Here is a 288,358-nt window from a genome sequence, read left to right as displayed (position 1 = left end):
CGGGTAACAAGAATTCTCTACTCAATCACCGACCCATAATCTCGGATCAGCATCCCTTGGGAAACTTCTGGAACACATCTTTTCTCATCTCGCTAATTTCCTTGAACCAAACTCTTCTCGAGCCTTCAGCATGGCTTTCGAAAACTATTCATGAGAACCCCAGCTTGCATCCTCACTCATACGGTGCAGGCAATTCTTGATCGTAATTCATTAGTCGACTGTGTGTTCGCTGGTTTCACCAAAAATGATAACTGTGTATAACGGTTCGTTTCAGCTAACGACCTCTCCTCGGAGTCGAACGCGGTCCCGCAATTGGGCGTTCCTCGAGGTTACACGCTCGGCCCGCTCCTTTCCCTCATTTCCATTACCGACCTACCTTCCTGCATTTTCTCCAACAATCATTTGTTCACCCACGATTGCGTAATATTCAGGGAAATGACATGCGATATCGATACATTCCTGCTTCAATCTCACATTGATTCCATCTCAATTTGATTCATATCATGGCTAATGGATCTTAATGTTAATAAGTTTGGTTTATGGTTTGGTTTATGGGGGTTTAACGTCCCAAAGCGACTCAGGCTATGAGAGACGCCGGAGTGGAGGGCTCCGGAAATTTAGACCACCTGGGGTTCTTTAACGTGCACTGACATCGCACAGCACACAGACCTCTAGAATTTCGCCTCCATCGAAATTCCACCGCCGCGGCCGGGATCGAACCCGCGTCTTTCGGGCCAGCAGCCGAGCGCCATAACCACTCAGCCACCGCGGCGGCTTTAATGTTAATAAGTGTAAATTTATTATGCATGCGGGTCTAGTTACCAGCAGTTTGCCCTCGTATACCGCCTTAAAGTAATCTCAGAACACGCGTGCATTGTAATGCACATCTGTCTGTCTTACCTACCCTTGTGTCCTCAGAAGCTTAGCGAGGGTCTCGGTTCTGGCAGGCTTGATGCCATAGGTACAGCATAAGAGGGTTCTCGCACATGTTCCGCTCTCCCCCGCTCGATTACGTTCCTCGCGACACTTTCGTCATGACAGGACGTCGTTCCACATACGCCGCTATGGTTTGGAGTGGCGCTGGTGAATACTCTCAAGGTCAGGCGACGAAGTTTGAGCAGCCGCCGCCGTAGCTCACTTGGTAGAGAACCGAACCGAGACATGCGCAGGTCGTGGGTTCGGATCCCACCGATGACATGTGGTTGTATTTTCATCTACTTTCTGTTGAATTGTTTGTCGTCATAAAACAATTACACACCTAATTTCCCATAATGAATATAAAAAAAAATCCCCTATGCTTTCCTTGAGTTCAGTGACTGTTGGCTTCTTTGTTTTGTAGCACCTGTCTTTTACGGTGTTAAAAAACGCGCCAGGTCTTCATCATAAGTGTCATTGGAGTGCTCACTGTACTCCCACGAAGCCTGCTTTTCAAGAGCTGTGTAGCAACGTAAGATGCTTTCAGTGTCAGCAGCCTTACAGGCTGGTTGATTCCTTACGTTGCTCGCGCTTCACGATGATATTTGTAATTATGTTTAAAATTTGCACTGTCCCGCGAATATATTTAACCAAACCTGCTTCATAAGAGGTTGTTGCGCGTTTTTGAAGGCACAGAGACCCGTAGCAGAGAGCATCGATAAAGGCTACAGATGAAGTGTCGGATTTAGGGCTGTTAAAATTTTATTTTATATGTCGATGGGAACATCCAGGCTTGATGACTACATTTTGATTAACGCTGAAAAGCCGAACCTTTACTCAGATTTAAACGAGGAAGTTCACCGCCTCGATAACAGACAAGCATTTTCAAGAAACTTATTACGACGCACAAATAAGAAACAGATAATTACACAGCTCTGTAGAGAGACTGCTCACCGAAATACCGGCGCCATCGCGGGCGCAGCCGTGTCGAAGGCTGCGATACGGGCGTTGCGTGCGGCCTGTAAGGCCGAGCATCCACTCGCGAGAAGCACCACCGCCGACGCAATCGCCGGGGCGCGAAGGGGTCTCCAGCTTGTGGGAGGGAGGGAGGGTGAAAGAGTACATGACGCGGTAACTGAGACGACGGCCGCGACCCTCGCATCTCCTTCCTGCCAGAGCGCCTGGCTGTCGATGCTGCCGCTCGATGGTTTTGGTTCAACGCGGTCGACGAGCAACCATAAGTCGATCCTGGGAACACGTTCGCGGATTCTTAACGAGACGATCTGTCGATTTTCTTAGTGCCCTTGCATGTACTTTGTGCGTTGTTTCTGTTGACAACTCCTTGCAGCACGAAGGTTCGGCTGCTCGAGTTGCTGTCATTTCCTCATTGCAACTTGGTCTTGCACAAGGACAAGCACGCGAAATGGATTTCGCGTAACCGAGGGATGTGCCATTATGAACACAAAATATTTCACTGGCGGGAAAATAGCCACGCGACTATATTCTTATTTCAAGAGGCGAAAACAAAAAGGGGTACCCTTCGCCTGCCAAGCCTGCTCTCAAAGTAGGGACCTAAGCCCATCAACCCTTGTTACATTGCTCGAATCTCAAGTACAGTGGCACTAGTTACGCACTGCATGCATATAGCGATGACTCTCACTGCCTCCGCAGGAAACAATTAGTGCCATGTGCCAGGCACTTATCTAGGGAGGGCACCCCTCTAAGCAGTGCTCTTGTTCGGCTTTCATCGTCCAGCACCCTCCCCCATCGTATAAGAAATTACCTTAGGCCCCTTTAGAAAAAAAAAAAGCCATCCTGGCTACGTGCCTGCCATGTCCTAGGATTACAAGTATGCCATGACATGGACGGGCCAGATATCGCTCTGAAAGGTCTCTGCTTTCTTTTCAGGAGTTCCACGGCGTTCCGTGTACGCGACCGTGACACGGCGGCCTGGTGGATAAGGAGCAAGCATCCGTGCCTCGTCTGCAGTGCAGCGCTCGCTGGCCACAAAAATAAAGACAAAATCGGAACGAAAGCTGCGGTGAGCGATATGATGCCTGCAGTGCGAGGACAAAAACCTGGCAAGGGTGTCGCAACTCGTTACTTTCCGCGGGGTGGAGGGGGGACCCACCAGCGCGTCGCGCGAGAGACTCGGCGAGCCCGCCGGCGGGAAGGGCTGCAAAAGCGCGCGGGAGGAGCTGCTGCCGGCGCACGGCGTGGCCGGATGTGGACGCGTCAAGCGAAGCCGGAAGCGGCCGCGTCCCGCCTGGCCTCGCCGATGAGCCGATTGGCAATCCAAAAAGGCCAGGCTGCGCCATTTGCTTTCCACGGAGAGGGGCGAGGAGGGGACTCGGCCGGGGGTCGCCGCAGGGGTCACCCCTCGGAGGGGTGCCACAGACAGATGCTATCCGCGGGGCGGCCACCCCCGCCCGCCCGTGAAGCCGCGCGGGAAGACTCGTCGCTGCGCAAAGATGGCTGCGAACGGCGCCTTCGAGAGCTGCCGCCGGGCGGCCCGGCCTCGTCGGCTACAACGTGACGTCGCATGCCCGCGCTCGGATCGACGACGCTGGGCCCGGCCGTGGAGGCTTCTGTGCGAGGTCAGAGCAAGAAGCCAGCACGGAGCGAGAACACCGGCGCAAAACGGAAGCAGCGACAGAGGCGAAGACCACAAACGAGCCTCTCGACGAGCGCGCCGGCTCCGGCTGGCGGCAATTTGCGCGCGCGTTTGCAAATACGGCGTTCGAATGGAGATCCGTAAACGGGAGCGTGTTTGTTTTTCTTTCGCGGCTATTGATGTCTGGCAGGCAACCAACTCCTCCTTGATTTTCATGCCTGCGGCAACGCGGCCGTTCTGTCGGGAAGCGGAGAGCCACTGCTCGTGAAAGAGCTGGGACGATTCGCGTTCCCACATGCCATTCGCGCCGGAAGGAGAAGGTTGCCGCCCAAATGGAAGCTCCCGTTCAGACGAATGCAGGCATGCGCGCAGTGCTGCGCAAGAGCATGCAGAGGCTGTGTAGCACTGACCTAGCGCAGGGGCATTTTAACCAAATAATTTGAAAACATCGCATTCAGATTCGCACATCCGGACAGGAAATTCGTCTTGAGAAGAACTAATTTAATACTTCAGGACAAAATATACCTAGCGAAAAAAAAAAGTGGGTTATGTTCAGGAGTTTGACTTTTCAGTTCAAATCGAACAAAAGTGTGCCGAATTCAGTTTTCGATATTCGGTTTTAACTGAAAAAGGCGAGTTTTCTTGACATGCAAGACACTGCTAGCTGGCTGTCGAGTAACAGTTACACTCAGTCAAAGCTGAAAATGAACCACGCCGGGAAGCAAGGGGCGTGATGCGACGGTGGTATTGTCGAATCAGCAGCTCAGCCGTGCTATTTTAGTAGCTATTGCTCTGCTGCCTTACATGCCTCTGCAGACCGGGAAGCCCCACCTCCTCTCGTCTCCGCCTGCCAGCTAAGCACTGTCCACTATCATCGCCCGCTTGGAGCACTGGCACGACACCGTGCATGGGCGTCACGAAAGTTCTGGCGACCGCGACGACTGAGCGGCAGTTTCATCGCTGCCATCAACACGCAGATCACGCGGGCGCTCAGCCAAGCGCGACAACCCTAAGACAGCATGTGAACCTAGTTCTTAGAAGTAAACTTCCCCTTGCGTTATTGTCTGCCGGCTATCTCATTTAACTTGCATTACTTTTTTAATGACGATAGCAATTCCTTGTACAAGCACAACTCCAAGTACTACCATTTGCACACTAATTACTGGTGAGTAAACTGTTTATGCTGACAAAACGCTTAGATAGACTATAGGTGACTTTTGACCACAAGATACTGCCACATTAAATCTCCGAAAAAAGTCAGTAATTCATTCGTCGTGAATAATACTGGCCGAAAATAAACGAAACTTTCGTTCTGAAATAAACACCGAAACAGACCGCCGAATTTTCAAAAACTCGGAACCAGGAAGACCAACCTCAAGTTATACGTCTCAAAATAAAACCACGTTTTAGCAACAAATTACTGCCTATAGAAGCTATTACTTAAAGACAATGAAATGAGTTGAAAGTCTGCGCTCGTCCCGCCAACCTGTCTCCTGTGGCTCTTTCGTGCTTATTAACAGAAGCCACGAGCCAACAAATGGCACGTGTTGAGGACTCTGAAGTATGGGACAAAACCAGGAGAGCTTGAATAAAGGGCGAGGCACGGGAGCCCCTGGGGGGTGTTTAGAAACTTTCGCTCCCCCACCCTCCGCTACAACACGCTTTATCCACCCAGCTTGCTTTGCAGCTGCAAAACCAAGCGATTACAACCCTGCAAGCTGCAGGTTTGTTGACCACGGCACATTCGGGTCGCCGGTATATCTTCGTGCGAAAGCACTAGGTTGATCGCTAGCGAAAAAGGCGTCTAGGGTCTGCATGAACCCTGAGGAGCAACAGCTGCGGAGCGTGTGCAGGTGGACACCACCGCCACGTACCTCAAAGCGCGGTTGAGCTATCCACAGACCCAGTGAGCCAGTTATGCGCCTTCCTTTCCTAAAAAAATCAACGGAATCTACAACGTTGTCAACGCCGACACCGATGAACCCAATGATCGCCGGCGGTCAGTGCCGCGTTTCTTCCACAACGCTGTCAATGCCAACGCATGCAGCGCACATCTGTCACTACCGCCACGTAGCTCAAAAGCGCGATTGAGATGTCCACTGAACCAGGGGGCCAGTTATGCGCCTCTCCTTTCCTAAAAAATCAACGGAGTCTACATCTTCCTCTTGTTTTGAGAAAAGGAACGGTGCATAACAGCATCAATTCGTTGGTGGACACCACTGCCTACTCATACCGCGATTGAGGTGTCCACTGAGCCAGTGAGCCTGTTACACTTGCTACTCAAGCCGACTTTGGCACAAGTGGGACCTAACCCTAGTGACTACGAACATGCTTAGCGTGTTAGACCTGGAGGCAATCTTTCCGAAGGTGAGTGATGTAAGTGGTTTTGCTGCGTGCACGACTTGTGTAAGATATCCTTGAGGCAACAAAAGGTTCCTTTATACTCTGTGAGTACTGGTTATACGTATCCTCCGAAACCTATTCATTTCCTTCCGTGCTATCGCAACAAAGTTAAATCGCCAATATTCCTCCCCTCCCTTCTTTTTATATAAACACAGACGCAAAGTGAATTGTACAGAATGACACGTAAATTCGCTTGTCGCAGTCAAATTATTTCAATGTCCTTGCCAGAAACGAGAATGAGCGGAAACTAAAAAAGACAAACTCGAATTAAGCTCGTGAATGGTATAGCCTAATCAGTCAGTTTCAGGTGGGGAACTCCTCTTGGTTATGGCGCGTGCAAGTACTTAGATGCGGATGTACGGGCGACAGATGGAGTAAGTACAAATGTCGGTGTTAGAACAGTGTCTCTGTCCTGTGGAGGTTAGCTCTTGACGCAGTGTGGAAAACAAGCAGTAAGCGTAATTATTAGCTGTGAAATGGGGGTGGCTCGAAACTGCCTGTCTTGAACTGAGGAGGAAAACTGAAAATTTACAAATGAGATCAGGCTTGGAAAAAAATATCGAGTATGAACAACTACGTGATTATCCTTAGGGCCCTTCATTTTCTGGTTTTTATTTTTGTCAGAAATTCATGGGGCAAAAATCGGGCGATAATTTTTTTATCTTTTTTTTTAACAAATGTTCTGTCCTGAATGATCGCCAGGCGTGATACTATCGCCCTTCTTGAGGAATTTTCGGATGAGCTGTTTTCAGCGTCTGATCAGCATCTTTTCCCGTATGCTCTCTTAGCTTTAGCGAAAGCATTTGCCTCCCTGAGCCATCAGATCTTGTTAAACAAGCTGTATTTGTCGGGATTTCATGGGCATTTTTACCACATTCTCTAAAACTACCTCAGCAATCGTTATCAAGTGGTCGCTACCGATAATAAGGGCGTTTTCAGTTGTAAGTTGCCGCTGAATGCTGGTGTACCTCAGGAGTCAATTTTACCTCCATTGTAGTTTAATATATTTGTCAATGGCTTCTCTTTGGCCATTTACAAACCTTAGATGTTCCAATATGTTGATGACACAGTGTTACTGGCAAAGCATCTTTCCTACAAAATGTCTCTAGTTTGTTGCAAAATGACATTTACAATGCAATGCGCTGGTTTGCTGACAATAAAATTTCTGTCAACGCCCCCCCCCCCCCCCCAAAAAAAAAAAAAACAGCTCGTCTGTTTTCGTTCTCCACTAAAAACCTTGTTATTAACATTCCTATTTACTTACATATTTCAAGCTGTTTCTTGTAAATGTTCGCCTATTGAATATGTGGAATGTGTTAAATATCTAGGAGCGTTTCTACATTAGCTTAACATGGCATCACCACTTATAATGTTTGTTCTAAATTGAGGTCAGTGGCATGGTTGTTTAATATCAAAAGTTTTCTGCCTTTATCTGTAAAAAAAAAACGATTGCACATGCTTTGGCGTATGGTTTGTTAAGATATGGTACTACTATATTTGCATTTTGCTCGGATCGCTGGATATGCAGGATCGACAGCATTTTAAAAAATATTCTTGAGAACGTTCCTTATAACACACCCATTTTGTCAGCTGCAAATATCTTCCGTGTACTAGAGCTCCCAAACTTCAAATCGTTGTTCATTGATACAGTTGTCCTTAGGAATTATTGGTACAGTAAGTTTAAACAGGAAACTACCCCGACGAGACAACATATAAACCATAACCGTTACGTTGTTCCTCATTCAAACACGTGATTTGGTGCGGCCAGGCGTTGCGCTTGTGTTCCGGTTACTCTTAAACTGCTGGAGGAGATCTTTACGGCTAGTTCTAAAGGCAAGCTGAGAGAATTATTGAAGAATGAATGGTAAAGCTAGTTTTAGGATTAGTGCAATCTGTTTCGCCTTGTTAGATATTGCGCCTTTATGCTCTTTTCAGTTTTGTTCTACTAATTTTAGTGTGCTCTTTTTTTCATATTTTATTATTTGTTTTCTTTTGTCTAAATACTCATGATTCATGCTTTTCAGTCACTGTGTATTTTTTTTAGGCATGATCCCACAATAACAGCCCGTTATCTTAAGCTTGTTCCCGAGAACATATACATATCAGTGCCACTGAAACTGGTGAGTGAATAGAAGGGGTGTAATTGACTTCATATGTTGCCCATTCGCATGCAGAAATAGCAGTTGGGTATATTACCACACTCACTGCTTCTCATGCGCGTTTAAACACACTGCGGTGGCGAGAGAAGCGCCTAGGATGTTGGCGTTGTATTTTCTGCGACATGTGACGTCATCCGTGGCGCTGCTATAAAGACTGGAGGTGATATAAATAGCCTGCTTGGCTCGGCTTAGTCATGCTGGTTCAGCTCACGGACCACTAAATAAGCCAGCTCACTCAAACCAACATGGCCAAAATGGCACGCAAGATATTACGTCACGCGCAGTAGTTCACACAAGCGCCAATGGAGTCGCTAGAATTTCTGTACTGCTGCGTTAACATGCAAACCAGAACTCTGAAGGAAAATCGAAAGTTTTAACTGCGTCCTGTACAACTTAACCTACAACGCGGCCATTATCAGAATGCACTTCAGAGCCCGTCTCCAAGGCTATATATTACAGAACCTTATAAGCCTCATGCCTGCGGTCGATCGCGCTGAGCGTTAGCGCCTCAGAATTGCAACGCAGTTTTTTCCTGCTTTTAAATTGACATCAATGCGCTTTCCATAACTCACGTGGCAAGGCGGACTTGAAGTCCGAGTTTCTTACCGGGCGCGGGGCTCGACCCCTCTGCGTCTGCCGTCGGCGGATCTGGCAGCGGACTTGGTGAACTTCAGTCGAAGCGCGAGGAGGGGAAAAAAAATGAAAAGGCGCGGTCAATGCCCATTGCACTGGAAGTTATGGGAGCCAACAGATATACTAGGTATCGGGAGTCGTTGTGACGTTCTTTCTTCCTATTTGAAATAACATTTGCAAGGCGAAAGAAAAAAAGTAGGACATGTAATACAGCCGAAGCACTTTTTTCTTTTCGATCTAAACAGTCTGAAAGATGCCTGTAACGGAGGGATATGTCCTGTTAAGACTGCTTACAAGCTTTCGGCAAATAAATTACTTGTAGTTTTCGGGAGTATTAAGAAATTAGGAGACACTTAGGCAATTAAAGTGTTGAAACGCGAAAGCCGATCATTCTGTGACAATTTTCACTGTGCCTTGACGACTTCCGGTGGATGTGACGTCACACGGTTCCCGTGGCTATGTCGATACCCCAATTTTACATCTTTCGGGGATCTTAAGTGTCCATTACGCCTAATTACACATTTTTCCATCTAATTTGACACAAATTCAACGCTTTTCCGACCATTCTGTGACATTCACTCTGCCGTGACGACTTCCGGTGGATGTGACGTCACCCCGTTCCCGTGGCTATATCGACTTCCGCGCTATTTCGACATTTTTGTCTTTAATTAACTCATTACTCTACAGTCATCAAACTTGGCTTCTAGGCTCATGTTTTCCTCCTATCTGAAGCAACCATTCTCTTTCTGCTATCTTTTTAGCTCCCGAGTTAAACATGTGACCCCCTCTGCGAACGGACGGACGTCAGTATGAGCCATTAGAGGCTTTCGCCTTAAAATAGTCGTTTTTGTCCTATCATTCGGGCCGTACGTACGACTATGACAGCTAAAATTTATCTATACAAGTCGCTTACGAAAATAATTTCTATTTGAGGATATTTACATTTGAATCTCTTTTAAACAGGAAAGCAGTGCCTTATGTGCGAAATCATGTGCCGGTGAAGTGTAGGTGCTAAAGAATGCATGCTGCTTTTTACTTGCTTGTTTGCATGTGCAAAGAAGCTTACCACGGATTATAGAAAAGTGCAAAGAACTGCAATGGTAGGCTTCTGCCAAGTAAAATCATTAATACCAGGGCTCCACCCCTTCCCCCCTTTTATTTTTCTGGAGAGTGGGGTGGGGGGAGGGGGCAAACTTTGTTAACGTTAAGAGCAGCTTTAGCATTGAAGTAATAAAGTTATGGTTTTTACACATAAGTAGTTCACTCGTATGCAGTTAAATATGCTGCTCGTGAGCAGTGCTTCGACGGCACGAAACAACGTTGCCCTTGGTCATAGCACAGCGGCTGCAGCACGCGTCTTTCTTAATCAACGACCTGCAGCACATGATAAAAAAGCAACATGTCCGTCTATAAGGTCCGGCTACTACGACAGCGCACTATGCTTCCCTTCAGTGTTTTCTCTGCCGCACATTTCACTACGGTCAAACAGCTGCATTCAGCAGCAAGTACGTACGCCCGTGACGTACACGTCAACTATAAGTTTAATCACTCATTACAGAGGCATTTTCAACTTCGCTGGTCGAGTTCTAAGAATGAGCAAGATATTATTAAACTTAATAAAAAATATCCTACAAATATATGTAATTCCAAAGGCTTCGTCCGCGAACCAACCTGTCGTGTAGCAGCGCGATTTGAAGAGTAGTTTCGTAGAAAATGCCCCATTTTTCTGCTCTCTCCAAATTTGTGGTTATATGCTAAATTTACAACGAAGCAAACGACATATGCCGCAGCAACAAACTCCAAAGTTCGTGAAATAAGAAAAGATGATCTACGCACGGTAAGCCCCAGCACAGAGACGGCGACATCGGAGAGGCACAGCAGACTGCGATTGCAATTGTGGACTCGCGGTACGCGACGCGAGGTACAGGCGCGCTGCCACGGCGCATGCGCACAACCGCCTCCTAGTGTTCCGCGCAGCCACAGTGGCGCCACTGCCTCGCAGTGCACTGTGCACCCGCGACCGGAATGCCGGGCTTCTGTTATCCCTCCATTGTCTATACTTTGCCCACAGTAACGGGATCGGCGCGTGCGTGGTGTCCGATGAAGAAAAGGGCCGCCGTCCGGGATGTGACAGCCACGCACTGATCACATGCTGCAGGATGAAAGCCTATCCCTTTGGGGGCTCATAATACACTGACGCCGATACATACCATGCGCGTCAGGCGAGTCACGGGACCATCGCGTCTTTCGGAGTAAAAACCTCGGCTATCATTACCTGAGCGTCAGGTCAAGGCCGCCCCACTAAAGCGCATACGTTCCCGCCAACTAAACATCCCACGCACTCTTCGCAACAATGTACACAACATGCACGGCAAATCGCTGCTCAGACGCCTCCATTGATGATAAAAAAAAAGCAATATAATAATCCGCCGAAAGGAATGCTTCTCAAGCAGCGTATAGCTTTGGCGAACTACTCTAGCGTAAGTTAGTAACGAGGCTTGTAACAATCCTAACACTTAGAGAAGGCAGAAACAAGGAAACAATGAGCGAGCGCCGGTTTGGTCAGTGATCCTCCCTATCGTCAACCCAATCATTACAACCTCACTCTAGCGGGTCGCGTACATACGTACTAATGAGCACCGTACTGCTGACATCTTTCATCACGTACTAGCCGTGTACTGCACGGTGTCAGCTTCATCCTTGCAAATTTTCTATCCTTGTCACCTTCAAGTGATCTTCTGCAGTCCTCCACTTCGCTTCTCTCGGTATTATATTCTCACCCGAATATCTAGCCAACAGTCCACTTCTCAGTCTCAGCTATAATATGCTGTTCACTTATTATTTACTGCTGTCTTCGACCTTATTATCAATATCAGTCTTTTATGGCATGCCTCCGCCCCACGATTTGCCATGAGAACTTTTTCTAGGTGGATGTACTCCCCGCTAATCAGAGGCGCTCTAGGGCAACCCTTCCTACCAGGCGCCAACTGCGCTTACGCTCATTGTTGCGCGCAACCACCGCCCGACAGGAGCGGCGGCGATCATAAGCCAAAACGTTCTGTCGAGTCCGTCAAGAAGGAACGCAGCACCGCAATGCTCGGGAGCAAATCCCACCTGAAGAACAGAGCACGATGAGGCCATACTTCCTCCTCGGTTGGCGTCGCTGGAAAGAGGCTGCGCGCGTAGTCGTCGGGTTGGGGAGTGAGCGGGTCCAGCGGAGGGAAAGTTGGTCCGGGATCATCCGCTTGGGGCCGCGGCCACAGCGAGTAACAGCCGTCTTCTCCTTGGTCCCCACCTGGCCGTGTCCCGGCAGCAGGCCCGGACGCGCATCGTCGTCTGCCCCCCGCCGGCTGGTCTGGCTGCGGAGCTTCACGCGCTGGAAAAGAAAGCAAACAACTCTTGGGGACACGGGCTGCCGCGGACCCCCGGCAGCGCGCGCGGCCCTCCCTTCCCGAAAGGCCACCGAGAGTGCCCTCCCCTCGCTTCCCTTCGCTTCCAGGAACGCCAGGAGTGGACCAGGGTCATAAACCGAGGAGGAAGAAATATGGCTTCCTCCTGGCGGGAAGGACGGGGACACTTTTGGTGAAAGGAGGGCAGAAACGGGGAATGCCGCCACCACTAGAGGACGCGCAGATCGCGGGGAAGAAGGCTTTCCTTCCTGCGGCTGAGCGCCCTTGCTGCACCCTCGGCAGTTCTTCGAACTTGGGCGGAAGCAACGAGGGCAGCGTCCAAGTCTTCGCTGCGCACTACAACGGGTCCTACGTGCACGCATCACGCGTTAGTTGAAATGGTGTCGCCAGCGTGCGCTCACCCTGCCACCGCGTTACCAGGACATGATTGGCGGCATAGCCAAAACTGCCAGCAAAGAGCTCAGTCCGGCGGCAAGTGCACGGTGCTAGACTAGAGCTCCAGAATTAATGGTGGAACTAATGAGGCAAAATAGCCGACCAATGCAGCGCTCGACGGCGAAGCCAGCGGCGGCGCGCGGACTGAAACAGGAATTTTCTGAATTGGGAATCTGACGCGGATGTATTGCAAGCTGCGGGGTAGAAAGAAGAAAAGCCCAGGAGTAAGAGCAGGCGAAAAAGAGAAGTAAAAGAAGCGAGACAAAGACGTTCGGCGAAAGCACACAGCGGCAGAAGCCCAGCGGCGCTAACATGGCGGGAGGGCTCGTTCCGAGAAAGAGCGGAGAAAGACGTGTGGGCTCCGAAGTGCCTACGGCGGCGGAGCGCGGGGGGGGGGGGGGGGGGGGGGGTGGGGGGGGGGGGGAAGAGCGCTCTTTTCTATCTGTTGGTGTGAACAGCCGAAATACTGTTAAGAGGAGGGGACGGCGCCCCGCACGATCGGAGAGAGAGCGCATTCCCGAGACAGCGCGGGGCTTCACCGACGAGCGGGGGGCGCCGTCAAAAAAGGCGGGAAGAACGGAGCAGCGGGCCGGCGGGACGCCGCCGGACAGAGCGGCACCGCAGCCGCTTCGCATATGACCGCCGCGCGGCCAATGCGGCCGCCTGTGGCAGTGTAGGCACGATTTTATTCCCAGTGACGTTATGTTTTTTCAGCGGTACTAGGCGTGGAAGCAGTTAAAACAGCTCAATTGGTTTCATCAGGCAACTTAATACAGCCCGCATGCGGGCAGTCGTTGTCACGGTGTGTGAGGGCTATTCCAAGCGTTTTGCAGATTTTTTTTTTGATCAAAAACTGTTGTCGAGTGAAAAGCTCGACGGGTTGGTCAAGGCGAAGAAAGGAAGAAAACGCGCAGTCGTCCAAAATAAGTACCCACAAACTGCGTCGAAGTTAACTACTTCGCCCGATTTACTCACGAGACGTTGTTTCTGCAAGTGAGGTTACAAATGTTGGAATTTTTCTTGTCTTGAGCTGTGTGATACTCCCAGTGCACACTCTAAATCTAATCACTATACCATATCTTTTTTCATTCTAACTAAGATATATCTCTGAACACGTTATCAAAGCATATCATACCGCATTACACTTAAACCTGGCAAGGCTTGAACCCCGGCTTGCATTACCAGCGCTTGGAAGTCGCTTCAGGTTTTACGCTCTCACACCGATTTTTGACAGGAGATGGCGTGCACTGAAGGAACCCTGGTTCTTAAAATGGCAAAGGAGCACGGAGAAGATCCGAGCCGAGTCGGCTTCGAAACGTCGGGTTAAAATTAAAGTTTTGGTCGGTGATGTGCAGTTTATTATAAGTCTTCGAACCCAATCAGAAAGGCAAATCTGTCAAAATGTTTAGTTCTCAATCTAAAGAGAGAATGTGGAAGTGGCGACAGCTGGTGGTTCACGAGCAAAGAAAAAAAAATGCGGGAGAAGATGGACTGAAACTTGCACGCGTCCGTCATGCCACATTTGCAGCGATGTGGCAATACATTCGAAGACTGCTGCCAGAAATAAATGATAAATGTGCAGAAGTACGAGGCGCTAACTTGAAGACGAGACGAAAAAAACAAAGGCTTGCTTTTGTCTTGTCATCAGCCATTTCTAATGGCCGAAGATGTCGGGGGCAGATAAAACGGCGTCACACGCTGGCCAAGTGCGGTGGAACTTGGTAAAATCGTTTTGTGCGAGGTCAGAAAGTTTGGCTAAATGCGCCACTTCCTCCCCCGCTAGTGCCACTTTTGATGTTTTGTGTTCGATAACATCGAAACACACTTTGCGCTTTGGGGTCAGAGGGAGAGTAGCAGCTTTGACTAGAAGGGCAGGCGCGGTAACTATCTTTCGAATAGACAGTTATCTCAACCGCTGCTTGACGAAATGGGCGAAGGGCTTGAAATCGGAACGGGCGGACAGAGAGGTTAAACGATTTCGGGGTTACTGTGATTCACGTGCACAAAATGAAAGCTACGCGCTACAGCAGACACACAGCGGCTCCCCTGCCGTTAACGTCACTAGAACGTATCTAACAACTTGTTGCGCGTTTGCGCAATAAACTCCGAGGATCGCGCCGGCCGAGGCGGCAGTGCGGGGTTCGTACGTTTAGACTCTGCAATTTAGATAATGGAAAGGCCTATCAGTGCGGACAGTGGTGCTATCTGAGAACAGATAAAGCAACGGGATGGGCTTCACCTGACGTCATGGCGTCAGTATACGCTCAAGCCCGACGCTGATTACATCCTGGATGGCACGACGGAGCAGGGTAGGGGGAGCGCTCTAGAATTCGTTCGTAGGGGCGCTGAGGAGGACGGCCATGCTTCACTCGCCGCGAAGAGTCAGACAGCTTCTCCCAATCCATGTTCGTCACCCTCGCATAAGTCGACTTGTTTTTCAAAGATCACTACTTTAAAAACAGGGGATGACGACTAAGGCGTGAATATGGGTCATATATGTAACCATTTTTTTTAACTTTTCTTTCGACGTGAAACTACTTGAAGAAGATCGGAGTCATAAAATGGTCGACTAACGCTTGCGAAGATGCGCCATACTTGGGAGTCTATCCGGGTGTAAGGTTCTTTGTATCTTGTAAAGTTCGGGCTAGCACGCTCTTTTTCAGTCCTATGGATTATTTGTCGAAAAGGTGGGGTTTGCTGATCGCCGTGCCGGAATTTGTGTTAACCGCTTAATTCTTCTTTGAGTAAAACCATATAACTTGGACGCAGCACTAAGGCATTAAACAAACGAATTAAAAAACAAACTTGGGTGGCCTTAACCACATTCCTAAAGAAAAAAAAATGCGATAGCGTTTAGTCTAACGGTCTCTAATGTCTAATGAGTGCCTAATGTTCTTGCCATTTTACCGCCAAAACTCCGGTTGAAACCGGTTCAATTGTCCTTATGGTATGCATGAGCCATTACCATCTAAAATATTCGAGTGCCTTCTGTTGGATTATCATAAAATACTATACTAATCAGATCCGCTAACCCACCTTTTCCGCCCACTATTACACTAATCCGGCATAATTCATTTTCTGGGGTATGCCTGCTACCAAAATTTTGAGGTTCCTTTGAAATTTTTGGGAATGGGCCAAGATGCAAATTTTGGGAGCCTTCAGATTTTAAAATTTGGTCGTGCCCTCTGATTGGTCCACTGGTTTTCACGGCAGTGGTGATGACGTCACGGCCTTCTCAATCGCATTCATAGATCGCGTGGAGTCCTCATACCACGGCTGGCGCTGTGGTGCAGCAGTTAAGTGATGCGCCACTGACCCGGCAGGTGGCTGTTTCAAACTCAGCCATCGGTGGTGCTTGTGAGACCCAGTTTGCTTTTACCGGAAACCCCGTAAGGCTCATGTGCAGTGCCACGGTGGACAGGTAGCGATTGCATTGAATTTGGCAACGGTGGCCAGTTTGTTCACAATTCGGAGAGGAAGTTGCCACGGTGGGCAGGCTGCGATGACATCACAAGGTTACGTGACCTCTCTCGACCGATCAGAAAATTTTGTGGGGAATTTCAAATTTGGCGGTGTTCTCTGATTGGTCCATTGGGGTCATGCGACCCTCACGATGCCATCAGGGAATTGACCAATATGGAAATTTCATTACAGAGAAGCCGGAAACTTTTTGTGAGACGACAGCCTAAATGCTTTCGCATTAAAAAGCACGGCTTCACGTGCCATTTCAATTTAACGGCGATAGCTGCATGAAGGACTTACTCCGCGGCAGAAGGCGCCTTATGACCGACGTTGTTACAGAAAGCCCCCGGTACCACACCGCTGCGTTCACCCGAAGACAATGTTGCCCAAGTGGTCACGAGACAGGTGAGACACCACGGATACACATGGACCATTGCATTGGCGCTCTCAAGGTGGCGCCACCTGTGTTTGGGTGGGAATAGCGGTACCCACGAGGCGCAGTCTGGGGGCTTCCCCCCCCCCCCCCCCTTTTTTTTATCCAGAAAATTACCGTCATTCTCATCTACGCCTCATCTGACGGGTCTAAGGATGCACGGCAACCGAGAGGTTATTGTCTTTGCGTCGCAGTCTACCCCTGTAACAGGCAATGGGCCCCTCCTTTGCCTTGCTATGCTCGAGCACGGTTGTATTATATGCCAGTAGACCAAACAGGAAATGCTTGCGCCCTCGCATTGTATAGATGGTGTCAAAGTCCATCTGGAAAGCGTAAGCGCGGGTGTATTCGCGCAAATCCGAATCAGTTCGTGCATCTGACGAAGTGGCGACGGAGACACTCCTCCAATGGATGCGGGACCAGTATCATGCAGTCTCTCGGTTTACATGGCCTACCCTTGTGTTCACGCAATTAAGAGCTCAGTGTTTGCAGATATTCGTGCAAGGCCTTGCTCCACCCTTCCAGTCACGAGGCAAAACTCGTTTTAATATCCGAGGGTCATTTCAAAATTTGGCAAATTTATTCGACATAGCGCCGCAATTCGTGTGCTGACGTCACGGGTTGAAGGTATCGTTCTACAGTCCGGCTCAGTCCAGATAGTAACAATAAGAGGTGCATTGTTCACGTCCGGAATGTGAAGCGATCGTGCCAGCAAGCGCGCCGAAAATGGAAATAGACTAGTTCCGTGCAGTGATAAAGCGTTCATATTTAACCAAACGGATGGCCGCACAGATCGAAGCCCAGTTGGATTATAATCATGGGGAGAGTGCGCCAGTGTTTAAGACTTTCTTTTTGTGATGAGCGAATTTAAAACGCGGGCGGACATCCAGTCATAATGAGCTAGGCTCTGGATGCCCATTAGAGGTCACCACTCCGCACATAGTTGAAAAAAAAAAAGTGCATGGCATCGCTGTGAACGACGAAAGCGCAAGACACTTCTGCAAGAATAATTGGAACTGGGGAAATTCGCGTGATGAGTGCCGCGAATATTGGCAGCCAAACACAAGCGCACGCTAAAGGACCTTTCCGTGCAGTGTTTGGCGGCGCTTAATAGCAATTCGCGGGGCTTTCTGCGTCTATTTGTGACTCTGGACGAAGCATGGATTTACCACTACACCCCTGAGCCGAAGCAGCAGTCAAAGCAGCGGACAAAGCTGGTGAAAGCGCTGCAAAAAAAGCAAATACCATTTTGCCGGTTGGTATGGGGATGTCCCCTGCTTTTTGGGACAGCCATGATTCTTAGCGAATGCTTGTAGAAATCCAGAACAGTAGAAGCATAATATACAAAAAGTATGGTGGGGAAGGCTAAAAAGAATGTAAACAATTATGCCCCTGCCTGTGTCACTACGTATAACAAGCATAATATACAATGTGATTGGACCGCATGAAAAAGTAGGTAGAAAAAAAAAAAAGTCCTGCAGACTGTCACACAAGGAACTGCTCTTTCACGATGATCGCTCTGAAAATCGACCGTTGCAAGAGACAAAATTGCCCGAATTAGACATCCCCCCCCCCCCCCCCTAATTTTCCAAATTTGCCTCCTCAGATTTCTCCGCAAATATCAAAATTAGACCCGCTGGGGAGAAGCTCTTGTCCAGTGCTGATGATTATCTCTTCTGCATCTGGGATCTTGATTTTTAATGTTAATAGCGACGGCGGCTCTTACTGTCAGCTTTTTTTTTTTTTTTACTACAACGCGTTCAGCACGCAGACGGCGGCCAGTCGAAGGGAGTGCAGCTCGTTGAGTGAGGGCGCTCCTCGGCTTATGGGCACACTCACTTCCGCCGCTCTGCCCCGAGTCGACGGCACCCGAGATTAGCCGGCGCGTGCCACAGGGCGCGGTGAACAGCCCGGCAGGGACGCAGTCAGACGAGCTTCGTCAGCAGCGTGTCGGACGCTGTCCGCTGGTTAAGACATAACGAACCGCGCAAAGGAGCGCGGGCGAGCGGCGCAGGAGGCAAAGCAGCGCAGCCAACCAGGTGCGGGCAGCGGCTGAGACAAAGGGGCAGAGGCCCCGCCCGACTGTCAACCAGCGGCGGAAACGCGAGCGGGTCCCGCCCTGGCACATGCACCAGCACCACGCGTCGACCTCCCTCCTGGATGGCCGCCAGCGGCGTCACCGCCGGGCCTGGACATTGGGCGCGCGCGCGGGAGGCGCACGTGACCGTCTGCGCCGGTGTTGCAATGGCTGGCGGCCAGACCTTTAAAAATAAGACCAGCCTGCGCCCGGGCACGCCGGCGGCGGGAAAGGCAAAACAAGCGCCATGTCAGGGCCCTCCGAGCTGAGCTCCGCCTATTTTAAGCGACGACGGGAAAGCGCCAAGAAACAAAGCGCCACCGCCTGCAGCGCTCATCGGCCGCCTTTATCGGCGCCCCTCGTAAAAAGAGTGGTCGCGCCACGTTGTCGCGTTCGATACCGATGCTCGCCACCACTTCCTCGAATCGCGCAAAGGCAGCCCCAATCGCGGCTTAACGCCGCCGGCAGCGCCCCCTCGCCAAACATCCAGGAGACGCCCCGCGTACGGAGATTCCGGAGCACAAAAGTGTGTGACTGCTTCATCGAAATAAGTTACTGAAATCGCATCGCTTCGTTTCCGCCTCGACCTTGGGTTGGGTACCTCAACCGCTGACACTTGTGCTCGGAAAGAGCTCAGCAAACATCTCGTCAGCCGAGATCATCCGCTGTTGCAACGAACCGTCGCTCTTCTGCGGGAAAAGCCCCGTTCAGGCGGAATCATCACGCCAAAGCCGTCAAGAATGTGGGGCTTTAATGGGAAGCTCCTGAAGGGAGCGTTTCGGATATGCGGTCGCACATCCGTAATGCATTTCTTCATTAAAAAAAAATATGGGGTCAGTGCAGAACACAAAATTTCTCGCCCAGGAGGAGGGAGTGGGTAGAAGCGGCCGCCTCTCCGTGCCCCCACCCCCCCCCCCCCCCCCCAATAAATCTGCCCATAGGCAGAGGTCTGATGTAACATTGCGGCACAATAGCATCCTGCGGGCGCGCTCGTGCAGGAGCGAAATTTAAAAAAAAAATTGACGGGGGGCATGCGAGCTAGAAATTTAGTGTGGGTAACTGCACTGACTTGTTTTTCGCTAGAAAATTTTAAGAAATGCATGGTGGGAATACCCCCCCCCCCCCCTTTTTTTTTTTCCAACCTCCATCTCGAAGAGTCGCCTGCAAATCTTCCCCTGTGTTCTGGCAGCAATAACCGCCGTTTGCTATGAAGACGTCTACCTGCTGAACGAAGCACGGGACGGACACCTCATATCGCCACTGTTCGATCGGTCGAAATCATAGTACTGCTCGCATAACGTCGTGAAGCGCGGCGACATCACCACAGAAGACAATGCGAATACTTGGGCGACACATGCGTACGAATGAGCAGCAAACCAGAAGGTCTTCGGTGAACATCTGTGCAACAGTAATCATTAAAAAGGAGATGGATGAGTCATCCAAAAAGTGCTAATATTCATGAGCTTAGTGCAGTCAGCCCTCATAGTCCATCAGACGGTAGAGAGAAAGCAGGGATATGGGATTCTTGACAACGTAAATCAAAATGAACAAGAATGGGGGTAGGGGGAGGGGGGTTAAATAAGGTCTTCACTCCGAGGACGAAGCACCGCTGAGAGGGGTGAGGTGGAGGGAGGAAATTGTTCATAAGGTTTAATATCCCAAAGCGACTCAGGCTATGAGGGACGCCGTAGTGAAGGGCTCCGGATAATTTCAACCACCTGGGGTTATTTAACGTGCACTGGCATCGCACAGTACACGGGCCTCTAGCATTTCGCCTCCATCGAAAAGCGGCCACCGCGGCCGGCATAACACGCGCGTCTTTCGGGTCAGCAGCCGATCGCGGTAACCACACTGAGCTACCGCGGCGGGAGCAAATGGCAAGGATAGTAAGATGGGGAATATGAACTTGAAACGGCCATCTTTTCAAGTCCTTCCGCCCCCCCCCCCCCTTCAACCCCCCTCATCAGCGGTGCTTTCTCCTCGGAGACACTCTAAATACGAATAAGCATATATGGGAGTAAACAGGCAGTAAGTTGCCCTCTAGCGAACTGCAGGTGCATTTTGTTTTTCGTTCTTTTTATCGTCCCACAATAATTTTTGTCGCTTTTAGTGAGCGGGTACGCAGTCCAAGTCCCAGGGTGGAAAAATACGGAATACTTACGCTTTGCGACGGAAACAGATTCCCAATAGTTCTAGAATTACGAAGATATTAACCGAGGTTTCAACCAACTTTATTTGCTAACCACGAGACTTCCGGTGCCGCTTCTATTGCTAACCGCATCCAGTTACTATGCTTTGCAGTGGGGATATGCCTCCGTTTTCAAGAGTAAGCATTTTCTATATTTCTCGATAGAAATCTACCCCGGGACTTGGTCAGCATACCCCCCCCCCCCCCCCCCCCCCCCCCGCGATCTTTGTTCATTGTTTTCTACAGTGCATCTGAGGTATACCTTTCCGGAGCACTGCACCAGTCTTGAACAGAAATCTATGCGCTTTGAAGACTTTTCGCAATATTAAAATATTTTTTTTTGAAATATCAGTCAGCCATATCAGTCTGCTTTGACAACATTGAACATGCCCTTAAATTGAGGCGAACGATTCAGAAGAAACATTTGGAATTGTCGCGCTAATCTCACCGCCAAGAATCTGAGGTCTGAAAAGTGCTTGCATCGGGGCACGTCACACAACTGGAAAGGTACTTTGTAGCATAAGGAAAATAATTTCCCTCTCCTAAAGCAAGCATGTCTTCTCCACAAACTTTCACCACAGCAGCACTATGAATATGACGCTGTAAGATTGACTCTGTCTGCTCAGTCCACAGACAAAAAGGAAGCAGTAGGCTGGCAATATTTTTACACTTCATGCCATGCGGAACAACGCCACGATATCTCGGCCACAAAACGCACAAAATGGGATTTAAGCGCTAATTGCGCCAAGTACAAGAACTATAAAGGGTGTGCGAATAACACTTTTTTTTTTCTAAACCGGATCAATTAAGAATAGTGTAGCTTCAAGTTAAGCATCGATTATTATTCGAATCGTTTGTACGAAAACTCGGCATTTGTGCCATTATTAACGTTCGACACCGTTAAGCGCTAAGGGGAGCGTTGCGGATACGGTGCTGTAATTTATGGTGTTCTAGCTGTCAAAAGACGAAACACTGATCTCCAGTAGGGAGTAGGCAATTACCTGTTACCTTTACCTTTTAAATTACCTTTTGACGACAGAGATTAAACTGCGCCATATCTCAGTAGATGAGAGAGGCGAGAGCAACGTATGAGCCACAGATTTCGAGATAAGGCCTTGAAGGCTGCAGGGTTTGCTAAGCCTGCCTCGACCCTGCCACATTGCACAAGCCCGGAGGATGCATGTGTGAGAACTTATTCGTTTCGAACAATTTTTAAAAAATTCACTATTTGATTCGTTCAGCGAATCGAATAGAACGATATTCGAATATTCGCACACTCCTGGCAAAAACAATAAAGTTACCCGACTCGTGCGTTCGCACGCCTATGTTGCATGGCTCAGGTTAACAAGCGGTGTTAGGAAAAACGCGCGGTGACTTTCGCTGCACGTTTGAGCATTTGCCGTACAGTTAACGCGACCGAACTTCAATTCAAAACTGGTTGTATCTCAGCTGGTGGGTACACAGCTCGAGTGTGTACCCACTATGACCAAGGTGCATAGGGGAATGTTTAATTTTTTTTTATGTGTTGTGCTTAACAGTGGGGTAATAATAATTAATCTATCGCTTAAAGAAAATTACTTCTAAAGCAGCAGAAAAAACAACCATGCCGCCGGTGGGATCCGAACCCACGACCTCCGAATATCGCGTCCGGCGCTCTACCAACTGAGCCCCTCATTTCATATGCCTTCCCTGCTATATATATATATATATATATATATATATATATATATATATATATATATATATATATATATATATATATATATATATATATATATATATATATATATATATATATATATAAATTTTTTTTTAAGTTATCGGTATCTAATGGCGCAGCATCACTCTGACCGCGCTTCCGAAGTATGGTCAAGCGTGCATTCAACTTTGCAAGCAGCAGAGACCCGCGAAGACTGCTTTCCACAGAGGAGCGCGCATTACTCCTTCTCTCGCTCCCTATCGGAGTATGCTCGCTGCATGGAATCGCTTCTCATGCGGGCATCCACATAACAAATGAACCCATCGCACGACGTTGCCTGCTAGGCGAAACGTTTCTGGGGAGGATTCTCAGAAGCTGCGGAGAATACGCGCGGCACAATTACAAATGAAAAACGAAACAAAAGCGAACGAGCGCGCATACGGGTCGCATCAGCCACTTAAAGTTCTCCCTCCCAACTGCGACACTGGCCCGCTGCCGGCGACGAACAAAAGCAGAGGGCAACGAGTCGGGGGCGCCGAAATGGGAGAAAAGAATGCCAGATGCGCAGGAACGCGGAAGCCAAACAAAGGGGAGCCAGGCTCGTCGAAGCTCGGCATGCCTCGTGCGCAGCGCCACTGGGAAGGCGCGCTTCCGACGGCTCGGGTGCGCGCACGCACCGACCGCGGCCCGGCGCCGACGGGCGTCGCTGGCGTCGCCGATAACGGTGTGCGAACCGGCGTCGGCTGCTGCGCATGCGCCCGTGAGCTGCTTGCTCAGTGAACTTCTATCTTGGATGCACCACGCGCCTTGGCCGGCCACGACGAACAAGTGACTACAATGAGTCTGCAAGCTTTGAATTGCGAAGAGGGTAGTGAACGCCCCTGACAATGGACATTCTGAAAATGCGTCGCACCTCGTGACGCTTTCTTCGATCTTTTTTTTTAATTCTAAATTTATTCTTCCTCCGCCAAGTCTGGTCACTGCAAGCGCCTGTGCGGCGTTTTTTCTTGTACCTTTCATCAGTTGTTGAGTTTACGCTCTAAGAAATCCGCTCCAAGAAATACCAATTGGCTCAAGACAAACTCCGGGTGCAAGGGAAGAGTTCGAACTGCAGACGGCAGCGCTCGGTGTGAGCGAAGAGGAGAAGCAGGACAGGCGTTATTCGCTTCCTGCAAGACCGGCGGCCGCAGAGAATACTGTGTTGCCACTCCCCGCATGAAGACATGCGTCAAGGGCGGCCGCGTAGCGGACCGAGCATAGAGCTATAGCGCCTAGAATATAATAAAGCGGCGACATGGAGCAACCAGGTTTAAATCTAGCCGTCCACCGCCCCTCGACTTTTACCCGCAGCTCGAAAACCGCAGCAAGAGCCTCAGTGCAGCTGGGGCATGGGGTTCGCATTTACGCTTCCCGCCTTTTCTCGCTAAAAACCGTTGCCGATGGTCCAGTGATCGCAGTCGATCGGAAATAATGCAGCCGAGGAGAGGAACAGACGAAGAGCACATTCCACCTTTTCTCCACTCGAACCGCTACGTGCCCCTCCCGAACCTTAAAGCTATACTATATGCAGTACTTTACACTCAGCACTGGACGGAAGGACAGGCAAATACACGTTATGTGCGAACTGCTTACAGTCCGGACGTCGACCTCGGACTTCCTCTGACGACGTAAGTAATAAAGCGACAGAGTATAAGTGCGCCGGTAGCGCCATCGGTTTCACAGCTACCTGTACTGCTAGCCGCAACACACTTAAGACTTAACAAAACAAACAAAAAAGAACGAAATTTCCCGTTGCCAAAGTACGCACTGAGGTATAAAATTTAAGGCGACACTTAAGCCCCGCCTTGAAAGTATGACGCGACAGCGTTATTAGTTCTTTGATACTTCATTTCTTTTGATTGGTACCTATTTTCATTACACGTATTAATTAGCGTACATCAGTAGGTATAATAGACCACGTGATACACGACAATACACCCAAGTTTTCCCCTTTAATTAAGTCGAATGAACGTGCCTCAATGGCCTATAAGGGTAATGTGTCTGACTCGCAATCCAAGAGTCATGGGTTTGATTCGCAACTTTTCAGCGAAATTGGTTTACGTTATTTCCTTGTGTCATGATTACATATCAGTGCTACGACCTTATATAGTAACAATTTAAATCGAGTTCTTTTGCCGCCGCGGTGGCTGAGTGGTTATGGCGCTCGGCTGCTGGCCCGAAAGACGCGGGTTCGATCCCGGCCGCGGCGGTCGAATTTCGATGGAGGCGAAATTCTAGAGGCCCGTGTACTCTGAGATGTCAGTGCACGTTGAAAAACCCAAGGTGGTCAAAATTTCCGGAGCCCTTCACTACGGCGTCTCTAATAGCCTGAGTCGCTTTGGGACGTTAAACCCCCATAAAACATAAATCGAGTTTTAATAATTTTCATTCAACAGTTCAACGTGTGACGTCACAACCGTCTTGACCAATCCAAAATTAGTGCGACAACGCACGCGGCTTTTCCTCCGGACGTCCGCTCTAAAGCTGTCGCGTTAAAATTCACAGTGTACGGAACTACGTGTGCGACCTCTGCAGTGCAACTTGCTGCTCACCCACATTGCGAGGACTGTTTCTCTTTTTGTTCTTTTCCCTGGCGCCATTGTATTAAGCTTTGCGGCCACCTGTGCAGGTCTCAGCAGGGTTAAAGACGTTTTACAGCGAGGATATCGGTGTTTGTCGCACAGTCTTGCCACCGCAATTAAAGGTTGCACTGTGACCTTAAAGCGCACCAACGACTGGGCTGCTCGAACAGAGGCCTTTAGCTGCACGATACGATGTAGGTTGAAGTTTCTATGCGTCCTTCTAAAAAAAAAAAATGCAGTAAGCGCTTTGTTTGTTAGAAATGGCTTCAATTTTGCAATCAAGCCACGCGAGCGCTCGAAGCAGAGGTCGTCACACTTCCGACTGATGATGGACAGGAGAAGCGATAACCCCGCCACCCCCTCAAAGAAAATGAAACAAAACGCAGCAAAGTAAATTGCGCGAGCGCGATTAAGAAAAAAAAAAGATTACCATCTGCGGATCGGCGGCCGAAACCATCGCAATCGGCCCCGACAGCCGGCGTGGTGTTCGGTGACGTTGAAGATTTATTAGCAAGTCGGAAACAAAAGTACTCGAGCTCTTCTCACGAAGAGTTTTGTTTTGTTTTGTTTGTGTGTTCTTCAGTGCTAGTAACAAAGCGAGTATGGTTTGTGCTGAGTTTCGGGAAAGCGTCTGGCAGCTCATACGCGGCCTCGTTATTAAATTTGATTACTGGAAGCTGCGAAAGCAGAGGTTTAGGAATAGTGCATGCAAATAAATTTGTTACGAGCAACTTTTTTCGTTAAATCCCCATACATTGTATATTTACGGAAAATAAAAGGAAATAAACGTGAAATATAAGGCCTGCCTAACAACGCTATTGCAGGAAAAGCGCCGTGCAGGTGAGTTGTGAGTATGCAGAACACATCAAGGTCATATATATACATAGCAGCTAACCTTTTATGGGGTATACCCGTAGCACAGGAAACCACGCACAGAAAATTGTGAGCCGCCCAATTTTTAAACCACACATACTGACAGCCTTTGGCTTTCTCCGCTTTCCTCAAATGTGCAGCAAGTGTAGAGGTTTGGAACTCTTGCTTAGAAAAGTGAATTCCATATTTTGCCTGTTTTTATAGTTGTTAATAAGGTAGAGTTCTGTTAATGTCTCGGTAGTGCTAAAGCGAACGCATTTTTTATTTGCCTTTGTAATGCTAACTTTTTTCCACACACCATTACAGTCGACTTCAGAGAAATGCATTGTAAACAAAACAAAAAAACGAGTATGTCAAGTTGAGATGGGTAGCAACATGAAAAATCTTGCTATCTGTCAACTTAAAACTGCTGTCACTGCGGGCCAGGATGTGCTGCGAGCACGATGTATACAATTTGGCCGACCGTTTTCAATTTAGTTTGCCGAAACAGACGGACGAACTTCTCGCCGGAAGACACCTTTCAGGCTCGACAAGAGAATTTTATTTTTATTTTAAAGTTCCAGAGGTTGCTCCGCTATTTCATATCACCGCTCCTTTTTCCGCAACACAGTCATAGACCAGCCTAGAGGAGAGAAAAAAGAAAAGGATATAGTTTTTGAACTAGTAAGAAGCAGACAAGTCACGCGCCCTTGACTGCACCTTGTACACGAAGCACACCAGTGTTCAAACCTGAAGCCCATTTTTCCTCTTAATAAACAATTTCAACGCATTCAAACTTTAGCACGACACGGCATTCAGCACAGAAATTAACAAATTTTGCACGTCCAACAAAATAAAACACCGCAGCAAGCTGCCTACATACCGTATTTTCTGCAATACAGTCCTCGGACTATAAACGTTTAAAAGTTAGAGGCTTAGAATGGTGAGGACTGTGTACAATATTTTCTTCTATTTCAATTACGCACAGTATTTTTGTTTCCAAAACAGCACACTGCTACATGCCATACCTAAAGCGATGCCTTCCAACACATCATTTTTTTTTTTATTGCCGCGCCTGCGCTATGCCTCCGTTACCATCGCTGGGCTGACTGGTTGTAAGCGGGCTCACTAGCGCTACAGCTGCTATATATCGATTTCGGATGCTCATGTGTCCTGTCCCGAAAGTAAACTACACTGACCATACCATCGGTGCTTGACTTCCATAACGTATGTGCTGAGATCAGAGTGGCCATCGCAGCATGTTACTGTGTGCTTCGCCACGCAGGCAGGGGGGTAGGAAACATCGAGGGGTACTGCGAAGGCGAGGTTTTCGTCGATTAAAAAGTGATCCGACCTATTTTGCTGCGACAGCCTTAGCACTGATCCCGATAAGTCCTTTGAAACACGACGGGGATGTTTAACGTACCGAGGCGACACATGGGCTATGAGGGGCGCCATAGTGGACGGCTCCGGATTAATTTAGACCACCTGGCCTTCTTTGAAGTGAGCTGACATCGCACAGCACACGGGCGTTTTTGTATTTCGCCTCCATCGAAATAAGGCTGTCGCGGCCGGAATCGAACCCGCGACCTTGGGAACACCAGCCGAACGCCAATGCCACTGAGCCAACGGGGCCGGTTGACAGGGATAGTTGTTTTTGCGGATGACAAATACCAGTTAATTGCGATGATGCTTTCTTTTTGTGTTAGTAAAGCATCGAAGGCAATAAGCGCGAGTGCATAAATTTTTATGCCTGGGTATACGGACTATATGTGCTGGGCGGGAGCAATCTGTTAAAATGTTTTTTCAATATCAGCGTTGAGCTATGCCGACTATACACCTGGGCACGGATTATGCTCCAAAAATTAAAAACTACACACACGCACGCGCTCACACACACACACACACAGCCGCCGCGGTGGCTTAGTGCATGCGCTCGGTTGCTGACACGAAAGACGCGGGTTCGATCCCGGCCGCGGCGGTCAAATTTCGATGGAGGTGGAATTCTTGAGGCCCGTGTAATGTGCGATGTCAGTGCACGCTAAAGAACCCCAAGTGGTCGAAATTTCCGGAGCCCTTCACTACGGCGTCCCTCATAGCCTGAGTATCTTTGGGACGTTAAACCCAATAAAACCAAAGCAAACACAAACACATATACAGTGGTATCCTGGATAACATGCTCTTAAGACTGAGACTGTCCCTGTAATTAAAATGAAATCGATTGTTTCCAACTGGTATCGCTAAACCACACACACGCACAAAAAAAAGTACCTATAGAGGGTCGAAAGTTGCGTATCTTGCTGAAATAGTGCGCCCTAATTGGCTCAATGAAAAGAAGAGGTCACCTGCGAGCGAGCGTGAAACGCCCAGCCGAATAAAAGTATGCGCCGCAGCATCATCCTATTAGAGCTCGCGTGCAACACACGGCACAGGTAGTACCAGGAAGAAGAGGGCCATGAATATGCGCGAGTATCCAATAGAAGGGGCAGGGAGGGCATGGACAAGATCGGATTATATAGCTGCCGTCTGTCCCCTCCACCTTTCACCGTCAACGGCAATAAAGTGGACTGAGGAGCCAGTTAATTGGCCGGGCAAATTTGAACTAAGGACGCAGCGTTGGAAAGGCACGTAGAAAAGACACCAGCCTTGTCCTCGCCTTTTCTACGAGCTGCAGTGAACGCTACGTTCTTCGTCAATCACGCAAGATCGTCGGCTTACCGAAACGTTTTGCGCCGCCCCGTAATAATGACAGTGCGTCTACTTTAGGAGCCGGCAAGGCTCCTGACGCCATCTGCACGAAGGGTGCACCTGAAGCTCGCCAGGGCTCGTTCGAAACAGCGGCCGTGGACTCTGGGGGGGCCGCCTACAGAAGCGAAAAGCGAGTAACGGCGCTGAACCTCGCGTCACCGTGCAGCTACTGTCTTTCTCGGGTGTTCGAGAACCTTGCTGCGGCCGTGTCGTCACGCCACCACGTCATTCGTGCGTGCAGTGTGAACCTACAAGTCGAAGCTATATGCGCACGTAGCTCTCGCACCGGGACGCCGGGCATGAAATGGAAAACCCTTGTAAGAGTGCTCAAACGATATTCCGCGTCCATAGTTTCCGCGCATGAAACTTCATTTCCCCCAAGTCTCCAACGCATTCATTTCGTCGAGAATGCGTCCTTGGATGGCAAAAAGCCACCCAAGGAGAAGATCGAAACACGGCTAGAAGGGCAAGTTCTCACAGAACGAAGCGTGATAAGGGTCCCAGGAATGTGGATCCACTGCGGCAGAAGGCGCAGCCACACCCTAAGCCTCCTCCAACAATCAACGCAGCAAGTCAGCAGAATGATTGCTAGGGTATCGCAGAGAAGGCACGGCATGAAGGAAACCGACACAATCAAGCTGGTCAAGAGCCTAGTGGTCAGCCGCATCACATACTCGCTTCCCTGCCACAACATGACACAACATGAAAAAGAACAAGCAGACACACTCATCAGAAAGGCATTCAAGACGGCGCTGAACCTGCCAAGAAATACGTCGAACGAAAAACTGCTAAAGCTGGGAATCCACAACACCTTCGCAGAACTGAAAGAAGCGCAACTCGGTGCACAGCTGTATAGGCTCCAGCAGTCGACCACCGGCCGAGCGCTGCTCCTAAGGTTGGGATACATCAGTAACGAAACAGAGGATAGGGAAGCGAGCATCCCCGATTACATTCGCCAAACCATCAGGGTGTGCCCCCTACCTAGGAACATGGACCCAAACTTGCACGCGGCAAGGCGAGCCGCAAGGGCAGAATATGTAGAAAAGCACCTCGCGAATGACAAAAACGTAGCATATACGGATGCGGCCCTACATCCGTGGAACAGAAACTGTATAAAGAACACAGAGTTGCGTCAGTGGTGGTGAACCACAAAGGTGACATGATCACCTGCGCAACACTGAGAGCCTGTAGGGTACCGATGGGGAAGAAGCAGCCGTAGCTCTAGCGCTAGCGGAAGGGTACCGTATAGGAACGAGTCGCTCACAATTCTCACGGACACAAAAACGGCACGCAGACAATACACCGCAGGTAGAGGGGCGCTGCGCATAATCCTCCAAGCAGGGCCCCCGAGCACACAAATACAACATGAGATTTTCTGGGTACCGGGACACGCCGGAGTGAAGGGGAACCAGAGGGCCGATGACCTAGCTCGCGAGCTTACTAACCGAGCGGACACATCAACGGACTCGGAACCCACCACGACGGTGGAGCCAACGTTCGCGGAGATACTGAATTATCGCAGAGGCAGGAGAATAACGTATCCCCCGCCACACCCACTCCCAACACAACACGAAGCAGTCACCTGGCGACGACTGCAGACAGGAACATTCCACAACTTGCACACACTCCACAAAATGTATCCGAACCAATACGCGGACACATGCACGTGGTGCGGGGCAACCCCCACGTTATGCCACACCACATGGGAATGCAAGAACAACTTCTCCCTCCATAAACTAAAAGAGCCCAATGCGGTACAGTAGGAGGGCCTGCTCACCAGCAGCGAGCTGTCGGTCCAAAGAGGACTAGTGCAGCACGAGGTGGTACGGCTCAGTAGGGCCCTGGAACAAGGGAACCAACCACCGGATCAACCGGGACTTCAGCCCAAGGGATGAAGACATCCGGAAGCCGCTAACACCTCTGCTTAATAGAGCAATAAACGTTCTTTCCTCCTCCTCCTCCTCGTCCAGAATAAGAGCGTCGGATCACCTACACGAGCGACAAGTTTCTCCGCGGAGGTTACCTTTCAGGGAATACGCGACGCCTGATCCATTACACGGGACGGCCAAGCCTGAAAAGAGTCATCTTCAAACAAGCGGCATGTGCAGGGTCAGTCACACTGAGAGGGAACACGGCTCCGCGTGGCCACGTACCTGCGGAGTGCCATTGCATCTAACCCGTTCATGAATCAGTGCACAGTGCATGGCACACGAGGAGGGGGACCTTAACTTGGTGTTTCGTGTCACCTTCCCCTTTGCACGGGTTTATTACCGGCTTGGTCGCAATAGTGCTTCGAGTGTGTGCAGCCACGCGCAGCCGTGTTCCCTCTAAGTGTGACTGACCCTGTACTTTGGCTAAATCGACTCGTAACAGTTTACTTAAAAGGCGGTGCATGAGCAGCAATATTCCACACACCGGCCCGAATCTCTGCACGACTCGCGGGACGAAATCCGCCTTGAACGGTGCTTGTGTCAAGTGTTAGAGATAAAGAATAGGCAAGCGTTCCAACAAGAGCCCCGAGAGATGCCGCGCAACAAAGCGGGCTATACGGGCGTGCACGATGCGTGCAGATAAAGCTGGAGCAGTCGTCATAGTTGCGCGTCATGATTGCGTTCGAAAAGTCCGACTTTTTTTCTCTCTTATTCACCCTGGGGCGCGATAGGAATTTGCAGCGGGGTCTCTGCGACGACGACAAAGCATACCATGAGCACGATTATGAGCTTGGCGATCAAACGACTCGGCCACTTTTCATTCCTCGTCGTGGGGACAACGCTACATGCTGTAAACGGCTTCATTTCAAGAGCACCAAATTCTTGAGGTTTTCGCCAATAGCATATAATTCTCGAAAAATTTATTCTGCGCATTTTCTGCGTTGTAACACGAAGAAAATCCGTATATTCAAGCACTGCGTTTCGTATTTCGCATCATTCTCGATTTTCTAGGAGGCGCATTCCGCAGACCTCTAATTATGACAATGCATAGTTCCGGCACCAAAATTTCTACGATTGTGGCGAGAGCCGGAATCGGTGGCCATGTGAAAGATTTGCCGACGCGTTAGTAAATGATGATTATGATGGTGATTTTTTTTTTTATGACGAAAGGGCAGCTTTGGCCAAAGAGCGCTGTATGGCACAAGGAATTCTCCGTCTACTCAAGTTGGGGTCAAAGACACCTTTACAAGCCCAGATAAGCCGAGCACCATGACAGGGGAAGTTTGTACCCACTGCATCCCCGCTGGCCGCCCGGCGATAGAGGGGACTGAACCCCAAACCTCGCGCATACGAGGCGCGGATGCTCAAACGCTGCGGTGACGCGTGCAATGCCCGCGAAAACGTGTACCCTGTCTCGAACTCGCCTTCACGGGCTTCGGCCAGCTCCGCGCGCAACCGTTGATAACACTGCGATTATCGACCACTTCGCGAAATTTAGCGTCCGCCTAAAATTTCGATGTGATATTAAATCGCGAAAAATAAAGGAAAACCAAGCTCGCAAAAAAAAAAAGTCGTATGCAATATCAGGGTCGTTCGCAGAGCCGTATTTACCTCAGCAGTACAGCTATCGAGGGCGAGTTATCGAGGCAAAACAGCGCAGAGGACGAGAGACCCTCGAATGACACATTGACACTCTATGTACACAATTGCGAACAAAACGAACTAGCAGCCTTTTCTGAGAAACTGCGCCTAGCAGTGATTTCTTTGAAGTGAATTTCGCATCCTTCATATCCCAAAAAAACTTTTTTTTTTAATGCTATGTAGCGAACGCAGTAAACAATATTGTGCGAAACAGTGAGCGAGATAGCACGTCGTCCGCCATTTTTGTGCGGACATATTTTGTTCCCATCAGTAAAATTTTTTTCTCGCAATTTCAAGCGTAATGTGCACCTTCGGAATAGAAATTATTTCTGTGGCCCTTTGGGTGGTTAGTTTAAAAGTCGCGGCATTTCGATGTTGCTATTTTCAACAATTATGCCACTTTGTACGAAGATTTTGCCCATTTCTGCAAAAAATCAACCGCTAGTATCTTGCGCTGGAAAACTAAGATTGTTTTTCTTAAGGCCTGAATATACTATTTACGCGTAAAGATTTCATTTTAGTGGAAGTAAAAAATGGCGTGCCAAAGGGCTAAGGCTTTATATGAAAAACCCTACGTTTAAATACGGGGAAAAACACACACACACACACAAGCTGCAAGGCATGACAAATTATAATGGGATAACTTTTTATGTGAGTCAGATAAAGAGATGGCCTTTCGTTCTATGCGACGTTTTGCCACTATATGAATCGATTTTTACCTGTTGAAACGCTGTTTTAGGACAAATGAACCGATCCCGTGGATTTCCGTGGCTGTATTATTACTGCTAACATGGCACATCAACTTTCACCGAAATACCGTTTGCACGTGTCATTTTTTCTTTTACATCGATGCCTGTATGAGGAGCCTTCTTCAGGGCAAATATCAGTTTCGCTAGTGCCGTAATGTGTCTTGTCAGAAAACTCCCGCGATCATCTCCTATGTAGGCCTGATCCATGAAGCTTATGTGGGTCGGGAAGCGAGCGGGCGAGCGCTCTCGAGATGGCGCCACGTGCGGTTGGGTGGTCCAAGTGAGGGTCCGTTCACGGGGGGTTGGGTAAGGTACATCTATCGCTGTCACGTGCTCACCTGAGAGAGAAAGTGAAAGTCTGGCAGATTCCTATTTTCCAGAAGTGCTTGTTTAGACTAAGCAGTTCGTTCGCTTGAAAGGAACGGGTCTGCAGTCGAATACGAGAAGGAAGCGGAGAATGCCTCTCAAAGTAGGCCCTCAAGCCAATGGCGTCAGCCGATTCCCATGATGTCGTGGTTAATTGTGTTGGACTTGCTAGCGTGAAGTCACAGGCGGTAGCAGATGAAAGGGGATTAACCACGGCTTAATCGAATTACTCACAGGTAACAACTTCCTCAGTTCATCAGCCGTAGACACGCGATGCAGCAAAGTGTCCGGTCCATTAATACGCAGATGTGTCAGCAGAAGATGCGCGTGAACGCACGAGCTCCTGTAAGTAACATCACAAGTTAAGCTTCCAAACGCTTCCAGGGGATATTAACTCTCCAACTGAACAGCAAAACAAGATGGAACTCACCTGAAACCAGTTGCAGCTGCAGTGCGACTTAATGAGTGCTGTAGAGTGCCGGGGGCAGGTGTGTGCCTAAAACTGCAAATATACTACGAAGCGGGCGTCAATAGTAAAGAACACGCAAGAACAAACTAAAAAAAAGAACTCAATGCTGAAATTGATTCGTGTCGGAACAAGTACGAACCATATATCCACCTCCAGAAAGATCCATGGCTCATCAAGGGTGATTAATGCCATGTGCGAATGTTCGCATCTAAACAGCCTCGTGTTTGCAGAGCTGCAAGTTTGCTACGATAAACATTAGTAATAAGGAACTAATTACTGTTTAGCATCCGTCCAAGCGCAGCTGTACACGGCTATACAAAGGCAAGATATACATCTTCCACGGAAACTTCGTAACTGAAGAAAAATTCGTCCTGGTCCGGCGTTCGGACCCGGGACCACCGCCTCACCGTTGGGGAGTTGCTCTACCAACTGAGCTACAGCCGGAGCTACAGCTACAGCCACAACTACAGCTACAACTACAACTACAGCTACAACTGAGCTACAGCCGGCTATAGCGCATGGTTGTGAGAGAGCGAATTGATCAACAACTAGAAGTGGGAACGGTCACGGTTGGTCCAATGCTTAGGGGAAACCACCAAGGTAGCATCGATTTGTTGTAAGGATATAATTATACTCTTTAGCATCCACCAAAACACAGCCATGTCCAAGCGCAGCCAATCCATCTTGGAGGTTTCCCCCATACCTTAGACCGATGAACATTAGTCCAGCGGGCTTAGAGAATGTCCGGGTATCACGTCCCCATCAGAGGGAATAGTTACATTTGAAGAGCATCTGAGCACAGCCGTGCGCGGCCACGCAAGGGGCACGACAGAGTTCTTCAGACAGAGAACTGAGACACGGAAGTGGCCGTACAGGGATGCCTTGCGCGTATCCTCCGCAGCGGTTTTCACGGGGCAGTCCACAAGCGCTCTTGCGCTACGGCGGCTGACGCCAGGCCGAGCGCAGGCCAGCGCCCCGGCATCGGCCTTGAAGCCGCGGCGCGGGGCGCGACACCGTCGGTGGGCGCAAGTGCGCCCCGTGCAACGGACCGGGCGCCGTTGGCAATGATTGTGTGCCTCGCTCAAGTGGCCACCGCCGCGGGGGAGGGGCGCCAGCTGCAGCAGCGCGCGGTTTATCAACCAGCTCCCGGGGAGCATGCGTGCCAGCAGCAATGAAGCGTGACGCATTGTTTCTTTGCCCGCGTACAACAACCCGAATGTGCAAACAGGCGTGACCCAGCCGCCCGTCTCACGGAGGAGACAACAGATGCGACATGACAGCCGGCGTCAATCACACGAGCTCGAAACAAAGAGGCTCAAGCAAAGAAGCAAAGAACTCGCGCGAAACCACCGAGACACGCCGATCGTCACCGAAACGTCAGGCGCTGCCTCTTTGCAAAAGTTGGGAGAGGAAAAAGGTTTCCGAGGCGGTTTGCTTGCGTGCAATCGCGAGAAATTTAGGAACAAGCGAAGAAAAAAAATGGGGAGGGGGCACTAAAAGGCTGAAAAGTGGCTCGGTTTCGGACCACGCGAGTAACGCCTTCCCCAAGGCTATATAACCGAGGCCATGCGTGCGCCCTTTGCCACCGTGGCCTTTTGGGTCGATTTCCGGTCATTCATGCCAAATGCAGGCTTCCGCCCTACTCGTGCAAGCAGCAGCTGAGTCACCGCATGGCGCAGTGGGTCCCAGGCCACCCAGGCGCCGCAGAGTCTGCCCTGCGGGGAGCGCGGCACCTCCTCCTGCGGTCTTTCGTGCGCTCGCCGTGCGAACTGAAGTGCGCCGCACTGGCATGACTTCTCGCGCAGTATACGCGGCCTTGTCGACACAGGGTGCTACGGGCGCTCCCGTTGGAGCTGTCCCGACATGACGCACCTGACTTCTGTAGAGTTTCAAAATGGTCTGCATGGTCGCGCATCTTCGCGCTGTTCAAGAAACACGGAACAATAGTTTGCGCATCGGTGTCCTGTGTGTGTGTGTGTTTTTTTACCCCCAAGTCACGTCCACGTTTCTCGAGTAGCGCAGAGATCTGAGACCGTTCTCTGCCTTTTGCCTCGGCACAAAAAAAAAATGGCTGTGGTTTAGCTCTGGTTAAACTTGGAGTGACGCGGTAGCTACAGCTGGCCAAGTGGAACTCGCTCAGTAGAATTGAAGTCCGTCTTTCGCCGCTGCGTTTAGGGATCCCAAGCTCGGCCAGGCGGCGCCCTGGATGGTGGATGGATCTGCATGGTAGATGCAATGGCCAAAGCTCGGGAGGTGGTGGGGGGCAGCATGGATGGCGAACACCTTGTTGTTATCCATGCTGGTCTTAATGATGTGCTGCAGGGGAGGAGCCAGAATTTCGAGAAGCAGTTAGAAGTGGGGATGCGTAGGCTTAGAGAGGCCTCTGAGAGTGTGCATGTGACCATATGCACAATCCCAGAGGTCCAGAGGCAGGCTGGCGAAACGGAAAGGAGGGTCGATGAGGCTAACCGTGTAATTAGGCTATTGAGTCGACGACTAAGATACGGGGTGATGGAAGTCAACAGGGAAGTGTACGAGGTCAGGCCCCACCCTTTTACACAGGATGGCATTCACTACGATGGTGTCACTGGCAAGAGGGTGGATAGTAGGATAGGTCGCCAGGCAAAAACTTTTTTTGGGGGACCCAGAGCTCTGAGGGAACCAGTGTAGAGAAGGAAGAACCAAGATCAAAAGGACGATGGAACCATAGGGGAAGAAAGAGATGCAAGCGCCAGGGCCAAGTTAATTCAGATATAGGTTTCACTAACATGCAAAGTGGCAGGAATAGACTGAAATGGGAGGAAATAGAACAGTTTAGGCAGGAGGAATTAATGGTATATGGTTTAGTGGAAACGCATCTTAGAGACATGGAGCAACCACCCTGTAACCCATACTACGCATGGGAATATTGCAATAGAACAGAGGGCAGCAGAAAGGGGGGGGGGGGTGGAATTGGGGCATTCATTCATAAAAGTATGAATTTTCAAAGGGTTAGACTGGGATGCAAGGAACATTTATGGCTAAAAGGAACAGTGGCAGGCAAGCAAACACTCCTTGGCTTTGTATACCTGTGAACAGGAGCTAATGCCAAAGAGGAAAACAGGAAAATGTTAGAATGCATTACAAGCGACATTGATGAGCTAGGACGGCAGGGCGAGATAATTATATTAGGCAGCATGAACGCACATATAGAAGACCTGGATGGGTACACGGATTCGACAGGAAGCATGTTGCAGGACGTGTGTGACAGGCATGATTTAGTTGTATGCAACAGTACCGAGAAGTGTGAAGGGCTCATAACATGGGAGGAGGGGAGTCTGCACTCGACGAGGTTGAGGTTGAGGTGTTGAATGCTACAGGTGGGGTTAGCCTTGCTTTATCTGCCGGCAATTGCTCCACCGCAGCGTCCCTTCGATATTAACAGTGCCGCATCTACCCCGCTAAGCGCACAGTCTCTTATAATAGCACACATTCTCTCCCGCATCTATGCACACAATCCACACAGTTCACATCACAGTCCACTCCAGAAGTCACCATCTATGCACATATTCAGTCACAGTAGAACATACGCCATTGTAGTGCCACACTCCATACACACATTCACTCACAGTATAAAGCAGTCCACTCCTGAAGACACCATCTACGCACACATTCAATCACAGTAGGCCATAGTCCGTTCCTGCTGTCACCATTTAAAAACAAGATCCGTGTTCTGCAGAAATGTTAAAAGAAGGCGTGCAGCCTCCCTTCTGCATGTCTGGTTTCCATTCGGGTAGACAATGTCCTGCACTGTGCCGTGACGGGTTCCTGTCTTCTTGAAGGAAGCGAACATCACCTGCCTTTCCGCGTTGTACTCTGGGAAGTACATAATATAATGTTCGATATCCCCGCACACATCACATTAAGAGCAGAGCGGAGACGATGCTATGCCGGTCTTATGCATCCATGCAGGAGTGCGAGCAGAGGCCGTGTGAATTCGATGTAGAAGGGTCGCCTGAGATCTTCTCAGTCCCTTGGTCACACATGGCTTGTGGGACGCATCCACAGGGTACTAAAGTGATCGAGCACCGTTTTCCTGCAGAGACTTTTTCCATCTTGAGGTACTTTTTTTGATGGAATCCTTGAGAGAGCTTTATGGGCGAGACTCTCTGCCACCTCATTACCGTTGACTCCTATGTGAGAGGGCACCCACTGGAAATGTAGAGTAAAGCCTCTGCTGTGCAGATTCTGCACCAAGCGCAGAGAGCTTAGAGACAAGGCGTCAGTAGGGAATCCGTACTCTAACCTCTGAAGGGCAGATTTTGAATCAGTTAGGATGACAACAGGTTGAGCCGGACAAGACCCCAACTTCCGTAAAGCCGCCTCAATAGCAACACTTTCAGCCGTTGTAGAGTATACGACAGCAGTACAGCGTACGGACCACTTACAGTCCAAAGAAGGAATGTAAAAAGCCGCTGCGCTAGCTTGTTTGACCTTGTCCACAGAACCATCCGTGAAAATTTGAAGATGGCAGGCATACTCTGTTTCCAAGTATTCCAGTACAAGAGAAACGCGTTGCTGCCAAAGGAGAGCTGCGCTTTGCGCTCACATGGAGAATTGTGACCTTACAGTCGAGGGTCGGAAAAGACCAGGGGGTTTCAACCGTTTCCTTTGCCTTCGGACATTAATGCATAAAGAACTAAGAGTATTGAGTGGCAAGTAAGCCTTCGGCTCATATCTCTTGCAGAGCCGCTGGAGAAGGGATCGCCCAGCTACCGTCTCTCCTAAGCGGTCAAGATGCATTAATAGTCTCTGAGAAGCGATAAGGCTAAGAGGTTTCGATAGGGACTCATGAAGTACTGCCTTATTCGCAGCCGCCTGAGGAACTCCAATGGCTCTTCTTAGGCCCTTTCTGTGAACAACTTCGAGACGCTCGAGTTGTGATGCCGAGGGGGAAATTAAAGGTAATTGATACATTATCCGGCTGACCACCAGCGCTTCATGAAGTTTGACCATTGAAGAAGGATGGTTTCCCCATTGCTCACGTGCAATTCTACGGATCACATTGAGACGAGAAGATATAGATGAAGCAATCGCGTCTACAGCTTTTCGCCACTGTAGACGGGAGTCAATAATGACGCCCAGGAAACGCGCGTGGTTGAATTGACGGATGCAAGAGTGACCGAGGTCTATCTTCAACCGCGCTTGACGTCTTCCTACACCTGGAAACAGAATAAAGCCGAATTTGTCTACTGACAGAGACAACCCCACACATTGAAGGTAAGCTTGTGCCGAAAGTATAGCCTGTCGAGCTATCAGGGCTAATCGTTGGTGTTGATAGCCAGTAATCCAAATACAGATGTCGTCAGCATAAAGTGACATACGCACTTGCCTGCAACTTTTTTTCAATGAATCGGGTAGGCCAGCCATTACGGCGTTAAAAAGGGTGGGGGAAAGAACACTTCCTTGAGACAGGCACACCTCGTGATAGAACCCTTTCGGTGCTTAACGTACTCCCTAACCATACACGAACCGCGCGATCACTTATAAACTTGTAAATGAATCTGTATGCCCATGCCTTGCAAACTGTTTAGAATTGAGCTCTGAAGCACGCTGTCGTAAGCTTTCGCAACATCAAGAAAAATGGCTAAGGTGGAAAGGCCGAAAGCTCTCTGGTGTTCAGTGTGACTGATCAAGTATAAGACACTATCTTGGGCACTAAGACCTCGGCGGAATCCTGTCATACATGATGGCAGTGCCTTGCTCGACGATAGATTATGCACTAATGTCACAGAGGATGTATAATAGATGAGGGGTAATGAGCATAGATGAACATGGTTCCAGAAGTCTAGGTAGTGACCACAAGCGTATCAAGTTGAGCTTCAGAAGAGAAACCAATGTAGGACTGAAGCGAGATGAACAATCAGAGGGGAATTTTTACTCAGAAAAGCAATTGGAAGCAGCAGCCAAACAAATTGAGAAAGTAATTTTTGAGGATAGCGAAACAGAATGGACTTATACCAAATTAACTCGATTACTGGGGCTAGAGCTAGCTAAGGTGCGAGTAAAGCTAAAAGAGAAAAGACGCAAATCCAAGAGGTGGTGGGATGAGGAGGTCGAGAGGGCGATAGAGAAACGTCAGGAAGCGTCCAGGGAACACAGATATTCCAAGTAGAGGGGGGAACCAGAATTTGAAGTAGACAGAAAATGGGATACCTTCATAAAGTGTAGAAGGGAAGCATCCTATTTGATTAATGAGAAAATTAGAAGAAAGGGTGCCCAATGAATGTCAAAAGTAAATAAAAAGGATAGAAAAGCAGCTAAAAAATTCTGGTAACATCTAAATGCAATGAGTAATAAGACTAGGCTAGAACAAAGTTTATAGTTACAGATGAGGGTATTCAACTAGAAGGGGAGGAAGCAGTAAAACACATAGGAACAAAGAAGACAGAAAAATTTAAAGAAAGGAATGTTGTACATAATTTATCGAAGAAGGATAGACCGGTTACTGCAATAGCTTCACTTGAGCAAGGAGAGTGGGAAAGGGCAGAGAAGAAGGTTCCTAGTGGCACATCAACAGGGCCAGATGGTATCCCGATTATGTTGATAAAGAAGCTAGGACCAAAATCCAAGCAAACATTAATACAGGTAGTGAACAAAATGATAGTGGCTGAGAAAGTCCCCGATGAATGGCGATAAAGTAGAATGCACATGATATATAAGGGAAAGGGGGACGAAGCTGACATAAGTAACTATCGTCCCATAACAGTGACATCTGTGGTTTACAGGGTGGTGATGCAGATTATAAAGGATAGATTGCAGGCTTGGGTGGAGAACGGGGGTGTGCTAGGGGAATTACAAAATGGGTTCCGGAAACAAGGAGGTTGGAGGACAATCTATTTTCATTAACGCAGTGTATAGAGATTGCTGAAAAGGAACACAGGCCCCTATGGCTAGCATTTCTGGACATTAGGGGAGCCTATGACAACGTTATTCAGGAGTATTTGTGGGACATACTGGGCACATTGGATGTGGAAGATGGAGTAATTAATCTTTTAAAAGATATCTATAAAGGTAATAGAGTGCTCATAAAATGGGGAAAAAATGTATCAGGGCCTGTAGAAACACAGCGGGGGCATAGGCAAGGATGTCCTCTGTCCCCTTTGTTGTTCATGTTGTACCTGCAAGGGTTGGAGACCAAGCTAGAGGGGAGCGGACTAGGGTTCAACCTTTCTTTTTTCAAGCAAGGGGAATGGATTAAACAGTCATTACCGGGACTAATATACGCGGATGATATAGTTCTAATGGCTGACAACAAGGAAGACTTGCAGAAGTTGATAGGCATATGTGGTACAGAGGAAGATAGATTAGGTTGCAAGTATAGTAAGGAAAAATCTGCAGTCATGATATTTAATGAAGAGGGCGGCGAGCATAGAATACAGGAGTTCATGCTAGAAGTAGTGGATGAGTACAAGTATCTTGGGGTGTGGATAAATAACAGTGCTGAGTATCTGACAGAGCACGAAAATATGTAATGGATAAAGCTACTAGGAATGCAGCTGTCATGAAAAATAGGGCACTGTGGAATTACAATAGGTATGAAGTGGAAAGAGGGATCTGGAAAGGGGTGATGGTCCCTAGCCTGACTTTCGGTAATGCGGTCCTGTGCATGAGACCAGATGTTGAAGCAAGGTTAGAAATTAAACAACGGGGAGTAGGGAGGTTAGCTTTGGGAGCACATGGCAATAAACCAAATCAGGGTGATATGGGATGGGCGTCTTTCGAGAGCAGAGAGGCTAGCAGTAAGATAGCATTTGAGGAATGATTGAGAAAAATGGGGGAAAAGCAGTGGGCTAGGAAAGTTTTCAGATACCTCAGTTTTCATGTATATAAAGTTAAGGTATATAAAGAATGTTGACACGAAATGGAGAAAACGAACTAGAAAATTGACAAAGAAATATCTGGACAGCAGTAAGGGGACAAATCAGCAATTATCGGTTAAGAAAAAGGTTAAAGAAACAGAGAGCACTGTGGAAAACAGGAATGCTGGCGAAATCGACACTGGGAACATACCGGACCTTTAACCAGGAAATTGCCAAAGAAAATATCTATGACAATTGTAGGGGAAGCTCTTTGTTGTTTGAGGCCAGGACTGGAGTTTTGCGGACTAAGACGTATAGAGTCAGGTACCACGAGATATACACGTTGTGCATTGCGTGCGGAGAGGAGGAAGAAACGGCTGAACACTTGATACTTTTCTGTAAAGGGCTTCACCCTACAGTGGAAAGCAGCGGGGTTGATTTACCCAAGTCATTGGGGTTTAAGGATAGTGAAGGGAAAGTAGATTTTAAGCGGGCAGAAGTAACCAAGCAAAGGTTATATGATTGGTGGCTAAAAGCAAGACAGGAGTAAAATTTCACAAGTCATGGCTAGGTGGCTTGAGCCACCGCCCGATTTAAAGGGATCAGCCGTATTCATCCATCCATCATCCACCCATGGATACAGCTGAACCCTTTAAATCGGACGGTGGCTCAAGCCACCTAGCTATGGCTTATGAAATTTTACTCTTCTCTTGATTTTAGCCACCAATCAGATAACCTTCGCTGGGTTATACTTCTACCCGCTCAAAATGTACTTTCCCTTCACTGTCCTTAAACCCAATGCCTTGGATAAATCAGCCCCGCTGCTTTGCACTGTAGGGTGAAGCGCTTTACAGAAAAATATCAAGTGTTCAGCCGTTTCCTCCTCCTCTCCGTACGCAACGCACAACGTGTCTATCTCGTGGTACACCTGACTCTATATGTCTTAGTCCGCAAAACTCCCGTCCTGGCCTCAAACAACAAGGAGCTTCCCCTACAATTGTCATAGATATTTTCTTTGGCAATTTCCTGCTTAAAAATCCTGTATGTTCCCAGTGCTGATTTCGTCAGCATTCCTGTTTTCCACAGAGCTCTCTCTGATTCTTTAACCTTTTTCGTAACCGATAATTGCTGATTTGCCCCCCCCCCCCCTTCCCACCATCTACTGCTGTCCAGATATTTGCTTGCCAATTTTCTAGTTCGCTTTCTCAATTTCGTATCAACATTCCTTATATACAGGTATCTGAAAACTTTCCTAGCCCACTGCTTTTCCCCCATTTTTCTCAATCGCTCCTCAAATGCTATCTTACTGCTAGCTTCTCTGCTCTCGAACGACGCCCATCCCATATATCACCCTGTACCCCCTGATATGGTGTATTGCCGTGTGCTCCCAAACATAGCCTCCCTACGCCACGTTGTTTAATTTCTAACCCATCTTGTCTCATGCACAGGACCGCATTACCGAAAGTCAGGCTAGGAAACGACAACCAGAAAGCCATGGAATATTTTCCTTCCTCCATGCAGAAAGCAGACAACCAGCGCCCTCTGCGGCGGGATTTTCATTTAGTTCAGTCGGTCTTCATTTTCATAACGTGGGGCGAAGGCAGCTGGTGCTCTTCGCTTCGCGATGTATCGATTGCAGTGCGGCTTTAAAAGGACAAGTGATCTTGATGGGCATTTTCGCCGCTCATATCTCATGAAAGGATAGCATTTGGCACCTAATATGTACAGTGTGGAGCAGCTCATTGAGGACAGCGATGTTTGTGTTCAAGCGAAGTGCGTGTCGCAAGTGAGCGATCACGTGTACGTCACCTACGACGTGCATCTCGTAAGTGCACAGTCCTTCCGCTTTTCGGAGAGTAAATACATTTTTACTGCTAGTGAGTAACTGTTCGCGTCCTGCATACTGTGTCGCGTCGATTTTTGCATGCTCGGCGCACTCGCCTGAACTCGCCGTTTGTCACATGTGGTTTCGGATAGCATTACAGGCTCACGGCTCAAGTGCTGTTTGCTTTTACATTTGATTCGTGAGTGAGCATACAAACTCCGTTGAGCACGCCGCGGCATTCTAGTTCGCACGTTCACGTGTGTACTCACGCGCTTCAACAGCAGAGCCGATATGTGCCATTTGGTGCTTGGATGACGACTGCGCGCGAGCACTCCGCTGTTTATAGACTCCGCTCTTTTGGCCGCGCGTGTACACCTGCGCGCTTGTCGAGGCATGCACTTTGAGAAATTTATTTGTAAACTGTGAAACTTTTGTGGCGGGCTTAATTTTGACCACTTGGGATTCTTTAACGTACACTGACATCGCTCAGTACACGGGCGCTTTGAGTTTCGTCTCCATCGAAACGCGGCTGCCGCAGCCGGAATCGAACCCGCGCCCTCGGGGTCAGCAGCCGAGGGCACTAATCACCGAGTCGTCGCGGTGGGGAGGCAGCTCAAAACATTGCATGAATTCGCGTGATCATTTTCTCCGGACGAGTCGCATTGTGGCTGAAGGCTGTTTTCGACTTGCGAACAGTTATCCAGTCATAGTGTTGACTGCGTGAATTTAAGCGGTACTTTCTTTTTTTCACCACAGCTAACTTGGTCACTTCATGCAAAGCAGGAGCTTCGCATAAAGGACGGCCGCTGCACTTGTAATGCGGGCATCGCAGCGCAATGCAAGCATGCCGCCGCGGTGTGCTTTTACATCAACCGCTATGAGGATACTTCCTGCACCAGCCAGCTTCAACAATGGGGCAAACCGAGCATGAAACCCCACAGGCCGCGGAACCAAGACTTGATGGCATTCTTTCCCAGTGAGTCTCAGCACTATTGCATTTTGTCTAAGGTTATTTCCTGCACCTTCAGTTGTGTGCGCATGCTTCTCTTGGCATATGAAGAAAACAGAAACGTTAAAGCCTTGCAATTATATAGCACCTTGCCGCGCTGAATGTCCAAACAGTTTGCATTTATACTAAATTTAAGTTGCACTTCTCTGTTCAAACGTGTTTAACCTGATGGATGTTTGTCTATGTCCCTTTTGCATAACAGGTCAAGAGAGCAATTCGACCAACACAAAGGCTGCATCTCCGTCCATTCTATTGAACTACACGGACATAATCAGTTCGATGAAGGAAATTTTAAGCATGGGACAAATGAATGCGGAAAAATTGGTGTGCCAGGACGTGCTTAACAAAATTGTAGATCAAGCTTCGAAGGTGGCAGATGAAGAAATTTGGGAAGGCCCGCTGAAATTAACGACATGGCGGGCTGTGTACCACTGCCTGAAAGTTGTCAACAACAGTGCAACAAAAAAAAAAATCATGTGCAGGGACCTTGCAATAGAGATGAATAGCTTAGAGGCTGCTAGGTACCATACCGACGTGGTCCTCTCTTGCAGTCCCTGTAAACTGTCTGTCCTAACACAAGGCCAAGCAAAGTCTCCACGGTAAGTTATAATGGTAGTGAAGGCAATCTTTCAGCTGATCCCGAATCATTCGTTTAAAACGTGCAGGTGGCTTCAGAATGCAGATATCGGATTAGCAGCACCAAAGCACATTGTGTACGCACCAAAAGTGGTGAAGATGGCTACCAGAAAGCTGCTGAGCAACTAAGGACTGCACGCTCATCCAAGGACGCTGCTATGTGTTACGGTAAGATCTAACTTCCATCTTGCACACCATGATGCAAAGCTCATGACAAAGGCATTCTCTCAAGTTAGATATGAGATGTGTTGTAGGCAAAGTTGAAATACAAATGAGGTTAATTGAAATCAAGCGATTGGCATGTGGATGAATTAAATGGAAAACTTGAATGTTCAACAGGTATCAACACAGAAGCCAGAGCACGAGAGGAGCTGGAGCAGCGGCTTGAGGCACGCATATTTCAGGTGCGATTTTGTTCGTTTGCTTTTCTAATGTGCATAATATGTGCTTTTGCCTTGCGAAGAACCTATTATTGCACAAAATCATTTTTAATTCCTTGCCTCTCCAGACAGGGCTGGTAGTGCTGCCCGAGCACCCATGGCTGTGTTGTAGCCCTGATGGACTTGTGAAGCTTGGAGAATGAGAGTCTCCTCGTGGAGATAAGGTGCCCTTTTAAATATAAAAATACGCCAGATGAAAGGTCTATAAAATTGCCCTACCTGGAATTCCGAAACGACCGAATTGAGCTTAGGTCTAGCCACCAATACTGCACCCAAATCCAGGTACAATTGTATGTTTTGAACTTAAATAAGGCACTACTCTACGTTTTCACTCTTCAGCAATCTGTGATTGTAGCAGTAGAGAGAGATGAAGCATTTTTGACTGAGCTCGTCCCGAAGATGGAATACTTCTGTTTCAAATTTCTCATCCCAAACCTTATCTAGATTTTAGTAGAATTTATTTTATTTCCACTCACAAGCAAAGAGCTCTTGTAAGTCGGCGCTCAGTACGCCAACAAATCAAGCTTTCTGTTTTAAGTGCAATATTTTCACTCCATCTTCTAGTCCTTAAACTTTGTTACTGCATTCTTACACAGCACAAGTAATCATGGCAGTTATAGATTTTAATATTTTTGGGAGTATTTATGTGTGTATAGTGAAATGCTGAACAGCGACAATAACTTATTTGAGTGACTTGGCTTTGTAACCAGTGATACTAATGGTACTCATGTTTTCCGAAATAAAAGTTTACTTTTCGCAGCTCTATTGGGTACACTATATCATTTCACCATACTTAAGACCAAAAACAAAGTCTCTCTTCCAGATTTATAAATGCGTTATGTCACAGAAACAATGCTGCTTACACAAAATGAGTAAAATACACGTAAGGAATGTAATTAATACAACTATCTGCAACAATTAAAAACAGCAGGCAACAAATACAACAACCCAAAATGTGAGCATAAAATACCACACAAGGTTAGTACCACTGCAAAAACATCCCATCAGGCATCATTGCAAAAAAAATCTTATGTCATCGGCATGGCACAAGTGAAAGAGAACAGCACTCAGAAAAAAACATTCAAGCACTACAGAGTGTAGCATTGCCACAGTGACACAGTGCATTTGTTCATTTTCTTTGCACACAGATGACAATGCACTTATTGGTTGTGTCAAAGGTACAAAGAAGAGGTGCCAGAGCATGACACAAATGCTGGGAGTGCATAAATTAGTAATACACGTATAGAATCTAAGAAATCCAATTATTTGCAAATAATTAAAAATAGCAATAGAGAACAAAAACAACAACCAATATGTTGACATAAAATACCACACAATGGTAGTGCCACTGTGCACAAGCTGTGCATAAATCTGCAAAAACATCCCATCAGGTATCATTGCAAAAAATTTTGTCATTGCTCTTCGCCGAGGCGAGCAGGCTTGCCGGGCAGAACACCTTAATTATAGCGGGAGACTAACGCTAAGAGCCCGAGCTGGGGCTACGCCAAAGATGAAAAGAAGGGTCGTAATATCTGCGTAGCTGCAGAAAGCATCAGATGCGAGCTCCTCACAGACGAAAATCAACCAACTAGGCAGGGTAACAGCGTCAGCCCAGACACGTGTCCCGACCTAACCTTTGTCAAAGGAGCAAAACAAGTGGAATGGGAGAATCTGCTAGAAAGCCTTGGCAGCGACCATCACATCATAAGAATAAGCACCGCAGCAGATAATGTCAAGAGAAAAATTGGCACGGCCCGCCTCACGGACTGGGACGCCTTTACAGTTCAGCACTTCGCTGAATGGAACACTCAGCACGGCTAAAACGTGGCGGATTCTAAAGGCTCTCATGGATCCTACCAAGACTAAAGCAGAGAGCGGAAAAGGCATACAGAGACTAGTGTACCAATATCAAGGAACAGACGAGCAGCTCCTCGATGAAGTCAGAACCAAATGCTACGGCACAGATGAGCCCAAGGGGTACGAAGGAAACTACCTTGGAGAAGAAAATCCAGATATGGACAAGCCCATCACCCGAGAGGAAGTCACTGCGGCAATGAGAGCCATTACGAAAAACACAGTGGCAGGAGCAGATAGAATTAGAAACTCTCTCATAAGAAATTTAAGCGATGAAGCGGTGGACCAGTTGACGGCCTACCTAAACAGACTATGGGAAGAAGGAAAGATACCAGCTGAGTGGAAGCATGCCGTAGTAGTCATGATCCCCAAACCAGTCAAGAAGCTGCAGATCGAGAACCTCAGACCAATCTCCCTCACTTCTTGCCTGGGAAAACTGTACGAGAGGATCGTCACGAAACGCATCCAGCAACACCTAGAAAACGAGGCTCTACCCGGCACCATGTTCGGCTTCAGGGCGAACCTCTCGATGCAGGACATACTTCTGCAGCTTAAAGAATAAGTCCTGGAGACAATGCCCAAACAAGGGGAGAATGTAGTCATGGCACTCGACATAAAAAGGTGCCTTTGACAACGTCGGCCACGCCGCAATGATGGAGGGGCTAAACAACACCAACTGCGGGAGAAGAATTCATGACTATGTCAAAGACTTCTTGACCAACAGAACGGCCACGGTGGGACTCGGGGAGCTGAGGAGCGACGTCTTCACCACCCCAAACAAAGGAACACCCCAAGGCTCGGTCATCTCGCCCATACTCTTTAATGTGGCGATGATCGGCCTAGTGAGAAGACTCAGCAGAATCCAGGGCATCCAGCACGCGATGTACGCAGACGACATCACGGTCTGGGTGAACCATGGATCCCTAGGGGAAAAGCAAGATCTGCTACAACAAGCAGCAACATTCGTTGAAAGATACGTGAAGAAAAGAGGACTAGCCTGCTCTACAGAAAAGTCCGAACTATTGAGGGTAGGAAGACATCCCACTGACGCGCCGCTCGAAGTGAAACTAGAGGGGCAAAACATCCCGGAGAAAAACATAAGAGTCCTAGGGATGTGGCTGCAAGCAAGCAGAAAATGCAGCCACACACTCTGCCTGCTTGGCAAGTCAGCCGAACAGGTAGGCAGAATGATAACCAGAGTCTCCAACCGAAGACATGGCATGAAAGAAGAAGACACGCTAAAACTAGTACGAAGCCTCATAGTCAGAAGGGTCATCTACTCGCTGCCATACCACCCCATGATCAAAAGCGAAACGGAACAGGCAGAGACAATCCTAAGGAAGGCATACAAGACGGCACTCCACCTACCAAGAAACACATCGAATGAGAAGCTGCTACAGCTAGGAACCAGCAACACCTTTGTGGAGCTGGCAGAAGCACAGCACGAAGCACAGCTGCAACGACTCAGAGACACGGCTACAGGAAGAGCGCTCCTGACAAGGTTGGGTCGCGACCCAAAGGGGCACCTCGATCGATCCGCCGATATACCCGACGAGATCTGTAAAACCCTGCAGGTCAATCCCATTCCGAAAAACATGGACCTAAATCTGCACACGGCCAGGAGACAGGCGCGGGCAGATTATGTGGAGAGGTACTTAGCCAAATTAGAAAACACAGTCTTCACGGATGCAACCATGTATCCATGGAATAGATGCGAAAGCTACTACAAGACAGCTTCGGTGGTAGTTGATAACGCAGGTAATCTATCACCTGCGCAACTACACGCAGCGTCAGGATAGCGGAAGTGGAGGAGGTCGCTGTTGCGCTGGCAGCGGCTGAGGGCTATCGAAAAGACGAATCATTGGTCATCCTAACGGACTCAAAAGAGACATGCAGAAGCTATACGAAAGGTAGAATCTGCAGGGCTGCCTTAGCTATCCTCTGCGAAGCAGTACACCTCAGAAAAACAGCAACCCACAAATTAATCTGGATTCCGGCACACACGGGGATAGAAGGAAACGAAAGGGCATACAGCTTGGCTCGAGATATCACATACCGAGCCGAGCGGCCATACGCCCTGGGACAGCACTTCACCGTGGAGATCGGATTTTCAGAATACCTAAACTATCAAAGAGGCGGGAGAATTAGATACTCCCCACCACATAAGGGCCTAACACAACAAGAAGCAGCTAGTTGGCGGAGGCTGCAAACGGGAACATTCTTTAACCTGCATATACTTAGCAAGATGTATCCTACACAGTATAGGAACAATGCCCGTGGTGCGGGGCAACCCCCGCGCTTTACCATATAACCTGGGAGTGTAAGCGAAACTACACGTTCCACCAATACAAAACCCCGAGTGCGGAGCAGTGGGAGAGCCGGCTCACCATCTGCGAGCTCGCCGCCCAAAGGGCAATGGTGCAGCATGCAAGCGAAGCAGCGCGACTCAGTGGAGCCCTGGACTAGGGGCCCAACCCTGCTTTGAAGGTCAAGAGTCTGCAGCGATGCAGACGAAGACCGACCGCTAAACACTTAATGGACCAAATAGTTTTTCTCTCTCTCTCACTGTCATTGGCATGGCACATGTGAAAGAACAGCAGCCAGAAAAAAAATATGCTAGCACTGCAGAGCTTAGCATTGCAATAGTGGCACAGTGCATTCGTTCATTATCGTTGCACACACGAGAATGCACTTGCTGGTTGTGCCAAAGGTACAAAGAAGAGGTGCCAGCGCATGACACAAATACGTGAAATGCATAAATGAGTAAAACACATAAGGAATGTAAGTAATACAATTATTTGCAAATAATTAAAAATGGCAGTAGAATAACAAATACAACAACTAATATGTGAACACAGGAAAATCTTTTTCACTATCCACTGGCCTTTACAAATTGCTTTAGGCTAGTACGCAAGTCATTTGAATTCTTGTATTTAAGCACAGTGCATAAGCTTTCGAAAAAAAATTGCCAGTTTTGAAGTCAATACAACAGTGAAGTTCTGCTCATTTGTTATTGATTCAAGGGTGAGCCACCTACTTTAAAACAATGAACTGCTTAAGATCTTCGACGCTAAGGTGAGAAAGGCAAAAGCCTGGAGCCTTTTGAAGGAGGCTGGATATAATAAAGCGCTGAGCCAGAAAATACCAGAAAATATAATGCAAGCACAAAGCATTCAAAAATCGTGCCAGTACACAAAGCAAAGGGAACAACTTATCAGCATGAAACCAGTGATTCCCTTCCCAACTATACCAGGTAAGCGGACATGCATTTAGCGATATAGTAATGTCTGCAACACATATCAAAACTTAGAGAAGTAAAACTGAATTCAGGTCTTGAGTGTGAAGTATGTGTGCCCAACATGTAGCTTGCGCAGCGTGAGAGGGGAGGGTTACGGAGCAAACACAAGTTACTAACACCCCACTTGAGATGAAGAGAAAATGGGCATGGGCAGCAAGGCATTGATTGCAAAAGGGGCTAATTTATGGTCTCTAAGGGTAACAGGCTGGAATCCAAGAGAAGGTAAACATAGCAGGTGCAACACATCCAGGTCGGGATATGACATCAGGAAGCTTGTGGGGTTAAGGCAGCCGCAGCTGGCATGAGTGGAGGGATACGGGAGAGGCCTTCATCCTGCAGTTGGCATATTGGACTGATGATGATAGTTGCAGTGAACACACCAGCCTTATTTCTTGGATGATTGGTGGCTGCATATTAACAAGAGCAGCACACACAGAAACTACTTTGTTCATGTGTGGCATCAGCTTGAGAGGAATTTTGTTGCTCAGAATGCAGTAGATTTTTAGTCTCCGAATAACCCTCTCAACATGAATGCGAACGGATGTGATTTCATAAGTTTTTTCCATGGCTTCCCGAGACAGGTGACCACCTCCTACATTAAAAGGAGGCATAATTAAGACCGCGCCTTTCCCCTCAACACTAGTTCTTATGCTAGGAAACCCTTTGTCACTAAGTGCTAAATCACCTGGCTTCAGGAGTTAAAAGAACCCAGAATCTTGAGTTATAAAAGAATCTGCCCGACGCCCACCATACACATTAGACACAAATGTGATCATTCCATTTGATATGATCCCAAGAAATTTTATAGTGTAGCCGCTCTTGTAGTTTGAATACATCGCATACTGACATTCAGGATTGGATGGTGTTTCAGTTTGCACTTCCGTGCAGTCAATTATGAATGTACAATTAGGGTAGTGTTCCTTGAATGGCGGTGGCATAGACAGGGTAATCAACTCTCGTGGAGGTACAAAAATCCACTTTTGCAAGGCCACACTCAGAATGTCTAAAGTCTTCACAAACACATTTGATGCTGTTGCTGTTACATTAAACATGACTGCCAGTGCGGCATAGGCAGTCCCAAGCCGAAGCTTTGTAAGAAACAAGCATAGTTTGTCCTCAGCTGCCATATCACTTCTGTACCTAGAACGGGGCATCAAGTTTAGTAGGAAGCATAAAACCGGCAGTGTGACTCCACACAGGTCTCGCAGTGCTTCTTCGTTGTCTTTAAGAGAGGAAAAACCAGAAAACCCACAGGTTCTCTTCCACGATCCATTTGTCAGAATCACCTTCAAGGATGAAAATGAGTATTTGTAAACCAAGCTGAAAAGACACCTACTTAAATTGAACATTTTAAAGGTAAGTAATTAATAAAAACGACTAATGCACTTCAATAGAACATAGGTCTCTAGAACTGAATTACAAATAAAGATTAGCCAAACCTGGTCTATCAGTTCTGCGTGAGACATCTGGGTGGATGCTTCACTCCCATTGGTCACAGAGACAAGTAGGGTCGGCCTTCCTGAAGAGGGTGCTAATAAAGGGCGAGAATAAATTTATTGGTGTATAATCTTCAGACACAATTATGCGATGCTTCCCTGTACGATTCTAACCCCAAAGTGCCACATCCCAAGGGCTTTTTAATCTATGGTGAACATCTTGCAGACTGCAGTAGTTACAATTTCTTTATGAACATAAAAACTTACAAACTAGGTAAATATAAATTTCCACAAATCGCAGCTTTCCACTAAGGTGCACATTTTCCATAAAAGCAGTTGCAACACATTGGATAGCATTGTATTTGGACAATGGTAGGTGCATAAGCTTTAAAACAGTTTTGAAATTACTGCATTTCAAAGCAGCACGGCTGTCATAGTACATGTAAAAACTTGGTCATGAGTTGCAAGGCTTATTCCTGTTATGGTAGCATATTACCTGCATTACATTTATTTTGTTTATTCCTAAACATATCGTTTATGTATGCAAACAAACATTTAGAGCCACACTTCAGCCGAGTGAGAAGCAGAGGCTGCTGCCCCAGCCCCATTCATCACACAAGTAAAAAGAATTCCCACGTTCAGCAGATTTTGTCTAGCAACTCAAAAACAAAACCTGCTTGAATCTCATTATCTTTGTTATAGCTTCTAGAACTGAAGGTAGTGCCCTACAATGTTGCAAAGGTGCTCTCTAGACACACTGAAGTGTCTGCAATTAAAGATGCATTTACAACATCAGCATGTGTTGGGAGAGGAGCTTCAGCTGCAGTGCTGTTTATACACGAAAGCTGCAGGTCATCCATGGAGTTCGCCTAATCAGCAGCATATGTACGAGTGGAGTCTGACCACCACTTGCTGCTGCTGCTGCTGCGATACATCAGCTTCCTCTGGTGATGATGCTGCCTGTTTAAAACGCTTCAGCCACCTGTGTTGTATAAAAAAAAAATAATAATTATGACTGCCATCCTCTGCAAGCTGAATGAATACATGCTTTGCACAATGTCTTGATAGGATACCTATGCATCTTAACACTCTTTAAGAATTTTCTGTGCCACTCGTACATTCAGGTATACATACTTCTAAGGCTTTTTTACATACCCTTTTGACCTCTCTTGGTTTGGCATTTTTTTCTTGTAGACTGAAGGGAACATGCTGGGCACATACGAAGAATGGTGACTGATATCACTCTTAGAGTTTCCCACAAAGTGGTCGCTGCAAATTATTGATGAAGCATTTGGCTTCCATGTGGTGCCGTCGGGACTGCATAAAGAACAGTATGTAGTGTAGTGAGACACCAGGCATAAGCCAAGAAAATCATAAAGAAATTGTTAAAGCTGTACTCTGTGCTTTACTGCATTTTCTAATGTAACATGTAGCAGCAGTACGTAGTAATATTTATTGCTGAAAAAAAAAATCAGTGCGAAAAAAACTATTCAGTCCTAAAACAAAGACGCTGAGACTCCGCATTAAATGTCATTGATCGAAGTGCCTGTCAAGAGCTGTAGCCCATAAATGAGCATAATATTAATATATAGCTCAAAAGCAGCGTGGCATGGTAACACTAAACAAAAAAGTAGCCTTGGCAAAAGCTGTTCTGGAGATTAATAACGGATAGCTGCTTTACCTGTCCTTAAAAAGCGGCCGCCCTCCCTCATAAATCAGCTGACAACGCTGAATTCGCTTATCACGGCACACTTACCGGGCGAAGCCAACAGTCCGGTGCCTTCATGACCTGTCACTAACTACAGCCGAAGCTAAAACTGTCAAGTGTCCTATTGTCATTTTGAAAAGCACCGCAAAAAACATGAGAAGCGATTCAAGCGTCTCTCTTGTCGTTCGGTGTTTCGTCCTGTTGCGCTGCTAATTTAGATTGGATCAAAAACCCACTCAAATCTCTTGCCTGCAAATTATGCGGCACTGTCATATTCATTACAATCTACCTGCTAAAAACGTGTGCTGCCTTCAAGTGCGCGATAAACATGAGCCCATCCACACATTCAGCTGCCGTGCGTATCGGTTGCGGGCTAAGCCAGTCTTCACGCTAGTTAGCCTCACAGGTATGACTGCTGGGATCACTAGTATTGCTGCGCGATATGAATTAATCTCATACTACCGCAAAGTAAACACTTACTTGATTCTGCAGACTGCTGAGATCCACACTTGGCATCTCTCTTTCTCGTACCACTTGACAGGGAAGCGGTAAAATTTCACCGGCGGTTCCCGGTTCTTCGTGTTGTGCAGACTTTTATGGCACTCCACAACACAACAGTAATGGCTTCGAGGTTTTTGTGAAGACGAAGAAGCTGATGCCATTGCGAAAACTGCAATAGTATCACATGATATGCGCGTTTGGCACTGTTAAGCACGCCGCTGCGCTTGGTTTTCCTAGGCGCGGCACTCCCTACAACTTCGCCTCGCGCCGACGCGGCGCTGCTGTCGCGCCGTCAAACTTTAGCTTGGGAGCCCTTTAGCTGGGCGGGCGTTCCTTCTTCATCTTCGTCCCTGGACGTGGATTCGCTCTCTCCCTCTCCACTCCTCCCCCACTCCGTTTCGCCAGCGCGCCGCAAAGCCGGCAGCTGCCACGGTGGCCAAGGTCACGCTGAAGGCTCGAAATGCAAGCGTAATGTAGGCGCGCGGCGCGCACACCAACTGCGTGCTCTGACGTCTCTCCGCGCATGCGCACAACTGACGAGGCGGGCGGCGTCTGCTCCGCCGTCGGCGCAGCGGCGAGGCGCGCGGCGCACACACCAGCTACGGGCTATGACGTCACTCCGCGCATGCGCACAGCTGGCGGAGCCGTGGTGCCACGGCTCAGCGCGCAGCCACGCTGACCTCGCGAAGTGGGTGGCGTAGTGTGGCTATCGCTACAAAACAGGAAATGCGGCACAATATGGCAGGCTGGAGCTATTAGGAACGCGGAAGTTCAGTGGTGCACACGTTGATGCCACGGTCGTCTGAGAGGCACCGGAAACACGAGTCCCATCATCGCCTACCATAGCGTGATCAAGTACGCGAGTTCGGAACGCAACTAATCTTTGAGCACTCGTAAAATTAGCAGCACAGTCACGAAAGACCGACGCCTCCTCAGAAAGAAGCTTCCGAATTTCGCTCCGCGCCACTGCGCATCTGTGACACGCAGTCGTGCAATGCAAGCCGATGCCACAAGCACGACCGCTCACGGAAGATGGAGCAGCCGCGCCACAAGTTACGCGGGTTTGGCAGGAGAAGGTACTCACCTCGTTCTGGCCCGGGAATGCATATGACGGGGTCCAGCTGACGCCTTCTTGATCGAGAGCCCGACCTTTTGCCTCCTTCCGGCTCAGGGACGGGCGTGATGGGACATGGCGGAGGTTTTGCAGAAGGATCTGAGCTCTTTGCTCGTTCGGACCCGGGGCGGTATATGAAGGGATCTAGCCGTCGCCTAGTAGGCGCTTCCGAACTACTACGTTCCTGCCGCCGTGAGATGCCTGTGACGCGATCTAGCCGAGACCTCGCAGAGGAATCGCAGCTACTAGCGGGTGCTTTAGAGCTACATAGCGGAGTTTTTGCAGAAGAATCTGAGCTCTTTGCTCGTTCGGACCCGGGGCGGTATATGAAGGGATCTAGCCGTCGCCTAGTGGGTGTTCCCGAGCTACTACGTTCCTGCCGCCGTGAGATGCCTGTGAAGCGATCTAGCCGAGACCTCGCAGAGGAATCGCAGCTACTAGTAGGGCCTTCCGAGTTACATAGCGGAGGTTTTTCAGAAGGATCTGAGCTCTTTGCTCGTTCGGACCCGGGGCGGTATATGAAAGGATCTAGCCGTCGCCTAGCAGGGGCTTCTGTACTACATAGCGGAGGTTTTGCAGAAGGATCTGAGCTCTTTGCTCGTTCGGACCCGGGGCGGTATATGAAGGGATCTAGCCGTCGCCTAGTAGGCGCTTCCGAACTACTACGTTCCTGCCGCCGTGAGATGCCTGTGACGCGATCTAGCCGAGACCTCGCAGATGAATCGCAGCTACTAGCGGGTGCTTTTGAGCTACATAGCGGAGGTTTTGCAGTAGGATCTGAGCTCTTTGCTCGTTCGGACCCGGGGCGGTATATGAAGGGATCTAGCCGTCGCCTAGTAGGCACTTCCGAACTACTACGTTCCTGCCGCCGTGAGATGCCTGTGACGCGATCTAGCCGAGACCTCGCAGAGGAATCGCAGCTACTAGCGGGTGCTTTAGAGCTACATAGCGGAGGTTTTGCAGAAGGATCTGAGCTCTTTGCTCGTTCGGACCCGGGGCGGTATATGAAGGGATCTAGCCGTCGCCTAGTGGGTGTTTCTGAGCTACTACGTTCCTGCCGCCGTGAGATGCCTGTGAAGCGATCTAGCCGAGACCTCGCAGAGGAATCGCAGCTAGTAGTAAGGCCTTCCGAGTTACATAGCGGAGGTTTTTCAGAAGGATCTGAGCTCTTTGCTCGTTCGGACCCGGGGCGGTATATAAAGGGATCTCGCCGCCGTTTTGCAGGGGCTTCTAAGCTATTGCGTCTGTCCAGCCCTGGGAGAGATATGAAAGAATCTAGCCGAGGCCTCCTTGGAGGTATGTCCAAGCCATTACCATTTTCCGAGCTATTACCAAGTTGCAACTCTGCGATGTTTATTAAGGGGTCTGGCATAGGTCCTGAAGAAACGTCCGGGCTGTTACCCTGCACCGACAATGGCGGGTAGAGCAAAGGATCCAGCCTACGCCGTGCAGGGATATACGGACTGTCATCGGGTTCCGACTGTGGGTGTTTCACGAAGGGATCCATCCAATATTTTGAAGGCTGATCCGAGCTGTTACCTGCTTCTAGCCATGGGAGAGATAAGAAAGTACCTAGCCGAGGCTTTGCAGGGATCTCCAAGCCATTGCCTTGTTCCGGCCCAGGGGTGGACTTTGAGGAATCTGGCCGAGGCCCTGCCGGGATGTCCGAGCTATTGCCCCGTTCCGACCCCGGGGTGGCTGTTGAGGGATTTGGCTGAGGCACTGCAGCGATGTCCGAGCGATTGCCCCGTTCCGACTCTGGGGTGCCTGTTGAGGGATCTGGCCGAGGCACTGCAGAGATGTCCGCGCTATTGTTTCGTTCCGGACCTGGGACGGACATGGAGGAATCCACGCTAGGCTTAGGGGTATCTTGGCTGCTACCTCCTTCTGACTCGGGGCGGCAGATGAAGGGATCTAGCAGGTGCCTTGCAGGAGTATCTGAGCTGTTGCCCCTTTTTGGTCCTGGTCGGTATATGAAGGGATCTCGGCGACGCCTGGTAGGAGGGTCTGAGCTGTTGAACTCCATACATAGCCGAGTCTTTGCAGGGATCTCCAAGCCATTACCTTGTTCCGGCCCAGGGGTGGACTTTGAGGAATCTGGCCGAGGCCCTGCCGGGATGTCCGAGCTATTGCCCCGTTCCGGCCCCGGGGTGGCTGTTGAGGGATTTGGCTGAGGCACTGTAGCGATGTCCGAGCGATTGCCCCGTTCCGACTCTGGGGTGCCTGTTGAGGGATCTGGCCGAGGCACTGCAGAGGTGTCCGCGCTATTGTCTCGTTCCGGACCTGGGACGGACATGGAGGGATCCACGCTAGGCCTAGGGGTATCTCGGCTGCTACCTCCTTCTGACTCGGGGCGGCAGATGAAGGGATCTAGCAGGTGCCTTGCACGAGTATCTGAGCTGTTGCCTCTTTTAGGTCCCGGGCGGTATATGAAGGGATCTCGGCGACGCCTGGTAGGGGGGTCTGAGCTGTTGAACTCCATACATAGCCGAGGCTTTGCAGGGATCTCCAAGCCATTACCTTGTTCCGACCCAGGGGTGGACTTTGAGGAATCTGGCCGAGGCCCTGCCGGGATGTCCGAGCTATTGCCCCGTTCCGGCCCCGGGGTGGCTGTTGAGGGATTTGGCTGAGGCACTGCAGCGATGTCCGAGCGATTGCCCCGTTCCGACTCTGGGGTGCCTGTTGAGGGATCTGGCCGAGGCACTGTAGAGATGTCCGCGCTATTGTCTCGTTCCAGACCTGGGACGGACATGGAGGAATCCACGCTAGGCCTAGGGGTATCTCGGCTGCTACCTCCTTCTGACTCGGGGCGGCAGATGAAGGGATCTAGCAGGTGCCTTGCACGAGTATCTGAGCTGTTGCCCCTTTTTGGTCCTGGTCGGTATATGAAGGGATCTCGGCGACGCCTGGTAGGGGGGTCTGAGCTGTTGAACTCCATACATAGCCGAGTCTTTGCAGGGATCTCCAAGCCATTACCTTGTTCCGGCCCAGGGGTGGACTTTGAGGAATCTGGCCGAGGCCCTGCCGGGATGTCCGAGCTATTGCCCCGTTCCGACCCCGGGGTGGCTGTTGAGGGATTTGGCTGAGGCACTGCAGCGATGTCCGAGCGATTGCCCCGTTCCGACTCTGGGGTGCCTGTTGAGGGATCTGGCCGAGGCACTGCAGAGATGTCCGCGCTATTGTTTCGTTCCGGACCTGGGACGGACATGGAGGAATCCACGCTAGGCTTAGGGGTATCTTGGCTGCTACCTCCTTCTGACTCGGGGCGGCAGATGAAGGGATCTAGCAGGTGCCTTGCAGGAGTATCTGAGCTGTTGCCCCTTTTTGGTCCTGGTCGGTATATGAAGGGATCTCGGCGACGCCTGGTAGGAGGGTCTGAGCTGTTGAACTTTATACATAGCCGAGTCTTTGCAGGGATCTCCAAGCCATTACCTTGTTCCGGCCCAGGGGTGGACTTTGAGGAATCTGGCCGAGGCCCTGCCGGGATGTCCGAGCTATTGCCCCGTTCCGACCCCGGGGTGGCTGTTGAGGGATTTGGCTGAGGCACTGTAGCGATGTCCGAGCGATTGCCCCGTTCCGACTCTGGGGTGCCTGTTGAGGGATCTGGCCGAGGCACTGCAGAGGTGTCCGCGCTATTGTCTCGTTCCGGACCTGGGACGGACATGGAGGGATCCACGCTAGGCCTAGGGGTATCTCGGCTGCTACCTTCTTCTGACTCGGGGCGGCAGATGAAGGGATCTAGCAGGTGCCTTGCACGAGTATCTGAGCTGTTGCCTCTTTTAGGTCCCGGGCGGTATATGAAGGGATCTCGGCGACGCCTGGTAGGGGGGTCTGAGCTGTTGAACTCCATACATAGCCGAGGCTTTGCAGGGACCTCCAAGCCATTACCTTGTTCCGGCCCAGGGGTGGACTTTGAGGAATCTGGCCGAGGCCCTGCCGAGATGTCCGAGCTATTGCCCCGTTCCGGCCCCGGGGTGGCTGTTGAGGGATTTGGCTGAGGCACTGCAGCGATGTCCGAGCGATTGCCCCGTTCCGACTCTGGGGTGCCTGTTGAGGGATCTGGCCGAGGCACTGTAGAGATGTCCGCGCTATTGTCTCGTTCCAGACCTGGGACGGACATGGAGGAATCCACGCTAGGCCTAGGGGTATCTCGGCTGCTACCTCCTTCTGACTCGGGGCGGCAGATGAAGGGATCTAGCAGGTGCCTTGCACGAGTATCTGAGCTGTTGCCCCTTTTTGGTCCTGGTCGGTATATGAAGGGATCTCGGCGACGCCTGGTAGGGGGGTCTGAGCTGTTGAAATCCATAGCTTCATGGGACAACAGGCCTATCCTTTACGAACAGTGCCGACGTCGAACCACCATGGCTCGTGCCACCGGGCTCGTGAATCTCGTGGTATCCTGCACGAGTGATCCTTTTCGTCTTCATTGCGCCGGTGCGGGCTGAAATAGTCGAGGTACCTCCAGGTCGTTAGACATGCCCTGCGCTCCTATCCACATCCTGCCGATCACGAGCACCAACGTTGCCCTATCGCATCGTCCGATGACCACGAGCGATGTCCAGACCATTCCTTCTTTGGCTGGACACTGTCTGTCGCTTGCTATTTTGCTGATGCCCTGATATTCCGCTTTTTTGCGGTGTGCGTGGTCTGCTAAGAGTAACACAACAGGCAAGTCGATATATTTTTTGTAATTGATGTGTGTATATATGTGTACTTTGCATATTCTGTTAGCAGCCTCACCTGCATATTAAAACACATGACAATCGAAATTAAAAACACTATTAATAAAATTTTTGTGATGCCATTTTTGAGGTGCAGAATCCTGTTAGACACTTTGCTATACTTTTGCAGGTTTCTGTAGGAGGGTTTTTACTCCTCAAAACCTTACAAGGTTCCTCTGAAGAGTTTCGCAAAGATGCGTAAAACTGCGCTGCATCATTTGGTGGCGCTGGCACCGAAGAGTGCCATGTTTCAAAGAGAATGCTTCTATCATCCGTCCACTTATCCGTACAGCCAGTCTTTTGACGCCATCTGGACGACGTTAGGATAAATGCATAGCATGTTTTTTTTATTATATTTTGTTTGTTGTTTGCAAAAAATATTTAAAATACTACATTTTTCTAAATAATAATTGGTTACTATTTAGATTTCCACAGTATGTTAAATAATTTGGAGGCAGTTTATATTTGTGTTGCTAATTTTAAACATCGGCTATAAAATAAAATAGCAACTTTAGTGTCTTTAGCATGGTAAATGAAAATTTCCAATCAGCTACTATTAAAAACATCTTTTTCTTTTGTTACTATTTTCATGACTAACCTTTTTGGCTTTTCTTGATCGGCAAAAAAAAAGGACACGTTCCCTTACACACACCACCTTGTTTACCTCCTCGTACTTTTTTTAAAGAGTGAAGTTGGTGCAGTCGGTGCAGTCGCCAAACGTGGCGGCGCCAAATAAGCCAGTCCCAAAACGCTGTCACTGATTGTCGAATCGCAGCCTGCTACCTGAAACCAAACACGTTGTCGGACGAACGTCTCCGCCCGCCGGTCCGTTAATTTGAACATGCCGCCGAAGAAAAAGGAAGACGAGACAGAGCGACCTGTTCTGATCGGTCGCGTTGGTACGAACCTCAAAGTGGGGATCGTCGGCCTGCCTAATGTGGGCAAATCCACCTTCTTCAACGTGTTGACAGCCAACCAGGTGCCCGCCGAAAACTTTCCATTCTGCACGATCGACCCAAACGAGAGCAGGGTCGCTGTTCCCGATGCTCGTTTCGAGTACCTCTGCGAATACTTCAAGCCGGCGAGCAAGGTGCCAGCATTTCTCAACGTGGTTGACATAGCCGGTCTTGTGAAAGGTGCCAGCGATGGCCAGGGTCTGGGAAACGCGTTTCTGTCGCATATTCGAGCCTGTGATGCGCTTTTCCACTTGTGTCGCACTTTCGAAGACGAAGACGTGACGCACGTTGAAGGCGACGTCAACCCTGTCCGCGACATAGACATTATCAACGAGGAACTTCGAAAGAAGGACGAGGAATACCTGTTGGCAGCCATCGACAAAATGGAACGCACTGTGCTCCGAGGCGCTGACAAGAAGATGAAGCCCGAGTACGACATTTTGATCAAGATCCGAGGCGTGCTTTGCGATGAAAAAAAGCATTTGCGCTTCTGCGACTGGAACGTGAACGAGATTGAAGTGCTCAACAAGCACCTCTTCATCACCGCCAAACCCATGATCTACCTGGTAAATCTGGCTGAAAAGGACTTTATTCGTAAAAAGAACAAGTGGCTGCCGAAGATCAAGGAGTGGGTCGACAAGAATGATGCAGGCGCTGCTGTGATCCCATTTAGCGGCGCTTTCGAGCACAAGCTCATCGAAATGGACGCCGAGCAAAAAAAAGCCTACGAAGAGGAGCACAAGGTGAGCGCTCTACACGTGCGAAGGCGTCCACGCGGTAGGCAGGGCTCCCACCGGCTCATTTTTTTCGCCTATTATTCGCTCAAAATTTTTGCGACTCATTTGTTAGAATCCCGGTGTGATAAATCGGTTAAAAACAAACAAACGAAAAAAAAACCTTGCTCTCGACAACTAGAAGAAACAATTTGCAGACGTATTCTTGTCGCACTTCATCAGGTACTGTGAAGGCGCCTGCCACAGCATCCTTATCTGCTTTCGATAATGTTTAAAACCTTTTTGTTTTATTGTAGTATATGAAAAAGCTCTTCAAGGGTGACTTCAATAAAAGCAAACGTAATTGGATAGGCCCATTGAACTAGAGGCGCATCTTGGAAGATTCTGAACAAAAAAAAACAAAACACCAACGCACTTCATGCATACCGTAGCACATTGGGAAAGCTGTAGGCCGAAGAGATGGATCAGTCAGCATGGCTTGGGCAGTGTTGCCTTAAGGAACAACACCTTAATTTTTGTTGTATAGAAATTTTTATTCTTTAATGCCCTGTATGTTATGTATCGTAATAAAGACAGCTTATTTTGTCTTTATAGTTCTTCAGCATGCAAATAATGTAAAATCACATTGTTGTGTTATTGCATTTTTAAACATTGAAGCATAGTCAGTTTGAGCAACATTTGTACACGAGTTGTACTGCAAAATAACTTACTGCAAAGTGTCTCCCGTGAGAAAACCTATATTTTCAGTGGTTGCACTGCCAAATCAGCAGGTAAATAATTACGCTGTTTGATTTGCTCTGTGTTCTGGAGTATGCATGTGTGGGTTTTGCTGTTTAAAGAAATGTGGAAGTAAACTAGTTTTTTGTTGCTAGAGAATTTTAACTGTTTGATAGATTTAATCGCTTGCATCATTTTTACGTTCTTGAAAGCAAAAGTGGCCAAATGCTACATGCTTAGGAATTTAATCCGATGACCCCAGGTGTAGACATTGCATGGTTGCTTAATATTTTGCTGTGCATCTTTTTTTGTTTGCAATGGGAAACCATGTTTCTTATTCAGATGTGTATATTCTACGTAAGAACAGGTCTGCATGCATGCAGTCATTTATATATTGTGGACTTTTTGTTTAAAATTATTAAATATATTTAACTGATGGCTTGGCATCGCTGTTAACGGCAAACTAGCCATGTGCATACTGCTTTTTTTACATGCCTATTTTCTCATTTCTTGTCTAGAAAATTAAACGAATGAAAAGACCAGAAAGAAAAATGGGTAATGAACACCGTAGCCAAGCCTGTTGACAGCATGAAGTATTCACAGTGAATATGACAGCTGTAAAACATTCACACTTCAGTAGTCGTTTGGGAAGTGTTACCAGAACTTTACTACTGGTTTGAGAAAACAGTCTTTGGAAGTTTCTTAATTCTGAGTTTGTTGCTCAATATTCACTGGCACACCAGCTGCCTTTTATGGAAAGATGATGGCGATGAATTTTTATGGGTGTAGGGGCAAGACACGGTATTTTGATCTACAGAAGGTGGGGCCAAAGACCCATTTCCTGAGCATTTCACCCCAGATAAGGCAATCACCAGGCTAGGGGAAACCTTGTAACCAATTGTATCATCATCATCATCATCAGCCTTACTACACCCACTGCAGGGCAAAGGCCTCTCCCATGTCTCTCCAATTAACCTTATCCTAACCAATTGTATCACCGGTGCGCATCTGGCGGCACTGTGGATCAAACACCACACCTCCCACATGCGAGGCGGATGCTCAAACCACTAGGCCACCACTGCCATGGAAAGAGGGCCTAGTCTGATTTATTGCCAATATTGAGTGACTATATTTTCACTAGGCGGCCTTGTGAGCCTTGCAAATATTTCTTTGTTGAGAACTGTGGTGAACGTTTTTTGTCCGTCTTCATTTACCTCTGGCCCAGTACAGCAGTTCTGATTGTGTGTGCACTGAGTAGCTTTTTCTGGCAAGAAAGTTCAGTGCTTAAATATGTTTTGTTATGCAAGGAGACAAGTTTGTGACAACTATTTGATGGGCTACTTGGTGTGGCATTCTGGTAAAACAGCAAAAAATTGGCACACAGGGCAGGCAGAGAGCACTGAAGGGTATGGTACTGCCAACACCCTAAGCTTTACTGCATTTGTATCTGTAGGCACGCATATACAGTTGCTGCTAATGAGCGAATATGAAAAGGATTAGATTAAAAATCACAGTATCCAAACCTTAAAAGGTGCCTCCTTCAATGTAGTATAAGGTGAGAGGACTGGCTGAGCAGATCATGGATGCTAGATGTCAAGTTATATAAGCCTCTCGTTTCCCCAATCCTTAAGTCATTGTACTGCTGCTGGAAGATTTTTTAGTCGAAACACCTACTATTTGCTTCAAGAAGCTGGAGTTCAAAGTATCTAGACGATGTTAGTGTTTCATTAACATTTAGATGCTGTTTCTTTTTCTAAAGAGACTTACAATTGTCTTCAACAAGTAATTTTTCCAGCATGCTCAGTGTGACTAGTGGTGTTACTTGCAAGCCATTGCAAAATCTTGATGATGGGCGAGCTTCAGGCAGTGCTTATTGTGATAGAAGACATCTGCTAACCTCAGGTTGGACATTTAAATTTGCTGGTTAAGCCAACATACACACAAAAAAAACACGGCTAAATGATGTACCCAAGTTCATAATGCGCATTTTTTTTTTTTGCAGCATTGACAAAGTTGTCAGCAATTTCCACATTTTTATTAAGACACGAAAGTTCTGAAACATGTATGATTACTAACGAGTGTCTTACAAACCTTGTGCAGCTAGCGTGTAGCTGTGATTGAAATGAAGTGTAGTGCCTCTTTAACTGGTCCATTTAGTTTCAAAGAAGCTTTCTCATGGCACTGTTTGACAGGCACAAATGTGAGCACAGTATAATGCAATCTTCCTTGGCATATCACTGCTCTCATTGCATGCTATGAGCTGCTGCGCCGCCATCATCACATGTACACAAGGCATGGTATTGAAAGCCTCAACTCCAAGCCAGTATTCGAAAATAATGTTGGGTAATAAAAATCTTTAATCTGGAGTTGTGGGGTGGTGTATGTGGCATGCTGGCAGCAATATAAACAATTTACTGCAGCACTTTGTTCTTTTGCTCAGGTGACTTCCGTGCTGGACAAGATAATTGTGACTGGATACAAGGCACTACAGCTGATGTACTTCTTCACGGCTGGAAAAGATGAAGTCAAGGCATGGACAATTCAGAAGCATACTAAAGCACCACAGGCTGCTGGAAAGATCCATACAGACTTTGAGAAAGGCTTTATCATGGCTGAGGTGATGAAGTTTGACGACTTCAAAGAGGAAGGCTCAGAGGCAGCTGTTAAAGCTTCTGGCAAGTACCGGCAACAAGGTCGAAACTATGTTGTGGAAGATGGTGACATCATCTTTTTCAAGTTTAATGCAGGTGCTGGGTTGCAGGCCAAGAAAAAGTAACAGTGTCTGCTGACTGCCAGGAGGTCGGCACTTCTTTGGCAGGTTCATGTCGCTGCCAGTGCATGTATGCCTTATGGAGAGTTTCACAAATTGACGACTGTTTTCATGTTTTGAATGAGGTCTCAAATAAATTGTGCAAAGGCCCATAAAGGCATATTTACATGTGAATCTATATACTCATTTTAATTCCTACTTGGCCCACGTTATCACAGGGGGCTTTTCCTTCATGCATGGTTAGAACACATTGATTTTCTGCAGCCTGTCTCAAAGCTTTTTTTTTTTAACAATACAGAGCCTTTGTTCCATAGATGATTGAAAAACAATGGCGTTGATAAAAAAAATGGCTGCATTGTATTTGCTAAAAAAGATTGTAAATGGAAATGTCATTTCTAGCTGTTTGCATGTTTAGTACTCAAGCAACGTAGATGATTACGTTTCATAAAAATGCCACGAAAATGAAAAAAAAAAAAAACATCTCCAGTCATCATTTCACTACATTACACTGGAGAACAATTTCACAGCTACAGGATTTAAGATTTTTTGTTGCCTAGCCTTGTTTTTGGTTCAAGTTTTTTGCATGTTTATTGTCTGCCTGCATGCCGCATTATCTTAACTTCTTAGTTTAGCAATATGACTTGTCTGCATCAAGTGCCAAAGTAAGTATGCGTCTACAAATGCATCAGCAAAAAATATGATCGCCCTTCTGACTTTTGAGTAGACCAAGTAGTTGATGATGATAATGACTTATTTTAAAGGACTATGGGCACCCGATTTTAGTTGGGTGTTTTCTTCTTTCAAATGATGCATTAGACATTAGAATACACGAATCACGGTGTGGTATTTGCCTATGATACTAAAGAATTGTTTATTGAATTTTTTCTCTCATGCTGCTCTCGTTTCATCAACCGAACTACGGCTGTAACGTGTAGTTGGACATTAGGTCATGTGAGGCTTGAAAAATCTGCAATATAAATGCTGATAAGTAGCTTTAATTCACTACGGCACTTGAACTAGCCTGCTCCAAGAGCTGGAATCAGCAGTTATATTGCCGTTTTTTTTCTGCCTCACATGCCCCCCCCCCCCCCCCCCCCAGTCCAACTACACGTCACATAGCCGTCGTTCGGTTGATGAAACTGAAACCAAAAGTGTCAAGAATAAATTCAATTATAAATTATTTAGAGGTCGTAGGAGAGTGTACGTGGTGATTCATGTATACAAACGTTTAACGCATCATTTGAAATATGGAAAACATGCAAGAAAAATTTGGTATCTATAGTCCTTTAATGGCGCCAGGGCAGCTTGGCCAAAGAGTGGCATGGTACAAGTCATTATTCGTCTGCACAAGGTGGGGTCAAAGACCCACTTTCAAAGCATTTTACCCCAAAGGAGCTGAGCACCACCAGTGGCTTGTACACATCATAACACCAGTAGGTACCCAGCAGCTCTGGCGATTGAACCTTGCACCTCTGATTGACTAATGGAGTTTTATGTGCCAAATTCTGACCGCCTGGGGTTCTTAAAACATGCACAAAATGAAATCTTAGTATGTGGACATTCTCGCATTTCACCTCCGTCGAAATGTAGCTGAGGTGGGAAATTTAGAGGTCAGGAAGTTTTAGCCATTTTGTGGTGGCTACAATTTCGAGATATCGCAAGTAATGCCATTGCTTTGTGCTAGTGCTTAGCGAGAAAAATTTGTGCCTAACCCCTGTATGTTCTGGTCCTTCGATTCGCATGGAAGCATTCAAAGCATTCTCTTGGGTAGATGCCATGATGGTTGTTACATTCTTTTTTCTGCCATATTTAGCTTACTCGGGCCTAGAGATGAACTTCTAGCATATGTTTCGACGAAGGAAAGCAGCTGTCTTCCAGACTTGAATTATGCTCACTGTTCCTGAACTTAATGATTGTCATCATTAATCTAACTTTGCCCAGTGTGGGACAAAGGCCGCTCCTATATCTCTCCAATTAAACCCTGTCCTGTGCCAGCTATGGCCAGGAGCAACTTTGGCCTAATCTCATGTGTCCACTCCACTTTCTGCTGTCCCCTGCTATGCTCGACTTCTTTTGGAATCCAGTCCATTACCCTTACCGACCATCGGTTATCTTGCCGTTACATTACATGCCCTACCCAAGCCTATTTCTTTTTCTCAGATTTGGTTTGGTTTATAGGGGTTTAATGTCCCAAAGTGACTCAGGCTAAGAGGGATGCCGTAGTGAAGGGCTCAGGAAATTTCGACCACCTGGGGTTTTTCAACGTCCACTGACATCGCACAGTAGATGGGCCTCTAGAATTTTGCCTCCATTGAAATTTGATCGCTGTAGCCGGGATCGAACCCGCGTCTTTCGGGTCAGCAGCTGAGCGCCATAACCACTGAGCCACTGTGGCGGCTTTTTCTTAGATTTCATCTACGATGTAATTAACCCACATTTGTTCCCCAATGCACCCTGCTCTCTTCCTGTCTCTTAATGCTACACTTAACATTATGCACTCTGTCCTGTCAAGTTCCTTCCTTCCTGTGCCGCCTTTCTGCACTTACACCTGTAATTTTGTAGTGATAGCTACGTTACGGTAGCATTTCGAGCCTCCAGCATGGCGGTGCCGCCACGTTGTCACGTGGCTGGTCACGTGGTGTGGAGCAGCTGCCGGCAGCGCAGTGCTGTGGCTGATCACGTGGTTGGTCACGGGACCAAGTTCCACTCGGCCAGCTGTAGCTATCGCGTCACTCCAGGTTTAACCAGAGCTAAACCACCGCCAATTTTTTATTTTCACAGCTTGCTGCATTTTCCTAAGTTCAACCTTTTCGTTAGCCTCCACATTTTCCCCCATAAGTGAGTACAAGTAAAATACAGCTGCCATACACTTTTCTCTTGAGGGATACTGGTAGACTTCCAGTTATCCGAGAGTACTTGCCAAATGCACTTCACCCTATTCTTATTCTAGTTATCTCACTCCCAAGGTCTGGATCTGTGGTCATTATTTGCCCCAAGTAGCTGTATTCCCTTACTGCTTCCAATACTTCCCTGCCTATCATAAACTGCTGCTCCCTTCCAAGACTGCTGAACATTACTGTAGATTTCCGCATATTAAATTTTTGCAAGATATGGCTCCCTTAGTGGCCTGATCAGAGCAATGTGAAGTGACTGATGACCGTGAGAACTGCAGACTCTGTCTACTCCTCATTACTCCCTCCCATTGCCATGTCCCTTCCTTACTCAACTCAATTTTTAGACCCATCATTCTCCTTTGCCTGTCATGATCATTGATTACGCTTTGCAATTAATCTACAGAGTTACTTAGCAAGGCAATGTCATCAGCGAATTGCAGATTACTATACTTCATCTCGCAAGTTGTTTGCTGCACTGTGAAAGGTAGAGCTCTCTTATACAATCGGGACCAAGGAAGACAACAAACAGTCCCTCAAATACTGGAGCAGTGTTCTTTTTTCAGAAAATTATTGCAGTAATTTCTTGAAGAGGTAGTTCAGGATGGTGTTTTGAAAGTACAGCAAGCGTTTTGTTCACTGATTAAATTGGCAGAGAAAGTATGCATTAACACAGCACTGGGGAGGCTTTGCTGCCATCCTAAATAAACATGGCGTCCGGCTAGTCGGCCAAGTATCCTGTGTGCCGCAGCTGCCCGTTGGTGCTCTTTTCTCTCCAGGGATGGAGCCACCAGTTGTGGGGTGGGGCGCATGGAAAACGCGTTTTGCAGCACATGCCGTTCTGATTGGCTCAGATCGCCGCGGCCTTCACAATGCTGCAAACAACATGAGAGATGAAGCATAAGATATTCTCCATCAACCATTATCCCAAACTCTTCCCAATGCAGATCTCTGAATACCTCTTGTAAACATGCGGTGAATAGTACTGGCGGGATTATGTCTCCCGGCTGAACGCCCTTCCTTATTGGATTTTATTGCTTTCTTTATGAAGGACTATGGTGGTTATGAAGCTGCCACATATATTTTCAAGTACTTTTACATATGCGTTTTCTACACCTTGGTTCGATAATGCCTGCACAACTGCCGAGGTTTCAACGGAGTCGAATACCTCCTCATAATCTATGAAGGTTATATGTAGGGTTGGTTACATGCTGCACATTTCTCTCTCAGCCGATTGATAGTGTGAATACAGCTTATTGTGGAGCAGCCTTTACGAAAGCCAGCCTGGCCCTTTGGTTGGTTGCAGTCTAAGGTGGCCTTAAATTTATTTGCGATTACCTTAATACATACCTTGTAGGCAACAGACGGTAAGGTCTGTAATTTTTCAAGTCCTTGAGGTCCCCTTATGTATTAAGATGATGCTAGCGTTCTTGCAAAATTCTGGTATGGTCGAGGTCACGAGGCATTGCATATACAGGATGGCTAGTTTTTCTATCACAAGCTCTGCTGTTCCCTGAACTTCACCAGCTGCTTTCCCCCTTTGCATGGCTTCTAAGGCTTTACTACTATCTTAACCGTATTGGTAATGACGCTGCCCTCCTTGTATCTTAGCCTGAACATCTTATTTTCACCTATGTGTAGACCTCTTTTGACCGCTTTTAGACTACCTCCATTCTTTAGGGCATGCTCGATTCTCTGCATATTATACCTCCTCATGTCGGTAACCTTAAACTTACTGATTAACTCCGACAGCTCTGCCAGTTTTATTCTGTCTATGGGGTTACAGGCTTTCATGTTTTGGAGTATAAGACTTTTCATCTCTTGAGAGAGCTTACCAGTGTCCTGTCTTGCTACCCTACCCCTTACTTATATTGCACACTTCGCAATGATATCTGTGAGATTATCATTCATTGTTTGAACACTAAGGTCGTCATCCTCGGTTAAAGTGGAATATCTGTTCTGCAGCGAGAACCTGAATTCCTCTTTTTCTTTTATTGTTAAATTGTTGATGGGCTTTCTTACTATTTCCCTGCATTCCCTCAAGTCTAGGCTGATTTGAGATTGTATGATCCTGTGGTCACTACACCGCACCTTGCTGAGCATCTCCACATGCCGCACAATGTCAAGATATGTGCAATATGAAGTAATTTCATTTTTAGACTCGCCAATAAGGCTCTTCCACGCCCACTTCCTGATCTCCCAATTGCGAAAGGTGTTCATGCTCCATAAATTATTTTGTTCTACGAACTCTACTAATAACCCTGCTATTCCTAGAGCCTATGCCATAGTTGCCCACAGCCTGGTCTCCTGCCTGTTTTTTGCCTACCTTGGCGTTGCAGTTGCCCATCAGTACAGTGCACTGCGTTTTTACTTTACTCATTGCCGATTATATCACTTCACAGAACTTTTCGACTATCTGACCATCGCGACTGGATGTAGGTGCACAGAGCTGTACCACCTTCAATTTGTACTTGTTAAGCTTAATTACGATAAATGCCGCACTCTCATTAATGCTGTATTCCTCTGCATTGCCAGCTATGTCCTTACCGATCAGGAACCGTACACCCAGTTCTCGTTTGTCCACTAACCCATAACAACACAGTATGTGCCCACCCATTAGCACTGTACATGCTTCATCTGTCTTAACCTCACTAAACCCATCATCCTGTTTTAATGCCCACTAGTTCCTCGAACAGCATTGCTAGGCTAGCCTCACCACGTAAGGTTCCGGCATAAAACGTTGCTAGGTTCAGTTTTCAGTGGCGGCCTGAACGAAGCCAGAGAACGGCTATGCACAAAAGTTTACTACCAAGAATTGGGCTTTTCTCTGCAGATAAAAAAAAAAAAGTGTATGGAAAATGCATGTTGAAAGAGCCAACAAAACATGGTGCTACATATGTAGGGTTCTTTGTTTTCAGGTTTTTTTTTCTTCTGAGAATGGGGCAATATTTCTTGAGCTTAAATTCAGCTCAAAATCTGGTTATTCAGGAAAAAGTTCCACAATTTGTGTTTTTCTGGTACTTTTTTTGCAGCAAAAGACAATTTACAATAAATGCTAATTTTTATGCAGGACATAAAATTCCTCCCCTTTTGCTCATTTCGTAAACAACTTAAAAATCACAACTGCACTAAAAACATTTTACCGAAATCAGATTTTTTCTCATCTGTTTCAATTATTTCATGATATACATTACCAATCTCCTGCCCACACTTCTGTGTCCGTGCAAGACCTTCTTGTCTTGTACACTGTGAAAACATTTAATGAACGTCACAGCAGCCATTTTAAATGCGGAAGAACCTTGCAGCAGAATGTTGTAGGAGGGGATAGCACTTGATACAATGATGCCAATAAGACTTCTGATCAGTATGGGTGTTTTCGCTTCTAGCCTTTAAAGCATACTTTTCGAACCTGTGCTTAAGTTAAGCTGCATCACCAATAACAAGTGTTTAAAGCAATTTTAGACGACAAGTAGACCGAGAACACCCCCCTGGAATAAGCACAAGATATCTAGAAATTTTCATGCTGTGTGTTCAGCTTTGTGCACTAGAAAATGCACTCTCTAGGTGGCACATTTTTAGGTAGAAATCAGATTTAACCTGATTTTCAAGCATAGTGTCCGGGGTAAATCAGATTTTACCCAAAAAAGAAGGGCCCCATACATATGTAGCTCAAAAAAAAGAAAGAAAAAAGTTTTCAGTGGAATGAGCACACAAGACTGTTGGCTGCTGCCTGACCTAACCGGTACTGTTATTTTTAGTTGTGTGGGGGCCAACTGCAAAGAATGAAGATTTAAGCATTGAATATACGTGATCAATATAACCATGCTCTTAAATAGTCAACTGCTGTTATGTTTCAACTGTATTGCATTTGAAGGGAGTCAACACAGTCCTCCCAAATTAAAACAAAGCAACTCCATTTGGCGAATAGCACTTTTAATCACTTGGTATGTATGATGTACAATATACGACAAGCTTCATATTTACATGACGCTCAGGTGACCTCACATGCAAGGTCAAAGAATGAAGAATATTATTTAAAAGTATGTTTCTTCAGTAAAAAGAAAAATACGGTGACTAGATCCTGTACAGGTGACCTACATGCCGCTTGGATACAACAAAGAAATACATCAGTGGAAACCCTGTGCAATAAGTCATTGCAATAAACATGGACAAGCAGTAGTGAGAGCTCAAATATTGGCAAGGCATTTATGTCTTCACTAAATTCCTAGCAAGAAACAGGGCAGCTATAACAGAACAGCATTTCATAGCACATTTGGGGCAAGCGCAGCTTGATCATGCAGATTATTCACGTTTACCAAAGAATAAAAGCATCCAGGCAACTACAATTTTGCCAGATCTTTATAAGTGGCAAAGACAAAAACACAAGGCTATTTACTGATGGAAGTGCTCGCAGCTAGATTTGGAAAAGCTTCAAGCTTCCTTGTACATGGGGCACAAAACATTTTTAATATGCACCGTGTAGTAGAAGTACGCACAAACCAAGGATTTTTTAATGCAGTACAGCATGAGAAAAATTTTTTTGCTAATCACTAGCAAGCATGAGGGCCTTATCATAAATTTTCTTTTCGATAGGAACTTATAATGGCTTATAATGGCCAATGTCCGGGGTCACGACTATACTGACTGCTAACACTTGGCTCCATAAAGTGATTACCTGCTGAGCGCAGCGGCGAAAGAAGACCCATTAGGTCAGTACGTAGCTAGTACAGCACACTGCATTGCTCAGAAAGCAAACTGTTCTGCAGTGAGATAGAAATAAAAATTTTCTGATTAAATCATGCCAAACATACCCTTGACACCATATATGCATAACTTCCACCTTCAGAAAGCAACTCTTTCTGAAACAAATAACTGAAAATGATTAATAATCAAGTCCACCCATTTAGGTGATGCTTACAAAGCCACTACTGTACGATGTATGCCTTTTTGTAATATCTTATCTTTTGGGGCACAGCAAGCTAACGAGTTACACAAGGCACATCCTTATTCTCTAAGCCACTAAAACCAGGGTTTTAACATAAGCATATATGCTTCTACAAATTCAGATCGGCTAAGAGTTAAAACACAAGAGCTCAAAAACTACATATATACTACACCTCGACATGAGATCACTGGCAAAGAAATGGGAGCACCCTTATGACCCGTAGTGATAAAAAGGCATTCCTAAGCAGCAAATCATGTTTTAAGCCATATGCCAATGGGTCTACATGTCATACCATGTCACTGTGACAAAAGTACAACTACGGTTGGATACAACTTTAGTCTGCAGTGAAGCTCTGCCCAAATTCAGGACTGCCAAACAGAATTCCTCAGCAACGAAAAAGTAGTCCATTGCTAAAGCTTTTCTTGTTAGCAAAACAAGAAGCTAATCACAAAATGAAATTATAAGCTCAACAATTTTGATGCCTCCGGCTTGTTTCACATAGAAAAAACATTAAAGTGTCCATTTCGCTTACTGTGGAGATTGGTAAGCGGAGTAATACAGGGTGCTGCAGACCACGACCCATTGTTACCAACTGCTGCTTTTTTAAGAATTATATCTCATTACATAGGATAAACTGTGGATTCAGCAAGCTTTCTTGCAAGCAGCTGAAGCTGAATGTCAACTTGACATAATAATAAGCCACATTTTAGCTTTGAATGGTTGTTTATTCTATTTGGAACACCCGTGGTTTTAGCACTACATATAACATCTTTAAACAAATCTCCAACTACTTGCAAAGTCATTTACTAGTGCTGGTCCTTCCAGCCACTGCATTCCTTAGCGAACACCAAGTTCTGCTTGTTCTCTGCTAATACTAATGCAAAGGAAATCAACTTTGAACAAATCTGAGTTGATCATATAACTGCTACCTGCAAAAGTTACAGGCTTGCAAGAGTCAAAGAAACAGACGTGCACTTTGACCTGCGACATCCAAACAGCAACCTGGCCTTAAGTCAGAACAGTCGCATTGGCACTGAAATTCTGCACCTCATTCAACCCTTCGGGGTTATCTTGCCAAAATTATGCACCTTGAACCTACATACATTTCTAGAAAGCACACTGTTGCTATTTCAGCAGGTGCCCAGTGATGTCTAACGTGCAATTTTACTTATGTTAAACAAGCCTGACAACCATTTTGAAAAGTTATGCTCCCTATTAAAAGGAAGCAGCACCAAATTACACCAAAGCAGGCATCTGGTCAGTTTCCCAGAGCCAAGCCACACTCCAATGTTAACACTCCATTTGCTGCAATGGTAAAGAAAGCTGATCCAAGCAATTATAGCTATTCCAAGTAATGACCCAAGCAATAACGGTCGGTCAAAACTGAGTACACTTGCCAAAACAAATAACAATCTAGGCAAGTATCCAGAGGCATGGCTATAATAGTATGGCATGCAAAGTTTGAAAAAGAGAACTGAGCCACAGGCTTTCATTAGAACACTAAAGTCCCCTTAAGTCATTAAGCCTTGTACCTAAGCACTATGCAAAAATTTTGGGTGCACCACTTGAACTGAACATACCTGCTCAGAAACATTAAGTGCTCACAAAAATAGTATCAGCAACAATGGATCACCACATACTAACATACATGTAGCGACTACAGTTTCCAATTTAAACTAGCTGCAGTTTCAGTTAATGATTTCAGTTAATGATTTGCACAAACAAATCAATATGATCTTAGCACCACTTTGGTATCTCCGTCCAAGGTTCAACAATAAAAATAAAACAATGATAAAGGCAGATGAAGTCTGAAAAGGCTCATTTTACATAGTTGCACCTAAACTGCTTGAGCATTGTAGTTGCGGTCTGGAGAAAGCCTCTGTGAAGTATAGAATAAAAGTATACTCAAATATACAAAAAAGTAACCTCTTGCCTGAGAGAACTTATGCCTCGCCTCAGGCATAGCCTGCAAAATGGTACTGTTACCTTTGCAATGGTATATGCTTTCTGCACTGCTTACAGACAGAGCTGTGCAGCATGATGTTAGCCTTAGCACAGCTATCCACTGCCTAGCCTCCGTTACAAAAATAAAAAATTGCAACACCACTTACTTGACTGTCAATTGAGCACCTTTTAGCAGCGCCACCTTTGTTTTGCATAACAAAGGCAAGCGCACATGAATCCCACAAACAGCACACATCAGCAAGGTGGAAACAAATGCTCCCCCTTTTACAGATCTTCCCTTCTTTCAATCGTGCACACAGAATGCTGGCATTTTGCACTGTGTTATGTACACGGTTGAAAATGACAGTGATGACCAGTCCATGGTACTGGGAATGATTTTTCTCGTCACACACACAAAAAAGAGTTGTCGCCAATAAGTGTCACACACTCAAGAGGGCAGGAGCCTACTACTTTTGTGGCAAGCTCTGCTTAATAACAATGCTAAACCTTGTCCTAGATGCATGCCTGTCCCAAAGATCATGGATACCCAAAGTCACCAATATGAAGTAGAAGCAGCTGCTGAATTCAGTATGGAAAGTATTCTTTACCACTTGCACAAGCCATGCTCAGACCCTAATTTTAATTTCATTATGGTATTACTGCTTACTGTGCGACACTGTGATTGTTAGCAAGGCAGCAATGTCGGCTAGTTGGTTGTACATATGATCGGAATAACGCGCTACACAAGGAAAACGACAACTGAAACGACGGACACAGGACATGCGCTTGTCCTGAGTCCATTGTTTCAGTTGTCATTTTTTTTGTGAAGCACATTATTCCCATCAACTGTGATTGTGCCAAGAAAAAACTTGTGGGCCTTCTTAACCACATTCTTAAAGAAGCAAATGTGATAGCATTTGGGTTGCCTGCTATGGTGTCTAAAATGAGTGTTTAATACTAACTGAAAGCACAGAGCACGAAGGACGGGACAAGAAAGAGACAAACAAAGCGCTGTGTTTGTCTCTTTCTTGTCCCGTCCTTCGTGCTCTGTGCCTTCAGTTCGTACCATGTACCAACTAGCCCAGACAAACACCTTATTGGAGTGTTTAATGTTCTTGCAATTTTCTTGCCAAAACTCTGGTTGGAACCAGTTCCATTGCTCTCATATGGCACGCATGAGTCATCACCTTCTAGAATGTTCTAGTACCTTCCAGTGGATAATCATGTAGGATTATACTAATCCAACCCAGTAATTCATTGTAATCCATCAACTAATCCCAACTAATACACCTAAATTCATTTTATGGGGTGGGCCTACTACCAAAATTTTGGGGGTCCTTCGGAATTTTCGGGGGTTGGCAAACTTACTAATTTTGGGGGTCCTCAGATTTGGCGGTGCCCTATGATTGGTCCACTGGTGGTCACGTGGTGCTGACATCACAACCGTCTCAATCGCATTCATAGATTGCAGGGACTCCTCATACCACTACTGGCGCAGTGGTGTAGCGGTAAAGAGCTGCGCCATTGCCCCGGCAGGTGGCTGTTTCAAACACAGCCACTGGTGGGGCTTGTGAGACCAAGGTTGCATGACCCAGTGGGCAGGATGCCATGTGCCATGGTGGCTAGGTTTTGATGACATAGCAAGGTCACATGACCTCTCTCAACCAATCATTTAGAACTGCAAATTTAGCGATGCTCTCTGGTTGGTCAAGTGGGGTCCCGTGACCCTGATGAAGTTATGGAGAAATTGGGGACTGCATGACGACAGCCTAAATGCTATAACATTAATAAAAACTACAATTCTCTTGGCCCAGAGCAAACAAGCCATAACCTCAATCCATAATACACAGTCTTGCCACTTTCCAAATTGAGAATCTGAGACAATTTCATTACACAGTTGTAACCTAACTCAACAATCATTGCTTACAGTACATGGCTATTTTTGAGGTTTTGCCATCATGAACATACCTATGAGCCATTATGAGGTACTGAACAAGCACACCCTCTTGCTGTAGCACAAGATTAACATTTTTGGCAGCACAACCTGCACCACTGAGCTTTCCAATACGTGACCACATGTGAATTTAAAGCATTCAAAGGAAAAGGAAAAGTGCAGCCATACAGGCTGATCACCCTCTCTTGTTCTTGCACACTCTTTGCCCAAAAGTAGACCTGCAGCTAGATGCTTGACAATACGTTAACTTATTGCTACCTGATGAGCTACCATTATGAGCTGCAGTATAAAAAAAGAACACGAAATGTACCTACAGACAGACAAAAGGTTATTAAATACATTCTACCAACATCTCCCCACAAAATTTTGCTTTTATGTGACAAAAATCTGCCCCTGTTTCACCGCTGATAATGGGCCTAATTGGCACTTTGCAGTAATTCACAAGACGAGAAGTTATGGACCAGCCAAATCATAAGCATGTGAAGAGAGGAAAGCAGACGCATGACAAACTTTTCTACCAGCCAGGCACAAGACAAGAACAACGCCAGATGGTTAGCCTATGTTGTCTGCTCTGCTGGACCCAGTCCAGTGTATAGAGCTGCCAAGGCTGTTTCACAAAGTACTAGATTGAAGCATTAAGAAAAAAACTTCAACATTTAACTCATGCAGGACCTTGCAGATATGTCAGGCATTAGGATTTTACATCTACACCTAAACTGAGAAGGGTTAAAAACTACTAGCACACATATGCTCATGTGTAGCACAGTGGTTTTGACAAAGGTTACTGGGGCCACATTTTATAAGCATTAACTTAGACGCATTATTCATTGATATGAACACAAATTGCATCTTCTGCGGAACAGCTCTGAATTCAGTGCCATGCTATTTGCTGCCATTAATGCATTAAAAGGAGTACATAAACCAAACTACTTTGTTTTAAATTTGAAAACTGATTTTTTTTGTGATAGCCATTACTTAGCAATGTAACTGTCATAGACATGCTAATAGCACCTGATTAGGATAATGCCTCTGAACTTAGTCCAAATATTAGCACTTAAGGACAGAAATCACCACTCAAGGATAGACACAGTCCCTCATTACAGGCAATGCAACCAATGTAAACAATAGCCTCCAGAGAAACTACAGTCAACCTCCCATGTGAAATGTACACTTAGAAGTAAAAAAAAAAAGGAAGTATGTGGCAGTCATTTTGGAGAGTACAGGAGCCAGTACAAATATTTGTAAGCAAACATTGCAATGAAATGTGATGGACACGGCAGGTCTGCTACACTACTCAAATAAAGAAGCTTGTCACAGCAGGGTAATCGAACCTGAGCCCATAATGAGCGAAACCGCTGGCCCTTTTGGAAGGCATAGAAAAGCTAAGAGCACAGAATGTTTCCTTCCACACTTAAAACAACCAACCTTCAATAATGCTCCATTTTTATCATAATGAACATTAAATATGCCAGGAGAATGATGCAATGTAATCTGGCACTGCGCTTGACTTGTACTTAATCATGGCTCAGCACACTAGCAATGTTTTTAACAAAGGGGCCCCAATACAAGTCAGGACATCCTGAATAACACATGCAGAGTGTACAGAACATGGTCATGATTATCTTGGCCAAACATCACTGCCCCATGCATCTCAGGGAACTCGCACAGAAAAATGAAGGTGTGCATACACTCACTGCAGCTGCTGCCACTGACACTACCTGATACTTGCTGCAGCTCGCAATGGACTTGCCACATGGGGATGGAGATAGAAGGAAGGAAAGAAGGAGGGGTTTGGGCGACACTGTGACACAGGGATCCTACATGGCTCACACCTCTCCAAGAGCAGAGAGTAGTCTATCACAAACGGTGAAGGTAAGTGTTGAAGGGATGGCACAACTGAGCCAATTTTCTCAAATATCTATAGCTCAAATATTTCTTTACCTCACTAAAAAATTCTCATGGGAAGGCGTTATCCTGCCAGTGCCTCAGAACTGCCAGTATAGGATAAATTTGTGATTAAAAGTGGTTCAGGGGCACTTGAACAGACAAGAAGTGGTTCCCTGATTTTCAGCACATTTTACACAATAACGTGCAAGTGAATACCTACTTTTACAGTGCCATATTGGACATGTACCAATGCTTCTGAGCATGTAATTCATGTTAGCAGAGGTACAGCCTTTGCGAAAAATACACATCCCACCAAGTCTGCTTCTGGGCCATGCAGTGTCGCCTGTTTTGCCTCATCGGCATGTTAAATCTTTCGAAGGTGAAAGGAACCCTCATCCTCACTCCTCCAAAGGTTAGAACTTCCTGGGGTGCTAAGGAGCCTCATTACATGACTTTGAAGCAAACCCCTTGGGTTGTATAATTTTTAAAAAAGGCTGCACCTGCTAGAAAACCAATCACCTGACAACTGATAAAATGCAAGTTAAAGCTTCCAAAAATTGCACATAACTTTTCCTTGCCAAGAGGATAGATGTCAATGCTAGAACACTGTTGTCCACTATGGTAACAACCCTAATTTGCCATTATATACAAGGAAGCATACCAAGATGAGTTTCAAATTCAAGGAAATTAGCTTTTTTCCAGTACAAAACTGCAGCTTTTATTCTTTGGCAGCTATATACTGGTAATACCTGAAATACCAGCTGTCTATATAAATGTACTAATGTAGATTTTTTCCAGATTTCCTTTAAAAACTGTTTCGATACAAGGATGCCATTCAATAAACAAACATTTACTAAAAGCATGAGTCTATAAACGTTATTAAACAAATGTTTATAAACTCCACACTGCTACATCTTCCAACTGGTTTACTTTCTAGCCGAATCAATAAAAATGATTATAGCTACAAAAACCTTAACCTCTAATCACAATAGAACAGATTCTGATGACCATATATTTATTGCCCATTCATTTAAGTTAAAGAACTAAATAACAACTAAAACATAACACAAGTGCCACCATGGATGCCAGCAGCTATTAGCCTCAGACTACCTTCTGGGCTGTTGTCACAAATAAGTTAAATTTCATTGTTTTACTACTGACTACATGCAGCCAATAACATTCAATAACTATAATGGCACCTTGCCAAAAGTATACTGCATCACATTCTGCACAAGTGGACTCAAAACAGCTCTCGTAGCCCTTTTTTGATGCAGTGCCTACAATGGATGCATGACACAAACTGAGGAAGCAAGGGTGCTCCTATCACTGAAGGCCCAGCAAGCCCTAAGTGTGTACAAAGCAACAGTGAATAAAACAAAGTCAGGATAGCCGCACAAGCTTCAGCAGCACAAGCTTCAGCAGCTCACATTTTCACTCCAGGCCCTTTATCTCCTTTATGCCACACTGGTTCCAGTAGTCAAGTGTATTTGGTATGACTCATCAGTGCTAGCATCTGTAGGCTTGATATCTCTAGGACCAGGCAGCATTTGCAGTGCAACTGTAGTGCTGTTTACAGTGACGCTTCTATCCGTTCCCGGATCTCACTTCGGCACATAGGACACACTTCTAGCTGCATGGCACATTCGCTGCAGAATCCCCTGCACACAGACAAATGTCACATGTGATACAGAGGCTTCATATTCCAAGGACTTTCGTCAGAGCCGCAAAAAAGAGCCATTTAAGAGGTGGCAACTCATGCAAATATAGGTGAATCGAGCATTTCTGAAATCATACGTGTGCCATGAATGGATAGTAGGAAATTTGTATTCGTAGTCTAAATTATGTACCTTTGCACACAAACAAACAAACAATGCTGACACACACATGAAACACTGAGCTCAGCTGTTGTAGCATTCGCTTTGATTGCCCACAGAAGTTTGTATATTCTATTGAAACTATCCTTTCCTTCCAAGCTGATCTGAATAATTAAGATAACCTACCCTCCTACATAAAAAAAAAGCATGTATACAGTGTACGCCTACAAAGACAGGGAGCAGGGTCTTCATTTGTTATCTGCAATGTTGAAAAAATAAGTGCTGCTGCAAAGTGGAGATGCAAAAACTCACAGAATGGTTACCACTGTGTAACATGGCATTCAGTGACAGCTGTTAAGTGCTTATATTTGATGATACATTGAGGTAGAGAATATGAGAGCGATTTTGTATCTGCATGTTAACAATGTTTTCTTTTAATTTTTTTCACACATACTCGGTGGACTGGAGAACGGGTGGGTTTTCCACACATGGAGCAGCAGACTGGAGAGTCCATAGCTTTAGGCGCACATTATCACGACTGTTGACCCTCTCCTCGGGTGGCACATTTCACAGCAGGTGCCGCAGATAAAGTGTGCTACCTTCCTCCGCTCTAGCCGTACTCTCCCTCCTCCTTCCATTGTAACCACTCTTTGAATGGTTCCTGTGACAGCCACCTTCCACTTGCTCATTCCTCCCACTAGCCATGCCATCCTCCTTCCAGGGTAACTACCCTCTGGGTGGTTCCCGAGGCAACCATATTCTGCTTGTGCCTTCTTACAGTAACCACCACACAGGTGGTTCCCATGACAACCCTTGACCTGTTGTAGATTACTACACTCTTGCCATACCCTCCTCTTTCCATGATAACCCTTCTTCCATGGTAAATGTCCTCTGGTTGGGGATTCCTCCGCTCTCCTCATACCCTCCTTCTTCCCCAGTAACCACCCTCCGAGCAGTTCCCATGGTAATGCACCCACCGGTTATGCCGACTACTACTATTACTACTATTACACTGATGTGAAATCCAGGAATGGATGCCTAACAGCTGTCGCTGTAAAACTGTGCCCCCAAAAATCTGACATACAAGCTTGAGGTGCATTTTGGAATTAAAAATAACACTACTTTTCATGCCACAAATCACCATTAATTCTTGGAAGCACACTATGTATAGCCCCACTCACATTCTATCTGGTTCCTAAGCTCTAGCAATAAGTGTAATAAATGCACTCCGTGCCAGAAATACCATGACACAGCTTCAAGCTTTCTTTGACTGCTCACGGTTCCTTGAAAATAACAAAATGTTTATTCAGTCTGCGTTTTGCTGACTGAGATACAGCTGCACTACGACAGCAGTCTTCACATTTGCTCCCTCTGAGTGAGCCCTGCGCTACAAATTGGATATGCTCAGAAGTGTACTGAATACAAACTGAAGTGAATTAGTGTGCCATTCCTGCAGAGGGATAAAGTGGTGCAGCAACTTTTTTTGCTAGTTTGCAGTGGTTCTGTCAGGCCAGAAGGGTCACAATTTTTTAAAGTTATGAGAGAGGTACCAGTGGTGAAAAAGCTGCTCAATTCAACACACCTAGTCTTTTGGATGTTTGGCTCCATACTGTACAAAAGCAGCATCAAGACAGCCAGTGGCATTTATCACGACACAGATGACAAAGGCCAGCTGGGTGAAACAGCAAATTGTATGAATGGCAAAAATGGCAAGCTTGGATACGTGGACACATACACCAGGGTTTTGTGTGTCGAAAGAATGCTCCAAGGGGAAACCATTTCTGCCCATTAATAGTGTGGTTAGAAGCAGCTCCTGCTTGATGGCCTGTGTTAGCAACAATGCCCATTTTCCATACTTCTTCCTCTTTCTTTCTCAAACTCCAAGGGCTTTAATATTTGCAGGCAAACTGTTGAGGTTCCATTGTTGCTCTCTAGCCACTGTTGTATAGATTAAATGCTAAGCTTCATGGCCACTCTCCTAACACCCCTCACTATCCAGCACTTGTCAGCTGACAGGGACATCTGTCCCCAAGTGCTATTTGCAACAGCTTTTGAACAATCTGGCAACAGATGTTCAACACCTGAACAACCTAAGATAGAGCACATCTGACTTTGGTTAATGAGAGACGTGCAGGCTGGTGCCATACACTAAAAAAGAACAAATCAGCTGTAACCTACCCATGTGGACCAAAAAGAATAAAGAGAAACTGAAAAATCGCAGATGTACTGAGGACACTATGTGCATCACAGTAATCATCGCACACCCTACATTCATTGCATATTTACCATGCCCAAACACCCTGCAACAGAAATAGAAAAAATTGAGCCGCAACATAGGGCTACAGAGGGACTTCTCAGCCCCAGTGCCAAGGCTGCTAAACACAAGCCACATGCAGAACAGGTGAACCACACACTGACTTGTGTTGGCAAGGCTCCAGCCGGACAGCAGCGCTGCGGTCAAAACACAGGGTGCAAGAATCTTCACGAACACTACTGTGCCTCAGCTTTTCCATACGAATGTGCCTAGTAAAGAAACAACAAACAATACTTCACTTCAGCCAAAAACACATATACACATACAGTGGCAAAGTACGAAATCATGCACCAACAGAGATACGTCTATTCAAAGTTTTCATTATAGTAATAAGTGTATTTTGCAGTGTGCAAGTCCAAAAGTTTACCCTAAATTTTTGAAGCAGGCATTCCGTACACTTAAAACAAAATGCTCCAGTCCTGACACCTTCACTGCCTATACCTGTGATAAACGGTGTCACGCTGGTCCTCATCTTATCTTAATTATGAAGTGGAAACCATAAACCATCACCAGCTTCAATACTCATCCTGTGCACAACACCCCAAGGCCTAATCATAAAAATAAATGCTGGCAAAGTCCTTCTGCTGTGGGCATGTTGGCATTTTTGCCTTTTTTTCTTGCAATCTTTGTCTCTCCATTTTGCACACTCTGTCCTGTGAATGTGGCTCACATTTTGCTGCGGTGCGTTTGCTTTCTCAGCTGGACTGGATGTGCACATCGATGGCACTGCCAAGCTGACCCACCCAAGAACTGCCCTTACATGCTCTTTCCAACCCTTCCATACGCTACACTTCTCTCCACTTTTATCCTCTTCCCTTTCCAAGATCTTCAACTAAAGGAATTGCAAGACATAATGAATAAACATCCTTTCAACTTTAATGCACTCTCATTCATGGTACTACACACAGGTGCAGTCTCAATACATCATGAAATTCAATGCTTAGTCGTAAACTGTTGTCAAAGCTGGGGACCACTATTTCCTTGACCTAATTTGCATGTGCTAGCAATGTGCTGATGTCCTCACCTAGGTAGAATGACTTTGTCCTCCTCACTGAGGTGTGCAAACGAATTAAAGCAAGAAAACTGAACTCCACTGGGTGGAAATTTGAATGGTGAACGGCCAAAGTTGAATTCACATTGCTGAAATGTCATGAAACTGGCAGCAGCAAAGAAGCCAGACCTGCATAAAAAAAGAACAAATTCTATTATATAAAAATATTTGTTTTCACACTACTGCAGTTCAAATTCATAAACTTGACAGAATACACACATATATATAGCAGTAAAGTGCATAAATGTGAAACCATGGATTATTATTATTATTATTATTATTATTATTATTATTATTATTATTATTGTTTATTGATACCTCACAGGCCCCGAACAGCACTGAGTAAGGTAGGCATCAAGGAACAGGAATATACAGAAATAATAAACAACAATAATGGTACAATGGACGCGGTACAAGGCAAAAAAACACGAACACAAAGATGATTTAAAACGGAGCAAAAATAACATCTGAACAAAACAATAGAAAATATGAAAAAAGGGCAAAACTCGAATATGCGAAGAAGTAGTAATCAGGCGCAAAAAACAGTGGCACATCAGAGAACAATATAAAAGGGATAAATGCATAAATAGGGCTGTTTTAGACTCTATAGGACAAGGACTGGAGATTAGGGCATTTGAAATTTAGACAAAGGAAACAAAAATAAGTCATTCTATACGGAGTGGGGGGGACGGGACACTAAGTGTGTACACCATTTTAAATGGCATGCACGCATGCTCTCGCACACCTGCACACACAAATACAAAAGGGCTTATCACTATGCGCTATACAGTAGGTCAAACTAATGTGTTTTCTGGAATTAAAACATTTTCTGTGACTATCAGCTCAAAAATTTTAATTTGCTTGACAACCAGTCGGTATTCCAGCATTTCATTGTATCCATAATAATTTTTTACTGCTGAATATTGGCCATTCTTGGCTTCAAAGGAATGGTGTCAGTCTTGAAAACCCATGTAAAGTATTTTACTTCATGCAGCAGCAGGTGGTCTATCAAGACAATATACTAGACATCAGCAGCAATAACCAGCATTCTGACTAAACTTATCCCTTGCAACAGCACCTTCATGTACACCTGCCCTCAATTTCATGTAACGAAGTGAAGAAGCAGTGGATAATGTTCCTTATAAACTCTCCTATTTCCTGTCATTATATCATGAGCAAGAAAGTACCTGCTGCACTTGCTCATGCAAGCTGCTCTCTTACATAGTAACTCATGTGCACTATGTTTACTAGAAATTGTGGTCACCTTATCCCCAGCAATATAACCTACATATCTAGCATGATGCCATCTCAGGCAAGGCTCTACTCTTTTCCCACATAATGAACATGAAATTGTGCCTCTATCTGAGTGAATTAGACAGGTAAGTTAAAGGGGGACACGAGCCTTAAGAGCTGAAAATTCGCGAAAATATTGATTTTTCAATTTTGTCATCTTCGGATTCGCGAGGAGTGAAGTTAGGAGCCCGGAACTCGCACATAATTTGAGAAACTGACTGATAAATGTGTTGCCACAGCGCAGGAACTTGTGAGGATACACAAAAAATACTCGTTTTCTATGCCTGTGCAATTCAAAACCGGCTGCCATGTGCTCTCTGTTTGGTCTCGTTTGATAGTGCAGCTCGCCAGCTTTCTTTTGCGCCAATAGGCGAAGTGCGTTTACGAAGTGAACGCAGAGAACCATGGGAAAATCGTCTGCCACCTACTTCCGGTTCCAAATTTCTCCCACACACTACCTTTTGCATAGCAACTGCCATGTATGCATGAATCGTTTATTCACTCAATTATCTGTGCTGCGACACCACTTATTGCACAGCATCACTGTAAGATCAGCGTGTGCTGCATATGAACGCGTCCTGAGTGCAGAAATTGACAATAATGAAAGGTAAGAGTGTTTTGTCGTGGTTGTAATTAATATGCTAGCGTAGACTAGCTGTTCTATGTATGCACGGCAATCGGTTTCACGCGCATTTGAACTAGTTTAACGCATCGGTCATTAAATATATATATATATATTTTTGCCACCCTGCGAAGGCAACAAAGCTGGAACGTGCACAGTTTAGCAGATGACAGATGTATTTTCCTCACAACATGTAAAAGCTTCCAGTGGGCTAGCAAACTATCCATACATGCCACTGCGCACAGCGCGTCTCAGCACATATTGCATTGCATATGCATAGAAAGCCTTCTACTATTCACATCATTTTGGCTGCATTTCGTGCGAAAGCACACCACAAAGCAGAGCAGATCTCGATATCATGTTGGTCTTGCGATGATGAAATACAATCAGCGGTGTGGCAGTGCAAATAAATTAGTGTAAGAAGCGATATTAACACAGCGACTGCCGTGAAGCAAGCGAGCTGGGGGAGAAATCTGGAACCGGAAGTAGTGGTAGCAGACGACTTCCCCATGATCCTCTGCGCTGAATGTGGAAACGCATCTCACCCACTCGGCGTCCGCCGCGCCTATTCCAAGCCGAGAAAAACGTCAAAACAAGCTAGAGGCCCGTGTACTGAGATATGTCAGTGCATGTTAAAGAACCCAAGGTGGTCAAAATTTCTGGAGCCTTTCACTATGGCGTCCCTCATAGCCTCAGTCGCGTTGGGACATCAAACCCCATGAACCACAAACAATAAAAATGGAGACGTGGCCTCGCGACTGACTGCCTTGCACCACGTGGTGAAATTGATGCTTTTTATTGGCTAGTTTGAATATCCCGCCAATTTCAGTAGCACTTGGGTGCCACCATTTTGAAAAAAATTATGTCGAATGGAAGACTTTGAAGTAACGAGTGTTAGCGGTTTGGCAGCGCAATCTATTGTCCATGCGATATATTACCACGTGATTAGGCCACTTTTCCATACCTCACAGGTGCCTACCGCCTTGTGAGCTGTCGAGTGCTGACGTCATGGCCGTCACGTTAAGCGGAATCATAACTAAATATTAACCTAATTGGTGTCTAACATGTTGCACCCATCGCGCCTGTTACGAATATGCCATTAGATCATGACGTGATAGGTTAATTAATTATAAGCAATTAAATTTATGCCTAACCATAACTAAACACTAACTTCATTATTTAAAGGGGCCATGACATGGTCGTTCTTCGTATTGCAGTTTCGTGCTTCAGTAACTGATACAAGAGCTTATTATTCAATTTCCGAAATTTGGCTGCCTTGGATGCGCTCTATATTCCAAAAAATGTGATCGAAATTCAGAATGGGAAACTCCTCCCTCCGGCAGCGACCGCCATATTAAATGCTATCATGACGTCACCAGGGCGTACACGGAGCAACGTCATCTGCTCTCATTGCTGCAATGTGCGCAGCGAGGTCTCTTGTCCCCTGTACTTCCGTGGGCGATCGAAGTAGCAGTTGTCCCCCATATATGAGTGACTGGGGCCGCAAAAGCATTAATAATAGTAACGCAGTTATTCTTCAGTATAGGTATAGGGTCCAGTTACATTAGGCTGATGGGACAGCGATCGGCGGTCGGTTGGCTGGTCGGTATGCAAATGCCATCGCTGATGCACTTGTCTATCAAGCTAGACCGACGACCATGCCAGCACGACCAATGACCCCGTATCGCAGTAGTGTAAATAGTGAACTTAGTGCGAACTGGCACAGCGTGGTGGGGGACTAGTTGTTATGACAATCTATAAACTTAAGAACTTTAAATATTATTGGACCTGATCATGCTAGCCACGGCAACATACGCGATGTGCGTGCACCAGCGAAGATGTGCTTTCATTCGATGCCTGTGCATAGAACCTATCGGCGAGGCATTTGAGCGATACGGGCAGAAAACGCCGCATGACGGTGCCGCTCGTCGCCGTCCGCTGGGCTTTGTGCGGCCGAGCGAAAGCTTCATGCCCGGTGAATAGACGGCCTGAAAAACTGCGCTTGTGTACCTTTTCCGTATCGAAAAAAGTGAAACGAGCGGCTGCATTTCATATCTTCACACTTTCTTACTAATTGACGGGGAACTCCTGCCAGATGCTTGAATTTCGGCTGACGGTGGACCGCCGACCCCTTCCGTGACAAGGCCTAGCGAGTATGCAGGATTCATGTGTGCGATTTTGGAGAGCGAATTCGCAAGTTTTTGCGCCTGAAAATAGCTGTCGAGCGTAGTTTTGGCCACAGCGCCCTCAAAGCGACGACTGCCTACATCGCAGGGTGCGATTAAAATACGGGGGAAGTGCCGATATGTGACCCAGTCTGCACAGCATGTGCTGAAGGCAGCCGGCAGCAGTCGTCAGCGTCGACTGTGGACAACAAATCAGGTTGTTTTCATGAATTCAAGTAATGTCCGAACGTATTTTTAGCTAAAGCGCTTTCAAATCAAATACTGATGACATAAGAGGAAGGAGATACAATTAGCGGGAAGCGCCGGTCCTACGTGAAGCGTTTCCCAAGGAGGCGATATAGCATCAGCGGCGCTTATTGCAGTGTTATCATAGTGTGTAAATGAGTAAAACTACAATTTGTGAGCGATACTACGTAATATTTAAGATAAAGAGAGCCCACCTTGCGTTTTATGCCAAGCAAACGAGCAGTACTGTTTGAGCACAGCTATGTAAACAACCCCAGCGCGGGGCTGCAGTTGTCGTGATCGTCGTATTCCTAGGCCACAATGAGCACGCACAGTAAATGCTAAATGATGTACTATTATTTTCATGCACACATTTAGACGGCAGGGACTGTTCATCGGTGGGGGCAGTGAAAGCATTCGAGTCGCGTAGGGTTTTGCAAGCAGCTTGGTTCATGCAAAAGGGTTCTACGAGCCAAAGGGAATGTACGTTCGACTTACAAATGCACACATGCAGCGGGGAAGGCTTCTCATTTGGCACTTTTCCCTGCTCCTTTCGTGCCTCAAGGTTACTCTAGTGCCACCTTGTGATAATTTGAGTTTAATTATCGAGCCGATGAATAGCGTACAAGAAATTGGTAGCCAGCTACCAAACGCCGCGGCTTTCACAGCGCACATTGACGAAGGCATGCACGGCACATGCCGCTTTTCACATACGGGAGGAGCACTTGACTGCTCAAAAGAAACCACACTCATAACATAAAAATAACATGCTTATGAGCGTAAATAATAAAGCAGGGGTCCATCGATTTCTGTTTCCTCAACAATCAGAAAAGGGGTGCCACGAGCAAGTCCGCTTTCTTAAGGATCACTCGGGTTGCGTACTTAGCTGACGGCTTCCGAAAAGAAAACACTGAAAATGCATTTTATTTTGATAAGCTAAAAAAATAAAACTTTTCGAGCGACCACCGTCTACGGTGTGCATGCAAGCACCTCAACAGCGTGCAGCAGATGACGCAGGGCGAGTATGCCCCTCCGACGTCAGCGATCAGAGGTTGCCAGACCAGCAAGCGGTTCGCAGAAGAAATGGAAAAAATTCGTTTTAAAAATATTTACCGTGCAGAATCAACTGAAGCTTGGGGGAATTTTAATTTAACAAGCTGAGAATTAAATGCGATAAGCAGGGTATGCGTGAAAATAGGCTGTCATGGCCCCTTAATTATTGGTGTCAAGCGTGTTCTACTCATCTAGACAATTCCAAATATCTAATTCATTTTATGATGACCTCACAACCAATTTTAATGGCTGCCATCTTGAATTAGAGAAACCGAAACTATGCTGCCATTTTGTCCCCTGACGTCATACTGGGGGGGGGTAAGGAATGGGAGGGCACAACCAATTTTAATGGCCACCATATTAGATTCGAGAAACCGAAACTATGCCGCCATGTCGTCCCCTGACGTCATATTCACATAGTTCCACCTCTATCCACCATATTGGACCGTGATGTCATCACTGGCACGTGGCAGGTGGTTGTTTCTACAATGCTATTGTAGATGGCGCTACAAGTCTCAATGTGAGATGTGCTGTTTTCTAGTTGCTGCCACAGATGGCGCTATGATCTCAGGGTAATAGCAGACCCCACAAAATCTCGAAACGTGATGACTAAGGCAGGTGGTTGTTTCTACAATGCTATTGTAGATGGCGCTACAAGTCTCAATGTGAGATGTGCTGTTTTCTAGTTGCTGCCACAGATGGCGCTATGATCTCAGGGTAATAGCAGACCCCACAAAATTTCGAAACGTGATGACTAAGAGCTAAAGCTCTTAAAATGGGCAGCAGAGCTAAGGAAAACTATGGCCTGCGTTCGTCGGCACTGATGACAATGGCTAATAACGCAGCGCGGTGCAAGATTGCGAACAACCGCGTCGGCGCACAGTTCAATGAAGTTGGAAATCGGCAGCCTCGACCACGGATTCTCGCAGCTTTCATCAACAGCGTTTATCGTGAATGACTTCAGAAAAAAAATCTGACAGGAAGGTTGCCAGCTGCTCGGTGGCATCTGTGCGTGAGCAAGCGGTGCAAACAGGAATGTACCGACCACGCGCGACGAGGCTGGCCGACAGTGGTGATTGTTGATAACGTAAGCTGATGCTATCTGGAATACGCAAAACGCTCGAAGGTCTAGGTGGCAGACTTTGAGTACAGTTGCCTGTACATAGGAAAGCGGTGTCGCAGTTAAATCAGGCGGTTATTTTTTTCCCATTGTGGCTCCAAGAAATAGAAAATGGCTTTAAGCCTATGAATTCATCAATTTATCTCAAAACTAATAGCAAATTTGAAATTAGCTAAAAAAACTGGATATGACTATGCAGTTTCATCTAGATTCAACTAAAATTAATTTAAATTATTTGATAATTAGAGTGAACTGAACTAATTATTAGTCCACACAAAAAAATGAAAGCATTTTTGAAATCTGCACAAAAAAACTGTTATAAGCATTCCATTCAGACTATATGCCTTGGGCTTATTAGCCCTTTGCAAATGTAATTGTGTAAATATTTTAAATATTTCTTGCTTTTACTCATTATATTTAGTTTTGTGTGTTTTTTGGCTTTTTCCCAAACTGTTTTGTGTTGAGTTACAAGTTTCCCTGAAGGATATCTCAGCACCTAGAGTAGTTAGAGCTATAATTCTTTATGTATTGTGAAGCTGAAAGTATAATGGATGCAATGGTAAAAACAGATTTTTTATTTCCACCTGTGAAAATTTTTTTGTTTTATCTTGAAATTCTTTATAGTCACCATGGCTGTGAGCACCAAGTTCATTGGGCTCCTTAATCTCTTATCTTAGTTCCGTTTGAAAACTGCTTCCAGCATTGCACTCCTCACAGTTTATAGTAATCTGCCTGTATATTAAAAATAAATTTCTGATGAGCTGCTTTTTCCCTACTTCTGGGCAGAAAAGAGCAATAATTTTCTGTTATTATTCTAATACCCCCGGAACTAATTGTCCTAGAAGGAAAACTGCTGTATATTTGAAATAGCAGAAAAAAAAAAACTGAACAATTCTGTGAACGTTCATCAAAATTGTTCAGTAAATAAGACCCAGAAATGCTTGGCAATACACAATACAGAAGCTGGGAACACCAGAAACCATGGTTATCATGTCCCAAAGCATTAAAATGAATGAAAATAAAGAACTGAGGGAAAAATAGCTAGTTCTGTGGGAACCAAAGCAGTGTAAATCTCTCTTACATAGTGGTTTTATAACAGATATGAGTGGCCACATGAGAAGTGTCACAAAGTTAAGAAAAGATGTACTATGCATCTCAGCTGTTTCTACTACATTTAACTTTAAATAAATTAATGCCAACATGCCTAGTTGCATAATTTGTATTACTAAGCATCTTGGGAAAGTAAACAGCTAATGTAGCGCAGAAGCCCCAACCCAACCAGAAAAAGAAAAAGTGTTTGCTCAGTACAAACATTTATAACAACAGTGATCAACCAAGAGCATACTGTGTATATGGCAGCTTTGTCACCTGTACTCGAAGGATTGAAACAATTTCTTTCCCCATTCTGAGGTGAAATGCAAAGATTTCTTATGGCTTTAGTTTCGTATGTTATGCACTCAATTTTGCAGGTCTTCTTAACTACACTACACTGGAAGCAGTGACACATCCTTCTAAATTCACCAGATACCTTGCCTCCTGAAGAGGAAGGAAATACACTATGTGCATGGAAGGGACAATGCACCATGTTGCGTCAGAATTGGCTAGACCTCTGTCTTTCATGAAAAGTTGGGTTTCTGGTATCGAACAGTGCGTGAAACATTACTAAGGACAGGCAGTACATCTGTCAAAAATATCTTAATGGTTGTAGCTTTGACAAACACGAGATAGAAGAGAGAGAGCGCATGTAAAATTCAGTGTAAACATTTATGAAACCTGACTCTCTATGATTACACTTAGCATATTATGCATGTGAATAAATTGCATGCATTATTCCCTGAGCACTACTTCGCACAAAAAAGAAAAAAAAATCTAAATTCATGACAGTGCCTGTTGAATTCACAGGTTTCAAGGTTTCAAAATGCAATGTTCATTTGACAAAAATAATTTCCCCAGACTTAGTTAACATAAGCAAAGTGCATGCATTAGAAAAACCAAGCGAATTACAGTGGAAAGCGAACCATAAACCAAAGCTTGTTCTTAATATAGAAGCCAGTCAAAAGCTGAGGAGGCAGAATTTTGCATTCATAGGCAACAGCTTACTTGGAATTTTGAAAGACTTGAGTGTTTGGTGGCAGGGGCTCCCCATTGAGGTAAAAGGTGATCTGGAATGCCTTCATGTCAAGCAAGGTACCTAGTATGTCACCTGGAAACGAAGCATGATGGTCAGTAGCCAAGTCTTCAAGACATGATAATTAAATGTCAGAGAAACACACATGAAACAAATCAGAGCTCCAGTGTACAAAACCACCACCCTATCATATGAAGACACTGAAGCAAAAAAAAAAAAAGAACTTGTGTATAATCACAGCACATAGTTGCTGTAAGCTCTGCACCAAAAATAAGAGACAAGCTATTCAGCTTTCGTGGGTATTCAACGACTATAGCACAGAAAAAAAGAAAATGCTACCACCATAAGAAAAAGTAGCATAGAGGGGTTAAGTGACTGAACCGGAAGACAAAAGTAAAAGTGGAAGTTTAATTCTAAAGCTTGGTTGTTATGTTCTGCTTGCACTCTAGGTTGAGTAAGAGGGCTGTGCATCATATCATTTGTGTGCTGATGGCAGTGATGGAACTGCCATTGAACAATCGCAAAAGCCAGAACACGACTCTTTTCCATGCTGCTTATACACCGTTTAGCGTTTACAATGCTATGGTTACAAATGTTGTCAACGTCCTTACGTGCAGTGGAAAAACAGGCTCACCAAGATATGGCCCTAAGTGATATGACAGTCTGTGAGCAGACAGCACAACCCATGCATATAATGCTTGGAGAGGAGGTGCAGTCCCCCAGTCTCCACCGTCATGTCTGAGATTGTGGACAATGCCTTAAAACGCACAACCGTGGTACTTCATCCATTGATACCGATGTCTAAGAGTGCCCCTAGTTTCTGCACTTCCTTCATTTTTTTTTTCTGTGACTGAATGTAAATCCTGCCCAACAGCCAGCTAGTTGAGGTGTGTATGATAGGAATACGGACCATTTTAGTCAAAACTGAATTTAAAAAAAAAATGAATTTGGAGCACTGTTATCTTTTTTTGGAGTGAAAGCTCCAATTCTCATATAAAAACCTTGAAGGTCATGTTCCGGCGTAGATAGGACCCTGAAGCGACCTCAATAAATAAAAAAAGCATGAAGAAAATTGTGGTGTAACTGGGAATCGAACCCGGGCCTCCGGCATGTGTGACAAGGACGTTTCCACTCTGCCACGACTGTTCAGACTCTTGGAAGTGAATGAACGCATGTCTAGTGAATGCACAGATGTCTAAGAAATGTACTTCGAGATATGTACTGAGGCATGCATGAATAATTTAATTATGAGCATGTAAATTACAGATATCCCAATTAAGTGAGTAGCGAAGTACATTTCTGGTGAATCTCCTTCGTTCATGGCGTACTGTCGTAGCGCCATCATGCGGCACTCACTAAAATTCCAACATGCAATGTACGCCGATGGTCTAGCAGATGGCGCATGTCTAGTAAATGCACATATGTCTTAGAAATGTACCTTCGAGTTATGTACTGAGGTGCTCATGAATAGTTTAATTATGAGTATGTAAATTACAGATGTTCCAATTAAGCAAGTAGCTAAGTTGTCCGGAACGCATTCAACGTTACAGACGCCAAGCCACGTCTACTTGCCTCCGATACACCATAGCTTTCGTTCTCTAACCAGGTTCAATAGTAGTTAAATCACAGCTAATTTTTTTTAGTTTACACTGAAAAATTCAACCTCTATTCACAGTCTACATGACTTGGGCTAACCTAATCACAAAAAGAACATTTGCATTTATTCCAGCTGCCATAATACTCTGGTGTATCCGTGAAAAAATGCATCACATGAAGCCCTTAAGGTGGTAGCATGTGAAAAATTAATAATGCAAGCTCCCAATGCCTCAAGAATAAAAAAAAAATGGAGGAAGGTAGTACTGAAGATGATAGTCCTCACGTGAGCTTACCTGGTTTCCAGCAAGGGTGGCTGTGGCTTTGGCTCAAGGCATTATACCAGATAAGCTGCCGGCAACCATCATAGGCTATAGAGAACTCATCATCACCAATTCCATAGCCTTCCTGCACAGACAATTTCAAAGATACAGGACTTTCATATGAGTAAGACCAAAGTGCTAACAAATGCAGGGCTGTGACTGGTTCACAGAAATATGTTCATCTTCTAAAGTGTTGCAAACAATTAGAGAGGTGAAAAAAATTTTTTTTAAACTACTTCATTGCTCTCAGCAGACACACACTGATGCAATTACAGTAACAGCTTTATCTAATTTCATGTTTCATGCACACATCTTCCCAACTTGTTGGAAATGCATAAGGATGCGATGCTAATGGCAGTGAGAGCTGTAACGCTGAAAGGATATGAGCTATAGCAAATCACCTCGATCTCATTTAGCTCTGTAATGCCCTACTCGTCACGTATGATCTAAACCGCACAAATGTTGACAAAATCCCATCATGGTATTCCCAACATATAAAGCTAAGTGAATGTGTCGACTTCCAGATATATAGAAGGAATACTCCAAGTCCACATGGTTCAAAAACTAACCCTTCTGGCAAGAAAACCTAAAATTTAAATGGGTCCACTGCTGTCAGCAGGCAGTGGAATGATTTTGAATTTTGATATTTATCGCATGTGGATGAGCATATGGGCACAGTTGCACCATTTTTGGATGTTTAAAAATTAGTCTAATTTTCTCGAGTTTTTCATACCGTGGTACTATTTTTTCTGTCAGTTTGCTGGCTCTTTTATGCTTCTGTCATGTAGGGGCCAGAAACAAAGTACTGGAAGTTTAGACCTGCTATTCCACACTCTTACTGCCTGTCATTACTGACACCAAGATACAATGAATTTGCCAGAGCTCCAATGGTGGTATATACTCAGTCACTTAACTTCATTTTATGGTTTTATAGGATTTAACATCCCAAAGCGACTCAGGCTATGAAGGATGCCGTAGTGGAGGGATCCGGATAATTTCGATCATCTGCGGTTTTTTAACCTGCACTAATATTGCATAGTACAAAGGCCTTTAGCATCTTGCCTCCATTGAAATAACAGCCGTGACTGGGATCGAACCCGCGTCCTTCAGGTCAGCAGCTGAGCACCATAACCAATAAGCCACCGCGGCGGCTCACTTAATTTGAACTGCTGGTTTACTCAAACTGATATTTTGGTCCCGTGAACATCAAGCGTAATATCATTAAGCAGGTTTTTGATGATTCGAACTATGACTAATTTGAACAAATTTGCAGTCTTTTTTTAGTTCAAATTATCAAGAGTAGACTGTGTACACAGTATATAGAAAGAAGTGAATGTACTGCTTCCCAACTTTCTTTCACTTCTTGAGAACGCGTCTTCCCGAACCATCAGTTCTCGGGAACACCTGTCTTCCACATTCCTTTCCACCCCCTCCTTCCTTTCATGCTTTCTCTGAACTCGCCCCCATGTCTTCCGCATTCCTTTATTATTTTTTTTCTACTGGTACTTTGTTCTGCAATGCTGACTAATCCCTTATCTGAGTTTTTCAGATCAACACAGCCAGTTCTACTAAGCCACCTGTTGCAGCTGGACACACAGCCTTTCAAGACCACGCTCGTTATATCTCCACCCTCTGCACCCCCGGATTCCTTTCTGCTGAGCTGGCCTTTTTCTTTTCACAGTTTTGCAGGTCAAGTGGTTAATCAACTTTAGCAGCCATCATGCCTGGACAAGATTCACCTTCCCCATCCTAACACCGTTCCCACTTCACACCCTCCTCCCTCTTATCGGGCATTCTGCCTCGGAGGGACGACTCCATTTAAACCCTGCCAATGATGACCGCTTTTCCCAGACGAAGACAAGTCCTCTTGTCAAAATGTTGGCAAGCATCCTGAGGTTTTCCCTCCCCAGTTCACTTTGTGATTATCAAGAACCATCTGACCAACCTCTCTCTACCATGGACTAAGAGAAAAACAGCCGTTATGCCAATTTTTCTAAAATGCCTCAGCCCAACTGCCAAGTGACCAAAAAAGTCCACATGACAGAAGTCAGAAAACGTTTTAAAGAGTTAAAAGTGAGGACAGCGATAGGGCTCTACTTATGGAAAATTTATTTTGAGCGGAAGCGGACCCACCCTAGCAAGAAATTTTACATTGCAACACCATGCTGAACACCCTTTTTTTCAACCATAAAAGTCCCAAGAAATACACGGTTCGAATGGGACCACATCCCCCCACCCCCCAACCACCCCCTTCAAGAATAATCCATTAGTCAGCCCCTGCTTTGTTGGGTGGTCCCCAGCTAATTTTCATGCTGTATTTTCCCAAATGAGGTGCTCTTTCTTACAGCAGTTTCTAGAACACATGTGCATATGCACATGCATTCTGTGCATGTGCCTGGTCATGCATACACACACGTGTGTTCCATGCAGACAGTCTCTCACACATGGCTGTGTGAGCGATCAGGTGCACAAGAAACGCCCGTCACCGCAGAGAGGTTTCAAGTCCTGCCCTCATCTAACTACCTTGTGGACAACAGCTGACAGTTCATCAATAATTTTGCAGTGAAATTGTGACACCATGCTGCTACTTTCACAAACTATTAACCCGTTCACTTCCAAAGAGCAATTTGCCATCTGGTGGAAAAAGGTTTGCTATCAGTATATAATAACAGATGGTGCACGTAGTTCTTTGGTTTTGGTTAGTAGTTTCTATGAGAGAGAGCAGTAGTTGTCCACTAAATTCGGAAATATTCACGGGGAGAAATTTTTTTTTCAGCCTGCCAATTGATTTTCAAGTTGCACATGACGACATGGAGAGGCAAGAGTCTCACAGGTACTGAACTGAAATTGAGGCACTTCTGTTTGCCAGTGGCGATGCTACAGACTACAATAATCCAGAAGTTCTAGACAACTTGCAAAGCAGTGATTGTGACAGTGATTCATTTGGTCAGGATCTGGGCTTGGACTCCAAGTATAACTCTTCAGATGTCGATTCAGGACCACCTTTGAAAGCACCAATGCATAGATACGCTGCAGAATTTTTTTTTATGCGATGAATTAACTATTTAAAACAGCTATGTACTCTACCTGAAAACAGCTGGAAAAAAATTTGACATGCGGACTGGAAGGTTGATCTCATTGAACAGACCGTTGAAAAGAACGTGTTGCCTGGATACAAACACAGAGGCAAAACAGCTGCAGCTCTAACTCCAATGCATTTAGAGGCATTGCCACACAATGCCATGAACCAGAACTCATCACACAGATGAGTTGTCTGCAAAGTTCAGGGCAAAAGAAGCAAGAGTCATTGGGAGTGCTAAAATGCAACATAGCACTTCACATGCCTGAATGTTTAAGATTTTTCCCCACACGAAAGCATTTCTAGATTCCCGAGGTGTGCGCATATTCCCAGAGCTAAATAAAATAAAAATTGTTCTGCTGCAACATTTGTAGCGCAAGCTGTTGCCGATTCTTTTCAGCGACCTGGGTAGTGCTGCACTCTCAAAAAGGTAGCGCAGGATGCTGTGCAGAGAACGTAGACGAAACGGCGGAAGTGAATGGGTTAAAAGGGGCATTTGTAATATCTAAGGCAGCACGTTTCAGTTGCCAAAGGATGGTTAATATTTTCAGAAAGTAATGTAAGCATAGCCATCAAGAAACGGGGCTGAAACTTACCCACCAGCATTTGCTTACACTACAGCTTTTTTCATGGCAGCAGTGATTACTGGCGGGAAACTTTACGTTCAACTTAACTAGAACGAAACACTGGGAAAATACAGAGCGAACTCAGTGCTTAGTCGTTAGCTACTTCTCTGCATTTGTCGTTCTGCTGTTCTTTCATTAACGCTCCACAGAAGGTTAATTAAATTAACCCAATGACTCATTTAATTGGGCTTCATTCAAGGTAAAATGCTCATGGCCATTGGAAGGAATACAGTATTTTCTGGTCTATAAATTGTGACTGTGTATAAGTTGCACGCCCCTGCAAACTGCAGTTTTTCTGAACAAAAAAAAATCAGACAGTTGCACTAATGTATAAGATGCACCCATTTGGTAAGAGGTATAAAAACGCACTGAGGATAACTTTGTCAGAGAGTGCACCAAATGTACATGCTTGCGACAGCTGCTGTGTGCAAACAACGATCCTCATGCTCTGACAAATGCTTTTTTTGTTATCTTCATTGATTGCAGTGTTCTCATGGGGTTGTGCCAGTCTCAGATAATTTTTTCACTCATGCACACAACTTGAATTTTGCATCGTAGCTTCTCCTCACAGACAGCTTCACGTTGAGCAAGAACAACACACAATGCGTGCAAAGCCTTGCAGGGGCGACACCAAAATCCCAACTTTAGAAAATACGGCTGGGAAGCTGGACTGAATACGGCGGCCGCAGCCGTATCCAGTCCATCTGTGGCGAGATATTAAAATGTGGATAATGTGATCCACATTCTGCTACTGTGATCTGCTTCTATCTGATCATGCCAGATGGCCCCATGGAGAGCACACCTTCCACTGCACAGGCGGAGCTAAGTCTCTCCAGAAGCGGATCAAGATAACGCGACGCGGATCGAGCTGCGCTAATAACATTCACATAACTAAGGGATCGAGCTGCACTAATAACATTCACATAACTAAGTTTTCTTCTCTTTTACACATTGATTTTCTTTTCAAAGTTACTCATCATGGCATGCGGTGGCGCATTATTTTTCGCCATATATAAGTCACACTGCTGTAAAAGACACACCAACGAAAATTCCAGAAAAAAAAATCGCGACTTATATACCAGAAAATACGGCAATTCATTCAAGGAATAACGCTCCTAAGGCAAGCAGTCCATACCAGTTTCAATTTCTCTTCAAGGCTGGAGAGCTGATGAAAGCTGAACAAGCACTAGTACTCTCTTATATATGTTCACACAGCCCTGCAGAACAAAACAAAATTTCAACCTCTCAAGAGGGTCAAGGTCACAAAAGTATATGCAGCACAGTCCATACAAACCAACAACAGAGCCTTGCTTCAGTAACTACCATATGTAGGCTCTGACATCTAATGCATTTATTCATTTCTGTAAAACTTCCAATTGACTGAAAAAAAAAACAAACTGAACCACTGAAGTACTTTGGTAGGGTCCTTTTAGTTTCACAGAAAGCCTGATCAGTTAGTTATCTCTGTGAGAAGTGCAAATATAAAAGCAGAAACCATTAAACCATTGGCTGGAACTTCATTTCTTGAGCAGCAATTTCACACAAACTGAATGTCTTAAAGAATACAAATAAAGCACAAGTTGAACATGACAAAACAAGTATGCACACCAAAGCTATGCTTACATGATTGAGAAACTTGCTCTCCCGGGTGGCCCAGCCAATTTGCATTACGCCTGAAGTGACAATTAAGGCCTCATAATACCACACGCCAGAGTCTACTTGAAAGGTGCACCGTACACTCTCGAAAGAAGATGCATCACATCGTGCCTTGAGGGGGGGAGGAAAGGAGGGGTGAAATAAAACAATAATGTAGTTAAGGGCACCACAATTCATTGGCGAGTTTATTTAGCTGAACCTAACAGCTCCTGTAGTGAATGTAGCTTAACCATGTGCGGTCAGACACTTCTATCTCTTGAAGTATTAAAGACAGTGCTATAAGCAATTACAACAAGAAGTGTTTATTTCTGCAATGCTGTTGCCTTGCCGAAATGAATCCTCCAGCAAGATACTAGCAAAGCGTAACTAAGGAGAGTAAAGTTGTATGCCAGTTGGTAGGCACTCTAAAAATAGAAAAGGATCAAATTCAAAGAGCTTAAATGAAATCACATGAGACCCACCCAATGACACACGAAACTCAAGCATTTCTTATATATCGGGCCCCAGATGATTTTACAACTTACAAGCTTACAAACGGTTTATGAACATGTATTTCACTAAACCCTTTTCCCTTTTCCAAGAAGCATGAATCAGGCTATTTTTATACTGCATCTGAAATTACGAGTAAAATATTTTTTGTCCACACACACTGTTCACGTTTCATTTCGGCCAGAGTCTATGAGAAACTAAACAATGGTCCCCAAAGGTTTCTGTTCATCACAGAATTCCAGCCAACAGAGTTTGCTGAAAGGAAGTATACTTTTTTTTCCCATTTTCTTTCCCATTAATTGCAAATTTACAGCAGATACTTTCTTTGCCCTTCACAGTTCTCCACTCTTAATAATATGCAAAGAAGTCTTCCATCTGAAAAGTAAACAATAGTGCACATGCACAGTTCACTATTCATGCATTGTTTGGTAAGGCATCATACTACCAATAACAGGAATATTTTATAGCAAAAGCTGTCACTGGTACATCTCCTACTGCAGTATGGCTTCACTCCGCTATCATTTGACCACCTTATGCACGTAGCCTGTGCCTTGTGGAATCGTTGTGGTCATCAGGTGGGACACGTGGCAGTAAGCCACTGCCAAATGCTTTGAAACACTTCTCCCACGCTGCACGTAGGCAGGAGGTCAGCATCCGCACACATGCAGTGAGGTGAACACAGGGAATATGTGCTCAGGACGCTGCCCGCACACGTGCTGCCGAATAACATCTGCACGCCTGTGCCCACTTCTGCGCAGGTGTTATTAGTAGTTATAAGGAAGGAAATCTGTGGCTGCTATCTTACTGTGGGAGGACAGCTGGACCATGCCATGAAGGAAAGGGTTAGGGAAGGGGTGAAAGGCATAGAGATTTAAAAAAAAACAAAACAGATTTATGCTAGCACTCGCTGAATTTTGCAACTGAGCAGCATAGTGTAAGTGTAGTCAATTTTTTTTAATCAAAACAATTTTGTAAAGCTGATCACATAAAACACAGTATGGGATGATTCAACATGACAAAATATGTGACCATATGAGGCAAAAACTTTAATTACTACGGTCGTCAGACATCTAGGTTTTTCAAACTTACTATTGATCGTACTATGATGAGGCGTTGGATTTTTCAGTTGAAAATAAAATAAAAAAGGTGATTCAGTATGCAGAGTTCGATGTTCAAAATTCGGTTTTAACCGAAAAAGGTCAGTTTCCCCGAAAGGTAGACATAACCATTAACCTAACTTTACACCTCCATATCAGCAGTCACAACCTCCCTGTCCAGCCAGATAAGAGCTGTTTCAAGACAAAGTGTGCAACCTTCCCACCTTCCCTGCACCACACTTCGCCCTTACCCTCACCCACCCTAGTACCTCCTCCTCAGCGACTGCCTGTATAATCCCTGACAATGACGGCCGCAATTCTCAAAATGAAGACGAGTCCTTGTAGAAATAGCTGTAGAAAGAATGGTCAACAGGCTGAGGCCTTCATCCCACCCTTTGTACACGTTTGTGCTAACCAGCAGTACAAGCTGTAGTGGAATGAGGATTTTGAAGCCATTTCCAAGAAAGGTCAAGAAGATCGTACACTACTTTTGTTTACATGGCTCGGTAAAAGTTCTATGGACAAAGAATGTATCTGTCAGTAGGACAGCGATATGGCTGTGTAACAGAAACTAACAATGCACTGTGATTACGAGAGAAAGCTTCACAATAAAAGGAACTAGAAAATCTTCAGGCAGAATTTGAGGTGTTGCTTTAAATGATGGTGAAATGAGTGTGGCCCCTCGCGAGGTGCTACATACCTATTGTCAAGAGATTCATTGCTCAATTGATATTCAACGATATCTATGCAGTACCACTGTTATGGTAGTAAATGAAATGACAATGGTGTGTGCATGTGTGTGCATGTGAAATTTACTTTGCATTGCATATTCTGTGTCAAATACAGGGAAATGATTTCTCAAGTTGCTATAGTACAATGCTTATGCTTCTTTGCCATTCATTGTGTATGCTTCTGCATATGTTGTTGCTGCCATACCTTGCGTTAAAAGGCGGTTGTCTTCGCACTTGCGTTAGTTTGATGGTTTACAAATGGTTTCTGGCCTACATGTGTAACACCAAAATGACTATATATCGGGATACATGAAAGCATGAACACGAGAGTAAAGGAGAAGATACGAGTGCAGTGCATGAGACCTAAAGAGAGGATGAGGAAGTGACGTGCAAGGGGGTCGTGAGATCACTTTTTGTCAGTCACCACTTCATAATACTGTGCAGTACCAGTAACAGCTGTCACTGTAAAACAGCCCTGACTATGATGCACCACAAAATCACTACTACTACTACCACTACAGTAGAACCCCACTGTTGCGTTTTTCACGGGACCACGGTAAAAAATACGTACCAGCCGGGAAATGCAATAACTGGGAAGTGGGCGCGAAAAAAATGCACATACTATCCACTCCCCCCCCTTTTACTTCTAGTAAGACCAGCAGTTGCCACCGCTTACATGTTCTAAATGCCCTGCAATGGCTTTCCCTCCGGCTGAGTGACTGAGCGGCAGCTTCCGTGCCTCCCTCCGACTGAAGGAAGGCAGTAGCGAAGACGGAGGAAGTGCCAGTGAAATTTGGACACGTGTGCACTGTCTTAGCAGCATGCAGCCGCTTTAATCCAACACAGAGGAGGTGCGCGACGCGACTGGCCGGCCAAATTCTGGCTCTGCTTCGCGATTCATAATTCATATGGGCAGTGGGGAGCAGCCTAGAGGGATCTGGATGAGCAAAGTGACTGGGCTGCAGAGGCAGAGTAGGAAGGATCGAAAAAGAAAGAAGGGGTCGAAGCAATACCCCGTGGTGTTGGCCAGAAGGTCTGCTGACATGCTGGAGAAGTGAGGTTGCACCAGTCTCAGCACAGCGAAGAAAAAAAAGAAGAAAAGAGGGGAAAACAGAACAGGCGCACGAAAGGAAGGGAGATAAGAGAGAAAAGGAACCCAAAGAAAGGAAACAAACACAGAAAGTTGACAGCGGGCTACACCATATGCATGCCATCTAAGGTGCAGTGCCGCCACATCTCCTGGTGGGACAGGGACAGAAGGTACCGGCCAAATGAACACGGAGCTGCGTCGCCGCACGGCCTCTCAAAGGCGTGACCTAGGCGCAGTTGACCTTGCTGAGAGAGGAATTCCATCACCTGTGTGAATACCACTTATGCTGCAGATGACAATGAAAGGGCGGATGACAGAAATATGCCTTTGAGCCAACTCGCACAACTGTATCTCATACAGCACTGCCGGTGCGACATTTGCTGCGGCAAAGTTTCGTTTTCACGCTTTCAGTCATTTGTGTTTGCACCGCAGGGGTAGTAGGCCTACACCAACAGGTGCTGTACGAGATTCATGTTGCCTGTAAGAGTGGGTGCAACACACTAAAAGCCGCCTGACGCAATGGTGCCCAAGCGCTGATGGAGTCCCGCTTTGGATGGTCTGTCGTCGCCATTCTGCGCACGCTAAACGTAGATTGTCAAAATGTCAGCATGAGGTAAAGCCCTATTGCCAAGTGACATTCATGACGCAGCATGCAGGAATGCTGCCACAGTTGTGATGCAACAGCCAAGTCTGTATTGCAAGGGTTCTACTGGAACTTGGATGGGACTTGCTCACCACGAAAACGTAGTAGCCAGGAAAACATAGAATCCAGGAATGCAACAGCAGGGTTCTATTGAACTACCATCACCACCATGCTACTGAAAATCCTCCCAAAGCATTTTCTCATATTTTATAGTAAGCATGAGGAGGCCACAGGATGGTGTGAATCCGCTCTTAACTCCCACAGAGCATCTTTATCTTATACTACCTTTCCATTGTTATTTCATGGTCTAGATCCAAAGGAACAGAAAGAGTTCTTACTATCTGATAATTTCAAACAAAATGATAGCAAGGTATAACTATATCATGAAACAAACAAAAGAGGGAATACCAACAATTTAAAAGCATGAATTCAAGCACTTTTGTCATGAACAATCAAAATGTCTAAAAAAAAAAAAGACAGTGCAAGTGTAACAGTGGCATTCCCTCACCACGAGACCATTTGAAGAGATTTTAAGATACTCGCTGACGTCGTTGCTGTTGAGCATGGCGTTAATGTTGGTTCGATCTGTGACTTCGTATGTGTAACGGCGCCCCTGCAAACAATATAGGCTGCACATTATATCCCGCATCAAAATACATTACAGTAGATCTAATGATACAAATCTCACAGGGTCGCGAAAAATATTTGTATCATCCAAAAACAAACAAATCTATATGCAGAAGCACGGGAAGTGCATTCACGCAGATCTCTTTGTGGCTGACAGGATTTATTTACAGCCGCGCGCCACCACTCACTGCTCACGGTGTGCACCGCACAACTGGCGATCACGGTATCGGCGATGTACAGCCATCCACAAAAGGTAGTGGGATGTGGATTCTCAGAAAAAAAATTTATTTCTGTGCTGCCTCGCTAGCCAGTCAGCTGGTATCCACGTTCTAGAGGATGGAGCACATGCCTCCTAATGCTTCCGTACATTTAATTAATCTGCTTTGCCTGATTGCACAGAAATAAATTTTATGCTATGAATCAGCATTCCGTAAGCTTTTTGTGCATGGCTGTACGGGCGGCACTCCACCGCCCAGTGCCCGCAGTGTGTACTGCATGATGATCACGGCGTTTGTGCTGCGAGGGCAGTACTTAGAGCTTGAGAGTGTGGTTGCAGCTCTCTCGTTTGTAATATGTGCAGTGGCATGGTGGGGTGTTCGAAACAGTAAATTCTGACCATTGCGCACAATGTACTATGCACTTTGGCCAGGGAAATTTACAAATTCCTATCAGCCATGATCATATCATCAAGATTCTACTGTATTATACAAAACACACATATCTCATGTTTTCTTCTGTACATGCTCTGCAGCAGAAAATAAACTATGCCAGATGCGATTTCTTTATACTCCTTACCTGCAGCACTTTAACATTAAACCCCAATCAGAGCTAAAATAAGCATTCAAAACATAAAATGCGTAGCTGCCCCAGTAGCAGTCAATGTTGCATGCAACACTGATGACACAAGGCATGATGGCATCAGAGCAAGGGTGATAGACAAGAGGTCATGATTTGGAACCTCAGGCCATTTCAAATGCAGTGTAACAAAACCTTCAGTCATCGGTCATCAGCAGCACGAAAAAGTATGTGCAAAACTGCAATTTGCTACAGCTCTTCCTTAGTTTTTATTCAGAAAGGATGAAAACACCAGAACTTAAACTCTAAATGAGTACATGGGATCATCTGATAGGCATAATATATAGGATAAACTCAAGAAGGGTTTCTGGCAGGCTAGTTGGTGCTTCTCGTTCACGATTAAACTGTGCGAAAGAAACAGGGACAAGGGCAAGAAAACACGTACACACACAGAGCGCAGTGTATGTACGTATTTTCTTGCCTTTGTCCCTGTTTCTTTCGCGCAGTTTAATCATGAATATATAGGATGAAGAGAGAAAAACATTTTTAACAACACCAAGTTCAGTGCCTGCTACTACTACACCTCACTACCCCCCGCCCCCCAAGTCACCTTAATAAAAAAATGAAATATTAAATGTTTCACTAATCATCAAACCTATTAACAAGCAAACAGCAGGCATGATATTAAACATAACACAACTTATTCAAGATCCATTAATCATGACAGAGAAAAATAAAGAAAAACACAACCACATAGAGTATCATATTTTAACACATATCAAATGAAAGAGACAGCTCACCTCCAGGATGACTTTAGGCATAATCACATGTGAGAAAAAAAAAAGTAAATTATTAGAACCCATTCACAGACTCACAGAATCAGATGTAACAAGAAATACTTGAATTCACTTTAAATGTATACACTGTATATCACTGTGTGCTTCACATGCTACAATGCCAGACAGGAGCAGAATGATACACTATGGGTTGTATTCAATGCATGAAAATAACTCAGCATATTTTAAAGATCATGTGAGCAATGCATAGTTTCTGAGACTCTAAATAAATGAAAACACTTAGAAAAAAGCTAAAATATCAGGTGTCGTGAAGAACCAATCTAGTCTGCCATCTCCTATGCTCCATCTGATGTACTGCTCAAGGAAAATCATGCAAAAGAAACACAAAAAAGGCACTCTTCTTTCTGCAAGCAGGCTTTTAATACTATTTTTTAATAACATTCTTTACAATGCAACAATGCTACAATCTGAGCTCACAGAGGGGGTATACAAGGAAGCATGGATGCAGCAAAGCAAAATAGAGCAAAGAAGAATAGTTTTGCTGCATTTATATTTGTAATGAATCATAGCACTGACTATAAACAATCAATCAGCTTTATACCTCATTCAATGTGAAACACTGTTCTGTGCACAGCTATGCAAAGATGTACTGTCAGCTAATGCATGTATACTGAGTTAGTCCAGTGTGTTTATGGGAATACCCCTAGGTAGAGAATATTTGAATTAAGGAAGTAGTTACTCATTAGCTATTATCCAAGCATAGGCATACAACTACAAAGGAAAGCTATTCAGCTTTCTCAGAAACTTTGCAACTGGAAATTAAAAAAGAAAAACATGCAGAATTTTCTTTCAACCGCAAAGTTCCCAAGAAATTTGCACAACTTTCCTCTGTAGGCATATATGCCTGTGTTTGGTTGACGCTAATGAGTAAATACTTTATTATTTCATATCTACTCCACTTCCGGCAATTCTACTAAGATTCTACTAAACATACTGGAGTCATAGCTATGGCACTCTGCTACTTTTGTGAATCATGTAACTGCATGTCCTTTGCCATGTAATAATGATAAGTGTATGATGCTCTACTGTGACTACCTCAAAACTTTGGCACACAACACCATTATGCGAGAGCGTTTTTTCTTATGACATTAACAGGCTAAAATGCAAACTTAAGACACTGCATGCTGCTACCAATTACTGCATTCCTTTGTCATCAGCTCAATGATCACACATTTCTTTGATTTATTTTCAAGCAAAACCAGAGGGTGTTTATCAGTTTATTTTCAAAACAAATACAAACTTTTTATTTCCAACTCCTGTTTATGACAAAGGAAGATGTGGGCTTGTTCGTATGTTCACAGGCATTATTATGTTTAGGGCTTTCAGAGAAATCTGAATGCAGAAATATAGAGAACACAGCCAAATTTTATTGTCGATAATTATTGGGAACAGGATTTTAACAGGCTACTATAGCACATGCATATCTGCCAATGCTATGTTCAGTGGTCATAGCACGCTCTTTTTAAATAATACCATGAAACACTGACGATTCTTTTAGCCTTAACAACTGCACATGCGGAAGTGAGCGAGCACGTTGAGAAGCAACTCGGCGTGCAGTCCAGAGCATGCAGAACTGCAGGGTTTCTATGATTTATTTGAGAGCATACACCAGGTTAACTGAAAACTCTGCTGCCAGTAAGACATTAAAGAGACCTCCTCGTATATTAAAAGAAACCAAGCGCTCATAAGTACCACAAGCTCCTGGATATTTCCTCTTTAGAGTGAGGGTTATTATGATTTTCGCATCGTCACAAAATGACTTGCCACTACACTGAATGTCATACATATCATCCCACATCTCAGAAAATGCAAGGTGTAGCTCTCTGAAGGCTGCAGTGCGGTCAAAATATACTTCCTCATCAACCATGTCAAGCATGTCGCCGAGAAGTGTGAAAACGTGTAACTATTGGCTTGGCATTGCCTGCATTCTCACTGCACTGCCAGCACTAAAAATTTTGAAAACAAACATGATTTTGCAACAATTTAAACAGTGAGCATTTTTCTAATCTTAGAGCACTAGATGAAATCTAAGGTCTGACGAAATCTCGTCTGGTCGGGAAGTAAGTAACTCATTTCAACAGAAAAAAAAGGCAGACGCTGACCAAAGGTTTTTGTCAAAACAGACGTTTCGGCTTCCATACGGAAGCCTTGTTCACTGACCAAAGGTTTTTGTCAAAACAGACGTTTCGGCTTCTATACGAAAGCCTTGTTCACTGAACAAGTGAACAAGGCTTCCGTATGGAAGCCGAAATGTCTGTTTTGACAAAAACCTTTGGTCGGCGTCTGCCTTTTTTTTCTGTTGAAATGAGTTACTTAGAGCACTAGTTTGAAGACACTGAACCCTGCATATCATACAGCCTACGAGAGTGAAGGCAAAATTCGCGGCCCGTCCTTTAAAGCTAGGTAGGAGAGCTCCAATGGTCCCATTAGGGGAGATGATTGACAGCACCTAAGAGAGACGATTGACGGCATAGCCTAGGAAATTTTGAAGTAAACATGGGTTCTAGCAAGGTGCTAGCATATGCACTATATCATGCCTTATTTTAGAGACAGCCAACTGTTCATCACAAAAATTTACAATAGACATCTAAGAAAGGAAAGATTCCTATAATAAGTTTTACGCAAGGCTTAAAACACACATAAATCTGAAGTATTAACCTGACACAAAATAGGTAAAACTGAAATTAGTCATGCCTGGTCATGCTTTTGAACACATCTGGACATAATGCCAGGATATTCTTCATTTCCACGTCAACACAGAGAAAGAGTGATCAGGAAAGACAAAAAATGTATGGACTGCCTTCATTATCGAGTTCGTGCAATGTTTCTACTGCGACTCTCCAAGCATGCCACGAACGTACTGAATAATGGCAGGTACTAAGAGTTGTTGGAACTGCTTTGCTGGTGGTGTGAGCCAGATCTCCTAGGATGCAGAGGGTGGGGGTGGGGGGAGTTGTGGAATGTTTTCGCAGCTCTCAAGGATAGCTGTCCTTTTCTAGTGTAATTGTTTGCAACTCGCACAAGTCATAAGATTCTGGCCAGACAGTGGGAGGCCCCAGGTTTATATGAGCACCATGGTTCCCACTGTTCAGATGTACTTGCTGTCCCCAGTGTGGGGGTTACCTGTTAAATACACACCACACAAAGTGGGAGTGCCTCCACACATGAATACTAATATCCAACATTTTCCATGGTCCTCAAAACTGAAGAGCCAACTCGCACCACGCACAACTCTGACAGATCTCACTGCTGCTCCTTATCTAGCACATACATGATATGCTAGAAACATGACTGGAACTTCAGACTGGGCAGAGGGAACTGTCTCAAAACTGATGAAAGGCAGTTTTACTAAAAGCCCAAACGAGAGATCTATTGTGGCAGTGTGTGGGAAAAGTGATGATGGTTAATGTTTCAGCTACCATAGCAGAGGGTACTCTTTTATGCAGAGTAGAGTGAACGCGTATGTGGCTTGGGACTGCTGTGCAGAACTACTCAGGGAGATAGCTTGCATCAGCATATATTTCATTTGTGTCCAGGGGTTTGTCTTGCTTGGTAAGGTGCTTAATATGGCCTTTTCTGTGATTATGGTGGGACTTTCGAGATATAATTTTTGGTATAGGGAGAACATGTAGATGTGGTAGTCAGTCCTACATGTGGGTTAGTAGTATGGGGGCAGCTATGAGGTATAGCAGTGTTGGTGATGAAGCATTTGACCGCCTCAACACGATGCAGCCAGATGTTGCCATTCAGTGTGACAACAAATGGCAATGCACTCATCTAAAGCACTACGCGAGCCCGATAAGGCTAATACGTGGTTGAGAGGGAATCTCAGGACAACCAGAGTTAAGGTATGAGTTATGAGGTACCATTTCCAGTTTTGAGGTTTTGCGGTTTCTGGTCTTGAAGGAAACATAGAAATAGTAAAATGAGTGTATGCTTCATTACTGTTTAATTAGAAATGCGCGAATTAGTCCACCAAACGAACACTACCATAGCTTAGTTTTGTACAACTGGGCCCATGCAATACTCACAGAGGTTATCCAGGCACCACTGGGCACAAAAGCCAACCTGGCGCTCCACAAAATCCTCACTACTGACCCAGGGCTCCATTTTGGCCAGTGGGTTCTCCCGTAGGCTTGCCAGACGCTTTTCCAGCGTCACTTTGTTCTCGCCTGCATTTCATTGCATGCACAACTGCAGCTCTCATTTCCAACAGAACACTTTTACCAACGAATCTTCCAGCTAAATATGATTTTTATTCATTTGCATGAAAGGTGTCTGAGGCTAAAAGCTGTAATGTGCACAGCATTATCAAGGCCACAGGCTTAAGCCAGCAGCTGGTCGATTTTAAAAGTCAGCTGAACATGCTTGAATGTTTTCCTTTGTGCAATTCACAAACACGTGAAAACACGCAGGTTTTGAAACATAATGTACAATAAAAGACAGTGCAGTAGTAACATGAGCATTCAAAAGCAAATCAATTAAGGGCACTAGGTAGGCCCTATATTTCCCATGAACACACTTTGAAGCATAATTAAGACCTGTTTTCTCCAAAACTATTACATATAACTAATTAGGTCTTTTTTATTTTACTCAGTATCTTGTCTTCATTTAACTGAAGTGCAATTATTTGTTCGCATCAAATTTTGTTTTGTAACTTTCGTCCCAAAACAAAACTCTTCTAGAAAAAAAAAACTATTGTGTAGACGTGCACTATTTTATAGTTCAGTATCTTTGCATCTCTATACAGATGAAGCTGGGGAAAAAAAATCAGCCTTCCATCTTTTTTATATTTTTCTAATAATGGGTCTAATGTAACAAAAGAGCACACTTTCAGATATTTTTTGCCAGAAACAACAAGCATTGAAACAACTGTGTCACCACGAGCCATGTTATCAGTACAAGAGTCAATTTTTCGCTTCTTTGCCAGTCCATTTTGCTCCTCTGGCCTTTTTTTGTGATCTGTTCTGCATCTTGACTGGCAAAGTAATTTCTACAACCAGCGCCCCGGCAACACCTCACATGTCTTCAAAATATTAATTCAAGCCATGGTGTCATCACTTAAAGCTGCATCTACCTGGCCATTTGGAGTATGCCCATTCCAAGGAATACATTCTTTGGTGCACACTCTCGTATGATATGATTAAAGCACTCATTGCAGGATTTTGAGCTCGCCAGGGAGATATTTTCGAAGCTCTAGCAGAGTTAGTTGCTTGAAAATAGGCTTCTGGCATGAAGAGCAGTTCCAGACAAGGAATGCGTGCGCAAAAAGCTAATTCGTCATCTGGCTTTTGCTGGAGGCACACCATGCATCGGGACCTTTCAAACAAAGCCTATGACATGGGTCGCTATCAGTAGCTAACACATGGAAATATACATGGCCCACACAGCCTTACACATGCTTTCAAAGTCTGCAACATTCATCCCAATGGCTAAGCCATAATAGGTTATTCTGAAAATGATCACAAAGGATGGCAGCAATAGCGCATCCCATTTGTGGTAAGACAAGCACTGAGTAAAATATACCAGCACTCAACAGAACATATTATGTACCTGCTTGAGTTGTCAAACTGCTGCTAAAGAATCAGAAAAGGGTAGCAAAATTTCCCGTTTTGCTTTTGAAATTGTTTTTTATAGTATAAACATGAGCGACAAGCTTAAAAAAAAAGAAGGCGTGGCCGCTCGCCACTTGGTATCAAAAACCAGGCTGTTCTGGTTCTACGAAAGGGTAGAAAAGCATATCGGAATTTGAATAATGTTCAAGAACACGTTGGCATTCAAGGCTGATAGAAAACCAAAAATCTTTTTTTCAATCTTGGCCTACTCTGTGCCCTCAACTGGAATACAAGAATGTAAAATGTAATACGTTAACATGAAGATGAGAAAGCAGTCTGTGCACTTACTGTAAAATTGATCTCCAGACAAAAGTCTTTTACAATATTGAGCATGTCAATAAAATTATATTTATCATTAAATCTAACATGAGAATTACCACGACATTTTAACAAGGACTATTTCTGGTGAAGATAAAGAACCATTGTAGCTTCCCAACTCTAGCACAGATCTTTTTGGCAAAAATACATGCAGTATAACATAACGTATGCTATACAGTTGGAGCATAACAATGACCCCATGAATGCTGCTTTTCTTGAGCCATAAGAAAAGGGTGTGCAAGGTGTGCAATAGAAATGAATAAATGCAATGCTGAGAGTTTCAGGGCTGAATAAATGTAGCAACAATAGTTCCTGGCCTGCTACAGTTCAACAGTGCTACCTTTCATCCTCTCTCACAACAGACTATGTAGCAACTCTACAGTACCTATTTTTTTCAAGCCTGCCTTGCATTTCCATGCACACAGAGACACCTTCCACTGTTCTTTTTCTGCCAATGCAGTCGTGTGCACACCAAATGAAATGTGCTATGCCAGAACCATATTTCAGTGCCCCGGTGGTACTGCAGACATTAAGATTTGATTCTTCTTAGAAAAAAAAATAAAAGTGATAAAGATGGCACCATAAGTGGAATTCCTTTTGTGGACAAAAAGCTATGTTTGCTGACAGTACACCATGCAACCAGCTGAAGGGTCTATCAAAACTTCTCTGACATTAACCACAGTAAGTCACAGGCATTTATCTACACTGCGCAAATGCTTTCAGTGATAAGAAGCCTCAATTCAGATGAGTGTCATGCAATAATAATAAAAAAAAAGAAACACCAAAGGGAACTGGAAGTGTACAAAGAACTCCAATGCAAGGGCATATCACACAGCACAATAAGCAGTGAACTACTAGGTGCGTTCAAGTTAAAAGGACCCAAATTTACTCTTGACTATTTGCACCTAGCGAAAAAAATCACTACGTGCAGATCAGTCCAGTACGAAGCGTGAACCACTTCAAAGTAGAACACTGCATGGGCTCGGGCTTACCCGAAAGCCCGGGCCAGACTGGGCCAGGTACAGCAATTTTTGCCGGGCCCGGGCCGGGCTTAGGCTTGTGCAGTGAACTGGTACCTTCACTGAATGCCTGCTTTTTAAGTTCTCAAGGGGTTAAAAGAAAGGCAGGTCAAGATAATTAGCACCAGTTTTGAACTATTTCCCGAGTGTGAGCTTCTCAATCTTTGGTCACGTATTATATACTGAGCATGAAAAAAAATGAAAACAATGCAGAAAACTAAAAATAATTCAGACGAAACAGCACATATACTGTCCTGTTTTCAGGTTCTAAAGAGCTGAAAGTCTTATCAACCCATTACATTTGCGAGAAACGTAATGCATGATAGCAGAAGCACAAATGTGACATCTGCACACAAAATGAAAGAAAATTTTGCTTTAATCAGTCGAATCTATCTAGCCTGGAACCAACAGGAACTTTGAGGCTGTCTTCGCTGTTTTGGTGCTAAATTTTCAGCTCTGAATGCATCACGCTCACCTCGTCCACAGCACAAGCCTTTGCTCTGAATATTACGCGCTCAATATTAACAAGTTTGATACTTCCTCATAATTGTATTAATTATTCCTTCTGTTTCATGGTGGTACTCCTCAGGGTTTCTCGGAGCATAAAGGAGGCTGCACATGCGGGAAAATCTCAGCCTTGGAGGGAGGCATCCAATAAATGCTTAGTACATAGCACCCGTGTAGTGTTTTCTCTCCTTTCATTCTGTGCGTTCGTACTAGCACTCTTCACAATGTATTGCACAATATTATGAGACCTAGCTCTTCTCTCTGTCACCCAAGCCCTCACCCAAGGGCCCTTGAGGTATCTGTAATAAATAAATAAAAAGTCCTGCCCTTTTTTTTTTCTAAATTCTTTGTGCCCTTCAATTCTACACAAGCTTTCTAAAATAAATCTCTAAGATACGAAAGCGCTAACACTATTTCAGTTTCAGCAAACCATGAGGCCTGTAGAAGTTGTCAACTCCACGATGTAATATAACCGAGCCCAACTGATGTTCCTGTGTTTTGTTCTTGCTTGACGGTAAAACAGTGGGAGAAGCAGGTGTTGTTTGAACAGACACTAGCGGACATATCGCTGCCATGTGGTTCTGCATGACCTCTTGTGTGTCGGTGAACCGAATGGACAGTTACAGGCTGTTTTACATAAGCTCTCAAAAATTAAGCTTGAAATTATGAGGTAGGAAAAGAGCTTCAGTATGCTATCTTCAGCAAATCGGTATGTGTGGAATTAGAGGCACTGTACTTTCTTCTGGACAAAAAAAAAAAATAAAAAAGGACCAACTCAACAAGAACCAGAAACTAGAGAATTTTACACCTCTGTTCTAAAAACAAAGCACTTTGTTTTCACAGAAATTCATCCATGAGTACACATTTTTCAAGCTCATTGCACATGCAATGCATGTCTCATTCAAATGGTGATGAATTTCAACTCATTTTATCCCTCCCAAGTGAAGAAAATAGATCAAGCATATGGTTTTTCTGGAGTGAAAATTTTGCTGTTTTTATTACGTAAAGCACTTTCAAGCAAAAGGAACCATTTAGCTTTTACAAAGTGGACGGTGCAGCCATTTGGCTAACCCAAGCTTATGGGGACACTGACAAAAACTCAATCCAATTACTGTTTTCCGAAAAAATTAATCCTCTGGCTCTATGTGGGTACGCTGCCGATTGTATGGCAGTAAAAACTCATTTATTGGCGAGAAAATTAAACTTAAAAATTTTCCCCCCAGTAGATTCCAACTTCTGGCATGTTACCAAAATAGTTTGGTTTGGTTTAGGGGGGTTTAACATCCCAAAGCAACTCTGGCTATGAGGAACGCTGTGGTGGAGGGCTCCGGATAATTATGACCACCTGTGGTTCATTAATGTGCACTGACATTGCGCAGTACATGGGCCTCAAGCGTTTTGCCTCCATCGAAATTTGACCGCCACGGCTGGGATCGAACCTGCATCTTTCGGGTCAGCAGCCAAGCGCCCTAACCACTGATGGACGGGTTGCCACCGTTATAAAATGAATGGTGGTGTGGCGTAGCCTCTAGGAACCGAGTCCAAAAATCGATGTATTATGGTATTTTCTAGCTTATTAAAGCTACGTTTTTGTTAAGAGTGGTCTCTTAGTGATTAGAACTTGTTACCCTAGGCCAACTTCTATTTGTCCTTGGTGTCCCATTAAGGAGTTGGCTCAGCTTTAAAAACAGACCCAATATGGTACCTACTTCCATTTCAGAGAAAAAGAATAAGACCTCAGAACTTGAATCTACTTTGTAAAACCCACCCAAGCTAACTGCAGCATGTAGATACATTTTATAACAACTGTATTTATCTTCAATTTAATGCCACAGTACTGCTGAAAATTTGGAAGAAATCTGTATATATACTTACTTGTTTGAGCAAATTTTTCCAAGGCAATAAGTGAGAACAAGATCACAAGTGTGTTGCATGTGACAGGATCCTGCACAAAGGACAACAAAAATGTTACGATGATAATTACATCTTTTTTACAAAGAACTCACATTAAGCAATGCTGAATTCCAATAGCAGATCCACATCAAGTTTTTTTGCTCTGTTTGGATCAATCGTATTCCAATGGCAAAATGGGAGCGCGAGTTGTCTGATCCAATGGCGGATTGGGATCAGGCGTGGATCACGGATCGCTCCATAGAGCAGAGATATTTGCACCGCTGAAATCGGCAGATTTGACCGGAACCCTGCATGATGTTTTCCTTTCCCCCCGTTTGCTTCCTGTCGCAAGTGGCAGCCACTACGTCTGCTTCCCTCCTGTCTTCGCTACGCGGTGTTCGAGGCAATGTATAAGGAATGTTTTTGACATTTTTTTTGGACTGTTAGCCACGTGCAGAGCCATCTCAGCCAAAACCCGCAATGGTAACTGTCCCAAATAACTACTTTTGCCTTGTCCGCCCCGCACAAATAAAAATTACTGTATAAATAAAAACTGTTAATAGAATGTCATTTGCTTGTGACCACTTCTTAGACAAAAATCGTTAACCTGTTTGACCCTCCCGCGCCTTCTGACGTCACGAGACACGGCACCGTTAAGTCTAGCAGCTCTGTGAATACAGAAGAAATCTGAAAATTTGGCGAGTTTAATAGCTACAATATTGTGGTACGGGCATCTCCTGACAAAGTGAAAGCTTCGTGCGCTTTTCATTTGCCGCGAATGTGAGATACAGAGTGGCGGCAAGGATGAATCGGCAGTGAAGCGAGAGGCCCCACTTCTATGGGTGCTGCCATGTTGCCTGAACGTAGAGCTTTCCCTGCCCCCACAAGAGCGCACGCATTCCATTTGCAGAATGGCAGGGAGCGATCTCCGCTAAGGGTATGCGGTCTGTTCGTGATCCGGCGGAGTGCTCGCGATCTGCCACTGGAATTCAACACAAGTGCTGCACACGTGTATTCCATACAATACATTGAAGTCATACTAAATACCGTATATTGCCGATTATAAGTCGACGCAGCATAGGCAATACTCCCAATCCTGCCTTACGTGCACCCAAATGCAGGCTTGTGGTCTGGTGCAGCAGGGAGCGTAAAATATGCAAGTAAAAGTTCTTTTTTATATGTAAACATGGGCAATAAATTAGGGGTGTGGAAATTACGCGAGGACGCAAATTATGCGAGTAAATACAGTAAACCACATGACCAGTCACATGCACACAGAAGAATTTTCATGCATTTTTGCATGCCTTTTTGCCATTTCTACATTTCACTTCGTCAAAGTGACAATCACTAGCAGTGTTGTGTATGGTTTGTGTCTCTACCCAACGGACGTCAGGATGCAACTGCAACCTCGGCAACAATACTACAGCGTGGCTTTCAAGTGACTAGCAATCCTCTACGCCGAGTTGGAAAAAACGTCGCCACAGGGCAGAAGTTTGATGTATCAGAAAAGTGCATGAGAGAATAGAGAAAACAAAGAAGCAGGATCTTTGTGTGCGCTGCTACATACCGTTCCTTTCACGGACCGAAGCCTGGGTGATACCCTGCTGAAAAGGACTCAGTTTGAAATTGGATTCATGACCACAGAAGTAGTGTTTGCTACAATGGCACTGAAGTGAAGGCACACACTGTCGCAGAGGGGATGTGCATCCTGTGCACCGAGTTTAGTGTGTCAAAAAAATGGACGACAAATTTCATTAAACAGAATGGCTTGAGCCTAAGGCAATGCACGACTGTATGCCAAAGGCTGCCTGAAGCATACAAAGAGAAACGGCACCTGTTTTTGCACTACGTGAGTGACCTGGGGCCAAAAAATTTGTTCCTGCTTGGTCAAATCGGCAACGCCGACCAGACTTTGGTCTGGTGTGACATGCCCCGTAAGAGGACAGTGTCCAGGAAAGGGGAGCGCCAGGTTTGCCTGCTGAGCATGGGCAACATGCACAGTTGTTTCAATGTCATGTTGTGCTGCACTGCAGATGGGCATAAGCTACCACCCTTTCTTCTGTTGAAGAGGAAAACGATGCCGACCAACGAAAAGTTTCTGTGGGCTAATGGAAAGGGTTTCTTTTAATGAAACTGTCCTCGAATGATTTCGTCTCATGTGGTGCGTGCATCCGGGTGCACTGCTAAAGCCCCACAGCATGCTCATCCAGGACTACTTCTACAGCCACACCACCGTTTGTGCGAAAAAATGTGGTAGCGGACGCTGGATGTGACCTGGTCATCATTCTGGGAGGATTGACAGCTATTCTTCAGTCCCTGGACATGGCGCTGAACAAGCCGCTCAAAGACTGCATCGGTGCATTCTACAATGAATGGCTCCAATAGGAAAACCCGAAGACACCAACAGGGCGGCTGAAGCACACTTCTTTGAGCGAAGTGGCGCAATGAGTCAATGATGTCTGGTATGGACTACCAACCAACATGGTTGTTGTTTCTCTTAACAAAATGAATACAACTTACACTGTGTGTGCAATATACAGACCACCCAGCAACAACATTACTTTATTCCTGGAAGAACTTAGGTCACTAGTAAAAACATATATGAATGAGAAGCAGTTTATTTCAGCGGGAGATCTAAATATAGATATAATGCAAGAGTCAAAGAGGGTAGTCAGAGACTATCTAAATCTACTGGCTAAATTTGGCTTAGTTAACCTTATTAATAAATGTACTAGAGAGGAATTTTTGTTCCAAGATAACTACATCATGCATTGACCATATAGTCGTCCGCATGGGTAGACAAACACTGCTCTTCAGGAGTAATTAAAATGAAACTCGCAGATCACTACTTTGTGGCACTAGTAACCATGACAGAAACTTGCAAACAAGAAGGCAATGCGAACATAAGACCTATAACTAGGAAAATTTTATACGACAAGAATGTAGACAAGGCAATTCAGAACACAAACTGGGATGTTATGTTATCTCTAGATCACATGACGTTGTATAATAAATTTCTAGCAAAGTTCCACCTAATATACGCGACATCATATAAATCTGTAAAAATAAAGAAAACCAGACAACCACTGGATAACGCAGGAAATCATGGAGTTATGTTACTTAAAGGATAAAGCTTGGCAGAACTGTATAAAGGACCCTGAAAACACCGCACTTAGGCAAGAATTTCGCACACTGCGAAATCTGGTAACAGCCAAAATGCAACTGGCTAAAAGAAGACACTTATCCCAGCAGTTTGCATTGAATAGGAACGATGGAAAAAAGACATGGAAATTAGCGAACAGTTTAATGGGCCAAGTCAAACAGGCTATGATTGAGGAGAAGATCGAAAAACACTTTCCAAAGGAAGAAACACAGTCATTGTGTGAACTGTTTAACGACACATTCATTCACGCGACAGATAAGCTGCACGTTGCTCATGGCACGAAACGTGAAGAATACAAGCCGATATGTACATGCGTACAAACAGCGTACAGTGGAACCCCGTTCATACGTTTTTCACCGGACCGGGGAAAAAAAACGTAACAGCCGGGAAAACGTAACAGTGAGGAAAGCTCCGAAAATGAATCAAAATGTGCAGTTTCAACTATAGACAATTTATTTCCACAGAGTGCGCTTAGGACTTAAGACCAGAATGGTGGCTTGCCGTATTGCTTTCGGGCCTGCTTTGCTTTCGGGCCGAAGAGCGCGGCATTCCACTCTATCTTGGCACGCTTCGAGATGATGCTGTTAAGCATCGAGGGTGGGAGACCAAGGTCCTTGGCAATGTCGACTCTCTTCCGCGCTGGCTGCCTGTCGACTGCATTTAATGCGTCCAGCTTTTCCTCAAGGGAAAGCGCCTTCCACTTGTGCGACGCCGTCTAAGCACAAATTCGACGTTCACGAGGCTTAATGCACAATTACGATAGCATGATAGAAGAGGAGTCGACCCGTTCAACAACCATGCGGCGACCGTAAAAGTGAGAGCATTTTTCACGAATGGCCACCTAGTGGCGGCCTCTCAAACTGGCGTGCGGCTTCTTGCAGCCAGTTCCATAGCCAAGCCCGGCCAAAATTCGCCAAAAGCCAAAATGGCGGTTGCAGCGCATTGCCTACTTCAGCCCAGGCGTGTTCGGAGTGCTAAGTTGCGACGTATCATGGGGGAACGTTTTCACAGCTCCTACGTAACAACGGGGTTCCTTATACATTGGATCCTAAGGAAGCTATGCCGGGACCGGATGAAAACGACGTAGCAGCCGGGAAAATGCAGCAGTGAGGAACGTAACAGCGGGGTTCTACTGTACCTTCCCGAGTTAACAGAGGCTGAGCTGTGGAACATCATAGGTAGAATGAAGACGTTCAAGCCACCAGGTTTTGATAAGATCCGTATGCAAGATCTGTACTGCAACTTTAGCATATTAAAAGATGTGATTTTCAAAATACTAAACAGCATACTAGAAACCGGAACAATGGCCAGAGAATTGAAAATATCAATAGTGAGGCCTGTGCACAAAAGCGGAAAGAAAAATGACTGCACAAACTACAGGCCGGTTTCTATTATACCTGCTTTTGTGCATATTTTGGAAAAACACGTGGCATCCGTTATGCAGCCTTTTTGCGAGAAGTACTTTTTTAAACAGCCCAGCTCAATACGGCTTCACAAAGGACCGGAATACAACTACGTTCTTAGAAGAATTCTCGGATAACATTAACACCGTAATTGAAAACAATCACCTTACACTAGCACTATTTTTAGACCTATCAAAAGCCTCTGATATTATTGATCATGCATTAATGTTGCAAAAGTTGGAAAACATGGGTTTCAGGGGACGAGTTCATCAATTCTTTCAGGGCTACTTCATAGACAGATCACAGTGTGTTAGAAGTGATGACAAATACAGTAAATTTAAGGTGATCAAATTTGGTGTTCCTCAAGGAAGTACACTGGGCCCATTACTATTCAATATGTACGTCTCTGAAGTCGGTTTTTTGAAATTAACATAAAGAATTTTTAAGTATGCAGATGACACAGCACTAGCACTAGAATTCACTGACCTTCATTCTGGGAGCAAAAAGTTTCAGCAGGATATGTGCAAGGTAAGAGACTGGCTTGCCCAAAACTCAATATATTTAAACCGACAAAAAACAAAGCTTCTCTGTTTTAGAAACCCACACAAGCGAATGCTTCTAAACGAGTCACTTTTTTTTACATGGCTCGCACTGTGATCCGTGCACATGTAATGTCATACCATTTGCACCTTCGGTTAACTATCTCGGAATGATATTTGATGAGCATATAACATAGAATAATCATGTGCAGTATATATGCAACAGCCTTAGAGGCATAGAGGATGATGTACAACCTCAGAGGTAAGACTTCGATGCACCTAAGGCGTATCATATTCAAGGCGCTGGCTGAATCTATCATAACCTACGGCGTAACATCGTAAGGAGCTTGCTCTGATCACAATATGGGAGCCATAAATTGCATAATTAAAAGAATTGTAAATAGTATAACTTATGGTACTATGCTGCAGGAGGTTGATAAGGAGGAAAAATACAGTAGACAGGCGTACTAGAAATGCGGGAACTATCTTATTACACAGTGCTCACACGTCATTATTTTACAAATGCTTTCAAAATGCCCGTCAGGAAAAACGCTGCCTTAAGAAAGATAGAAACTTATATTAAGCCACGATGCTTTACACATTATGGGAAAAAGATAAGGAGATATTACGTGCCACAAATAGTCAATGAACATGGCGAAGAGTTTTGCAATTTAAAAACTAAACGTAAAATGACTAAAGCAATAAGAAAATGGTGCCCATCCTTGCAGATAAATAACTGATGGCCTCTTGCATGCTGTTTTCTACTTTTGCTGTTTTGCTTCAGATTTTTCAGAGTTGTTTAGATTTGGCTCATTTCAAGCTGTTATGATGTCCTCTGTTCATTTTTGGTTGTCTTTTTTTGAGTTGTATTCCTATTTGTTCAATATGTATACACAATTTTTGCATAGTACGCATGTACTAGTGTGCCTAATGTCATTGTTTTGTGTATAATTTTTTGTACACATTCGGTGATTCACCATACTGCCTGAAAAACCAACAAGCACGCTGTGCTTAGGTTGGACAGGAAAAACTCATGTGCTAAACAAAGATGAATAAATTTTGATTTGATTTGATGGCCTGTGCAGCGTTTTCCATGTGCAGCATCTCGGCACCGCTTCGGACGGCCAGCAGTAGCAGTGGCTTACAAGATGGCGATGACTGCGACTGCGTCCATCTCACCAGTGGCGACAAGTCGTAAAAGATGTCTCATGAACAAATAAATCTTTCTTTGCATGGCTCAATCTTCTGAAAAACTTATTGGTGAGCTAGGGCTATGGGCTGAAGCTGTGTCAACCCATATTAGGAGTCAAACTTTTCTTTTTGCCCGTGGGGGCCTTGAGTTGGAGGGACGACTTATAATCGGAGTCCACTTGTAATCAGCAATATACGGTAAGCCTTTTACACTTGCATTATGACGAAACCATGACACAGTGCCAGCTTCAAAGCATATTCTCTCTTAGAGAATAATGATTTACAGACAGCAGTTCGTGGTATGCCCAGTATCTGGCACCACTAGTACAGCCACCCCTTCGCACCTCCTGCACTTTTTAGGCCACCATTTGCAACCCAAGAGGTGCAGAGTGAACCACTTCTCCGCAGCTTGTCTACGCATGTCCAGCGTGTCTTATTTGTGCCACTATTTGTGCACAACGCGCCAAATGTATACCATATTTACTCGATTCTAACATGCAGCACCTTTTTTGCAGAAAAAATTGCCAAAAATGACATGTGCATTAGAATCTAGTATGAAAATAAAACTACGCCAGCAACATTCTATTGTCATCGGAAAGAATTTAGGAGAGGCCGTTACGTCACGTTTTTTGAAGCTGGACGCGAGGGCTCCTCTCGCTAGCTGGCCACTGTCTCGGTGCACTAGAGCATGCGCAGCAGACAATGGTGCAGACGACGCCGCTGCGCCCAACGTTACTACTGGCTGCGCCATCAGCTAAAGACTCCCAGTAGTCCTAAAAAAAACACGTAATTTACGGCACAATTTTTTGTCATGCAGCTCGAATAGCAAAGACCTCTCCTAAACTTTCCTTCCTCAATGATATTGTCAATATTGCCACCACAATCTTGGATAACGAGAGGCAGGGTTAAAAATTGAGGGGACACTTAAGCTCTGTCTTTAAGAGTATGATGCGACAGCGGTTCCTCTTGCCCATGCAGACACGGACACTGTTTTCTCTTTCACAATCACAATGATTATGTGAAAGATCACACGACATTCACATAAAGCCCCACTTAAACCAAGTCGTACGAACATGCCCTTGTAGCGTAGCTGTAGCAAGTCTAACTCATAACTCGGGCATCACGGGTTTCCGATGCATCGCTGGTGTGGCTGGTGCCATCTATAGAAGCCTTTTGTAATAGCAACCTTTCCGACCAGTCGGGATTTTTTCGTCACAATTACGCCAACTTATCTGTGACATGGGACTTTTATGCTTTCACGTAAAAAAAAAGGTGACCTTGCGTGCAGCTGCTTTTCTAGCACATTTGTGCAGCCGGGCAAACCCGTGCCAAGCAAGCAACTACTGCTGATGTAACTGTCCAGGGCACACAAGTGTCTTCGCGCTTAGCCAAGTTCGCCAAGCTTCCGTCAAAAGGTAAACACTTCATGATGTTATCAGAGCGTAGCATCTGGCGCGCTGCCAAGGTCTTCATTGCGGACACTGACGAGTGCGAAGGAACGAGCTAAGAAAAGCTAACTTATTAAAACAAGGTGATCTTGTGTATGAAGGCAAGTGCCAACTGGGCAGCCTGGAGTGCGTATTTTTTTATCAGAGCATGAAAATCTGGTGCGCATTAAAATTGAAGACACTGCACTTTTTTTGCTGACCTTGAAAAAGAGGTGCGTGTTACAATCGTGTAAATGTGGTTTTAAAGCAATGCACAGTAAAGCAGATAAAATGCTCTGTGGTCAGTTGGTGGCAACATGATGGGGGCGCTTATGCATAGAGCAAGATCATTCACGGCACAGGCAATCGTCTTCTGATGGCTGTCGTGTGTGTGCAGGCAGATACAAGTTGTACTGAAGAAATTGACAAGGATTACCTAAACCCGATATGCTGATCTAAAGCCGCCATTGAGAGAACAAGCTGGTAACCTTCCAAGCAGTAATATATACTATTAGATGCGTCACAATGTTGTAACACTGTTTGCTTTTTAAAGAGAGTTTTGTTGTGCCCAATAATTCAAGTACCTTGACAATGAAGTCATCATGTAAAGACAGACAGTCTGTATATGTCGTTAACCTTGGTTACCCTCCGGCCATGGATCTAATACATCAAATAATGTGCGCAGAATGACACAGTATATACTGGACAGTGAAATCTGGCATGATACGGCATTTTATATCAGCGAATTCCAATTTACTGCACCCATGGCACCTGAGCCTCTGTGTAGTTTTCGCTTACTCAGCTACAGCACAGTACCATGCTTTGAGCACTATGCACAGTTTCCCCTTAGGAAGCCAGAATATCAGAGGAAGAATAAAAGCTGGAGTTAACGCTACCGTGTCATGCCTTAAGGGCATGACACGGTAGCGTTAATGGCTTAATGCCCATATATGTAGAATTGGTCATTCTCTGCTTCACATTCATAAATCCCTGGGAGACCTCATACCACTCCTGGCGCAGTGATGCAGCAGTTCAGTGATGCTCGACTGCCCTACGATGGCAGATGCTGCTTCCGGTGGGGGCTTGAGAGACCCAGGTTGCTCTTCCCAAGCAACCTGTAGCAACCAATCATTAATTTAACAGCCACCTGCCACGATGGGCAGGTTGTGATGACATCACAAGGTCACATGACCTAGATGGCCCATCTGCCACCTTGGTTGCGTCTCTGGGAATTTTTCGCGGATTTTTCGCTCACGGCCAAAGAGACGCTGACGACGACACTGGCTTTTCTGTGATGCGGGGCCCATAGCGCTATCGCGTTAACAACATTTGAGCAATAAGTGGCCACCAGGTTCAGTAGTAAATTTTGTAAGCAGCGAGCACATCATTGGTAAGTCTGCACACATTCCTCCAAGTAACCAAAATACCAGGCCCTCGAAAGTGAGCTATCCAGCTACACTGCACTCATAATTAATGCAACTGGACTTCGAAGTTCATGGTCTGCCATAAGCATCAAATGGTGGATTGAGAAAGCAAAAATAAGAAAAAGTGCACAACATGCTGACTGCTTTGCAAAAAAAATCTGAGCTGATCTGGCAGTCAGAAGATGATAAATAAATCTGGTGGTGAAATTCAGCCTTTTGCAGCCCTAACACCTCCTCTGTGCATTTGCAAAATGTTGAAGACTTGAAGTAGCCCGCCAGCTAAGTAAACCACCACAAGAGGTGGAATAGTGCTTTTCAGGACTGCAACACAATGCCAGCAGGCGTCGAAACCATGAAGCCAGAAGGCAGGTAATTAGAGGGTAATTATGTGATCAAAGATGGTAGAACCGATGCTCACATTCTGTAAAGCATCTGTAAACCTATGAAAGCATGAAAACCTGCACCCCCTTTCGGCACCTTTGCGTGGATGTGGGCATGCAATACAGGCAGGCACCTGCTCTTAGGATCACACCTGCCACACAAAACCATCCCTGGAGTGCAAATGCATGCAAATGCATGCTTGCCTGTCCATGGCAATTTGCATCTAGTTATACTGATGAAAAACTGAAGCAGTGGTGCTCTGTTGGTAAACCTGGACTACCCAAAGGTTTCACATTTTTTTCATTTTGTAATAAAAACCCTATTTTTAAAATGGTGACCAGTCTGAGAGAAAACAGCGGCCGCTAAGCAGTTTACGGGAAAAGTGATAGAGTAAGCACGGTGTGAGGAGAGGTAAAAATTTAGAGTCAGGCTGTGGCCTTGCTAATCACCCGTTGGTCCAGTGTTCTCCACAAATATAGGTGTGTGCCGTCATGACATACTTTTACTCTGAAGGTTCCACCTGCCCTATTTGGCCTTTTAACATCATTTCTTCTCAAAATTTTCTGCAATAAAAACATGAACCTATAACTTGATACACTTACCAAATTAGCAATGAGGTATTCAAGTGTATCTTCGGTCAGTAGTGCAACACTGCTTGGCCCTGTTTAAAGAGAAAAAGACAAAAGCAGAAATGTCAGAAAACAGATGAGAGTACACTAGGCAAGTGCTGTGGAACATGATGAAAACTAATTCAAGCAAACATAAGTCACAATAACGAATCTTTTACCCAAAAATATTTTGTCATCATGCAGCCACCACTTTTTGTTGTTACTGTTGTTCAAAGAAAAAAAGGCTATATACTGAGTGCAGTTACAACACTGCCACATGATCTTTTCAAAGCATTCCTATCCCTTGCTCTGAGGCCCTAAAACTGACATTCAAGTACACTATAGCTAAAAACACAAACAAGTTTAGAAAGCTTGCCTGCCATCCTTGAACAATGCAGATGTGCTACATTTTCAATTACAAAATAACTCCAGCAGCAAAAATAAATGAAACAACAGAGGGGGAAGAGTAAGGGCCTAATGCTATGAAAACTTCAGGCTACTTTAGATCTTTTCTTTTTCTTTTTCATCAACGCACAAATCTTGTCCTTGCATACTGAATAATATTTCTTTGCATGTGGGGTATTCAAAAAGACAATTCCAATAATTCCAATCAGCTATTATGAAAAAACAATTTAGTTCCAAAACACTCTGTTCTTGATTGATTCCACACAGCCTAGCCAACTTTTCTGTAGTTACAATCAGCAGGATGTTTGAGATTTTGAGGCACCAGTCTTGGCATTCCTCGCATATTACAAGTGAACAAAATTTATGTCCCATGTCGTCTCCGAAAGAAAAAGTAAGCTTGAAATACTTGCAGGTAGGTTATCCCAAACACAATCTAAATGACATGCTTTACTTCGAAGACTAAGAAAATTTGCGATTGTTAGCCACATGTACCGCACACTACTTTATTTTCACCAACATCGTCGTTACCAAAGCTGGATTTCATTCCATGCCCTTTATACATGCCGGCATATGCTACACACAATGTGCCTACCATTACAGCCATAACGAGAAGCATCACAGGAGCATCATGAGGCTTGGCATATATGAAGTGTGCTGCTATTTTCCCCAACATGAAAGTCCCAAGTGTCACAATCCTATATATAGATGCTACAAGAAGACTGCCAACTTGACGGGAAGGATTTCCACGGAGGAGGTATTTAGGTTATTTCATAACCACACACCAATATGGTTTGTAAACATTAAAGAATCTAAACACATTTCAATCAGTAATTGTAAACTTTAGCTAAAAAAACAATATTTACTCATGTTATTCTGTGCAGTGCAACACAAATATCCTTGGTCTGTGTGCGTGCGTTTTTTTTTCTTAAAGGGACCGACCAAAAATTCATGGTTAACGAGTGCAAAAAAGACGAAGACGCAGAGAAGACGACAGCACGACACAAGTGTTTACTCGCAACTGAATGTTTATAGGGAAAAAACAGCAATATGTACACAATATGTGCAAAATAAAGCAGCACGCTTCATCACTAAAACATACTCTAGAACATCCAGCATCACGGCTATCAAAAAGTCCCTCCAATTACCGTCTCTAGAAACACGACGACTGTTAGCACTACTTTCCCACTTCCACAGATTGTATCATGCCCCGTCATCCTTTACAGCATCCCATACCAAACCCCCACAAAAAATTTTCCCCCGCCTCGACCATCCCTTCAAAGTGCGTCCCATGTTTGCGCGTACGAATCTCCTGCGACAATCACCGCTCTTTCTAGCTATTCATCACTGGAATAAGCTGCCAAAAGAAATTGCTTCTATACGTGATCATGACTCATTTGTAAGTAATTTGAAACGCAGTTTTACGCATGTTGGGTAAAAGCAGAATTTTATGCCTCTGACGCATTGTAAGTGTATCTACATGCTTTGTACGGAGTGTTGTTTTTTTTTTTTTTCATCATGTATGCAATTCTCTCTCCTTTTTTTCTTTTTATATTTATCTTTACCGCGATGTTCTATATTGCCTTGCCCCCCCCCTAATTGTGTTTGAAATATCCTGTTGTTACCCCCCCCCTATGTAATGCCCATAAGGGCCTTTAAGGTATCTGAATAAAAAAAAAAGACAAAAATACAAAGAAGTAAGAGACTAAAGTTCAATGACGCCGCACGAGGAATCTTAATCAGGAACAGATTACACGCGCATCAGCAAGAGATCTAAAGCAACGCAGTGAAGATTGGCACGAAAGAAGAAATACACGAGACAAAATCAAGTGTCATCAAGGAAAGCTATTTCATGGCTTGTTAGGGTAACTGAAGGGGTGCTAATGCACGCGTCGATTGATTTTGTGATGTAATACGTTTTGTTTAGCTCATGTGTGAACTGAATATTTTATGTAAAAAGAACAGTGGTGTTCTCAAATTTTGGCACACATCGCTTACGTTTTCCTAGTCGGTCACATTCCCGGCACTGGTCAGACAGGTTAGAGCGGTCTTAGTTAAAAGAATTCTTATGTTCCATAAGGCGTATGTTTAAGCAGCGGCCGGTTTGGCCGATGTAAGCATGGCCACAGGTCTGTCGTGGAATACAAAACCGTTGCGGAATACAGCACCTTAGGCAACAAGGTTTCCGTTGGGCCGAAAAAAAATTGGATCCTTAAAGGGGCTCCGAAACACTGCTTGAACGGATGCCGGTTACACCTCAGATGGATTCTTTATGTCACACAGATGCTGACTCAAAAAGAATTACAAGAATCGATGCATAGGAACGGGAGTTATTCAATGAAGAAATTTCAAAATACAAGCAAACAAAATGCTTCCCTCAACTCGGATTTTCGCGCAGCTTCCCATTCCCATTTCACTCTCCCACTGACGAAACTTGGGGGGACAAATCAAAACAGCCTATCTGAGCATGTCACGGAAGTTTGAGCTCCATGGTTGCTTGTTCTCTGTAACTCGTTCTTGCCAAGGCTGGCAGCACCGTTTGCATGGTTACAACAACCATGTGAATGCTCAGCTGACCCAGCGATGGTTCACAGTCCAGGCGATGGTGCAGAAGGGAACACTGATCAGTGACGTTCCCTTACTTATAGATCCGAACTGGATCTGAACTCGAGCGCGAGATACTGCGATGATGTGACGGCCTGCGCAAGATAACAGACACATTAAGCATAGCGCGTACCGCTACTGCTACTGCTCACCGCCTACCATGGCCCGTTGCTCCTAGCGCGCTGGTTGGTCACGGCAAGCAAGGGGCGAACGCTGTTGACGGAAACGTGGCACCATCTGGCGCCACCGCCCAGTGATCCTCCACAAGCTGACGATGCGCACTGCTAAATGTGAAACGAATGGCTTTTTTCTTTGCATCCTTCGTTGGGACCGAAACGAACGCTTATAGAGTGCAATGGATCGATCGAATCGATTCCGCAAAGCCGCTCTCAGATACGTAGAGAGAAGCCATAAGTGTTGTGCGCTAGGTCGTAGGATGTTTATAAAGAGGCGCTAAGTCCTTTGATACAAAAAGTAGCCAGTCTCTCTGGTGGTGTATTTTTGTTTTACTTGCTTTACAGTGCTTCTATCTAAGGCAACCAAGTTGATTTTGTTGATGTAACATAAAACACAAAAACTTTACAGAACGTATCTCTAGTTATTAAAACAATTTTCAGTATATTTACTGTTTGTCCAATCATCAAGCTCCCACCAAGTTATGTCATATCCACTGTTAAAAACCACCACTGTATGGTGACAACGTCAGTGCCATAAATTTGTTTTTGTGAGCTAATTAAAATATTAAAAACAGGAGTATAGGCGGTAAGACAGATGCTAATAGCATCACTATAACTCATTCTATGCAACCAAGAGGCAAAACAATGCACTGATTATGTGTTTCGAGGCCCCTTTAAAATTCAGCGCTCTGTCCCTTTAATATAGTAGAATTCTGCTGTTACGTTTCCAAGTGGCACTAAATCTCCATGGGCCAGTCACGCTGTAGCTCGCATAAATACCCATTCAATACAAACTTAGCTGCTACATCGCAATCGTGGCAGCGTTCCCACATGTTACATCATGCGTGCCACCTTGTTATCGCATTTTGCCCTGCCCCAGGATTTTGACAGCCTACATTTAGCGCGTGGAACGGCAGTGTGGCACGCCAGCCAAAGTCGGACTAAACATTTACTAGACACTTGACCTATACAAAAGGTCTCTTTGATTTGGCTGCACTTCCTGCACCAGTTCAAGGAGTGCGGCACTTTCGCATTCGTATTGCCAGAGCAGCGTGCACCTGCTGCTCTCAGTTTTCATTTTGCAAAGGTGTTAGCCTAGTGCAACACGAGTTCTTGGCTGGCTTGCACTCTCCGAAGTGGAAGTGCAGCTGTAGTACAGCAATATGGCGGCACCCATGTGCAGGTCGGAGAAGCGAAGCAGATATGACAGCAGTCTCTTAATGAAATGATGGCAGTTCTCTTGAAAGGAGGAGGTGAGTAACTGTTCATGGCGTCATAACAGTAAACCTAAGCGGTCAAGTCGAGCCGCATGGGCAGCATTTCATCGCATATTCGTTAATTGCCTGTGTGTATATTCGACTTTTTTTTTTTTGTGAAACGACAATTTCCTGGGGCTGGTTCATGGCAACACTTCTTTGGGATTTCCTGCTTGAAAAATTCTTCATGTGGCTCGGGATTTCGGCGACCGCTGATGCTGGCGGCACGCAGTTGGCTGTAATTTGGTGGCGACGCCAAGGCTAGCAGAAGACCAGGCCTGCACTCGATCATTCGTTTTGGAAGCAGCTAGCTCCAAGCTACACTTGAACGCTGCATGCGGGCGGCACGACCGCGGAACTTGGCGGAACTAGTGCAGCGAGTGTAGCCAAATCAAAGAGACCTACACTGTATTCAGCAGCTTTTGGCATGCCATGCCGACACCACACACGTTCATGGACATCGCGAATTTTATTGCGGATATTCGTGCAGTCTTGCAGGTCCACCACTGCTGCGATGAGAGCACAAATGACTGAATATACAAACATGAAACCATGCCGCGACAGAAGCTGTGTGGGAAGCGCTGTACGAGATGTTGTTGTTGTGTGGGTTGGCTTCGGGGCTTTTTTTTTTTCCTGCTTTCTTGTCCCCTGTTGCTTGAAATATACAATTTCTCTATTCCAATAGATGAGGACTGCATAGGGCTAAAGCGGCAGCTGCATACCGCAACTTTGCGCACCCCGTGTGCACACCCCCATCGCTGTTCCCTCCCTTCCACCAACAGCTTATTTGGACAGACAGAGAGCCATCGCAGGGAGTTTAGGACATGCTGCGCATGCGAAACGAGTGCGTGAGGCACAAAGCTTCGCAAATTCTGTAGAAGTATGTTAATTAATAAATTAATTATTTAAAAAAACTTGTTAAAAAAGGCTGCATGAAAACCACCAGCAACAATGACAAGATTATGCAATGATTAATTATTGCTTATTAAGTGCAATAGCTTACAAAGCAGCTGTGAGACATGATGTAGTTAGTGGACAGTTCCAGTTTAATTCTGACTGTGTGAATTTTCCTTAACATGAACTGCAATCTCAGTGCAGAGGTACTTTTGCACTTCACCTTCATTGAAACATGGCTGCCTTGACCACAATCATGGTTTGTGCTCGGCAGCTGAACACCAATGTTACTGAGCCACAACAGTGAATTCAAGTGATGATGAACAGCAGTTTGCTTAGATTCTCGCCAGCAAGGTTTCTGACAGGAATCAGTGTGATGGGGCCTATGAGCATATCATACCCAACAGGCTGCATTCCCTATCCGGAAGGTTGTTTTAATTCTTAAGCATGTTTATATACAAATGAAATGTCGGAAGAAACTTGTTCACAAAATGGCATCTTTCAACCATCAGCACATACAATAGCAGACTGACTTTTGTACAATAATTCAGACTGGCATGATAATTTCGACTTTGTTGAGGAACCATCATGCACCTCATAGAAATGTGTACATATACACGAACAATATTCCACACTCTGAGTGTGCGTACTCTGAAAGTTAGATTTTTCGTACTAAAATAGATGCCAGCAATACTGTGAAGATTGTTCGTCGTCCTAGTTTGTTTTAACAGCCTAATATAGACGTGAGTGGGCATCGCTGTCACAACAAATCGGTTCTTCGCTGCCATAAAAGGAGTCAGTCACCTTGGATTTAAACGGAGTCGATCAGACAGACTGGTTTGAATAGGACTGGCTGCTTGTTCTTCAGCATTGCTATTCAACTTAATGGCATGCTCAGCATTGCCGCCGAGGTGGCCTACAAAGAGCGCCAGATAGCATTGAAAACTGGACAGCAGCAGAGTCCGCCATGAAGGTTCTCTCCCTCGGACTTCATGACCGTTGGAAACAGACTGTTCTTGTTTAGCATGGCGCGTGCATTCATTTGCTGCATGACCTGCGGCCGCTTCTCAATGTCCCGTACCATGAGTTGGTGTGGACATGACGAAAGCATAATTCTGGTTCAGATACAGTCTGTTATTATCGCTTACAAAGAAAAAATGGTGGGCGCGAAGTTCACGAATTTTAAAGTCAGTTTTTCGAAGAAATACAATTTTTTTTTAAGTTCACAATGTTTTTTAACTGTTCGATTATTCGGACCATTCTCTGGGTCCTGCTGGGTCCGAAAAATCGGTCAGTGACTGTAAATGAAACAAAAGTATGCCTGCAAACAGTGATTTCTCTACACACCCCCTTGATTTTCTGAAGGCACCCTTTTAATTCATAACAAATTTTTTTTACACGCGACAAGAAATTTGTCAACCTCGCCATGCGTGTTAGTCATAAATGTTGGTAGTCCTAGGCAACACATAGCTACACATATAAAAAATAAAAAATGATTACCGCTTCTGTACTCTCAACCCCCTTCCTTCATATAAATTTAGGCACAATCCCTAATTTCTACTTTGGGGGAAACCCCTGCCTGCAAATGTGTGCATGAGCTGCAGATGCTTACAAAGCCCACTTTCTGAATACCTCTCGTACACTGATTTCTGCAAGTGATGAACACATACTATTATTAGTGCAGTTCATTACACAGCTTTTCAATGCTTGTCATTAGCTAACAGTAACACATTCTACAGCAATTATTCCTGCCATGTGAAAGCTTAAGCTAACCTTTTTCGTGAAGCCAACAATGCTTTGTTGAAAAGTTAATTTGCAGATGATAATGAACCAGTGCTCAACACCATGTCCCCTATTATACTCCAGACAATTTCTTTGGTTGATACGATGGCAAACACAAGCAAGTGTATAAAAATTTATTTAAAAAAAATGACTTGATAATGTAATAGCTCTCACCTGCAAGTTTTTCTGCAATGCACCCGAGAACGACACAAATGTTCCGGTGCCATGTCGGGTTGTTCCTGCCACTTATGGACAGTTCTCTTGATAGCTGAAACATTTGTGACAGCTTCCCCACAGACTCCTAAAATTATAAAAAGAAAAAAAAAAATCAGTCAATAAATTATGACTAAAGCTAGACTGCAGGGCTTACACTGAGCTAACATAAGTATAATGCTGAAAGTCATTACAACAGAAATAGAAATGGCATAAAAAAAAAAGAATGTTGCACACCAAACCTACGAGCAACTGCACATAACTACTCCAAATCTGTTTAAAAAATCCATAATTTTACCTTGCCAAACTAGGGCACAGTAATACAGAACACTGCTGGCCATGAGCTGTTGTTGCCAACTGCTGTCTTTATCAAGTTGTATTATAATACAGATGATTACAGAAGCACTAAAAAACTGTAGGGGACACCTAAGTTCTGCCTTAAGGGTATGACACGATTTCGTTAATGGGTTAATGATAGAAGTGCGCGAATAACACCTTTTCCAAAACGAATTGATTGCGAATAGTGCAGCTTCACCTCCGAATCGAATACGAATAGAATATTAGTACTAATATTCGCTGCTTGTGCGAATATTCGTACCGAACGAGCAATCGTTCGAAACAATAGAGACACTTGTGGCACTGCTCTTGTACGGTGCCGTAAGTTTAAAAACTATGAAGTTAAAGCTATAGCTGCTAAAACACGCAACATTCATCTCAACTAATGGGTCGCAACACAAAGTCACTACTATATTAACTCTAAAACCATCAAGTTATACACAGGAGGTATTTACTGAGGCGCGAGCGTCACCGCGGCAAACGCGCCATGTTTGCGGTTGTTTCACGCCAGCTCGCGCAGTTTCACGGTACGCCGTGAGGTATCCAGCCTGGATTGTTAGCGATCCGTAACATCTTTGCACATTATTAAATGCATCAACGTCCACTTTTCTTTGTGGAACGCTTATTGTGCATAACGTTTGCAGCAGAATTCTGTGCCGTGATTAAACAGAGTTGCCTGCCACAACTCGGCAGCAAAACTGGCCAGCTGCATTGCACGCAAGAATGTACACGACTTTCAGCTTTTAATATCAGTTCATAACTGTGCATGCATTCTTATGATATGTTATCAAGAAACAACATCAGCTGAGGTGAGCAGACATATCAGCACGATAGCATAAAGACTCCCGTTCAGTGAACAACCCTATGGCGTATGAGAAAACGCAGATTGGTCGAAAAGGTAGTGACGTCACACATGGTGCGGCGGAGCTTAAAAGTGATTAAAACATCACACAAATTGCGAATATGAGGTTGCAACATGACTCAAACATCATTATGACATGTAAGAAGGTAAATTAATTAAACTGAATAGAAAATTAGGATTAGATGGGAATCGAACCAGTGCCCCTTGGATCCTGAGTAAGATATGCTACCCTCAGGCCACCGAGGCCAATCGTTTGACTTGGTTAAAGGAAGGCCTCGTGTGTCTTGTCCGACAGTGTCCATGACTGTGAAGTGATATGCAAAGAGGACTGCAGGCCGCTGCAGGAAGCCATTAAAGCTATCACACCATACCCTAAACATGGCGCTTAAGTGTCCCCCCAAATTTTCCAGCCATCTTGCTGGTACTGCCAGTATACCTCCCTTGGCATCAGTTCTGCACATTATACTGATCACTGGGATTAGTCTGCTTTATCCAGTAGTTAAGCAGTAGGTAGTAACAATGCCAAATGGGCTCTGTTCAGAGTCTACAAAAGAGGACAAAGGAAAAAAAAAACAGCCAAACACAATGCTTGCAGCACTCAGAGCAGCATTATTCAGAAGTATAGCTACTTGACTCTGCACCGTGCTGTCTTTTCAGATCTCGGAATGCACCTCTATGATGTCCTTCATATCATGGACCCATCATGCTAAGCCACACAACACAAATCTTGACATGCGCTTTGGTAGATGGCATCAGGATGCATAAAGAAGGCCTCTAAATTTCAGCCTAAATTACACGAAGCTGAATATTTCTCCACAACTAAATCTGCTCACCCATAGCATAACTGCAAAACGACCGTAGAGCACTCTACTGCAACAAAGACAAGTTTAAAAAATTAATTTTTAATTGTAGTGACTGAGGTCAGTCAGCAATGGTTGCCACTGTAAACCCAGATATACACACCTTAGTTGGCAGGGGGCAATCATCAAGGATGAGAGTAATGACAGCAGGGCCCAAGGGGTCATCCATAGGGATAGCATTCACCATGGACCGGACAACTAGGAGCCAGCCTGACTCTTTGTCAGCTATCAGGTGCAGCTTGATCATGAAAGGTGGAGGCTCCTGCTCACTGCAAGCATTTGACACCAAATATTTATGATACAGAAAAGAAGGCTAGTTCACTGCAATACCTGAAAAAGAGTGGTCAGACAGAACCACATTTATCATGACACAGTTTTAAAAACTACATAGCATGCAAGAGCAGTTTTTCATATATAGTATCTTTAACTGATACACAAAATATACTAAAATGTTTAACCCTTTAAGATGCCGTTTATTGTTTCTTATACTGAAAAAAAAATTTGTTTGCTCCTAAACAGTGTGGGCAGGGCTAAAGCCAATTAACCTGTTTTACGAGAAGCATCCACTGTAATTTTCCACATTTACGTCAAAAATTATGGACAAAATGTCATGGTGGTTGCCAAACTGTGAAGCGCTTCTGGCAAATGAAGGCCTCCGAAACAGTTACTACTAGCTTCTGCCACACAGGGTGATCTCACAGAATACTACGGAGTGATCTTCGGAAAAGGTCATCAAAGTGACGATGTATTTCAAAATGACATTAGGGACAACTCCATATAAGCAACAGCTGTATGTAGCACATTCAGCAAAATCATGTTGCTGGTGGCGGCAGTGTCCATGCACTCGCTGGTGATGGAAGGCAGGCATCCAGTGTGACAAGTGCAGCAAGCCATGGAAGTGACCACGTGCGTGGCCATGAATCATGCCTACCCTCACTCCCCATGACTGCTTATTACAGCCACCTACTCTACTTCAACACTCACAGCAAAAGACATTCACTACAGCTTACTCATAGTGCTAATGCAAGTGCAGCGGCATAAACGAAACAGACAACCCACACCCTCACCCAAAGTTATTAAAACCTCCTAATGGCATCTGCATTTTGCACCACACCAGCTGCTGCTGAAATTTGCATTGCACAAGAGTAAACACCTGGTGAATTTTTTGTTCTTAGTAAAATTTGACTGTCAGACTTTTGTGGCTCTGTTGGCATTCATTTGGCAGGTAAAGATGCATTTATTGCCGAGAAATTTGGAGTTGAAAATAAAAAAAGTTTTTCTTGCCGCTTGAACTGATTCAAATCCGTACACTGATAATGATGTCAAGAGCTTTAGGGACTCTGAATGCTGGCTGAAAGTGGGCGGCATTGCTGTTTAGCTTCAAAGCTATGCAAAAAAAAGTATATGACGTCATAGCAGTTTGTATGTGAAAAATGGCCTGTGGTGGCTATACCCGCACATTTTTTTTGGCCTTTGAAATCTTATAAAAGTTGCATTTTAAGTGAAAGTAGCCTCTTTGTCATTAGAACCGAGGAATCAATCAATATAGAAGAGGTAAATTTGACCTGTGCCCCTTCAAGTTTACAGCCAATAGTCAACATGGTTATAACATGCATTAGCACCAGGCTGTGGCATGCGTTGCTTCCTTTCTCAATGATTCTCAATGAGGTGTATACTAGGAGAGGCTCCTAGTCATGCAACATTGTAATTTTCTCCAATGTGACAGCACCCCTTCAGGACATTGATGCCACAGAGTTATGGGTGACACAGACAGCAGATATACATGTATTTCTTTCACATATAATCGCTGTCGCAAATACACATGTGCTCACATGCAACTCCCTATATGGTCCCAGGGGCTCAGATATCCTCCTGGCTTTGCAGGTAGCATAGCAGGGGACATGCTTTGAAAGCCAAGTGTGTGGCTGGTAACCGTCATTAGGCTCCATTAGACTGCCAAGCATTTTCTTAATGCACTTTCAGCTCAAGAAAAACGGAGATATCTTTTCCCACTTCAAATGGTTCACTACATTTCCTGTGGCTAAGTCCTTTCCAGAAGACATTGCTTTCTTCACTTATTGTTCAGTCGCATATTCAAAGTTAGCAGAAGAATAATATTCACATTCCGAAAGTCCTCTTTTTCTCCAGAGTCCAAATACGAAATATATCCCTCACTAATCAGAAATGGCCTGTAAGCATACTTCTCTTTTATTTTTTCATTATCCTCAGAGGCAGAGGGCATTGCAGGGGTGAGTGGGGTACATTAAAAGTCACATCTTGTAGCTTTTTCCTCATAAAATAACAGCCTCGTCATCACAGAAAATATTTTATGCAGAAATCTTAGTGACTCATTTCTGAATACACCTGCGCATTGCTTTTTTTAGTGCAGCTCAATGCACCACTGGTGGGGGTCATTCACTTCAGTTTTGCCAAGATGCCTTTTAGACAAATGTGACCACACCCAAATTGCATTGCTAAAAAAGTACTGCTTGCTTTTAATAACCAGGATCTGTCGAATAGGTGCGCCAAGAATTGCACAATCATTTTTTTTTTAAAGCTGCACAGAAGGAAAGAAACCTAAACTAAAATGAAAAAATCAGCCTTCCCAGCTATGTGGAAGCAAGTGCAGGCTATTATTAAGAAAAGAACTGTGCAAGACAAACATGGACGAAATAATGCAGAATCTGTGTCTATCCTGTGTCCTTCTCGTCCAAGTGTTCTCGTACAAGCTGGCAGTTTTGCAAAATTTGATTTACTGCCCTTGCTAAACAAAGTAAAAGACACCTCACTTATATAACCAGTAATTATATGATGAAAGACTGAAATCAGTGTTAGTGTGGAGTAGCATTCTCTTACAAAGAGCTGTAACTTTGCCATGTGCACAGTTGTGTACATAGTGTCTGAAACAGTTAATGAGACGTCAAAAGGTGAATCACAGCATGCTTTTCGCAAGCTTCAACATACAAGTGCTCATATTACAGCATGTACGACATATTTCTTCAGTCATACAGCAAGAAGCACATGAACTGCTCGAAGATGCTTTGGTGCTTACTTGTCAACCAAGGTCCGGATGATGGACAGAGTTTCAAGAATGAGGTGCTCCACATAGCTTGTTGAGGGGGCACTAATAGAGCCCCTCGTTCCGTGCCAGCTGAAGGCAGAGCTCGACCTGCGCCGCTCATTTGAGCCATCGTGAGCCTCAACAGGAAGTGAACGAGAACTCTGTCTCCGGTGGAAGCCATACCTTCCACCCACATTGCCACCGTCATCTACCCCAGACTTATGGTCCCTGCAGACACAGCAGAGCAGGTTCCCCATTGCTGCCCCTGTTGCCTTAGCAGCTCTCTCAAACACAGTGTGGGCTGCTGCGGGGCCTCTGCATGTCACAAGGGCAACAGCAAGAGTGCTCGAGCGACGAAGGCTGCACAAGGCTGACAAGTCTCCCTGCTGCGGTTTCGAAGCAACGGTGGTGAGGTAAACCATCTGGTGAGCCAGTGGGGTCCCGGCATCACATGGCCAACTCGCGGAGATGCTGCACATTGCAAAAAAGTATTGTGCAAGAAATTAGAACACAAAACCAAAATAATCCTCTTCTCATCGACATCGAAAGTACAGGGTACCACACATAACTTTCAAAGCAAAGTAGTCACACTTTGCAAAAATTGCACAAGAGCCTTAACCTTTTACTGAGTAGAACGATGCAGACAGATGCAGATTAGCAAGTAAAGGCTTTGAATTGTAAATTGTAGGAAGAAACCAAATCAGACACTTTGATGAAGTATTGAAGGGTGTAAAGTCACTGAAACAGACTGAATGAAAGCTGTTTACCAAATACCGGAACTGACTCGCAGGCCTGGCAACAAAACATGGCAGCTATTTAGGTAACCACATACATAAAGCCGTAAAATTTTTCAGGAGTTGCATGACAATAAAATATCATTTTCTTGCAGACAACACGCATATCCAAAAAGTATAAAATGCTGTCCGCATCTATGTAAGTTGCCTCAACAATGCACATCTCTCTGTTTCGGGCTGTGCACTCAACCAAAGAGGGAATTGAGCTTTTCTACGGCACCCATATTCAGAAACATTTATGGCTATGTGTACAGCCTTTGTCAAAAGTATAGGGCCCAAGAGGTTTGCTTTTGGGCCATGCAGTGTGGCCTGTTATGCATTGCCATCATTTCAAATCTCTTAAATGTTAAGAAACTCCCAATCTCTCTTCTGAATGTTAGGACTTCCACGGATGCTACAAGAGTTGTACTACATGGCTTAAAAGCAAACCCAATAGGCCCTTTAGTTTTGACAAACACTGCACATGCAGAAAGGCACAGCACATAACCTATGAGGTACGCAGGCACGTAGCCAGGATTTTTTTTTTTTTTTTTGGGGGGGGGGGGGGGGGGTCAACCAAACAAAATTTTCTTTTAATAATACTAAGGGAGAGGAGGATTTCTGCTAATGCAAGCATGAATAAAATAAAGTTTTCTGGTGCGCATGTGAGATATGCCTCTCACTATAATGACTCAGACGAATTTTCATACTCTGCAACCGTTTAATACAACATGGTCGTATATACAGTGAGATGAAAAAAGTGCTGAAGTAAATATGAAAACGTCAAATACAAAACAGAGACCTTCCTATTCTATTTCACACATAATCGTAACTAAATTGCTTAATCTGGCTTCATTAAACTTATAATGGTACAGGAAAGAAACAAGAAACAGAGCTTCATTTCAGTGTGGCATTGTATGCACCTTCTTTACTACCAAATGCTAGTTACATAGAAGCAACTGGTACGAAGCATATACGCACTATGAAAACTAAACACACGGCTCACAATTTAAACAATGAAAACAATACACAGCAACGCACACATAACAGTAAATATTTGCCACACAGAAGGGACACCTTATCGATGTACGCACTGCTACAAATAAGCATTAGCATCAGCACTCACACATCTTTATGTGAGTGGCATACTATATATAAATCATAAAAATGCGCTATATATGACGGTGTTTCTTATTTTTTCTTCAGTCAATTATACTTTTCGTTTGGACTGCAATATCATTTTTGTCATGCTGTAATCCCAAGTCACTTTGGTTTTGCCATTAATGCCGAAATAATTTCGTCAACACTAACTGGAGCCCGGATAATTGATATCAGGGCTAACCCGTTAAACCACTCTTCACCTGTTCGGCTCCGAAGGTATGTTTTAACCCTCTTCAATGCAGAGAAACTGCGTTCTGCAGTGGCAGTAGTCATTGGCAGCACTGCTAAAATCTTGAGGAGTGTATGAACATTTGGAAATAGGACCTTGTCGCAGTTCACTAACGCGTCAGTGGCGTAGCACGGCGTCTTCTTTACTCCTGTTGCTTCCCATTTTGCTTTCCACACCTGCTACTCTCCCCTTAGCGCAGGGATGTGCGTTGTCTGCATGTCCTGTATGTACTTTCCAGTTGAAGTCAAATAGTAATTAGCCCGATGCTTCTGAGTACCCACCACCCGCTTATTTCAGAGCTTACACCAATATCTGCCGCTGCCTTTTGACATACAGAGAATATTTTGTGAAACTGCTCCTCAGAATAAGCAGCCATTCTTTCCAGCCTGCACAAAGCGAGGTCTACGTAGTCTAACGCCATGTTCATGTCAATCGACTTGCTCTGCAAATACTCGGACAAGTGATGCGTTAGGCTTAAGAAAGTGTCACAAACGGTTAGACTAATGAAGTTAAGAGAGCATACTCAATGGAGGAGGGCAGACATGGTGGAAACACTTGTTGCGTCGTGGAAGGCTTCCATGAGCTCTTCTAGTGTGGCGACTATTTGAGACAATGGCTCACTAAATATTGAGACCGCCTCGTGGCCTTCCACCCACTTCCACAAGGAGCGGGTGGAATCCGGAGCTTCCCACTTCCACCCGGAGCAGCCAGTGCGCAACAAAAAGTAATTGAAAGAAGACGTGTGTAATCTTGCTTGTTTAATATACCCACTGTTTTTGTTATCGTTCTTCAGTCTTGTCCACGTGTGATTCATCCGTTGTTATTCAAACCCAAAAGTTCGAAGTGAGCTTAATTCAGTATTCTCATTAACACAGTTGTTTTCTGGGAGCTAGTTGTCCGATCAGCGATCGCTTCCAAGCCTTGGTGAACACCTGCAAATAGCTGCCAAGAGTGGGGATTGATATGGCAGTGGTTTAGAAATCTGTGCGAGGTTAGCAGGGGTCTGAAAAAAATGAGAGATGGTTTGACTCGACCAGAAACGCAGCATTGTGCAAATGCTTAGAAATCTTGACTGTCCATGCACATTTAAGGACTTTCCGACCTTATTTTGGGGGTGGGCCAAGTCGGTTTTGACTTATCCCATGTCCCGCCCGGCCATGTCACCAGCCAACTACCACCTGCCAGAGGCATGCTTATGAAGAGGACCGTGATGTATGCTGTCCAAGTTGGCAGGAGCGACATAGATATCAAGCCCCGCTTTATAACCAAGCCGCATGGATGTTCCTGCATGGCCTATAGGAGCAGCGCCTCTGACTCGGATCCTGGTGGATTTGATTCCCATCTCAGTGTTGGCAACCCCAATTCACAGCCCCAGCCAATTTCTTCCAGGAGGCTTCAGACACATATCTGCCAAATCCGGTTCCCAGTGAGTTCGATTCCCATTTCAAAGTTGGTAGCCTGAGTTTGCAGCTTCTGCCACTCAGTTAAGTGATGGTGACGAAAAATTTTGTAGGCCTAGTGGAGTGCTTTCGCACCTCAATTTCGGGAAGGGGGGGCCCGGGCCCGCCGGGCCCCCCCTTCGCTACGTGCCTGGAGGTACGGTATGGTATGTCAGGTCAAACGACATGAAGCTGCACATGGGCCATAATAGATGCTGTAGTGGAGGGCTCCGGATTAATTTCTACCACTTCGGATTTTTTTAATGTGCACTGACATCACATAGCACACAGGCATCTATCCATTTCACCTCCATCAAAACGCAGCCACTGCAGTCGGAATTCAATCTCACGTTCTCGAGCTCAGCAACTGAATGCCATAGCCACTAAGCCACTACATTAGGTGTAACCAATATAACATGGGCACAAAACGGTGCTAATAAGCAACCACTGCATGATGAGGTGCTGAGTAGGAAGGAACACTCAGAGTATAACCAATTTAAACAGAAAATCATGTGCAATGCCATTAACAGCAGCCTTAATATGTTAAAGATGAAAAGGCCAGTACAAAAGGCGACATGCAGCCATCCAGGGACGCCGGAAGTATATTATCAGTGAGGGAGCTCGAACAAGTTTCTTTTTACTTGTTTTTTTTTGTTCATGTACCTAGGTTTTTCAGATATTACAATCCAAGTTTGGCTCGAGAGAGGGAACAATTAACCGCGTGAAAAAATTAATTTCCTTATGCAGTATTTCTTTGATCGCTAGATGGAGCACATTATACAAGCATTAACAAGAAAAAAATTACAAAATGAATTTTTAGTGCGCACATATTTATTGACATTTGACAAATTTACAGGCATTCGTAAATGAACAAAACCATAACATAAAACAAGAGTTTAAATACCACAATGCAAGCAAACGCGCTACAGTACATGTATACAGTTACCAATGATGCACGCAAGCAGCAGGCATTTCGGACAGTGCTGCTCTTTCTAGGTGCTTAGGCGGGACCAAAGTTTGCTGCTCGCTCCGCTGTTCTGCTCACAAACTCCCTGATGACGTCGTCTAAACTTAGAAGCGCCATTCTTTCTTTGTGTATATGCAAAATCAAAAGATGCAATAACCTCTTTTGAGTCGTTCGGTTGCGCAAATACGTTTTGATTCTGCACAGAGCACTAAAAGAGCGTTCCCCAGAAGCGACAGATGCTGGTTTGGAAAACAGAAGCTGAACATACCTCACGACCTGAACCATCAACTCGTGAATTTTTTGCGATTCCCTTTGTAGGATCTCCAAAATGCTCAGAGTTGTGGTAGAATCAGCACCGCTTAGAAGAGTTGATAATAGCATAAACTGCGCCGAGTCTGCACAAGTCAAAATCAACTGCATGCACTCCCAAAGCCGCCTCTAGTTCATTTGCTGTATACCGACTACTTCCAGCGGCGCTGGTTAAGATGTCTTATAGTTTTACGAGCTGTTTCATGCCTGGCTGCTCAAAACGCTGTTTTGTTTCGCATATGATTCGGTCGGCACTAGCGAAATACTCCTTGTGCAGCGCGGCCTTAACGTCAAGTGCAACTGGCTGGACAGGTTTATCAGTCGTCTCATACCTCGCAGGAGGTTTTTTTGGCCTTGACATACAAGTTTCCTTCAGGCCTAGGCGTGCTGCTGTTGTGCTCGTGTGCTGCCACAGCTTCTCAAACGCAGTTTCAGAGCGCAGCTGGGAGATCGCCTCGCAGAGAGCCTCTGCTACCTTTTTTGCACCTGCAGCGCAATATGTTGAGCTCTGGAGAGCCCTTGCTAATTCTTCACAAGGCCCAAAGAAGGCTACGGAAATGTGGATACCTAACAAGGTTTAAAATTTCTGCAAAAGCCGATCGTAACCTTTAAAAATAGCCTTGCTACTTTCGGTCACTGAACCTGGTGTCTAATAAAAACATAGGGTCACTGACCAAGTCAAAATTTTAAAGAAACGTATTGACGTTTCGGAAGCCCTACGCTTCCGAAACGTCAATACGTTTCTTTAAAATTTTGACTTGGTCAGTGACCCTATGTTTTTATTATGCCTCTACCTGACCAGACGACGTTTCGTCAAACTCTTGACTACAACCTGGTGTCTGCAAGAGCTCCTTGAGTGCATCTTGGACTCTGGCGTAATTCTCAACGAATCTTTGCATCGACTTAACTTCAACGGTCCATCGCGTCGGGCAAAGCGGCAGTAAGATATGTGGCCTTCATCCACTCTCCACAGCTGACTAGCATCCTGTGCAGGGAGGAAGCGGTACTGGCTCACTTTGCCCCTTGCTTTGCAGTGGACAGCGCGGTTTTCGGCGAGCTGTCTTTGTGAACCATCACTTGGCCACAGTGTCACAGCTGCTGATTGCAGTTGTTGAATTTGATACGCAGATGAGCCGGCACAACGTGGGCACCGATGCAGTGCTGCATGTTAACTGAAAAAAATTATCGCTGTGGCATATGGTAGTATGTGCATTGAGGATACCTGATTATGATGTATGAGATAACTCCACATTTTCATGTCCCTACTCGGTGGTTTCGCTAGCTGTGGTGTTAGGCTGCTGAGCCCAAGAATGTTGGATCGAGTCCCGGCCATGGTGGCTGCATCTCAATGGAGAGCAAATGCAAAAGCACTCATGGGCTGTGAGTTGTATGCGCACAGTGTACCTATTTGACCAAGATTAAGATGGAGTCCTTCGCTATGGCGTCTCTTATAGCCCATGCGCCGCTTTGAGTCACAATACCTGCCTTTCGGATTTAAATAAACTATATACATGGACGTGTGCGAAAGTTCCCAACTGGTTTATGGAACAACTTCCAGTTGATTCCAGCTGTAACCATATGGAAACCAGTTTCGACTAATCACATTTTAAATGCGAACTGTGCTTTTGTTTCATTCTGGAAATTTATTGCATGGCAAATAAGGTTTCATACACATACATCAACTTAGGGCCTGTGTATAGCTGTGGTCCAAGGAGAGGGCTGAGTCGGGCTGGTTGGTTCATGTTGAACGGTATGTCGAAACAGCGCTGACGGATGGGACGGAAGAGGAGACAGACACATGCGCTGGTGTCTGGTGTCTGTCTCCTCTTCCATCCCGTCCGTCAGCGCTGCTTCTTCGTACCGTTCAGCTGTGGTTAATAGTCACCTGACTATATGGTTTACTTCTGAGCCTTGAATTGAAACTTTAACATCTCCAAAGACCAAAATAAATGGTAAGGGCGAAGGTCTTCTTCTCATTGCTCAGACTACTTCTATTCCCCTACCACCACGCAGCTCAAGCACAAACCATGTCATGTGGACTGTCAAGGGTTTTTAAACGGGATATCTGAGCTCAATATTTCCAGTTGTGGATAAGCACACCTTATGTTATTTGCATGCACTGCAAAACAATGTTGCTGAAATATGAATTGTGTTTTGACAAAGCATATATTTGGCTGAAAATAAGAAGGAGCCAAGGCAATAAAGAAAGCAAGCACCATAGGTTCTCTGTTCCATACTAGTCCACCGCTGTGGTTAACGATGACCTGCAGCGCTGTCAGTACTTACATTTAACCTGCATGTCTAACGAATTTTCTATTTCAAAAGGAGCAAGACTAACTAACGAATTTTCTATTTCAAAAGGAGCAAGACTAAGCAGGCATACTCAACTATAATAATAATGTAAGCGCAGATAAAGCAGTACATACCCGAATAAGCCCCCAAAAAGGCTGGAACTGTCCACGGAGGTTGACAAACGGCGCCGGCCTTCCTTGATCGCGGTACAAGCTTCCGCCAAGCTCCCTAAAGGTCGACTCCCAAAACCCTTCCGAAGCGCTTCTTTACATATAGCCACTGTAATATACCACTTTTCCAGTAACGTCCTGCGCATGCGCAAAGCCATGCGTCTACCAATTTTTACGACTGAATTTTTGAATAGGAGAGGAGTTCACTGAACGTGCTTTTCCACGACGTCCTCTCCATGTGACAAACTACTGCACAATAATGGACCATTTGGAAAAATCTGTAAGTCAGCTTTCCGCAATGCTTGCTTTCCAACCAAAACTTCCCGTTCCGAGAGGACACTCTCGCACCCTTTGTGCAGTCGGGTTCCCCCTTCTGAGTAACTTCTGGGATATCGCCATTTGACTTCAAGATGGCCCCGAGACGGGGGAGACCGCTGTCAACGTCCTGTAGCACCGCAGTAGAGGTTAGGCAGGAAATGCAAGGAAACGGGCTTTGCTTCCGTGACGGCAGGAGTGGGCTACCTCATACAGGAACTCCGCTCATACTAAACCTTCTTAGAATTTTCTGGTGAACAAGTTAGACTGAACCTGCATCGTCGCACCAACTTCCTCCCTTCACCCCTCCGTACCCCTAGCCCGAACAATGAACAGCCGAACAGCCACTTCACGATGACAAGGACCGGTCTCCCCTTTTTTTTTTGTGCACCATGCTAAGAGATGACACATCCGGCTCACAAAGACGACAGTGATTGGGACTCTCAGAAAAATTCCCTTCGCATAAGTTAATTGACTTCGCCGCTTTTCAACAAAGGAAAAGCAAAGCCGGCTCCCTGCTTCTGCTGCTACTGCGAAGTGGTACCTGCGCCAGAGTGTTTTTATTGTTAAAATTGACGTTCTAGGAAATCCAAAATGAGGGCTAGCACTCTAATTCATGCTTGTTCCAGAGACTTGGGGATGTCTTCAATGTGTAGTTTCCTACTGGGACGTCATGGGAACGTGGAGGTCGTAAGTTAGGTTACTGCAAAAAAATGTAAACAAGACAGGAATTCAGGTGGGGGAGGGGCTGAGCCCCCTCATGAGAATACTTGGGGGGCTCTGGCCTCCGCCACCCCCCTGTTCCGGCGTCGCTGCAGCCATCCTCTTCTTTGTTCTATGTAGAATCTTATACAAATAATATTTTGAGCAAAAAATCATTTTGTAAATACTACTTTTAAGCAGAATCCTATGCGAGCATTATTTTTGCTCCATCAACATGGCAGGTGAAATGCACACTTATTTTTAAGCAAAAATCAAAGAACTTTCATTTTTTTTCATGACTTTAAGCTTGGCCAATTTTATGCAGAGAAATAAAACACCTTTACCAGGCTGGAAATAGTTCTCTTCCAAAGTTGTATGCTGCATGTAGGAAATAACTGAAACATTAATTAATGGCTCCACTGAATAAGGGAGATTACAACGTTTTTCACCTAACGTGGGGGATAGGTGAAAGATAACCGATGGTCCTTAAGGGTAATGGAGTGGTTTCCTAGCGAAGGCAAGCGCAGCAGGGTTCGGCAGAAAGTAAGGTGGGTGGATGAGATTAAGAAGTTTGTGGGGATAAGACCGCTGCAGGTAGCATAGGATAAGGTTAATTGGAGGGACATGGGAGAGGCCTTTGTCCTGTAGTGGACATAGGCCGATGGTGATGATGTAGAGTAAAAAGTACGGGTGCAGCTTAACTTTTCTTCACGATTTTGACTAGGATCTCATTATCTCACGTTTTTAATGCATCAGCATTAGAACTCCCATTAGCAGAAAAAGTGTCCGGTGTTGTCTGGCATGTGAAGCCTCAGGGCAGAGGAGGAAAAGTGTATAGTGGAAAATGGCAAAGGGGAGGGGGCAAGGTGAAAGTGGAGAGAAGGGAACAGGGCAAGTCAGTGGGAGGCAACAGGTGTGGAGAGGGGAACTATGGTTGCCAAGCAGAGCTGAAGGGTGGGGAAAGTGGCAAGGGGTATGGAGCTACACACTGTGATTGCTGTATTGGACTGGGTAAGTGAAGAGGGGACGCCACGCACCATTGTGTGGCGGGAACACTAATCCTAATGCATACTCTGCCGCACGAATTGCACTGAATGTCCGTGACTTTGTTTTCCCCTGACCTACTCTGCTCTCTTCCTGTCTTTTAACGTTACATATATTGATACGGTGCATTCTTCCTGCTGTTCTGTGGTCTTGCTGCCTCTCTGGTCTTTGTCCAGAAGCACTTATTTACCTGTGACAATATCATTTTCTTCCCATAACTCGCTACGCTGGCTCCAATTTAAGTTCAGCCTTTTTTGTTAGATTCCACATTTCTGCCACATAGGTGAGTACCGGTAAGATATAGCCGTAAGATATATAGAGGGATACTGGTAAACTGCCAATCATGATGTGAGAGTACCTTCCAAATACACTTCACCCCATTCTTATTTTCCTAGTTATTTCACTCAGACTGCATCAGGGCAGGCCGATGCAGGAAAGTTCAGAATTTTGTTCAGCAAAGAAACAGGAGAATGAACAAGTGTCTACCCATTAGGAACCAATAATACTACCAACAGATCACTCATTAATTGCTGCTCTGAGCAAAAAGCAATATAAAAGCATGAAAGAAAACTGGGTAGCCTGTAAATGAGTCTGGCATAGCAGTCTGAACTCAAGCAAACCAACATTCATACAATGCATTTCTTCTAAAACTAGAAAACAATGTCTTCCACCTATGTTATGAGTAGTTATACACTCCTAAACATTTTTCCAGAAGTGACATAGAGTGTGCCAACTTTTCTGTTCACACTCTCTATGTCGTTATAGAAAAATGGAAAGCATCTTTAGTCCCAGAACATAAGCAAATTAAACAGATAGACAACTCTATACAATGTTATACACCCACCCACTAGCAAGCGATTATGTGAGCATATGCTCCCCCAGAATGCATTGGTTTGGGCCTAAAGCAAAGTTGAAGGCTCAGCCAGCCTTCGTCACATGTGTGCACTTTTATGCCAAAGGAAGGAAGGCGCTTAAAAGCACGAATGGTTATTAAACAGGATGTTATATTACAAACAGCATTAACTCTAGATTTTAGAACAACCAACAGAAATGCTGCAGCACCCAGAAGCAAAGAAATGGAGCTGGGCACGCAAAGCAAGGGCTCAATCCGGGTGTTGGCAGAATAAATGGAGCTTATGTCTAGCTAGGGAAAACCTTAGGGAGTAGCTGCGCGACACTATGTGGAGGATGGAGGGCAAAGGATGCGCATCGCACAGCATATTCTGGGGACAAAGGTTGCATGCTAGTGGCTTTCAGCATTTAGCTGGAAACAATGGGTGGCAAGGAAGAAGAAATGACCACATCAGCCCCTCCTGACTCCAGAACGCCTCTGCATCCATAGATGCAAGTGAAAAAACACCCTGCGAGTTGCGACTCGAGCCAATATATAAAGTGTGCACACTGCCAACAGCCAAAAATTATGAAATGGATGACAGAGCTGAAAAGCATCCAAACAAAACCTAGGGGGAATAAGAGAAAACGCTATGAACTTTGCTCCTGTTCGGGTCAATGGAAGTCCCCCCATGTTGACACACCACTTGTGCCTTCATGCCGGAATAACACTCCTGTATCTCATTTGGAGGGGCCCAATAAGACCCCAAAGCCAGAATGTGAAGAGCAAATAGAAAGGGGTGAGGGGGGGGGGGGGGTGAGGTGAGGACTAACATGCACGTGTGCTTCCGCATTCAGGGTAACAATCAGTGCAACCAGCCTTTTCTGCACAGAACAACCACGACCACAAGGGGTGTCACAAGTAAACAGAAAAGCGCAACAGCCATGCACTGAGGTTGCTTGAGGAGCATAATGTAGCAAAACACTGGTGCTGACATAATGAGCATATTTTACTATAAAATAAACTTCTTGCAGCCAAGCTACTGATGTGCCATCATTTCAGAAAAAAAAAAAAGGTCATATCGATGGCACATTAATAGTAGTAGTGCAGACAGAACACCAAGCTCCTGTGCAGCTGTAGCAAACGGAATCACTTCATGATGTCTAGATGAGCTTAAAAACTTTAATCCTGCAATGAATATAAGCACAAGCATCAGGATCTTTTGTAGCGATAGCTTCATTACGGTAGCGTTTTGAGCGTGGCTGCCCCGCCACCCAGTAGCTGCGCTGCCACGCTGCCACGTGGTTGGTCACATGGTGCGGAGCAGCTGCCGGCGGCGCAGCGCCATGGCTGATCACGTGGTTCATCACGCGGTTGGTCACATGACCAAGTTCCACTTGGCCAGCTGTAGCTATCGCGTCACTCCAGGTTTAACGAGAGCTAAACCACCGCCAATTTTTTTAAATTTCTGCAAGCACCTCCCCGTATTTTAGCACAAAAGTCTTTTGTCAGAACTTTCCTATACTTTTATAATGATACCGAGCCCTAGTTTCAGAGAAAACCATGGGAACTTGAAAATCGAGAGCATTGTCACTAATGCTCGGTTGCGTTTACTAAGCAAAAGCAGCTTGTGTACAGAAGATGGAACTAATGCCAGACTGTGCTACTGCTCTCTTTCCATGCTACTGAAGGACCAGCACAAAGGGTTTATTTGAAAGTTTATCTGAAATTTCTATCTAAAGCAGCAAGATAACAGCATGCTGTACATAAGTTCCATAAAATGCTGCTAAGCACACTGAGCAGCATTTTATGTCACTCATGACTTTGTTAAATAATTTCTAAGACTGAGTGGTTTTCATAAAACTGACAATAAGAATAGAAGCCCTACAGTGTCTCATCAAGGTAATAATTCAGCTAAAATCTTGGACTGTCAAGAGCTGCCAGCTAGTGCATTCAACTTCACAGTTTTGTATGGCACGCACATTAGACATGAATGCAAATTACACAGGGCAAATAACCTAAATTGTTTCACATGTAGGTTATTATTCGTTGAAGAAATATTTAACTCCAGTCAATTCAATACTTTACTCAGTAGGAAAGTTTTTTCAGCATTTGGATACCGGATACCAGTCAGAAATGGCAAATGTCAAACTTACTTTTGTAAAAGGACAAAGCAAACATTCTTCCTTCTGTAATGCTGGTAAATTGCATTTAAAACTGCTGCATACAGTATTGCACTTGGCATCAGTATCTGCCTCGTTTTTGCAACAGAAATTAGCCTGCACAATCACCTTATAGAAATTAAAAACTGTCAACACCTGAAAGATAAGACCTTGGGAGAGCAAGAAAGCGGAGTGCAGTGCAGAGTGCATATGGAACAACGAAATACATTGCTAAGATTTGTAGGCGCTGTGCTTTTATGGAAAATGGTGATATAAATCACCACAGTCGGGTAAGTCATACAAATTGCAGTCTTGGAAGCAACGGTGGTTGACCATTTCTACCAGATGAACAGCACACATGCTCATTACAAATGAATTGCCTCATGAAACAGACTTTGAAATGAAGTGTTCATTAAAAAATCTGAGAGCAAACAAGCCAGCAGTGCAGGAGAAAGGATCTTCAAAAGGTGTTGAATACACAGGCTGCAACATGTAACCATGCTCAACTCATGCCTTCAGCCAAGCGCAATGACATCTAGAAGCCGGCCGATGTGACTTTAATATTGTAAATTACAGCCTCAGTACAGTAAAATTAACAGTGAGAGTGCTGCAGTGAAAATTAAAGAGCCCGGTTTCAAGTAAAATAATGTTTAACGAGGCTGAAGTTTATTTTAATGGTCGTACTAAACAATTCACATTTGGAAGAGTTCTGAAGAAAATAAAAAGAAACACAAATGTGCCTGCAGCATGGCTCGGCAGAAGCACTGGGCTGGCGAGTACGTCAGCCCTGCTGTCTTGCAAATTATCTACGTCCGCTATATGTCCCGGTCGTCTTCCCAATTTGTTCCCAAACCAACACCCAAGTACAGACGTAAATCAACTTTATGGTCCCTCAGGTCACTTGCCGTGAAAGCTACGAAGAAGTAAGGAACGTCCGCGACAAAATCGGCGTAGCTAATGCAGAACTACGACATGTAGTACGAATAATCACGTTCGTGATGTACAGCTCCATTTCATCACTGTCAGTCAGCGACGCAGGTGATGCTATACAATACATGGAGAAATATTTACGCAGTAAGCATTTTGTTAGCATCAGATATCATAATGATGTTGCCGTGCTACTTGATACCGCGTTCTCGAATGGAGTTTCGGGTACAGGTTACCTTCCGCCCTCACAAATAGTTGTGAACATTAAACGTGACATCTGAACATATTGCATGACGAATTTGATAGTAACACTTCAAAGGAAACCAACCTAATTATTGTCTTTCGAAATAGCTCAGCTGTAGCGACAAAAAAACAAAAAACAAAATTCACTGCAAATATTTTTTCCTCGAGTCATCCAAGCAGACGTGAACAAGAACAATACGCAATGCTTTGAAAGCTATCGCAATAACGAGCACAATAAATGCGTAATAAAGCTCTAAGATACAATATGAAACATCTTCAACAACAATAGGACAAGTAATTCAACACACATTTACCTGAAACATTCATGTAAACATCAGCAGATGTCAATGCCTCCTCATACCGCCATCGTACGGTTCAGTTCAGCTAGCAACAGCATGAGCAATACAGGGACTCATTTTCGTAGAAAAATATTGTTTTCTTAGGGTCTAAGGTGCCTTTCTTTTTTGTTCAAGAAAATTTTACATCGCAACGCTGAGCCTATAAAGCCATTATACTAGTTTAGAACGCTTACAACCCAGCGGTTATACTTAGTTTAAGTATTTTATTTCATAATGCATTTTCCCTCTTTCGTTTGGGGAAGAAGGCGAGAAGGGCAAAGAGCGAGGACAGAGATGTGGAGAGAGGCAAGCAGCGGTGCCCCACGAAAGGAGCGAGCTGGCTGAGCGGCTGAGCCAGGCTGAGCCGCCGAGCGAGCTGGGAAGGAAGTGGCCCCAACCTGATTGATGACGATCACGGAAAAAGAAGGCGGATGCCGAGTGGGTTTGACGCGGGCTGTGATCGAAGATCCAAGTGTAACCCGAGCAGCACTCGTACCTCAGGAGATAGGGGAAGCATGGAACGAAGTATGGGACTAAAGCGCACCGCGTCTTCGCTGGCGAAATTGGACACTCGGACCTAGGCTGCCGCGGAGAATAAGTGCCGAACCTTTTCGCGGTCTCAGGTAAGCAGACAGACTCGCTAGGCCTAACCCCTTTTCTTTTTTTCTTTTTTTTCCTTCAGCGTCTTGTAACCGCAGCATACGTAATTCGTGCAGCCTAGTTTGAGAAGTTTGATGGAGACTTCGTTACGCTGAGCTGGAAGCTAGTTGCTTGTCTCCCTCTTGTAGTAGGGCGTTTGATATCGGCAGCTAAAGCTGACATGGATTAATACGAGTGTGTGTTGATGCAGGTTTCTCTTGCCTGTGGGTCTGGATCAACAAGTGATGCTCATTAGATTGTTTCTGCTCCTGTAAGCAACCGTTAATGAGCGTTTTTGGAACATGTCTTTGAAATGAACTGCCGTTTACGGGGCTAGATGCATGTCGTGGACCCTTGTTAATTTAAATGTCCGAAGTTGTATCGCGCAACATTGTGTATAAACTTCTGCAGGGCTCGAGCAGTGCAGCCATGGCAACAGACACCAGTGACATCGCCAAGCAAGGCTATGTTCGTGTTCGCAGTCGAAACATCGGTGTAAGTAGACACTGGCCTGTTTGTTGTGAGTGTCGATGTGTGCGTGCATGTGTGTTATTGCTTTTATATTTGAGGAGCTTTTGTGTGGTCCACTTTCGAACTTGGGTCAGTATCCTGGGTAGAGATCACACGCATGGCACTCTGTTCGCTGCCTGTGCGCCTACCGACACAATTTTTGTGCTGTTTTCAAGTTGCCGGAGCTGCACTACGGCAAAGAGCAGCAGATCTGTTTACCTCTCATTGGGGCCGTATTTCATGTGCTGTTTAGGTAGTCCGCCTTCAGGATAACCATGTTAAGCTGTTCTCTCGCAAAAGTAATTAGATTTGTACGTATTATGCTGTTCATTTTTTCACTGGTGTTTAAACATCATTTTGTATTAGAGTGGTTTCATCTGTGCTGGTTGAATGATGTTGGTTGAAATCTTGGTTGTATTAGTATGGGAAGTGAAATGGGAACTGACACAAATGCAATGTGCATGATTCCCGTTTGGCATCCTGTACAAGTCACGAATTTCCCCTGTAATTGTTGTAAACTGCAGTTCTGATTTGCTACCTGGTTAAATATTTGTGATCTAGAATTTGATTGCGAGTATCAATATATTGCGAGTATCAATATTATCTTTTTTGCAGCTTGAAAACTTATCTAGAGTTCTGGGTCCTGGTCTTGATCTGGAATCAAATGCTTCAAGTCCAAGGTCATGGCTTTCTTTTTAAATCTGCACCAAATATTAATGGCTTGGAAGCCATACCAGTAACATAACAAATCATCAGTCCCATTGTTTGGGGTCCAATCAGATGTTCGTGAAGTCCTTTGGTACATTCTGGTGTTTTCATTTTTTGCTTAACCCCTTTAATGCAAAGTAAAATCCAGTGACCCATTTTGATCTAAGAAGTCCAGTGCTGTGTTAGTCTTACTAGAAGTAATTTAGTTCTGTTGACGTGACAGCAGAATAGGTATGTTCTGGTCCACATGCACAGTAATGGAAAAGGTAGAACAAAGTATTGAATGAAAAAAAGGAAACGTTGTGGATTTGCAGTTACTGCAAGAAATAGAGACAGGCAGCAGTGCCGATTTTGTATTGATTGCTAATGCAAGTTTTAAAGCATAATGCCCTTCAAAGGGACACTGAGGAGGAATTGGTTGTTCTATATCGATTGATTAGTGCAGTATAATGACAAAGAGGCTACATTCACTGAAACTGGAGCTTTCGTAAGCTGGAAAAGGCCAAAAAATGAAATACTGATATCATTGTTCGAGGCATTTTTTAGAGTTCAACTGTGTTGGCGTCAATTACTTTTTTGTTCGCTGATATCTGGGGCTAGACCACAGTCATTCACGTCCAGCGAGTGGTCATGGATTTTTTTAGCCATTATCAGCAATGGCACTAGTTTTAATCAGGTGGTGAGAAAAACATGCTTTGTTTTCAACTTCAAATTTCTCAGCAATAAATGTCTTTTGCCGGCAAACAAGGGTCAACAGGGCCACAAAAAACAGTCATATTTTACTGAATATAGTAACTGGATAGAGTTGCTTCACTGGTTCCCTTAGGCTGGCTGATGCATTACAAAAATAGCACAGCAATCAGTCACAAGCTCAGCTTTTGTCCTGTTCTCTCAAATAATAAAAGTATAATTCTCAGTAATGGAACATGTAAAATAATAATAATTTTCTTTCCATCAGATCAAATACAATTTGATGGAGGAGGGGAGAAAAAAAACCGGCATTTCACTTGACAGAGTTCTCACCTCCTGTTCAGGTGGCAGTGACAGGGACGAGAAACAGTTTTTTAGCATAACAGTCAGCTTCAATATACAATAGTATACAGTCAAGAAAACAAACAGCATAGTGTGCGCATTCAAACAGAAATACAAGGAATTATAAGGAACGAAATAAAATAGGCGGCTAAGCATCAAACAACAAATAAGAGTAGAAGGTCCATCATACAAAACGGTTGATGTATTAGTGGTAACTGAGATGAACCAGAATATTTCGCAGAGAGGAGAGAGCAATATCGGGAAAGCTAGCGCTAGCTTCAATTAGCTTGTTCAGTGCAAGTGGTAACTGATAATTAGCCATTTGACGGCCATAGTTGGTTCTTGTAAACGGTAAAACCCACTGTTTGTGGCGGTGCGGTTAGGGTGAATCAGACTGATGCAAATGGGCCAGGGAGGAAATGGTGTCGATACGTCGTTTTTGCTCACTTTATACAGGCGCAAAAGTCTATAAGCATAAAGATATAGTATTGCAATGATGCCGAGGGTAGTTATCAGATTCTGGGTTGTGTGTCTGCTGGGCAAGTCGTAGACTATACGAAGGATTTTTTTTTTTTTGAAGCACCAATATCCTTTGTAAATTAGAATGTGCTGTTGTTGCCCAAACTAATGTACTGTAATTTAGGTGGGAGCAGAATAAAGAATTATATAAGGAAAGTTTGACTTTTTCCGGTAAAATGTTCCTGTGATGCGATAGAAAGCCTACAACCTTAGATGCCTTCAGCATGACATAATTAACATGGTCATCCCATTGCATGTTTTCTTGAAGATAAACACCCACGATTTAAATGATTTTTTTGTTCCAATTAAATGTAATTTGTAAAACAAAGCTATTTCTTTACTACAAGTTTTATTCTTCGGACGGAAAACTACAGCTTTAGATTTTGTCATGTTTAGTGAGAGGGAATTCATGTCTGACCATTTTGCTAGTTTGTCCAGAATGCAATTAGCATGCATGCTTAGATCATTGCAAGTATCACCAGGTATGAGGGTTGTAGTATCATCTGCATAAACTATAAAGTGGGCGAAAGTGTCAATAGTAACAATATCATTAATATATAGATTAAACAGCAGAGGACCAAGGATACTGCCTTGAGGGACACCGGTACTAACTGAACGTTGTGATGATTTAAAGTTACTAACCTGAACATATTGTTTTCGAGATGGTAAATAAGATTTCATAAGAAGTAAGGCTTGTCCTCGTATGCCATATAATTCTAGCTTTTCGAAAAGATAGTTATGGTTCATTCTGTCGAAAGCCTTAGTAAAGTCGATAAAAATACCTAATACTAACATTCTGCTTTCAAAATGTTCTAATATATATTCCTTCTTTTGAAGAAGGGCGAGTTCTGTTGATTTATTCTGTCTAAATCCGTACCGTGAACTAGTAATTATGTTCTGAGATTGCAGAAATTTTTCTATTCGTATTAGAATAATTTTTTCCAGCCACTTAGAAAAAACGTGACGAATACTGATTGGCCTGTTATACATTATACATTTATACATTAGGTCCAGGTTTCTATTTACAGCTATCTTCTGGCATGCTGGCTATCACGTGTAAAGTTAGCTATAGTCAGAGAGCGCCAGCGCAGCAGTTTGAAAAATGCTCATAGAGACTATAACCAGTCAGTCAACTTTACAAATACAAACGTATTGCATGTGTGAGCATCTTGAGTGCCCGTGCAACAGCATAACTAGCCCCTTTTTTTGTGTGTGTGAGTGAGTGGAGCAATCATACATTTATTGCTACATTTGTGGATGGATAAGTGCTTAAAAATTTTCTGCTTTTCCTGTGGCTTGAACTTCCTGTGAAATTGAAAAGGCAGAGAAGTCACTGGACCCCTTGACTGGAACCCTTCTTATAAGTTGATGTTGACTTCCCCACATTGCACGTTGCCCTAATAATGGTATCACTGGCCATCAAAATAACAATGATGAATTGCTGAACACATGTTAATGCTTCACAGATGTACCTGTCCTTGTCATAGAAACTTTTTGAACATGTTTCACTTGATAAAACAAACTATGCCTATGTATTCTGTTCTAAAATTTTCCTCTTCCACCATTGTAGGGCATGTGACAGACATAAAGCTGGTTGAACATTAATTACAGGGGTTTGTTGTCAAGTGGCAATTAAAACAAAATTGAGAAAATGACGCCTTGAATTACCCATGCACACAGAGACCCCGGAACAGGGGGGCCAGGCTGCCTCCCCCCCAGCATTTTTCCAGAGGGGGCAGCGCCCCCCCATTCTCCAATTGCTTGCACTTGGATCAGATTTCTGACAATTGCAACACTTCAGTTCTAGGACTCTTTTAATGCAAAGTACAGTGAGGCTGAGCTACTTGGCTTCGTAGCCAGTTGTAAAGCATTTCGTATATGAGTAATATAAACCAGTCAACAGAAGCAGACTGTCTGACCCATGTACATGATCATGATTAGCAGAATTTAAACAACCCATGTATGAACTTTTTAAATGCAATTGGTCACTCCTCGTGCATAAAGCTTCCCATTTCAATTCGTTTTATATTGCCATGAATCTTTGCGCCGTTTGTTCGTTTGCACTCAAAACCGCCAGCACGCGGCTTTATTATTTTGTTTTGTAATGCGAGATGCTACCAGACTTATCTGCGTTGATCATGGCCACGTGCAAATGTTTCCACATTTTTCCAGATTGTTGTAGTTGCTTTTGGTTCTTTACCTCGAAAGTTCCTTGCCAGCTTTAAATTGAGCACGGCCAAGAGCTGCAGACATTCACTTCGATGACTGCTGAACACACTTGTGGCTAACGCCGCCACCGGGCCATTCAGTTCTTAGTGGGTGCGAGTCAGCCCCCTTAAACAGTTTCTTTTGGAAGCCTTTTCGTTGTCTTCCCGACTGCTAGAGTGTCGTCGTCCCAACGTGACAGTTTAGATCAACCTTTGAACATTGAAAAATAAAAAAATAATAAAGAAATGAAATTTATTATGTAAATGAGCATTAAATAAATAACAAAATAAGCTCGGTCTTGCCCCCTCCCCCACTTAAAAAAAAACTTCTGGAGTCCCTGCATGCACAATTTTTTTCCTCCAAAAAAGTGAGGTTGAAATTGGTTTTCTTTTTTTTTTTTTTTTAGGAAAGGAAATGGCGCAATAATTGTCTCTCATCTCAGTAGACACTCGAACTGCACTGTAAGGGAAGGGAGGAAGGTTGAAGCAAAAGAGAAGAGAGAAAAAGGTGGTGTAGTGGAGGGCTTTGAAATAATTTCGACCACCTAGGAATCTTTAACATGCACCTACATCGCACAGCAATTGGGCGCCTTATGTGTTTCGTCTTCATCGAAACACGGCTGCCGCAGCCGGATTTGATCCCGAGAACTATGGCTCAGTAGCCAAGCGCCCTAACCATTGAGCCACCGCGGCAAGATCTTTCAGGGCTAATGATTGTTCCGTTGTGTGAATTCATTTTTTTTTTATGCAGAGTAAGAATTCCATTGAATCTAAAAATAGTTGTGATAATTCATATCTATATAAATATATAACCTAGAATAAAATAAACCTATTTTAGAGTTTAGCAGAATAAGTGAGCAAAACATGAACATGCAGCTGTTAAAAATGGAAAAGAAACTTAATTGTCATAGAACACAAGTTATACGTCTGAACTTTTTTGAAACTGGCATTGCGAAAGTTCACATTGGGACCATCCCTACATTCACTAGTTATTTTTGTAATCCAAGGTTAGATGTCAAGATCTTATGAAGCTTGTTTTTTTATTAAATATAAATGAACATTGAGTCAATATTAATTTTTTTATCCTTGTAGTCATATTTTGAGTATGTGTGTGGAAGTTCATAGTTGTCTAAAACTTTATCTCATGTTTCCGTATTATATATTTAAAACCTAATTGTCGTAATTTCGACAAATGGCTTCAAATACAAACACTTATTTGAACATCCAGCTTATTATATGCGTGCATACTTCAATGATGTTCTCTTCATAAATTTTCCTTGTTTAAGGTATAGTGCTATTTTATGTGGGGCAAGGCTTTTTAAAAAAATTCACCTTACAAAGGGATCCTGAACCGTAAACTACTAAACCATACTTAACGACAAATTCACCACGAGCTTTTTCATGCTTTTTTTTGTAAAGAAATGCCACAAGCTCAGATTGTGGAGCCTTTGTTCAAAACTAAACACCTGAAGGGTTTCTTTGTAGGCTGTGTATGGTGCTCTTGTAGCATATTTGGATGTCCTAACTTTTGCAGGGTTGGGGATGATAATTCTCTCAACTTTGAGCGATTTGGAATGCTGGCAGTGCATAATGAGCCACACAGCATGGCCCAGAAACAAACCTCTTGGGCTCTTTACTTGTGGCTAAGGCTGTAAATACAGACCAACCTCAGCAGTAGACTTTGGTAGCAGGCTGCAAACGCATATTTTAATACCTTGTAGCTAGTTCTCATGGGAGCGAGAGCTAGAGTGGAAGCTGCTACTTTGTAAGAAAATTAGATGTAATGTCATTGCCTGAGCTTTGTCATAAAGGATTGATTACGTCGAATAAGTAGAGTCCCTTCTAAGAATAAAAGTTTCTTTGAATAATTAGTTATGAGGAAAGGAAAGGCACAGTAACTGTCTCACTCCCAGTGGACACCTCAACTGGCATTGTGAGTGAAGGGACGAAGGCGGGAGTGAAAGAAAGGAAGAGAGATGTAACATAGTGGTGGGCTTCAGATCAATTTTGACCACCTAGAGTTCTTTAATGTGCACTGACATCGCATAGCACATGAGCGTCTTGTGAATTTCACCTCCATCGAAATGCGGGCGCTGTAGCCAGGATTTGATGCCACATTCTCAGCCTTGGCAGCCGAACGCCTTAAAGGGGCTGCGAAACACTGCTTGAACAGATACCGACTATACTTCAGATGGATTCTTTGTGTCACACAGATGCTGACTCAATAAGAATTGCAGGAATCGATGCATAGGAACGGGCGGGAGTTATTCAATGAAGAAATTTAAAAATACAAGCAAACAAAATGCTGCCCTCAACTCAATTTTCGCATGGCTTCCCATTCTCATTTCACTCTCCCAATAGTGGCACGGGGCAGGACTAATCAAAGCAGCCTCTCTGAGCACGTCGGGGAAGTTTGCACATCATGGTTGCCTAATCGTTGTAACTCGTTCTTGCCGAGGCTGGTAGCGCCGTTTTCGTGGTTACAACAACCATGTGAACGCCCAGCTGACCCAGCGATGTTTCATTGTCACGTCAACAGTGCAGAAGGGAACACTGATCAGTGACGTTACATGCCTTATGGATCCGAACTCGAGCCCGAAATACTGCAACGGAGTAACGGCCCTGCGCAAGATACTAGATACATTTAGCATAGCGCGTACCGCTACTGCTTACGGCCTACCATGGCCCGCAGCTAAGAATGCGTGGATTGGTCACGGTGAGCAAGGCGTGCGCGCTGTTGACGGGAACGAGGTGCCGTCTGGCACCGCCGCTCAGTGATGCTCCACAAGCTGACAATGCGCACTGCTAAATGTGAAACGAAAGTTCTTTTTTTGTATCCTTCCTTGGGAAGGAAACGAACGCTTGTAGAGTGCAATGGCTCGTTCAGATCGATTCCACAAAGCCGTTCTCAGATGCATAGAGAGTAGTCATAAGTGTTATGTGCTAGGTCATAGGATGTGTACAGAGAGACGCAAAGTCCTTCGATGCAAAAAGGAGCCAGAGCCTCTGGTGGTGTATTTTTTTTTACTTGCTTTACAGCGCTTTTGTCTAAGGCAGAGAAGTTGGTTTTGTTGATGTAATATAATACACAAAAACTTGGCAAAATTTATCTCTATAAGGGAGCAATTACTCATTGACATCCACCCTTGGGGGATTCCCCTAAACATTTGACCAATACCGTTGCCACTTCAAGTTATTGATCAATTCGCTCTCGCCCCACCATAGGCTTGCCGTCCCGGTTAGCTCAGTTGGCAGAGCGACTGCTCCGGTGAAGCTGTGGTCCCGGGTTCGAACCCTGGGCCAGGACGAATTTTTCTTTAACTACAAAGTTTCTGAGAGAGCTGCTTAACTTTTCTTTGTAGCCGTATAGCTGCACTTGGGTGGATGCCAATGAGTAATTACTCCCTTATACAAATCTATTCCACCTTAGGGGATTCCCATAAACATTTGACCAAAACTCATTTCTATTCATTACCACAATTTGCAGTATATTATGCAATGTCTTATCGTCAGCCGCCATCAACAGCCGTGCCCAGGGAGTGCGGGGGGTTCCGTGCATTGACGGAGCAGCTGTGCTGGGCCTCCGCCACTGGCGCTCCGTCACAGGTTGAGGCTTCACACATACCTTGGGTGGCTATGCAAGTGAAGTAGCGCTTTCGCACTAAGAGGTGATAGAACAGAGTAAATATGAGGTGGTCTCGTTTTAGTGCCACTCTGCAGAGAATTAAAGTGGTACATAGGGAGTAATTCCTATAGAACTTTGAACCACTAAACTTCTTGGGCTTTTCATAGCTCTTTTGCAATTTAACTGGCTGGAGAAGTTCCATTGGAGATCCGATTGCCTCGTGTATTTACTCGCATATTGGTCAATACAACGTGTAGGTCTACCCTCTAACATTGGAAGCTGTTGCCATCTAGCTATGACTCGTCTGGTTCGAGATCGAGGAGGAGCTAGGACGCATGGTACAGCAATGCAGTTTCGCCTGCTCCGGCCGTCGAAGCCGCATCCTGGCTACTTCTGTTTCCAATAGTACATTTAACTCGTGAGTGGCGAGGCCCCTTGCTTATCTTTGTATTGGCCTTATCTGGGAATCTTCAGTGTATTTGTTTTGAAAGAACGAGCATGTCAAACTTTTGCGCAGTAACAATGGCAGCAACTGCTGTAGTTAGGGAAGGCTTCGAAGGCTGCCAAAACACAGGACTTTTCACAGTAAAATCATGGATGTCAGTTGCTGTTTTCCTTTCAGCGCTTTTAGCTCGGTTAGTGCCTTTCCCTGGCCATGATTTGCGCATTGGTCGACCCCGAAGTTTGGAGAGCACGATTATGTAAAAACTACTCAACCTCTATGCGAATAAATGCAGTATATAGTTTTGTTCTGCTGTGCTCTGAAAGTGCCAGCATGCTTTATACTGCCTGAATTTTATGCTACAATGTTAATCTGTGTTCCTATTCTAGCACAGTGGTGTAATGTGCTAACATACAAGCTATGAAAGATGTGTAACTAAGTATAGCTTTTTATACGTGCCCATGTCTGCAGGTGTGGCAACGGCGCTGGCTTGTGCTCCGCAAGGCAACTAGCACAACAGCTTGTCGTCTGGAGAAGTACCTTGAGGAGAAGCATGCCCGTGCCCACACAGGCCAGAAGGTGGTTCTTCTGACGCCAGCCACTAGCATCACCCGTTTGCCATCTAGTGTACGAAAGCATGCCTTCTCCATCTGCTTCCAGGATGGATCAGTAAAGTCAGTGGCATGCGATTCTGGTAAGCGTTGTCTTGTGGCTAGTCATTGCAGCCTTGTTTGCAGCCTGCCTCAAAACTGTCGCACAGGACTTTGCATTTTTTTTTAAATTTGGGCCCCCTTGGTGATTATGATAGTAATGCTAGCTGTAGTAGAAACTGTATGTCATGGTAGTGACTGAATTTTTAGGTGTCCATGCGTTTTAGGCTGTCAGAATTACCAGATAGGTGGCCCTGTTGACTTGGAGACATTTTTGCAATTTCTCTGAAAAAACCGATGAGGCAGCTGGGTCATATGACCTGATAGGTGCTGCACTACTGTTATCATAGCGGTGCTTTTGGCTCTGCTGGCGTGAGTCTCATCTCATTAGCATTCTGAAGTGCTTTGAGGAGCTGAAACGGGTTTGATGTGGTTTTTTCAGTTCGAAGCAAGCTATAAGCAAATATTAATTTTCTTCGAATAATTTCGAAGCAAATATTTCAAATACTTCTTATGGTATGGCACAGTCTAGTGTTGCAGCCAAGCGTCATCTAATGTGAAGAATGGGAGCAGTGGCGTAAATCGCTGAGGGGAGGGGGGCACGGTCAGAGGGATCAGATCAGGAGGGTCCCGATTCCCCTTTCGCTTAGGGTGAGGGGGACACAGCATACGAACGTTCCACCCTGAGATTTGTCCCGGGAATACTCGGTCGGCATCAAATGATAGGAGCAGTGCCAACAGGGAGAAGCAGAGGGAGTAAGGAGGCTTCTTCCCTTCCACAGAATGGCTTAGCAGAATCAGATGTTCTAAAAACAGTGCTGTCATAATTAGTCTGCCAACAATCAAAGGACATGCCATGACTGTGTATGATTGCTATTACTTTTACTTCTATCTAGCCTGTGCTTTTCTGGCATTAAGTAAATCTTTAATTGAGACAGATATTAAAAGTCCTGCGCGTTCAAGGGTCAGCACCGCGCAAGCCCCCGAAGCTTTCCTTGGGGTCTTTATTTTCTTCGGACCTGGCGAACATTTTAAGTGTGCGAGATAGGCGCTGATAGATATGAAGATGTGACTCTCCCCTTGGCGGCATGCATAAAACTACTTCACATCAGCTGGTCACCTTTATTTTAAAAAAAGGAAATAAGTAAAACACTGAGCAGTTTCTACAGCAGTCATTTTTAGTTTCATAAAACTGCTGGTCCGAATAGAAAATTGTGAATGTCTCTTCCGCCATCTCGGGCCCGCGTCTCCTGTGAATAAAAAATAAAGGAGTATGGAGGCTGTGATTATAGCGAGAGAAAGCGATGGTGGTTAAATGCTCTAGAAATAGTGCAACTGCTGAATTGGAATGCTTACCTGGCACAAGGCAGGCTTTAGATTCGAAGAAAGCTACAAAACATAACTTTACACTCGGTGCTGGAGGTCTGCACAGGCTGGTATCTAGACTGGGTCTAGCCCTACTCGTCGCTACTTCGGCCCTGCCTCCAAACCTGCCCACGGCCTGCTATCAGTTTCTAACGCCCGGCCAGGCCTGGTGCTCATTCAGTCATGCCCGTGCCAGCCCGTTTGCTTTTCATGAAGAAATTTCGCTCTTAAAAAAGGGGGTCGGGGGGTGGGGGGAATTTGACAGAAGTAAACAGATGTCTGTGTAGCAGCTGAAAAGTTTACAAAAAGCAAGAAGTGTAACATCGGGTTTGTACCACGACAAGTGCTTGCTCTAGCTGGGCACAACCAAAAAAAATTGGGTTATAAAAAGAGTACTGCATGCCATCCTTTTCAGTAACTTGTGAGGCAAAACAATTTCTGAAAACAGTGGCTTCAGCACAAGCGTAACCTGTTCCGGACGTAAGCGCAATGACTATGAGCGCATTGTTATGGACCAATAACTTTATACATATGATGAGGGGACTTTGTACAGCACTGAGAAATGTCGAATCATATCATTTTCAAATAAGTGAGCTCTCCTTTGAGCAAGGCTGGTAGTGTTAAAAAGGTCACTCTCAAGATCCAAGAGAGGGATTCGCAACCCCAAGGACCACATCTGCATGGGTTATGCAAAGGTCGTTTGAAAATACAAAGTGTCTGCAATTAGTCAACTTTTCGTAGGTCAAGAATGCAGGCGAAGATACCATTCTACTCAAGTGGAAAGCATCCACTGTTAAGCAATGCGGCACACTGTGCCACATTTAACTGCGTATGGGCCACTATGCTGGTTTGTAGCTGGACGGTAAGGGTATTTCACTAGTAGGGGATGTTTTGGAGCCTTTTCTCATTAAGCTCCTCTGTATCGCCTCCGGTCAGCTAGGCTTCTGCTGATGGCGGCTGCTCTGTTGGTACTTTGGGCTATACATGCATCTGTGACATGTTAGGACGGGGGGATCCGGAGAGCCGTGCATCCCCCCTGAAATTTATGTGGATTTATGCAACTGAATGGGAGAGCTTGCCTTCCTCTCCCTGTGCACGTAAAAGGGCGAGCCAGCACTCGCCTTTCAAGAATGCCTTTCTGTTCCCAGTCAGCCGTCTGGAGAGTAGTGTTTCTCCATGCTCGCTGTCAACTCAAGACACTTCTGGCACACAAAAAAGGTTGAACTGCGCAATAAGCATTTTCGAAATCATGCATTTTTCTAACACATGGCCGTTACATGAAAAAACAGATTGCGTTGAAGCTTTCTACAACACATTGAAGTTGTGTTGACTTTCCACAAAAACTGCCACCAGGAATTGTGGAGTCGATCTACATGTGGTGCCGGTGTATTTGTGGGGTGTGAGACCTTTGTGTTGGGCCTCTGACTGCTGCTCGTAATTGCGACTGCTTCATTGTGCAGCTGCTGCTTTTAAGCGATGACTCCATGACACCTGCTATGCGTACGCATTGCATGCCCAGTGCCACCCTGCATTAGGTGTTAGAAAGGAGCACCCATCTCCATGTTTCTTGCGATAGCTCCCCTTCTTGCTCGTGCCTTCGCACTTGATTTGCAAATTTCATGTGGCAAAGAGCGGCTGTGGCAGCTGCAGTCAGCTCAGTCTCATCCCGCGGTAGCGCGGGTACAGAAATCACCAGGTACAGATCTGGGCGCTGTGCTTGCCTGCTAGAGTCTGCTGCCCCGCGCGTATGCAGATACTCCGGCATACGCGCAGGCGCTTAGCGTGTACGCCTAAGAAGTGGCCATGGAATCAGGGTTCTGGCTGCACACGTGCTGCGGCGCCATCCCAAAAGAGGTGCACTGAACCTAAGCTATGCAAAGCAAGCATTCCAGAAACGTTATTCACTCAACACGAATACTTAGATATTTCGAATGCCAAACATTCGGATCAAATCAAATATAGAAGGCTTTACTATTCAACCGAGTATTCAAATTATCTAATATTCATGCGCGAAATTATCACATCCCTCTAGTTTTGTGTTCATCAGTTGTTGTTCTACACTTGTATTGTTGAGACATTAGTGAGTTTTGTTGCAGACCTGGAGGCAGATACCTGGGTGAAGTTGATGGTGCAGGAGTGCCTTGAGCCACAGTCAGGGCTTTCTGCTGGTGAACCTGACATCTTGAGCCCAGGGATCCAGAAGGAGCTTCAAGGTGTGCATTCTTGGTTTTTCAAAAAGCAGGTTCTTTGCTAAGTCTGAATGATATCTTGTTAGTTTTGTGACTTGAAAGAATGTTATACATTCGATCCCAGATATATCGAACCCTGATATATCGAATTATTGCCTATATCGAACAGTTGAAAAGCAGTTGAAAAATCCCCTTGGGAATCTCATGCAAAAGTATAGCGCTGTTGTTTGCGTATATAGAACTCCCGTGCACAGGCATATCCATGTATCGAACTCCGTGCTGAGCTGTGCCCTGGCAAGTGCGCTTCTTTCACCATACACTATCCCTGCAAGTGTGCTTCCCCCATCGCATCCCACCCCCGCAAATGCGCTTCTCCTCACGAAGCTCTCGCGATGTTCCCGTGATCTCGCGCGCTGCCCCGCACTCTGAGAAAGGGGCGTGTGGGTAAAAGGCACATGATGAGGAGCACTTGGAGTGCGATTGGGTGTGAAAGGGAAGCGGGAGGGAGAAACCACGCTGACCGCAGGCGCCTCTTTCCTGTGTTTTGGTTGGCTGACACCGCTGGCGCAGCGAGACGAACGAGGTCAGTGCAGCTTAGAGATGGGCAAAACGGCTCACTTCAGTGAGCGGCTCGGAATGACAGGAGCGAGCCGGGTCTTGGAACCACTCCTTTAAAGAACGAGTGAGCCGTGGTTCTTTCCTTTCCAATCCCTCTCTCCCCAAGTGCGGTGCAGAACAAGTGTTCTGTAAAGAGCGGTGGTTCTTTTGGAGACCCGGTTCTCTCTCATTCAGTGAGCCGTGCCGAACCGTTCAGTCAGAGCCGGGTCTTCTGGCAAAGTGCGTATTGCTGGGTGAGTTGAGATACATTCTGATCAAAACAGTGCTCGCAGAGTGCTTTATGTGTTCTCCTCCCTTTCTGTTGTCCTGCGCTGTTGTCTTCCTTGTTTTCGTCCGTTGTCTGCAAGCGCTGTTTCGTTCAGAATGTGTCTTCTGACAAATCATTCCATAGGTTAAAGCCTAGGTACTTGTAGAATTACAAGCCACTGCAAGGAGCCTCTAGCTAAACTATACAAGACTGACTTGTGACTTCTAATGCATTTGTTTGCGTTTTTGTAAGTTTTTACAAACAAAGGAGTTAGGGCGGTCATATTTCGAGGCCCGCCCTAAGCTTCGATAACAAATGGAGGTAGCCACAGCCCCTGAAGTTTGCCACAACCTCGAGCCCAGGGCTTGGCTAAAAGAAAAACAAACACATAACGAAAATATTCCGAAAGCCCTCTCCTTACGGGAGCCCTTGCCCTTATCGCGTGATGCTCTTTTCCCTCCGCGCCACTCCTGTGCGTCACCTCTCGAAGGATGACCAGATTTTTTTCAGCTGTCAGGAGCATTAACCCACTGGCTCATCGTGGAAATGTCATGGCAGAGGCCCATGACGCTTTGGCGCCGTCAAGAATGCCAGCAAAGGAAAGGGCCCGTCGCGGAACACGTGGCAGTTCGCATATTTCCGCAGAAGCGGCATGGAGATCCGTTGCCGTGGGAATGTAGCACCGGAACGAGCGGCGCAACGTGCTCATTTGTGTGCACCACGCTTGCTTTCTTGGTGCGCTGGTGGATGTGCGTGCTAGGAGCCTTCGGCCGTCACAGCAATGCTGTCAAGCGGACAGTGACTCCTGCGTCTTTGTCGATGTTTGCGGGGGGGGGCTGGTTGCGACTCTTGTGTACACAGCCGAGGGGCTGGTTGCGACTCTTGCGAGGAAGAGTGGGAATGCAGTTGCTTTCTTGCACTGCCAATAGATGGTGCGCAAATCGCACCCGGTTTAAGACCTGAGACCGACTCTGACAGAACGGTTCGGCACGGCTCACTACGGCTCACTGAACTAGAGAGAATGAGCTCTCCAAAATAACCGGCTCTCCGAAAGAACCACCGCTCACTTTTACTGAGCCACGGCTCACTCGCTCTCTAAAAAGAGCGGCTCAAAAGATCCGGCTCGCTCCTGAGCGACCCAGCTCTAGTGCAGCTTGGGCTTGTGGTAGTGTGGAGACGCGGAGCGGTGCGTCTTTCGATTCGCTTTATTCCTTTTATTCACGAGGCCAACGCGAAGGCTTGAGACTCGTGTGGTGCAGTGTGTTTTTCTTTTTGCTTTTGGCATGTGTTCCGGAGCCATGGGCGCGAAAAAACGCAAGAATTTGGATTTTTCAACAAAGGCGGACATCATTCGATGGGTGGAGGCTGGCGAGAAAAAGTCGTCGGTCGCCGCGGCGTTCGAAATTCCTCGCAACACCCTGAGTACGATCCTCAAGAACAAAGCCGATGTTAAGCTGAAGGCAGTGCTGTCCAGTCGCCCTGGAGCGTGTCATGTGCGCGTCCCATCCTTTGGCAAAGTCGAGAAGGCATCGTACGCCTGGTTTTTTGAGACACGTGCCAAGAACGTACCTATTGATGGCCCAATGCTCATGTAGAAGGCCAAATGGTTTGCTGTGGCCTTCGGAGAAGAAAGCTTCACTGGTGGCACTGGTTGGCAGCAGCGATTTAAGGGTCGCTACAACATCGTAGGAAAGACCCTTTCGGGCGAAAGTGAGGCGACTAACACAAGTCACATAGAGAAGTGGAGCATTTCGCCGTCGCAAATATTCAGCGCAGATGAGACGGCACTGTTTTGGCAAATGCTGCCAAACAAGACTCTGCATCTGAAGGGCACTGCCTGCCATGGTGGAAGAACAGCAATGCGCGCGTATCGATTTTGCTTGCTGCAAATATGGATGGGTCATGCAAACTACGGCCGTTTGTTATCGGAAAGAGCAGGTCGCCACGCTGCTTTAAGAACGCGAAAGGCCTCCTGGTTCGATGCGTGTCCAATAAGGAAGCTTGGATGACACGCGATTTTTTCGTTGAGTGGCTACAGGCATGGGATGCTGAAATGGAGAAGTCTGGCCACAAAGTTTGTCTTCTTCTTGACAATTGTTCGGCCCATCATGTCGTCTGCCCATTAAAGCAGATCACCCTCAAGTTTCTGCCGCCAAACACAATGGCAGAACTTCAGCCTCTCGACCAAGGCATTGTGAAAGCGTTTAAGGTTGGGTACAGACGATGACTGGTGCAGAGGCTCCTAATCAACCTTCGATTAGAAATCTAACTCAAGGTGGACCTCCTCGGAGCCGTTCAAATGCTGGCTGGTGCTTGGAACGATGTGAAGAAAAGCACAATTGTGAACTGCTTCCGCAAAGTAGGCTTTGTGGTAGCTGCAGACGACGGATGTCTTGACAGTGAAGACAATGACGCTGGATGCCTGGACAGTGAATTTCGCGAGCTCTCGGCATTCCTAGTCGCCATCCCTGGCGGCGTTACAGCATGCGATTTCGTCAGCTTTGACGATGGTGTGCAAGCTGTAGCGGATCGCGCTGATGCGGAAATTGTGGCTGACATCGTGGGTGACGAGAACGCAGACTCGAGCAGCGGCGAAGGTTCCGACGAAGAAGACCAACCACCATGCACTGACGCTGAACTTGCATCAGCTTTCAGCGTGATGATTCGCCGCTGTTGTGGCACAATGGAAGGAGCTGGCCTTTCTCATTTGGACACTGTCAACAAGCTTGAGGACAGCTTAATGAACTTGATGGGGCAGAAAAAAAAGCAAACAAAGGTCACAGATTTTTATCTTCCGAAATAAAGTGCTCTGGTCATCGTGCTGTGTTTTTGTTTTTTTACGCACCTTGGAGGCACAGATCAGTAAGTTCCCGTTAGTCACAACATCGGGAAACTGCCTTGAGATGTGTGGAGTTGTTAGAGAAGCTTTTGACATGCATATTTTATATTTCGAATTACCGATATATCAAACTATTTCGCGATCCCCTTCGAGTTCGATATATCCGGGATCGACTGTATTTCAAATGTTTGCACTCACTCAGTCTGCAACTTAACCTTCTAATTGGTTTTTAACAAGCCTAGTTCTTCTGTGCCCTACTTTTTCCAAAATATTCGTGTGTGGCTTGTCTGGGTGCAATGGTCAACCACCACCTCAATGTTTTCAGCAAGGCAGGCTTGTGCAATGCTTCGATTCCGCTTCTCATAACAGATGTCGGGACAGAGTTTTTTTCACCATGAGCAGCCTGTTGTAGTTTGCAACGTTTATTTAAAAATGGCCTCTGGTAGTGATCACGACTACCATGTACAGTACCACTTCTATTTGAGGTTGCTAGCATGCATGTGATGCTGAGCCGCCAGCCAGCAAGGAAAAGCAGCATTTCTTCTTCCACTTATGATAACAGTGACCTTGTACAGATGTTTACAGCTGTTCTTCAAATAGAGCATTTCCGGTAATGAAAATTGTGAAGGCTGCATGGATTAGGTTATTGTCACTGTCCATCAGTGGGTAAAAAATATAAGGATGTACTACACCGCTAGTGTTGTTATTCTTTTAGTTTATGGCAAGTTTCTTTTGCTAAAACGTACTTGCAAGGTGCCTTTACTATGATACCCATATTTTATCATTTATCATTGGCAAACAGGAAAGGATGTAACAACTGAATATGGAGTTTAGTGCATGGTTTTCATTGTGTTTGAAAGTCAGTTCATTGTTTTTAAGCCCTAAAAAGTATTTGCTTTCATTCGCTAGAGCAGGGGTTCTCAAACTAGGTTCCAAGAAACCCAAGGAAAGAAATCAGAGGAACACTTGGGTTCCTAAGGTTGCATTTTCGGGCTTCTTGGGCACTCTAAGCCACTCATGCCTCTCCCCCACCATTTCTTTGCTCACCTTTTTGTGGAAACTGGCCATGCTGTAATATTTCACAGCACATTGCTTCATTGCTACAGCCTATCATTATTAATTTAATGTACACATGTTTTAAGAGCTGGTGCATCTGTGTGCTCTTTTTTCTTTTTTTTTTTTTCTTGCAAGCTTGTCTAGCAGGAAGGGGTAAGCGCAAAGATTCAGGGGCCACCTTAATACTTCTTGAAAACTGGTGGGATTCCCAAAGGCCAAAATATTTGATAACCCCTGAACGAGAATATTGATATTCACCAGGGCAGAAAGCATTCTAAGGCAAGGAGTTTATTTATATAACAATACGTTGCTGTCCTTACTCGCACCCCTCCCGGCAACACAATATGACTATTCCAGTCTGCTGTTGGGCGGTGTCAAGCTTTTTCATGGTTGAATTGTGCGAGTTTTTCTCTTTGCTCCTGATGTGCTATCTCTTAGACCATGCGATGCCAAAATATTGAGACATATGTGCTAGTGAAGTTGCGTTGTGTGTTAAGTGAAACCAAGTCTTAATGTGTGAATGGTTGGCAGTCAATGTGAATGGTTGGCAGTCTTTTTCCATCTTATATAGATGCAAGCACGTCATGAGAGAATTTATGTAGCTGGTCTAGTTAGAACTACGTATCTGTGTTTCCTCATGCACATTGTTTTTGTGATATTCTCACCATCATAACAAAAATACATATAGGTGATATTTGTGTAGTGCAGTTGTGCAGATGTTTTTGTAGCCTACATGATGCATAATTGTTTGTTACAGAACAATTCCATGTATACTTAGTACCAAGCCCAAAGCTGGACGTGTTTGGAGAGTGCTTGCTACAGGTCACCCATGAGCACATATACCTTTGGGATCTACTGAGCCCTAGAACCAAGCTTGCTGCATGGCCCCTTACTGCACTGCGACGCTATGGCAGTGACCCAGCTAAGTTCACCTTTGAGGCTGGCAGGTAGGTTTTTGCATGTTTTGTTCTCTATCTTCCTCAAACCACAGGACAAGAGCTACGCTTGTGGTGTCAAGCTTAAAGCACCCAACGTTACTAGAACAAACTGTTTCACAGCTCTGCCTGGAGAGGTGTCCCCGGTGGCGGTCGCACGAACTAGTGGTGCTGCGCTCGAGTCTTGCTTCCCCGCCGCCACCAATGCCGCTCACTGCCATGGCTCATGCCGTAGCCACTGCTGCATCTGTTCCGTAGCCACTGCTGCTGCTGTTCTTTGTTCTTTTATTTTGTCTTGGTATACCTTTTTTTAGTAGAGACAGCTGCTGCGGTGGCTCAGTGGTTATGGCGCTCGGCTGCTGACCTTAAAGATGCGGGTTTGATCCCGGCCGCGGCGATTGAATTTCGATGGGGGCGAAATTCTAGAGGCCCACATACTGTGCGACGTCAATGCACGTTAAAGAACCCCAGGTGGTCGAAATTTCAGGAGCCCTTCACTACGGCGTCCCTCATAGCCTGCACCACTTTGGGGCATTAAACTCCCATAAACTAAACTTTAGTAGAGACAGGTGGACACTTTGATTGAGAAATATTACTGAATTTTCTTTCACAAACCACAAGGCACTGCTTCTGTGTGGGGTTGTCAACCTCAGAATATGTCCCTAACACTGCTGTCAATGTAGGACAGTTTCGAGGGAGAGAGAGAAAGTGATTTGAGATGTTAATGACAACATTTGGTCTGGAGCTGTGGTTATCTGTTACGAATGAGCAAAGTGCCCCTTGTGCATCAGTAAAGACTACTGAGGAGCCCATGGGAGTGCAGGTAGAAGCACTGGGACAGTGAAAGAGAAGTTACGTTACTAATACAGGGCATGAATTAGGCTTGGATTGTAGGTAGGCACAGAGGAGCACTTTAAGAAATATTTTAATTTTGCATATTTGACTTGTGAAAGGAAGCTCAGCTCCACCATGAGGCTTCTCTGAACAGCAGGAGCTTCATAGATCCTGAATAACTTTTCAAGGCTCCAAAGGATTTGTGGACAGTTTTTTGTAAAACATTATTCTCTGGGTAGCACTATGCCACTGGTAACTTCCTGTGGGGCTCATCAATGCCATCAGCCACCCTGACTGAAAATAGTTGTGGCACTCATTGTCTGTGTCATTGATGTTCTGAGTCTTTGCAGCATTGTGTGAGGTGGCAAGGTTGCTGTTGTCTTTAGCATGAACAGGGCTGCATTCAGGCTGTTAAGAATGAAGGGAATCTTGTCCCAATTTAAGTTGTACTATTCGGTCTGCAAGTGGTGTTGCTTGAAGGTTATGGACAACAGGAGCAAGTGACGGGCTGCCAAAACTCTTTTTCATGGCCTTGATAAGGCAACACAACAGAGCAGAAAAACAGTTACACGATGTATTAATATTAACCCCGGAATGCCTGCTGCTGAAGTGATATGCTTTGGTGTGCTTTGTGGCAATAAGAAATCATAAACCTAGCACAGTGGCACCTCGAAATAGTCACGTCGTTTGTGGCCATTCCTCTCCTTCCCCTTCTTTGTTTTTTAATCCAGGAAGGAGGTTATCAAATTTAAGCTTAATTTTTTATAACAAAAGCTGGGCCTTTAATGGAACTAAGTTCAGCTTTCTCTACATCAGGTTTTACGGGAATTTTATGGTGCACTTTCTTTGTGATCTTAGGTGAAACTGACATTTTTTCTTTTTAAATTACCTGTCGTATTAATAGATACGTTGTGACATATTGTAGGCACTGCGCCACTGGAGAAGGCATGTTTGTGTTCCATACCCTTGAGGGAGAGAAGATCTACTGCAAAGTTCACCAGGCAACACTGGCCATTGCTGAAGCACATCATCGTTCCAGGCGACTGCAAGCTGTGCCTTCAGCCCCGCCCCAGGTAGCATTCTTTATGCGAGTTTTCTCTTGGCGTGAGCCATTATAGGGAGCACAGGGGAGCTGAAGTACGTCCAAGGTCACCAATTGGAGTGGCCAGGAGAGAAAGATGAGATAACAAATGAAATGAGGCTGTTGCTGACAGAGATTTAAAAGAAAAGATAAACGCAGCTAGGCCTCCTGTTGCTCTCTATTGAAGGGTTCTCTATTGGAGCCCCCCCCCCATTGTTGACCCCAAGCTTAGCTGTCCTAAGGTCTCCTCGTTTTGGCTGCACTTTTTGCACTAGTTCACAAAAGTGCCGTGTCAGTGTAGTGCCAGTTCTTGCGGCGCGAGTGTAGCCCGACACTAGTGCTAACGACCTGGAAGATGGTGCCGTGTTCTTGCATAGCCCCTCAGCCATGCTTCCCTTGAACATTCTGAGCTTGCATTATGATTGTATAACAGTAAAGCCTCAATAATTTGAACTGAGTTAATTCTAAATCCTGGATAATTTCAATTTCTGTGGTCCTGTAATTTCTAATGTGAATTTTACTGGATAATTCAAACTGGCGGCTGCACCAGCCTGGTTAATTTGAAGGTCTGGAGCGCTAGGGGGGGAATGCCGGATCACGATTTCGCCACAAATAGGTGAAATGACCGCCCCTCAGAGCCGTGTACCAGCGCTGTAGAGCAATGCCGATGCTTGGTATGCGATGCGCCCCAGCCCCAGTACTCGGGTAGTGGGGCTAGTATGGCTTGTGGACCGCCGAAGGACACGCCTGCAGTGAAGTGCTTCACTGCAACGCAGCTGTGGATACCGGTTTCAGAGTAACATGCTCTCGGCTCTTTGTCAAGCCGCAGCCGGACCGGAGGCAGTGGTGTGCGCTCTCTTCGCTCCTCTCCAATCCGGCAGTGGTTGTGGCAACATCTAGTGGAGGCGCTGGCATTCAAGCACCTCCCACCCCTAGCAGTACATGGCAGCCTCGGTGTGCGTCCCGCGATGCAACCATTCCTGTTGTGTGCCCGTGATGGCGTGACTGCACCTAACGCCGGCCTGCGCCGTTTCTTTAAGTGGCGTGCCATGTCTAGAGGGTTATTTTCTGGTATCTCTGATTACTTACCGTGCTGCCGCATATGAGTCGACCGTTGTAGAGAAAAACGACCATCCGAAAATCGGGACTCAATCCATATGTGGAGCCGACCTATTTGCAAGGTCTAAAGTAGTTCTAGAGCAGTGGCGGGTAATATACGCCCCGTGCCGATGCCCATTCCTTGCAGAACACATGGGGCTGGCTCCATACGTAAATAAAAAAATTGGTCCCGCTAAAGAGAATTCGAATTGTGCGCCATTTACCCAACTCGTTCATGCCAGTGGTCACTTCCTCGGACGAGCAGCAGGTAGCGCGAGAGAAAACTTCTGATTACTTTCTATAATCTCCGGGGTGTGCGTTACGCTGGAATCCGGAGCTGCAGGACCGTTAGCAGTTCGGTTTACTGCTACTCAGTTAGGCCATATGCGAGTGCGGAAGGCTGGTTGGAATGCCGTTTTTCACTTTTGATCTCCATTGGCTTCAGACTACTGACATGGTGATCACATCGTTACATGTTTACTGCTGTCAGTTGCATGCTCGTTGCAATGCTATCCTGGAAACTACAAAATAAAGTGCGGCGGCGGGACGAAGCAAGGAAGAAGGGGAGGTGCGCGGTTGTCCTATACTTAGTGTGTACTTCTTTTCCCTCTCTCTTTTTTTTTATTTCGGGAGGGTTATGAGTTGAAGGGTTGACTTCTACACAGCAATATACGGTACTAGCAATGTTTGTCCAATGAAGATAGTTCATTCCGCAACAAAATTTTTGCCTCTGTCTCATTTTTGCAGTGCAGGGTTAACTCTAAAACCTAGTGAATTCAAATATTTTTCGTGGTCCCAGTGACTTCGAATTAATGAGGTTTGATTTTTTTATGCATGTTCAACCTCCTCCCTCCCATAATATTTGTGAAAATGTGTTAAATTAACGACATGTCATTTCTTCTGATGTCAGCTACAAAGCCACTGCGGTGGCTCAGTGATTATGGTGCTCGGCTGCTGACCCAAAAGACACGGGCTCGATCACGTCTGCGGCTGTCGCATTTTAATGGAGGCAAAGCTCTGAAGGCCCATGTACTGTGCGATGTCAGTGCACGTTAAGAACCCCAGGTGGTCGAAATTTCCGGAAATTTACAGCGTCCCACATAGCCTGAGTCACTTGGGATGTTAAACCCCATGAAAGGATGTCAGTGACAAAAATAACATTAAAAAATAATGTGTCTGCTAACACACTTACATGTAAATGCTCAGGTCCATGATTCATGTGGGTAAGTGAAAACTAGGGGCCTTAATGGTTGTATATCCAAAAATCTTTAACAGCATCCAGTTGTACTTTTTAAGCAGTTGTGTGTGCAGCGTTTTGTGGCACCACGTCCTAATGCAATTCTCCTAAGGAAAGCCTCAAGAAGTAATCTATACAACTCCTTTTTTCTTCGTGAAAACCTTGCAGTGATAAACTTTCATTTCTGCTTAAGGATTCAGAATTTGATGAGTTGGAATGGGTTCATGTTTGCACAGAGCGGAATAACAAGGACAAGAAAAAAGGGATGGAACAGGTACTGTAAATGCAGTACTTTTGACGAAAATACATTGTGCTTAAAAAACTAACCTTTAAGATGTTAAGGGATTTTTCCCAAACATTTTGCCATGGCAACAATTCATTTTTGTTCTCCTTTTAGCCAGCTGTCACTGTTGCTTGGAGCTCCTTCTAACAACCTTGACCATTCTGTATGCAGAGCCTGATCCCACCTACTGGCCCAGCATCTGTGCCATACCGCAACTCCACCAGTCCTCTGCAGCAGTTCAGCTCGTCTGAGAACCTCCCAGGAAGCCAAGATAGGACCAGCCATTCACTGATGCCTCTGCGAGATATGCCTACTACTTCACAGTCTTTTGATGACATCCTAAACCCCCCACGGGTGTCCACTACTGTCGGAGGAGCCTCACGCTGCAGTCTGCGCTCCCATCTGCTCCAATTTCAAGCACGCTGATTAGTGATGCAAACATGAGTGTGTGGCTGTGCATGTGTCGGTGATGTTGGCCAGCAGAGCAGCTGAAGCTGCGGACATGTGGATTAGGCTTCTGAAGTTCACAGCAACGAAGAACTGCTTCAGCATCTTCAGATGTGTCCTTATCTTTGGGGTGGGAAAAGAATATTCATTGCAACACAGTGTGTACATGCATGTGTGTGGGTGTGCTTGTGTGTGTTTGTGTGTGCTTGTGTGTGCATATGGCTTCACATGTATTTATCCAGCGTGTGCACCAAACTGTGACACTGGAAAAACTTTCATTTTGTGGTGTGGAGCTTTTTTGTTTTTTTCTTTGTTTTCTGTGAGCTGTAGAGTTGTGTGTTGTGGGTGCTGTGTATGGTCTGTTGAATGTAGCTTCTGTAATCGATGGATACCTCAGGTGCAAAAGCACCAAACGTGTCTCTGGAGATTGTCTAAAACAGCTGCGGGCACATGAGTGGGCATGTTTATGAGAAAACTTGTCACCCTTCTTGAACTTCAATTTTCTTCAAACAAAGCATTAGTGTTGTATCTTTATGTGCTGCAAACGGCGGTGCACATTGTTCATTTGTGTGACTGCACATTTACCTTTATCAGTTTACATAATAGCACAGTGGTAATGAACCATTCCCAAAAATGTGTGTGCATGTATATGCATAACCACTGGTTGACTTGCATGGAAGCACATTTTAACTTTAATTTTATTGTATTGAAGTGGAAAGTAACTTGTTGAAAGAAATTAATGACTGTGAACACAGAAAGTGTAAAATCTGGTACATGGTTGTGCATTTTTTAGGTTTTTACTTTTTTATGTGTTTTGGCATTTATATTTATTTTAACTGCTAGATATATGAATGTTTTGGTTGTTCTTACAAGGTTATTTAATGGCCTGAACCTGACGTATATTCCATGGCATAGATAAAACAGGTTACTGTAACCGGACTGCATGAGCATAAGATTTTCAGGATCAGTGTGTTTGTTGTTAGCATTTCCCAGGTTCATGCTATTATGTATTTATCTTTGTCTGTTAATCCGTTGCCATTGCTCTGGCGTGTGCTTTACTAGCAAGATTCGTAATGCTCAAGGCTACATTCTGCATTGCATCTCAATCGGTGCATGCTGCAGACTGTTTTTCTTTATTGCAGTGTAAAAAATATGTACTGTTAGTAATGGCTGCAGCTTAGCTGAAGTTTGAAATTTGTCCTTTTAGCAAGGCAGAAATGGCTGGAAAGAAGCAGTGTGACAGGAGCCTTTCTTATTTGCCTTTCTTGATGTTCTTGCATTACACAATTGTGTCACCTCTGCTATCAGTGCTGAGGATTGCTGCATCTGGTGCAGATGAACACGCTTCTAAATGTTCAAATGCACTACTACTTTTAAATTCCTTGCGGTGTTGAAGAATGGCTTCTATCACACCTGTTTCTTTGGTGAACTGTTGTTTGTACCATCATTTAATTGTCGTACAAACGCATGAAATTTATTTGATGGACGTTAGTTTTTGTCCCTGAATCTTAATTGCTTTGTTGCAGTCAGTGTTTTTAGACTCGTATACTTTTATGTTTGTTTGCTACGTGCTGTTAAAGTGGTTTTAACATATTTCATGTGAAGCATGGTGCCCTTGCCATACCCCCAAATGATGCAAATGCAAACGCAGTACTAGATTTTCTCAGACTGGCTACGGTAAGATGAGCAAGTTGAATAGAAGGACTAATGTGAAATTACTGGTTTAACTGTGTTAAAGTAACTATGACAAGGTCTCATTTAAATTAGAGTAATTCCAGCAGTTCTCCAATGTTATGTGTTTGTTTTATATTAGTTCATAGACAAGAAGGCCTGTGTGAGACCAATACGCTGTTAGCATTCATCACTGCTGAAAAGTGTTGAAATTGCAACGACTGTTTACATTGTGACATATTTCTCCCAGTGTCTAGCGAGAAATTCTCTGAAAGCTCATTAAAGGGAAGGTGAAGTGTTTTTTCCTAGAAATTTGTTGAGATTGCCATTTGATGTGTTGTTTGCTCAAGCATGACTATCATGCATGAATAGAGCAAAACTACAGAAGACCCACGTTAACTCGAATTTCCATATCTTGAAAGTATTTTCGTATCACGCAGTAGGCTTATCTGAAAAGGTTTTCACAAAGAAATTCAGTTCTCAATACCTGGCAGGTGAAAACTTGAAAAAAGGGCCTTCACCAAGCAGTTTGCATGGCCCACAGGTCACGCCGTGAATGAACAAGCGTGTGCTGGCATGATGCTTGCCAGCACTCTGTGCCACTTTGTACTTCACGTGATTCCGCTGCCAACAGCCAACACCCTTGTGTGCTGTCTCCACTGCCTGCCTATAAACTTGGAGCAAGAACAGGGTCCGTTTCCCAGGGCAGCGGCTGCTGGGCAGACAAGACAGAGGATATGTGAAATGGGCACCGCAAACGCCACCCCGCCCCCCCATCATCTCCCATGGGTAGGAGTGTCATCTGAACCGTTGTGCACTGCAGCAGAGGTGGCAGTGGCCACCGTCGCATTATCAAAGCAATCACGCACTTCTAGCTCATGCTCTTTGCCTATTGCATTCATTGCGCTGCTGTACCACGACACTGCACTCCTTTCATTGTAACTCAGCTTGGTTTGCATTGTGAAGTTAGCATAGCAAAGTAAAGCCAGACAGATTGTTTAAATTTTTACACTGTGTGATTAGTAGACCGAAAATATGGGTTCTTTAGATACTTTGCATATCTAGAAATTTTTCGCAGTTTTGACAACTTCGAGTTAAAGAAGGTATACTGTACATTTCAACTTCTTTATATAAAAATGTGGGTTTCGATCCCCAGTGCTACTGGGTGCCCACTGGATTCCAATGGGTACTCTTTCCCTTGGCCTGGTGCTCAGCTTCTCTGCGATGAAATTCTTGGAAAAGGAGTCTCTGACCCCATGCCATGGTGTTCTTTGGCCAAAGTTGCCCTTAGCCCATTAAAATTCATCACCATCAATTGTCTGAAAATGTGTGACCACAACCCTGCCCCACGCATTGACTAGGTGCTGCTGCCTGCAATTGGCTACAAGTGTCTTGTCAGAACTACTGTCTGTACCAAGACTAGCAGATGAGGTGCAGCCTGCTGCCTTGCAGTGATGGCCATGCTGACTACAAACTCTGATAGTGAATTGTTTTCAGTGTCTGAAGGCAACTGGAATTTGCCCGTATGCTGTTGAGCCTCAAATTCTCCAAGATAGCGTGGCGAATGTGGGCAGCGGCAGTGACACGATGCCAGCTGAAAATGAAAACAGTGTCTCATCAGAAGTCAATTGGTACGTGTGCATGTTTTTCACAGCTTTTGTGCAAGAATGGAGCGAGAACAAGTCTGAATGCATTTCAGCTACTGGATATTTGCTGGAATGAAACAACGTTGATTGTGTCTTGGTTGTCTTTTAGCTATATCTGTTTCGTTTTGGCTTTATGTGACAAAATAGCAGCGTTAAATGCACAAAGAATATGCGACTCCTTCCAGTAGCTCATTGGCTCTGGTATTTTTCAGCTCGTCAAGAGTTTACACATTTGATTCCAGGCGTGGCAGCCGCACTTTGATAAAGGCAAAATACAAAAGTTCCCGTGTACTGAAACTGTGTACCCTGCTGTGTATTCTTCACAAAAGCTGCTCTGTGTAGGGGTAAAATGCTCCTTTTTTGAGCAAAAGACTGATTGCGTTGGGCATCAGTTGACTTGACTTGATCAAGAACGTAAACGTTGTTTAAAACTAGGGGTATCATTGTCACGAAAGTGATCCAAGCAGAGCAGTGTTGCACAAGGGCTTCAAGGTCATGAACGCCATAAGCTACTGTGCTACTATCTTTTCCCTTTGAGAGACTTAGTGAAAGAAAGCAGCAGCACTGCTGCTAACGTTTGTACAGCCCAAGGCTGTACTTGCCAGATAACTGGCATGACAGGTCTGCCTCTTGTCTTGGACTTGCACTTCTTTCACTCCCACTCTGCCACCACACTAGGTTGGTGTGGAGACGAAGAAGAAACTAAGCCAGCCGCAGGTGACCATGGGCTATGTTGGAACAACGAACACATGGAAAACATGGTCAGCAAGGGTCTGTAGCACTCGCGTCACCTGTTCATTTGCTATCTGCACATCTCCACAGTGCTTTCCATGCAACAGGTTACAAAGAGTGGCAATTTTAATCTGCAATTGCATCTCACCCAGGGGTAGAATTGAACAGATTTCATTCTGAAGATAAGTTCCTACATGTGGGTGCTGGTGGCATTTCAAATCCCACGGACTCTCCATCTTGCATGAAAATGCTTCTTGTTTTTGGCTTTAGAACAAACAGTTACGCTACATTGGTAAGTTTCATACAGTTCCAAGATCTACCTTGTGCTAGAGCTCGAAGCAATTCATGTTCAAATTTGCTTTTACCAAGGAAGCATTGGCATGACATGAACTGTGCACTTCATGGCATAAACATGTATAGGGCAAATACTTCATTACATATTAAATTCAAGCTTGTCCACAGAAAGTTTATGCACTTCGCTATATGACATGTTGGTGACTTCTCTTGCTGATTGACAGTAGTAACAGTTAGGGATGCAACAAGCTGAGCCTGCTAGAATATGCACAGTGTGTTGCTATATGTGCTGTTATCCTTTGAACAGGAGTGAATAGGCAATAGTGTGCAGTGTTGTACAAAATGGATTTTTCCTTCTTGCTTCCTGTGGTCACCATATGGATGGGAAAGGGCTTGTGTTGCTTCATGTTGAGACCATGGTTTCCACTTGCACCACCTTTCTCGAAATGTTGCCAGGCCATTTTATGGGCTTGACTGCAGTTGTAATTGGGCTATGTAACGGCCCCTTGTGACATCAGTGGTCTACACAGCAAGAATGGCTGTCGTGCTTACTATTCATTGCCTCTAGGTCCCAGTAAACCATCCACTGACTGCTCTAAATATGGGCACGCTGACCTGGTAACTTTAAATAGAGATGGTATGGCCTTTTGAGCATGTGTATGCCTGTATGTGAAAATTCTGACTAAAATTCATTACTGCCTGGTTGGCCATAATCAAACTGTACACTGTAACTAGACGGTATTTCCATGGTCAGAGCTTTTATTGACTGAATTCTTCACATTCTAGCGGGTTGCCTCACAGGTGTGCCTGCCTGCAGATTGTCACGGGTTGCAACGAGTTTTCCGAATTTGAGCTTTACTTTGACGCTTGTTGACTGCCGTGCTTTTAATTTTTTGGTCAAGAGTGGTAATTGAAATATGGCAGAGCTTTCCATGTAGGTTCAACGGCATAATATTGAACATAACTGTGTGTTGTGCTAGCGGGTTCATCAGAGAGAAAAGTAGGGCTAATGTATTTTTTTGATATTAATGTCACTTGAGGGAAAGTTTTTATTTTACAGTAAATTGAAATTAGTGAGACAGCCCAATAGGTCATGCATTTTGTATTGGCTTTGTCCTTTGTGTTTATTTTTCCTTAACAAATACATTTACATGTCCTGACGGTGCTTACAAATTCCAGCTTTGTATGGGGGAATGTAATTACTTTTTATTAATATGTATTGTCCTCAGTGGCAGGTATTCACTGCAGATAACTTTTTTAAAAGTTGGCCTGGTATGAACATGTTAATAGTGCTTACCATTCAGCTAATGCTATATGTTGTCTTGTGGTTATTAAAGAAGGAATGGAAGACAGTCATACTCTGCCGTTACCAGTCTGTTTTGAGAAGCTGTTTAATAGGCAACATATGCTTTAAAATTACCTTTGTACACATGGGAGCAAAAATGGTATACACCATGTGAAGTTTAATTTGCCCCCGTCACTGTGCCATGTCCCAACCACATCAGTTGTCGAAATAGGCGTGAGATGAATGTTTTTATCTGCAGGCATGTCAGTTTGCTCGTTGTAGTCCATGGTGCTCCTACCTAGTGAAAACACCAAAAGGAGTTGCCTAGCAGTGATCCATGCAGCAGCACTGCATAGCACCACTTTTTCCCCCGGCTGTACATCCGACGCACTGAACAATGGATTATCTGTCTACTGACTCATATATTTATGTACAGGGACCACTAGCCATGATGATCACCATGAGTTTCTTTGAGGATGAGCTTTTTGTTCTCCAAAAAATTAAGTTCAGTCTGCATGGAGGCCATGGTTCTCATTGAAAATAACTTTTATATGACTTAGCATTGTTAATTTTATTCCAAATATGCACCGTGAGCCTAAATGACAACTGTTTCTGGTATCTGTGTAGACTTGTTCTTAATTGTTATTTCTTTCAAAACAAGATTGCTGCAAACAGGCAGTTTAAACCCCAAATTGTGAGTTGCTAGAGATGCTTTAAATATTAACACAATCGGAGAACTTTGCAGTGAAGTTTGAGTGCACATAGTGATGGCAGTTTGGCACGTTATTTAATCCAAATTACTGCATATTTTTATACGGCGAATGTTTTGCTCATGTACTTATTTTCTGCTTCAAGAATGAAAGTTTTATTCTGTTACTCCCTACCCCTTTGTACTGGACTCGTTACATGATGCATTGTACAGGACAAGAAAACTTGTTTGCACAATAAATAATTCTGACATGATGGTCAGCTTATGGGTGCATGTAGATTTGTTTTTGTGGAGGTGATTCATTCTAGACCAGATTAGTGTGTGTAATTGCTTGATGCTTGTTTGTTATAAATGGCTTATCTAGCGCCAGTACACTAAAGCAGAGCTGTGACACAGAATCCCAAAAAATGTTTGAATGACCTCGTTTTTGCCATACTTGTTGGGTACATTCTTGATGCTTTATAGCAAATCATATAAGCAGGGTTTTACCCTGCACATAACTTGGATATGGGAGCTAGCATGCAAAACCTACCTATATTACATTGGCTGCAATGTAAAAGCATCACTTGAGGACCACGTTGGCTGTGAAACTACATTATTTTACATGATCCTTTTTAATCCAGTGATGTACTAGGCTTGTATTAGCCTGTAATAGGGCTGTCAAGTGAATGAAAAGTGCATTTTTTTTCTATATTGCTTTTGTTTTGATAATACATGTGACTGTAAACCAAGAGAGGAGGCTACAGGTTTTGATATTTCAGAACTCTTAAATGGGCTTTAAAATACCCCCTTGGCTTGTAGGGTTGCCTATGCACTATGGGGAATGATGTCCTGCTGTTCCATTCAATTTTTTTCTCTGAATTGAGACTGCTAAGACGTGAACCTGAAATGGTTCAGTTAATTTCCAACATACAGAACACAGTACTGACGTGTAAAAAAATGCTCATGCAATGACATGGTTAATTCATCAAACACTGACAGAATTAATTGACAAGAGTATCTTTCATGAAGCACAGTTGCAATTGCGGTTATTATGCACACTTAATCAGTCTTTTCATATAGCTTGCAAATTATGTTGGGAAAAATAAACGTGCAGTTTTGGAGTTCGATGTCTTCATTCAGATGCATATATCGAAACCCAGACAACACAAATACATTCTCAGGACGCCCTGAGGATTAATGTTTGAGGACATTGTGTTGTCCTGAGGATGTCCCCTACTGATCCTGAATAATTCCTCACATAGTCCTGTTGTCCGATCTTAGTATGTCCTCAAGGACCTTCTTAGCCCAGAGAATGTGGGTCATTACAATTCATAATTACTGCAGGGAATGTGCACAGAGGCTGTGAAACAGCTTTTTTTTTGCTTCATTTGTCTTGGATTCTAGCAAACAAATTATGCGAAAGTTTCGCCATGCTCAAGAGTGGTTCGTTTGCCGCATCTCTTGGTACATACAGCTTGTTCTTCATGTAATCTTTTCATACAGCGACAACTACAACTCTTTCAGGAGTTGAACTCTGCCACCTCAGTGCAAAAGCTACTTGTACTAATGGCCCTAAAATCTAAACAGTCCAACCCCATCAGAAGCATGCACTACATAAGAACAGGTTAAACCAAAATATCTTAAATATCTCTTCAAGACATATAGTTTCTTTAGTCGCAATGGTTCCCTTCATTATATCGCTATTGTACACAAGTAGCTTTTAATAAACCTGCAGATTTAATGAAAGCCAAAAAGCTTGTGTTATCTCAGTTCAATGCCATAATATTGTCCTGCAATAGGACGTTTGCAGGACATTTGAGAAATTTTCATCCTCGAGTCATCCAGCGACATACAAACTGAGGACATCTTCATGAGGACGTTTGGTCGTAACGCACTGAAAAAGTACTCAGAATGCCTTTTCAGGAATGAGGATGTTCTGACCATTTTAGGGCGTTGTCAGGACGTTTGGTGAGAAACATCGGGACCCTCCAGAAGTTTTGAAGACCTTGTGGATATGTTTAGAATGTCCAATAGAAATGCCTACAGTTTGTACTGCTTAACACATATGCTGCATGGAACAAGAGTAACGACATTATGTAAATGCCGTAGGTATATATGTAGCAGTGGCTGCAGCAGCTAGATCTGCTTATGCTAAGAATTAAAGGCACTAAACCAGCCAGGTCCTAAAGATAGATGCAAGAAAAAAATGGAGCTTCAGGAAACTTACTTGATTTGATTGCTAGCACATATATAGACTCGCGTTTTTGTTTCTTCATAATCGGTGATTGAAGTAACAACCTCGCTGGACAAAAGGTCCGAATGTTCCGAAGGTCGGAAAGAATTAACGAATGGCGACCGAAAATCTGCCAAAAAAAAAAACCGTTCGCATCGTAGTAAATTTATTCGGTGAAAACATGGGAGGTGGGCGTCTGCTTTCGAGGTCAAACTGCGCAGCAATGGCGATTTTTTTTTTTTTGCAGTTCTGTCAGATGCTGCATTGTCGGGAATGTCAAAGCAGAACTTCTTCAAAATGCTCCATCATGAACCAATCATGCGCGCAACCTGGACACATTTCTTGTGTAAATAGCTTGTGTATGTTACCTCCCCCTATCCTCTTCCTGTCCCCTCACCTCTCATTTTATTTCTCCATTCTGCCTGCTACCCTTTATTTCTGCTGCCTAGCTCAGGTGTTTCAGTATCGATGGCAGATGCCGGGGCTAGCAAAAATCTTTTCCTTTTTATTATTTTAATAAAACCACTTACTACTACTACTACTTCAAAAGGGTAGACGCTTCAACTGCCTCACCCGCCGCGGTGGCTCAGTGGTACGTTAGTGCGCTTGGCTACTGATCCGTAGTTCCCGGGTTCGAACCCGACCGCGGCGGCTGCGTTTCGATGGAGGCGAGATGCTAAGGCGCCCGTGTGCTGTGCGATGTCTGTGCACGTTAAAGATCCCCAGGTGGTCGAAATTATTCCGAAGCCCTTCACTACGGCACCTCTTCTTTCACTCCCTCCTTTATCCCTTCCCTTACGGCACGGTTCAGGTGTCCGCCGATATATGAGAGATACGGCGCCATTTCCGTTCCCCAAAAACCAATTATTATTATTATTATTATTATTATTATTATTATTATTATTATTATTATTATTAACGGCCTCCTTAACTGTGCGACGTGGTTCACGTGGTAGCAGTGGAACCTAGCTACGTTCTCGCAAGCGGCGTTTTTGAAGTACAAAGAGGCTTATGGGACATGGATGGATGGATGGATGGATGGATGGATACAGCTGAACCCTTTAAATCGGGCGGTGGCTCAAGCCACCTAGCCATGTCTTGTGAAATTTAGGGTCATCTTTTAGCGCCGCCTCGCGGCCAGTCTGCGCAACATCGAGGCGATCTCGGGGCTCATTGCAATTGAGGAGACGCTTCAGGCATATTCTTCAGGAGGCATTGGTTCATTCTACTTAATCGCCATTCATCGGGGGCTTTTCCATACACTATAATTTTGTTCACTAACTCTATTAATGTTTGCTCAATTGGATTTTGGTCCTAGCTTGTTTATTAACATAATCGGAATACCATCTGGTCCTGTCGACGTGCCACCAGGAACCTTCTTCTCTGCCCTTTCTCACTCTCTCTGATCAGTGAAGTCACTGTTGACGCCAGCGCCACCGCATCTCTTTGACGTCACGGCCTGACGCGGCGTCTTTGACGTCACGGCGTATTCGCACTTTCATGTTGTAGTATGCTCACTTCAGATCACTGTGATAGTTTACGGGAGTGTTTTAAGCCGGATTGCACAGGCACCGAACGAAAGCACACCTCCCCCGTGAATACGTGCTTCGTCTCCGCAAGCACGCAGGCTTGGTTATCGCCGTTGCCGCTACACCGCTGCCGTAGAGGAAATATTTCTTTTGCGCTGACTATGAGGCACACCCACAAATTTTTGTTTAAAGCGAGAGAAGAGGTTACGGACGTGTTCATTACTAAGCTAGACTGCGCTGCGCACGTCGCTGGTGCACGTCGCCTGCCGCCTTCGCTTGCATGGAGGTTGCCCATAAGCGACAGAGCGAACGTCGCCGCTTCGCTCACTCTTTCGCGCACATGGAGCCGATCGACTACGCGAAAGACGACGACGACGTGATTTCGCCAGACGTGCCATATACAGTTGTCGCTGTAAAAAGGTGCGGTCCGAGGTATGCGAGGCCTTCGTGCCTCACAGGTGGCGAGATGGTTTTCGCAGAAGGAGATCGATCGCTCTCGAACAAGTGTGCGTGTCGAGAAAAAAATGACAGAATCAAAGTGTCAATGTTTGCCGCATCAGACACATCAACATCACTGGTAGGGCGGCTAGATCATTGGTGCAGTTATAGCGCTTAGCGTAGCCTGAGCGTAAGCGGTCCTGTAATTTTTATTAGATTATACAAGGGTAGAAACGTAGAAAGGCAACGTCTTGGTCACGTGATGACATTGCAATGTAACACAAACTTTTACAACGTAGAGTTGCTAGCAACGTTACTAGAACTGAATAGTAGCTGGGTCCTCGAAGCTATTAATCGCTGGATCAGCTCTGTTGCAGCAGTTACCGTCTCGTGGTTAGATGCGGCCGTGAACTCGTGGGTCTAGTAAGTGTGGCAACATTGTTCTAATTGTTCTACACTCAAGATGGCGGCTTCCACCTGCGCTGCGGGTAATGGTTCTTATTGTTAATTTAGATCGCCGTGTGTTCAGTTCAAAATTTTATCAGAAACTAATCAGAAGTGCACTTACGAAAGCTCTGTCAGTTGTTTCAGTCTTTGTCTACTTTTGCTGCTCGGATTTGAGAGCTGTTTCCGGCGTGACACAAAACCTCGGTCACGTCGGCCATTTTTCTGTGTGCTGTGACGTACGACAGTTTTCGGGAATAATTCACGCTGTCTGGTTATGTACGAAAAGCCGGAACGCAAGTGTCATAATACAATAGGCAGGGTGATTGATATCTTAAAGCTCTTGTTTTGATAGAGATGGGTTTGTTTCGTTAGGGTTCAGTCGAAGACCCCGAGCGAGTAGATCGACTCTCTTCAGCTGTTCTTGACATTCCCGGCTTTGAGTGTTCTGCGCTACTACAGTGTTTATTTGCAGCCCTTAGTTGTGAAGGCTGGAAAGCTGTCTCTCCTACGACTGCGAGGTAATATTACTTCCAACGTGACGTTTGCGGAGCTATTGCTTATGAAACGCGGCAACGATACTGTTTTAAGGTTTAAATTTCGTATTGTTAAGTATGATTGTATGTAGAATTCGTAGTCTTCACATGTTCCCAAGAATTCGTTCTTACTGGTTACTGGCCTTCTCAATCGGTACTAAAAGAAAGGCTGCCTGTCGAAGTTTATCTTCGTGTCGTAACTATGTTCGACCTTTGCGTTCATGTTACATAGGCATGTGAATGTCGCTGGCGTTGCTAATATATAACACGCGCTTGGCGGCCGGTCAGTTTGTCGCTTCGCATGATGTTTGTTCTGGTTGGCCTTTAATTTGGTGGCTTTAACGTTATCATCGTAACGTTGGTGTAAACTGATCACGCACCTTATATGAAATGCGACAGAAGAAACAGGTAGGCGTGGTGACCAATTGCCCAGTGACTTTTAACATTATCTGGTGTGCTTCATTGCTTGAAAGGTTGCCAGAAGTTCGCCCCCCTTCTCTCTTAAGATGTGTAGGCAGTGCGAATATCAGCCGAGGATAATGTGAGAGGTACTTACATACGTTGTATAACATTTGCTTCTCAATGCTGTATTGCTTAAAGCTAATGAGTGTTGCTAATTTCTGTGTTTTGCAGGCTGTCACTAGTTCTTTACAATGAAGTGATAGCATATGTGTGTTTGAGTTATTGTTGTGCTTTCTACTAGCATAAATGTTGGCTCTGGTGACTGTTCTTTTACAGAATGCGGCGAAAAAACAAACCGAAAACCTCCAGGTGTGGTGGCACATTTCTGTTCACGTTCATCTGTGTGTTTGTTAAGACATCCTTGCATTCTGATAGTACTCTTCTGTAGTAACTGAGCCAACCCATAAACTGTGTTGTTTTAACGTTACTCATTGGGTTGTGAGTGTTCAGGAGCTTGAAAGTGAGAGTGTCCCATTGCAGCCTTTGTATTGTTATTTGGCTCACATTGTCAAGTAAAAGGAGAAATTGGCTAGGTTGTTCTTAGGGATTGCTGTTCAAGCTTACTAAATATGAATTTTTTTTAACATTAATACTGGCAGGTCTTATTCTCCTGAAATGAAGCAAATTGCATTAGGTTCCTTGTATTTTAAGTATAAATAAATCATTTTGGATGATTGTGGGCGAAAAAAGAAACTCTGCTGATTATTGTATTTAGTGCTTTTGTTACTCCTCCTTCTATGCAACCTTGGTAATTGCTGCTGTTGCACCGGACAGTGTTAAGTTTGAATGAAGGGGATGGTAAAAAGCAAACCACTTTCACCAGGTTGTAGAGTAGATATAGGTATGTCAAAAGCTTTGTATATTGAAGGGACATTTTAGAGCATCGTTCCAGACTGAGCATGATAGGTATTTTATTATGGCAGGAAGGGGTTTTCAGTTAACGTGGACAAGGTAAGTATTGGAAACAAGGTTTCCTTTGCACATTTGAGCATTGAGTGCTGCTGTTGCGGGGAATTTTGCCAAATACTGTGCAGAGAGTGTTTGCATATCAAAATGATATCACTGGTTTGGTGCAGTGGCAGGGAAGTTTTAATGAAACATTTGAAGGCAAGGCAGCATAGGAGGGCTTTAAGTCCTGAAGCTGTCTATAACAACTAGGGAGTATACCATTTTTTCTTGTTGGGTAAATCGTGTTTTTGGCAGGTTGGGCTGCCAGCAACAGTTGTATGATATGTTTTTTTCTTCAATGCGAGAGGTTTGAATCATGTCCAAAATTACTTCTGCAGTTGTATTGCCAAGGTGTTGAGATCTTTTGCTTGCCATGCTTGTTGGCATGCAGTTGTCGCAAAGTTGTTTGGGAACATTGCTTTGTGTGTGCAATATCTGTAAGCTGCCTCTCACTTTAAAGGGCCCCTGAACAGGTTTGGACGTCTTGGACGATCACGTGTTCTCAAAAAACGTGGCTGAAGTCACTTTGTGCAAATTTTGCCATCACGTAGAGCCACAAATTCAGTAAGACCTTCTATGCTCTCAGGACACAGTGTTACTCTGTGCAGTGGCTGCTACGTCATCAGAAGTGGAACCACTTCAACACTTTGGCCAGCAGTAGAGTCTTGGCTTAGACGGAAAAAAAACGAAAGCCATTGAGTCTTAGAGCTCATAAATAGGTTTGCATTTCCTTCACAACCTGAAGGGCTTGTCGTTGTTGGCAAAAGTTTTGTTTTGAGAGAATCTTTCAATGCGCTTAACGGGGACTCATGTTTATTTACTTGAACTGCCTGTAACTGCACAATTATTTCACCTTATGAAAAAATAGTTGCTGGCTTAGTTGCCTTGGCCTTGCCAGTGTGTACCCAAATTTCAAACTCTATATACTTCAGGAGCTTATGAAGTGTCAAGTGTTGATGTGCCTTTTATTGGGCATATGTATGTATTATTAGCTGCAGCCAACAATATCTATTCAGTTTTAGAAATTGGTTTCCCAGACAGCTAGTGGTTGGGTCTATTGGCTGAAGGTGCTCAACGTTGACTTGTTCGCATGTCACATAGGCACTTCAGATGCTGTTGAATGGATTGAATATTGACTGAACTGCCTGTTGTGTTATGCCACACAAACGGCTGCATTGGCTGAACAGTAGTTTAGTCCGTGTGGAATTCTCTTGCGACTCAAGACTGGATTATTCATAACAATTTTAGTGAGGTCTGGTCACAACTATATGTTGCAAGCAGATATTTGTATGAAGGCCTTTGCAACAAATTATTTGACGGAAAAAAGTTTTGTTGATAACCCACCAGGATGACTGAGTGGATGTGGCATTCTGCTGAGTTTGTAAGCGCTACATTGGCCAAGATGGCTGCATTTTGATGGAAGTGAAATCCTAAACTGCTTGTATACTGAGGTAGTGGTGCATGTTAAGGAACTCTACGTGGTTAAAATTAAACCGGAACCCTCCACTATGGAATGCTAATTGGGCTTTAGCAAACAGTTGACAACAGTGACAGTTGGTATGCAATTGTTAAACTTTTGCAAACCGTCGACATTTTTGTCTGCTAGCAAAACGCTTTGAATTTTTGATTCTCAAAGTAAGGTCAATGACTCTTCTACCCCCTGGAAGTTTCTTTGTGATGTGTAATGTGAAGCTATTTACGCTGTTGCTTTTTTTTTTTCTTGGTCGTATTTGTGGCATAAAGCAATGTTTAGAGAGGAGAACATATAAGCCAAGGATAAGTGCAATGGTGGCCTTGTCTTATGTGTTCTTTATGAACGTTCTCTTTCATGCAGCAGTTATGTCTGAGCATTGAAATTAGTTTGGACAAAAGCTTTTTTTTTTTTTTAGTGCTGTGGTAGTAGGTGCCTCGCTACCAAAAAAAAAAAAACATCCTGTCTGCAGATGAACCCTCCACCTGCCAGCTGCCATCTGCCACGGTTGGCAGGTGGTGAAGTGGAGAGGCAAATCTTCCTCTTCGCTTTCAGAGGAGAAGGAAGTGCAAGTGCGAGAGGTAACGGGTGACAGGCGACAGGTTGCCGGTGGAAAAGTGCAATGAGCTACCGAACTTTCCTTTTTGTGCATTAGCACTAGGTGGCTCACTAGCGAAAAAGCCGTTTTGTGACCTGTTGAAGCCTGGTGGCATCCTGGTGAAGGAGGAAAACTGGTTTCAAGGGAGCTGCAGCCATGTGGAAACGACGAAACTCGTGCCCTTCAGCTGTAGCCAAGTGGAAACAGGGGTAGTGCGCCTTTTGCAGCCCACTGGAAAGGAGGAAAACCAATTTCATGGCAGTTTCAGCCAACTGCAAAGGCAGAAACTCGGTTGCACCAGCTGCCACTTACATTGTCTGTAAAACTGTCCTAAGTAACCTATGTGAAGGGTCCATACATATTGTGCAAGCACACCTATGTCGCATTTTGTTTAAAGAAGTAAATTGGCAGCTAATTTTTTTATTCAGAACAGTAATACATTTGAAAGTGTTTCCCTATTTCTGCCTGTTTTTGTATGAGGATGAAGTTTAGTAGAAACAGGACCTCGTTATTAAGGTCTAATTTTCAAAGGTGTGGGGTAGTCTCTATGTGAAAAATGGGAATGTGCAAAAAAAAGTAGTAAAAAAAGTAATTGCTGTTTACTAATAGAGCTTCTGTGCATAGCTTATAGAAAATATTGGATTGTTTTCTCATTAAGGCCTAAATTTATAGCCTGATATAAGCTGCACTGTACTACTGTACACTGAGATTGATAGTTGAAAATATATCTGGTGATATTTTGTTCAGTACTCCTTTCGCCGGAGATGTACTAAAACTTTATGGGAATAAACTATGGCATAACACAGTTTGCTTTGCCTTGAGAACATTGCTTGATTTGTGACTAATTGAAGGCCTTAAAGTTTTGGCCACAGTGAGTGGCTTAGTCATGCTGAGAGTCTTCTAATCATGCTAGCTTGTGCCGAAGCATCTGTTAGAGCTGTACTGCTCTTCCATTTGAGAGATTTGAATAATGGAACTTCATATGTTCAGAACATGTTGTATTATGTTTTATCATTTGTGATCTAGTGCTTGTGCCTAACGGGCTTTGCTTTATAAAATCACGTTCCCTGTTTGAAGAAGTGATAGTGAAATGATAGCGATAGGCGTACTGCACCATGCCTCATCCTTATGAGGACATCCATTCCCAGGCCCATCTGGGCCATACGACCGCAGATGGCAGCTCATTCTTGAGAGTACCTATATTCCAGGTCACACGGGTCTTGTGGCCCTGTCCTGTCTGTGCAGTATTCTCATTAGGCAGCATGTTAATGTAGAATTTTTGGTTCCAACGTTTTTTGACGCTGACTCTATACTCCAGGGGGAGTCCCTTACTCAGTATAGAGTTCATTTTGGGATGTGGTGCTTATAAGGGCTGATATGAAACTACAAAATCTATCAACAGAACATTGCAGTATTATTCAATAGGGTAGACAGCTTGGCATGTCCTTTTTCTTATTCTGCATGTTTTGTCTTTTGTGCTGTGACCTGCAAATTTAACAGTGCTTGTTTTCATTTTTTTTTTGAGAGACCACTCAAGGTAGTCTGAGTCGAACAAAAATGCTTGTGGATCATCAAGGTTTTGGTACACTAAAGGTCAGCACATAGCTCGACTTCCAAGTAGAGTCGATCAGTGCAGTCTCTGCAGGCCAACTAGTTAGCTTGGGGAGCTAAACCTGGTGTATTGTGAAGTGGCCTTTTGCCGTAAGGCAGAAAATGTCTGGCTATGAATATTTTTGAATTGGGTCTGGATGGATACCAGCTAATCTTGATTAGGTTCCAACAGTGAATTTCATTTTGTATTTACTGTTGGTGGTGCGGTGCAAGGTGTCTGACCCATGCTAGAGTAATAATGTGATCCTAAATTGCTGCCAGTAAAGCATATTCTGTTCTTTCAAAAACATTTACTGTGTTTAAGGAGTTTGAAGCAGTTATACTCTACTCTTTGTCGAACACCATGCCCTCTCCTTGGGTGCAGACCATAATGTTGTAATGCATCTCTTGTTGGGTACAACTCAAGAGCCATGATGTCGTGACAACAGGTTGATGCAATTGTCTGGAGGATGCTGCATTTACCACTGTGTTCTTAAGTTGTATTCGACTGGAATGCCTTGCAGGCCTCTAGGGAGATGAGAGGCACCCCCTCCATTTTTTTTCTTTATTGTGAGCATCCATTCACCAAGTATGCATTTTCCCACTGGTATTTTATTTATTTACAGAATACTGCTAGCAAGAATCCCAAGCAGAAGTGGCACACACACAAAATAAAAAAAATTGATTATTTGGTACTTTCTTAATTAGTACCTCTTTTAGTTACACACACTAATTAGATTACTAGACCACGTCGCACACCACAAGACACAGAAGGTCTCTCTTTGACCATGTCATATCAATGTATCGCAATGGCCTTAGGGTAGCGTGTCTGACTCGCAACTCTAAGGTCATGGGTTCAATTCCCAACTAGTTACCCCAATTTTATTTTCAGCGTAATTAACCTAGTTTACATCCTTATCATAATGACATTTTAGTCATGCTGCAAGCTCAGAGTCACTATTTAACTAGAGTTTTAATCATTTTCATTCCACAGCTCAACGTGTCGCGTTGCAGCCCTTTCGACCAATCTTGAATTAGTGTGACAATGCGCTCTGCTTTTCCACCGAAGATCCGCTCAAACACTGTCATGTTAAACTTATTAAACACCCCGACATCGCAAGGGGGCACGGACCATTTTGTGCAAAGTTTTTCATGATCATTGACAGCATGATTCGTGATGCCATGGCATTGCCCTTGATGGCACCTGTGATGTTTTTGTGGACGTTTGCAGTGTTGCTACTGATTACTGTTATGATTTTTTTGAATGTGGGCTCCCTGTGATGTGTAGAGCAGTAATATTTGCCAAGATGGTTGCAGCCATGTGCCTACACACTGTGCTTGTGTATTCAAGATGTCGAATCCTGTTTAGGGGCTCTTTAATAAAGATGATTTCTGCCTGCCATTCAGGCGGAGTGGTGGTTCCACGCAATTTCCGCCTGCTGGAGGAATTGGAACAGGGCCAGAAAGGTGTCGGTGACGGCACCATCAGCTGGGGCCTTGAGGATGACTGTGACATGACGCTTACCCACTGGACTGGCATGATCATCGGCCCTCCCAGGGTGAGCAAATTGTCATGAAGTGCATGTTCTGCTATGTACTGGTAGCTCCAGTACGAAAGGGTGCATATCATGTGCATTCAGCAAATGATTGTTCTGTAAGTATGAGTGATAAGTACGCTTTTTCCTGTTTTCTGCATAACTTCCATCCGAACGTATATTAACCGTGAGACGTTTTTAACTTGAGTGCAAAAATGTCTACAGTTCTTGTCTGCGAATTAAGTGTTCCCTTTCATATTGAAGCTACCTGTGCTTTCTAGAGCCATTGGTGATAAGGTTTTCTGCTTGAACAGTGAAAATAACCATCAGCTATTGTGTAATTTTCAGCTGTTTTTTATGTTTTGTCAGTGGTGAGTAACCTACGTGCTGCCTTCTGATAGCAGCATAATTCCTCTTGAGCACCACTGCAACAGTCCTCTTTAAAAAGTCATGCTTTCATTCCATATTAATTATGTCTAGTACTTCAGGCATTCCTCGTAAGCTGATCTTTCTTCATTTTTTACATGTGTTGACTTGTTCTTTTAAAAACTACAGCTGCAAACACTTGCTTCTGTGATGTTATATAAATAGAACAAATTATTTTTTCCTACACAAGACCACTATGTGGCCTCTACTTACTATTCATCCTGAATTGCTTTTCCAGACTCCATACGAGAACCGGATTTACAGCCTGCGTGTAGAGTGCGGATCCCAGTACCCAGATGAACCGCCTTGTGTCAAGTTCATTTCAAAGATTAAGATGGTTGGCATCAGTGACAGCAATGGTGGTGTGAGTACATTTTGCAGTGTGTTGTCCAGAAGGATTTCTGTCATTTGCAGTTGTCACCCCTACATGGTGGCTCCCACAAAGGTGAAATTGCTTGTCTCATACCATATGCAATTTATTCCAACCCGGCATGGATGCTGGTTTTTGTGCCTTTTGTTGATTCAACAAGGGTGAGGGCTGGCTGTAGTGGCCACTGCTAGATAGCAGCCACAGTAGAAGTGCAGTCACATCTGCCAACTCTCCCTAGCTGTCTGGAAGACCCCTAAATTTCCAACCGAATCTCTCATTTGTATGGACATGACCTTATTTCTCCCGAAAATTGTCTCCGACTTTATACCAAACTATTTTCCAAAATAAAAAAAAAGCTCGCTGCATGCATGCAATATAGGGAAATTGTAATTACCAGTACATGCTTGTTATTGGGCCAAAGCCGAAGTGACTGAAGCTACTGCAAGCGCCGACAAGTTTTTGAACATTTGGACTTGCTTGTATTTCTGTGACAAACTGCTTACTTTCTGTGGGACTAATGCATGTTTTGACAAATTTTTTTCAAAAGTGTGAAGTTCAAAAGTTCAGTTTTTCGAAATAAACAGCGTAATATTGGCACTGATCCCACGGTGCATGACCCACCATGTTTAATTTTTGTTGGTTTCTATTTTCTATTGAGCTTTTATGTCATGCTTCCGGGCGGTTAGCCATGTTCTTTGCAGTAGATCTCTCCCTGGTGTAAGCAGTGTGACATCAAAGGGGCGTTCCTGATGGGCAAAACTGTCCACTTTTGCTTCAGAACTGGTTTTGCTTGGGACAAGTGCTTCCCTGCAGTCTTTCTTCTCTCGAATAGAGACGCCTCGCTACTTGTTGCAGCCATTCTTCTCTCGATCATAGTCCCCCTTGGTACGCGCCATGCTTTTCCCATCAGACAGAAACACGCGCTCGGATGAGGTAGGCTGGGAGAAGTCTATTGTTAGAAGTTGTTCCGAGATAGTCAAAAGCAAGCGAAAAGGATCCCCCCCACTACCTACCCTCTGTTGTCTCCCGAATTTTGACATTGGCAGGTTGGCAGGTATGACAGGTATGTGCATGTGGGTTGTAGTGGGTGCAAAGTTTGTTTTGTCAAAGGTGCAATCTGGTTATTCGGTGGCCTTGCTTTCTTGTCTTGGCAACTGTTAGGCACTTGAAGAATGGTGATAATGGTGTTAAGTTGAAGAATGGTGAGAACTTTTGCAGAACATAGTGTTATCATATTGTCACGTGGTAGTGACTGCAATCCGGAGAGCAGAAAGACAGCAAAAATGGCGTCTAAACAAAACTCTTTATTTGGGCTGACTTGCGCCCACAATAGACTGAACCACTTGGCGGCGGCGTAGCGACAAGCGCGCTCGGCGGTTACTAAACAGAATGCCCGCCGCTCTCGGCTGTGCTCAATTTAAAGCTCTATAGCGAACTTTCAAGATAAAGCTTGCAAAGTTACTAGAACATTCTGGAACAACGTAGAATCAGCTCAGCCTGGATGCGATCAATCGAGATAAATCTGGTCGCGTCTTGCATTGCAAACAAAGCGATAAAGCGGCGCGCCGGCAGCTTTGAAGAATGAACAGAAAAACACTGCAAAGATTTGTGGCAATATTTAATTAATATACTGCAAGTTTTACCTCAGGTCATCTATTTCAGAATGCACCTTGCGTTGTTTTTGGAAACAAGGTATAAATATACTGATATTATTTCTGCTGCTCTTCAAGAGAGCTACAGCAACCTTCACCACCGGGCTCACAAGCTGCTATTAGAAGCAAACTTAATGAACTTGGGGCCACGTGCAAGGGGGCTACGGGTTAGGTATTATTATTGTAATGGCGCATTCCAGTGGGCGGACGGGAGCAGAGGCGTCGAGCAGGGAGGAGCAATACAGTACCACGCTGAGTGAGGGAGTACTTGTCCCGCCACTTGTCCCGCCACTGGAACGGTCGCTGCGCTTCAAGAGCAGTTAGCCAAGTGACCATGCTTGTTTTCCCAGCATCCTCTGCGTGCTGGATGAGGAACTAGAGCTCGAATTGGAGCTCGTACTCCAGCTGTCACTGCTACCGTTGTCGTCGTCGTCGAATGCATACAGCACCTTGGCAAGGTGATGCCACTCTTCCATCGCTCCCACAGATTCTTCTGACTCAAACTCATCATATTCCACAAAGCTAGCTGAGTGCCGACGCTTTGCAGCCTCCATGTTAAATGTTGTCGAGAATGGAAAAAAAAAAAAAGCAAAACAGCAAGGATATGACGTTTTTATGTCATGTGACTTCTTTTAATCTCGCGTTTGAAGAGGGAGCAGCCCGGACTACAGTCTACTGCTGTCAGCGCAGTGAAACCACGCCAGTTCTACCATTGGATCAAAGGGCTCCTGCTCGTGTTCTCCCACTAGAAGGCACCCACTCTTTGAGGGCACTTTTGGGAGTGCTCTTGAGTGCCCCTGCTCTCCCACTGGAATGCACCATAAGTGGCCGTCTCGACTTGGGGATGGAGGGAAACATAAGGGCGATGCGCAGCATAGTAGCTGTTGCCTTTGCGGACCACCTTAACCCAATAACGCTGCTCAGGGGAATCACACCGGGCGAAGGAGAGGGTGGCTATGAGCGAGGAAAGGATGTGGTGCGGGCTGTTAAGGCAGAGAAGGCACTGAAATAGTTGACTTAAGTTTTGAAAGGAAAGAAGTGCAAATGGGTGTAGGACTGGGCAGCACAAAACACAAAGCAGTGGCGGCGTGGCGTTGATGAAGGCCGCTGTTGTGTGGGAGGTAGTGTGCGTTAACATGCCGGGAACTTTGCTGTGCTCAATGCTGTAGCATGCATCCGTAGTTTTTGCATGGCGTCCTTTATTTTTTGTAGCCCTCAGTTGTAGTTGGCTCAAACACCTCGAGATTGCAGTATAATCATAATATTGTACATGCGCGCGCGCGCACACACGCACGCACGCGCACACACACACACACACACACACACACACACACACACACACACACACACACACACACACACACACACACATACGTACGCACACACACTCACTCACTCACTCACTCACTCACTCACTCACTCACTCACTTCAGGGAAGGTGATCACTAATTTTTAAATATTGGGTTCTTGAGGGAAAGGGAACCTTTTTGTGGTAATACTGTTACCTGGCGGCCAGCAGAAGAATGAGACAAGATGAGACATTACCCGGAGCCATTGAGCGATCGTCCCGATCCCCGATCATAAATAAAGACACATATGAAGGGACGCGCGAAATGGTGATGGGCTGCAACAACGGCAAAACAAATGGCAAGGCGGTGAAGTGCTGGCTGCCATGATGAGAGACATGAGAGAATGAGTCCTGGTCCACGAAGCTTCTGGGCCACAGGTTGCCAAGAGCCGTAGGCAGAGGCCCTAGGACGGGCCGAACGGCCTGGGCAGGGAAGCGATGTCTTCACATGTGGGCAGCGTATCTGGTTGGTCGGGTCATAGGTTCTGGTCGTGGCAGCGTCATCATTTCGTTGTGTCTTCTGGTCGGGGCGGGGACGGGGCTGGGGTGAACGGCGAGGTTGGTTCAGGTCTGAGAAGGCTGGGGCAAGGTCGGGCGACGCAGGCCAAGAACTCACGGCCAACGACCATGGCTCACGCAAGACGCCGAAGCTTTAGGACCAGGATGGCGATGATTACCCAGCACCTCACACCAAATGTTGTGTGGCGGCCAGCTGAAGAATGAGACAAGATGACTGAAGGCAGTGAGATGATTTAATGGCCGCTGGCCTAGCGCGAGTGCTCCGTCCCACGCCACTGCCAGCTTCGTCTTTGTCACAATACCAGTGTTGGCGGACATTAGAAAACAGGTGAATCATGGTAACTAGTAAAGTGATTGCCTAAATTCTAATAGTTAAGGGGGGTGGGGTGAGACTTTGAAAATGAGTTTCAAAAGTTGGTGGTACAGCAGTTTCAATGGCTATAAAATTTGCAAGGAATCTTAATATAGGTACAGCTTGCATTAGAGCTCAAAACTAGTGCTCAGTTTCAAACAGCATTTAAAAAAAAAAATTATTTCTACTAATGTATCTTTTTCATAAAAACTGCTATCAGCAGATTGTTGCAATTTTGTACGAAAGTAGCAACAAACACTACACAATTTACTCAGTTGTTAGTGCACGCTTGTCCTGTGTCCGTCGTTTCAGTTGTGGTTTTTGTCTGTGTGTAGTGCGTTATTCCCATTAAATGTACAACCAACTAGCCCACATTGCTGCCTTACTTTACACAAGTTGAACTAAAATAATGCACTTGCAACGAAAACTTGATTTGTTATGTTTTTATGTTTGTCGATTCAATAAAATTGCCACATATGAATGGCTTATTTTAGTCTTAAAAATACAAATGCACAAGGGTTATTGATTCTAGTTCATTATGTAGATGCCTTTAATTGACATCTGTGAAAAATTTAGTTTGCTAATGCTTTATAGTTCCCGAGAAAAAAGTACACAAACCTCCAAAAATGTTGTTTTGAGAAAACCGCCAATAAAGTCTCTGAAAATCATTTTATTTATCAAAACTTCCCTTGACAGAAGAACTGCAAGAGGAGCCCTAGTGGCTGTAAAATGTACCAAAAGAAGGCCATATTCCAAACTGAAGCCAAAACCAGAGTTTCTCATCAAAAACTTTGGAGCATTGAATTTTGCAAGTATCCGAAACGAAGAGGCCACATCAAGGTGCACCGATTTTTCCGGTCGACGTGACGAAGAGAAAGAGCAAAAATATTATTTTTGAAATCGAAGTGTACTATATTTTGTGAAAGATAAAGAAATTCTCCATGATATGATTGCAAAATCTCAAAATTAAATTTTTTGACTAAACAGTCTCAGCCCACCTTATCTTTTTAACTATTACCGATAGGCACCTGATTCCAATTAAAGATTTGTAGCTGGCCGTTAGTAATTGCTATATCAGTTTTTAGAATTTCGAAAATGCAATTACCCTCGGCACTGTGGCTCAACAAAATTTGGCTCTTTGGAGTAGTTACGTGCACTGGAGGGGTTGCATTGCGTGCATGTTTTTCGAAAGCACATGCATTTTGCCACGATGTAACCAAATTTTGTCGAGCCGCAGCGGCAAGGTTAAATGCGTTTTCGAAATTCTAAAAACTAATATGGCTATTACTAACGGCCGGCCACAAACCTCCTATTGCATCGGCACTTTGCGAGTTGTATCTGCACCTTTTTCTCAGTTCCTATCGTCTGGCTCTATCCCTCACGACTCGCGTGTAGCTAAACTCATACCCATTTTAAAATCTGGCCTCCGCTCTGATCGTTTAAACTATAGACTCAGTTCATTGACTTGCACATTCTCCAAGCTCCTTGAACACGTCATACACACTAAAATCATTATCTCGGAAATCACAACATTATATTGAAATATTGGCACAGTTTTTGCAAGGGATTTTCTGGTGACACCCGGCTGACTGGCGGCGCACGACTGCTTGCGATGGTTTTTGCCCATGGCCCGGACTCCGCGCTTGCAAACCGTGGTCGTTGTTGCTCGGCGGCTTGCGACTTTTTAGCTCTCTTCGCTGACAAAGGCATAACGGAAATGAGTTCTACATCTTTTATTGCAGTGTGAAGCAATCATATCAACGAAAATCGCTGAAAATGTTATATGGTAACCGGTGGCTAGTTTCAGAGTGCTTTTTCCGAGGCTCCTTTGTGGAGCACGTTAGGCGTGAGGCCTAGCGACACTGAGCCAGCGGCGCAGAACAGTCTGCTGTCACCCGGCGTGCCGGTGGGCGGCACGTCGTTGCAAGAAGCCTGACGCCGGCTAAGATGCACTCTAGCCTCGCATTTGCGCTGCAGGTGAGCATCGTGATAACGTTTTTTTTTTTTTTTTTCCCCATCTGGTGCACTCTGTCACTCACCGAATACAGCCACTGCGAGTGTCGGTGGTTCTTGTCGGACGTCTCAACAGAACGACACTATGCTGGTATGTTCGTACCACACGTCGTAAGACGTCTTCGAATATTTGGAGCAACTACATTTCTGGTACGTCGTCTTAAGGTTTAATTTCGAGGTGCCTGTGACCGCTACTCAACGTACAGTGACGCGGGCGCACGCGTGCGTAGTCTACGCCGAAATGCGTCCAGGCAGCGCGGTCCGAGTACGGGTGCACGCACAATTAAAGCAAGGGCGCTTTTGAAATGCGCTCGGAAAAAAATATTAGTTTTGATAGCAATTGTAGCGAGAGCGTTTATTACGCGATTCAGAGATTTTCTGAGTGCCAAGAAAGTCGCTGCGATGCCCATTTTGAAACGGCGAAGACCAAAACTGGCATTTTTGTAAACGTTGTTCATGAACTGTCTGGTCAAAACTGTCAATGTTTGGCCCAATTTCATGACAACGAAGCTTCTGCTTCAATGAAATTTTTCGCGTGTCCCGTGAATTTCGTTGAAGCGGGAATTCTTGGAAAACCATGCTGCTCGTTTAATTTTTTCAGATTACTTACCATTCACCAGTGTAGTGGTGTCAAAAGCTCATGCTGGACATAATTTTTCCCATCATCGCAGACTTGCTCGCTTCACACTTTTTCACGAAATTTACCATCATCAATTGCTTCATGATGATTTCTTTCACTCACCGTCGGCAGTCTTCCCATGTCGTGACCATCCTTTCAACGTGACCAAACTTCAGGTTTTGCTAAATATTTCATTCCCAAAACTATTGTTCCCTGGAACCGGCTGCCTTCTACAATTTCAACTAAAACCAATCCGACATTATTTCTTGAACTTTTAAAAAGTGAAAGGGATGTATAATTCTTCTAATTCTCTTCTGTTCACCCTAATGCATCTGATTTTCATTTTTTGCACTATTCATTTGTTCCCATTATGTTCATTTTGTGTGTTGTTGTTCTGCCACATTTTGATACTTGTTGCCTGTTGATTTATTTTGCTTTTCTAGTTTTGTTTACTGTTAAGTTCTTCATGTTTGCATTTTTGCCACCCTCTATGTAGTACCTTCGTAGTGGGGGCCTCTAGGTGTTTCTGGAAATAAAGTAAAAGTGCCTGTCGGTAATAGTTAAACAGTTAGCTATTACAATTTAGTTAACCACTTAATTAGTTAACATGTTTGCCTGTTTTTTGAGGTCCTCCAACTTCGTCTTAATATGCCTCAAAAAAGATACTCTTGATCTCAGTAACCCTGTTTTTAAATAATAGTGATCACTTCCCCCCCCCCCCCCCCCCCCCCCCTCTCACACACACGTGTGTGCGTGCGTGCGTGCGTGCGTGCGTGCGTTTCTCGTATTATATTCATGTAAATGTGGTGTCTTGAATACCTTTCCTCAGTAGCCGCCGTGGCGGCTGAGTGGTTACGGCGCTCGGCTGCTGTCCCGAAAGATGCGGGTTTGATCCCGGCCGCAGCGGTCGAATTTCGATGGAGGCGAAATTCTAGAGGCCCATGTACTGTGCGACGTGAGTGTACGTTAAAGAACCCCAGGTGGTCGAAATTTTTGGAGCCCTTCACTACGGTGTAACCTTAGTCGCTTTGGGACGTTAAACCCCCATAAACCAAACCAACCTTTTCTCAGTTGTGAGATTGTCTAAACTGATAGTGCTCCTAACAAAGAACACTTCTTAAATGTGCAAAAAGAAGCAGAGAAATTGAAGGCAGTAATTAGCTTTTGCTATTTCTTTTAACTTGACTTTTTTTTCTTTTTGACATAGGCCTGCTAATTGTAAATTGCATTAGTCCTGCTTTCACCCCCTTTCTTCAGGTGCAGCACCAGTGGTTGCACAGTGGTGTGCGAATGATGATTTTATATAGGCTGCTGCTTTATGATACCCTTAATTGGATGGAAAGATTGCTGCAAGGGAGAGCTTTCATTGTTGCTCGTGAGCACTTCATGCTGTGTAGGTTTGAGTAACTTGGCAGAAACCTGGAGGTCCAATGTACTGATAGTGTTAGCCTATCGCACTCATATGTAGTCACAACCTGCAGAAACTGAAATTATTAATGAAAAACTGTGCTGTAATAAATTATTTAAGGCTGACTGAGGCATATCTTTTTCGGGCCCTGCACACCGTTATCAAGGGGAAAATAAAATTAACCTGGTAACTTGTGTCCCTACTTTAAAGCAGTGCATGTGCACGTCTTGTTCAACAGCTGTAATAACTGGCGCAAGTATTCTTTGTATTATTACTGTGCTGGTTGCTTGGCGTATTCAGGTTTATTTGTTGTGCACATTTTACCGATGGCTGACTGTTCTTGCATTTGATGTTATATCTTTGTGCCCTCCTTGCTTGGACCTAAGGAAAGGTCTGCAGTATTGTATGAATAAATAAATAAATTTTGTTCATTGTGGAAATATAAAAAAGTAAAGGGGCCGGCTGCATCGTAACAGCCTACTGCTTTTCTCCATTACCATAATAAACAATACCACCACTGTAGGGTTTCCCCCCACCCCAAACACAGTTATGCTTTGTATGAATTGTGTCCTTGACACGATTCCCCCCCCTCTATTATGCAATGCCCGTAGGCAGTCAAGCTATTCAACGATGTCAAAGAGCAAAATATTTGTGTGCAATAAATCTGTTTTTTTTCGTTGCTGTTCTTTTGTGGAAATGAGTTTTTTTAATTTAAACTGTATCGGTTTATATTTGAACTGCTCAGAAGTATTTGATTCTGTTTACGGACAATTTTTATTACTTGTATCTGCTTCATAACAAGACAGTTTGATATTTGGACACTCTTCCTTGACACATGAGATGCTCTCAAGCAACATAAGAGGGTAGTCAAGGGAAGCAGCGACAGTTGTTTCATAAGATAGCCTGAAGCTGGGCTTTCTTCAGGAAAAAAAACGGAGGAAATGAATGCTGCATTTGCAGTTTACTTAAATATTTTTTTGCTGTGAATGATTCATGTGTACTGTCCATTACCATCAGTCACTAGATTCTCTGCCTCTAATGTGGTTGGGGAATTTGGACTGAAAAAGTCTGGGAAAACATGGAAAAGCCAGGGGTCTTGGAAAAGAGTAGCTTGCTAGACACCCTGCTGCAATGTTGTGTTGAAAACAGATGTGCTTGTCCATCACAGAAAGAAATGCAGTGGTGGAAATGCTGCAGCACTCGTGGCAACCTGTGCCATTGCATTAAAACTGCCACATGCTGCTAAAAATAGGTGGTTTTTGATGAAATTGTGCCAAAATATGATTCCAGCAACCAAGAGCCTCGGCAAATGCAAAGAGGCTGAGGATAATAGCACTAACAGTGCATTGGCTGCTATAGCTTATCAAGTGACTATTAAGCAATACAGCTGTTTAACTCCATTGCCCTGGGGCAGAGTGAAAGCGAGTTTTTTTTTTTTCGACTGTGCCAGGACCTGCAGCACCATCAGATAGAAGATCCATCATTGAATTTGCCTTCCTTTTGAATGCCTCCTGAAGTGCCCTTTTAGTATCCGGTAATTGAGAAGATGTAAATTTGAATGTCTTGCAGTGAATTATTAGGCATGCACAGGGAGCACAGACTGCCTCTTTTTCTTGTTTTTCAAGGCAAACAATAGTGAAAAGTGTTTTGGGGGCAGAAAGTCTAAAGCATCTTATGTTTAATAAATTAATACTGTGTTGGCACACATTGTATGCGTTTGTGTGAGAACAAGGCACTCTAATTGTTTGCTGCTGTTGCTGTTGAAAAAAACAAAAGTGCCCTGAGCCTGAACTTTTCTTTTTTCTTTTTCGATTGATATGCTGGCAGGTGGAGAGGCGCAGCCTGAATGTGCTCAACCGCTGGCAGAGGAGCTACTCCATCAAAACAGTGCTGCAGGAGTTGAGGCGCGCCATGACCCTGAAGGAGAACCAGAGAATGGCTCAGCCACCTGAAGGAACCACCTTCTGAAAGAGAGGAGCCTTCCACTCCTGTACTGGGCTGCTGCTGCCACCACCACCACCACCGCTCTGTCTCTGTGTCTCGTTTTGACCCCCTCTGTCTTGTTCCTCTGTTTGTTTTTCACTGCTGTAAACAGTTTTGTCCTCTTGTTTTCTATGAAGAAGCTTGTGCCTGAAAACCTGACTTGCCTCTGTTTACTCCCTCCCGTGTTGCTCATGAGCACACCTGCTGTCCCTCCGATGCGGTGAAGATAGCTGCACCTGTGGCCACAGCTGAGGCTCCTGCCCCTTCCTCCTGGCAACATTTCTGCCCTTGAGAATACGTTTATGTTGCATGCCAAGAGAGCTTGCTTTTTCCATCATAATTTTTTGTTCGCGATGTACGCGTCTGGCTTTTAGAAACCTCTGTATTTTTGCTTTAGAAAAGCAAGCGCTAGAGGCACTTTGAAAAATTATTTGTGTGCATGACTTCTTATTTAAAAGCAAAAGTGGCAAGCTCTTTGTCTTTTCCTTAAGAAATCGTATGGCCTTAGAACATTTGGACATAGAGGAGTGTGTGCTGTTTGCAATAGAGACCAGTCTTGTTTTGAAACTTGCAAAATGAAATATGCAGCAAGGGAAATGAAGGAGAAAAAAGGCTATTTTGAAGTGATACTTTCCTTCGGCAATTTGTATTTTGCACTGTCTATTTGGGTTGGGGCAGGACTGTAAATGCCCTATACCCACAGGCTTCTGTTCTTCCTTCCCAAGTGCATGCAGGGAGGTCAGTATGTAGGAATTGCTAGCAAAACAAAGGATGCTTGTCTGGCAGATAGCCTGTTGTCGTCCACCGGATGTCACATTTCAGCTGTGAACATCGCTGAATGAAGCAATCTAGTTGTTTGATAAACAAAGCCTTTTGGCCAGTGTTTTACTATTTCTCTATTTTCTGCCCATCTTTGGTGGGGCATTTTGTGCACATGCAAGGTGTGTATTGCTCAGATGGTGAACTGCTGTACTGGGCAAGTGTGTACCTCAAGAGTTGCAGTGAAGGTAGTGTGCACATGGTGTGCCTTGAGTTGTGTGCCAATTATGGCCAGAAGTACATAATGTCAGCAGCAATCCTGAAGCAGTAATTTTGATTAAGTGGAGGTTCAGATGAATCTTTCACGTTGCTTTTTACGGCACCAATGGACACAAGTAGGTAAAGTGGCAGAAAATGGCTGTGTGCTATGCTGTGGCACGCTTGCTAAGCAAGCTTGTCTTTAATGCAGTTTGAGGTACTCATTTCTCTCCCCCCCCTCCCCTTCATTTAATTTTTGCCTTCTGTTGGTGTATGGATTATGTAGGTTTGTCAGGCCTGTTTTCTGGATTGCCTGGGATTCTTTTTGTTGTTAGTGAGGGCACTGTTCTCTGCATTATGAAATTTTTATGTGGCAACCAGTGACACTGAGTGAAAGCTAGTTATTTTTGTCTGGGTATTACTTGCAGTCCTTGTATGGTAGCTGAATGCGCTTATATGCAAAAAAAAAAAAGTAGTTTTTTTGTTTTAAATCTAGGAAAGTAAGAGATGCCTGTGAAATTTGTGTACTGTGGGAGAGTGACATAATAAAAATGTTCTTCATTGCTTCAAAGCAATGTTTTTCAGGACTGGAATTCATCTGGAAGAAAGGTAGATGTAATGCAGTGAAGCATGCATTTTTGATGGCCATTATATTTAGTTACCTGTCTAAAATGAGCATCGATCTTTAGTGATATTGTAAAATTACTGTTTAAACAATGCAGTTATGATTTTAATAGCATCATGTAGATAATTGCATTGACGCTTACATGATTCTAAAGGTCGGTGCAGGATTTAAGCATTCTCATTGTCTCGAAGAAGTACTGGCCGACCTAAAGTGATTTTTAATGCCTGCTCTTGTAAGCAACGCTGAACGCGATTACCGAAACTTTTGAGCGCATCACTTTTGTCCTTGTTACGATTTCAAATTGCGTATTGGTGACTATTCAGGCAAGCACTGGTACAGGGTGGCAGCAACTGTGCTGTGCATGCATATAGCATAGCTCATGCATAACTACGACTCGTTTCATGCTACTGGTTATCTGAAATAGCATGACTGCATCCAGAGGCGACTTCCTGATTCAAACAATTAAGTGAAAAAAAGAAACTCGGAAAATGCTACCTGTTTATATTCTACTCGATTATAATGCAGCAAAGCATGCATTTTTTATGGCCATTATATTTAGTTGTCTAAAATGAGCCTTGATCTTCATTCAGCATAGCCAATCAGTGGTATGTTTCTAATTTGCCTTAAGTTGGTTTAATGTTCACAAAAATCAATCTAGTGGTTGCCATTCATTTATGTAATAAAATCGTTCCTCATTATGTGTAGAGGTGCCAGCTTGTAATTTGAGTGGTGTATGTGCACTTTTACATGCAGCTTCTGGGGCCACTTTTTTTTTAGCAGTCCGTTTGGGAACAGTATGGCTTAATGTCAGGAAAGTGGAATTATTTTTACTCATGTAATATCTGTTTTTGTGTGTGCATTTAGTGTGTCTACCTGCAGTTATTAATGCCAGTAGTTTTTTGTTATGTTAAAGGAGTATTGACACCTAACATTTGGGTGTGTGTCTTCTTTGTAACGGGGCGTAAGGCATTATTATTCATGGATTACCACGTGGTACTCTCCTACGACTGTTAAATAATGTATAATCGAGTATCTTTCTCGCGTTGTTTCGGTTTTAACAGACAGCTGAACAATGACTGTGATGTCAAAGAGAGGTTATAGGTCACGTGAGGCATGAAAAATTGCAATATAATCGGTGCTTCTACATTCGTTGTCATTCCGGCTCTTGAGGAAGGCTGGCTTCAGCACTGTAGTGAATTAAAATGATGAAGCAGCAATTATATCACAGTTTTTTCATGCCTCACATGACACATAAACACACTTTGACGTGACTGCAATCGTTTGGCTGTTGAAACCAAAACCGAAACAGCATCACAGAAAAATTCAACTATAAATTATTTAGCAGTTGTAGGCGAATACTGCATGGTGATTCATGCATAATGGTGTCTTCCACATCATTGTAGAGAAAAAAAAAACATGCCACTAAAATTAGGAGTCTGCACTCGTTTAATCCTGTGATGGCCTGATGATGAAAACTCCCGATGACCGTTCTAACTTCCAGCTCTTCATTATTAGCGGCCCCTAAATTGCTGAAATGTAAAAGACTAGTAGGTATATTGGGGGACATGCAGTTCCTATAAAAGCAAAATTAGAAAATTTGACTAATTTCTGAACCTAAAAAGGGTAGAACTGCAAACACTCAGGCACATGCAATAAATCAATGGCGAGATTCAGAATTATTCTGTCGTGTACTGATGTAAAAACACAGCTGATAAAATTTTAGGTGGTTTTGTTGGTATTTCAGTGACTGATCTAGCACATCATCTTCAGCAGCGACGGAGCAGACATTCACACTGCTCTCATAAATGTGTTGGGAAATGTGGTTTGTGCAATGCCTATAGGATATGATAATCTTTTGCAAACACAGATGCAAAATATTGCTGTTCTGCCATCTATGTCAGGTGATATGTTGGAGATTACAACGTAATATAATGCACTTGTGAATTCGTGGATATGGGATCATATTTCCAGAGTATATGAGGTTTGTGTACTATACATATTGAAAGCATTGTTGTATGGTGTGGCTTGTCACCGTGTTCATTGCAGAAATTCATTCAGTGTATGGTGAAACGCTTTCAGTGGCAACAATATTTGGCATTAAGAAAGAAGTGAGAATGCACAATGCACATCTTGGCTGCTGGCTTGACCGTCAATGGAAATTGCTTGGGAACATATAAGTGGTGGTATTGCTGAAACAGTCTTGTTCTTTTGGTTGCTTTTCATGCACAAATATCTCCTTGGCACTTCCTTAGTTAAAATGTAGTCAAGCTCAAGAGGTACTTCGCTTACAAGATCTGCATGTTTAAATAGACACAGAGCTGATGTATACCGCACTTGCCGTCATGCAGTATTCATATAAAATGTGCTGAAGTTTGTGGTTGTGAAGCACGAAACGCACTTCCAAGTGGGATGAGGTAAAATCGTGCACTTGTGCCCTCAATGGCAAGAGAAGCAATGCTGGCAGCACTGAACATCCTTAACTGACCCGCTCTTTTTTTTTCCGGCATGAGATTTCTTCACCGGGTATAAAGCCGTAAAAGTCCAGTGACATCGAAACCCATGCGAGTTGCGGCAATGTCCAGTGCACAGAGCTGATCACATTTTTTTGTTTTATCGCTTCCATGGGCTTGCCCACATGCTGTTTACATTTTTTATGTGGAGAATGAGAGCATTCAATGTTTTGTGCTCGTTTTGCCTCTCCTTGGAAGGCACACTACTAAGCAGTGTGATCCTGCATGTGAGGGTGAGGCAGCTGAGTGTCCCCTCTAATGAAGTCCTGTACCATAGACATTAATTCTAGAACTGATTCCACATTGTTGACATTAATTCTAGAACTGATTCCACATTGTTGATGGTCATGTCATTTTTGTTCTTGACAAATTTTTGTTTTCGCTGGGGGGTGGGGGTGGAGGTGCAACTTTAAATCTGGGCTATGTCATGTCTTTTCTTGTACATAGCAGTAAATGAGACGAGGGCTGCTCCTGAAAATCCAAGATGGGGTCTATGGCCATAACAACTCTGGACACACTACTTAATTGTGTGGCCTTAGTGGGTAAATCTGATTAATTTTGTCATCTTATAAATGCTGCAGGATTGCACTGTGTTTAAAACTTGTATGCCAGTAAGGCAGCAGAACTGCAAAAAAAAATGCTTCTGAGAAACATGAAATAGCTATGATGCTGCACAGCAGGCTGCATCAGCAACGTTTTGGGCAACACACAGTGGTGACAGGTTGGAAAGTGGGTATGGGCCAGCAGAGAAGCAGTGTGATAGCTGATGGGGCACTTGCAGGCTGAGATAGGGAAGAACTTGTTGAGAAGGCATGGTCACCATTGGCAGTCCACGTCTATGTTGATACTTGCACATATAGATTAGCAAATCCACTGTGCTGCAGGAATTCTGAAAAACTCCTGGACTTATTGTTTTTCCCTGGAGCCAAGGAATGGCATCGATTGCTGTATCACTTCCACCTCCCCACTCCAAGAGAAAACTCATTTGCATGGGTACAGACATGGTCCTTGGATAGCACAGTGTCGTTGGCTAGCAAGTGAATGTGGCAATGCACCATTGTTACTGGTCAAAGCATGAGCACATGATCATGGAGGGGTGGCATGATTCAATTTTTGGTTACTGTGGCAACTACGCTGCTGCTGCCACCATAAACCCTGGCAAACTTCCCCAGTGCAGTTGTCACTGCAAACACTGTGCTCTCTGGGGATGTTGAGGGGGAAAGGTATTACCTGGTTTTTCATGTAGGCATGCATCAGAACTGAGGCTGTGCAGGTACTCTGTACTGTTGTCACAAAACACTTCAGGCCATGACAAAAACAGTCATTTAAGAAGTATGACCATATTGCCCGGCAGTCTTCAGTATTTATTTATTTATTTACCCTGAAGGCCTATGAGGAGTTAGAGGGGGTGGGTACAAGGGTTGGATGAAAACAAAATCTGCAGATGCAAAGTAAGCATACGGGGTAACAAAGCACGTGTACACTGAGCATATAACACGAAGGTTTAAAAAAAAAAATGTTCTGGGCACAGCATAAAAAAAAAAAACGACTGGGTAGGTAGACAGGAAATTTATGGCATCTTTGAATGCCACAGGATCGTGAATGCAGATAATGGAAGGGGGCAGGTGGTTCCAATCTATTATAGTTTTTGGCAAGAAAGACTTAAAAATAGATTTGTTATGTGAGGCACAAACTTTATGTGCGTGACTGACATGTGTTGATAAGGAAGCTGGTTCAGAAACTAATTCACTTTTAAGTTAGGGGCTAGTGAAATGAATTTTCTGAACCAGGCACAAATGGGAGACCTTCCTTCGAATGTGTAAGTTCGGTAAACTTATACATGTGTTGTAGGACAAAACTATAAGTTATATACTTTAACGTGGTTTGTACAATAATCAGAAATATATGGAAAGTATGTACAGCTGCTTTATTTCACAATGCATTCAAAGATAATTAAAAAATTACAATGAGCATGTATGGCATAGTCTTTCTGACGGCTGCTTAAATTTGAAATCAAAAAGTATTATTGAAGCAGGTGGCCAATGACATGCAAACTGTTTACTACTCTAGTCACTGTGATTAGTTGGACAGAGAGGGCTTGAATAGGGCATTGCATGAACCAGAATTTAAAAATCATATCACATGCACTAGCTTGTAGCTTCCTGTGCCAATCGTGCAGAATTACATGTGCCGACTTATAATAAAGGGAGGAAATGCAAAAAAAAAGGGCTTGGAAAATATTCAAACTTATTCAACAAATTGAGTTGCTGCACCATAGTTGTAATCTTCGTACGATTTGTTGCATTGCCTGGTGCAAACATCTGTCTTGCCACCATTAACATGAATATTTTCAGTTCTGGTGAACTGGCCCTTTCCTTTTCAAAGCAATTGCAACCGCAAGCTTTAAGAACCTATCATTAGCGATATCGGACGGCTGGGGCCTTCCCCAAGTCTCGTCACGTTTACATGTCATAAGCACATGCTTTTATGCCCAGAAACTTGCAATTAAAAGGTTAACTTCATAATTTGTGCTCCCTATGGTTGAGTTCATGAGATCAAGCATGATGACATAACTCGATGTCTCATGATTTCGTTACTTTTTAAGACAACTCAATAATAGCGCCACACTTTGTCATTTACTGTGACAACGGAGTTCCAGTCAATGGACACTGTAATTCCTTGACAATCGGGTTTCAGCTGAGGATGATAGAAGAACTGTGCCATTTGCCCGTTGCAGCATCTTGAATGTCTGTTCTTAGCAATCTTCAGGATTTTTGTGCTTTTAGTCACTTTGGAGTATCACACTATAAATGTAGGAAACTGCAAAATATACTGTATTATAGCACTGAATATTATTCCTTGCAGTTTACAAGTGTCAACCAAGTAGGCTTGTTCAGTGTTGAACACCTCGACGGGCATGTAAAATTATACGATTGGTTGACAGCTGCATTCTAGGTTGACATAATTTTCATTTCACAAAGCTAAGGACAGTTCTAGGTGCGTGTTGACATCAAAGGATAAACCATCAGTGTAGATTGACAGCATTCCTCTGTGTTCATCTATGCATTTTTTTTTTTCAGCAGCAGAGGAATACAGCAAAGCAAAAAGCAAAATGGGAAATATTTTCTAGTAAAGAAATTTCAGGAAAAATAAACACATAAAACAGCAAACAATGTGTTGCCTACTTAAATGACATTACAGCATGGAAGTGCCATTCAAAATGATCCCTAGTCAAGCATGCACAGCGTGATGAACATTTTAGTTTGGTTAATGGGGTTTAACGTCCCAAAGCGACTCAGGCTATGAGGGACGCTGCAGTGAAGGGCTCTGGAAATTTCGACCACCTGGTGTTCTTTAACATGCTCTGACATCACATAGTACATGAGCCTCAAGAATTTTGCCTCCATAGAAATTCGACCGCCACAGCCGGGATCGAACCCTCGCCTTTCACGTCAGCAGCCGAGCGCCGTAACCACTGAGCCACCGCGGTGGCCAGGTGAACATTTTGATTCTTTGTTTGAGTCACAGGTAAATTAAAAAAATAAATGATGCAAACCACCATACAACAGGATAAGCACCTTTTATTAACAAGGATATGGGCAATACTTTTACACATTGTAAAGTTGTACATTGGGGTTCATGTAAAAAAATCAGGTATTTAAAAGGGCTGATGCCAAGTTTAAGGAACACAAGAACATCAGCTTAAAAAACAAAGGTGTGCTATTTATGACTTGCAAATTTTTGTTCATATGGGGCAAAGTTTTTACCAATGAATACAACTTCGATGACAAGCATGGTGAAAGTAGCTGGAAGAAACATATTCCACAACCTTGCATGATCACATATCTTACCAAATATAAGATGGTCAGTAGTACTAAACATTACATAAATGTTAGTTGTGGAGGTTAATAGGCGCTAGTATGTTTGCTCAACTCTAGCAAACCAGACTAATACTATCAGGGACACTTACTGTGCCGCTTCAAGATACTAGGATGTAAATTTGAAGTGGCAAGACTTCTAAATGGGTTCCTGTAGATAGGCCTCAGCGAGAAATGTTTGTAAGTCCATGCACTACTATAAACCAATTCCGTTCAACATTCTGGCAAATACTGAGGATTTTACTCTAGCAGGAAGACAAAGCACTTTTGCAGCTTGTGGTTTCAACAGCCTAGTATATCAAATGACCATTAATCCTCTTACAGTACATTTTGCTTAAGTGCAAAATCTTTCATAGTGCTACTGCAAGTCAGATTGAGTGCTGCCTTATAATGAGTCCAATGGCACATCATGCTGCCTCTGACAAAGTTTGAAATGATGTGCATATATAGAGGCTGATTAAAGGATGCAGTGGTATTATTCTTTTTTTTTTTTTGCCAGTTCAGTTTGAAACATCAATATTTAATGAAATACTTTGCTGTTGCTACCACTCCACCCTACAGTTGCTCTATATTGCCCTCAGTTCTACTTTTCTACTACAATGTCGTGCTTAGAGACCAGAGTTTTATCCTCTTGAAAACTAAAAGCTGCTAACCATTATTATTTGATATATCTGCTACATAAACTGCTCCAGTAATCCGGAACATGCTGTTAGTCAAAAAACCACTAGAAAGCTAAATTTTCACTGCAGCTAAATTTTCACTGCAGAAACATGCTAGCCATTGCTCAAGAATTGACCCGTTTTTGAAGGGGTGGCAAGACTGATTTGAGCTGTGAGCTCGAACAGACGACTTCATATGGCCTGTGCCAGATGAAGGTATCAGAGGCATAATACGCTACCCTTGTGCACTTTGAGCTAATGCTTACCAGCAACATGCATGGCTGGTGCACTTGTGGAGAAAGATGCCATTCATGCATAAGTGTACATGGGTAGCATCTTGCATGACTCTCAGAGATGAACAGCCTGATTGCCTCTTTCATAATAAACTGTCAACAACACAGAATGTTTCACTGTTACATCATTATTAAATGGAGTGCAGGAATGAAAAACTGCCGTGTGAGAAATGATGCACTTTCAAGTTGATGATTTTTTTTTAGCTCTAGATGTAGTGTGTGACAAATCAAATAAAACAAGAACAAAAAAATGACCAAGTTAAAGAAACCAGTCCTACTAGAAACATACAAAACTTCAAAAATTTCCTGAAGTACACTAATTAGTTAATGTAAGGATGGATGTTCTTTTCCATTTGCTTTGAAAAGTAAAGACATTAATTTTGGCAAACACATTTCGCTATATAGGAAATTGCAGCCTGCTGTCACCCTGTGAACACATTTTCATTTTCACTTTGCAAATATATTTTAGTTTGTGATGTAGATTCAACAGTTTGGACAGTAAAAATGCATGCTTATCACTTCATGTGCCAAAACCTGTGAATTCAGTATAACATTACTTCAGAGATTCTGACAGGAAAAAAGTTTGACTTCAATAAGCTGTAATGGCTTCTATAGCCCTATGGAAGAATCGTAAGCACTTTTTAACAGGACAACAATGTATAGCCTGAATGACGTAAGGGCATGGAGTCCTTTGGCACTAAGTCATGCTACCAGTGAAATCCTGGATGATAAAACAGTCACGGATTTCACTGTTATTTTATTCAACGAGCTCCTCTGCAATGCCCTCATAATATCTTGTAGCTTGGCTAACTTTTTGGAGCTGAAGCCAAAAAATATAAGTATCTTGGTGTAACCTTCAAGACCTGCAGTTATAGCTAACATAGGTAAATAGTGGTGTAAAGTTTTCAGGATTAGGAAAACTGTAGTAATGATTGTGGTGACTTGAGCATACTTCTTCAGTTGGTTATAATGTAGAATATATGACAAAAATATGAAGGTGACATATCTTAAAAATTTACATTATGAGTATATGTGAAACATTTACAAAAAGGAAGCTTGAAATTACCAGCCAGTGCAAGTATACGGGGAAAAAAAAAATCTTGCACTGTGTACTCCATAAAACTGTGCTCCAAAATAAAGCACAAGAAGCTGGTCTAAAATGAAAGCACCCCAACTATGGAGTTGAAGTATAGCTCCACTTCATAGTAAATATCTGTTAATACATTTGATGAAAGCACAGATCACATAAGTGCTGAAAGGAGGTACTGCCAATAAACAATTCAAAGTATGTGGCAAGTCAAACATGGGTCACAACGCAAAAAGCAGACCAAGATTGTAAAACCATGGCTTCAGTATGTACGCAGAATAATAATTATTTCCTGTGGGAATGAAAACATACATAGTTGTTCACTGTATCGGCATGAGCATAGTAAACTGCCACAACTAAATAGCTGCCGTTCTCAAGTGCTCTTGTAAACTCATACGAGTAAGTGCAAAACTGCAAGGATGTTTTAACCTTGCATGTGCAAGTGCTTTTTTTAGATCCAGAATGCATGAAAACACTGCTCTAGTTCACATTAATAATGTTCACAGATTATGCATGGCTATGCATACAACCCATCACCCATGCCTGCAGCATTTTTGAATAATAAAGAAAGCTGTTGTAAAATAGCATTATCACTAAATGGTTAAGAGCACTCAGTTTCAAGAATATACCAAAACACATTACCACTGCAGCGGTGCCAAATGCATCTGTAAGTAGCTGTTAACACTAACTAGTTTCACACAGTGAACAGAACATGTCTATACCTCATTCTTGGCACCAGATATGCCGTGAACCATGGGCACAAACATTTATAATATATCTTAAACTCTGTAGTTGAGCTCTACTATGATCACTACACAGGAAAACCTCTGTACAGTATCACTATGAGGATAAAAAAAATCCTATTTATAGCACTATTGTGTATCTGAACTATATACATGTGTGTGTATATGTGTATGTGTACACATGGAAAAATTATACGCCCTGTACAATGCTCTCACTCTTAAATATCTCGCTATAGGGCATGTAAAGTAGTGTGTATGAAGCAAAATAATTGTAATAGTTTCTGATTCTAGTGATTTTCATATTTAAGGTGCCAATTGATAACGCACAGTGCTGCTTGTAGTTTGTACTCAAAACTGCCACTTCAGTAATAAGAAAAATGGGACTTCACTGCAAGTGATGATGCACACATAGCTTCAGTGCATTTAAATGGGAATGCATGAGCACATATCTATAGCTGTTGTCAAAATACACTGGTGAGTGAGTTTGCTTCTGGGCCACAATGTGTGGCTCATTTGCATCGCCAGTGCTCCAGATCTCTTGAGAGTGAAAGGAGCATGTTCTCACTCCGTGTGAGCTCATGAGTTCAAGAAGTGCTACCAGAGCCTGATTCCATGAGGCAGCAGCGAATCGATGGCCTGTGTATTTTTGATGAAGGCTGTAAGTAAAAGTATGTGTTTGAAGGGGGGGGGGGGACCTCAAGTTCATGCAATGTGAAAAAACTGCAATCTTCACTAGACACCTAGAAGTCCTATATGTCAGCAGATCAGCTCATCTCCAAAGAATGGGTGAATGGGTCAGATGCAATGCCTGCCTCCCACTGCATAACAGGCATGTGGGGAGACCATAGGGACCATGCAAGCATATGCCAAACACAATGGGCAGTTTTGCAACTTTCCTACAAAAGGGAAACACAGCAAGGTCCCACTCATCATGCGTCCAGTTTGAGCTGATGGCTACACTGTGACCATGTTAAACAAGGGCAAAACTGCATGCAGCCAGCAGTTTTGCATACAGAGAATCGGTTATTTGGAATCAAGGCTTTACATTTTTTTGTCAGAATTCTTATATTACTCTTCTCTGACAGAGCTTATGAACTCCTACAAGTGCAACACAAATAGAAACATAAAATAATCAATACCATCATACTGTTACTGCAGCTTTCCCTCAAGGAAATTAAAGAACACTTGGTCCTTTTAGACGAAGGCACCTAGAAAGTGACACCTACACACAAGATGCCTTTCAATCATTTTCGCTGTTTACATGCAGAATCACAAAATGCACAAATTAAAACTACAGTATAATGACTGTGTACATATGCTTGAAGCAAAAAAAAAACATTTTTGCTGACACAGGCGTGAATACATTAGCAAAGAACTTCTGCAAAATTTTATCAGCATTACAGCTCAGTCAGGTTTAAGCTAGCTTTTTTACCCTCCAGCAAGCATAAATGCATAACGGCAGCTATATTTGTACTCAAAATTGTTAACACTTTTGGAGTGGACTAAATTTTTCAGAGCTTCAGCCAGTGAAAGAGCTGCAGCAGCAACATCACATTACTTAGTTTTTCTACTCTGGCTAGTAAAAATTGCCTAGTGCTTTATGAAGCAAATGCAATTACTGCACCAAACCACTATCTTATTGCTGCTAACTTTAAATAACCTTTTCTTATCTGCTTTACTTTGTTGTACAGCCAACTAACAACTGTTAATTCATGCTCAGTTTTTGCAGCGGCAACTAACATGCTCTTCTAATAAAGGCTGTCCAGAAGCTGCTACTACGGAGGCAGTGTACTACTGTAGGGTAGTGTTAACAAGACTTCCCTTACCATTTCCCTTTGCACAAAGGCTTTCATTCCATAAGTAACTTTGTCCTCACCTTGCACTCGGAGGATATAGTACTTAGCAAAGTACTTTGTAAGTGCAGTATTGCATATCTCCCTTGCTCATATGTCTTGAAGTATGAAAAAAAAAAAAGTCAACTCACAAAATAACAAATGTTTATTCTAACAAACAAATTGTGGATACTCCTCCCCCTGATACCTGTAGCACTCAAAGCTGTAATTACAAAAAATTGAAGTAGATTCAGCTTTGACTTCAAATAAATGAAACTTATAAAAACATTCTTGTCCAAGAAACAAAAAGGACGAGATCATTCCAAAGCAATCTTGTTCAATCCGTTACTGGCATAACTACAGAGCAAAGTTTTAAAGAACAATATGTAAAACAACCAACTGTACACATGTACGGGATGGCAGCAGCCTCCTGAGGTGATTCGCTTATGCCCATAAGAGAGAGAGGGTAGATTGAAACTGGATAGAAAAGAGGTGGTCTCTCCCGCATCACTGCTGTGTCGAGGTGTTCATAAGACAGCCCAAAAAGAGCTAAATGCACTTGCTGTCTACAGTACGCATTGCAGACTGGCTGAAGCTAAAGCCTGTGCTCACGAAAATTACAGCCATAAACACTCTACAATACATTTTTTTCCCCATGAGTTTTTGGAGTGCTTTGAGACAAGGGTTTCAGAGTTACTGAAAAACTTTTTCAATGCCCATCCACTTCATAAGATTGAGGTTTAACTGCACTCTACTTTTCAGTATTGTGATGAAACTGCTGCATGCATTATGAAACCTGAAAAATCTGGAGAATAAAATTACTAGTGTTCTTTCCCTGCCAGAAAATTTTGTGCCAGGCATTGTTCTAAATACAAGAGAAATCAAAGCTAGACAACACAATGTCAAAGAGGAAGGCTAACTGACAAGGGTTTTAGAGTTACTGAAAAAATTTTTTCAATGCCCATCCACTTCAACAGATTGAGGTTTAACTGCACTCTACTTTTCAGTATATTGTGATGAAACTGCTGTATGCATTATGAAACCTGAAAAATCTGGAGAATGAAATTACTAGTGTTCTTTCCCTGCCAGAAAATTTTGCAACTACCAAACAGCACACCCAGAGGTACTAATCGAAGTTAACGTCTATGATACACCAGCAACTAAACACCAATAGCATCTGCATTTTGAAAGTGCCAAGATAATGAAAGAAGAGTTCATAAAAGTCTCAATCACTAGGTCAGCATCACTCGCGCAACTACTGGGGAACATTCCAAAAACCAACTTGTTTTTGTTTCTAAGCGAGACCTTGAGAAGTAATTTTCGTTCCAGTCTCACAGGTGAATGCAGTCCGGTGTTAATCACCTGGCCGTGGGAAGCACATAGTTTAGCAGAAGCCTGTCGTGGAAAACTGGTCAAGAATGAGGAGCGAGGAGCAACTCAACATTATCAGGAGTTCCACAATAAGAGTATTTTAAAACACTAACCTCCTCAAAGGAAGTGAGCACTGAGTGCAAAATTCTTGCTGAAACAAAAAGAGTACCAAACTGCAGAAATATTACCTGAAGAACCATTGTTGTGGCAGTTTGTTCCACACATGACTTCTACCTTGCAAGGAAGTTACCCATGTTTGCCACATAAGCACATGAATTATCAGTGCTCCTTCTTAGAACTGTTCCTGCAAACAACATTGTTACTGAACTGCCATATTCAGTTCTGATTTAATTTCATGCCTGCTTTCTGCAGAAGCACTGAGGCAGCCTTGCTGTAATGATAATCAGTCCTGTTACATATAAGCTAATTTTGATGGTCACATATGTACCAGCGCACCCTTTACAAAGGCCTAAGAATTTTACTAAACATTGTAAAAGCAAGCATATGCATATAAAATGCAGACAGTATACTATATACGCTACCATGTACTACGCTTTTTGGCAAATAGTGCAAAGAGTGATATTAGGCTAGTTAATCACATTAAAGTACTTATCTCTGATATGGTACTCCGACTGGTACCACTGTTTTTTACTAAATCAACATCTCTGGTTTACTGACCTACTATCCTGAAATATTGGAACATGAGCAAATTAACTGAGTCTAGTGGTTTTTTTTTTTTTTTTCCACGGAAGCTAGAATTTTACTATGGACAGATTTATTACAATGGAGTTCTGCTGCTTACTGCTGATCACTATACACCATTGTAACCTTAATGTTTAGGCCTGTTTTAATCTACTTTTCTTGGTTAGATTTTAAACAGGAATGCAATTTTTATCTAGCAAAAATACTACAAGTACACACAACCCACTGTGTGCTATTTTAACTTCACCAACTGGCCAAACATCACAAGTGAGACATTGTAGGCAGAGCTAAAAATTAGTGTATTTGTTGTGTATGTGCAGAATGGAAGACAGAGCAATGCAGACAAGGAGGAGAACACTACAATAATACAATGTATCATGTGTCAGTGCTGCTCTATCTTCCATTATGCATGGCCAACTGCCCAAACAGTAATATGTAGAGATCCTCATTTCTCACAAAACATTTCACCATACACCCTCTGTCTTCAGATTCACTTGGATATTTATCATTCTCTCTCTCTCTCTTTAGGTTGACTTTGATGAAGGATACAGAGTTTTTTTTTTTTAATTTATAAAGCTTTAACTTAATTTCACACACCAGGCTGTACACCTTGTCCAATCATTGGTGCAACATCTCCGACACTGAGTCCGTGAGGCTTAATACTTTTGCAGACAATGCTGCATTGTTTGTGAACCCAGCCTGCATACCTGCCATTGAAGCACTTCTTGTCTCTAAGGTTCTACTAGAACTTGGGAAAAAGATGCAACAATTTCTAACGACTTCTATTAAACTACTTTTTTGAGTACCTTTAGCAAGAAATGTCTTAAGTACTACTATGTCCACAGTCTGTCCTGCTTATTAAATATGTTCATTTTAGGATTTGGCGAAAGCGAAAAGCCTGCTCCCTTCACAGAAACAGTACAGAATTTAAAATCTGCAAGGTTGGAAGAGCTCTTACATATTATCAGCTGTCGCAGTGGTCAATAACCATGATGCCATGGAGCCTGTGTGTTACACATTACTATGCAGGCAAGACTAGATGACCTACTATACTGACTGCAGAGCTGAAGAGCAATACAATTAGACTGCATTAAACCAAACTCTTTGGAGCAGCAGATTTATGTTCAAACTGTCCCAAGTAAGAATTACCCCCTTTTTTTCATCATAATTTATTACTTTACAAGCCAAACCAGCATGATAGGCTATGAGGCAGGCTGTACTGGAGGAGGTGAGGATTAATTTTGACCTCCTGGTGCTTTTTAACATGCAGCAAAACCTTAGCACATGAATTTTTTGTCGCATTTCACCTTCACTCGAGCACAGACACTGTGACCGGCACTAAGCCTGCGAACTTGTGCTCAGCAGCCAGATGCCATAGCCACTGAGCCATCGTGGATGAGTTTGAACGACCTTAAATCCATTTATCACTTCCGAAATAAGCAGCTGCATGCACAAAGCAAATTCTTGGAACATTCATCTGGCTACAAATGTACAACTGTAGCCAAAAGTCTTTAGAACACGTCAGCAGCAACCAAAGCTGATATCCTTGTTGTTAGCAGGGGATCCTGAACCACACTTATGGGGGTGAAAGTAGGACTCACATACTCAAATGTGCAGTAATGAAATGATGTGGTTGTTGGCAGACATGGAACCTATGAACCTAGAAAGCTTCTTGCATGTCCTGAAGGCTTTTGCCACCGACAGTACAATCACAGGTTAAACTTTGGTGAACAGGTTGCAATACAAGCTTATGCAACTGACAGTTAAGGCTGGACACAAAAAAAAGCTACGAGTGCAATTTTCACGCTATTGTCTAAGCCACCTCTATTTTACCTAACCAATAATGCATAATGGTTCATGTATGGTAGTTTGTGGCTGCAGAGGAAGGTTGAGTTTTTCTTGTAGGAGTTGGAATTAACCGGGAGTGCTATTCACATCTGTGTGATTCAAAATATATGCTGAAAACATAGCAAGCAAACCAAAGCTTTAGAACTGTTGAAATTCAAGAGAAACTACATGTCACCCAAGCTTGAATAATCACAAACCTATTGTAGTTGCCTTTCTTTTTTTTCTTCCAATAATGACTGTGACACACAGCCAAGCCAGCAACCATGATCTCGCTTCCACAAACAACACATTTAACAAACTATGTGGCACTTTACTGCACACATAATTCAGTCGCTTGCAAGACTGAACACGGATGTCAACTATCATGTCTGCAAGGCAGAACATGGTAGACACTACATATGTGCAGCGTGTAGCAAGCAGCATACACAAGCTACCGTACAGGTACGATTCCAAGATTTTGAGATTTACACATGTAATCATGTCCTGTCAACCACATATGCCAGTGACAATGTATCCAAACACACAGTAAAACTGAGTTTCTTGGGTGCTCCAATTTCATCATAACGTGCCCACTTATGGATTCTTATTTCTGTGCTATCAGCTGCTATAGGTAAATAATACTATTGATGGTCACTTTAATAAATGTCACACATGTTCCACAATCTTCAAAGTATATGCTCTTAGTTTCCATCTTTTTTCAATAGCTGATGGCACCCATATTTTATGTTACAATGCACCGGCACAGCATTATGCATTATATAGACGTCGCAATGGCCTTAGAATTTGTGTAAATTGGGAACTCAAAGCAGATGAGACATTTGAAGCAAGATGGCACCTCTCTGTAGAGTCCCGGCGGCAATGGCAGCAAGGGACTGGTGCTCCGCTTGTACCGCTGGTACTCTTCCATGCTGTATAAAACAGCATTGTGACTATTAAAATGAAAGTAGCGTTTTAAGGCATGAAAAACATTTGGCTTACAACACTGAAGTGCAAAAGCACTGAAGATTGGGCCAGTTGGTATTGATCCATCTTGAAAAAACGCAGCAGCACGAAAAAATGGGGATGAAATAGACACACATTCATCCTGTCGTACGTGTGTCTATTTCGTCCACGTTTTTTCAAGATGGAACACTGAAGTACAGTCTTTTAAGAAGAGTACAAAATGCTTAAAGAACTGTTTTTAGGTTTTATGTAATTTAACGTCCCAAAGCGACTCAGGCTATGATGGATGCCATAGTGGAGGGCTCCGGATAATTTCAACCACCACCTGGGGTTCTTTAATGTGCACTGAGATCGCATAGTACACACGCCTCTAGTATTTCACCTCCATCGAAATGTGACTGCCATGACCGGAATCAAGCTCGCATCTTTCAGGTCAGCAGCCGAGCACCATAACCACTGAACCACTAGGGCGGCCGCTTAAAGAATTATTTTTTGTAAAAATACTACTAAGTACTACAATGTTGATGCTGTCTCAGATGAAAAGAAGTGTCATGTTGATGAATGAGTCAGTATTCAGTATTGTGTGCAGATAAATTAATTACAAAATTGATCACACTATTCTGAGGCAAATGTATTTTGTCACAGAAAAGTTTTCATTGATTTTTCCCCAAGTCATCCGCATGCTGTTGAGCAATAGCTCAGATTAATTCCAAAATTGTCATTTTTCACTGTTTAAAATAAGGATGCCAGCAACTAAAACCACCTGAATGTAAAATCTACGCTCTTTTTTTGGACAGCATTAGCAAGCTGTAATGCCAGTATACCAACGTAAAACTGATGTAACAGCTCTTGCACTGTAGAGAGCTGCAAAACTGTTAAAAAAAAAAAAAGCTCGCTGCAAAGCAAGTTAAGCATTCCAGATTGTAGCCAGCTACATTATAGGCTCATTAATTCAATTAAAGGGAGACATGGCAGATAAAATAGCCAATTTGGTGAAAATTTTCTTTTTTTTTTATGAACCCTGTCTTGACCAATCTCGTGACAAAAAATATAGCAAAATATGGAGTGTAAATTTAGAAAATGACTTTTTTGTATGTGTGGTCATCGAAAATTGCGAACGAATTGTGATTCTGATGGCCCTGGCACATTGAAAATTCCATGGGTTTCTGACAATGGAGCACCACAGTCTTAGTGTCATTATAAAGATGAGCGATCAAAAGATAAGAGCTTATGTTGGTTGGAATGCTGCATTTCTCTGACCAAAAGCATGCGAGGCGATAAACGAGGCAAATGAGAGAATAAACTTCAAGGTTGCGGCTCACTTTTTCTGCCTTTGCTATTACCCATTGACGCAGTGGGTAATAGCAAAGGCAGAAAAAGTCCGTGTTCTTGTTGCGCAGTTCGTCTTTTTTGCATTATGATCAACCAACTAGCCCGACAAGTCCTGTTATTACCCATCCCTTTGGCATGTCCTAATGAATGACAGTAAATGATTATATTTGTTGAGTATGAATCCTGAGACGTTGAGGTGTGCAATAAAGTTTTTAATTTTTCTATGTACGCATGCAATAACTTTTTTTTTATGTGGTTTTTGCAAGAGATGTCTTTATGGAGATATGCATGCTGGAGTAACTTTTATTTCCATGAGCACTGGGCATCTCAAAAAAAGAACTAGTAGCTATATTGCACAGAACAGGGCTTTGTGAACATGCTGCATAAAAAACTTCTCCACTTTCTTTTAGCCATTTAATGCCGCGGGGATGACTTTATGAGCATAATTGCAATACGCAACAACTGTACCAGTTAGCTTAAAATAAAATGCAGTTCTATAATCATTGTAAAATGTTACACTTCTTTGCCATATTTTGTTACATTTCATGCGTATATAACAAAAATATTTTTAACTGCAGTGTCCCACCTTAACAGTGAAAAGCACTCTTAGATAATATGTAGTCTGCGTCACCTTTGTGTAGTGCTCAAGCAGTTCGCACCCGGCAATAAAAACTGCCATTAGACAGCACCCATGATTCTTTGAAGGACATTTGGACTGGAACATGCACATAGATTTGGTCGCAGCCAGGATGTCACGAGTGTGTGGCACACTCAATAAATTACAGCATTATTTACCAAGATACATCAAACTCGTAATTTACATTAGTTTGTTCATGTCCCACATTAACTATTGCCATTTAGTGTGGGAAACCACCACTTTAAACAACATTTAAATACTTCATAGGATTCAAAAGAAAGCAATCCGTGCTGTAACAAATTCTCCACAGGGCTGCCATACTGAGCCCCTCTTTAAAGACCTCAATTTAACCCCAACTCCCAAGCTTCATAAAACCACGCTTCTGAAGTGCTATAAAATGGGCATTAAGTATAAAAACAGCTTCTTTACTACAGCTCTCAAAAAGAAAAAAGCGCACAGCACTCAAATGTTGCAAGAGTGGGAGGTTCCGTGTATTCGAACCAGCTAATTGGAAAGCAAATGCTACGTTTCCTTCTTCCCAACTATTTAACTACTAGTGTTGTAAAAGCAGATTTTTTCCACGCACTTTTGTGGCTTTTTTTTGTCCTTTTTCTTTCCTTTTTATTTGAACTTCCTTCTTCTTCTCCTGCTCGCATGTGCTCAATGTGTATAAGTTCATGTGCTGTATACGGTTTCTTGCTGTGTCAGCTTACGCCAAGTGTATGGGGCAGTGAACCTTGTCAAGCTGTTTGTATGGCTTTTAGTCTACGGCCCTCAGTATCGATGTATCTGATGCTGAAATAAAATGAATTTGAATTTCCAGTCAAAGTGCTTGTGCTCACTTTGCTTCCACATCTCTACTTCCATGCAAGTGCTTCCTCTAGAACCTAGCAGCTGCAACGAGGTGTAGCTTTGTTTGCAGGGAAGTGCACCGCTCGAGTGCTCTACACAAGGATGACGCATGCTGTACAACCTCTCGTTATGACAATGCTCCAAATGCACTTTCTTTTTCTGTAGAGTGAGATAAGTAGTGAAAGACAAAATCACAAAAACTAGAGGCTTGTCCACTATTTGCAACACAAGAGAACATCTAAAGCAACACATACAGGAAATAAATCTGCATAATATCACTGACTGTTTCTTGACCTATAATGCAGGTGAAAATTCTGTAAGGAATTGAGGTTCTCAAATAGCATAAATTTTATAGAGCCACATTCTCTTGGCTTAGGTATAGCTGGATACAACTCAAGAATGAAGTGGTAAATGCCTCTTACAGGAGGCCCTCGAACCATTGATATTTGCCTATTGTCAAGATGCCGCAGAAAAGCAACCTTTCATCTGCTAGTCTGGCATAGCAGGTGGTTAGCAGGTGCAAGGTGGCTGATTGTTAAGTGACGACAGCAGGCCGATGCCATAAGAACAGCCCGAATGATGAGAATAAACACGAAATATACATCATACTGTGCTCCCATCCTGGTATCGTGCAGGATGTGGAAGTGTTAGGCAAGGTGCAAGGCATAAAATTAGCCTAAATTTGAATAGCGAATGGGGGAAACCAGTAATAAAAAAGCACACAAACGATTAGTGGTAAGAAGGAAAGTAGAGGAGTTCAGGATCTTGCTCAAGAATAGATAGTCCACTTTAACCAAGGAAGGTGATCGACTTTAGTGTTTAAGTGATTAATGAAAATAATCACAGAGTGTGCAACAGAAATAGGGGGCAGGGTGGCTAGGCAGGATACTTGCAAGCTCTCTCAGGAGACGAAAGATCTGATTAAGGAACTCCAAAGAATAAAAGCCTCTAATGTCATAGGCAGAATACAATTAGCAGAATTGTCAAGGCTTGTAGAACATTGCGCAAAAAAATGATGACACAAATGCATGACAACAGGAATTAACACAAAGCTACCAAACAGAACAGGCACTAGGTTAGCACACATTCTGTCTTGCCTTTGTGTCTTCATTTTTTTGTGCAATGTTCTGCAAGCAAAACCAATTCATCCAGTTTTCTGTTATTCTAATACCGAGACTAATCAATAAGTGTAGGGTAAACACACAAGGAAGTATAATATGGGGTGTTCGAGCATGCTCGCAGAATGGAGGTAGCCTATGTGGTCAAGAGGAAATTAGGCATTAAAAAAGATTAGGCATACACACTCAGAGAGAATGAGGGCAATGTTATCACCAGTACAGATAAGATAGTTAAAGTAGCTGAGGAAGTCTACACAGATCTGTAGAGTAGCCAAAATAATCATTACACTAATGACAGAAGCAGTGGCATGGAGGAATCGCAAATCTCACTGCTAATGAAAGAGGAAGTAAAGAAAGCCTTACAAGCAATGCAGAAAGGAAAAGCGGCAAACGAGGACCAAGTGAATGCAGATCTGTCAAAGGACGATGGGAACATTGTGCAAGACAAACTTGCTACCCTCTACATGTAATGCCTCAGGACCTTGAGTGTACCGAAAGCTTGGAAGAGCATTAACGTTATTTTAATCCATAAGAAATGCGATGCCAAGGTCTTGAAAAATTACCCACCAATCAGCTTACTGTCTGTTGCTTACAAAGTTTTCACTCAGATAATCACTAATGGAACTGGACCAACCTTAGACTTAAGTCAACCAAAGGACCAGGCTGGCATTTTGGAAAGGCTACTTGACAGTATACCATATTCACACCATCAATCAGGTGATAGAGAAATGTGCAGAATATAAGCAACCCCTACTTATAGCCTTCATAGATTGTAAGAAAGCATTTGACTGTAAAAACCGCAGCAGTCATGCAGGCATTGCATAACAAGGATGTAGAAAAGACATGCAAAGGTACTGGAAAATAGCTATAGTGGTGGCACACTGGCCACAGCTCTCCACAGGGAAGGTGAGAAAATCCCAATTAGGAAGTGTGTCAGGCAGGAAGACACAATATCTCCACTACTATTTCAGTGCATTTAAAGGAGGTATTTAGAGAACTTGGTTGGGAAGAGTTGGGGATAAAAGCTAATGGAGAACACCTTAGTAATAAAAGCTAATGGAGAACACCTTAGTAATCTCCGATTTGATGATGACATTGCCTAGCCAGGTAACTCAAGGGATGAACTCCAGAGCATTATTAAGAACTTGAACAGGCAAAGCAGAATGGTGGGTTTAAAAATTAATATAAAGAAAACTAAAGCAATGTTCAACAGTGTCGGAAGAGAACAACAGTTTACGATTGGCAGCGAAGCACTGGAAGTGAGGGAATACATCTACTTAATTAGGGCAGGTATTAATCGCAAATCTGGACCATGAGAGTGAAATAATTAGGCAAATAAGAATTGGGTGGAGTGCACTTGGCTGGTACCCTCTAGTTATGAATGGCAGCTGACCAGTATCCCTCAAGAGGAAAGCATATAACAGTTGTACTGTGCCAGTACTTGCCTCCGGGGCAGAGACCTGGAGGCCAATGAAAAGCCTGAAATTAAGTTGACGACAGCACAGCAACCCATGAAAGGAAAATGATAAGCACACATAACGTTAAGGGACGGGAAGAGAGCAAAGTGGGTCAGGGAACAAACACGGGTTTATGATATTCCCTTAGGGCAATGGAGCGGATTCCAAGAGAGAGCAAGCATAGCAGGGGGTGGCAAAGAGTCAGATGGGCCGATGAGATTAGAAAGCTTATAGGGATAAGATGGCCACAGCTGGCACAGAACAGGGCTAACTGGAGGAATAAGGGAGGGGCCTTTGTCCTGCAGTCTGATGATGACGATGATTGGTTCAAGGGTCTCATTTGCGGGGCATTTGCCACTCCGTTCTTGGGTTGTATCTGACGACATCATGACAGCCTTCAGGATTTCCTCCAGGATTTTGTGCTACTGAGCTGCACTCTGGAAGGCCACCACAGCCTTTGATGCGTGATGCTGCACCTGTGCAGTGGCATTACTCAGTGCAGCATTTAGACTGCCATTAATTTTTATTCATTTATACCACAACTAATATATCATATTTTTTAAAGACGCAAGCTTGAAAACAGGGATAGGGCAGGTGGGAGGAAGACATACGTAATATATTCTTGCCTACTGGGACAGCAATACACAAGCAAAAGCAAATGTTTTCATATTCTGATTAGCAGTGCTAGAAATGATACCCGCTGTTTCTGAACCTGAACATTTCCATGAAGTGGGACTAGCGCAAAGCCAGTCTTACTACACAGTGTGTGTCAGTACATGGCACATACCAGCCATAGCGTATGTCGGCACTATTCTCCAGCAGGGGCACTCCACTGAGAAAAAGGATGATGGTGGTGATGAAAAGGGGGCTGAGCACGGCCACCCACTCGGCCCCCTTGAGCACATTGGTGGCGATCAGGAAGATCCCCCACCACAACGTGATCTCCCCAAAGTAGTTGGGGTGCCGCGAGTACTTCCACAACCCTGCCAACAGAAAGGAAGAAAGAACTCGTCAAGGAAAATGCAAAGAGGTCGACAATGTAGGCTGCTTTAGCCTGCTAATATGTGTGTGTGTGTGGCGGGGGGGGGGTTGCTGTAGGAGATGAAAAAGAGCTATTATGTGTGCCAAGCATGGAGAAGGGGCAGGTGTGAATTTGTGCAAAAGCAGATGGCTGGTGGGCTTATTCATACCTGCAGATCATGTATCATGCTGCATAAAAAGTTTAAGACTCAAATGGCTAGCTGTCCAGACATGTCATGAGAAGGGGGTTCATGTCTTCGTTCATGTGCATATGTATGGAGGCATATGCACTTGGAGGCCCGGCTAACCAGCACTGACCCTGAGATCTAGCTCATGCTGGTGGACAGGGCATGGCAAATGGCCAGGGCTCGTGGCCTCTTGGACTGACGACACTGCCCGCCTAGGGCAAAGACTCTTGCCTGCTCATTTGGGCAATAAAGTTTGGTTTGGTTTGGTTTCCTGGGGTTTAACGTCCCAAAATGACTCAGGCTATGAGAGATATTGCAGTGGAGGGCTCCGGAAATTTCGACCACCTGGGGTTCTTTAATGTGCACTGAGATTGCACAGCACACGAGCCTCTAGCATTTCGCCTCCATCAAACTGTGACCACCGCGGCCGGGATCGAATGATGAAGTTTACTACTACTCCTACTAAGTGTGTGGTCATTTGAAAAGATGGTATGAATCATAGCCTGGAAAGTATACACATGACAAAGTGCATATTGCAGTGGCATAATCATAACTGTCTTTCATTACTGTACACTGATATCAGCAAATATTAGAAGCATCATCCCAAAGCATGATTCCCTTTTAACCTCTCTGACTCCACTTACAGTACTATTGTTGTACTAACTGAAACATGGTTGAATTCATCAGTTTCCAATTCCGAATTGCTTTTTTCCTCTCTCAGATTTATACATTCCAGTGTGATCGTGTAGAAAAACATGGAGGTAGTGTCCTAATTGCCGCAAATAGATGCCTGGAGTATTCTAACCTTGCTATACCCTGCCTACTTGAAGCTGCTTTTATATCCTGTTGTGCCACTTTCCCATCTGTTACAACTGCAGTATTCTACTGGCCTCCAGATGCTGATAATTCCTTCATTAGGTACTTCTACGACTCACTAAAGATTTAACTAGAATACACTCCCATCCTCTGATACTAATATTTGGCAACTTCAACTTCCCCACTATAACCTGGACAAGTATCACGATAACATCAAAACATAACTCTGAAAGTGACTTTGTTGATAGTTCTCTCACTTCTGGTTTATCACAAATGGTCCATTTCCCAATCAGGCAAACTTGCAGACCTGGTAATGTTCTTGACATCCTCCTCACATCACATCCCGATAACATCTTGTCGGTTTTACAGCTTCCCCCACTTAACAGTCATGTAACAATTCATGTGACTTATTAGTACTTCCCATGCTCCGGAAAGGTAAAGAAAAAAATAACCATGTACAATAGAGCTGATTATCGAAAAATTAACGAAGCACTCACTCAGTTTTGTGACTGGTTCTTAACTGATTTTCACCAGCACTCCATTGACACCAACTGGATACTCTTTAGAAATAAAATGCAGGAACTTATGCGAACTCAGGTACGTATAGTCACTGTAGGTGAGAACGTAAGGTCCCCATGATTGAACAAAAGAAACAATTATTTCGCGTGGCGAATGAGTCTTGTAGCACAAGAGCTTGAAAAAATATCATGAAGCAGAAAAAACATTTGATTCCTTGGCAAAAAAAAAAACAAAGCGATTATTTTATTCATTCACCCAGCCTTCCATGCTATGTATAACCCCAAAAAATTTTGGAAAGTTATCAATCCCACTCATTTCAAGCCCTTGTCACTGCTCGACCTAGATGGGACCACTGTTCCAGACCAGGGCGTTGCCTGAGTGTTAAATTCAACTTTCTGTTCTGTGTTCACTCGTGAGCCTAATGGCACCTTAGCAGACTTTTCTTTATTTGATCACTATTTGATGCCTTACCTAATATTCTAACCCCACGGAATCTTAAAACTTATTGAAAAAATCAGCAGATGGTTTAGCATGGCTAAGCACGGAATGTTGTGCAGTAGAACTACTTACGGTGGGTACTTAAGGCTCTTAAGTACTGTGAATTCGAAGGCATCCTTTGACCTAAAGGCCTTTACCCTAAAGGCCCTATCCATAAAGGTCATTGGCCTAAAGATATTTACCATAAGGCCTTTGACCTAAAGGCCTTTACCCTGAAGGCATTTGCCTTGAAGGCCTTGTGTACACACCAACCTGCCTGCCATGTGTACACACCAGGCAGGTTGCCCGCAACCCCCGGTGGGCAGGTGGGCCACCTGCCAGAAAGCAGGCTTCAGGGGCGTATATACGTATGCCCGAAATCAGAAAATGTTCCTAGTAGTGCTACCATCGCACTAAAAAATGAATCTGCTGGTGTGGACGGAATCAATTAAAAATATTGGAGGGGACACTTAAGCTCTGGCTTTAGGGTATGAAACGATAGTGTTTATGGGTTAATGGCCACAGATATAGAAATGGTCATTCTCTGCTTTGTATTCATAGACCTCTAGGAGTGCTCATATCGCTCATGGCACAGTGCTACAATGGTTAAGTGATACACCACTGCCCTACGATGGCAGATGCTGGCACCAGTGGAGCCCATGAGACCCAAGTTGCTCTTCCCGAGAAACCTCTCAAGACCAATCTTTAATTTAACTGCCATCTGCCTCAGTGGGCACTTGGCTCACAATCCGATGGGCACGTTGTGATGGTGTCACAAGGTCACGTACATGGCCTCAATGGTAAGTCTACCCCCTTAGTTACTTCTCTGGGGATTCTTTGTAGGTTTTTACGCTCATGGCCAACAATGCCGATGCTGGCTTTTCTGCAACACAGGTCCCTTAAAAGGACCCAGAAAGGGGCTCTCAATAAAGTTGTGATATGCCTGGGATGTTAAAAGACGCCGCTTCATTATTATCCTCCAGCAATAATTATTTTAATGCGTTTTGTGGAAGCTGAGTTATACGCAGACAAAATTTGAACTTCCGCGTCTTCGCGCTTTTCTCTCTTCTTCCGCACGCCAAAACAGCAGCGCTCCTCCGCCGACCCCACTTAGTCAGCACCTCCCCTACCTACACCAGCTGCGGAGTGGCCGCGGAGTGGCCGCGGCCACGGTAGCGCGTGACGTCTGAAAGAATTTGACACTGTGAACCAATGATGACCCCCGGCTTCTGACGTCACTTGCACGACGTGACGTCGTATGCCAGGCTTTCGCGTGAAAGCCCGGCACCACACATTGCTGCGAGGTGCGAACGCGGGAATTTTTAAAAATGTATTGCAAATTTCCCGCTTGCTTTCGAGGTCTCGCATGTGGCATGGACGCTCGGTGGCCTGTACTCTACACAGTGCAAGCATTTTAAAGCCAACTCAGATACCCCTTTCTGTGGCCCTTTAACGCTGTCATATTAAAATATTGATGAATACAAAGCATGTCTGAAGTATTATTTTATCGCATATCTTCCAACAGTCCCTTTCTCCAGGCTTGGTTCCACAAGATTGGAAGGTAACCAAAGTCATCCCAGTCCCGAAAAAAGGTCCTTAATTGACAATCACCCAGCAACTATCGCCATACATCACTGACTTGCGTTTCGTCCGAACTAATGGAACATACAATTCACTTACATGTTGTAAAGTGTCTAATGTCTAGTAACTTCTTTTATGCCAACCAACATGGGTTTCATAAAGGTCACGCTTGTGGGACACAATTAGCATTATTCATCAATAATTGAGGAACCTCGAAAATAACATTACTGTTGATGCCCTATTTTAAGGCTTCGAAAAAGCTTTTGACAAGTTTCTCAAAAGCAGCTATTTTTAGAACTTCCATGTTTTAATTTTCACCCTAGCGTGCACAAGTGGATTTGTGATTTCTTAACTAACCGACAGCAATTTGTGTGTGCCAATAATACCACTTCTGCCAGGTCTCCTGTACTCCCAGGTGTGCTTCAGGGCACTGTCCTCGGTCCACTACTTTTTCTAATATACCACGTGTCCCAGCTAAATGTAACCAAGCTTTTAACATAGAGGAAGTGTCCGAGCCCTAGTGAAATCAACAGAGGGTTGTTCAGAGTTGCACGGCATAGTCTGTAGTATTTTTTGTTCTTCAAAGTTAATGAATGAGTAAGGCTAATTAGCTATTTTTTAATTATTGACGAGGAACAAAGTGTCAATAGAAAAGTTGTAGATCGTCGCGAAAAACCGCTAGTAGCGCTGGCTGTTTCCATCAAGGTACAACTTACGAAGCTTTATTTATTGGCCTTAAAAGAAAGCTATCACGTGACCAGCTACTGGCTCATGTCTCTGCCCTAATGTGCACAAAAAGGCTCATCGGGGAGAGCACTTCAGAAAAAACCAGGTTTTGTTCTCTAAAGCACATCGCGGGATATTGAAGTGGCACCATTGTCACATGGAAGGTTTTTTTCATTCTGCGAATTATGGTTTAGGGCTGGTAAAAAAACTACTTTACGTAAACCGTACCTTGGTGCAAACATTTCTGTAAGCTGTTTTTCAAAGCTATCTACAACTTTTTCACCGACACTTTGTTCCTTGAGCCAATAAGTAAAAAGTTAGCTAATTAGGCCTAACTAATTAATTCACTTTGAAGAACGAAAAAATACTGCACACTAAGTGACACAACTCTAAACAACCCTCAATTGGTTTCATGCGGCTAGGACATTCCGTGTATTTTTAAAAGCTTGGTTACATTTAGCTGCGCCACCTGGTATATAAGTGAGATCACTTCAAACATTTCAAACCATTCACCTATTTGCTGATGATTGTGTTATTTATCGCCTTATTAACAGTAACGCTAATGTTTGTGCCCTCCAGCCTGACCTTTCACATGTAGAATCTTGGTGCAAAGCGTGGTTAGTGCCTTTTTCAACAGCGATATACTTACTCAATGCCCGACTATGAACTATGTGGCACCGTTATTTCTCCCACATCAGCATGGTCTTTCTTCGTCCACCGATATTACAGCAATTACTAATGAAGCTAATTGTGTCCTGTCCTACTTACGATGCAGCTATATATTAGCTTATTCTTCTGTTATGTCTCTTTCCCACATAGTGTTAGTTCGCCCAAAGCTGGAATATGCATGTGCAGTATGGGACCCTTACATTTTTTACTTGACGAAAACACTCGATCGAATCTGTACAATATCGTACAGTTAGATTCATTCACTCAGATTATTCTTATCATTCTGGTGTCACTGCCATGAAATCTAAAGTTAACCAGCTTGCCCTTGCAACTCTATGATGCAAAATCTAAAGACTGAGCCTCTTTCAGAAATTTTTTTACCTATTCTTCACAGATTTAAATCTGGATCATCACGTCTCCCTTTGCACCATTCATATTAAAATCATTTATCCTCCTCGTGCACGTACCACTGCACACTTGCATTCTTTCTTTGCACAGACAGCAGTCGACTGTAACTGCCTGCCAATGCCACACTCCACACCAGCGCCAGCAATTTTAAAAATGCCATCGAAAATATTATGCTTTAACCCCAGTGTCATTCATTTATGATTCATTCTGTATACTGTATTGTATTTTCCTTATTAGGGCAATTTGAGGAGTATAATAATTAAATATGACGCCCAATCCCAAGCGACCCATTCACAAGGAGTCCCAAGCAGCAGCCTAAATGCCATGTCTTGCACCAAGCACAATGTACTATCACTGCAAAATGAATTGCAACAAGACGGTCGAAACAATAACAAAAAAATTAGAATATTTCAGTTGAGAGAAACACTACTGATGCAGTTGATTTTCACTTTAAAGGTGGAAGTGGAAGCTTTAATGCAACTCGCCTCTATTTCCTCTCCAGCAGCTAATATTTTTGTTTTTTCTGTTCTCATTTCATTTGATGCCAATGGTAAATAATAAATATTAAACCCCCACTTTGATATATTATCGCAGACAAACCATGCTAAGCCCCATACTGCCTCAAACTGTTTCCTTTCAAAAGTTAAAATTGGCATTGCATTATAAAAATGAATCGACCACAATACTTAACTTCTTGCTCTCTGTTGGAAGAAAGAAATTATTGCAATAACTGTACCACATTACACCTAAATAACTACACCAAGGTAAGTTGCATAGGTACGAGCATCATGGAGTAAGCTTTCTACAGAATGTTCTATCATGGACAAAACTCTCCAAGGTATATTAGCAGTGGCACAGTTTCTCAAGTCCACTATTACATGGCATTGTCCGGTTACATGCCCACGCAAAAGAACAAGCACACGCCCCATCCAGTTTCATGCAGAATAGACTCTTGAAAATTCATTAGGTTGGCTTTCTAACGTTGTACACCGATCAACAAATGGCACCACCAGCCAACAGTCAGATGAAGACGCAGCATGGAATGTACTAGCCAGCGCTTGGAAGCTGCACGTGGTTCTGTTATAGCAATCTCGTCAACATCTTCTATATATGTCATAAAACACATTACTTGCATTTGCATTTGCTGCATTGCTCCATTGCTGTAAAGCTGGCTCATCATTTTTGAAAAGGGTCCATTGTTGTGAGTCACCACCAGACTATATAGCTATATGTACCTTTGTCATTGCACAAGTGTCCTGGATACTTCTGTATCGAAAAGTACACATCTGTATACTTGTCCTCATTTCACCACAGGGCAATCTGTCTCTGTATGCCCTGCCCTTGTGTATATGTGCATTTGTATTGCTAGTAAAATGTGGAATTTTCTGAGAGCATGGCTGTTGTATTGATACCTGAAATTCCTGGACTGAAAAAAAAAAATATCAACGAATCAGAGTACCAATTATACGTACTGTGTAAAGTGTACAAACCTGCTGACATCCCTTGGTCAAAGGTCTTCAGGCCACATGGTTTGTTTTTCAGCTGTGCAGTGGAGCTCTTATAGTACCCATTAAGGTCTAAATCTATGTAAGGTGACAATAACCCTCGCCGCCCCCTTTCAGGCCATTTGGTTTTAGTGCGAAAGCACTACTTCACGGGATCAAACCCAACCAGGAATCCTGTGGCTTGCATGACCTTGAGGGTGCAGAAATAAAATAAATATTACCGCGACTGGGTTTCGAACCTGTGGCGGCATGAATAGGTCAGCTTCGCTAGCCACTGCACAAGAGCACAATGCTATCGCCACAGCCAATCATGCCTCGTGTTAAACTGCAACACTCCCTCGCGCTGTGCAGCCAATCATGCCTCGTGTTAAACTGCAACACTCCCTCGCGCTGTGCATTGCACATAATCGACTTCATCAACTTCCACTGGAAGAAGAAGAAGTGGTGGTGCCGAATGTTCTTTGTTTGAGCTCTTCCCCTTTTCTGCAGTTTTTTGCTTTTGTGCGTGAACTGTGTCCTCGTCATCCTTCGGGATGGCGGGAGTACAACCCCTGTGTCCTCCCGTGGTCGCCGTTGACAAGACTGCGGCTCTACCAGGTGGCAACTCTAGTGCTGATGTGGAGCTTCCAGATTCGTCTGATGAATCCACGGTGACAGCGATGGATTCTGACAGCAGCAGCTTCATGCTTGTTGAGTCGCGCCACCTGAAAAGGAAGTTGCACCGGACATCGACAGCGGGTGAGTTGCCTACGAGGAATGTTGACCAGCCAGGTGTCTTCTCAGTGGCCTTCATTCCTATAATGCAGACGGCTAATCTGAACACCATTAACAGACAGCGGCTAACCCAGTTTTTCGACCGGGTTGTTCCGGGACAAGTCTGTGAAGTCAGAATTAATGCATGGAAGAATGTCCTGACAGTAGATGTTACATCTCAGGCATCGGTAGACAAGCTGAAAGAAACTAGCATCCTCGGTGGCATGACGGTCCGCTCCTACGTTGCTTACGGGAAGCGGACAACCACTGGAGTTATCACTGATGTTGACCCGGAGATAGCTGACAAGGACCTCTGGTCGCTGATTAAATCTACGGCCCGGATTGTTGACATTCATCGTTTCGGGCGCTCCAAGTGTGTCAAACTAGTTTTTGAAACTGACGCTCTGCCATCCCACGTCAAGGTGGGCTATGTGAGGCATCCTGTCCGCCTGTATGTTCCCAAACCTGTTCAGTGCCACCAGTGCAACAAGATAGGTCATGTGAGTGCTGTTTGCAAGAATGAGGTATCCTGCCGTCGATGCGGCGGGATGCACCAGCATGACACCTGCACGACGGAGACTATAAAGTGCGCCAACTGCTCGGGTGCCCATGAAGCCACAGCTAAGGACTGCCCTAAGCTGCAAAACGAAAGACTCATCCTGAAAAAGATGGTGAAGGACAATTCAACCCACCAAGAAGCGGCGGCGCGTATTCGTCGCCGCAAACATCGTTCCCGGCGGCGTCGTTCGGTTCCACACAATTCTAGTCCACCTGCACCACAGTTGCAGGAAGTATCAGCTCAGCCGGCACAGCAGCATGAGCCTAACAACGATAACAAGACGTCTGCGGCCGTGTCCCATGTTACCGCAGTAGCTCAGTCTGATGCGTTTGTGTTACCTTCTTCCTCTGATGCTGAATGGCCTGCTCTGCCATCCAAGGAGATCGCCATGGCAAGACCAAGACCGGTTGCCACTCCAGCTGACACTGTTGGCAAGCCCGAAGGTCAGGATGTGAGCATAATGTTAAAAAAGCTTGTGTGTTCAATGCGCGTGCTGCTTTCAGGCATTAACACGCCAACAGCAAAGATTGTTGTGCAGTTTTTGGATGCACTTGAGCCGCTCTTGGCGGCGTTGCAGTAATTCATTATGGCACAACCAAAACCCACCTCATCTGTGCCAATGCACGTGCGCCGTAGTGTAGTGGTGCAATGGAATGCCCGAGGCCTACGAGGTCGTCTGAGTGACTTCCGGCAATGCGTCCACAAGTACCGCTTCCCTGTGCTGGTTATATGTGAGCCCAACATGCCGTCGCCTTTCCGCCTTTCTGGATACGTGCTGCTGTGGTCTCGCACAGAAGACGAAACTAGCAAAGTGTTAGTTTGCATACGCCAAGACATTGCGCACGTCTGCCAAGTTCTACAGCCACACAACACAAACCATTACATCTGTTTGACAGTCACGCTAAAAGGACGGGTCTTTTCAATAATCGGTGCCTACATTCCACCTAGAGATGCCATTGATACTTCGTACCTATATTCAGCCATCCAGAGTTGTCCAGCTCCTCATATCATAGTGGGCGATTTTAATGCTCATCACCCTCAGCGGGGCAGTGCTGTTATGAATAACCGAGGCAGGAACCTGTTTGACTTTATGCACTCCCAGAACTTCATAAATATCAACGATGGTTCACCTACGTTTCTGCGTGGCACGTCGTACAACAGCTGCTTGGATCTGGCGTTTGTTTCAGCAAGTCTCCAGTTTTACGTCAGCTGGTGCAGTGACGTGGTAACACATGGGAGTGACCACATTCCAACGTATGTTTGCGTCAAGTGGTATGCACCTACTACTACTTCGTCTCGCGTGCGATATACAGACTGGCCTGCCTTTAGGTCGTCCGTGGAGATTTCCGGTGTGGACCTCTCAACACCATCTAAAATAGAAGGCCTGATTACGTCCTCTCTCAGTGAGACCACGCGGTATATATGTGCGCCTAAGCCAGGGTCTACTATTGACGTGGAATTCGAAAGACTACGCGCAGTCCGTCGGTGCGCCGAAAGGAAATACAGAAGAACCAAATCCACGTATGATCTTGCCCTTTGTCGCCGAGCTCAACGACAAATAAAGCGCCACCTAGCGACACTAGGGAGACAACGTTGGAGGCAGTTCTGTTCATCGCTGGACCCTCGCAAACCACTGTCACGTATTTGGAATGTAGCCAGGAGCTTGCGTTCACCCCCGCAGGAACGCTATCCTTTCCGTGCCCTGTCTATTTACCAACGCCGTAATAATGTAGAGGTAGCAGAAGAATTCTGCAAAATGGTTGTGGGCACAACTATGGTACCATCAACCAGTTTGGAGGCTTTTGTACCACCTTCACCAGATGACCACTACGACATGCTATTCACGATGCCTGAACTAGAAGCTGCTCTTTCCTCGTGTAGGCGTCCATCTGCACCTGGTCCTGACGGGATTTCGTACGCGTCCCTCTCTCACCTTGGCATGGAAGGCCGAACTGTGCTGCTCAGTTACTACAATGATACATGGGCTTCCGGAATCGTTCCAGAACACTGGAAGATCAGCCGCCTGGTTGCACTTTTGAAGCCTGGCAAACCTCCTTATGAGCTTACCTCATACCGGCCAGTTGCACTAGCAAGCTGCGTCGGCAAAGTTATGGAGCGAATGGTGCTGGCGCGGCTCGAATGGTTTTTAGAGCAGAATGCTCTCTATCCGGATATGATGACCGGGTTCCGGAGGGGATGTTCTTCGATTGACAGCGTAATCGACCTCATATCGACAGTGGAACATGAAAAACGTAGTCGCCAACTCGTCGCTGCTGTCTTCTTGGACATCAAAGGGGCCTACGATAATGTACTTCATGACGCCATCCTTGATGCCCTTGACGACATTGGCGTTGGCAGCCAGATGTATTCGTGAATTGGGAGCTACCTCAACGGCCGGTCTGTTTACATGTATACGCCTGATGGGGAGACTACCCGTCATCAGGTTTGCCGTGGAGTTCCTCAGGGAGGAGTTCTTAGCCCAACCCTATTTAACGTGGCATTGATTGGACTGGTGAATGAACTTCCCACTAACATTCACATCAGTGCCTATGCTGATGATATCTGCATCTGGGCATTGGGTTCGACACGTCCGCAAATGCGTACGAGATTACAACATGCCGTGTCATCTACTTCAAGGTACCTACGGCGTCAGGGTTTGCTCTTGGCAGCTGAAAAATGTGCTCTGGTCGCATTCACGCGCAAGTCTGTCTGCCACTACCCGGTAACTCTTCAAGGGGTTGCAATACCATACGTCTCCCACCACAGATTTTTGGGCATTATCATTGACCGCGATCTGTCATGGTCGAGGCATATAAACATGCTAAAGAAAAGACTCACTCTTTTTTGCCATGTGCTTCGCTTTGTGGCAGGCATTAAATGGGGCCCAACGGAGCGCTCCTTGCTTCGACTTTACTATACCCTCTTTATTGGCTACATTCGTTACAGCCTTCCTGCACTCTCTAACATGAGTATTTCCTGCTTGCGGACATTAGAGAGTGTCCAAGCACAGGCGCTCACGATATGCCTCGGATTACCACGTTGTGCCTCGAACAAAGGCACGATTGAGGAATCTCGTGCGTGCCCAATATCGGTCTACCTGTCACATGAACCACTTCGTGTATATTTACGTGCGCTTACACGGCACCGCTGTCACCCGCTGACGAAGATTTTTGATGAGCGACCGGACAACAGTTTTGCACGTGCACTGCGCTTCCATCGCTCCGAATTGCCATCAGACTATGCCCTGCCGCATCATTCCTTGCAGCCCCCATGGGTAATGGATCAGCCTTCAGTCTGCATGCATGTCCCTGGCATAATCAAGAAGTCTATGATGCCGGTTAGCGGACTGAAGCAACTCGCACTTGCCTACATCTGGCCAGAATACCACAAATGTGTGCATGTCTACACGGATGGATCTGCGTCTCCAAATGCATCAACAGCAGCTTTCGCAATCCCTGCACAACAGACGACCCGCAGATTCATTTTGGGACACAAGTCTACTTCAACCGCTGCAGAGCTTGTGGGCCTTCAGGAATCGATTCACGACATCTGCGGAGAACCGCCTCAGGAGTGGTGCATTTTCACCGACTGTAAACCTGCGCTACACATTTTAGGATGCTTCCTAAGCCACACAGCCTACCAAGCTCTGGCTCTTGATATCATTAGTCTTGTATCATTTGCTCAGGGAAACGGCCACCGTATAGTGTTTCAGTGGATCCCCGGACACTGCGGACTCGATGGAAATGAGACCGCCGACGCTGAAGCAAGGAGCGCCTTCAGCAGTGGCCTGCGTACAGCTGTACCGTTTTCTATAGTGGACACAACTTGTCTCCTTTCGGAATTGATGAGGAGGGCGACGGCTAGGTTCTGGGCCCTGCCAGACACCCGCCATATCCGCCTTAAACGGCTAGATCCGACGATGACCTTTTCAGTTCTTCGCGGAATACCTCGCCCTATTGCATGCGTTATCCGTAGACTACGTTTAAACGTGGCATTCACGCGCAAATACTTGCACTTAATAGGACAAGCGGACTCCCCGGAATGTACCACATGTGGCGTGCTAGAGACTATAGAGCATGTTTTAGTGGTGTGTCCAGCGTATGCACGTGAAAGACTCATACTCGCATCTGCTCTGAAGCCTATGGACACATCGCTCCTCTCTGAGGATTTGATCCTCGGCGCTTGGCCAGATAGTTTTAGAACTGTAAAGGCAACGCGAGTGCTCTCACGCTTTTTGAGCGACACGGACCTTGTCTCGCGTTTGTGATGTCAGAAAGTGAGCCCTGTTTTTTTTTTTTTAAAGCAGTTTTTGATCTGCCTCCTCCCATCATCATCGTCCCCCATCGTGACCTTCTTTTATCTCCTCTTCCCGTCCCCCAGAGCAGAGTAGCAGGCCAGATATTTATTTTCAGGCCAACCTCTCTGCCTTTCATATCAATAAACCCTCTCTCTCATCAACTTCCACCTGTGGGGTGAACAGATCAGATCAGCTTAACCTCGATCAGAGCTTAACCTGAGTCTAATATCATCGTCAGACGTGCCAACCCAGCAACCCAGCAAAGCAAAACCAGCAAAGCAAAACCCAGCAAAACAAAACCATGAGCCAACCACACTAAACACATGCTTTTGCACGTCTACTCGGTTCTACTCGGTTTAACTACGTTAAAACTCTACCACTTTTTTAGGGGTGCTGTAAGTGCTCCACTGCATGGCTCAAATGCAAACCATGTGGCCTGAAGGCTTAACCAAGGAAGGCAGTGGTCCACTAGCTTACATAATAGGATGCCGTAACAGAATAATAGGATGGGGACAAATTAGCTTCAGACTATATGGAGGCACATGGGCTATATGAAACATTGTAGTGTAAGGGCTCTGGATTAAATTTGACGACACTGCATAGCATATGGGCATTTTTGAATTTCACCTCTACTGAAATGCAAGCTCCTGCAGCCAGGATTAAACCCAATGTCCTTCAGCTCAGCTGCTGAAAGCTTTAGCCATTGGTCCACTACAGAGCGGGCAAAGCATCATAAAGGTGGGAAAGAAAGGGAAGGAGCAATGCTGTACACACTTCTAATTCCAGGCTCCCTGTTTATTTTTACCATGCTTTTGCCACATAGACAGTGAATTTTTTGTACCAAGCACTAGTGTCATCTTCACATACAAAAACCACAGTTGTTTAGCGATTAATATGGTCTGGATTTGTAGAAACCAGAACGATTAAATCCTGACATGAGCAGAAAATCCTTACATTTTGCAGGGGCTTGCGAAAAATTGCAATTAACCCTTGAAAACAAAATTAAGAAGTCATTTAAATATGTGCTAGAAAGAACTTGTCACATTCCCACCTTTCAGAGGGTCAGTCACACATGCATGCACAAAAAAACTGCCATAATAGATTATTGTATTGTCATGTGAGGATTGCTCAGGCAAGTTTTTTCAATAGCGGTTTGTAGGTCAGGCTCATATGCTTATGCACCATCTGTGCATCCACTGAAGATGAAGTTAACATGCATGCATGATAACTATACTACTGTCAAGTTTAGGTTCATACTAACACCTCACTGCTGTTAAGGCGTTTGTTTTGGCCAGCTATATGCACTCTTAACATACCATGACATGTGTGTTCTGCCCTCTATTAAAAACTTTTTTGCCCATACTTTTATTTGTTAACATAAAATTCATACGAAGTTTGCCTTTTCTGGTGAGCCTTGTATAATAGTGCATTTGGCATCAACAGTACTTGTTTTGTTCATTAAATAATAAAGCCACATATCATTGTCTGTGAGCCTTTGAAAAAGTGAGTGTTATGAGATGCATGTATACAAGATTTTCCATCTGCTGCAAACAGATTAGACTAGTTGCATGAGATTACTGGCAGCAGTGTGGTAACTCTATGGGCTGAGAAGATAGAAAAATTCTGCTTTGGTCTGCTTTTTTTCTCAAGTCACATGGGATACCTTTGTCCGATTTTGGGCAATACACACTCCGAGCAGTAGTGTATCACTGTAGCACCATGCATGGTGCTACTTTTCCCAGAGTTGCAGGAATTGTCTCTTTGTGGAAAATGATAAATCAGATCCATGCATCTCACTGAGCTTGCTTTCTTCAAGGTCAGGCTTGAAAATGGCAGTGATCTATTTTTATTTAACGAATATGCAAGGACCAATATGAAATGCATTACTACATGAGGCCAACCACAAGGTGTGGCTCTGGCTATCAACAAACCAGTGGTTCTAAAACAAAAAAAATTCTGATAGTGTCAGAATCAACTAAAATAGTTACTGTATGTGCAATTGCAGCTGCTGTCACATACAAGGGGCTGGGCAATATTATTATTTCTTTTACTCACCCATCCTAACTTTTGTCAGACACAGGAGCCCATTGTGCTTTAAGCAGTGTGGGCTAGCTGGGCAATATTATTCTTATTTCTTTTACTCAACCATCGCAATTTCTGTCACACACACAGCTGGACAACATTATTTTTATTTGTTTTTAACCTGCCGACACTACTTTACTTCGCACAAAGATGAATGCTTGGTGGAAGTGACCTGAACTCGCATTCAGCTCCACACTGCAAATGAATCTGGTGAGCTTCATACGTGAAACACGAATTTTAGAAAAGTTATTACTAACCTCTTCTGGTTGTTTATGAACACTGAATTGAGTAAAAGCCTCTCTTAATTTGGATTATCCTCGCTACAGAGGGGCAAAGGCAATGTAATGAATAGCCATGTCGTCTGCAATGTCACATTCTGGCAATGTAAACTTGCTTCTTAAGGTGATGTTCACAAGGCTGCCATCATTCACTAGGGAGCGATCTGCGACTACAGTCCGGCTACCTTCCCGAGCTAACCAGCAACCCATCTTTTGTTCAGATTGTCCTGCTGTACGCTTCGCATTTTGCGCATCGTCAACCGAGTTTGTGACTGCTGGCATGCGCGCAACGAAGGCACGTGCATTCGGACTGCTAGCGTCAGCACACACAAGTCCACCGCTGCCGCGGAGCGCCACCTGTAGAACTGTCTGGCTGCTATATAACCTGGCTGCCATCGACGCCGCGGATCATTCGCTGGGGAGCGATCTGCGACTACGGTCCGGCTACCTTCCCGAGCTAACCAGCAACCCATTTTTTGTCCAGGTAAAAGGCACATCTTTGTACCCCCTCTTCCACGAATACTGATTGTGGGCTGCTAGTCTCAGATCGCTCCTTGGGTTATGGCTCCCACTGTTGCTGTTGTTGCTAAAGAACTCGAGGAACTTAAATTATCCTTCGAAGCAAAACTAAAAAATCTCGCTGATGTACTTGACACTGTCAAAAGCACCGTTGCCTTGCGCAGTGATGATACTGTCAAGGAACTTCAAACTGAGGTTGATGAGCTGAAAAACTCTCTTGAATTCATGAGCAACGAGCTTGAAACCATAAAGAATAGGAACACGGTCTTGCTGCCGAAAACAAGAAACTACAGGAGAGCAATGAGGACCTCGTGCGCAGGGTTGCTCACCTGGAATAATATTTGCGTCTGAATAATCTTGAAATCAGAGGTGTCCCTGTTACTCAGGGCGAAGATTGCATCAAGATCGTTGAGGATCTCGGCAGCGAGATTGACTGCCCCGTAAATTCAGAAGATCTAGATATTGTGCACAGGGTTCCAACTCGCAACAAGAATGAAAAAAACATAATTGTTCGTTTCCTCTCGCGAAACAAGAAGGCGGAATTCCTTGCAAAAGCTAGGAAAACTCATCCTGCAACGACATGCCTGGGTTTCCCTCAAACGCAGGAGGCTCCTGTTTATGTCAATGAGCACCTTTCACTTGATAATAAGGACCTTTTTTCGAAGGCGCACAAGCTAAAGAAGGAAAACAAATGGGCCTTCTTGTGGACATCGAACTGTGTTATTCTGGCTAGGAAGGAGCAGAACAGCACAGTCTTTCGGATAAATAATGTAGGCGACCTTGACATTTTCCGTGAATAGACATACTGGTGCTGACGTTCTACATATTTCTAACCACCATCATGGCATCATTTTCCCCGGAAGATGCTCATTCTATATTATCCGAATCTAAAGGTCTGTCTGCCATCCACTTCAATGCCCGTAGCCTACGGAAGAATTACGATAGCATAACCACTTTGCTTACTTCCCTTCAGCATCAATTTTCCATCATTTCATTTTCTGAAACCTGGCTATCATCCCTTGATAAAGATTTGTATGCTTTTCCTGGCTATTCATGCGAATACGCCCACCGTGTTGATAACCCCTATGGCGGTTCGGCTATCTACATTTCAAAGAACATTGCCTAAAAAACACACCTTGATTTGTGCTTGAATGTGAATAAATGCGAAACAGTTTGGATAGAAATTGACTGCCGATCTACTGGTGACATACAGAAGGTTATATGCGGCGCTATTTATAGGTCCCCTTCAAATGATGTGTCTGAATTCTGCCGGGCTTTTGAACTAGCACTCCATAAATTATCATTCGAAGATAAAAATGTCTTCATTATGGGCGACTTTAATATCAATATGCTTGACATAACTTATCCCATCTGTGTCGACTACACGACCTGTTTCTACAGCTATGGTTACACAAACTTAATTAGCACCCCTACGCGTTGTACTGACCATGGTTCGCATTCATTACTTGATCGTATTCTCTCCAATTTTCCCATTGCTCCTCCGGTTGGTGTGATAGAGTGTGATGGCACTGATCATTTCCCAGTATTTCTTTACGCACTATCATCTCGTTGCAGTAACTACAAGTCTACTAAGAAGTCAGTTTTTGATACCGAAAAATATATTGAAAGCGTGCCTAATACTGATCTTTCATACATTTTGGGTCTCTTGGACCCAGAAGTGGCTGTACATGAGCTGTCGAAAATAATTACATCAGCAATCAATGAATGCACTTCGCTCCAATCTTCCACGAGAAAATATAATACCCCCGTTTCCCCGCGAATAACTACTGCTTTGTTAAACTCTCTAATGAAAAAAGAAAACATGCATAAGAAAACTAAACGCCAGCCGTTCAATCTTCGTCTTAAATTAAGATATAAAACGTATTCCAGTATACTAACATCGCTTCTAAGGAAAGCTAAACGACGCTACTATGAAAACCAGTTATCTAGACATACTAACAATCCTAAGCAAAAATGGCAGCTTCTTGACGAATTTCTGAACATTCATCAGTCGCCTAATGCTGTTAAATCTATTTTATGCGGTGGTGTTACTTTATCAGACCCTAAGGAAATGGCGAATGCCTTTAGCAACCATTTTTTCAATTCATCTAATTATCCTTTCTCTTCGCTGTGCGCACCTTCTCTTGAGCACTGCCCTCATTCATTCTTTCTTACCCCCACATGTCCAGATGAAGTTCTATCCGTAATTGCTAATTTAAACACGACCGGCCCCGGCGTCGACAATATCCATGGAAAGCATGTGAAAAGTATCCGATCACTGCTTGCACCAGTCCTCAGCCACATCTGCAAATCTCGTTTTTAAATGTGCCAGTTATCCCAAGCAGCTAAAGATAGCGAAAATAATACCGGTCTTCAAAAAAGGTGATCCAGCTCTGCCAAATAATTATCGACCAATTGCAATCCTTCCCTTTTTTGACAAGATTTTAGAAAAATTAATTGAATTAAGGTTGTCAAGTTATATTGAACAATTTCACATATTGACAGATAGTCAACACGGCTTTCGCCGCGGACTATCTACAGATACTGCCATAGCATCTCTCATATATTTCGTTAGGCTGGCTATTGATAAAGGAATGTTCTCAGGAGCAGTATACATAGATTTTAGTAAAGCATTTGATTCCATCGATCACTCCATCTTGTTTCACAAACTGGAATCATACGGTACCACTGGACCTCCACTAATGCTCCTGAAGAGCTTTCTCTGCGACCGAGAGCACATAGTCACTATTAACGATCACGCATCTAACATAGCTGTAATTAACAAGAGTGTTCCACAAGGTTCTAATCTAGGCCCTGTATTGTTTTTACTTTACATTAATGATGTACCGTCCTCTTTAAAGAATTGCAATAGTATACTGTATGCAGATGACTCTACCATGATATCATCGCACCAGGACATTAATCAGCTCATACATAACCTACAATATGACCTTAATTCTCTTGAGCGCTGGTGCCACATTAACCGCCTGTCCGTAAACGTCACCAAGACATGTTTTCAGATTTTCCATCCCCTTCAAAAGCCATTGCCCATTACACCACTATTAAACCTCAATTCTGCCGCTATTTCGTCACAAGATCGAGTTTCATTTCTGGGTGTTATCACTGACCCTCACTTAAAACTCCATCATCATGTAGCTGAAACGTGCAAGAAAGTTTCGTATGGGTTACGCGCACTAATTAAAGCCCAAAGCTATTTCCCAATTAAAACTTTATTATCCCTTTACTACGCATTCATCCACAGCCACTTAAACTACGGTATCTCATCTTGGGGTAATACCTATCATATTCACCTCTGGCCTTTAATAAAACTGCAAAAGCAAACCATGCGCATCATAACCTATACCTCTCGAATGTCACCCTCACGCATTTTATTCATAGATTTAAACGTTCTACCTATCTCGGCCCTTTATTTTTAGAACATTGGTATCCTATTCTTTAAGATTCTGCATCATCAGATCCCGCTAAGCATATTTTCACACGGCACGCTCATAAGCAACATCGTCACACGTTTTGCGCTGCGTAATAATTTTTTGCTACCTAAGATCAGAACTAACTACGGGAAACAATGCCTTAATTTTTCATCCATATCATTTTGGAATTCTTTGAACTTGGACATCAAACAAACTAATATGCTTTCATTGTTCAAACACAAATTAAAGCTTTTCCTTCTTAATATGTGATTTTCTTCTTTTTTGCTATTGATCCTATGTATCACGACATCTGTGAGTGTTTTATTGTACATTCTCCTGCATTATATTGTTTATATTTAAGTATTTCAATAACTCATATTTCACTATGTATTCATTCTCTGCGTTGCTAATTAATGTGTTGTGTATTTCTTATCTTGTTGCTTACTGAAATTTACTGTCATGGGAGGTCCCGCCTGCAGTCTTGTACCATGGGACCTCTCACTGTACACGTTTGTAACCTTTTTTTTTTGAATGCATTAATAAACTTTCAACTTTCAAGTGCTGTAAAACAACAGCTCAAAGCCTATGGTGCGTGACTTAAGCTGACTCAAACAATCGCAGCCCCATTGCTACATTAATGTTAATTTGAAACGTTATAAAACTGGTTTCGATTTCCATTTCAAAACATGCTTCACACAAAAGGTTCAGCAGCAAAATTATGATAGAAAACATCAGTTAAAATACAGAGACACCAGCAATTCAAACCTGCCAAGGTGTAAACAGAAGAAGGCACGCATATTTATACATAAGGGGCTGTCTCCAGTTCTCTACTAGAGCCTGTTTGACATTGCCTATTCGCTACCCCGAACCTATTTGGGAAGGTGTATGAGTACATGAATGCCCTAACGGTTTATGGTTTATAGGGGTTTAACCTCTCAAAGCGACTCAGACTATGAGGAATGCCGTAGTGTAGGGCTCCGGAAATTTCGACCACCTGCGGTTCTTTAACATGCACTGACATCGCACAGTACACGGGCCCCTAGAATTTCGCCTCCATCAGGAATGCCCTACACACAGAGTAAAGTTTGCATGGCCTGCAATCGGAGCGCTCACCAACGTCGCACCAGTGCCTGGCATTGGACGTGTTCTGCCGGTAGGTGTACTTCTGGGCATCTGCCATGGCCTCACAAAGGAAGCCAATGACAAACACAATGGTGCCGGCCATGTCGAGCCGGGTCATGGTGGCATCCGTCAGGGGCTCAGCCTTGCGCGGGGAGTTGACGAAGATGACGGGAAGGCTGACAGTGTACACCCACACTGCCTGCATGAGAGCCTTTTCAGTTGGTCCTGTCAAGCTTGTGTCATGTTCTCATCAAACAGATGGTGGATGTGTCAGCATGCAACTAACCCTCCAAGACTGAAAGCCTTTTCTTTGAAGAAGCTATGCCCTGAAGTATAATAATGAAAATATTGTTGTGCTAGTTATGTGAGGTTTACCATCCCGGAACTGTATGTGAGGTATCAGGCACCATAGCGGAAGGCTTCAGGTTACTTTCTACCACCTGGGGTGCTTTAACGTGCACTGAGATTGCATATCACACAGGCATGTTTTGCAATTCGTCTCCATCGAATTGAAGCTGCCTTATTTGAAATAAATGACAATAATAAAGTGGTCAATGGTTTGAGTACAAGTAACCTCACACTTGACTACTGTATAAAGAAACTGAAATCAAGCGGCCTAATTTATGCCCTGAGCAGAGGTGCCAAGCTTTAAAGCTTTAAATTTGCTAAAGTGTTTCCATGTATTTGGTACTGTCAACTCTGCCAGCTTCACTAAAGTACATTTACAATCAGTAGACACATCATCTGATGGCAGTGAAAGTGAAACACCTGCTCCTGCTACACCTGCTTTAGCTGGTAAGAACAGCAAACCGCTGCACACAGCCTAAAGCCATACAGACGCAGTTTTTGCATGTCAATATTTTTGCCTTGAAAGATCCCTACAAGCATAGCAATCATGAAAATAAATAAACTCAGAAAACATGAGCACAATGTGACAAATTAGAAGCCATTTTTTACCATCAACACCAGCATGCAGCTCCCACATAATGCCACATTACACCCACTGCAGCAATGGTGATCACGTGAACTCAGAAATCTCTGATGTGAGGAGAAGTTTGTCTGCTAGCACTTCCACCACGTGATAACAAGCAGTCTGTCAGTTTTCATGTTACTATTTTTTGAAAGGCGCATCACAATTAATTTTTGCTTGGATTACATATGTCGCTCAATGTTGATTTCCGTGTGGTTGGAAATATCAAAGCTGCTCGTTGACCAATACTGAAAATCATATAAAACTGCATTCTCCACTGAATTTGTGCAACTGAAACTTGCTTGGTGGCATCCGTATGTGCCAAAAAAACAAATTATGTCCCTTGTTGGTATCCAAAATTTTGTGTCTGTAACCCTTCAAAGCACAAATTTCAGGCAGTGCTCAATGCAAAGGCAACTCTGCTAGGCAACCACGAAGTGAAAACAGTTGTAGCACAAGGCATGCATGCAAACTAACTGCAGCAACTGCTGAGTGTGTATGCACTATGAGCATGCACAATTCACAGAAACTTATTAGTGCTGTGGCAAAATCAATGACATGCAATTTTCCTTAATGAAAGGTTCCAAATCTTATCAAAGCACATGAGCGTGTGACACACTAGCACACCAATGTGCACTAAATGGTACTAGGCTGTGTCCGACAGTTCCAGGAGAACCACGTAAGTTAGAATGAAATTAAAGAAAAGTGAACAATTACAGTTAACAGTCACCTGAACAGAGTTGTACTGTGACAAAGGAAAGCTAAACAGCTGTCTAAAATCTTAGTGGTAGGAAGGAAATTCATACTTGTCCAGGGCTTAATCGATGACCACCTAAATAGGGCAGCTGCTCAACCAATGAAGCTTTTAAATGTAGCAGTATCACTGGGCTCAAGAGTATGCTAACTCTAATCACTCCTTTATTAGGACTGCTTTTGGTTTGGAGACCATCTACTGTTTTCCTTTGTCATTATTATTAACAGGATCACTAACCTGAAAAGTCCAAAAGACGGCGAAGCGGACAACATTCTTGCCAACTTCTTGAAACCTTTCATCTCTACCAATTTTGATAATGCGAAAAAGGAGGAAGGTTGACAGCCGCACTCCCCACAAGCAGACAAGACCAGTCACGAGGCATTGCCTGGGGCTGTAAGTCTGAAAAAAGTTCAAGGCACAAACTGGTGAGTGGTGCATTCTTTCCATACTATATATGCATGTGTACCTGAACACAGTGTGGCACAAATATTTTGCACGTATTGAGCATGTGACCTGCTGCCACTGCAAGAACTTGCGCATTCGCAAGAACTTGAGCTAGGACACAGCAAGTGAAACCTGACAGCCACTGCAGGAGTTGTCCAAGATCAAGTGGCCATGCCCACATATATTGCTTGTGTTGCATGTATGCGCAAATATATTACCTGAAAGTCATGTCAGATATTGGCTCTGCTGCTCCGCAGCATACTGTTCACATTATGGCCAATCTTGATGCTCTCAGGAAAAAAGTGCAACTTAGCTCTTTGGGAAACTGATAATCCACATGAAAATGAAGGCACTATTTCCAGCTGGAGAAGCACTTTTCCAGTTGAATTTCCAGCAGGAGTGGCTGGAAGTGCATTTCAACTTCTATAGCTGGAAGTGGAAATTTTCCAGCTGGAGAAAAAGAAATTTTCCAACTGGAAGCAAGAAATATTCGAGCTAGACACGACCTTCAGTTCCATAATCCAGCATGGAAATGAAACATTTTCATCTATCATTATAAACTTCTTTATCTTTTTATTTAGAATGGCAATGGCTAATCATATAAATACTAACATAAATTTTTAAAAATAGAATGTACACTCTAGTATAGTCTACAAATTATTTCTGTAAAGCTGTGAGACTAATTGATCTTACGTAAGCATATGTACCACTGGTCGCATTTTGACAGGTTAGCTTAAATATAAGTGTCGACCAAAAGGGATGTATTTGCATGCAAATACGTACGTAGTACCACCAGATGATGATAGAATAAACCTGTACAACATGCTAAGGATTTCCATCTCCAATATTGTTGCCCAGAATTGAAGAAAAATTGAAAAACTGGTTTTTGGGGAAAGGAAATTGCGCAGTATCTGTCTCGCATCTCTGCGGACACCTGAACCGCGCAGTAAAATTAAGGAAGGGATAAAGGAGGGAGTGAAAGAAGAAAGGAAGAAAGTGGTGCCTGGAGTGCCGTAGTGCAGGTATCCGGAATAATTTAGACCCCCTGGGGATCTTTAACGTGCACTGACATTGCACAGCACACGGGCGCCTTAGCGTTCCGCCTCCATCGAAACGCGGCCGCCGCGGTCGGGTTCGAAACCGGGTACTCTGGATCAGTAGCCGAGCGCCCTTACCACAGCCACAGCGGCGCGTACAAGTGACTGGCAAGAAAAAAAAAAAATACCTGGCTCTCCAGCCACCAGACAGCAACGAGCCTCTGGTTGAACAGTGCAGCGTTCTACGCTGCTTGGACACAGGGACCCCAGCATCATCGGTTCCTTCTAGACTTTATTCGTGGAGCAAACCTTTTCGCATTTCATTCCCTTTATGTCTAGAAACAATAATCATCGCTACAAAAGATGCTGCAAAAATTCGCACAAGAATAATGCGGGTGTTGCATGCAGACAAATATACCTTTATCATTGGGAATGCGATACAAGGAAGACCCGAATAAAGCGTGGAAAGCTTATATGCGCATATATATTATGCATGCGTTCATACATACCTGGGCTAGAAGGAACACCGTTAATGCTAGTATAATAAAGTTGGCACCTCCAGCAAAATCTGTGAGTTTATCAAAATGGAATGTAGCTGCGATGACAAAGAAAATAAACTGCAGTCCGACAGTAACGATGGCAGAGATGGCCAAATGGTCGACGTCAAGTATTTCTACTGCCATCCGTTGGTGTCAGTAATTCCTGGGGGGGAAAAAATGGAAAGAACAGTCAGGCAGGGCACTTACTCACCTGAAAACTTACATCGAGAATCATTTTTTTTTTCAGTCGATTGACATGTCGGAGACAGTTCAATGGCAGTATTCAAGTTAGTGAATGCCCTTGCGTCACAGACCTTTCCAGCAGTGCTCTCGTGAGATGCGGGGAAGTACACACCAGCAAATCTAGATTTTAATCGTTTTCGATGCCTGCTTACCTCTCAGTGTTCATATTTGTGACAGTACGAAGACATCATCGTGTTCGTAAGCCGCGGCGATTTTGTTTCCTGAGCGATAGTGCACAGTTTTCAGCCGCAAAAGAACTTTCAACGCCGGAAGACATGTTTTCAGCACGAGAAGCCTCAATGCGCTGAAAGGCTGCGCATATGTATGCGCAAATAATGCGCAAAGTAAAGGAGAATGTATGTACTACTTACAAGCATCCGCAGATCCGCATCACAATAAACAAGGTACATGCGTCCACAAAAATTCTAATGTGAATTGAATTTGAAATTTTCAATCATCTAGAATTTTTAGTGTTCTGTCGTTTTATTTTCGCTACTGACAGATGACAAGGGTGCCAGAAGGGTGCCGCCCCCCCATGCAGCCCCCGCCCCCTCCTAACTGCTTTGCTTTCTCGGTTTCGTTGTTGTGTTGCTCTGAAAACAAATTTTTGTCGAGTCGACGACTTCATGTAATAATTCTGTGCAATGACACTTTTTAGAGCCATTGGCATTTGAAAGAAAAAATATAGCCTAATGGAATTAGCCGTTTGGCTGAAGACGACGACAGCGCCCTATCATCCGCTGTGTGACAGCGCCAAAGCGCTCGATTGATCAAAATTGGTTAAGAAGATGGCTGTCAGCATAATTCGCTGCGATGTTGGCAAAAAGAAAAAAAAAGTAATGTCTTAAAGAGCGAGACGACGGCACTGGGCTCGCCTCCCAAGTTACAGCTGTTTTCGTTAAGTATTCAGCGCATTCATCGCTGGGTTAACTGAGGCGTGTGCTCTTGCAGCTGCGCTACGCAGAGCTGGCTGTGGCAGGTACTGACTGCTTTGTAGTATTAACAGCAGAAATGTTGTAGTAAGTACGTGATGGTTCCGAAACGACGTGTTATCACGCGCATACGTGCTTAGTAGTTATGACCTCCGAGGAACTGAATTCGTCTCTTTCTGACGACCTGGACGAACTGCGTTGTTCCCAAGTCGTGGGTACCCTTTGCTTTTCCGAGGCTGCCGATGACGCGGGGGAGTGTTTCGTGTCGTCAACTTCGAGAACAATTCGTGAGTGGCTCACATTCTTGCTCTTACCTTACTTCGCATTCTTAGATGCCCATTACGTTTTGTTCAACAGTGAGTATGAGATGTGGAGACCGTTGTCGATAGCAGGCCGGGTATCTTGCGAAAACCACTGCGAGCTGAAAGGGTCGATCGTGCCAAAATTTCAGCGCTGTATTTTGACTTCTAAATCTCTCGGTATAGCTACAAATTCCGAGTTTTGTTGCATAGGATCTGCCCAGTTTTTAGCGCTTAGCCTAATTTGCTTACTAGATAACGTTTCAAGAAAAAGTAGTTTGGAATCTCTAAACTAATCTAGGTGTCCGCGGCTGTTTGATGACCTCGGTTCTTGTCATTCGACCTCACGCGACGCTGCCTCGACGAGGAAGGCAAAATTTGTGAGCTGTCTCTTTGCTTTCATTTTTCGGGATGTTTTCACGAGCAGCTTAAGGGGACAGGGTAAGCCCTATTTTTCCCATGTATTTTAGGGCATGTTTTGGTGCACTTTTACCTGTTTATATAATTTTTATGGTTGCTTTATGCTCTTTTGACTGAACCATAACTATCTAACACAATTAAAACACTAATTTTTGATTTTTTCTCGAGGACAGATTTAAGTACGCTTTTGGCGTTATTTCTGCCTATATATAAAGTGCCCACTTGTCTAATTTTGGTTCAGTATATCCCCACATGCTCATATAAAGCACAGACAAAGAATTGGCCGTGCCTCGTATTGTGTTGAAGATTCTGGTTCCGTCGTAACAAAAAAACTTGTTTTGAGATAATGAGTTTAAAGTAAAAAGTAACTTTATTACCTAGTTTTTCGCTTTGCCAACTTTTGCTGACCAATTTATTGTATAGGCACAACTTCCATAGTCATCATTCAACTTATCTTAGTCTTTTTCTACCAGTCATTTAGTTTCCTCGACTTATTTTTTTTTTTACTTGCTGTGCTGCTCAGCCAGCAGAGGAAACTTGTCACCAGTCAACTTCTCAGCTGGTGGAGAGTGTTACTGCTTCAGGTTAGCCAGAAGGGCTCCAGTACCTTTACTCTTGCTATTTTACCGCCGTCGAATATTGTGAGAGCATATCTGCTGTGCACATCTTTAGTGCCTCTGGTACTAAAGTGGCTTTTCCCCCCAGATGATGTGAATGAAGGACTAAAATGCTACAGCTCCAAGATGATTCCTAAATATGTTTTTACTCCAACTGAACTGAGAAACAACCAGTTCCCATCATGGAATTGTTTCAAATGGCTGATAAGACATTGCCTCTACAAAAAATGTGGCCTGGCCACTCACTTCCTCAGTTTAAAAGCTATTGTTTAAAGAGAAATATACAATGCACGAACAAGTGCGATACTGGAAAAGATTGAGAATAGAATGCTCTACTAAAAATTAATCAAAAGTAAAAATAGAAATTTTTTCGATCTTTTGCTTACCCTGGCCCCTTAAGTTTTTGAGACAGATGAACGGCCGTCGAATAATAATAAAAGAAAGGCCTGAAGGCTGCTGCTGTTTTGTTAGCATTTAGTTTTACTGCCCATATGCCTCATCGTCATGTTTCTGAAGACTTGCTAAATACGCCCTTGGAGACTGAATGTGGGTAGGGGTGCCTTTTCGGAGATTGTGATTATGACAGCTGCAGCATTAATTGCGGATTTTATGATATCATCATAATCATATGTTCACTACGCTTTCTCGAAATTCGGTGCCACCGTCATTGTTTGCAAGTTCTTTTCAGACAGACGTGAATTGATAGCATAACAAAACCACCTCTGTTTTTCTATGAACCAGCCCAAGTGAACCATCCATCAGGGACAAAAATTTATGGTTTTCAGGTGGTTGTGGAAATGCCTACTACTACTACTTCGTCGTTTTGAAAGTTGGACATTGCTGCTTGACTGCTAGCTTATGTTGCTTATGTTGGTTGAATAAAGAAAATAAAGTCCACATCACTAATTAGAATTAGGTCATTATCTGTGAACAGCTTGTGTAGTTTTTTTTTTAGGTGCATGCATTGTGCACTTGATAGTTGTAAACATATCTCCTTTACCCAGCTGTCTTGAATGTAGACTTTGTGTGAAGAAGGCTCTCTTCACACGAGGAAACAGGAAAAAATCGCATGGGGAGAGGTCAGGCTGGTATGGCAGATGGGGAAGTACAGTAATGCTGTGCTTGGCGAGAAATTTTGTCACGCTGAGAGCAGTGTACGGCCTTGCATTATCATGGAGAAGGCTCCATTGTCCACATGCCCATAAGTCAGGGCGACGGCGTCGCAGTGCATCACGCATGTGTTGGAGCACGCGTATACAAAACTCCTGATTCACCGTCTGCCCTTGTGGGACGAACTCGTGGTGCATGACACCTCTGACATCGAAAAAAACTATCAGCATTGTCTTTGTTTTGGTCTTCTGTCGCCGCACCTTTCTCGACGCCGGAGAGTTTGTGGACTGCCATTCGGCGCTCTGCCGCTTTGTTTGAGGATTGTATTGAAAATACCATGTTTCGTCTTCAGCAATGATGCTGTTTACGAATGCAGCATCCTTCTCTGCCTCGGAGGAAATCAGTGCTTACTGATGCCCGCGTGTCCTTCTGGACCTGTGTGAGGGAGTGCGGCACAGTCTGGCATTCAGCTTTCATTTCCCCAAGTTCTTACGCAAAATTTGGTGGCATGTTGTGTTACTAATGTCGAGAGCGTCTGATAGCATGCGGACTGTAATGGTTGCGGTCTTGTTGTACGATTTCCCTGATCTGAGCCTCATTGTTTTCAAAAATTCCATGAGGTTGAAGGGCGCCCCTGCCTTGTGTCGTCTTCCACCGACGTTCTCCCCGAAACGAACTGCTTGCGCCACTCGAAACCTCACACCCGCCATAATGTCTCATTGCCGTAAGCGTCATGAAGGAGCTCATACGTCTGTGTGGCTGTCTTGCCAAGCTTCACACAGAATTTTATGTTTACACGCTGTTCGTGGTGGACACCCGTCTCTCCACATTTACTCACAGTAGAACGCGCAGACGACTAGTGACAACGTATTTTTATACATGCAGGGCTATCTAGCGGCTGCCACAGCAATTAACATAAATAGCTCAGGTTAGTCCGAAAAGATGACGCTACACATACGCACCAACATTTGTTTTGGGGATTCATTTCTGGAGAAGAAAATAAATCAGTCTCAAAAGTTTACGGACAAAGGTTGTATATCAGTTTTTACAATTTCAAAAATGCAGCTACCCTCGGTGCTGTGGCTGAACAAATTTTGGCTATTTCGACGACTTAGTGCACTGGAGGGGTTGCTTTGTTTTCAAGCTTGTCGAAAGTTATGCATTTTACCGCGATGTAGGCAAAATTTGATAAGCTACAGCGCTGAGGGTAATTGCATTTTTGAAATTCTAAAAACCGATATAGATATTACTTGTGGTGGGTTACATGCCTCTCAAGAAATAAGAAGACTAGCAGTAATAGTTAAAAAGTTAACTATTCAGTATTAGTTAACCAGCCTACTGGTTAGTGCGTCAGAGCTGTATCCTGATGCACTACACCTCTGACAGTGCTATGCTGAAAAAAGCGTTTTTCGAATTCAAAAAAGCCCATTTTTAAAAATTGCAGAGCATCTTTGGCAAAACACTCTTTATGTATAAGCATGTCGAATCAAACCTCTTGAGTAGTAGAATAGACAACACTTGTACAGGCATTTCCTGATTACTTTTCACGGTGCCTTTTTTTCTGTCACATGTGCTTATTCTGCTGACCGAGTCTAAATGATAGTGAGATAATTTAGCATACAGCCACTGAAAATTCTAAGTACACTAAGCATTGACCCAATCATGGTCGCCCAATGTTTGACATAAGGTGCATCGTATGTGCTGTTGAAAACTGCTGCTGAATGATAGCACTATCATTGATGGCATCTTGAGCTCTTGAGCTAATTAGATAATTAAATACCTCCATATCAGTGTTAGACTAGTGCTAATGGCATTACTATATTCCACTGCACAGCCAACAAGCAAAACACTAGAGTATTCTTAGTTTGTACTACAGGGCCCCTTTAAGGTGTACTGTTCATCATCTAGTGCCCATTCAGTTACCCACATGGAATCTTTATTTTGCGTTGTTTTGTACCATGCTACCCGTTCATGTTACTTGCATGGAATTTTTTTTTTGTGCATTGTTTCTATTAAATGTATCTCATGCACACGCTGATTTAATTAAGCAATGCCTAATTTGACATATGCCGTCGTGGTGGCACAGTGGTTATGGCGCTTGGCTGCTGACCTAAAAGACGCGGGTTCGTTCCCGTCGCGGTGGTCAAATTTCGATGGAGGCGAAGTTCTAGAGGCTCGTGTACTGTACGATGTTAGTGCATGTTAAAGAACCCCAGGTGATGGAAATTTCCGCACCCTTTCACTATGGCGCCCCTCATAGCCTAAGTCGCTTTTGGACGTTAAAAAGCCCCATGAACAATAAACCAAACCCTAATTTGACATATAATGGTGGTGTTTTGTTAATTTTCCATGCTGTGGACTGTGTAAAAGCATTTTTTTCCAAATATTTTGAACCAAAAATTTTATTTAAAATGTTGTCTCTTGGTTTTTAGGGTCGTGGTCAAAGACTTCACAGACAAATACCTTGATGGCTTCAGCAGGTGATCCTCCTTCCAGGGTTGGGCCACAGCAGGTTGTCTTTGAAATAGTGTCAGCCAAAACAGTTGTTGAAGGACGCAAGAAGTTTGTGGTAAGTGTATATTTTTCTTTGCATTTGTTAAATATAGTTTGTCTTTTATTTTTGTGTTTTTCAGTGCTCTTTGTAGAACATTGTAGTAATGAGTTCCAGCGCCTCACCTAGTGTGCAGCCAGAAAGATCGCATACTGGGTGGGTATATTGTGTGATTGCGTAGCTTGGGTCTAGTTTTGGTGTCATGGTTGTTCCATTGCTGTTTTAAAGGCCTGAGAACATGCGAAAACAAATAACGTCGTAGTACAGTGCACATTACTCTCGTGCAGAGCGCTCAAGCCCTGTGCTGCGAAACAATAGAAAGCGAAATACGACAGTGACTGGTGAGTTTGAGATGAGAAGCTCAGACTCATCTGTGTTGTTGGCCCATGTGACTGTGCTTCATAGCAAACATTTTTTAGAACCTAGCAGCCATGACCAGTCATCGCTTGGTTGCTGTGCAGTGTGCCTCTCAAACAGTCTACACGAGGGTAGTGCGCACTCTACCATATTTACCCCTACCGTATTTATCCAAACATAAGGCATCCACAATTGTAATGTGAGGGTTGGCATTGAGGGTGTAAAACAGCTGAACAAAAAGCACACGAATGTAACACAATGGTCACTTTTGTGGGTGCGAAACAATGGGAAAAATATGTGACTGTAACGTATAGAACAAGGCCGCAGTGTGCTGTAAGTTAGGTTGAAGTTTATGAACAAATGTACACTTAGAACTCGATTTAACGAAGTGAATAACAGCCACAAATTATTTCATTAAATCGGGAAATTCTTAAATTTGAGGAAGGCATTTTTCTGCCCTTTGTAATCTAAAATCGTACTGTAGCGGCACCCAAAATCTACCACGGCATCGTGTTTGCTGATACCCGTGTCTGTGCATATAAAAAAGGCCGCCACCGCCTGGAAGACGTTGAAGTAACGATCGTTAGCTGTTTATTTTACTAGATGAAGAAAGCAAAGAACACGCTGCTCGTCTCGAGAAATGGAATGTAATACCGTTTGAAATGGGGGGGATTGCCACATTGCTTGGCTACGCGTGCACGCACGCCGCCTAGCAATTGCCGCCTAGCGCCATCTATCAGAGAAATTACGATGCACGTCTACCCATTGTCGAGTTGCATCCCTCAAGATACGTCCCAAACGGAATTTGCTTCGTTTGGGGGATCAAGGTGGGCCTAGAATTCGGCTTGCGGTGCGGTATGTTAACGTTTCAATTAGTAATTGCATGTATACAATGTTTACCTATTACTTAATTGTGGTTTTATTTCTATACCACAATCCATAGGGTTTTATTTGCCTACCAAATTCGGTATACAACTGTCCCCGGATGGGTGCCCGTTGTTGTCGGAGTATATATATATAGGGGAACGAATGTATACATGAATAGCAGTCCCGTAATGGTACAGTTTTCCTACCCGTTTTAGGATTTTTTTGGTGACGGGGGGGGGGGGGGGGGGTGGTGGAGGGATGAGAGGGCGCAACCAATTCTAATGGCCCCCATCTTCGATTCGAGAAACCGAAACTATGTCGCCATTTCATCCCCTGACATCATACTCTCATAGTTCCACCTCTATCCACCATATTGGACCATGGTGTCATCATTGGCACGCGGCAGTGGTTGTTTCTACGATACTATTGTAGATGGTGCTACAAGTCTCAATGCGAGATGCGCCGTTTTCTAGTTGCAGTCACAGATGGCGCTTTGATCTCAGGGTGGCAGGAGACCTCACGAAATCTTGAAACGTGATGAGTAGTTGCTGCCACAGATGGCGCTGTGATCAAGGGTAGTAGCAGACCCCAAGAAATCTCGAAACGTGATGAGTAAGAGCTGACGCTCTTAAAAGTTCGTGGAGGTGGCCCGAATTGCTTGTGAATAAAAGCTCCATCTGCTAAAATGGATTCGAGCCCACCATGGGAAGCGCTGCCGACTACTAAGCTCATTGTTCCGTGCTGTGGCGCAGCTTGTAGCCCCGTCAAAATGAAACCTAGGCCGTGACTTGGGCGCCTTGATGTTACTGCTGGCACGCTGCCAACAATCTGTGAGACATCACGGGCAAAATAAGTGAGAAATTGCCTCTATTTTTACTCATTTCTTCCGGGAAAAATATTGTTAAATCGAGCTTAGTGACTAAGTCTTTGTTTAATTATTCCAGGTTATTGAGAACATTGAGCCCTATGGGTACTTTCCGGGGAACAAAAATTTGTTCATTAGATTGGAGACTTCGTAAAATCGGGTTTCATTAGATCGAGTTTTAACTCTACCTCAAAAAATGACCTTCCTGTAGTTCAACTTTGTAGTGAGGTGAGGCCATCTTCACACACCCTAAGGAAATGTAAGACTGATAAGACTGATATGAAGATAAACACTGAGTCCCGCTGCATCGTCACTGTGCCGACCATTATCTTTATAGGCCTCTTAGTAAAAATTAATTCTCCCTGTTGCTCAACCGCTCGTTGAGTCATGCCTCCCGAAAGTTGGTGACTGCTCTCAGCAGCATTAAATGAGTCATTTTCTGACGTGCGGAATCGTCAAAATATAGTGTGACAGCTCGTCAGTTTGATGTTGTCAAAAAGTGTGTCAGATTGCGATAACCGAGGAACGCAGTGTGATCACCTTTCTGCGAGCACTAGCGCCCGTTGTGTCCTCACTTTTTCTTTGTGTTGTCTCAGTGCTTTGGTCTTCGTTCAGATTGTATGTCTGACCAACTGGCCCTTCAGTGTACTTTGTTAGCAGCAGCAACGTCAAGCTTTCCGTGCTCCCGTAGCACACATGAATGGGTTCATTAACATTGAGGGTGTTGGAACTTTTAACTGAGCGAAATGATGAGGGCCTTTACATCCTTCAAATTCAGTGGTGCCGTTTCTTGTGAGGCATTTAGCATAGTGTGTACTGTCACTACTACTGCGTATCGCGTCCCACCAATGCGCATGCGCATATGGCGCCTACGGGCCAGGTGTCGGTACCTGGTGCCATCTGTGCATGTGCAGTGGCGGCTGGCACCTGCATATGCACAGTAAGCGGTATTTGTGACGGCATATGCTATGCTAAAACTCTCTAATGCTCCACTGCTGCTTCAGCATGATGTGCTTTGCTGATCGTCTTGAGTATTTTCTGGTTTATAAGGTGCACCTCTGTGTTTAGGTTGGACCCCCGTGCAGACGGCAGTTTTTCTGAAAATAATTACACATAAGTTGCTAAATGCGCCTGGATATCTTCGGCAGAGTGTGCGAAAAAAAATGCACGCTTCTTGCAGCTGCCGTGAGCCGACAATTCTTGAGCTCGGGCCGATGTGCCTTCTTCCCGTGATTTGCCTTTTTTGTTTGCCTCATAAACTGGTGTAACTGGAGCACTTTTGCTGTTTTGCACCAGTCCCGGATAAATTTTTCGCGCATGTCGAACTGCCTCCCTACTTCCCGGTTCCCATTCTCCAGCGCACATATTCAACGGCAAGTAATTTAAATTTTGCATTGTAGCTCCTTTGTCTTGCAGGCAGCGTCATGTTGACTGTTGAGGAAGAATAACGCACGCAGCATGCAAAGCCAAATGATTGTGGCGCCAAAATCGAAACTCTCGCGAACATAGCTGGACTAGATGGACTGGATGTGGCAGCAGCGCGCGATTCATGCCAGCTCCACTTCTAATCCAGTTGTGGTGAGAGTATGTGGTTCTACCTACCCATTAAATAACATGTTAAAAATTATGATTTTTTTCTTCTTTTACGCATCGATTCTTTTTAGAAATATCTACTGGACACGGCAAAAGGCAGCGTGCGGTGGCACATTTTTTTTTTTTTTTTGCTGTATATAAGTCTCATCGTTGTGTAAGATGCACCAAAGAAAAAGTCGGGAAAAGACCACCACTTATACACCAGAAATTACAGTGTTTTGTTTTCAAACATTTCCAGTGTATCTGTGATATAGTATTTCTAACCCAGCTGTGACCATGTAGAGTTGCTGAATTTTTTGGTACGTTATAGCAAATGTGATGTTCCCTTCAATTATTGACTCCCCTGCCTCTTAACTGGTCACTGGTGGATCATGCATGTATGTGCATTGATAGTTGCATGAAAAGCATTGACTGATTTGATCACATCTCTTTATCTCCGCTGACTGTTTGATGCCAGTCATTTATTTGCTCTCACCATTTGTAAATTTACAGCTTGGCAAACTTTGTGTCAAAATTGAGGGCTAATAATCTCCTGCCTTTGCACTGTTCCTGTCTGGGAGTCTCCATTTGACTTTCACTATGTTTGAAATGACAGAAGAATTGGGAGGTGCCTGTAGGCGACATGAGGGGTGTCCTGTCCTCTCCTTCTTTCCTTCAGATGTCCTCTCTCCTCTCCTCTCCTTTCCTCTCCCGGCTACCTGCCCATGGGAGACAACAGTTCAGCAATGTGGCCTGTGTGGCGAGATGAGTTAGAGGCCTCTGTTCTAAGCTATGTGTTGCTTCTGGAAGAAACTGACAGTTCCATCAGCTAAAAGGAGTCTGTACATCCCCAACCTCAGTGATTGTGTGTAACTTGTGAACAAAATATCCCTTATTTGTCATTGTGACCCCTCTAGTTAGGATGTCTTTATTTGTAGGTACTAGTATGATTTAGGTAACTTTTCAAAACCTTTCTGAATGATTGCAATATTCATATGCAGCAGATTCTCTGTTGTGTCAGCCATGAGGACAGGCACTGTTGTTTGCCAAGTTTCATTTTTCATTTGAGATAGACCTATGAAAGCTAAATGTGCACATATTCCTTGTTGCCAATGGCACATGTAATGTAGTGTGTTGATGGTAGCCCCTGGCTGTAGGGGCTTTCTTGAGTTTTAATGAGTGCTAGACACCTGAGGAGTTGTTCCCTTTTATCATTCCTGCCAGTGCTACACAGTGTTGGTGAAGAAGAGCCCTGGGCTGGAGCGTCTTCCAGGGGTCTTGGAACGTCGCTACTCTGACTTCTCAGCCCTGTTCGCAGGCCTGCGTCGTCGCCACCCATCATGTGTGGCCTTGCGAGACTTCCCATTTCCTCGTAAGGCACTACTGGGCAACTTTACCACTGAAGTGATAACAGAACGCAGTCTGGCCTTTCGCCGCCTGCTGTCCCGTGTTCATGCCTCGCCAGAGTTGCGCCGATCTCCGGAGTTTGCAGAATTCACATGGCGCCGTGAAGTGTGCCGTGCTCATCGACTGATGGCTGCTGGCCAGTTTGAGGATGCCTCTGTTCTCCTCGAAAATGCTTACTCTGTTCAGGAGAAGGTTCTTGGTGAGTAGATCATGCTGTTCTTGTATTGGTCAAGTTTGCCTTGACAAAAATGATGCTCAGACTTTCAATATAGAATGACTACATTACACTAACACGAGTGCAAAGGAGTTAGTTGTGTTGCATAGTCTTTAGTGAGTTCTATATTGTGTAGAAAATGAAATAACCACTGCATCAAGCCAGTTCACAAAACGCTTTGATGTTGTGAGCTGGCTTGTGAAATGCTGCATTTTTTTTTACCTCTATATAAACAACAGAAAAATAACTGCTGTGTAACTTGAAGCCAAGTTGAATGGAATTTTTCTTTCAGTTCAACACCTTGCTTGCAGTCTATTTTTTCATTCACATGCAAGATGATTTGTATGTTCTGATACGACTACCATAGAATATGTATAAGTTATGCTTAGTATAAATATGATTTTTGCCTGGAAATGTAGTGCCTTTGATACTGCAGCGGTGGCCAAGTGGTTGAGCATCCGCCTCGCACGCGGGAGGTGCGGTGTTCGATCCCCAGTGCCGCCGGGTACCCACCGGTGATACAATGGGTACAAGCTTTCCCCTGGTCTGGTGCTCGGCTAATTTAGGGTGAAATGCTTGGAAAATGGTGTCTTCGACCCCACCTTGAGAATTTGAAAATACCTTGTGCCATGGCGCTCTTTGGCCATAGATGCCCTTGCGCCATAAAAATCCATCATCATTAAATCATCATCATGTAGTGCCTTTGAGTACCTGCTGGCTTGACAGATTTTTAATAAATAATATAGGCATGTGCAGATACACCAGGTACTAGTAATGACGTGGACATGTGGCCTTTGACACCATCAGCACTATCATATGGTAGCCATGGGGGTTTTCAGTGAGATTAAAGACGTTCACGGTGGCAGCCAGGCTTTGCTGCTTAGCGTGGAATGTAACGGGACGAAATCTCTGATCTGGTGTGTAAACTGCACTCCATATGGTGCAATAACAAGTATTAATGGCAAACATTTGCATCTCTGGTTGATATGGTTGAGGTCCTAGCAGTGGACAGACATGGCATCTGGCATGGCGTCTGGCATGCCTTGTGTTCTCCTTTCTGTTTTTTGGTGCAGGTTTTACATGGGAATTGGCGTAAGAAATTAAACACGATTCTTGTGCATGTCAGAACAAGTCATGTACAGTTCAACCATGTTATAACGAAGTTGAAGGGGCCTGGTGATTACTTCGTTATAGCCCATGTTAACCAAGCTTCCAAAAGGAATTTTCATTCCTTTGCTGTATCAATTATTTTGTTATAAACCATTTCGTTATAATGAGGTTTGACTACTTATTCGTGATATTTCTTGCAGTCCTGCTGTCAACTGTTTGTTTTTTCAATCACCTATTGTCCTCATCTGTTATGCGGATGCTGTGAGCTCATGGACGGCCTGTTAAATTGTCACAATACCACGAATACATTGGTAAATTTGTGTGAGTCCACTTTAGCGATGCATGCTTCTATCTTGTTTGGAATGAAGATGCTCGAGGTGAATGATTATGAGTTATGTGCTAACGGCTGAAACTTGAACATTCACTGCTTGCAGCCATTTTGGTCTCAAAGGCTTGGCTTTGCAGTAATACCATATTTACACGATTGTAAGTCGGCTCACTTTTGAAAATTTGAAAATCCGAAGTGGGGGGGTCGACTTAGCAATCCAAGCATGACACCATAAATGAAGGCGAGACAATGAGATATCAGGCATGCTACCGCATGGTTGCATTTCTGCTGCAAGGCTCCATTGCATCGCTCTTGGTGCTGCCTTGGGCAGCTGCTATGTCAACACGCAGAACCGGCGTCCCCTCCCCGTGCGGCGGCGATCAATGGCAGCTGTTGAGAAGCAGCAAACCGGCCACCCCCCTGCCCCCCTCCCCCACACGTGGCTGCAGATTGGCGGGCTGCTGACAAGCGGCGGCAGTCCGACAATTGCATTCTCTTTCTGCACTTTCAGCTGCGCACTCTGCGCTCAAGGCAGCATCGATAGTTGATGGAAGGGCCGCTGTTCCAATCGCGGCGGCACCGCCACTTGGAATGCAGCGGCGCCGGGGAGTGTCTGTAGCCGACGGAAGAGCATAAGGGTGTGGTTGCGGGGTAGTTGGTAATAACATTGCTGAAAAGGGAACAGCGCGAACACAGGACGAAGAGAGGAACGTACGACACAGGGCGCTAATTTACAACTGATGTTTATTCGAAAGGTGCACACACATAAATAGTCTCACGGCAAGCTGTCAGCTGAGTCAACGTCGGGGGCGGTGTAAAGGGCGGGATAAAAGCGATAAAATCTTAAAAGCTATAAAAGTTCCAAAGTTTTAACAAGAAACGATGCCCGTGGGAAGGGTGACAAGAGAGAAGCAAGCAACAAGGTGCAGGTGAAGAGCTGATGCCGCTCACGCATAAGTTTCTGTTTGGCTCTGATGCAGTTGACTACTGTCGGCCGCGTTCCACAAGATTTAATGTAGTGCTTCGTCAGTCATTTGTGCTCCGGGTCCGGTAAGCGACCGGCGCTCGTTCACGGCAAAATTCACGATGGCTGTCATTCTTTATGCGAAGAAACGAACAACTGCGCATCGGGCCACAAGTTTGACATTGGCAACGGTCGATACAGGTGTGACAGCTGCAGCGAGGCAAAATTTTCAGCTGTTCCACACGATGTCGTGATGTGGCTGTTTGTGAAGTGGGATTTCGCTGCACAGCGACGTTAGAACGACGTGCTGTGGGACCACAACAGCGATCACAACAGCAGCACTAGTGAGGACAATGGTGCAAGTGTGGACGAGTAGTCCAGTGAATAATACATTTTTGTTCTGGAATGCACCCGTGGGCACGCCCGCGCACGGCAGGCAATAGTGGCCGGCGATAAGTGGTGGCTGCAGGATAATGCTATCGCGTGCTGTTATTAAAGGCAAGTTTAAACGACCTCCAGGTTTTTTTTCTCTGAAATGTGATTGGGGGGGGGGGGGGGGGGGGGGGGGTCGACTTACATTCGAGTCGATTTTTTTCGTCGTGTAAATATGGTAATAGGTGGTAAAAGCCTGTGCCTGTCATGCTGGGAGCATATGTGTGCTTTCAGGCATGGTTTTAATGTGTCATTGCATTGGCTTAGTGAATTTTGGCAGCATGCTGGCTGAATTATATTGCGAGCTGTGCAATCACACGCTGGGGACATCGTGCCATACAAGATCAAAGTGTTCGCGCCCAAGCATGCCAGCTGTAGTGCGCACATGTAATATCGCTGATAACACCAGTGGATACCATGAGGTGATACCGAAGGCAACTGTGGTCATGTATTCATGCTTGTCACTGGCAGTTATGAGAGTTTATGCATTGCACTTCAGAGATTTCTCTCCTACACACAATTGATGTGCAGTGTTGTCATTTGAATTTCTTACCCATATTTTGATTTCATCTAATTTATTTTTAAAGTATTCTGCTTTTCATTACAATTGTGGGCTGTTTATTGCAAAACTTTTTGTTGTGAAATATGTCATTGGCTAATTCATGCAGCTTGCAGCTGCTAGTGTTAGCTCTCATTTGACAGTGTATCACTCTTCAAAAGGATGTATAGTGTTTTTATCCTGTGAAACTACTCCGGTTATGTTTTGGAGATAGAGTAGAACGGCGTTGATATGGCTAAAAGAAATGCAGGAAAAACTTATTACCCAGGAAAAAGTTAAGATCCAAACCACCTAATTTTGAAGAAGGAAACTATAGAATCCAGGGTCTGAACACCTCTCTTTCTAATGCTCGCCGAATTAAGCCCGCATTTGCATTGCTCTTATCACGGAAGAAACTCTGCAACACATTCATTCCGTCAACGGCACTGGTAAAAGTAAGCGTGGTCTTTTAGCCATTATGTAATTACACTATTATTTCGCATTGAACAATACCACAAATTAAAAAAAGATTAGAAACACTCCCCTGTACTACTTGGTTTCGATGACTGTTGGCTTCTGTCGTATGTATGCCATAACGAGCCCCTCATTTCCTTTTTCCTTGTCTGCTCAAAACTAGTTCAGTATCGTGTATATATTAGGCTTGCGTACAAGTCCCATTTGGAAAGACATCATGAGTTTCAAAAACTTGACCTCAGGTTCGTAATAAGTTTGAGAAGAGTTCAGGTACTACTGAATGTTAGATGCGATGGATAGTAGATCTCTGAAAAAATTATAAAGGTGAGGTTAAGGGAGCTTGACAGAACCGATTTTTGGTGTGAGTGTGTGGTTGAACACTTGCAATGACAGCGTAATTTGTGAATTTAGTTCTGCTATTGTGATGCATTAGTGCCTGTGGGAGTGCAGATATTAAATTATTATTTAAGATTGCTATTACTCTTGGGTGTCAGTAATGGTTTTCTGCTCAGTATTGAGGTAAATGGTGTGATTAGGTGCACTGCCAGCTATTTGATGGGCCTTTTGCTTTTTTTCCTCTTCTGTATAATAAACAGCAGAATAAAAAGGTAGCTAAACTTTTTGCTTTATTGAGCGAGTGGTAAAAGGCACAAAAACTGCCAAAAGGTATGTAGCCTACTGGTTCATCTGGTGCCTTGTCTTTATACATTTCTCTCCTGCCTCTTTAGCTGGTTTTACTAATGTCACCCTGCTCAGAATTGTGTGCTTATGCCTGATGGAAATGCCTGATGCTGCTTTCCATTTGCTGGCCTTATTTTATCAATTTCTGCAGACACTGTCATACAGTACAGGCATCTCACAAAGAGAAGGTTAGGCAGTAGAGCGCACACACCAAGGCAAATTTCTAATGTGTAACAAACAGCAATCGGGAAGCCCTGTCCTCTCTCTGCTTTGTACTTGACGTGTTCTACTCTTGTAGTGTGCCTATTGACTGAAATTGCTTACCTTAAACATGGGTGCAACTTCTGACAGGAAGGTCACATCAGGCTGTGAATCTCTGCTATACAGGGTGTTCTAAATTAAGTTTTACAGATTTCTTAAAATTATGCACTGAGCGGTACATGAAATCCACCACTGCACAAAAGTTATGTGGCCAGGGAGAACAAAGTGATATGATAATTGCCACCATAGAGCACCTACTTAACAGAAATGTTAATGATCTTTTCAGCAACTGCAGCTAGCACGAATTTTCATATTGGAAACATAGAGGTGGTCGCATTTCTAGACTACTTCATTTGGTAGAATTCCATGCCTGTTCCGAGATACTCACCTCCAAAGTTTCGGCAGATTTCGTGTAATTACACACGCAGGATGCTGGCAGTCAATGCTAAACTCCTCCCAGGTGTGACGTAGCTGTTGCATCGGGCACCTCTTCCATTTTGATAATCGAAAGTGAAAGGGAAACTATTGTCAGCTTCACTGGTTACTCTAGGCTGTTGGTAGACAAAACGGTGCATCAAGCTGGGAGGAGTTCTGTGTTGATCACAGCTTTGCATGTGCAATTACCCAAATCGAGCTGAACATTTTGACACAAATATCTCGAAACACACGCATGCTAGGAGAGTTCTATACCAAATAGAATTGAGTAGGAATACAATTGCCTCTTAGTTTTTAATATAAACGGGCTGTCTTATTGCAGGCAATAAAATGTTCTTTAATTTATTTTAGTTAATTAGATAACTGATGGTTATAATTATCTCTTTGTGTTATCCTGGCTGCATAACCTAAGTGCAGTGGTGGATTTCACGTACAGCCTTTGTCAGGAGTAAAGAGCCCTGGGGATTTGCTTTAGAGTCATGCAGAGAGGTTTCGCCGGCATTCATGAAAGCCATATATCAGAAGGGGCAGGACCAGAAATCTTACAGTGAGGTGATCTGCAATGCTGGGGATACATTACGAGCCACACAGTGTGGCTCGAAAGCAAACCCCCTGGGCTCCAAACTATTTGCTTTTTTTTTGTGCCAGTTGTCAAGTTTATTTAGTCCACTTTATTGTCCCAAATGCTGTAGTTCTTTCTGCATTTGATGCTTCACTGCACAAGTTTCTGATATTGTGCACAGTATATTGCTGTTCAGAACACGGGGCTTGTTTTAAAGGACCCCGGCAATGCTTCATAGCTCTGTGGTATCATAATTTTTAATGCTCTACTTAAAAAGCAGGGAAACTGGTGTTTCGGTTAGCAATATTTTGGTTGTGTGAGGATTTCATTTTTGGGGTCCAGGCATTATTTATAGTAAAATTTGCTCCTTGGAATGGGAGGCATCAAATCCTGGCAGGAGACCCTGCAACCATGTTTTTCATCCATTTCCATGTGACATGGAGATGGGTGTGGATGCGTAGTATGTGTGATAGGTCCACCTTAATTGATTGCTTGTTGGGGCCCTGCAGGAGATGGCGACCCAGACACGTTCACCACCCTAGCTGTGCTTACAGCTTGCCTCAATGCGGTGGACAATGTAGCTGAGGCACAAAAGTATGCGGAGCTGGCCCTGTCGAAGAGGCTGCCTGGCGGGGAAGCCACCAGTGCCAGTGACCTAGAGGTGCCATTGCTTGTGCTGGCCATTCGGCTCTGGTGGGCAGTGGGAAAGGAGAAAGCGTGAGCTTGAGGAGAGACTGCGCCAAGTGAAGGACACGGGGCTCAACGTGGATGCTCTGCCAACACTGCTTGAGCTGGTGCTCAAGAAGGACAGTGCACCTTGTATTCATCTTAGGTTGGAGTTGGCCACCATCACTTGCTTCTCGCAGGGTGTTACCTGGTGTACCACACCTGTATGGCCGACCTTTGAATGTTTCATCTCTCTTTTTCTGTCACGAATTGGATCTGGCATTTATTTCTTGTGTGCAGTAGATTTGGATTCTTTTGCTGTGGTCACCATATGCTGAGTAGGTGCAGCCGGGCACCAGTTACATCATGTAACCTCTGTGACCTAGAGGGTTGAAGCCTAAGTGAGTGGGACGGTTTTGAAACCTTTGTCAGATTTCAGGCTAGGCATCTACTGAGGAGTAACCATGATGAGAGCTGTGTTCAGTTTGGGATGTGACAAGCAGATTGGACAAGAACTTTTGTGGCTTGGACTATTTCTTCTGTTTTCTGTAATTGCGTCAGTCACATGCATTTGGAACAATTGCTGTAGGGTTGTCCCTGGAATTCTGTATGTGAGAGCCTGTGGGTGCAGTAGGTTATACTCCATACTGCAACTTATAAGGAGGAAAAATCTTTTGCATGTAGGGTACTAGAAGCAGCACAGAATTCAGTGTGTGTCATTATGCACAAGTGTCTAGCTAACCTTCATTCTGTGTGATTCAGCCTTAGAACTTTAGTCTCGACAACTGAAAATTCCACATTATGGGCTATTTCTTATTTGCTAACATGATGTTGCATAGGCTGATTGTAATGGACTTTCATCAAAACTGGATTCTTGAGACATGTGTAAGGACATTTCATGAGCCTCTGTGAATGCTTTAAAAGAAAAAGAAAGCTTGTGGTGTTTGATACATTTGGTATGTGACGCTTTCTTTGAAGTTTGAGCATGGTAGTTATCAGGTGTGCCTCCTGAAGCAAAATTGCCACTTAGCGTTTAACATTGGCTATGTTCGGTGAGGCAAGTAGGCTTACCTTTTATGATCTTTAACTATACATGGAAGTGCATTCATTGAAAGAAGCGTTCAGACAAATCTTATGAGCGTATTTAGCTGCATGCAGTGACACATTTAAATAAATTACTCTAACCTTTAGGCCACATACAATTGGTGTAGTGTTGCTATAAACTCTGGGCCTCCAAGCCTTCTTCTGCCCATTGTGCTGCATTGCCGACCTGCCCCCATGTTAAGTCCGGGAAGACATCACGGTGGGTAATTATGGCCCTCTTTGAATGAACACAAAATATAGGAGAAAACAAAAAGCCTTTACTTCAATATTAGCTTTTTGTGCTCAACTCCTATTAATACCTTTGTACAAAATAACTGTGTCGAGGAACATTCACAGAAGGATAATAATCGGACAGCATGTGAATGATAATACATTCACAGCACTAATATGACTTGTGGAGCTGATGCTTCCTTCCATTTTTACATCTTAGCATTTCAGTGAACTGTGGTTGAAAGCTTGTTTGACCGATGACAGCGGAACTTCAAATATTCATTGCATAAATTGGCCCTGTCTTTGGACCTAATTTACACCTGAATTGGTTTGCAGTGTGCTTTTCATCAAAAGCAGATGTAACAGGCAAGGTCTGTAGCTTGGAAAATGTTAAGGCACCAGATTTCAAAAATGTTTACCAGATGTCCATGCACGGATTTGGCATTCAACTGCATTTGTCAACAGCAATTGTATTTCATGACCAGGGTTTTACAGCCTGCAATAGAAATAGGCTTAGAAGTGATAGAAAAGCCTTGGAGAGGCAGCTGGGTGGGCAAATCACCAGTAGAGCTGCACGCCAGCAGCTGCATGCTTTGCGACCTGGGCATCCATGAGATGAAAAAAAATGACTGCTGAAGAGCCACAAACACTGTTTCTGATTAGTGTACTGTGGCTGTACACTTTCTACAGATGATATTTTCTGCTTGGTGGCGATGCCTAAAACATGAACTACAGTCAGACCTCGTTATAATGGACATGGATATTACGAATTATTGGGTAAATTGAACTGTTCCTAAATATTTTCAACGAACACATGCAGTTTTTGCTTTATATATTGAATGCGCTTTGCCATAAATCGGATATATCGAACTGCCAAGCGCCAAACTGTGCGTTGAGCAAACAGCAAGTGTTTGCTCCAGGTTTCGCATTTTATCTCGAACTTGCCGACAGTGCCACGGAAGATATTGTGATGTGAACATATGGTAACAAGGTGGTTGGCATTCTTTTGCGCCTCTTTCACCAGTCGATAGTGCCCCGGAACCAGCTACAAGGTTGGTTGTAGCCTTTCAGTAGCCGTCCTGTGCTCACGTCGCCTGTCACGGAGGTGGTGAAAATGGCGATAGCTTTTAAGGCAAAAGCCTTTAATAGCTCATACTCCTGGCCGAGATCCTGTCCAACCTTACATCGCCAACCGGAAGGGATGTCACATCGCCAACCGAAAGTCATGACAACGGAAGTGACGTCATACCGTCCGTCCGTCGGTTAGGTTCTTCAGCTTAAAAAAAAAAAAAAAAGTCATTGTGCTCGATTAGATTCGAACCACCATCCTTCCGTTCCGCAGCCGAGCGTGCTAATGACTACACTACTTCCTGCCAGCACATAAGTAGTTCTCCTTGTCTGGGACGCTGGAGAGTGTTTGCGGAAAGGCGTCGAATCAGACCGATGCCTCCCAAACGCCCTCCAGTGTCTCCAGCACTTAAGATTCACAAACAATTGTGTACTTAATTAACATCTTAACCATACATCAGTGACACAAGCAGCAACACCACACTAAAGGCTTTCGCCTCACCGCACTTTAGGTCAACAAAGTGCCCCCCTAAATTTTTTGCCTCCTGGTGGACCATTTTTTACGCAAGACCGCTGTAATGTGAGAGAGCCAATGTTGCTAGTGTTTTCTGCTTGATTTTTTGCGGTCTCCGCAATCACTGCGAGTGGCTTTGAAATGACGTTAAAACTTCGGAAAACCTCCCTCCCATTTGCCATCAGTGCTTCTCCTGCGCAAGTTTTTGGCAAAATTTTACATTACGAATTTCAGCTATATCAAACTATTTTAGATTTTTTTACCTGTTCGTTATAATGAGGTCTGACTGCATATTATGGACCTGTGGCCAAGTGGAGCAGCATGTGAGTTAATAAGGTGAGAGCAACTACACAAGGCTTCCACACTTTTTTTGCATTAATAAGCTGCTCTTTATTTCAGCCTTTTAGCTAATATTAAGACGAGTGCAGACATGGACACAGATTATTTGCCTACAATTCTTTAACAGTGACTTGATGTTTCAGTAAAACAAGCTCTTGGCCGAGTTGTTTACTTATCTTAGGCATAAGAGCAGCGCAAAAAAACACAAAAGAACGAGACGCCGAGAGTCTATGCGTGTCTCTCGGTGTCTGCAGCGTCTGTGCGTGTCTGTCGGTGTCTCGTTCTCCTTTTGTGTGTGGTTTTTGCGCTGCTACTATGCCTAAGACTTTATGTTTGCGAGGTATTTCTGACTGCCTGGGAGCTCCCTAGATTTCCTATGCTAGTCTTGTAACTGTACTTGCTGTGCTTCAGTTTACACAAGCTTAGGGACTTGGTCAACGGCCATTATGGGCTCATGGGACTTTGCTTTGGTTGAGATCTGTATTATCCATATCTGCAAACAAAAGTTCGCAGCTTGCATTACGTGGACTATGCACAAAGCGAAAGAAATGGCCTGAATTAGCTCCAGGGCTATCAGAGGAGCTACGGTTGCACATCTAGTGCTGCCAGGCCATTAATGGCGATTGGCAGATTCACCTGCAAAGCTCTGCAGGCAACGTAGTCCATGGGCAGGGTTTGGGAATTTTGTAAAAGCAATTTTTGTATCTTCAGAGTACTTGGTGGCCTCTTGTAAAAAAAACTGATGTTCTTAGAAGGCATGCAGTGATGCACGTTATCATGGGGAAAAAAAAATGGATGAGTTTTGACATTTTCTTTACTCATATTTATCTTTTAATTGAATAGGTCAAAGCAACAAGTCTGTCCCCCTGAATACAATATACTCAGCCAAATCGGACAAAGTGGAGGTAATCTGTGCATCACTTTTTTAACTCTGCTACCTGTGACACGGCGCATGCCAAGGACCTTAGGGCTATTTGGCTTATGGCTTATGGGCGTTCAACATCCCAAAGCGGCTCGGGCTATGAGAGACGCCGTAGTGAAGGGCTCCGGAAATTTCAACCACCTGGGGTTCTTTAACGTTAAGGGCTATTTGTATGGCTTTCATTGCATGTTCACTCTTTAATGAAAAGTCCTGTGGATGTACTGTTTTTTTTTTTTCAAATGTTTCATATTCATCTTATTTATCTTTTTGTTTATTCCTAACATCTTTCAAGAGCAGCATTATTTTCATGAAAGTTTCGTTATATAGTTTAACTTCAAATCACAGGTATTGGTCATTACTTGTTTGCCTTTAATAATTAGTGGCTGTAATTTTCAGTGCTCATTGGTGACTGCTGTCTGCCTTTAACTTTTGTGAGAAGCATAGTTAATCCAGTCATTTTTTTTTATTAAAGTAACGTTGCTTATTGTTCAGTGCACTTTACAAATTTATAACAAGGTTAGCTGGTGTAATGTCATTGTAGTGCCTCAGTTTGTTTTAGAATGAAGGCAAGATTAAGCCATTTTTTTGTGACAAAATTTGCGCCAAAACATAAAGTTGAAGAAATTAATCAATATTAAGTGCTTGCTTTGTATAACTAGCTTTTATGTGAAAAATGCACATATATTGTCACTCATTTGTTAATTGTGGCCCTTGTACCTAATTATGGAGGTTCTGTGCCATAATTGGTATTAATAATAATTGCCTTGTTTGCCTTTATTATGTACCTAGAAAATAAACAAGTAGAGAGGGCATAGAAATTACACTTGCACAGCTTCTGCTAATGTGGATTCTTCTTTCCCAAACTTATTGCTATCTTCTGGGACGAAGCGATGGCGATAACAATGCCACACCCCACTGTCCACCCACCTGGACAGGGGCCACAGGTAGTGCATCTTGGCCTCTTTGTCCAGGAAGGGAATGCGGTAGCTTTCAAATGATGTGCAATGCTAATAGAAGGTCCCTCATACAAGTGTTATTGTAAAATTAAACTTGTGTTGGTGTAAATAAATGTTTCATAAAATTGGAGTAGCATTAAGAAGTGCGATACTTGTAGAAGTGAGTGACCCTTGAAAGAAAAGAAAAACTGCTTGAAAGTTTATATTTCCATAAAGCCCTGGCTATGCTAAGGAAATTTATTTGCATGTTTATGGGACTTATTGAGACTGATATTTGATGTGGGTTCTTTCAAATGGAAATAGTGTATGCCAAAGCATTGCAAGGAAAGTTCAGATCAGGTGACTGAGGCATTTACTTAACCTTTTTCCTGTCGCAATAAATGATCAGAATTGTGCCAGTTTTACTGGCATTTTTGTTATTAGCTTTTGCAGAATTTTTTTCTGCACAGATGAGTAGCATTAGTCACTATTGACAGTCAAACTTGAAATGGTACTGATTTTTGTTCCTGGACAAAGCTTTGCATTGCTTTCCTTTGATGAGGATGAAGTGTAAATCTTCTATGTTTGCATATTTTCTTTCACTCGATGCGAGCAAGTAGTCATTTTTCCTGTAGTGCCATTACCATGACTAGCAAAATGCAACCAAAAAGCCAAAGAACGAAAGAGCTGCCATCGTCTAGTGATCAGAACTGTACATTGAAGCAAAATGACAAGTCTGACTTGTTACAAGCTCCCTGCAAGTTGGTCTTAAATCCATGACAAGCTTAGCTTGCCCCAGGCCACATTAGTACAACCTCATGAATCATTTTTATTTGCTTAACTTGCATGATTTCATCTGTGTTAGTACTAGATTATTACCTTTGCCAAAAGTGTGGGGTCGTCAGTGTTCGCTGTTGAGCTGTATAGTAGAATACTTGTAAAGCTAGCTCCACAGAGGTCCCGACGAGCAGTTTTCGCACCCTCCAGGGATTTGGAGCTTCAGGGGTGCAGTAAGTGCCCTGCTACATGGTGCAGCAGAGAGTTCTGAAAGCCAGACACTTTTGACAAAGGCTGTATAATGGACTGCCTTTGAGCAAACTCTGCTAGGCTTAATTCTGATGAGGTGAACAGTTTTTGGACCATTTTCCCTGAACACAGTGCAGAAAAAGTCTGGTTAATTTGCTATTTACTTGTGCATGTTGACCAACGTGAACCTTTGCCACATGATTAGAGCCCGAGATGATGTGCAGATGATTTTACAGCTCACAAAATGATAGGGCATATTATGCAACCTGGCATATGACTTGTAATTAAGCACATTCTACTCTTTAAACGCAGCAGCAATTCTTTCAGAAGCGTGAGGCATATGGTTAGTTTTCCAAAAACATTTGGGAGAGGTTTTCCTGTGTAAAAAAAGGGAATTGGCCAAGGAAAAGGCTAAAACCCACAACACCTGAATAGTAGCCTGCAGGCACTGTGTAGGATTTCTGAAAACATTTTTATTTCAGAGGGTTTAACACAGATGTTCTTGTGCAGATCTCCTTATATATGTTTTGTCTCGTTCATGGTGTTCTAAAGGTGTTTATGCTCTCTCTAAATTTTTTATTTTGAGGGCTCCTTTTATAGGGAGACTGAGGACAGATAGAACTTTGATTGTATCAGTATCGCATTCTAATTGCTGATGGACTGCTCTCACTGGAAGCTGAGCAGTTATAAGCTAGAAAAGACCAAAAACTAAAATACAGGCTGCGTCATTAGCAGCTGGTTTCAGAAGTAAAATGAGTGTCGGCAACAGTTTTCGGGCGCGGATCCCAGAGGCTACAGTTCATTACCATTCACTTCAAAACGATGGCAACCCGTTTTTTTCAGTAAGGGAGTCATAAGTTTGAATCAGCTGGTGGGAAGATTATTAAATACAATTTCCTCAATGATAAATGCGTCTTTTGCTGCCGGGCAAATATCAACATAACCAGAAAGAGCCAGGGAGTCTATTTTTGCTGAACAATAATTGGGTGAAGTTGACTTCATTGTCCCTTTAAGCTGAAAAAATTTATAAAGTGGGTTCTAGTGCAGGAAAGTTCGGTTGCTGGACTTCTGGATGATTATCAGTAGTTTGGATGTAGTGGTTAATGCGCTGTTTCAGTGGATGAGAAAAAGGATGGAACAAGCGCTACATTTTCACTGAATGCTTTATTGTGTCTACTCATACAAGAGCCATGGCACATGTGTGCAGTCCTACTGGAACTTTGAAGCTGGCTGTAAAAAGGAAAGCACTGTACAAATATGCACACGATGATAGAAGCCCAGGAACACTGTTAGTAGCTGCTTAGGAAGCCGTTTTGGGAAGAGCAGTGGGGGTCACGAAAGCATGTGCACATTTCTCTTAAAACTGCTTTTCTGTCGTGCACATTGGCAACATGAAGAAGATTGTCTTTTCTTACCTCAGTGTTTAAAGGGGCTCTGAAAGGGGCTCTAATATTGTTGCGGTATGCCTGGGATGTTAAAGCACGCCACTTCACGAATATTGGCCAGGAAGAATTTTTTAATGCAATTTGTAGAAGCAGAAGAGTTATCTGCAGTCAAAATTTGAATTTCAGCATCTTCGCACCTTTCCCTCTCCTCTCGTCACTTTTTGCACGTTGGAAGGTCGGTGCTCCTCCGCTGGCCCCACCTCCGGGGGAGAGCTTCCTGGCCCGCCGGAGCTACGTGGCTTATTGGCTGCAGCCGCGGTAGCTGCCTGACGTCTGAAAGAATCTAACAAATTGCCGTCCCTCAACATGTATACGCAGATGCGAGTGACAGAGGAGGGTGCGAGCATGAAAAAGTTGCCGGGAATGACTCGCCAACTTTCGCGCATGATTGTGGGTTCTCTGCTGCTTATAGAAGCGTATTATTTAGCTTAGGTGTTCATGACAGCACAGTGCAGTGATTGAGCAAGTTGATGTCCTCTTCTTGGAAGGTGTTTCAGAGCCCCTTTAAGTGGCAAATTTTAGAGCCTTAAAATCAAGAGCACTTTCATTGATTGTAATACACAAGCTTGTAACCCTTTCAGATATCATGTGCACAATTATCTACATTGTGAATTTGTCTGATCGTATATGGCAGGTAGCAGCAATTTTTTTTTTTGCTTCAGACAATTTTGGCACTCTTCATATCGCAACTTGAATGGTGCTCTATGTTAGCTAGCAAATATCTCTCGAAACAGAGACTTTGGCAGCATGTCCTCTGACGTAGTCATGCAGACAGATTTTTGTCGCCTGTAATAATATTGTTTTCTTGTGGGCTTCAGGTGTTGTGCGCATAAAAAAAATGATCCCATGATATCTGAAGTGCTTTTTTGACAAATTCTGGTGTTTCAGTGTTACTATTTCCAGACACTGTGATGATTTGTGTAAGTTTTTACATGCATGTAGAAAATTGAACGGTTGGCATTTTTTGTTAAAATAATTGATTGGCTTTCTTACGCCTTGCATAAATTATTTAATTGGAAAATTTTTTATATGATTACAACTGGCGAGCAGCATCTGAAAGGGTTAAGTCAAAAATAAATATTTGTGTTTCACTCACTCGTGTTCGTTATTTCACATTGAGATGACCGTGTTGTCACATATCATTAAAAATTTTACTACTACTTCTGCTCTTGCAATTTACTGTTCAATTCTTGCAAGGACGTCAGTTATGACCACTTTCAATTATCGTGGTGAAGCGATTGTAAACTTGCTGACTTTGCGTGGACCTTTGTGAAGCAATCTTATTGACATCGCCACTTACATATTTCTGCTGATGAGCAGTCTAAGGGTCATGCTAGTGTGATGTTTGATACAAGTAGGCAGAATGCTCCCAAAACAAGAAATGTGAGGTCATTGGCCTGTGGCCCATGCACATCTGAAGGGGACAGAGCGGTTAAGTTTCTCAGTATCAGTTGTTGGTGATTGGAGCCTGCTACCACCTCTTAAGCCTTACATGTTCATTTTGAGGTGAACGGTGTGAATAGGAATTTAGGGACACACAAGTACGGGTGCTAACTTTCAACAAATATTTATTGCTTGGGGCGTGGAAATAAATGTGCATCTTCAAACAATATAACGAAAAATATATGGGACGATCAGACGTCTGATGCGACAATTTTGTGAAAGCAGTTGGATTTACCTACTTTGTAGCTTTTACTCTAAGTCGAGGCTTCAGACACGCGGTCAAGTTTTTCTGGAGGGTGGAAGTGGGTGGAGGTACGTAAAAGGTAGCAGTGGGTGGGTGGGCAGCCCCTAGCTGGGATGATGTGGGATGGGAGGTGGCTGGTAGGTGGTGTATCTGGGGGGCAGCTGTCTTTCCCATTTCCTTGAATTTGATTTTGCCGTCGCTTCGCTTTTTTGTTCCGCTGCTACATAAGCTTTTAGTAGGTGGAGGTAGGTGTGCTGGGTTGCGCTTCTGGAAGGTAGAGTTGGTAGGCTGGGTGGTGGATGGCGGTTGTGGAGGTGGGTGGGCAGTGAATCGGGGTGGCGGTAGGTGGGTGGGTAGCCCCCTAGCTAGCGGGTGAGGTGGCTGGTGGGTAGTACTTCTAGAGGCTGGAGGCTTCACTCTCCAAAGCTACTGGCAGACGTCGGCTTTTTCACATTGTGACACTAGTACTGCTTTGGCAGTAAAACGTGAAGAATCACTCTTGAGCATGCGCATAATCAATGATAAAGGCGGCAACATCTTTGCCACTTCCCTGCAGCTAAAAATCTAATTCCTTTGCTGACACTGCCAAAGAGGGCTATGTGCCCACAAAGGGAAGGGTAAAGTGCAGGTGCCTCATGTAATACCACACTATAAAAGTCACTTATTACAACTTTGTTCTGCTAACGCATGCAATAGCAGCCCCTCTTTGGCAGTGTCGGCAAAGGAATTTAGGTTTTTTGCTGCAGGGAAGTGACGAAGCTGTTGCTGCCTTCATAAGATCAGTTGCTTGTGCGGATGTTGGAGTATGATTCATCGTCATATTTTTCGTTTGTGTTTAGAGCCTCACCTACTTATTTCCACGGTTCAAGCAAGAAAGAAAAAAAGACTTAAAAGTTCAGGCCATTCTAGTGTGTCTTCCTTTTGTCCCTGTCCAAGTTTGCGCTGCTCATCTCAAATTGGCATGCCAGCTTGCCTATGTTCTGTTCTAGCACATTCATTTTGTTCTACATTGTTGTCTGTGCATTTGCCTGGCACAGACAGTGCATTTGATGTTGCATAACATATTATTCTTGGCAAGATGCAGTAGGGGTTGACTGTGATTAAGTAATCGCTATTCTAAATTTGGTCCCCAGTCATGTACATACACTGGTTGGCTGAAGCATTGACAGAGGTTGTGGCAGTCAAGTTGCAATGAAGTGATATGCATGTTGATAGCAAGGTGCACTTGTTGCAGTTCTCGTTCTGCAGTCTCCTGTATTGCGGAGAGCCACTCATTTACAGTCTCAGTGGCACACTGCTATTTGAAGAATCACTGTTTTACATGTTGGAGCTATGGTCAAGGTACACTGATGTCGCTGCAACTTTGTATGAACTGCAGTCATAAACGGTGGCTAAAAAGTGACATGCTTTTACTTATGAGCAGTTTAATGTTCATACTCATTTCAGCAGAACATATCTGGTATTGCAGCACATTGTTTTTAAGTAAAAAGGAGTCTGTGCAGCTTCAGCATTATACTGCAAAGGAAAACAAGTGCATATGGTGTAGCTGCACTTCATGTCCCCACAAATTCATTATAGCTACTTCTGATGCTCTAGCCACTCAACATGTGCTGCCTGGATCAATCCTTACACGTGCCATGAGCAGAATATGGGCCCAGTTCTCATAACTGTCATGTTGTGGCATTCGGGCACCAGCAAGCCACACAGTAGTGCTTGCATTTGTTTGTATCTTGTCAGTGCAGTAGTGTAGCCATATAATCTCCTTGATGCTGCAAGGTCATAGAGATGTAGTGGTACTGTCGTTGGTTGCAGTGCCTACAGCTGTTGACAGGATGCTTAGCGACATTAGTGAAAAGATGGTGTGTTGTGCATTGTTATATTGATGGGATGTTTGGCGCTACCATGCACTGAGGCCATATGAGACAGAGCTCAGTTAATAATTTCACAACAGTAAATTACGTATGTTTGCAACAGACCCTTACAGCCGCCTGACCTAAAAATGAGAACATACACATCATCCTTTGGGAGATCCAGCACTTTCTGCTTTCTGCTACAGTGCTTTACTTATGTCACATCACTTTGATTTGTAAATTTCACATTCTGTCAAGGCCAAAAAAAAAAAAAAAGACTCCTTGCTTGCAATGGTTAATCACAGGAACTGAATGGTTGTGCAGAATTAGCTGCCTTTACAGTAGCTTTAATGACACATGTATACTTTATTAGGATACATGAACTATCCATTCCTTTTCTTGAATGAGATTGGGTTCAATTTTAGTTTTTTGTTGCATGTTATTTGCACATTTCAGTGCTCAGGAGTTTACACATTCCACTTATTCTTGAATGATGCTTGTTTAACCCGTTTCTTGTATTTTGTGCATGTTGACTAAGAACTGTAGTATGTTGTTTTTGTCAGTGGGAAAGAGGGGTTGTGAGGGATGTTTACATATTTACATATGTTCGTGTTCAACATGTTTGTCTTACTCAAAGGCTTTTGTGTAGTATATTATGTTTGTCTTCTTTAGAGTAAGTCGATATTAGTCAATAATTTTATGGTTTTCAAGAACATTGCAAGAATAAATGCTTGCCACTTACGAAACCGAAAGACGTGACTACCAAAGCAAGATGCCTTACTTGTCTACGTTCTTGAAGCTGTGTGTTGTAGTCTTTGAGGCCTTAACGTTGCAAGATAATCTGCTGAGCATGCTGAAGTAAGATGGGCTTGAGGTGCTGTTGCCATGTGGCAGCTGACTAAAGTGGGTAGTTAACAGCAACAGTGAATATTCAGCCTATGGAGAGTACTGAATCCAAATTTACATGGTAAAGAGTCTTGTGCGAGCTCAAGCAGCATTTCTGGTGTGCTAACGGAAAGTTGAAGGAGCTACATAACATTAACAGAGTGGAATGCTTGGCGATCAGTATAGGAGAGGTTGATTAAAAATAAGTGCATAGAATACTTTTGGAAGGAATAGGATATATTACAGTAATTAGCTTACATTTGGAATTAACTCCTCGCTTGTGCTGCAGTCGTGTCACAGTGGGTACAGAATGTGCTGGAAATGGAACTGGTTAATGAAAGGCAGTCTCGCACAAAACTTCAGTGTATCTGCTGATGTGTACATTCCTTTCTGCAGGCTTGGACTAGGTTATCGATTTGTTTCATGTGTTTTCTGAATGGCTGCATGGTTCTTAATTTGGGCGCAATCAGATTCAGGGCTTTGGGAGTTGTGGGTTCAGAATGTTTGTCTCATAATATACATTAGGTGAATAAGATTGGAAATGCAGGCTGGCATCTTTAACTTGCTGTGTTCACCTCTTTGTTCAGAATGTTACTCACTTTGGCATGTCCTTGCTATGAAGGAAGTATCATGTACACATTCTTTGCTTGCATGCGTTACCTTTAGACACATTGTAGTGCGTTGTCTCGTAGTTGCTTCTGGAAATAATTTCAATGTTCTAGGAGCTCTTTTTCCATTTGTAAGGGCCCTAGGCAAGCATTTTTGCTTTTTCAGTGGCTTGAAAGAGGTGGCAGACATGTGTATGAGGTTACTGAAGTTAAGAATGGCATAAATCTCATTTGCATTGCAGATATACATCTAACAGCAGTCATGGCTAATAAATTTAGCCAGGCTATGGTATAGAATGCATTCAGTGTAAATGTTTGATTTTTTGGTTTCCTAGTGCCTTCACATGTTGTACTTGGTGTGTGATCCTTTTTCTCTTTGCATGTCTAGGGTTACACAAGTATGCTTAGCAGAATAGAGCATGGTAACTGTTGGTACAGTTACACTAAAATCTTGCTCACATATTGTATTATAGAGCTTTTTTTGTTGATTATGCAGCCCTTGATTTTGTAGTGCACCTAGTGTATAGATCATTATTTGTCAGTATCACAAAGAGCAATGCGGACATTTTGTCTTGGTTAAAATTTCAGCTTTCTAATTGAGATGTGCCATGAAGACTCAGTGTTATGTAATGAATGATTATGCGTCGACGTCATGAAAAATGATGCAGATATTTTCTGTTCCTATTTCAACTTTTTTAACCAGCCAAGTGCTGTGGAAATTCCATGTTATGTTCAGCTCATTGTCTCCATTTGTGAACAGACAGTATGACAGCTACCTCTGGTGTGAAATGTAGTGTTATGCAAAATAAAACGAACTTCCACCTGTAAGCACCATGTGAAGGCACTGCTCTTTGATTACATTCTCGAATATTGAATATTAAAAAGTTTTTGTATGTGAATATTGGTCAATGTTCTTCTTAATGTGTCATGATCTGTGTTCTGCAGCCAATGATAATCGATTGGTGAATGCTTTGAAAGCTGAATGCAGAGTCTGTGAATGGAAAGTGGGGCTGTGAAAGGCATGCAAGGGAACAAGCGTCTTGCATGACATCCAAGGATCAATCATTATGGTTGGGCGCAGTCTCTGCAAGGCCATTTAACATTGTTTTTGAAAATGTTGAAGAATGAAATTCTTATACTATAGTATAAATTCTTATAGTCGGTTAGTAGGAAAATCAGCAATGCTTGTAGCTAGTTATTTTAGAAAAGTGTTTCGCTTGTTTAAAGTGCATGGAATTATGCTTGGTTGTTGGGAATGGTTTTGGAGGGGCGGGGAGTAAATTAAAAAAAAAAGAAAAAAAAAGTGAGGCAGCAGCAAGAGCTGAACCTTGGCGTGATGCAGCTTTTTTTGCATAGTTTAAAACTCTGAAACTCTGTGCTTGCTATGCCACAAAAGAATCCATTCTAGTTAGCTCTTGTCTAGACTGTGAACTACTAAGTATTACAGGTGATGATATGAGAATTTTCTCGATGCGAAACGAGTCTTGAGTGGTGACAGTTGTCCACCTTGAGAGGAGTTTTGGGGACATGTCCTTTGTCAGTTGTCCAGAGTCCAAAAGCGATACCACGGCAGCACTGCTAATGCAGCCTGCTAATGCAGTCACTGTACTCTGCTCTCTTGGCAGAGCAAAGCAATAAGGTGTACAGGTGGCATGATGAGTGCTGTGCAAACATGCTATAGAATGCTGCTTTGTTTTTGTGTCTGAGGAGTGGGGAGGCAATTGCAAAAAAGGAAATTAAAAAAAATTAGGACGTAGCAGCAAGAACTAAACCTTCTTTAGAGCAGCCTTCTGAATTTATTTTTCTTCATTGCTTTTTGAAATTGTTTATTGGGTAGGATCTTTTTGTGCTGCAGGAACCAAAGAAATAAGTTCCCAAGCTCTGATATTACTGCATTGTGTTCATGCGTTTTTTCTCACTTCTTTCTCTGACACTGTAGTAATGTCTCCTATCTGAACTTGTGCCTGCATATGGGCTGATGAGCGGGGTTCACAACTTGTAATTGCTATTAGTGGACTACTTGCATACTAACATGGGATTGCACGTGAAGGGTTTATGTGGTTTAATTGCTTGCGATGATGTATAACCTGCATCGCTTTGTTGTGTCTGTTGCCATGGCTCGACTATTGTTATTTTCAAGGACCCTTATATGCAAGTGTCATGTTGTGGTGCTATCACTTTCAGTACACCAAGTTACTATAAATATTTTGTAATCACTGCAGCCTGTGGTAGTGTTTGTGTGCTTGCATGGATTTATGTATCTTGAGTAGTTTATTGCAGTGAAATCTTGTCCTTTAGTAGTGTCGTTTCCAAGATTTGAACAAGCTTTTACCTTGTGTTTTATATTTTATTTTGGCAGACAGTGTATGGTGTACTGACAAATAGACTCTGCAGATTTCTTGGCAAGGTTCTTTCCACTTGTTTGCAGCTGTCTGCATTAGGTATTTCTTCTGAAACCAGGACAGCTTGCGACATTTGCTAAGGTTTGCTGAAACTGGAACTATGCACATTGCCACTGTTCTCGACTTTCAAGGTTACTAGGAGTGCATTTTCTTTATATGTGATAGACTGCAGGTGTTCCATTTAAACTTTTTTATGTTGCTATCCTCTTTGCATTATCTGTTTTTGCACTATGCGCTTTGGCACCACAAGTGTGCAGCTTCCATTAACAGATGAACCAAATGAACCGACTGGCCCTGACTGAAATTTTGACCGAATGTATCATTTTGGATTTTAGCTTGCACAGTGTCTTTGTATTAGAGTGAATGTTTATAGTGCTTTGTATACAAAGGAATCCTGATTACCAATGCTTTGGCCATGGTGTAAGAAATATATTCTTACACCGTGGCTTTGGCTTTTGTTTTTAGTATCTAATTTTTTTAGCAAACCAGCACTGCTGTTATTACATGGTGAATGGGGATTTAGGAACCAAACACTGCTATCTCATTAGAGGAGCCTTTTTAGAGATGCACTAGAAATTTTTTTCTGTTTTTGCAGCTGGTCAGAACTGTTTAGTCATGAATGAGACCATTATACTCAATATAAATGGTGCATTTTTCACACTTTATAAAAAGGTGCATTAAAGTTTATCATGAAAGCTTGATTTTATAGTAGTTATTTGGAATCCTTTGTGCCAGGGACTCCAGAACAGGGCAGGGGGAGGGGGCAAGGGGGCAGTGCCACCCTCTTTCCTAATCTCCAAGTGCTTGCACTCGCATCAGATTTCTGGCAATGTTTCAATTCTAGGCCATTGTTAATCTAAAGTGCAGTGGGGCTAAGCTATTTGGCTTCATAGCCAGTCGTAAAGCAATTAGTTTAACCTCAACCAATCATGTCCCCATAGAAGTCATTGATTGACTGATTTCTGTTCATGAGCATGATAAGCAGAATTGGTACAGACTGCACGCAATTCTTTTTCTTTAGTGCAGTCTATCACTCCTCCTCCTTGAGCCGCCGCGGTGGCTGAGTGGTTATGGCGCTCGGCTGCTGGCCTGAAATACGCGGGTTCGATCCTGGCCGCGGCGGTCGAATTTCGATGGAGGTGAAATTCTAGAGGCCCGTGTGCTGTGCGATGTCAGTGCACATTAAAGAACCCCAGGTGGTCGAAATTCCCGGAGCTCTTCACTACGGCGTCTCTCATAGCCTGAGTCGCTTTGGGACATTAAACCCCCATAAACCTTAAACCATCTATCACTCCTCATGTGTACATCTTTTAAACTGCCTATTTCGATTCACATTCTCAAATACACTTTTGAATAGCACGAAATAAGGAGAAATATAAACAAGAATAGCAACTTTAGCATTAAATTAATACTAAAAATAATGGAAAAAAACAACAAACCTGAAGACCCCCCACACACACTAAAAAAAAACTTCCGGAGTCCCTGCTGTGTGCTATATTAGAGCTACTTTCACGTTCAGCTTGACTGCTACCTTCTGTGTGGAAAAATCATTGGTACTTTTCATGAAGTGCAAAACGCTCCCTCAGCATTCAACGTTGTATCTATTTGCTCTAAAGGCACATCAAGCGCAGCACTGTCCTGCATGCCACCTGTTTGGTATATTTGGGCATGTAGCATTTGTCGTGTGCATAACAATTTTTTAGCCACGGTTCCAGCTTTATTTGGGTAATGCTGCTATCGCAGCCTCTAACATGCAGCTTTGATTACTATTTTCTTTTTGGTTTGCGAGTTCCAAATTCCTTAAGGGTCAGGTATATTATATATTATACAATGGTGGGAATGCCGCGCCAATTGTGAAACCTGCGCCATTGCATTAAGCCTGCTACATGCCACGCTACAAAAAGGCGTTTTTTTTTATGAAGTTGCGGCAGTGCTGCGCCAAAATACTGTTTCAGCAGCCAAGAGCTGGGGAATGCAAGGTGGCGGAGACTACTGCCTCATGCATAAGTTTCTTCTCGATGTGTGATGAGAAAGATGACCGGTGGAATCTAACGCCGTTCTCTAGCCCCGTTAGGACATTGTGTCCGTGCGTTTCGCACATCTGCCTCGACGGCGCTGACGTCACTGTCCAAAAAACGCACACGAGGAAAAAGCTGCTTTTAAGAGGCCTAAGTAGTGCTAAATTGCGGTCCTGCTAGATTTAGCGGGCTTTTGCGCAGCACCGTCACTCGTAAGATCCGTGCACAACCGCGAGTAAGGTTTCGGACGCGTG

General features: G+C 44.1%; 8 protein-coding genes, 1 long non-coding RNA gene and 1 pseudogene across 14 annotated transcripts; 5 read left to right on the top strand and 5 right to left on the bottom strand.

Moving 5' to 3' along the window:
- Positions 1 to 8,659: 8,659 nt before the first annotated feature.
- Positions 8,660 to 59,841, bottom strand: LOC144115047 (uncharacterized). Its single transcript, XM_077649178.1, has 3 exons — positions 55,438 to 59,841; positions 11,839 to 12,100; positions 8,660 to 8,759 (listed from the first exon to the last, which is right to left on the bottom strand). The coding sequence occupies exons 1-3, from the start codon at positions 59,771 to 59,773 to the stop codon at positions 8,660 to 8,662; spliced, it is 4,698 nt and encodes a 1,565-aa protein (XP_077505304.1). The 5' UTR covers positions 59,774 to 59,841.
- On the bottom strand, positions 26,447 to 34,949 carry LOC144093946 (uncharacterized). The gene is made up of 4 exons (XR_013306359.1): positions 34,509 to 34,949; positions 33,767 to 33,849; positions 33,571 to 33,679; positions 26,447 to 26,544 (listed from the first exon to the last, which is right to left on the bottom strand). It is a non-coding gene; the product is annotated as an uncharacterized LOC144093946 (long non-coding RNA).
- LOC144114285 (uncharacterized) lies at positions 43,022 to 46,319 on the top strand. Its single transcript, XM_077647913.1, has 6 exons — positions 43,022 to 43,471; positions 44,228 to 44,447; positions 44,683 to 45,079; positions 45,146 to 45,284; positions 45,456 to 45,520; positions 45,625 to 46,319. Exons 1-4 carry the CDS (start codon positions 43,367 to 43,369, stop codon positions 45,243 to 45,245), a joined length of 822 nt encoding a protein of 273 aa, XP_077504039.1. The 5' UTR covers positions 43,022 to 43,366; the 3' UTR covers positions 45,246 to 45,284; positions 45,456 to 45,520; positions 45,625 to 46,319.
- Positions 59,842 to 60,869: 1,028 nt separating the features above from the next.
- On the top strand, positions 60,870 to 65,531 carry LOC144114284 (obg-like ATPase 1). The gene is made up of 2 exons (XM_077647912.1): positions 60,870 to 61,887; positions 65,036 to 65,531. The coding sequence occupies exons 1-2, from the start codon at positions 61,030 to 61,032 to the stop codon at positions 65,369 to 65,371; spliced, it is 1,194 nt and encodes a 397-aa protein (XP_077504038.1). The 5' UTR covers positions 60,870 to 61,029; the 3' UTR covers positions 65,372 to 65,531.
- Positions 65,532 to 80,409: 14,878 nt separating this feature from the next.
- On the bottom strand, positions 80,410 to 152,310 carry LOC144114278 (RING finger and SPRY domain-containing protein 1-like). Its single transcript, XM_077647901.1, has 15 exons — positions 152,212 to 152,310; positions 138,324 to 138,803; positions 135,375 to 135,540; positions 133,175 to 133,301; positions 125,881 to 125,939; positions 115,733 to 115,802; positions 110,430 to 110,570; positions 106,342 to 106,352; positions 104,628 to 104,732; positions 100,037 to 100,180; positions 94,682 to 94,793; positions 92,765 to 92,867; positions 84,139 to 84,294; positions 83,219 to 83,323; positions 80,410 to 80,644 (listed from the first exon to the last, which is right to left on the bottom strand). The coding sequence occupies exons 2-15, from the start codon at positions 138,752 to 138,754 to the stop codon at positions 80,557 to 80,559; spliced, it is 1,818 nt and encodes a 605-aa protein (XP_077504027.1). The 5' UTR covers positions 138,755 to 138,803; positions 152,212 to 152,310; the 3' UTR covers positions 80,410 to 80,556.
- LOC144093940 (uncharacterized) lies at positions 142,625 to 143,415 on the bottom strand (annotated as a pseudogene).
- Positions 152,311 to 152,509: 199 nt separating the features above from the next.
- LOC144114281 (docking protein 5-like) lies at positions 152,510 to 183,393 on the top strand. Its single transcript, XM_077647903.1, has 7 exons — positions 152,510 to 152,858; positions 153,286 to 153,369; positions 162,389 to 162,611; positions 166,029 to 166,145; positions 171,639 to 171,828; positions 173,576 to 173,723; positions 176,521 to 183,393. Exons 2-7 carry the CDS (start codon positions 153,304 to 153,306, stop codon positions 176,773 to 176,775), a joined length of 999 nt encoding a protein of 332 aa, XP_077504029.1. The 5' UTR covers positions 152,510 to 152,858; positions 153,286 to 153,303; the 3' UTR covers positions 176,776 to 183,393.
- Positions 183,394 to 187,652: 4,259 nt separating this feature from the next.
- On the top strand, positions 187,653 to 207,177 carry Uev1A (Ubiquitin-conjugating enzyme variant 1A). Of its 5 annotated transcripts, none has more exons than XM_077647908.1 (5): positions 187,679 to 187,803; positions 189,034 to 189,066; positions 194,772 to 194,923; positions 195,564 to 195,689; positions 200,263 to 200,552. In XM_077647908.1, exons 1-5 carry the CDS (start codon positions 187,779 to 187,781, stop codon positions 200,431 to 200,433), a joined length of 507 nt encoding a protein of 168 aa, XP_077504034.1. In that variant the 5' UTR covers positions 187,679 to 187,778; the 3' UTR covers positions 200,434 to 200,552. The 5 variants fall into 5 exon arrangements, with proteins under 5 accessions (XP_077504036.1, XP_077504037.1, XP_077504034.1 ...); XM_077647909.1 differs by lacking the exon at positions 200,263 to 200,552 and adding an exon at positions 205,434 to 207,177 and having other exon boundaries at positions 187,680 to 187,803; XM_077647910.1 differs by lacking the exon at positions 189,034 to 189,066 and having other exon boundaries at positions 187,653 to 187,803.
- A 13,170-nt stretch (positions 207,178 to 220,347) lies between these two features.
- LOC144114282 (uncharacterized) lies at positions 220,348 to 253,956 on the bottom strand. Of its 2 annotated transcripts, none has more exons than XM_077647906.1 (6): positions 253,801 to 253,956; positions 253,157 to 253,349; positions 251,404 to 251,565; positions 249,434 to 249,641; positions 229,280 to 229,475; positions 220,348 to 223,062 (listed from the first exon to the last, which is right to left on the bottom strand). In XM_077647906.1, the coding sequence occupies exons 2-6, from the start codon at positions 253,328 to 253,330 to the stop codon at positions 222,909 to 222,911; spliced, it is 894 nt and encodes a 297-aa protein (XP_077504032.1). In that variant the 5' UTR covers positions 253,331 to 253,349; positions 253,801 to 253,956; the 3' UTR covers positions 220,348 to 222,908. The 2 variants fall into 2 exon arrangements, with proteins under 2 accessions (XP_077504032.1, XP_077504030.1); XM_077647904.1 differs by lacking the exon at positions 253,801 to 253,956 and adding an exon at positions 253,582 to 253,755.
- A 185-nt stretch (positions 253,957 to 254,141) lies between these two features.
- Positions 254,142 to 271,569, top strand: Snx21 (Sorting nexin 21). The gene is given in 5 exon segments (XM_077647902.1): positions 254,142 to 254,648; positions 259,240 to 259,376; positions 264,244 to 264,625; positions 270,935 to 271,137; positions 271,139 to 271,569. Coding segments are annotated over 5 exon segments (1,155 nt in total). The 5' UTR covers positions 254,142 to 254,506; the 3' UTR covers positions 271,430 to 271,569.
- The last annotated feature ends 16,789 nt before the right edge of the window (positions 271,570 to 288,358 follow it).

This window comes from Amblyomma americanum, chromosome 1 (assembly GCF_052857255.1).
Source record: "Amblyomma americanum isolate KBUSLIRL-KWMA chromosome 1, ASM5285725v1, whole genome shotgun sequence".
In the NCBI taxonomy this organism is placed as follows: Eukaryota; Metazoa; Arthropoda; class Arachnida; order Ixodida; family Ixodidae; genus Amblyomma; species Amblyomma americanum.
This window is presented reverse-complemented; position numbering and strand designations above follow the sequence as displayed.

What these genes read in the sequence shown, in the direction of transcription:
- LOC144114278 (XM_077647901.1), bottom strand. Translation starts at nt 138,754, where the DNA reads ATGGTTTACCTCACCACCGTTGCTTCGAAACCGCAGCAGGGAGACTTG. An exon ending in TCTCTTCAAATGGTCTCGTG is followed by an intron (nt 100,181 to 104,627) that starts GTGAGGGAATGC and finishes CCCCCCCTCAAG; the next exon opens with GCACGATGTGATGCATCTTC. An exon ending in CTGGAGCCTTGCCAACACAA is followed by an intron (nt 80,645 to 83,218) that starts GTCAGTGTGTGG and finishes GTCTGTGTGCAG; the next exon opens with GGGATTCTGCAGCGAATGTG.
- LOC144114282 (XM_077647906.1), bottom strand. Translation starts at nt 253,330, where the DNA reads ATGGCAGTAGAAATACTTGACGTCGACCATTTGGCCATCTCTGCCATC. An exon ending in CGGTGTTCCTTCTAGCCCAG is followed by an intron (nt 251,566 to 253,156) that starts GTATGTATGAAC and finishes AACTTTTTTCAG; the next exon opens with ACTTACAGCCCCAGGCAATG. An exon ending in CAGGCACTGGTGCGACGTTG is followed by an intron (nt 229,476 to 249,433) that starts GTGAGCGCTCCG and finishes TTCTGTTGGCAG; the next exon opens with GGTTGTGGAAGTACTCGCGG.
- LOC144114285 (XM_077647913.1), top strand. Translation starts at nt 43,367, where the DNA reads ATGTACAGTGTGGAGCAGCTCATTGAGGACAGCGATGTTTGTGTTCAA. An exon ending in TCACCTACGACGTGCATCTC is followed by an intron (nt 43,472 to 44,227) that starts GTAAGTGCACAG and finishes TTTTCACCACAG; the next exon opens with CTAACTTGGTCACTTCATGC. An exon ending in CTTGATGGCATTCTTTCCCA is followed by an intron (nt 44,448 to 44,682) that starts GTGAGTCTCAGC and finishes TTTGCATAACAG; the next exon opens with GTCAAGAGAGCAATTCGACC.
- LOC144114284 (XM_077647912.1), top strand. Translation starts at nt 61,030, where the DNA reads ATGCCGCCGAAGAAAAAGGAAGACGAGACAGAGCGACCTGTTCTGATC. An exon ending in CCTACGAAGAGGAGCACAAG is followed by an intron (nt 61,888 to 65,035) that starts GTGAGCGCTCTA and finishes TCTTTTGCTCAG; the next exon opens with GTGACTTCCGTGCTGGACAA.
- LOC144114281 (XM_077647903.1), top strand. Translation starts at nt 153,304, where the DNA reads ATGGCAACAGACACCAGTGACATCGCCAAGCAAGGCTATGTTCGTGTT. An exon ending in TTCGCAGTCGAAACATCGGT is followed by an intron (nt 153,370 to 162,388) that starts GTAAGTAGACAC and finishes CCATGTCTGCAG; the next exon opens with GTGTGGCAACGGCGCTGGCT. An exon ending in GATCCAGAAGGAGCTTCAAG is followed by an intron (nt 166,146 to 171,638) that starts GTGTGCATTCTT and finishes TGTTTGTTACAG; the next exon opens with AACAATTCCATGTATACTTA.
- LOC144115047 (XM_077649178.1), bottom strand. Translation starts at nt 59,773, where the DNA reads ATGGATTTCAACAGCTCAGACCCCCCTACCAGGCGTCGCCGAGATCCC. An exon ending in CATTCCCGGGCCAGAACGAG is followed by an intron (nt 12,101 to 55,437) that starts GTGAGTACCTTC and finishes TTTCTTTTCCAG; the next exon opens with CGCGTGAAGCTCCGCAGCCA. An exon ending in CATCGTGCTCTGTTCTTCAG is followed by an intron (nt 8,760 to 11,838) that starts GTGGGATTTGCT and finishes CTTCGACTGAAG; the next exon opens with TTCACCAAGTCCGCTGCCAG.
- Uev1A (XM_077647907.1), top strand. Translation starts at nt 194,672, where the DNA reads ATGGTTGCAGCCATGTGCCTACACACTGTGCTTGTGTATTCAAGATGT. An exon ending in TGATCATCGGCCCTCCCAGG is followed by an intron (nt 194,924 to 195,563) that starts GTGAGCAAATTG and finishes TTGCTTTTCCAG; the next exon opens with ACTCCATACGAGAACCGGAT. An exon ending in TCAGTGACAGCAATGGTGGT is followed by an intron (nt 195,690 to 205,433) that starts GTGAGTACATTT and finishes ATATGCTGGCAG; the next exon opens with GTGGAGAGGCGCAGCCTGAA.